The sequence below is a fragment of the Streptopelia decaocto genome (genome assembly GCF_964273445.1).
Source record: "Streptopelia decaocto genome assembly, chromosome: 15".
Lineage (NCBI taxonomy): Eukaryota > Metazoa > Chordata > Aves > Columbiformes > Columbidae > Streptopelia > Streptopelia decaocto.
In genome coordinates, this window is record NC_138670.1 from 5,971,548 (window position 1) to 6,249,486 (window position 277,939).

Below are 277,939 nucleotides of genomic sequence, written 5' to 3' on the forward strand. Positions count from 1 at the left end.
CGGAGGGGCAGCTCGCAGCATCGCTGCTCTGCCATGGGACACAGAAAGCACCGGGTTGGTTTTGTTTTGCAGAGTTGTTTTCTCTCACTGAAATAGAGAGCGATGCAGCCAAGTAGAAAAATTAACAGCATGATGGCTGACTGAGGCAGAACAGCATGATTTCCCTTCTGGATTCCTGAGCAGCCTCGCAGGGAGGACTTTTCCCACGTCAGTTTTAAACATGATGCCTGGGTAGGGGGAAAGGAGGGCTGGGACACAGGAGGTGAGGACCAGGACCCTGGGATGGCCTGACTGTCCCCCCTTTCTTGCTTCCTCCATCTGCAGCCGATGGAGATGAGCCTCCTTTCACATCGCTGTCAATGTGTGGGTGCGATGGCTGGTGCTGCAGGCAGACGGCATCGCTTCCCACCAGCCAGGAGCCTCTCGCCTCCAGCACGATGTCCATGGACGAGCAGCGAGGGCAGCAGCAGAGCGGCCAAGCCAGCAGCACCGGGGCTGAGTGTGCCGGGGGTGACTCGGCCATAGGGGACAGTGACTTCGGCTTCCACCACCGTGTACCTTCCAGCAGGCACTGCTGTCCTCTGCCGTGACATAGGGCACCTGGGGCCAGCTTGGAGACCAGACGTGTAATATGGGATTTGGGTGACCGATCAGCCAGGACAGCAAATGTCACTTGGTGTGCAAACAGACTTTGAGCACAAAAAAACAGGGAAGAGAAATAACTAGAAAGTGTTTCCCACACAACTAGAATTGTTTCCAAGGAGCATATCTTAAGGTTCTCTAGCAGGCTGGCTTGGCTGGCTCGTCGCAGCAGCCTTGCTGGCACTCCGGGCAGTTTGAGAGAAGCATCGCTGGAGCCCTGCACCCCCAGCTGCCAACCTGCTCCCACCACAAAGGGGGCATCACATCATCCCGGGGCTGGTGCCATCCAGAGCAATCCCTGCGCCCTCCCACCGCCTGCCAGACTCACCGTGTCCTTCTGACGCACCCCTGCGACCGGCAGCAAAGCCACTCTCGCGAGGAGGGCTTTAATTTTCAGTGCTGCATGATCTACCTTCTGTAAGATGCTGTGACATAATCTGAATTCACTTCTGCCATTTCAATATCTGCACAGTCGTCGTTTTTTCTCCTTCTGTCCCTCAAAATTCATAGCTAAATTAGTCAATTATTGATTTTGTTTTCTTCCTTTATCAAGTTACATTCAAGCCAGACCGTGGAACAGGGAATGCTCAATGGTTCCCTTTTGACAGCTGTTTGTCTAATCAGTCTGTATGGGGAGAACACTTCTTAAATGCCAGCTGATATTAGCTCTGCTGTATAGTGCTGAAGGGAGACTCCTTCCAGGGCTTTAAGACATATGCTGTTGCAGCCCTTATTGGGTTTGTTTGCTTTAAACTCTAACAGCGTACTGCAGTGCTTTTAAATCAGGGAGTTCCTGAAGACGGGTCAGTTCTGAGCTGGGCAAAGGATGGCACGAGTGGAGGAACCTAGGGGTCCCCTGCAAGCCCAGGCCGGGTCTGAGGGGTCACTGTCCCACCTCTCCTGCCTTTGGTCCGGTACCTCCAACCCCATGGACAGGGTGGAATGAGCCTCTCCAGAAAGGGCTGAGCGAGATGCTGTGTCCATAGTGTGACTGAGCTGTGAGGAGAATCAAGGGTAGAGATTTAGGTGTAAAAGCAGCTCAAACTTCTCCTTGGTGCCCTCCTGCCCCATGGCAATCCCTGCAGGGCAGCCCCCCTTGCAGAGGAACACGGGGCAGGTGTGAGTGGTACCAGGTGATGCTATTTAAGGAGCAGAACCAGGGCTGGGAAAGGTCCCTGGGTCAGCCTGTCTCCTGCAGCGGTAACAGGGGTATTGCTGTTCCTGTGCCCCAGATGGTCACCCCGAGCTGGTTTTGGCACGGTGGCGCTGGCTCTGCAGCCCCAGCTTGTTCAGCAGCAGCTCAGCACAGGGGATGGTGTTTCTGCGCTTCTTCTGCTCGCACAGGTCAGAGGTGAATGTTTGATGGTGAATAATATTTTTGATAATTTAATTACCATTTGTTTTCTAATTAAAACTTTGCCTCATCGTCAAATAAAGTGCCTTGAGTGTGTTACCTATCAGAAGCGATTGAAGCAGGTTCGTCAGGAGTATTCAGGAAAAAGCTGGAGGAATTTGTAGAGAAGCAGAAGAAACATCGTGCTTCTCCAAGAGCTGCAGTGCTTGTTCCCCTCCTGAGATTCCGGGTGCCTAGTGCAACGGCACTCTGAAGGCAGAGGCTGTTTTCTGTGAAATTGCTCCTTCTGGAATAGTCAGTGAATAAAGGCAGCAGCAGTAATGGCCATTAATTACTCTATTTGTTTTCCATATTGCCTCTCACTGCTTATTAGTGTAGCATTAAGGGGATGGGAAGCAACTTGGGTCTCAGTATGGATGCTGCAGAGGAATGTCCACGTGCTGGATGTGCTCTGTGCGGGGGGAGAGGGGCCAAAGCCACCACAGCCCCGTGGGCAAAGCGGACAGCGTGACCCTGTCACCTTGGGACACCGGGCTAAAAACGTCCCGCTGTGCTGTGTGCTGCACAACCAAGCCGGGAGCAGTGACTGCCTGCACCTTCGTGTCTCTGCTGCAGGGCAAGATTGGGAAAATGCAGCAGATTTGCCTAATTTTTACTAAGAATAGCTTGTATTTATTTATCTCTTACTGTCCTCTGAGTGCTTTACCGTTGCTTACTAATGAATCCTCACGCAACCTCATTAAGCAGGAGCTGCTGCTCCTGTGCTTTACCTCCAGGTAACCCCATCACTGGAAGCCGATTTAAAACCCTGGCAAGAAGAGGTTGGTGGTGGGGGGAATGGATTTCTGCCCTCTCCCCTTAGCCAAAGAAGCAGCAAAATGTAACATCCCTGCTTGGCTGTTAAACAAACAAGCCACAGAGAGTAGGATCCCATCAGGAACCATCACCAATAAATATATTATCCTTTCTCAGCGCTGCTGAGGAGCAAGGAACACAGTGGATTTCTAGCTGTTGGCTTGGCTCTCTGTAGACAGCAGCATCCCATGGAGGGAACCCAGTTAAACACTACTTAATGTTCTTAATCTCAAAACTACATGTATTCCTGGCAATATATTAGAAATATTTTTTAAAATAGCATTTAATAACCTTGCATGTGAACATTCCCCTCAAGAGGCACATTGTTAGTGTTAGCTGAGCATGGCAGCAGAGATCTGATTTGTTTTCAGATTTGCTGCGGGCTGGAGGGCAGTGGGACCAATGTGCCCCCACCATTATCTCAATGGGATGGTGTTATCATAGGTGCACTAATAAATATGCTCTAGACTCATGGCTCTGTAATATCATGTGTCATTCTGTGAAGCAGAGTAGTGCAAAATTAAACATTTAAATCTTATACAGATGGTAGGAGAAACTCCCTCCTTGGAGGGAAGGAGCCCGGGAGGAGGCAGGGATTCTTGTTTCTGCACTGGATGCACACAAACCCTGTGCTCAAGCCTAGACAGGCCTTGAGATACTTTTAAATTGATTGAGCAGTATCAGTCAGCATTCACAGAAATGTCAGGAGGTACTTAAATGCATTCAGAGTGTGTGTGAGTGTATCATATTCTGACCTCTGCTAACCCTGGCATTGATTAACTCAGGGTTTCCTCTACCCAGGGGAACACACACACAGAGCTCTGTTTATAAACACCCACAAACACTACACACAAACACCGAACCTGACACACAATGCATCAGACAACACACCCAAAAAAAGCAAACCTGGCATGCAATACACACAAACATTAACCCTGGGATACAGACAAATGCCAGGAAAAGCTGCAGACTCGCTCCTGGGGGACTGAACTGACAGTGCTATCTGAGCTGCTCTCTTCACTTCAGGAAAAAAATCAGGTTTGCTTCCATTCCACCATGAAAAATACCCATTCAAGTGACCTTCCAAACCTCTGAACATAAAACTGCAATATGTGTGAATTTTACATGCTGCCAGAGGTAACAATTAACAAACAGAGCTCCCCTGCCCGTGCTGGCACAGCTCCGGATGGAGGGAAGAAGGGATGTTTGATCAGGGCCAGTAGCACCGTGTCACTGGCGAGAGCACAGGGACGGCTCTGGGGCCACGTCACTGCCTCAGACCCCATTGTGAATGCACTTTGTGAAGAGCTGGTGGAGAGAACGTCTCTTCTTAGAACCCACCACTGGCCTGGTTCCAGCGGCTGCTGCCACGCCAGCTGGCACCGATGGAAACACAAAGGCAGAAAGAACAAGTTTCTTAACTGGGTGCCTGTATTAGCCACCTCTAAACGTGACTTCCTAGAAATTGTCACCAAGAACGCCTCTGAAAGCATACACTACAACACTATCCAGATAATAATGGCAAAAACGCGGCACAGGAATAAAAAGGAGAGAATTATGAATCCTAAACGGCATTTTTGTGGCCCTTATTGCTATCATCATCGCTGTAAAGTAATTTAAATATTTCAGAAAACAGGAGGGCCTCCTCGGCGAGGCAGCAGCGATGGCTTTCTGTTTGCTTTCTCCTCCCCTCCATGCAGCTGCATCATGCTGGGGGTGTTTAGCAACACTATCAGGTCAGCGCTCACAACCTTGCTGCTGCTCACCTGCTTCTTTTGCACGTTCACATTGCAGGAAATGAAAACCAGTTCTCTCTGTGGAAATATCTGTGAGCGGTGAGGGACAGAGGGAGCTCGGTTCAGTTAAAACTTTAGGTAGGGCTGGTGGGAAACATTACACTGAGCTTCCAAGAGGGACATGCCCTAGGTCCTCTGCTCCCTTCCACCACTCGCTCCAACACCCCAAGCCTCAGCACCGCTCTGCGGCCACCGGGAACGGCTGCTAGAGGAGAAACCTACCCCAACGGATCTGTTCTGGTGAAAAGTGTTGGTTTAAATTAACATTTTCAACAAAAAGCAGGTTCTCAGGTGGTTCATAATGAGCCACACGGTGAAATCCTCCCAGCTGTATACGCTACCAAGCTTTAATCAGATCATTAACTTTCACGAAGATGTAGGAAGGAGGAGTGGCGGCACTTGAAAAGAGCTCAAAACAAGCTGAGTTTCAAACTTCAGACTTGTCATTGACTTAGCCTTTCATTGAGCCAATTATTTATGACATATTTGACGAAATTCTGAAAAGAAAGAAGTCGAAATCTGCATATGTGCTTGGCTGCAGTAGAGCTACTACTACATTTCTAACCGGGAATGTGAGCGGGGAGCTCTGCTTGGTGCCCGAGTGCACCCAGGAGCACCCAGCCAGCCGACTGGCACAGCCAGCCTCGGGTTCCGCATGCAGCCGCGTTCGCACCATTATTTTCCAGCAAAAGAATTTCAGTGATGGGGGTTCATACAGGTGCATTTATTTGTGTCCATTTTTTCTTACGCACATCATGTTTCAATAAACTACGAGGAAGTGAATTTTGAAGATTTGTGTCCGACTCCGAGCCGCACGCCAGCACGGCGGTGCTGTGCCAGGCCGGCTTGGGCTTCTACATCCCGATGGCAGCGGGGCTGATGCGGGAGTGTCCCGGGGAGCACCCGCAGCCCCGAACCAGGTCTGGGATAAATAAACGAGGACCCCGCGCTTGCCTCCTTGGTGGCTGAAGCCATATGAAGTCCCAGTGTCAGGGGCTTCGCTCTCAAGCCCCGGGCAGCGGCAGGCGGCCCGGAGCCCCTCACCCGCGGCACGGGCGATGCGGGCACCGCGGGAGCCCGTCGGGACCGGGCAGACCCCGGCGGCTGCCCCTTCCCGGGAATGCCCGCGGGCGTCCCCGGCGACTCCCCCCGCCCCAGCCCCGCCGGAATCCAGGTCCGGATTTTTGCAGGCGCCGCCGCACCGCAGCCCCTCACGCCGCCGCCGCCGGGCAGCCCCTGCGGCCGCGCCGCCCGCCCATGGCCGCTGAGCCCCGCGGCCGCGCTGCGACCTGCCCGCCCGGCGCCGCGGGGGCCGCGTAGGCTGCGAGCCGCAGGGGCCGCACCGGGTGCCCGGCCGCCGCCATGGGCCCGGCGGGGGCGGGCGAGCGCTGAGGGGCGGTGCGGGCGGGGGGGCGCTGCGGCCCGGCCCGGCGGGGGCGGGCACGGCCGCGGGGGGGGGTTTCCCGCCCGCCCGCCGCGGCGGCCGCGGGCTGAGGGCGCGCAGGGCCGGCGGCGAGCCCCGGGCGTGCAGGGCGGGGAGGCGGCCGCTGCCCCCCCCGTGCACACACACGCGCACACGCGCAGCCGGGAGGCGCTCGGCGGCACCGGGCGCACGGGGAACCGCCGCCGCCCGCGTCGCCTGCCCGCCGCCAACCCCCCGCCTCGGGGGCGGCTGCCCCCGGCGGAGCCTCCATCTGCAGCCCGGCGGCGGGAGCGGGAACATGGCGGACCTGGAGGCGGTGCTGGCCGATGTCAGCTACCTGATGGCGATGGAGAAGAGCAAGAGCACCCCGGCGGCCAGGGCCAGCAAGAAGATCACCCTGCCCGAGCCCAGGTACCGTCCGCCCCGGCGCCGGGAGCCCCGGCCCGGCGGCCTCCCGCTCGCTGCCCCCCCCGCGCCGCACGGCGGTGCCGAACATAACGGTCTGGCGGTGGCGGGGCCTCCCGCCGTGCCCGGCACCCGCGGCCTCCGGCGGGGCGGCGAGCAGCGCCCGGAGCCCTTCATGGGGGTCGGGTCGGGTGCGTTTATTGCAAACAACTTCTGCAGGCGGGTCTCGGTAGGTAGCGGTGCGGAGAACCCTGCTTCTCCCGGGAGAAAAACCCAGACCCCACGGTTCGGGTGTTCGTTTGGTGCTGTACTCGGTGCTTCATTCAGCGGGTGAGAAATTCTTTAAGTGGTGAGCTAAACAAAATGGCAAAACCGAACTGAATCATTCTGTTTTATTCTGCGGAGCTATTTGGTTGGTGATGCTTCGTGAGGTTTGACAACAGAGCGGGGAGATGCGGGCAGGGAGGACAGACTCCCAGAGAGGGTTTTTGGCTCTTAGCAGGCAGCTCACGGAGCAGAGGTGGTGTAGAGCAAGGAACCCGTGTGGGTCTCGGTGGCCGTGGGCCCCCACGGGTGTCACCAGGTGAGCAGACAAGTGCCTTGACGTGGCTGAGGTCGTTTTCTTGCGGTTTGGTGGTAAAAGCAGATTTTCTCCTGAACGACAGTCCCTGCTTATGCATGTGTTATAAAATTACCTGAGCATCGCCTGCTTATTGCCGAAATTATGAGTAAGCTTTCCCTTTCGTTCGTGGCTCTGCAGATGTGTATTTAAAATGAAGGTTTAGCCACCAAACAAAATATTGCAACAGGAAAAATATAATCCAGAATTCGCTGCAAAATGTGTAGGCAGTTTGCAGGCGTACTGGTGGCCTAGCTGAGCTGTCTGCCGGGAACGAGACATCGCTGGAGCCTTCTTCGTACTTGTTCTCTCGTTTTTCTGCCTCTCTGCTTGAATTCTGGGTAGCGCAGTGAGGCTGTGGAGCAGGCCTGTGGGTGTCCAGTGCATGTTCATCCTCATTGCAGAGGTGGTGAAACCTCAGATGAAGTTTGACAGTTGGTTTTGATGTCCAGTTGAGGATGGCTGGCTGGACTGACGAAGGTGCCTGTTTTTCTCCTGGTATTGAGCCTATGCTGTTCACCTGGCCTGCAGCGTGCTTTGCTGGGACTGCTGGTGGCTTTGCATTTACCAGTGCTTTCATTCTGTTTGTTACTGTCCTTGTGCAGTTGTGCTCCTGGTTTGTGACAGCGACATCACCCCTCTGGGGATGCCCGGGGAGAGCTGCGTCCTTTCAGCGCCATGAGAAATACCGGCACGGTGGGTGCTGGTGGGGAGGCTGGAAAGCTGCCGCCTGGGCCGACATCCTCGGCACGAGGCCTGACGGGCCGGCCGTGTGCTGCTCTCCTCCAGCATTTGCGTTTTTGTCGACGTTTGGTAGTTTCCCTCAGCTGGGAGAGATGGTTCATCCGTGCTCAGCAGGGTGGGATACAGCAGCCAGGTGCAGGAGCAAGAAGAAAGGTGACGGATTAGGCTCGCTCCTAGACCTGCCCATGGAAGAACCTGTTTGCAGATACATGAAATACTAGAGGAGAAAGATTGTTTGCCATCCCCCCACTGGACTGTCTTGCTGTGAAGAAGGTGAGAAGCCTGAAGCGAGGCAGAGGTTTGCAGCTGTCAATGGGGGATGTGAGACAGCTCAGCAGATGAATGAGAGGAAGCGTGGACATAAGTGAGAACAGAGACTTACCTAAGGCCGGGACCACAAACGGCTCTAGGTTGCTTGAAATGACTGAACTTCTCAGCTTCTAACTGAAACCAGGGATTTCTTCATACAGTAGGAAATTGTGACCGTTATGCTGGTGTCAGATGTCTTCATTCTGGTTTCTGGTTGGGTTTTTTTGATCCCTCTCATTAAAACAGACATGGTGTGTTGGGTATGCTTAAATATTCTGTATCGCTGGCAAAGTGATTCATTTAAAATTATATAAATCAGCTGGTTAAATGCAGGTTGATATAGTAACAGTAAAAAATGCAACACACAAAGTCCTCTCTTAGAGGGATTTGAAATTTAAAAAAAAATCCTTTTTTTTTTGGTCTTAATTTCTGTGCGTGTGTGTGAGGGAGAGCAGCTCCTTGGAGAAGCATGAGCACAGCTCTAATGCTACGCTGGGCACTTGGCTGTCACTGGGACAGACAGCGGGAAGGTCACTGGAATATCACATCCACGCTGGAAAATAAGCGTCTCTGCCTTGTTGCAGCGTTCTCCTCCCAGGAATGCGTTCGGTGTCAGTTTATCTCCGCGGGCAACCACTGCCCAGGACAGCATCCTGCGCTGCTGACGTTATCTCCCCAAGAAATATTACCAAGATTTTACCCCCCCCCCCCGCTTTTTGCAATTTGTCATTTTGCTGGAGCCCGGTACACCTGTCGGCATCGTTTTATCTTTCTCAGATAAGACTTGACACTAAATAGAGTATAGGAGTTACTGTAATGCAAATTTGAGGGGGCTTCCTGTTTACAAGGAAATAGCTGTAGTGCAGGCAGAAGAAATTCCAAGGCTGCAGGCCAAGGCTTAGCAGCAAATAAACTACGAGGGTGAAGAGTTTATTGGCCATGGGGCTGATTGTTGCTGAGTTTACATGAAGCATCCTCAGACTGTTTTTGTACCAAACCCATTAAATATCGCAGCTTGGGAAGAAAGAGGATAGAAAACCCTAATGAGACAAGAGTGCCTAAGGAAGAGGCTGAGTGTGTTTTTGTTTTTTTTAAAAAACACCAAAACAAAACAACCCTTTTTCCATCCTCTGTCATCTGCTTTTCCTTCCCTTCTGCGTTTCCTCCTTTCGTTCCGAAGAGCCTTGCCAAGAGTGGGGAAAGCTGTGCTCTTTTCTAGTTTTACGCTGTTTCTTAAAAGCCTGTTTTGTGGGTAGATTCACTTTGGGGGACAGAATGCAGAATGACCTGCAGAAATAGGACCTAAAATGGAAAATAAGGCATACGTATTGAAATATGAGCAAATATGAAACCTTAAATCTTTTTCTGCAGAATCACTGTCAAATATTTTAAGTTTATGGGGAAAGGAAGAAATGAATTGCACTCTCAATTTTTTAGGCTGTTCAGCAGACTTCTGAAGTTTTTAACTTTTCCATGTAAGTTTTAGATTTCCCTTGTTTTGGTCAAAGGAAGTGGAAGAGCACTGTACAACAGCTCTTTTTATCTGCCAGCAGCTTCCTCTGGTTTGAATCAAGGATTTGCATAACGAGAAGTTGAGGAAATACTGTCCAGGCAGTGAGAGGAGTGGGGTGGCTGAGGGTGCAGGGACGTTAACGTTAAAGCTTCCTCACTGTAAACATCGCGTAAGCTCAGGGAGCTTTGGTGTACGGATACCAGGGGCATGGTAACAAAACACAGCGTGCCTCTGCCCAGGCTTCTCCTGCTTCTCTTGCCACACTTGCTGGTGTTTCTCATCTCATCTTTCCTTTTCTAACCTGCTTATTTCAGTAATTACCTCCCTTTTGAGTTAATTCTTATTTTTCTCGCAGCTTTTTTCTTTGGTCTTCTACCTTCCTCAGAATCCTAACCCTATGGGGAGAAAAAAGGTGTATTGCGGGCACTTTTATTGTTAAAATAACACTTTTAACATTTTTCCTCAGTTATTATCCCATCTTCACTTTACTTTCAGAGGTGGAGGCTTGCACTGGTACCCCAGCCACCACTCGCCAGGGCACTTTAGTCTGTGATGTGCTCTTTGCTTCCTTACCTACTATTCAAAATGTTAATAACTTGTGTAAAACCCTAACTGAGGTTCACTGAATGCACAGAGGTTACTTTTTCTTTTCCAGTTCCATCCTGAGCTGTTTGTGATTTGCTTTCTTTCTGTTGCAAGAATGAATATTGGCGAAAGCCAAGCGATGTCTCTGCTAGGAGTTCAGCATCATTACCCACTCCTCTTTGCTTTTTCAGTTTTGTTCTCTTGGCATTACTATTCTCTTTCTCTGAATTTCCGTTATTTCTTTGATGTGTCCTTCAGTGTGTTCTTGCAGCTCTTGAAGCTTCTGTAACATCTCTAAGTCACAGGCCACAGCTCCCCTGTGTCTCTGCTGTCAGCCTCGGTTACTTTGATGCTATTTTCTCTGGCTTTGTTTAACGCCTTCTTGTTGTGTTTATCCATTTAGAGTGCTGTCTCTTTAGAAATTCCTGACGATTGTTTGTGTAATTTTCGTATTTGTTGTTATTACGCTCACCTCATCCCTTTGCATCTTTCCAGGTGTTTCTTTGTCTCTGTTGCTTCAAGCATAACCTTCAGTTTTGGGTTTCTGCAGGTGGCACCTAACTCATGGAACGTCTCTTGCTCAGTGTTGCAGTCATCCCTCATTAAAACACGTTTTGTTGCGAAGCTGATGAAGTTTGGCTGAGATTGATCTGCCAGTGCTTGCTGTGTTGATGCAGCGTTTGTTGAGGTCCCTGATGGTGTTTCCTGCCTGGCTCCCTCCAGCCTTTTGCATTTGCTTGTCCCGAATGACAAACGCGGGACCTTGGAGGCCTTTTCATGGTGTTGGTCTGTGCCACAGCAGAGCAGGGTCTACCAAGGTCTTGTCAGTGATGGTAACACCAAAACACCAGGTTGTTCAGGAATGCAGTGGCTCCAGGAAGCCTCGTGCTGCATCACGCTTCTTCCTCCCTGAGTGCAAATGGGAGAAACCTTCCAAAGTACTCGTTTGTGTTTGGTTTTGTTTTTATTTTCCAGAAAAAAAAAAAAGATGTAGGCCCAGAATTTTCAAAGCCTTGTGCATTTACTGGGATTTGCACAGAAATGGTGCCAGTGAAGGCAGAATTAAATGGGAGATGACATGGAGGATTAAGGATCTACTGGTTAGTTCAGGTGAATTTGTGTCACAGTACTTTAGCTGTGTAAGGTGCTGGTACTTTATTGAAGCTTGTTCCATCTGCTTGTAGCAATAATGGCTGTAAATTATTTTGGGAGAAGTTCTTAAGCTTGGCTGTCTAAAATTGCAAAACGATTGAGGTTTTTGTTTGACATTTACAATTTTTTTTGTGTCAGGCAAGATTGTTTCGTGGTATTTTTATACCGTTTCCAGTGCTTACTAAAAATTGGATTGAAAAATTTGAAGTAAGAAATTCAAACCAGCATGCAGGACACTCAAGCTGTTTGAAATGGTTTCATTGACGTGTAATTTGTGAAATTACAGGAGGAAAAAGGGTTCTAGATGAAATGGTTTTATAACTGATTTATTATTTTGCAGCTATGCTGTATCCCACTGTTTGAGTTGAAGGTTTAAGCACAGAATCAAGGAAGCAGAGCTTGGTGAGAGCTGTGGAGGGCTGAATACATGGTGTACACCAGGCAGGTATTCTGAGGACTGGGATCGGTGCTGTAGGTGCACCCAAAGTGGTGATGGAGCAAACACCATGGATTTGCGCTTCCCAAGGTCAGCGTGTCCCCGTTAAATGGAGCATCTCATAGTTCACTGGGCGCTGTCTCCAGGCAGGTTGTAAACTGCTTGAACGGACACATTTCGTGTGACTGCGCTTCCTAAAGCATTGCCGCCCAGCCGGTGCAAACTCTTATTTCTGAGATGGTGAGTGTCTTCTCATTCCAGATAGTCCTGCTCAGGGTGAGCAGAGATGACAGAGTAGTTAAAAACTCGTTTTTGTTTAGAAATTCAACCCCCCCTTGCTCTGCGGTCAGTAGAAGTATTGGTTGAGAAGGTAGTAAAAAGGTGGCTTTCTCAAGATAGTTTAGTGTATGTACAGAAAGCTAGGGCTGCTGACAGCGCGTACCCGTCTCCAGTTAGCCGTGTGCTGCAGGACTTTGTTGGCAGGAAAATGGGTGCTCCAGGGGTGGAGATGGGCTGTCACAGGGCAGGAGGGCTCCTGCTTGCTGTGGGTGCTTCTCCCCACACCGGCTGGCTGTTCTCTCCCTTGAGAATTCAGGTTGTTATTTGTTGTAACTGTGGTGTCCAGTACCTTCAATTAAAGACAGGCTCATACAGAAGCGTGCGGGAAGATGAGAGTCCTGCTGCAAAGCTCTTGCAGCCTGAATAGACGAGAAATGAGGGTCTGGAAGAAGGGACTGGATCACAGGAGAAGCCGATGAGGAAATAAACGTTGTGTGTTTCTTCACATGTAGGATGTTTGGCAGCTGCAGGGGTTGAAGTCGGATTTTCTGAGGTTCAGGTGAGGTCCTGGACCGTCCCAGCCCCTGAGCACACAGCACCTGGAGCGTCTCTTGGCGCAGGAACAGGATCGGGCCTTAAGGGAGATGTTCCAATTAGCTCTCCCATGGGGATGCTATAAGGCTGAAGCTTACGTTTTGAAACATAGACCTTCCCTTGGGCGTCATTAGCTTAATTAAGAAAGAAGGTAAATGAGGATGATCTGGGAAGAGCTCAGTGTGCAGGCTTCTGTGACTGTGCTAACAACAGAGGGAGGTTTCTAGGGGTGTTTTTGGGGAAAGCGCCCATAATGTGATGCTGCGTTATAGGTGTAATGGATCCTGGTGCTGGGACCAGCCTGGGGCATCGGCACAGGGAGCTCCCCTGGCCTTTCTGCAGGCAGATTTCTCTTTCCAGTAAGGTTAATAAACCTCATAGCTATTACTCCTTCTATAGGTATGACAGCTTTTCAGTGCCTGGACCTTCCCATGTGAAGCTTTTTCAGTGAAATGCTGGAGCTATAAAATCGGGAAATGAACGTACGCAGCTCTCAGTTTGTGTTCTGGTGAAATCATGTGGAATGGCCTGATTTAATCTTCTTACCAATAATAGATTATTTTTTTTTGGTAATTAATAAAATTAGAAAAAAGCCTATCAGGAGCCGTCAGGTTCAGGTGCATAAACTGAATAGCATAATTTAATTGAACTAAATTGACATAAATCAGCAGTTTCTAGCTTTAGAAAATACAGCTGTTTTTCACAGAAATACCTTCAACCTGTGGTTACCAGTTTCCCTCAAAAAAATCATTCCAATACTGAACAAACACCTATATAAATATATGTTGCATAAATAAAAGTTCCTGAGAATGTTAGGAGAAACCTCTTCCACATAGAAACCCCCGTTCCCCTTCCAGTGTGCCAGGAATTTGTCCTGTCAGCATGTGCTGTGTCCCGTTGGGGAAGGAGCTGGGGAAGGGGCCGGATCCGGCAGGGCTGTGCGGATCAAAGCCGTCGTTCAACGCCGACAGCGATGCCGTCCGGGTGCTGCAGCGTGTTTGCGATCCCAGACAAGCACCAGCTGCGTTTCCACCCCCCGCACGTCACCGCAGCCCCGGGGACGCAGCCGGGACAGACGTCGCAGGGGCTCCATATGGAGCTGGGAACGGACGGATGCTCATCACCCGCAATAAATAACTACCTCTGCTTAAGGTGCAGAGGAGAGAAGAGCTCCCAGTAGCTTCTGCGTCCTGTCCAAAACTTCAAAAGCACTCAGCAACCCAGGAAAATATACGATGCTTCAAACCTTAGAGGACGACACCCCTGTTCAAGAGCTGGGCGCGGATCAGGGGCCCCACAGGACGGCTCTGCCAACGCTGCTATTCCCATTACTACATTTCCGTCTGAATTTCAGGAGGAAAGGCGAGCTCTGTGAAGTACAAATCTTTGTTAAGCTGAACTTTAAATGAAAAGAAGACAAAATGTGGGTAGGAGGTTCTTGAGACCGCGTCTGGTGAGACCAGCCTGGCTGTGCTGTGAGGTACCACTCGGAAAGAGGTTTTTTTTTTGGCAGCTGTGATTTGCTGGGGACATTCCAGCCCTTGGGGGTGCAAGGGAAGCCCGAGGGGGTGTCACCAAGGGGGTGTGACTGTCCTTTCCCAGCCTCCTCATCACTTGCTGTTTTTCTGAAGCGCCCAGCCTGGCTTCCCCGTGTCTTCCCCATCACATTCTGTTCATTGTCCCATTTAAACGGTTCTGTGTCTCTGTGCATCAGTCCTCTGATTTATTTGTTAATTATATTTTCTTACCCTGGATTTTTCCAGTCTTTTTTCCAAATTGTTCTAATGATTACGGTTACTTCGTTCGTACCTCCCTTACTTCTGGGACTTTAAAGGAACTGCCAGGTTAAAATGCACAATGAGAAGAGTTTGGAGAAGATGTTTGAAAGAGTTTGGAGAAGATGTGATTCTTCAGCCAAATATTTCTTATCAGTTTTCACTTTTGATCAGTCTTGCATTGCTAAACCTTTTAAATGCACTTTTATAAAGGGAAAAAAGTGTGGGCTGTGATGGCTGTGTGCCATTCTGTGATTGCTTTGAGCTGGACTTGTTGACCCTGTCATGCTTTCAGTTCAAAGGCCTTTGGGGCAGGAACTTTGGTCCAATTTTAGCAACTTTTTGATGGATTTGGATAGCGCAAATAAACATGGAAGTCTCTGTAAAATTGCATCCTGAGACTATAAATGAATAAATAAATCACAGTTGAATGTAGTGTGTTTCAGTCATTGTTGGCTGTTCTAATGTTTATACTCGCATGCTACTTTTAAAGAGGGTTCTATGCATTTTATAGATAAGGAAAGATTAAAATAAATGATTGGCACATCTTTAGTAATTTTGTATTTTTTTTAAGACAATCATATTGACAAATTACTTAATTGCAGCAGGAGGAAGGAGATGTGATTTTTGCTCCAGTTTCTCTTTCTTGTAATTTCTCAGTAGCCGCATTCTGGTGGAAGGGCAAGTCCTTGACATTACAGTTCAGTGTAATTATTCCTGAAAAATTCATGTACTTAGAAGCTTTTATATTAGTTTCAGATTTCCGCAATGATAATGCAAATGATCCTCAAGGACCGTGAGGATAGTGCGTATTTGAAACTGTAGCTACATGGCTCTTGCTTCTGACTCCCTGGTTGCGAACTTTGTCCATTAATATAATTTGTATAAGTGAAGCTGCTTCATCATCTGGATGAGATACTGGGGGGGGCTGGAAAGCGCTGCTGAGCTCTAATCCCTTCCATGGCAAACAGGGGGATTGGGCGGAACATGCCGTTAATCATCCTTGACAAATATAAGAGCATTATTTCGCTGCAGAGAAACAACTTGGCAGTGGGCTTAGCATAAACTTTGGAGTGCAGGGGCAGAAATTGGGGTAGGAACGGGTGAAGTTGGGGTAGAAAATGGCAGAGCCCAGTTGTTGTCCTATGGGATGGTGCTGCGAGGTGGGGCTGCAAACAAGGAGGTTTCCTCATTGCTGCTTCATTTGTCAGCTAGGACGACAATGAATGGAAAGAGCATGTGCACTAATTAATGTAGTACCAATGATCACTTCTATTTCCCTGTTAAATAATGAAGCCAGCTGGATACTGCTTTGCTGTCAGGGGTATTCTAGCGATATTGTAGGATGCTCAAAAGTAAAAGAGTAAAAGGAACATGGGGTTTTTTTCCCTGTTATTTCATTGTCCAAAAATGTGTTTTTCACTGTCTTCTAATTACTTGTTTCATCTTCAAATATGGAATTTTGCAAGTAATAGACAAATACATCAGATGAGATGGTCTAATGGTCTTTTCTGTCTTTATATGTTGGGAATTTACTGTGCCCCATTAATTGCTCAAACAAAAGCTGCAATGTCTAAAACAACCTTTTACAGCATCTGAGAACAAATTTGTTTGGAGAAGTGTTAACTTCTGCTGAACTTTGAACTGGGTACAAGCCTGAGAGGAAGCAAAACGAAATGGATTGAATGTTCTGTGGCATGTTCACTATTTTTTTACCTCTGTTCATATAGGAGGGAAGCAAATTATTTTGTATTGATGGCATCAAGTGTCTGCCCTGTGCTCTCACCCCAGAGAGGAGCATTCGGCTGACCCGGCGCTGGGATCCAGGGGCTCTCTGCAGTTTACGATCTGGTCCAAGGGGAGTTTTCTGTTGGTTGGAGAGGTGCTTCATGCCAGCGATGGGCATATTGCAAGGAAATAACAGCACCGTTAGTAATTGCTTGCACAGATTTACTCTTTGTGTTGAGATGTTTCATTCCTTCTCTCTGTCCTGTTATGCGACTTGTTTGCTTTCTTGCTCTGCAAAACCTCAGTAAAAATACTTTTAAGGAGAAACTGTATTATTAATGACACAGTGGTGGTGGCGTGCTTCAGACTTCGAGAAATTCTTCTTGTTTGAAATTGTCTCTAAGCAGGCTCAGTTCTGTTCTGGCTGCGGGAAGCTCAGATCTTTGGCTTTGCAAGAGTTCCCTGCCTGCGGCTGTGCAGAGCGAGAAGGCAAAGAGGAAAATAGAGATGAAAGCTGTTGGGGTGAGGGAACGTGATAAATATGGTGTGGAAAGCCAGGTGAGAACAGGAGAGATTTGAAAAAGGGAAATCAGAGTACTAGCACAAAGGAAGAGGAGAAAGCAGACAGAATAAATAGAAGGTGATTGTCCGGCCTGGAGATGGATGCTCCAAGCGTGGGAAGCGGGCACGTGGTGAGCACGGTCCAAAAGGGGCACAGTCGGGGCAGGGCGATTCTGTTACCCAATATCTAGCATTTTCTTGACATTATTGTTAGCATTGGAGTAGTTTTTGGAGGTGCCAGGAGCCATTGGGAGTTAGTGTGCTGGGCACGGGGCACACACATGGCAGAGGGATGGGACCTACCCTGATGGCAAAGGGGAGCAAATAAACACAGCTTTGTTTCACAGACAGAGGATCTGAGACTGGTCACGTTTATGACTTGTCCAGGATGACACAAGAAATGTTGGTGGAGTTAAATACTGAACTTGGCTCTCCTCAGGCCGGGCTCTGCAAAGCTGCCATTTCATTCTTGTTTTGTTTTTCTGTTGTCTTTCAGTTTCAGCTTATAGGTGAATATATTAGTGAGTGTAACTGTGTATTCTTAATGCAGATATGGTTCTTTAATGCTTGCAATAAGGCCAGTCAGTTTCTTTTTCAAGTTGTGGTGTGTGTACGTACAATAGATAATATCCCTTAAATCAGAACTCTGCTGGATTTATACAAAAAAATAATGTGCTTTTATGATAAATAATTAAATGCTCCTTTAAGATACAGTAGTAAGAAGGCCAGTAGTAAGTAGCGTCTTGATCTGGTTCCAACATTAAGAGTATGTGTATGTATACAAACCATCGCATCTCTCTTTACCCTTTCCATTTCCTAGGTGCAAGAGATGCTTTCGAAAGAACTCCTGCATAATGTAGTATTAATATAACAAACCTGCAGGGACAAAATCCATGCATCTTAGAAATTAATAGCCAAATTTTCAGGAAATGTCAAAATTAATGCTGTTTATTATCCTCTCTAACTTCTAGTTTCTGCCTCCTGCTTAAACCAACAAAGAGGTATCCAGAGTCCAAATTGCATTTATCACAAAATATTGAGCCTGACTTTTGATTTCCCCTAAACATACTTGTCCTGTTATTTCAGTTGACTTGTGTTAAGTGGACAGAAAACTGAGCATTTCTGAAATTTTTGTTGTTTGCTATATTCTTCCTCTCTGAAATAAAAAAAAAAAAAAATACATACAAAAGGTTTTTCTACAGTACAGTCGGATACGCTTTTGTTTCTGAAGTCTCCCTGGATTTAATTTTTAGCCAGCTTTTGTTTCTGCTGATTTTGAGTGTTGCTATTAAGGTAGATCATGCTGTGAACTGAGATGAACTTATGCAAAGAGTCCACTTCTCGCATTAGCGCGTTGTTTGCGCTGAAAGCATATTTGGATATGGAAAGCTTTTCAGAAATGGCTACTTTTCTGTGAAATGCAGTTTTTAATCCCAGATTGTTTACGTGTAGGGCAGCTAATGATTCAATATACAAAAGCAGAGGGGGAACCTTCCCGTTTGTGGAATGCACCAGGCTCCATTTTAAAGCTGCCCATCCTTCTGAAGGATATATGGACTCTGCTTCGCTTCTTTTGAACTCAGGAGAATTTCCACCTTTAAGTTCTGTGTGAGAATTAAAAGGTTGTTATTCTGGATAGTCATAATCCACTCCATGTAATTTATTCTTATTTATTCATATGGATAATGAGAAATGATTTGAAAGGAGTGAAAATCTTTGTTCAGAAGCTGGAATGCAGCGTGGACTCCGGTAGCCTGTGATCATCTTACAGATTTGTTCAGATCCTGTAGCTGCAAAAACGTTTTGTTCCTTTGACATGTTATCCATCAGACCAGAAGCACTAGATGTCAAGGGAGAGGAGGAGAAGCGCTGGAGAGATTTGTCTGTTACACAATCGGAGTGTTTTCCTGGACATTTCAGTCATACGTTAAATTTTTCATTGTCTTCTCCCATTGTCTAGACTCAGATCTGTTTATGTAATTTCTTGCAGTGCACTTGTTAGAGCAGAGGAAAGCTTTCTTGATGTCATTATTATTAAAAAGGCTTATGATGTTACTAATGGTCTAGCAGTCGGTGGGAACGAGACGTGGCTGTGAGTGCTCCAAGGGCTGATGGGCTTGGGTAGACCAGGTGGCCGAGGAGGGGAGAGTCCATGGTCTTGGTGCAGACCACGTCCATTTGTACATGGTCCTCCTGCAAGCCTGGAGAGACACAGGGGAGGTCTGGCTGGGGGAAGAGGAATGCGGAGGGAAGGAGCCCACAGGTGGGCAGAGCTGCAGGGATCTCCAAACCCTCCAGGGGTGATGGTCCCCCCGGTCCCGCCAGCCCGACCCTTAACCCCACACTGCCAGGGAACCTGCAGGTGTTTTGCCATCCACATGCTGACATTTTGTGGATTTAAGAGAAGAGTTAAGTTTTACCATCGCCATTTTTAAACATGTAAAGCTAGGATGTATATTTTTTTAAAGTCTACCCATAGAACAGGCAACCAAGTTTTGTAATTCTGTCAATGATATGATAAATTTTATTTTACTACCTTGCTTCTCCCAAGTACAGAACACGATCTGTATTTACTGCTTCCTCCTCATTTGACATTGGTATTTAATTTATGTTGTTAAAATACACAGAAAGTAGACCTAGTTTTTGACGCACAAATAAAAGACTAGCAAGTTCCTCACTGAATAATTCATAGTTTGAAACCTGATAAATGACATTTAGCCCTCCCAATTCTTGTTTAACTTGATGTGGTAATTAGCTTCCAGAGTTCTTGCTTTGGATCACAGTGTTCGTAGGTGTGTGTTCCATGTGGGACATTAAGATATTAAAAGCTATTAATAGAATAATTTCCTAGATGGGGGTTTGGGGCCGTTGAGTTAATTTCTTGGCTTTTATTATAGATGTTTTGTTATAGTCCCTCAGACTTTGTGCCTCAGGTTCTCGTTTGGGCGGGAGTGCAAATACTTTCCTCCGTCAAAGCTGGTGGAAGAGACGTTTGCTCATATTTGTGCGGTTTTTCGGCAGCTCTGGTGATGGGCACCTGGGGCGTTCTGCAGTTTTTGGGGTTCTGCTGAGAACAGGGGTGTGGGACTCAGAACTGCACAAGTATCTGTTCATGGAGAGGCTTTAGAAAAAAATAGATGAGAAATAACCACAGAAATCTATTTTTTTCTTCTCCAGAAAATGTTAAAACTTGTCCATGAGGACTGACCCGTTCAGTCTTTCCTGACATTAGGTAGTTCAGAGTCCACATGTTACAAGGATTAGGTGCTCGGTCTTCTGCAGAAACTTGAGTGATATTTAACAATCTTGTGTAGGTTTGAGTACTTTGTACAGGGTATTTGCGTTTATTTTTATTTAAAAAAAATAATACATATGTAAGTATCATTTTTAAAACTGGAAACATACGAAGTCTGGTGGAGCTTTGACTTAATACTATGACAATATAGTTTTACCAAAGCACAGTACTGCTGGGCTGCATTGATTTTAAAATTTATGTGCTTGTATTGTTGCCCATATGAAATTTTTATAGGCATTATATTAAAATGAATATTGAGGTTACTTGACAAATAAAGGAAATCTTTGTTAATGTGGTTTAAATGAGTGATTGTGACATTACAAATTAGGCAAAGTAGATGTTAAGTGCTCTGCAGCCAAGCCAGAGGCCTAATGGAGCTTCTGTTGGCTCATTGTTGGAATGATAGATGGCAATTGCGGTGTTAACGGCCTGATGTAGCTTTGATTGACTTGCACACTTATTTTCCATGGTGCAAGCTCAACCCTGGTGTGAGAACGCAGACGTGAAGGATGGCGAGGGTGTCCTTGGGAAGTGCGGTGACCCTGCGCCAGCCCAGGCCTCTGAGGGGCAGGGCCCCTGGGCCTCGGCCTGCAACCTCCTTGCTATATTTTTGAGGAAAAACACCCAGCGTTTGGTGTTCCAGCTCCCGGTGGCAGCCCTGTACCATTCCATTCAACCTGTAATATCTAACTGGGATCAAACCCCCTGGGAAAACCCAGGGAAAGGCTGGGAGCCTTTAAACGGTGCTGCTCTTGCTTCTCTAGTGGCATACTATGAAGGGAAATACGTGCAGTCACCAATGTATTTTATTTTTTTTCCCCCAATTTATGCTCCGTTGCATTATTTTCAAACCTTATTATAACAGATAAGTACATATTATTGAAGAGGAATTCTAGCAGCATCACGCTATGGTGCAGGCTATTGATATGTTAAACTTGAAGTATAAAAGTTACATCTCTCCTACACTGAGTGGGCACTAATATTACTAATACTCTATACCGGATAATGTTGATATTTACAGTGGGGAAAAGTGATAGTTATTGTATACCTCAAACTCAAAGAACCTTTAAAAAAACAACACCTTAAAAACCCCTACAATATTGAGACTGCAAGGCTAATTTCAGGCTATGTAAGGTGGTGTCTGGAAAGGTATTTGTAGGTGACAACTGAATTTTCATGAAAGAATTTGCAGTGTGAATTCTGTGAATTCAGCAGTCTCTGTGTGTCTGTGACGTGGCTCTGGGCCCGGTGGCCTTGGTGGCTGTGGTCTTCAGATATGGCAGCAGACTGCCCGTGGTGCTGGGTGGTGATGCAGTGGAATCTCATCTCACAGGAGTCTTTACATTAAAGTTTCACTTTAGTGACCCTTTCTCCAAAGTATGTTAAAGGTCTGGTTGAAAAGAAATAGTTTCAAGTAACTGTTGTTGTTCTTGTTGTGTTTTTTTCCCTCCAGTATCCGCAGTGTTATGCAGAAATACCTTGAGGAAAGGGGTGAATTAACCTTCGACAAGATCTTTCATCAGAAAATTGGTAAGTCATATTTCAATGTTACTTGTGTAAAGATTTTTAAGATTGTCTTGCCTGCCAGTTCTCTGTAACAACTGCTGAAAAAACAGTATTGTGGATGATCTGAAGAACGCTGGAATAAGGACAGGACTTGATAAAACAGGGGTCTTCAGTAAAATAAAATGCCGTGAAAGGGAAGATGACAAAGCAAGACAATCCATCAATTTCATGTTCTGGAAAACTACTGGAAAAATAATTAAATTATTTGGAAACATCGAGGAGAAAATTGTATTACTTGGTATGGCCTTGTCAACAATATGATGTGTCACATCAGTTAAAGTTTTTTTTTTTTCTCTGCAAGGGTAATAAGCCTTTTTGATAAAGGGAAGGAACAGTAGTAGAAAAGATGCTGTATGTGTTGTCTTGATGGTCTAACATCGTGTTCTTGTGGGCAGCACAGGGAGGTATGGCCGGGGTGAAACTGCTGTGTGCAGGGGGTGACTGGGAACACTGGCTTGCAGCACAGATATTGGAGCTTCTATGTGAGCGAGGGCAGGTGTGTGCAAAACAATGTCAGGGATCAGCCACTCTGCAGCGTTTTAGTTCCCAGTGGCAACGCTGGGATGAAGAACCTCTGTATTCTGCTTGTGAGCCAAGAGAGGCTGTGACCACCCCGGGGACAAGGACAGAATGACAAAAGATCTCCATAGACCAGAGGATGTGAAAAAAATGCAGTTAAAACAAGCAGCGTTCTCTGCACCTGTGCTGGAGTAATGGCACAAATGCAGGGTGGAGAACCACTCATCAGGTGGATGTTTAATTGCCTTGGCTGTCGGTGAGCCGTGGGCTGTCCTGTCTCAGCTGGATCACATGACGAAATATAAGAATCAGGATTGTAAGTAGTGAGGCATGTCAAGTAAACCTCTTTTGGCAGAATATTGTGTCCATCCTGGCACGGGATGACAACATGTACATGGATCTGCTGGAAAGGGTCCAGGAAAGAGCAGTGGGAAGGAGCAGAGCTCACTGAGCTGTCTGCTAAATGTGACCTGCGAGGAAGTATTGAAATAGGGGGTGATGTTGCTGAGAAAGAGAGAAGTGCGGTTGAACAGTGCTCAGAACCAGAAAAGTGGTTGCAGAAATGATGAGATTAGTTAATTTTCCAGGGGCTTAACATGTGAATTAAAAAAAAACCAACACCTTGATATGAATGAAACTGTTTTAGTAGTAGGATGGGTAGTAAAGCAGGGGAAAGGATTTCACCAGGGGCTTGTGAAATCTTTATCCAGTAGATTTGAGGAGTGGGTTGAGGTACGTGTGCTTCATGCACAGCTTTGTACAAAGAGGGTTGTGGAAATCCCAGTCCAAAGCGTCTGTTCATAGAAGTCTTGTGGTGCTTTCCCTTGTGTTAGCGAATTGTGGCCTGTATCTTTGTGCATAAAAACTGTGACTTTTCTGGCCAAAACCATCGTACTCTAAATGCATGTTTGCTCGTGCTGACATATTTAAGTATGTGCTTCAGTTTAGATCTCTGTGCTGAGTCATTAATATTGTGCTATAGCGTGGCAGTTGCAAAACAAGCGGAATTTTGAGCAACCAAACACAGAACACAGGCTGACCTTAACTGTTTGATTCTCTTTGAGAGCAAGGAAATGAAGAAGTTCTTGGGTTTTTTTCTTCTCCTTTTTTAAAAAAAAAAGAAGTCAAGCAGAACAGCTTATATGTAATGGATATTTCTATTTATGTAATTGAGTACTTTTCATTAATAATTGGTTCTGAAGAACTGTTGCAGTTATTTTCATAAGTTACAGCGACTACAGTGAAGTAACTGTAGCCTTGGAAGGATTTTATCTTTCTTTTTCCCCATGTTGGTAGCCATGGAACCTGGAATTTTAGAGCCCAGAGTTTGATGAGCAGATGAGTTTCTCCCCCAATCTTGAGACGCATCTCTCGAGATGTGTCGTTCACAGACGTGCAGAGTCTTTCTCTCCCCTGGGTACAGTCACAGGAACACTTGCCCTCCAGTACCTGGAAATGCAGAGCTCTGCTGTGACCCCTTTGCTGGAGTTTCATTTTCTTCTGAAGCTGCTTTCTTCTGAAAAAGGCTTTAGAATGGAAGAAAAAAAAAAAGGTTAGAGATAAACACGAGTGTTTTTAACAGAAGACTTTGCATTGCGTTGGAAGATATTAAATTTCCTTAGTGTGGTTGTTCATTTAAATTTTATTGAGTTTTCTAGCTTGTTCTTTGTCGTTAAATTAGTTCTGTTTCCAGACATTACCAGAATTGCTTGTGGTATAGTACCTTCAATTTTAGGCAAGTATTATGCAAAAAGCTATGAAAATGTGGTGAGATAATTAAAAGTCTAATCACCTTTTAACTCTTGTTATCTCTCTGTATGGCAGGGACATGGAGAGGCCGCAGCTGAGGCTGGACCTGCTCAGGGGAGTTTAGATCTGCCTGAGTCCAAAGAGTCTCTGATCAGGAGCTGCAATTCTCCTGGTTCATCTCCTTGCTGCTCCTCTTCTGTGCTGTTATTTTCAGTTAAAGCTATCCTGTATGCGGTCCTTTCTCCCTGTGTACTAATCATAAAACTCCTATCAAGCTACAGTTTTTCCTTTGGCGAGCAATTTAGATGAGGACTGAGGACTCATTTTTTTTCTTCCCAGACCATAATTCTTTCTTACAGCTCCAGGTCATTTTTTTTTTTTCAACATCCTTCTTTCAGATGTAAAAACCAGGGCTTTGCTCAATGGTGTGATATAAGGCTTTCTGATGTCCTACATGGAGTCATTCTCTTCGGATGTTTTCCTATAAGTCTGTCTAATTATGGTGCTGATCTTATCAGCTGCAAGTCTTTATCCTTAGTGAGCCCTTAAATCCTTCTAGGTTCTGTGCTTTCCAGGTCCCCCTGTAAAAGACTGGCCCAAATTCCCTGCCCCAGTTGTGCGGGGGATTGAACGGGCAACTTGGGCTTGGAAACCAAAACCTTTGCTGTGCCCTTTCGGATCAGAGTAAGAGCAGGAACCTCGAGCAGCGAGGCAGCAGCCCTCTGGGGATGGAGATGGCCAGGAGGCTTCGCAAGATTTGCACAAACAAATGTCCGTCCTCTATTTACATCTTTTTCTTTATGAAGGCTTCTTCCCCTGTTGAAGATGGCAGGACTGTTTGCAGGAGCGATGCTCCAGAATGATCTTAACTCTCTAAGAAATTGCTTAATGAGTCAGAGGACGTGAAGATAATCGAGCTGCCCAGAAAAACGCTCTGGCAGTGCTTTGGCAGCCGGCTGTTCCCGCAGAAGCTGCTTCCTCCACAGCAGAAGCTTCATGGGGAAGTACAGCCTGTCTCAGGGCCGAGTGCGTAACCACCTTTAGCTAGTTTTCTTTTTACCACATCCTGTTTGCTTCAACACCAGATTATGTGTTTGCTTTAGTAAAAAAAAAGACATTTTTCTGGTCTCAAATATGTATTATTTACATGTGGAATCCACTCGGGTTCCCGGCAGCGTTAGGATTGCTCACGGAGCTCCTGTCCCGCTCCCTCGCACTGGGATGGGCACGCTGGGGAAGACACTGATTTGTGAGCAGTTTTGGAAGGAGATGTAACGTGCTGAGCGGATCGGGGTCCGCTGCAGCGAGCGTCACTGCCGAGCGTTAAAGGGAGCAAATTAGGTCATAGTGTTACTTTAGAACAGGCTTATCGTGGGCATTAAAGTTAAATGCTTTGGAGCAAACTCGTTGCCAGTTATAGTTCAGTGACTTATGTCTGACACTGGACTTTCTGCCAAATTGCATCTACCTGGTAGACAGTGAATAAAGTTGGCTTGGAAGTTCTGGGATGTGGCTGTAAAGCGTCCCACAGCTTCAGTGCCTGGCTTAGGTCCAGCCTTGGGTTCTCTGGTGACTGCTTGGAAGCTGGTGGGACGTGGCAGTTTGTCTGCATCCTTCTCAGTTTCTTATCTGTTACACCGAGCCGTTGGGCTTGGGTCTTTGGGAAAGATGAGAACAAAACATATTTTAGCTGTTTCAGCAGCTGGTCATGCTGAAATACAAGCTTTTCACCTTGCCTGGTGAGTAACCTGCATTTTTTTCCCCTCTGAAGTTGGGTCTAATTTCTGTTTCATTTTCTTGAAAAATAACACTTGTAAGAAGAGCCAATTAAAAAACCTTGTAGTTGACGTAACAAGTTACAAACTTTATTTTTTTCCTATTTACCATCCACTTATGTATAGTGAGGAATGATCTTTCTGGGGTGATTCATTAACTGTCTTTTATATCCTCTTAAATCAGCAGGCTCCCAGTTGGAGGCCTTCCCAGCCGGGGTGAGCGTTTTGCCATCTGTATCAGTGCTTCTTCCTACACACGCATGTCTTGTCAGGGGCTCTCGCATCTTCTCTGCTCCTTCTTGCTGCTAAGTATAGCTGGCGTATATTCCGGTAGCTCTTGAGCTGAGTTTCCAGAGCAGATGAGCGTTTGGTCTGGTTTATAGTTCCTTCTGCACAGACAACCTGCGACCGTGGGGAGGGACGTTTCTGCCGCTCTTGACCGCCCTGGCTGCTGTTTCCTCCAGCTTCGTCAGTAACAACTTTCTGTTGAAAAAACAATTAAAAAAACAACTCCCAAACCCCTAACAAACTAGGGTGAGAACAGCTAAAGGGGTTGGTTTGGTTTGTTTTGTTTTAGGGCAATGAATCATGCTTTCTGTTGCTTGTTTCTCTAGTTACGGACACATCATACTTCATTATTTCAGAGTTTTGATGCTAATCATTAGATGGATCTTGACTTAAAGTCTGTTGAGAAAACATTCTTGCTCTTGCTCTTCCTCTTTCTGTTGCCGGTGTGGTAGCACAGCGCACTGCACTCCCCAAGATACCTAAAAATAACAGACTGGGAAAAGTACCTCCCTAGAGCATTATTTAAGCTATTGTTTAATTTAAGCATGAGATCTGTGTGCTGTTGGCATTCTGAACTAATTAAATAGTCTTCTGAGGAAATAACAATGAAAGCAATAAAACTTGGTTGGGAGTAAAGAAAAGCACTTGTGTTTTTGGCAAGTAAATGAGCAGGGGATGACAAAACGAGGCGCAGATCTTGCTTGCGATGGGTCGGGAGGGACAGGCGAGCGGGGGGAGTGGTGCCAGCAGCATGTCCCTGTCCCCGTGGGGGTGGATCGAGGTCCTCTGTCCTTTCAGAGGAGCAGGAAGGGCTGTGCAAAGACCTGCGCAAAAGCGTCTTTAAAAACTGAGAGTATTTTTAGAGGCCAAGCCAGCCAGGGGCATCCGTTAGCTATTGATCTAAGAGCTGAATGATTGAAAGCCTTGGACTTCTGCCTTGAGAGTGTTCATGAGACTTGTAGCACTGGGATAATTTTACTCTGTTCTGGTATATTGATGTGAAATAATGAGCAGCCATACGGTAGTTACTTGTTTGGTGGGTTTTCTATAAGAGCAAGAGGCAAGTTGGTTGTTCAAGTGGGTTGATTCTGAGGTTCCTTTTCTGACCTGGGGAAGAGAGTCACCAGGCAGAAGTAGTCACCATCAAAATTAGGAAGTAACTATATGAACAAAAAATTATATTTCAAATACTGTTCGAAGATTGATCATCTTTCTTGTGTTACTTGGTATTTTCAGTTAAGTTTAGCCTAAACCCTGGATTGTGGGTAGTGTGCAGGAGGCCTTCATGAGTCTGGTGAGGCCGCGCTCTCCTTGCACGGTTCGTCTGGTCGGTTAAAAACAGCACAAAACCCAAACCACAAGTAGGTGTCGGAAACTGTGTGATTGTAAACCGAAACAGAAAGGATTAATGTAAGACATTTCACAGCGGAGCTGTTCCTTTACAGCAATTCTCTGCTTGGGTCAGACTGGGGTGTGGACAGCGAGAGAAAATCTGCACTCTGAGCCTTCCTATAACACTCGTTCTGTTTTGCTGTATGCAGTTTTTTTCCACTGAATTAGTGTTAGGTTTAAGATCTAGGTTTTATGTCATAATTTAAATGTTACTGGAAGCTACATTTCTTTCAGCATAGTTTGTGGTAAAATAAAGGTGATACTTGCATGAATTACATTGAAGATCATTCAGAGGGATGTCGGTGAAGCTTCCTGCTGTGATTTTATGTACGTTTTACCTGCAAGCAATTTTAAGGTGTCCGTCTCGTATGTCGGGGACAAATAATGTTACTGTAAAAAATACATGTATTCTTTCTAGTTTTTCCTCTGATCATAAATAATTGAGCATTTCTTTGTTGGGATGCAGCCTGAAATGCTCCCAAGCCTTTCTTTGTGGAGGAGTTGAAGACACTCAGTTGTGTGATTTCCCAGTGGACTTGCACATTAAGTCTGAACTTTAAAATGGGAAATATATATATACCGTCATCTGGAACTTCACATAATGAATGATATATACATGCTGATACATATTAGCATTTATATACAGTATATTTTTAGAAGATTTAAGTCATGTGGAAAAATAGTCTTTATCCCATCAGAGCAGTGTAATTACACAGCTCTTAGGTCAGATTATCAGGAATTCCATGCAGACTGGAGATTTTGAACGCCAGAAGTAGTGCTGTAGGAGAGAAAATGAGCAAGATGGATAATGAGTATAATACATACAGAGAGATAACAAATGATAAATTATTTGAATGAAATTTCACTTGAGTGTTTCCATGGTTTAAGTTTTCAGCAAAAACCCATTCCAGGCAGTGAGTTGGAGCTGGCAGTACCCAGCCTGCAGTCACTTTGTGTCCATGCCGTCCGTTGGTTTGGTTGTGCGTAGGAAGCACCTACGCAAACTCATTCCTCTCGATCACACGGCCCCTCGGGGATCTGTTCAGCCGAGGTTTCGGCAGCAATCTCCTGCACTGGCGAGTCTCCAGCCTTTCCTTCCAGCTCCGTTTGCAGCAGCGTGGCTAAAGCATTATAAAACCATCCTTAATATGGTGCAAAGTGACTTCCATACCAAAGATAGTGTTTTCTATCTGCTTGTACACACTTGAGCTTTCTGAGCCCATTTCTGTCAGAATATCATACTTGTGTACAAGTAGTGATGGGCTATAACCTTGATTTCCCCCTTGTGCTCCCCCAGCAATTTCTCAGTCAGTCAGTCCAAAACAGTTGCACTCCCATGGAGTTTTTATCAACACATCTTGAAACAATTCACGGACCAATTAAGCCTCTGAACACCACTATGAAATGTAAATATTGGTTTTCCATGTCTGTAACGTGGCATAATAACAACTTTAATGAGATTTACTTGCATAGCTCTGTACTACTAATAAAGCAGATTCTCTGGTCCTGCCAGTGCTACTTATTCAGCTCAGTGGGATAACTCATTAGGAACAGGAGAAAAGCTCAGAAACCAGGAGATGAGTAAGTGGAATCTAAATTCCTGAAGCTTAAGTCTTCTAACTTTCAGCAAAGCTTTCAAGAGATAGAACAGTTAGAAAGTCGCAGAGAAGAAAAGCTGGAGAGCTCTTGCTATCAGTTATCTCAAGAATTCATTTGTAGAGCACAGAACAAACATGGATATTCAATATAAGCCTTTCAGATGCTTTTACTGTTCTCTACCGATATCTGTCCTGTGCACAATACAACTTGCAAGCCCCTTGGGAAACTGGTGCAGGTTTGCAGGGCTCATGCAGCAGGACGACCCTCAGTGCAGTGTCGGGAGGCAAGCGATGTCCCGTCCGAGCTTATGACCCTCAGACCCCGCGGGGACACGGTGGTTCCCGTGTAGGGCAGGGGTTTCACCCTTTCCTGAGTGATTTCCCCTGACAGCATCATGTCCAGCCAGCGCCTCCCTATTGTTGTGCTCTCAAACGCGCTGTGCGTGTCTGCACTGGTTGGGTGGGTGGCTTTGGAAAGATGCAAAACAGTTTCTTGATGTTTCTAGATACTTCTGTCAATAATTTATTCTTTTTTATTAGAGGGGGAAAGCCTGAAGAGAAGTAGAACCATCTGTTTCTGAAACCCTGGCTCTCTGCAGCTTTCTTGGAGCGAACCAGGGGAAGGCTTTAAAATTCATGCGCGAGAATCATCTGTGCACTGTCACTGTTCTTTCAGTGCTTTTGCTCCTCTTTACCTAAGTGCTGTGCTACTGGTTTTGTGTTTTGATTCTAACCACAGTACAATGTCTTCTGAGATGCTGTTGCAGAACAGTTTGATTCTTTACAGCAGCTGAGATCCTGAGCAGTAACTGCTGAGGTGAAGAGACTTGGCAACACCCTTCTGTGTGAAATCATTCCCTGTCTTCATCCAGTGATCCTGTCGCCCCGCTCTCCCCCAAGAGAAAACACACACCAATCTAGGCCCTTTCCAAGAAGCAGAAATACACGTCCCAGTATACCTTGTGTGTTAAATTATTTGTAACAGTGAACAGTTCATAGCTGAGAGCATGTCAAAAGAAATAGTGTGCTTTTCAATAATAAGGGGATATTGGCTTGCATTATGTAAGTAATTTTTAAAAGTTGTATAATGGAAAAACACTGACCGAGAAAATAACAGCTGCCACATCCGTCATAGAGGCTGAATATTCTTGTGACATGGGGAACGAACTGATACAATAAATAACGACCAACCTTCATGACATTTTTAAGCTGCTAACACTTGTTAGCTTGCTAATAGCCTGCTAGTAGCTACTAATACAACTTGCACAAGCAATGGGAGTTTCTTCTATTTACAAGTGAAAAAAAGAACAAAACCTCGTCCTGTGTATTTCTTGATGAGCTTTAGGAATTCAATTACGTTCTTTGCAACAACTGATTGAATTGAAATGCTTCAATTCTGTAGTTAGCTGTCCTTTTAGAAATTAGGATTTTTTTACGTATCTTTGGTAATATTAGTCCTCGGTCTTTCAGAGATTCTTATGTACAACCCTCTTTTCTTTGTCACCTTTGATATGTTGAATGCCTTTGATACTCCACTTTCAATGTGTGTATAGATCTCCTTCAGTCGACTGGAATTGAGCATGTTAAGGGAGAGTAGAGCATGAAAGAGATGTACTAAATGTGGTTCAGGTATAAGTTTTCCCCATCCTTTTCTTCAAAAATGATGTATTGCATGCTCAATATTCAGAGGTATATTTCATGAGACTCTTAGGCTGATACGTGGTGAAGGTTTTTTTGAGGCAAGGATCTGGTGGCAATTGCAGTGGGTGAAGCACAGACATCACTTTTCTTTTTTTTAATGATTTACATCTCAGCATTAAAAATAGAGCACGTTCTTCTTTTCCTTAGAAATCCTTTTATCATTTGAATTGTGCCTCCACTTGACAGCGTGACAGCCGCCGGTCCTGCCCTTTGAAGGCGCTGAGCTCCCAGCAGAGCTGGAAGGGGTTTGTCATGCGACCCTTCGCTTTTGGAAATGTAGCTTCTGTGACCCAAGCTGCTCTCCGGGCCTTGGAGCACAATAATAACTGAATGCTCTCCATGGGTCAGTCTGTGAGCCGCCTCAGATCCTTTATGCGTGATCCTAGATGGATGGCTGACACACAATCGAGGAATATTTCTCCGTCGGGTCTGTCCAGAGCTGCCGTTCCTCATGTGGCATCCAGGGCACGCACAGGTATTGGGGACCAAGTTTTAACAAGTGTTCTTGATTTCACTGGTGAAAAGCTAATGGAAAATACACCTGGGAATAAGGAGTTCATTTGAAGGCACTTTGAAACCTTTTAGCCAAAGTTTATGTTCATATAATGATTTACAGACGTCATTAAACAAGCTGCCTGGCAACTTGCAGGCTAATTTTGAGCTCAGTTTGATTCTGTTCTAGGGAAATTGTTCTGCGCTCCTCACCGTTGTATGCAAGTCCCGTCCTGTGAAATACGATTTGCACTTTTATGCTGCTTTTTATGCACAGGTATATGTTAATTTGTTATGATGTATTTATTTTTTTTTTTTTCTAGGAAAAACAGGCTAAGGACAAATAACTACTGATTGGAAAGAAAAGCAGTGAAATCTGTGGTGCCTTCTGGGCTGTGAGGAGTTTTGTGGCTTTGTACCTCGCCAGAGCTGTGGTTCCTACGCACATGGGTTTGCCCCAGTAGTAGCAAGTCTCTTTGTTCCTGAGCAAGGAAATCAGTGGTTCTCTCAATTCTGGAACTTTTAGATGCTCTTTATTATCCCGTGCTATGGCAACTGAGTGTGTGTGCCGTACGGAACACGAGTTTGAACTTGCCTGCGTATTCTGTAACACCTGCAGGCTGGTTTGAATGGCAGTTTTTATATGGTTTAATAACAAACCTCTATCCTGAACTTTCTGTGTCTAAGACCCAGCTCTGTTATTGGTACCGATGGTGGGTTTGTTATGTAACTTGAGACAAATAAAATAAAATGGGACAAAACATGAGATGGCATATTGGGAGGAATGGTCATTTTCTAGCAGAGAAGCCAAGAAGGAGCTGGTGCTGGTGCAGACATCGCTACTGATTTGTTCGTCATTATTCCATATTTATACACAGCACATTTAGTTAGGATTTGGAAACAGCTTGGTATTTTTGTTTTCTGATTTGGTATTTTGCCTACTAGAAAGAGTCTACATCAGCATTTTGGACCACATTCAGGGCTGCTGTAAATAAATGCAGCTTCCTTTCAGTCAGTGGCATTGTGAACACTGACATCAGTCCTAAATGTGTCTATTTTTAGCTCTGTTGTCCTACCTCGTCACTTCTGTTTGTTTTAATAAGATTTTTATTTACTCCTGTTGAAAGGATATTTGAATCAGATACTAATAAAATTCCAGTTAGATAAGTAGTTTTCTCCGAGGTTTGTTTTATTATGGAGTTCCTCTTTATTTTTTTAATTTATTATTCCTTGCTCTCAATTAATTGCCATCGTTGTGAGGATCGAGATTCGGCGTTAGGAATGCAGAGGTGACCTTTAGACGGCAAGAGGAGGCCGAGGGCTGGCTGGCGCATCCTGCTTTAATAACACTGATAGGGTTAGGGCAGGAAAATTACAAGTAACTGTCAAATGAGAAGTCAGCTTTAATCCCTGCAAGTGGAAAGGGCAGCATTTCTTTATTAAAACTGTAAGAGAAGGTTCTACTTTGCATCTCATCTCTGGTCTGTCCAACCCTCCAGGGATGGTGGCTCCAGCACTGCCCTGGGCAGCCTGTTCCAATGCCCCACAGCCCTTTGGGGAAGAAATTGTTCCCCAAATCCAACCTCAACCTCCCCTGGTGCGACTTGAGGCCGTTTCGTCTCGTCTTGGCGCTCGTCCCTTGGGAGCAGAGACCTGGGTTTGCATCAGACCAGGGCATCTGCAAAATTTCTGAAATCATGTTAGAAAACCAGAATTATTTGACATAAATATTGAAGGAAATATTATGTTGTTTTTTAAGGGATGGGTTACCTTAATCCCTCCTTGACCCCTCCAAGCTTGTGAAGGGGACCTGGTCTGGTTGGGGACAAGCCCTGGGAATGTTCCCATCACTTGTTCGGTGCTACCGCATCCCCCCGTCCTCACTTGGTGACAAGCGTCCCGTTCAGACCGAGCTGCAAACCTCAGGGATCGGCTTAATCCATTGCAAAAGACATTTTGTCTTGGTAGCTGGAGTTAGTGCAATTAATGGCATTTGGCAAACTTGGCTGTACAGGATTGATTGTTAAAAAGATAATGTGAAAAAAACTCTTGTCCATGACCTGGGCGAGCAGAGGTTTGGATCTGGGTGCTGTCTGGCGCTCACATGCATGTTCTGTTGAGATCATCTATTGCTTTGGTGTCACCAGAAAAAAGCTTTTTAGTTCCCCCCCGCCCTTATCAACTAGTGATCTGGTTGTTGCAGAAATTATATAGTCTGGAAGAAATCTTTAAAGCAAAAGCTGTCAGCATCTTTATTTCATAAATAATTGCTGGTTCCTTTTATCTGTTACTTAACGCTATCATTTTTTTAATTCCTGGTTTCTGTTCTTGGGTCTTATTTTTCTGTGTGTAGTTAACTGTGAGTATTGTGCTTTTTGTCAGCTCTCCTTGAACTTCTTACAACTCCCGTCACTTATTCAGTGCTGTGTCTGTCAATTAGTTTTGCTATTATCCGAGAGCTGCGGTTCCTGGCTAATAATTTTTCACTCAATCTAAGAACATCAGGAGGAGAAGAGGTTTCCTTTGTGCTGCAGTGGAAGTGCAGAATCCGGTGATATAACGGGGGGTTGAACCAGAAACACTTCCAGTATGGAGAACATGAAGCTGGAATTGGATTTGTTTGAATTCAGGACAAGATTTCAAGTGTCTCCTACCTGCATTTGCAGTTGTGCTGTAAAAGAGGTGATGGTTTAAGGCAAATCATTCAAAAAAAGGTGAAAATTGGAGAACAGGACTTCTCAAATGAAGAATTTACACACAAAATCTAAACCCTTGCTTGGAAAGCTTATGGTACAAAATCCTGCTTATGGTTTGGAGCATATCTTTAAAAAAATAATACCAGAAACTTTTCTGTTAAGGGAAGTTAGTCCGTGTGAAATCCTGGGTTTTGGCGGACTACACAAGCTGCGTGTGTGTATACAGTGTATTTTAATATACGCATGTAAATGCTGCCAGGCCATAGGTTCTTCAAAAGGAAACTAGAAATATCTACTTTTGTTTCAACTTCACTGGCATCAAACAGCGTTTATTAATGGGAAATGTATTTTTTCTGAAAAGACAATGATGAATAGTCGAGGAAAGCTGGTGCTTTAATTTATGTGCTAAACACTCCCCAAGTGCTGGAGTAATATAATTTTCTTCTGGGATGCTACTGACCTCTTCAAGTGTTTTTGGGGTTTTTTTCCCCTCTTGCAATGTATAACCTGACCAGTGGCATTTTCTTGGTATTAATTGATATGACTGTAACTTAATAAGACCATATTAATAATCTGTAGAAGTTTCTGACTTCTTGGTTTGGACATCTCTAGTTTTTTTCCCAGCAGTGCAGCTTATAGAAGAGCTGGGGTGCGACGTGGGCTGTGCTCTTGGGAACCTGTTCTTCCTCTGCCATCATTGCATTAAAAAGTTTGGAAAACATTAAACAGACCTAAAACGTTTGGCACGGCATCGTTGCAAATTAGCGTTGGTATATTTTTACGCTCCTCCCACAGTTGTCTTTGTGCGGTTGTGTTGTTGTTGTTTGTGGGTTTTGTTGGGAAGCCGCCAGTCGCTGGGACCATGCCAAGGATTTTTCTTTCAGTGCGTTCATCGCTGGTTGTGCCGCTCTTCAGTCTCTTAATTACACAGCTGTAATCTTCTTTGGTGCGTTGTGCAAATAGAAGTTCAGTCAATTCAGTGTTATTTTGCTTGGTGCTGCTGTTTTGTTCATGAGTTGGGTTCCGTTCCGTGAGCGATGGGTCTTGTTCCCAACCCCGGGTTTGTGCCGCATTTGGAGATGCTGCTTGTGGGGGTGTGGACATGAGCGACTTTTTTAGCTGGTTTTGGCACAAGCCCTTAACAAAAAGAAAAGGGGAGGGGAGAAGCGTTCTAATTGCAAATTGCTTTTAAGAAATAGAAAACTTGGGGTTGGTTTGTTTGTTTGTTTTCCAAAAAGCACACTTGTTTATAAAATATTTCAAGAATGATTCTCTTTGAGAATGATGAGGAGGTTTGGAGAATCTCATAAGAGAATCTCTTAATTAGATTTCTGTCCTTATTTAGAGAACAAAACCCAGTTTCAATAATTTTCTAAATATCATCCTATGTAGCTAAATGAGTCAAGTGAAGTATAGGAGTTGTCTGGTCATAATCTCTTTTCTCTATCTGATTGTGACCGAATAAATCCAGAGACCTCAGGAAAGCAAGCTCTTCCAATAGGAAATTTCGGTTGGGATCCAGATACAGCTAGAGGGGCTGCCAAGAAGCTGATATATGTTTTCATTATACAGAAATTAAAGCTTATATTTGCCTGATTAGTGTTGCTTTGTCTGCTGCAAGTGGCGGGTTTGCTCTGAGTAGTTGGTTGGGTTGTTTTGTTATTTAAGTCTTTGATAAAATTAGCTGACAGTGAGTTCAAAGGTCATGATGTTCATAGCTGACAGTTAAATGCTCTCCTGTACAACTACAATGAAATGATTATGTAGCACATGAAGTGAGTTTTGCATTTGTTTTAAAAATCATATGCTCTGGAAAGCATGGGGTGCTGTAGGCAGTTGTATTCTTTCTTAGTTGAGCCTTCTGTGATATGCAACTTTTGTCGGTGATATAATTTTGCTGTAAGTGCAAGTTACAGTGGCATCTTAATTAAAAAATAATGAAGTCTCTTGTGTATATATATGTATTTTAAGTTGAAAAGGGGCATTTTCTTGGCTGCGGTTGGGAGCGGGATGGAGCGGTTCCCAGCCGGCCGCTCCGCCTCCTCGCACTGCCTTTGGGATGTTCGTTTACATTTCTGCGGTCTCACCTCCAGAAGCTGGGTGAGATTTCAGCGCGCACGCAGTCATTCTAAATAAGGAAAGGTATTGCCTGCTGCAGCGGACTGAAAGCAGGTTCAGATAACTCAGACAATTATTAGCTGGGACAACAGATGCCCAGGTAAAGCGAACGGGCAGCAGGCACCAGCTGGGTGAACGCGGAGACGATGCTTCACGAGGTGAAGCATTAAAACAGTTATAATGGAAAATACTCATCAGCAGGCTGCGGAGGTCATGCTTTAAATTACTCGCAAAGAAACTATAAAGACCCTGATGTAATTTATTGTGCTATAAAAACTATTAGAGGTAACATTAACCAGTAATTCTAAAATCAGAATGCAGAAGAGGTTGCTTTTCATCAATAAAAAGTAGGTAAATCTGTTGCAGGAAACCAAAATGTGAATACTATCTGGGTTTTACTCTGGAAAAAAAAGAAACACAATCTGATCCGTGAAGAGGAATGGGATAGTTTGGTGCGTTATGTAAACATCTCATAAAATTCTCAGCAGGAGAAACTGAAATTTGTTTAATATAGCAATGGGAGGTGAGTGAGGTTTATGGTCCTTTTCTGTTCCCAACGCTGTGGAGATGCCTGACAGTCAGGGAGACTTAACCGGTGTATCCAATACCTGATAGTACCCGGGCGAGTTTGTATCCTTTTTTACTAGTTATCGCAGTAATGAGACTTTTTCTGATTGATTGATTGATTGATTTATTCTACTTTTCCCAGGATTTTTGCTTTTTAAAGACTATTGCATGAATGAGATTGATGAAGCCGTCCCTCAGCTGAAGTTTTACGAAGAGGTGAGTGGCCGTTGGTTGAGTTTTGGGTCTGTGCTGAGGAAGGCAGGCTGGGCTGACTGGGCTAACTGGGGTAACTGAGGTGACTGGGGTAGACGGTCCCTCCCTGGTCCTGGCACAGGCGCTGCTGCAGGGGCCAGAGGGATGCACAAGGGGGGGTGTTGTTCTCAGTCACTTCAGCTTCAGAGTGGAATGGTTGATTCAAAAGAGACATTATTTTATATAATAACAATTGCATGTCAAAGAGGCAAAACTATCATTTTAAAGTTCAAGAGACTTTAAAACCAGCAATGTAACTGTTGGTAATTTGGTACAGGACTCTGACTCTTACAGTGTATGCTGTGAGAGTAGCGTAGATGATTTTTTTTGCCCTCTTAGTCAAATGTTTAAAATTTAGAAAATAGAGTATTTGCAGGGAAAATCTACTTAGCTCAACTTCTAACAGTGCTTTTGTTTGCATATACTGAAACCTTGTCTTTTCATTAAATGTAAACGACAAAGCATTTTAAAGGCTACTATCATAGTTTTTGTCCTTCGGGAGTTAAGCATGTTTAGTTTTGAGGCATAATACATTGAAAACAAAACAATGGAAGAGAGTTACCTGAGCAGCCACTTAATCAAATCTTAATTCACTACATTAATGTGTCAAGAGATAACTTGGAAAATACTGAGAGAATGATGGAAAGGGGAAGAATACTAATAGAAGTGAAAGTATCTTTTGGTTTATGAATGCTTTCTGACATAAGGTACACTCTTTGACTATGGTTCGTTTGAAATATTTATAAGAAATGAGTTGAAATTAGGTCCACCTCAATCTCTGCTTGTTAAATATTTCTGATACCTTAAGTCCTTGAGAAATGGGATAAGCTTTTGCTCTTTACTTGTGAGAATGATGGTTAATCTTAGTGCTGCTACAAAATGGAGATGAAGTTAAGGTAAGGAACGTTTGCCAGCTCTCGATGGAATCACAACAGTGGATTCCTTCTTGCTGAAAGCCCTGCAAGGCACACCAGTGTTTTCATTATTGTAGCTGATGTGAGACATGGATTCAGATCTATTGCATATAGTGAAGATTTTCCTTGAAGGCAGAAAGCCTGAAATAAGCAATTTTCTGTTATGCTGTTGGGAAGAGCAGAAGTTGGAGTGTGATTCCAGGTGCAGGTTGTGTCTTTGTCCCTGTGGCTGGTGCTGTGGGGGTCACTGGTGACACCTGATATCACCCACTGGAGCGAGCCTGTGGGGCCTCTGTGTCCCTCCCTCACAGAAGGGAACAGAAATGCCCTCAAATGCTGCAGGAGAGCGATACCAGAGATGGCTCTAGATCAATAAGGTCAGTTGTGCTCCATTGTCATGAGATGATTAACGAAGAAGCTGATGGACGCGGTACCCGAGGCGGGCGTGCACCCAGGAGCAGCAATATTCCGGCAGCCAGCCCTCCCCTGCTCCAGTCTTATCGCTCCATTCATTCCTTGTCATGTTTGTGACTCTAAATATAAACCTGCAGTTAATCCTACCATAGGTGCTGGTTTCAGTTAAACACATGCACACGTCATTTTCAAAGGCAGCCTGCATTGCTCAGGATTAATTAGAAATGCAGCCTGAGATAACCTTTTGTCTGCATCACTCTGAAACTGATGGTTTAATTTTTTTCTTGCTAGTGGGCTAACAGCACAAAATAGGCCAAGCCCGTTATCAGTTTGGAGATAAATCCTTAGCAATATACAGTTCCCTCACTCAATTAGATACTATCTTTTTCTGTCGTTTGCATCTTTTTTATATACCGAAGATATCGCTGTCGTAAGTAATCAAAAAGGCATGTTGCAACAGATTGTTTAGCAAGATATTTTTAGGTGCCTCTCGATCTCTGAAACAATTCAAAATTGTATTTTTAGGTTATTAATGAAGTGTCGCTTAAAAAGAATTTAAATGCTTTGTCATGTACTTTTCAAAAAATCCGATTAAAGATGTTTAAAGAGAGGTTCATTGTGTTTTCTTCTGTGACATACCAGGTTCAGAAGCTTTTCTTTAAATATATATATATATATATATGTATTTGATTTACTTACTGCATTTATTAGATGTAGAAAATTTGAGTATATTGCTACATTAGAATTCGCTGGATATAGAAGGGCTCTGTACTCCAGGGGTTTCACATTGCTGCAGCTTAAGTCACGATCAAGCATTTAACTGGATGAGTGATTCATCCAGATTGGTTTGGGGGAAAAAAAAAAATCATAAAATCTTCTAGATGCTTGAAAACTAATGCGTTCTCATTTTAATTTCTGAACGGATACTTTGTCAGACAATTTTCTTGAGGTGAGCTGAGTTTGCCAGGGAAACACTGAAATTCACGCTGACTCAGTTTGTTATCCCGGGTCCGAGCAGCACTGCGGCCAGAGACGAGTCACGTTTGGGGATGGTGCCACTCCTGCCTCTGCCTGTCGCTGTGTTTTTTTGGCATGGTGCAGTGATGTTCTGTTTAACACACGTGTAAAATCAGGTTGTGAACACATCAGGTGCATGTGTGTCCCATTGTGTCACCAAGGGGGTGTTCTGCTGTGGGGGGACTTTGCTCCACTGTCCTTTGCTCCAAAGCTCCGCAAAAGAAAGGGGCTTAGGTTAAAAATCCCCCTGTAAGGGCAGGTGGGGGAGATGCTGAGCTGGGCTGTGGGGGCTGTTGCAGGAGCCCCCCAGATGGTTTAATAACATAAATATAGAATGGCAGGAGGTTGCATTCAAGTAAGACAGTGTGATGTACATTAGACTTTCTCTTGTACATCTAATTATTTTGCAGTATCACTAATTAAAAAAGGTTTCTTTGGCAAAGATGTTTTGAATCATTTTAATTATAAACTGGTACCAAGGGGGAAGTATTCACAGATGGCAAATAGTGACAGAACTGTTACCTTATCATAGTCAGCAAACAAGAGGACGACAGCTAGAAAAACACTGAGTTTAATTACGGTGTCCCACCTTCAAAGATAAATCGGTCTGGGTCACGAGGAGCCACGCTCAAGAGCTGTTGAGTACAGCTCATCCTGTCAAAGGAGCAACATCTGAATGAAGGCGGGGGAAATACATTGTGCCGTAGAGGCAAAACACATCTTTAGAAGTCTTTACTGTTCATGGTCCTCACAGCGTGCTGGCTGTTGGCCCGGGGACTGCTCTGTGAACGTGGCTGCAGGAGCGGCAGAGCCGTCCCTGTCACTGTCCCGTCCTGCCGGGGAGGGACGAGCCGGCTCATCCCTGGGCAGGGTTCGGTGTGGGCGCAGACAGCGCTGACCCGGCCTGCGGCTCCTCCAGCGGCGCGGAACGAGTCCCAGCTGCTGATGCTGCTCGGCTTGGCTGGAGCTGGCGCAGGGATGCAGAGCAAGTGATGCTGAAAAGGTCCAGCAGTGAGAGCTGAGACTTTTCCCTAGAGATCTTGTGTGGCTTTTACATTCTGTCAGTCCTGGAAGAACTCTTTCCCAAAATACACTCCAAAGGACACTTAGACTTGGTGAGGGTGGTTTTTTTTGATGGAACTGATTTTCTGTTTTATTCTGTAAATTACCCCTGTGGGATTGCTGTGTCTTCACCTGGACCTCCTATAGCATGCCTGAATAAACTTGATATATTCCATTAAACTGTCTTTTGAGCCACCTTTAGGATTCAAATTCAACATGTAGCTGAGCTGTGTGAACATTTTGAAATGTGCTTTTAATTTTTTCTTGGACATCTGTGCGTCCCTGCTGTAGTGGCCCTGGAGCAGGACGCTGAGGCCGTGGCTGTGCTGCCTGTCTAATGTTACAGCCCTTCTGCAGGCCCGGGAGCTTGGAAAGGGACACGTTTTGGTGTGCAGGGGATAGGCCAGAGCACGGAGGGAAATAACCTGGGAAAAGGGTCAATGCTCGTGATGGTCAGAGGAGCAAGGGCAGTGCAGAAGGGAAGGAAACCTGCAGAAACGCTGCCTTAGCTCAGTCCTTCCAAAATCTTAGAAAACAGTTTAAAGCAAACGGGTCTTCCTGCATAAAAGTTCTAAGATAGGAGGGAAATCTAAGGTCAGCTGTAACTATGGTATTGCAGATGTTTTTTCTTTAAGTCTTAAATAAGGAAAGAATAAAGTGAAATAAAACTTCAACCAAAGGCGCGTTTTTACCAAATGAGTAAGAAATCGTTAGAAATGCGCTCACCTGATGGATCCTTCTCTCTTGCATTGCAGATAAAAGAGTACGAGAAACTGGATTCTGAGGAGGAGCGTCTGAGCCGCAGTCGGCATATTTATGACACATACATAATGAAGGAGCTGCTGTCCTGTTCACACGTGTGTATCCTCTACATCCCACACCTTCAAAATAACTGCTGCTGCATTCAGAAAGTGCAGTTAAGATTACTGCTGAAGCAACTCTTGCTGCAAATACTTGTAGTGCTGTGGATTTCAGTTCTCAGTCCCCAGGACGGGGTTGGACTGAATTCAATGTGCTTCTTGCTTTTTTTTGCAGTGATGAGGTGTAAAGATTAACGTTGCCTGCCAATTTTTATTAAACATGGTACGCGAAGGAAATATTTGGAGGTTTATCTGGTTAATATTGCTTTAAACTAAATCTCTATTTTAAAAAGAAGAGAAAATGAGTGCAGTTTGTGTGTCTATATTCATGTACGTGTATACGTACATTAACCAACCCTCCCCACAACCCAGCAACAGCCTTGCCCTGCAAACTCACAGAATCGTGAGCTGTCAGTAGCTCTGTGGGACGCTCTGGGTGTTCTGCCCTGGTGGGATGGGGCTTTGGATGAAGGGTTTAAGGAGTATTTTGTTAAGTCAAGTCATGGTAAAAAGTCCTTGTCAACATCTGTCTCTGGAGCCATCCCTGTATATGGGATTTTTCATGAGGAGCATCATCTAGCCCTTTATCTTCACCTCTCTGCTCCTCATCTTCCCCTCTCCTGCCTTCCTGCTTTACAATAATTGTTTTACTGCATGTTTTGCAATAATATACTTAGGAGAAGCTCTATTCCATTTGTGCTGAAGTACGTGTATTTTCTGTATGGTTAAAAGAGCAACAGCACTGTAGAGTTTCAATGAACCCTCTGACATTTCCAGCTGTTTGAAATCTTTCTTTTTCTTCTTCAAAAGCCTTTCTCGAAACAAGCTGTAGATCACGTACAATCACATTTAGCCAAGAAACAAGTGCCAGCCAGCCTTTTTCAGGTGAGCTCAGACAGTCTGAATGTTCAACTTTCTTCACCTGATTGACAGTAAGTGACTTTGTGCATATTATTTAAGGAAACAGAATAAAAAGGTATTGGTAACATATCTTTGCTGTAATAGCGGCATTAGAATGCTTTTCTAAGTCAAATAAAAACGACAAATTGCTATTCTTATCTGAAGTATTTTAAAGCACATTTATGAAAGCTTTTTTAAACCTTCACAAATTCTATATTGGTAAAAGAAAGTGTGGGATTTGCATATCCTGCATTGGAATAGAAAAATAAATTATATCCTGGCTGATTTGTGAAATTATACATCTTTTGTGGTGTTATTTACTTGCGAAAATAAAGAAGTGAGAGGTGAAATATTTCTGTTGTTACAGCCCTAATACACATGGGCACAAGACAAGAAGTTCAGAAATACGCAGGGTGCGTTAGTCTGGTTTTGCAGATAATGAACCTCATCAGTAATGAGTGTGTTTATAAGCTTAAATGTCTTTGATGATAATCTTACCTATTTTTATATATCGCAAAAATGTGAAGATTGCCCCTGCTTGATTTTTCTTGCTGCTGAGTGAACTGTTTTTAACGCTGCAATTAGGCGAAGTGACAAATTGATAACGACGTTGCTCGAGTTATCTCTCGGCGTTAATTGGACTGGGGTTTGAGGTGGCTGCGTGCGTGCTGTATTTAAGTATATTCGAAAAACAAACTGTGCTGTGGCTGTTTTGTCAAATGTGTTGCCCACAGACGGGTCCTATACACAGATTTCATACAGTTCCTGCCCAGCAAACATTTAAGGTTTTCTAACTCATGAAAATATTTTGTGTTTGACTTCAGGGCACCTGCTCAGATTCCAAAAGCTCAGTGTAGCTTGAATGCTTCACTGAGCCTTCCACAAGGAAAGCACAGTTACATAGTGTGAGTTATATGTAATGGGCGGTATTGCATCATCAGTTTATTGTATGCCGAAATACTAACTGTGTTCCTTAACCCTTTTTAGCCATATATAGAAGAAATTTGTGATAGTCTTCGAGGAAAAATATTTCAAAAATTTATGGAAAGGTATGAACACGACATATTATCTGAACTTTCTACCTAAAGTAGCAGGAAGCCGAGTCCCTTGGTTGAGGTCTGGACACCTTGCAATTAGCAGAAAAGGTGTAATAAGGATGAGGGCACAGCCCTTGGTCTGTGCAGTGCGGCTCATCCAGCAACGGCCAGATATTCTGTATGCATATTATAATGTGCTGTATGCATATTATAATGTTCCATATGCATATTATAATATTCTGTAGGCTGGTGGGGGGATGCAGCCAGACTGAAGGAATAGTAAAAATGCCTCTGTAGAACTATTATTTCTTACTCTGAAAAGAAATACTTAATTATTTATGTAGAAACGAGAAAGGCTTTTTTTGGCGACAGCTTGCGGTATTATTGTTGTTTTTCCTATTTTAAGATAAAATGAGTTTCAAATGTTCCTTGGGGTATACAGAGGTTCATTAGCAGAAATCGAGCCACCTCTGTTTTCTTATAATTATCTTTCTGTAATTTAAATGTTTGTTAGTTCCAAACTTAGTTGTTTTTAAAAATTTAAAACTGTCTGCGAGAGTGATGTGAGGCCATACTGAGCACTTACAATTACAGGGTAAGGTTATCTGATATCCTTCTCTTAGAAGGATGTAAAATATTAAGTGTGCACTGGCTAGTAATTGTTTTACTCGGTGGGGGTGAGATTACAATTGTTTGAAAGGAAGACTGTCATTTACTAAATAGCACAACACGCCCTAGCGCAAACTTTATTTTAAATAATATTATCAGAATCTTGTCATTTCCTATAACACTTTGCACAATAGTCTCAGACGACTTTTAAACATTTTTTTCCCACAGTGACAAGTTTACTAGATTTTGTCAATGGAAAAACGTAGAACTAAATATTCATGTAAGTACTTACAAGTATATTTATCTTGTCAAAGGATGAAAATGTTCAATTTGAATACTGCCTCTGAAAAGGCGTATGGTGAATGTTACTGATCTGCTCCTCTAGTTAGATGTACAATCCTCATGATTCCTTTCTGGGTGTCCCTTCTGCCTCTCTTGATCATTGCTTTTTGGGTTTTATAATGGCTGAAGGGAACTGAGCCGGAATTGCCCCATCCCCATCTGTCCCCTTTGTCCCCCCTGGTTTTGGGGTTCCCCCCATGCCCCTTCCCTCTGTCCTGCTCCAGTATGAAGTTTTCTGTCAAACAGCCTCCTCCTCCTCCTGCCCGATCAATGAGCCCATCAGCCCTTGTCACCAACAGCCTCATGCATCTGGGTGGGCTGTCGTGCTACGAGTCCTCTGGAATATAAACAGTCCGGGGCTCCTTTTTCCAAAACAATAAATGCTGTATGAATTACAGTTCTTAAGTATCTTAACGCATTAATAGATTATTCAGATATTTTTACACTAAGATTTTTTAATACTGAAAAATGACGTCTGGTTTCGCTTTGTTTTTTTGCGTTTACAGCTGACCATGAATGATTTTAGTGTGCATAGAATAATAGGAAGAGGGGGATTTGGCGAAGTGTATGGTTGCAGAAAAGCAGACACTGGAAAAATGTGAGTATACACACACTTTATTTTAGAGGTAATAGTAAACTCTGAACGAGTAAGGAAATCCTTCCAATTGTTTCTTACAAAATCACTGGAAAGCAGCATCGCGTTACTGTGTAGTTCTTCGTAATTACATTTCATCCCCAGAGGTTCTGATTTCTGGATCATCTTTAAGCTCAGTGATATTTGATCCTGCCACGCAGCGGAGCTTCAGTCTGGCCGAGCTTTTAAGCACATCCTTCGTTTAAATGCTCTCGTCAGAATTAACAGAGACTGCACGTGTTTAAGATTAAGAGTGTGGTGAACGGGTGTCCCGGGTGCGAGCCGGGCGGCGCAGAGCGAAGCGGCAGCTGCGGGGCCGCCTGAGGTGGTTCCTCATCTGCCAAGGTTGCTCTTCCCGTGACAAAGCGCATCAGGCGCTGGTGCTGCCGTGGGGCCGGGACCTTGGCCTCCTCCCCCTGAGCGTGGCATTCCAGATTTCTGTCATTGCAGAAATTTCTGCCCCGACGAGCACGTTTCGCTGGCAAGAGCAGTGATCTTTGCTTACGTCTGGAAGGATATAGTTGCAGTGTTGAACTTGGGTGTGACGGAGCTCTTGGTGGGAATTCCGAGATCAACCCTCTGTGTTTGTTTTTTTTTTTTTTTCTTTTTCTGGTCTTACCATTCACACACTTCTGATCATCAGATTTCGATTTCTAGGCATAATTGTCCCATTATGTCCTGTTTTGAACATCTGGGCATCAATTTAACAAATTGTTCTCGATATCTATCCATTTATTTATTTATTTACACTCCACCAACCCGCTTCCATCTTGCTCTTTTCCTAACCATTTTAGTCCAGGGACTATCCTTAAACATGTACTTTTCTAAGTAAGCATGATGTGCGAAGTGCCGAGGCTCTGCGGTCACAGCTGGCTTCACAGGAATCGTGTGTGCTTGGCATACTTAATAATCATAAACTTTTGAGCTACTAACAAGTGGAAGATACCTTAGCGTTGCTATCGTGCTTAGTATTTTTTCAGTGAATGGGACTATTCATATTAATACTATTGCTAAGAATACTGTCTTTATTCTTGATTTGGTATTTTTTTGAACATGTGTAATTCGTTAATCTGTTCTTGTACAGAAATAAGCATTTTATTTAACTTGAGCCACACTAAGCAGGTTTCCACCCCGGAGAGGCAGTTCTCAGATTCCCAGTCATGGTCATGTCTGAGTTTTGCTCTGGCAGGAGGTGGATAAACCTTGGGACTAGCAAGGGACTCAAAGGACACCTTAATCAGTTATCAACAGAGTAAAGGAAAGTGCAGTGTGGTAAAGCCAACCTTTATCAAGTTGGAAGCAAAACCTTAGGTGAGGCTCAGTTTCTGGGTAGAGGTTTGGTTTAGTTCTTTCTTAATCCAGACCTGTTTACCCGTCCCTAATCCAGATCCCGTCCGCTCTAGATGGCTGCCTCTGCCGCACTTTGCCTGCCAGGAGCTTGGGAAGCCACCCGAAGGTAACGCCAGCGGTGTCTCACTAACCCTGCACCCGAGGCTCCTGTCACCTCCCCTCCCTCCAGGACACTGACGTAGGGGCCCAAATGCAGACAGCAGGCCAAAGCGGGAGGGGTAGCGGTGCTTTTGGAGCACCCAACTCGCTGTAAAAATGAGATACTTGATTTCCACCAGCCCTGAACGGCCCCAGTCACTCACTTTGCAAAGCAGAAATAAAGGGTAGCGTGTGAAACCTTATTTATAGTCATCGTTTACAAACTCCTCGGCGAGAGCACGTGCTGTGAATACATTCCGTGGTTTGGAACCTGAACATTCCGGCATGTTCACGCTCCCTGTCCCCCACTCCTGACACTGCATGGCGAGGGCGCAGGCGGCTGATGAGCCTCGGTGCGGTGCCGCAACGCGGCCCGAGTGGATTTTAAACCAAATGACCTAAAAATCCATGGCTGCCCATGCCTAGGAAGCGATGGAGGACCACAGGTGTCCTTCGCAGCTGGTCTCTCATGGTAGGCTCACCTCACGTCTTGGAAAAATACCCAGACTGTATTATATCCTGCTCTTGTTTGATGGTTGTTAGGGTAACATTCTTTTTGAACAAAATGTTATTGCTTTGTGTAATGCAGATGGTAGAAAATGGAAAAGCTTTCTTGTGCATATCTGACCTTTTTTTGAGTAGAAAGAAAACTTAAAAAAATATAAAACTCGGCATGTGTTCAAGATATGACTTTCCTGGTAGAACTGAAACTTGTTAGAATTAAATGGAACTGTAATAGGGTCTCTGTTATTTAACTCACACTGCAAATCCTTGCTTGTCGATATTGAAAAGTGGATGTATTATATGTAATTCCTATATCACTCTGGTTGTTCGGACGCAGAATTATTTGTTAAAGCACATTTTTCTATTAGGAGTCTTCCGTTGAAAATGTTTTCATTCTATGTGATTTTGGAGGTTTTCTTGTTTGGTGTGTAATGATGTTTTTAGTACCAGGTTTAAGTCTTCAAAGAGCTTCCTTACAGGATACTGTAAATGTGCATGGTATAACTGCTAGTGAATAATACTGAGTATAGGAGGAAATTTTTTCTGGTGCTTTTTCTGAACAGTTACTATTTTCAGGTATGCAATGAAATGTTTAGATAAGAAGAGAATCAAGATGAAGCAAGGAGAAACATTAGCCTTAAATGAAAGAATTATGCTGTCTCTTGTCAGTACAGGAGTAAGTATTATTGATTTGTTATTATTTTTTTTCTTTTTGAATACAATATAAAAGCTGTTACATATGATACATATTCCATCAGTTCAGTTCTATGACATGAAAAAGTTAAGCCTCCCTGGAGCTTTCCCCCTGATACCAGCAATGTGTCTGGAAAAGGAATGGAAAAGCAATTTTCAGTTTGAGTGCTTACAGAAATAAGCATTTCAGCTAAAGAGGCTTGAGGAGGTTTCCCTTTCTTAGGTAATTCATTCTCTCTCTTCCTGCCCCCACTTTGGATTTTTTAAATATTCCTTTTTCAAGTATTTCTATTTGAGTCTTTTTAAAAATCTCACTTGTCATGCATTCAGCATCGTTTTGTCTTTAGGTGCATGTGCAGTGTCCTCACCATTCTCTGGTGCGCATGGAGCCCAGGCTGATGGGCCTTCAAGATGGGCTTGTCTTAAACCCATAGATAGTCCGAGACTTGGCGCTGCGCTGCTTGTCGGCAGCTGCAGAGCTGCCTGTGCTGCGGTGGCCCTTGTCTTCTGCAAATTTGGCTTTAAAAGATGGAGATGTGGTTTTCAGGGCTTACCCAGAAATACAGAATTATAATTGCTAAATAGTGCCCTTTAATTGTCAAGTGAAAACAGTGAAAACATTGTGAATCAGACACTCCTTGGTGCTTTCCAGCCTTGCGATAGGCGTGTGGGGTGCTCCTTGTGCAGAAGGGAAAGCTGGTGGCAGTTTTGACCCTAGAAGATTTGGTTTTGTATTTTTCTTGCTACCCAGCAGCACATTTTCCTCTGCTGTTAGAAATATCCCTGTAAGGCAAATCCTAAACCAGAACCTAGGGAAGCTACACAGCAAGGTATAGGCATTTCCTTGAACACAGAGTCTCATTCACGTTTGGCTTGAACATAAGGATAGATAAAGGGATGGAAATTATTTCTTTGTTCTTTTATATGTGAAATTAAAAATTTAGATTCTCAGTTTGAAAGAGAGTTAGAAAAGAGAGATTTTGTACAAAATGCCACCCATCCACATTCGATACACCCGCTGTTGAAAGAGATGCTGGAGCATTTTGAATATGCAGAGTTAAATAGCTTTGAAAGCATAGAATAAGGCAATTGATTTCATTCCTGAAGATAAGCTGTGAGGTTTGAATGGCACGTGCCTTCCCCAGCGACAGGATTTATGTGCCGCCCGGAACAACGTGGAACTGGGAAGTTCATCATAGTACAATTAGTCATTTAAATGGGAATCCAGATGTCTCTGCAAAACACATCATAACAGCTGTGCAGATTACACATACGTTTGTGTAATCATTTTTGTTAATCCACCTCAAATCTTGGCATTCACAACTACTACTTTGAATAGGGAGCTCGGGGAACTGCTGGGGTTGGCCACTTCTGAATTAACCAGTTGATTCAGAAAATGAAGTAGTGTTTTGCTAATAAGATGGACTCTTTGCTCCTTTCCTTCTAGGACTGTCCTTTCATAGTGTGTATGACCTATGCCTTCCACACCCCCGACAAACTCTGCTTCATTCTGGACCTGATGAATGGTAAGTGAGGCTCATGCAGATGATGATGTTATAATATTACAGAAATATTGGCAGGAGGACTTGCTGAGATCATAAGGAGAATGAGGGGAAAATAATCTGAGGTGTGAAGCACCAGCCTGTGAGCAGGAGGGGTAAATTGATCTACAGCAGGGAATGGCTGGAACAGACTGGAAAATCTCTGATACCTCATAAGATTAACATATTTAAATAAATATATCAAAGGGCCGACGAGGCTGTAGGTGTAAGGAAATGATGGTCACGCAGAGAAATGTATGAGGAGATCAGGGACACAGTGTTCAGAATAAAAATAAAAGGGCTACTGTAAAGAGCTCTGCAAAGCAAATAGGTGGGGGAAGCGTTCCTCAAAGGGAAGAAATTGTATCTGGAAGCCTCAGTGCAACTCCGGTGAGAACACAGAGAGAACTTGGCAGAGGTAAGAGAGGGAAGATGCTGCAGAGCCCTGATGTGCTGACGGTGCTCAGCACGGGTGGGACTTAGACTTGAGCTCTGGCTGGTCCTGTGGGACATACCGAGAGGTGTTGGGCACATCTGTACCTACAGCTGGAAATGCAGCTGAGAAATAAAGCCCATATCCTCTAAGTCACAGACTGGTGTTTTGCAAGTGAGGATTCTCATTAAAATCTAAACTGTAGGTCAAATTCAAGTAACTGGCCGATTATTTTAAATCTGTAGCTTGATCAGAAACGATTTTCTAGGAGTATTCACGATTTGATGTGCTGATGGTGTGGATTAGCTCACAGAGTGACACTGTAATGTGCCTGTTCTTTGATTAAGTGTGAAAACATTCCCCAGCGTGAATATTTGAATATGTTGGCCCAGGTGACCTTTCAAGGTCCTTCCCAACTCAGGCGGTCCTATATGCAAATTTATTCAGTTATTCAGAAACCTGTGTATGTGGCCGCATTTTCTTTGCTGTGGAAATCCTCAGTTGCTGGGTTAGTCACTGAGTGCAAATGTATATGAAGTAAATGCATTTTTATCTTGGAGTTTGAGTGATCGAGTTTCTGTATTAACTTTCTCAGGTATATGATCACTGTGTGTACTTGCAGAGTGTGTGTCTGGGTTCCTGTGTGCTCCACAGGCTGGAATGTCTGCTGTCCGCCCATGAGGCAAGATTTTACTGTGCTTTTAATTGCATCTCTGCTCTTCTGATTTTAGGAGGCGATTTGCACTACCACCTCTCCCAGCACGGAGTGTTTTCTGAAAAAGAAATGAGGTTTTATGCTACTGAAATCATCCTGGGTTTAGAACACATGCACAATCGCTTTGTTGTATACAGAGACCTGAAGGTAATGGTTAACGCAGCGACTGTGTTCACACAGCTGGGCGTTTGAGAGCAGTGAACAACCCAGATACCGATGAGTTAAACAAAGTATCTGACCTGAAACCTTTTCTTGGGAAGAATACAGATTATTTGTTTATCTTTGGCTGGTTTTACTAATAATTTTTCGATACAGATCTAATCTGTGCTATTACCTAATTTAGCGGGCCTGGGAGATGCTTCCCTGGGGTCAGAATAAATCCTGTGGAGTGTCATTGATCTCACCATCTTAATGATGCTGTTAATTTAGAAAGTAGTGTATTTCTGAGAGCCCTGGGAGAGGGCTATGTGGGGGGAGACAGTTGCTCTGAAAGCAATGGGAACTCGAGGCCAAAACAGATTTAATCTTTCATGTGTTTTCTGGTTTTGCTCTTCTGTTATTTGTCAGTATTTCTTTATCTCCCCTGGAGTTGATACTACATTACAATGTAGATTTTATCTAGAAAGTGTCAGTTATATTGACATAAAAAACAAAACCAAACAAACCCCAGCCTCAACTACCTATTACCAGGGAGTACTGATATTTGAGAACGAGTTACTGTGTTCTGAGAATGTGTAGTTCTGTCAGCTGAAGAATATCAATCCGTAACCTTTCTGTGTTCGTGCATTTCTAGCCTGCAAATATCTTGTTGGATGAACATGGGCATGTGAGGATATCAGACCTCGGCCTGGCCTGTGATTTCTCCAAGAAGAAGCCACACGCTAGTGTGTAAGTGTTGTGTACGGGGCTTTGCTGCACATAGAGTTGTTGCTAAATAACACCTTTATGTGTCTTTATTATTTAACTTTTCCTAAAGGACAAAAATAGCACTTGCGTGGCACGAGCTGGCTTTGTAACACAGCCACGCTGGGTGCTCCAAGAAGACTTTTCAGTCTCCTCGTCCTGTTTTCCTGCACAGTTGCAGCAGCTGATGTGTAGGCATGGCTGGGAGATGACACATGATTTTGAGATGATTCACGGTTCAGAGAAGATAAGAACCTGAGTTAAAGTACCAGATTGTTTTAATTGTCCTCAATGGATAATTAAATGTTCTGAAACTGACTAAAAACCAGGATTTATTGTGTCTTTCTCTTTCTGGATCTCTGCAGAACTGGAGGCAGGTTTTGTTCCCTTTTGCCTCTTGGCATCAGGTCATAACTGGGATCTGAAGTTCTTTGGTTGTGTGTGAATTCCACACCTTATCTGGCGTGTTTTATTCTTGGGTCCTCATTTGCCCTGATTTGGTCTCAGAATTTATGCAAAAAGCAAAGCTTCATCCTGCCATATCTTAAAAGATGTGCAATTCGGTAGCTTCTTGAAGAAGTTCATGCTAAATCTCGCTGTAGCCATGTTTGCCTAATCATTTCTGTTGTTGTTTGTTTTAAGGTACCTGCTCAGTAGATAAACAAAATATGTATATGTATGTATGGTCAAAGCAAAAGCAAAATAAAATGTTTAAAATTGATTATTTTAATTATTTATTATCTTATTGAGAAAGCACCGATTTGATTTGGTTGTACTGAAGGTTTTGTCTCTTTGCGCTCTCCAGAGGCACCCACGGGTACATGGCCCCCGAGGTGCTCCAGAAGGGCACGGCGTACGACAGCAGCGCAGACTGGTTCTCCTTGGGCTGCATGCTCTTCAAACTGCTGCGGGGGTGAGTGGGGGCTCCTGGCCTCTCTGCGTGTGTTCTCAACCTGGGCCTCGTCATTCTTTGTCCCTTGAAATACTAATATGTAACCTATTACATATTACCTAAAATTATATCTTACTGCCATCTCTTCAACTGAGACCAAGTCTGCACGCGAGACTGAAACGGGCTTTTTTTTGCCTCCAAAATAAACAAAACACGAGTTCTGCTTCCTTTAGCAGCTGCAGGTATGGGGGCAGTGAGGAAGGTGGATGCTCTGTCCACTCTTTTGACTTCTACTGATAGGCGATTTACTCATCTCCTGGCAATTGCTAGTGTTTTAAATGATATGGTGTTATTCATTGCTTAAATACACTAGCAGCCCTGGTAAACGATGGGCTTCATTTTATGTCTGAGACCTGCTGTTGTTGTGAAACTCTGCTGCACTGTTCCCTTCTTACATGATACTTTGTCTTCTCTTTTGTAGTGTTTGGGTAAGTTAGAATGTGTGGAAGTTTCCATTTCCTGACTCTGGCCTGTTACTGTGTTGGAATACAAGAGTATTTGATAATTGCAGCTTTGTCAACTGGTACCTCATCTGTAAACTTACGTGGCTATGCAGAATTTATTAAGACTACAGGATTTATCTGAACAGTCAATAACACTGACAAGTGTTTGTTGAAAATAACATCCTTGGAGTAAATGGCAAAACAGAAAAAAAGTATTTTAAGCTTTTTAGAGTGCTTCTCTGTAAAATTGATCATTAGTTAAATCATCCTGTGTCCTTGCATGTAATTAATTATGAGCTCTTACCTCTATCCCAGACACTGTACAGAGGAAGGTAAGCAGGTGGCTCCTGAATTCAAGTATAAAGCTGTATCAATCTAACATAAATATTTATATATTTAAAATAGACTAAATGTAAGTGTGCAAATACAGTGTGGCATAAAATCTGCCCAGAAGTCCCCAGTGAATCCTTTTTTTTCCCTGATCTGCTCAGATCCCCATTGTCAGAGTACACGAGACCGGACGTTGGCCATTCACTCTTACCTGTTGGGCTTAAAAACAGAAAAATTGGAGTCCTGCTCTGTCATCAGATCCATTCAGCAGAAATGGTTTTGAGGGTAACAGGGACTGGAGCAGCAGGTCTCCGGTTGAAACAAGCTGGTACACGCTGCCACGTGGCAAGACAAAATGCTTTGTAATAGCTAATTAATATGTTGATAGGTAAATAACATGGTAGTTTTGAAAAGTATCATTCCCTTGAGGTTTTGAAGAAAACAGAGAAATGGGGAATATATCCTAAATCTAATTTTAAAAATCTCAAATGTTTCTGCTTTCTTTCATGCTGTTGTTTAAGTACCGCATGCTAAATCTGTAATATTCCGAGGTCTGCTGTAGCTAAAGGGAAAAACTCAAAACAGAATTACAAAGTGGGAAAGTGATAAAAATGATAATTTACCAGATACCATCAAATATCTTCCCAAGTAGTTGTGATATCTGTGATTATCTTCTATTTCATCTACTTACTTTAAGATCTTGCTTCATTCTGTGGGTCGTACTCAGTCTCCGTTATAGATCCATGTTTTTAAGTATCTGTGCTGTGATGCGATAGTTGTTCCAGGTTTTCCTATTAGATGAAGCTGTTCCAGTTTTTGGGAGACATAAGGCATTTGAAACACCTGATATTTTTGAGGTAGCTGGCAACCACAGTGTGCTAGTGTGTAGAGGCTCATTTTGCATTGTAAGTGCTAAATATTTTACTGCTTGTTTTATTGTTCTGCAGGGCAGGATTGATGAGGTGGAAGAATGGGACTAAAAGGATGCTACACCCTTTCCTGGGGTTGCCACAGCTGAAATAACCTGCTATGTTATGGCTTTACATTTATTAGTGCATTTTCTTATTTCTACAGTCACAGTCCTTTCAGACAGCACAAAACCAAAGATAAGCACGAGATCGACCGGATGACGCTCACCGTGGTAAGGATCCTGCTCGTAGCTGCACTCACATTCCTCTTGTTTAATAAACTCCCATTTCCTCTGAAAACTGGAACTATGTACACTTCTGTAATTAAATGTCTCTTATTGTATTTCTTTTTCTCACAGAATGTGGAGCTACCAGATTCGTTTTCTCCGGAACTGAAGTTGCTTTTGGAAGGGCTCCTGCAGCGGGATGTTAGCAAGAGGCTGGGATGCCAAGGAAGGAGGTAGGTGTTGCCTTCTCCTTGGACCGCTGCCTTTCAAAATTTGCACTTCTCTGTCATTGAAGGAATGAATTCCAAGTAAATATCTGCTTCCTGTTGGGGTGATTTTAGTTTTGGAAAGAGAACATGAAAAAATGCTGTTGCATGGAGTTGCATTTCATCTTCCTTTGGTTTGGGCAAATTTTTGCACAATTTCTGTCATTAAATATTTCCCTGAGTTCTCTGCAGTCACATTTACATTGGGTGCTGGTCATGTGTTTTATCCCTCTGTGTTTTTTGTGTCTTTGCCTGATCTGTTTTGGCATGAAGTCGTGTTACTTGACTCAGCCATACCGATAGCTAAAATTTATTGCTTTATATTGTATCTGTAATGGTATCAGCATATTACGCACAAAAACCCCAATCCCAAAACCACCAAGCATGGAAAGCTGTGAATACTTGCTTCATTTGGGGTTGTCTATTTGCAAATGTATCTGTTGCATTTAATGATTTTGAGGAAAAGGGCATTCTTTTGTTTATTGACTACAAAACACTACTTGCTCCTGCCAGCCCTACCTTGCTTGTAGCTGTTAACTGAAATTATTCTTATCACCTATTTATAAAACCAGCATGTGCATCGTGTGAGACTGAGAGGAGTAAATAAGTGTGGAGGAACCCTTGGCTGTGTGTGACAACGCTTAATTGATGGTCACACCTGGGGCTCAGAGGGGATTTCTTGTGGAGCCTTTGTCTGTGATAATGACGTGAGGTTGCTTTTCAGCCTCAGGCCTGTCTAGAGTAGTTGCTTATTTTGCCATAAAAGATGTATGATGTGAAGTGGTGTGGGGTACGTTTGTTGTTTAGGAGCAGTGTGTGGGATCTGACAACAGAGGAGTGATGTTTGTTGTTTGAAATGATGGAATATCACAGCACAGGAATGAGTGCTTGCCAGACCTGCAGCTCTATTTCCAGTGTTTCCACATGAAAGTCTTCTCTTCTGTTGTTTACTTAGGAAGAGGGATTGTTTTTTTTTCTTGAAGAAAACAGCTTTTTGCCAATGTTTTTGACTGGTACAGATGTGACATTTGAAGGCTTGATATTTCTCAAATACATTTGAGAAGCCCCTTCATTTTGTTGACTTCAGTTACTTTTATTTTGCAGTGCACAAGAAGTAAAAGAACATCCTTTCTTCAAAGGCATCGACTGGCAGCAAGTCTATTTACAAAAGGTAAAGGATTAAGATAGTAACCTTAGCTTACATGGTAAAGCAGTAAAAAGATAATAAGCCTAAAGAGCTAGTGGACAGAAAACTTCGGAGTTCCAGTCCCCAGCACACATACTCATTTGCAGCAAACGTGGAGGATTGTTGATGGAAACTGCTGGATATTCATTACTGCAGGTCTTTCTGATGGGTTGTACTGAATTATTGCTTTTTCAGGACCACATGACTGTGTGGTTCCTTCTACTTATCTGTCTATAAAGTGATAGGGGTTTTTCCCCAATTTTTTGGAGGACCGTTTCTAAAAGGAGCGGAGAACTTCTTTGCAATGAAGTTTATTTTCAAGGCACTTTTGCACAGTCCTGTGTAATTTGTGAAAAAAAAACAACCAAGAGGCTGTACAGATCTACAGAATGGATTTAAATAATGTCCATTAATTTGCCTTTAATTACGCTGCTTTTAATTTCTAGTATCCTCCACCATTGATTCCTCCCCGGGGAGAAGTAAATGCAGCAGATGCTTTTGATATTGGGTCATTTGATGAAGAGGACACTAAAGGCATTAAGGTACAGAGCTTCAAATGATCGTTGGAGAAAAGCTCGGTGATGCTGGGCTCAGCTTTCCCGGGGGGCCGTTCTGTGCTCAGGGGCTCCCGAGTTTGGAAACTTAATCCGTGCTGTTCTGAAGAAGCTGCTCGCGCTGGTCACTGGTTTGTGGTCACTTGCCAAGTCCTTACGTTTTATTTTTTAGATTGGCTGAAATCTACCTTCCTATCAAAAGCTTTATATGATAAAGCAAATATTTCGAAGGGTCAGACAACTTTTAAGAAATCTCCAGATTTTCAAGAATGCTTAATGGTTTGTAGTTTTAAAAATTGTAATTTGTTTCTGGTAGCTTGGATAAATGGAACTAAGCCTTATTTTAATAGTGTCACCTCATGGTCAGAGAGCGCAGTGGAAAACTCTTACAAACTGTATATTAATGGGAGCAACTTTCTGAGTTAGAAGAGTGATTTAAAAAACCTTAAAGGTTCTCATAGTATCCCAAATCTAATGAAAGGAAGAAATGAGAAGCGAAAGGTTTCTACCATGTCTGGAGGGGTGTGACATCCCCTCTCTGAAGCCTCCCCGGTACTGGAGACACCAGGTGAATCGGTGCTTGTCTTGGGTCGCTCCCCTTCATTATTTTTGTCATACGTTTCTTCAATAGATCAAATGTTATTCTTGTTATTACAGAAGTGAGTCATGGGGGAAACTAATTGCTTTAAACTTTATAAGCAAAAAAACATGTTGAGTGCTCACTGCGCCTAAAAAGGAGCTTGTCTGTCAGTGTCACCTGCTGTAATTACAGAAGTTGGCACAGAAAGTATTTTACATGTTTAAAGAGGAATGCAGAAAATCCTAGATGTTCTTTATCCCAATAAGCTCCACATCTTCAGCATCAGCTTTAGTCTAACAGGATTCCAGTTCCCTGCAGTTCTGGAATGCCATAATTCGAAGGGACACTTTGCAAGGAGAAACCAGGTGGTCTTTTTATTTATTGAGGGAATCAGATATTCTCAGCAAAGCCTATAAATGGTATAGCCAGATCACTTGCGTGTAATCTTTGTTCAGACTGCCTATAATGTAAATTTATTCTTAGTCATGAATCAGTGAGGGAGATCATGTACAGCGTCTTTGCGCTTTCGCGGGGATGTCATAGTCTGTTAGAAGGGACTGAATAATTCCTGCCTGCGAGTCAGCTGCAGTGGGAGCTTCCACGGAGGTGTCAGGAGCCGTCTGTGCCCGTGAGGACAGCAGGTTCGAGTGCCTTGCTCTCCTCCACTGCCCCTGCGGATTATATTTGTGCTGCAGAGCGTCTCGTGACACCGAGAAGAGCACGAGGTGACAAACGGGAGTGCGACTGGATGACTGTGGCTTTCCCCCGACTCGGGTGATGTGAGAAGTCCCTGTGAGCTGCTTGTGCAGAATTGCAGAGAAGTCTTCTGCCTTCAGAGCCGGTGTGTATTTTCCTGCTGTGGTACAGCTGTGGATCTCTGAAGAGCAGGAGAATATCAGTTCTGGAGTGTCTGGCCTGGCTGCAGGAGCAGCTTTGGCCAGAGCTTTCCTATCCTACAACTGCAGCTGCGGCTGGAACCACTGGGCTTGCTCTGAGCAGCGACGTGCGTGCCCATCGGTCCGTGTTGCGGAACAGAACAGGAATTTCTGGAATTGTGCCCGAGTCTCTGCTGCGGGAAGCCTGGGAAGAGAAATTTCCTGAACAGTTGGGGTCTGATTCCCCCGGCGCTGTTGCAGTGAGGGGCGAACCAGCCCTGCCCAAAGATGACTCTGGGCTGGCTCTCCGAAATAAAAGTCTCGTTTATCTACTGATGGACAGAAGTTGAAGCAACTGAGGAGTGGCTGTAGAGAGCTTTAACTCATCCTCAAATGAAAACCGTTAATAATTTTATAGGGAAAACATTGATCGCTTTTTGTGCCGCATCAAAATGCTAAAGCCAGGACAATGCTGTATCAAACAGCAGACAGTCCTTCCCCGGAGATCCAGGAATTTTACTTTCCTTCAGTGCAATTCAAGTGCTGTAGTTAAGGATTAGGGGAGAAGAGAGTCTGTACAACAGGAAAATGGAGGTTTGCAGCATGCACTGCTGAATATTGAAGGTTATTAAGAATGTAAAATCAAGCTGTGGAAGCATGGAAGGCATCATAGTGTAAAAGTATCTTTTCATTTATTCATGGAATTTTTGTGCTGAGGAAGTTTTAACATGCTTAGATGTTAACACTGATTAAGCAAAGTTAAGAATACCACTGCTTAGATTTAAATAGTTATTTAAATGTAAAGGTTAGAGAACATTATGGGACAATGCTGAGTAAGGCTTTTAGAGTTATCAAACCAAACACATTTTGAGCAGGTGGCTTGTTTTGTGTATATAAATGAATATTTTTGCTTAAATTAGTATCTCTTTTTTCTCTTGTTCGTACCTGTTTGTTCTGGTAAGGTTAGAGTTCAATATATCTTTTAAAATAATACTGTTACATGGATAACTATTACTTATTTGGGATAAGAATAGTAAAAGTTTTTAAAATGTTGGGGTTTTTGTGTTGTTTTTCTCTTCCAAGTTGCTTGATAGTGACCAGGAATTGTACAAGAACTTCCCTCTGGTAATATCGGAGCGTTGGCAGCAAGAAGTAGCAGAAACTGTTTATGATGCAGTAAATGCAGACACAGATAAAATTGAGGCCAGAAAAAGGGCTAAAAATAAGCAGCTTGGCCATGAGGAAGGTAATCTGTCAAATACGCTTCTCTCTGTCTTTTGCTGCTAGCTGGTAATTCATGTGTTTGATGTTCCACATAACAGGCTCTCATATTACTGTCATTCACCTGTAATTGTTAGAATTCATTTAGTCGCTATCGTTTTCTTAAGACATTTCTTAATGTTTTGTAATGCTGTATGGTGACATAATGTTTTGGAAAATCTTTTGTACTCTCTTTTAAAGATCGTGCTGTACAGCCTTTCATCGTTTTGTTTATGGTGCGTGCTCAGGAAAGAGTACGTGGGATTTGATTCGGTGACAAAGGAGCTGGGGGAGAAAACAGGAGGTGCTGCACAGCAACATCACTTGTCTGCGCAGGGATGTTGCAAATGCTGAACTTCATATAGCAATATACAGTTCTTTTTGTAGTTAATAAGATAACTTTTTCAAGAACCCAATTCTGTTCTTGGTTGCTGCATTGCAGCCGCACCAGCTCCTGTAGTTAAGGCAGGATTGGCTCTGTGTGCATAGCGCCTTTGCAGAAGGATGTTCGGCTGTCCCTTGTTTCGCACGCTGATGTTTCCTCTCGTTGCAGATTATGCGCTTGGGAAGGACTGTATCATGCACGGCTACATGCTGAAGTTGGGGAACCCCTTCTTGACTCAGTGGCAGCGTCGCTACTTTTACCTCTTCCCAAACCGACTGGAGTGGCGAGGAGAGGGAGAGTCACGGGTGAGTCCAGTTACCCCGGGGACCAGCAGCTCCCGAGGGCGCAAAAGGCCAATCTGGGAGCTCACACTCAGCCGTCCCTCCCTTGCCAGTGGTTTTGTCCAATAAATGACCAGTGGATTCAAGAAACTTGGGTATCGCCTTAATTGATGGGTAGCTCACTTGCACTGAGGAAACATAGAGTTGACTTGAGAAACCTGTTTACTTTGTTTTGTTACGTTTTTAAAAGGAATTTGGTAGTTCATGGTGTTGTTTTTCATTTAGGACTTCTGGACTATTTATACAAAAAAACATAAACTGGTAAGGTCATAAATGCTATAGCATTTTATTTCAAAGAAAATGCTATAGTAACTTTAGTTTAGTCCCACTGTGGTCATGTGCTAGGCAGATCATTTGTATATTAAGTTAAGTAAGATTTTGGAATTTCGAAACATTGTTCTCCTCTTACAATCTATAGGGAAAGCTTTTCTGCAAACTGTTTTGTATGGTTGTTTCTTTGTAAGTACATAGTACTTAAATATTCCCTTTGAGCTCTTTCAAATTGTAAGTGCCTTTTTTAATAACAGCAGTAATACTTGGAAAATACATAAAATTATGTGCAACTCTCTTGAGAGAAAATAGTGAATATTTTGTTTGTAGCCACACCTATTTGTAGATTCTTATTTCATGCTGTCATTATTGGCTTTCTTAGCTTTTATTTTGTTGTCTCTGTTGAAGCGACCAAGCCCCTTGCTAAATCTCTCTCTTACCTTATAATCTATCTTTAGTTCATGACCTGGTCTTCATAAATAAAGAAATGTTTGTGTAGTGACTGTTAATGTTCATAACTAGATTTATGTGGGTAGTCCAAAGAAATTAGATGTTGGCTTTATTTGATGGGCAGCTGTTTTTTTGAATCGTCTCTTTGCTTTATTTTTGCAAATGCTACAGCAAAACCTACTGACAATGGAACAAATAGTATCTGTTGAAGAAACACAAATTAAAGATAAGAAATGCATCTTACTGAGAATTAAAGGAGGAAAACAGTTTGTCCTACAGTGCGAGGTGAGCCGCTTGCTGTTCATTGACTGTTAATCAGATTGTTTTGCATATGAAAGAATGATTGAAAAGTTTTTCAAGCCCTCCCATTATGTATTAACTAAGTGCACTTTACAAAGCAAAGCTGAGCCTGAGCAAAACTAGTTTTTGTCACACTCGAATTTTGAAAGCAGGAAACCTGCAGCTCCACCAGTCTCTGTTGTGGATTTCTAATGGTATTTGGGCGAAAATGAACTCAATAAATAGCTAAAAACTTCAAAACTTCTCAACCTATGCGGGCTTTGAAGGCCTCGTTGGCTCGTGTCTCCCTGCAGGTAGGTGACGGTGGCTGCTGCGTTTGCAAGGGATGAACTACATGAGCCCTCAAACATCTCAACAGGCTGTGGTTGCTGCCGCCTTGCCTGGCTTTGGCGGGTGGTGGAGAAGCACAGGGCTCCACGTTTTGAGTATCCAAACTTGCTCATTCCTTCGGAAAATTAAAATAAGTTACTTAAAGTGGTGTCTTAAGAGAGAAGACACAACTGGCAGTTTACTATGAAGTGCCAAACTACTTCTGTATCTCTTTCAGAGCGACCCAGAGTTTGTTCAATGGAAAAAAGAGCTGACAGAAGCTTTTACCGAGGCACAGAGGTTGCTGCGCCGGGCTCCAAAGTTTCTCAATAAATCTCGCTCCACAGTTGTAGAGCTTTCAAAACCACCGCTCAGCCACAGGAACAGCAACGGGCTGTAGGAGAAACCGAGAACAAAGCTCGCTTGGGGAAAGCTCCTTTGTGAACACGTTGAGCTTCACAGAATCCTTATGAATTACTTTGTGCAATCCCAGACGCGGGATGTGCTTAGGAGAGGACGAATTAGATGTTTACAGCGTGGGGCGATGTCAGAACTCTGTGTCCGGAGGTTGTGAAGATGACGCGTGGCAAGTGAACCTGTGCTCCTGACAGCGACCAGGCGGAGAGGCCGGCTCTTGCTCCCCGGCGGTGTCGGAACCGCGGCCCATTCCTCTGGAACTCCTGACGGAAGGAAGATGCTGTTTTCTCTGCAATACCCGTGTTTGGTGCACACTGAGCCTGCTGGCTGGATTCACTGGCGTGTGCGATCCCGATGGTGCCTGTGGCTGTGGAAGGAGCTGCAGACTTGCCGCGTTTGATACTGGATAACCTCTGATCTGCCGTGTTGCCATGTTCTTTCCAACCGTCGCTGCTGACTCTCTAATGACCTTTCTCCATACTGCTGATGATCAACAGTGGGACTCTCATGCACTTCAAAGTACTGAATTCTAACTGTCCTGTGGTTTAAATGTTATTGCTACTTCGTGGAAACATTGAACTCGAATTATTCACTTGGTTTGTTGTACTCACTAATAGTAGCTACCACCGTTTTGCTTCTTCTACGTATATGCAGTACTATAACTGACACAATAGAGTAATAATTGGTGAAGAGGAATTTATGGTAGCTTCATCTAGTGCTCTGTTGTATAAATTGACTATTTTAGCACAGTTTTTAAAGAGCAGATTCCTTTTGACAAGTTTACAGTGAACATAAAGACAGTTCTTTTCCATTTCAGGTCAACTGGACTTTTTAAAAATTAAAAAGAAATTATTCAAATCCACTGCATTCTAGTGCATGTACTGGGTTAAAATGTCTGGGTACCTCGGTACGGATTCTGGATCACCCTTCAGTGATGGGACTTGCGGATCCTTCTCTGTTGTACATAAAAACATGAAGCAAGTGTGTTCTCATAGCGTAGATACCCCAGACTGTCACCGTAGCTCAGCTCAGGAGGTTCATGCACACATCCCATGGCTTGGCTTGCAAAAGGAGTTTTAATTTTCTTTTCTAGAGGGTTCAAGCTGTCCGCATTGAAAACAGTCTGAGGATGCTGAGGAAGGAACTGACAAAATGAGCTGATCAAATGCCAGATTTGTATTAATCCTACTTGAGACATCAGCTGAAGCAAAGATACAATCTCTTAACCGTTCGGCAGCTTTAGCCATGTGGAGTCAGCCTTTCCCTGGTTACCGGGATGTTTCGTAAGAGGGAGGTCAGGGCTGAATTTAAACTGTTTTCTGATTCAGTAAACACCTTGGAGAACATTTTCTGCTCAGTTACGGTGGTACAGCTCTCATGGTCTCTGAAGACGATGGGGGTTGCATCTGTGTGAATGGGAACAGAAGTTCCTCACGGCTGGTCTGGTTTGTGTTGCTGCCGGATCACCAGAGTCCTGGAGCTCTTTCCTCCTAGAAAAGTAAAAATTGGCAAAACCCAGGAGGATTATTCTAAAAGTATTTATCTTGAACACACTTGTAACAAAATGGGATATATTTGCTTCTAGAAGTGGGAGTGGTGTAGCATGTGCTTTCACATGTGTGTGAACTCTGCTGCAGCAGAAAAGGAAAATGCATTTTGGAAAGTGCCCTGTGTGAGTCAGGCCGTGTCTTTTAATGATTAGTTTTTCTCTAATATTTTATTTTGAGTTACTCTGTGATCAGAGGACCGACTTCCCTGTCGCTCTTCCTGGTGAGTGATGTTTGGCATCTCAGCATCCCGTGTGAGGAGCAGCGGTGTTCACCGCGCTTTGGAACACAAAGTGGCTCAATTTGCTGGTGCTGTGCCCCGGCTGATGTGAAGCTTTTCCTAGATTACCGCACAATTCTTCTTGATTTGGAAAAAAACTCGGCTTGTGATACAAAACACTCTTAGTCCTCCCGTGCTTTCTGGGTTCGTTATCGGTTCCATTCTCTCTCGGTTGTTTTCCACGGTTGCTTTTGATGGTAGATCCGTGTTCGCAGTTTTGCCGTTTCGGATGCAGCGAGACGTGGATTCCAGGCGCTGGTGTTTGTGAGGAGGGGAGGTACAGGTCTGCGGTTGGAAATTGTTCCTCAAAACCACAGGTTTTATATGAAAGGAAGGCTGTGTGTTGACTTAGGGAAATATGTGTATTTTGCCATGCGAGGAGCTGGGATGGCCCTAGAAGATGCTCGTTAGCGTGGTTATTAGCGCCTCGTCTGTACCAGACAGGGAGCAGAATAGTAAAAAGTAATATTTGTTTTTCTTTAGTACTATGGTTTATCGACAGTTACTGTTTGTGACACATTCGACTGTGTGTCTATTGTATGCAGGGAAGTTGGGGTCCCAGTAAGACACAGATTGGGTGTGGAAGGGACTGGAGCTTCTGGTGTGGAGGGGGAGCTGGAATTCTGCCCGTCAGAGCAAAATGCTGCTCCAGACCAATTGTTCCTGCTTTATATACCCCAGATTCTCTGATGTATTTTCTTTTTTCTTGGACAAAGATTCTCAATGATTTTATTTTACATGAGGGTCTTCAGCTGTATGTGTAGAACATCTTGTTGAATGCAGAGAACTTAAAGCTTGGTGGTGTCCTTTACACATTCTGACCACGTGTGTAGGACTGGTGTTTTGTTTTGTTTTGTTTTCATTTGTGTTTTTGTTTGTTTTTTGTTTGTGGGGTCTTTTTATGTTCAGGGAAGTAAAGATAAATCAGAGCTTTTGGGCATCGACAGAGCTGAGTGAATGACTAAACACAGATTTTTTTTAAAAACTAAGCATCTGAAAGGCCTTTAAAAACATCAGCTGTACTGATGACTTAAGCACGTACGGGAATTGTCTCTTGTGTTTCAAAATAGAGAATTACATGCCAGATAGAGCCGTGTGAAGCGCTCCCTGACGCAGCCACGTGCCTTCGGTGCCGCGGGGATTATTTGTGGTGATTCCATGTGTCTGGCAGCGCAGCGACCCGGTCCCGCAGAGCGGGTGTGCGACGGGCTGTGGGGAGCTGGGCTGGCACTTCAGGGAAGCTCCAGCCCTCTCCTGCGTATTTTCCCTTTTCCCTTGTTTCCCCTCTTCCTCCACCCCGAGGTAGGGCGGCATTTTCGATATGTGGAAGTCACTGTAAATTAACGTCTCGCTCAAGGCACGCAGCAAATTTCTAGCCAAATCCAGACCTCGATGAGTTGCAGTTTGAGTGCAGGAGAAGCAAAGCACCAGTTGTTCCTGCTGCGAGCAGAATGTGACCGAGGAACCGGAGCTGGGCAGGAGCTTGGCCGGTGCTGTCAGGCGTCCCCGTGTCAGCTGAGATGTCCCATGGTTGCAGGTATCAATTAGGCAATTTGTATTGCACAACTTATTTTGCAATTTCATGAAACTATTAAAAGAATATTTGCTATTTTTTTTTTAAATCCTTCACCTAAGCGTAGCCTGTCCAGTTTTCAAAGCATAAAAGCTTCTTCAGGTTAGTTGCATTTGAGTTTTTCTTCTCCCACTTTCAATCCGGCAGGGAAAAGAAAGGAAATAGCATAATCAGGTTGGTTTTGGTTTTAATATAAATGCGGGTGTTTTCAGTCCAGTGCACAGACAATAGGAAACGTTGTGTATTTGGTGCTAAAACGGTTGTCACCCCGGACCAGTGGATGGACGCTGTTGACGCCCAGAACTGCTGGGGTTTGGATTTGTGGTTCTTTTTGTACCACGAGTAGAATCCAGCCCCGTGCGTGTGATGGTTCGTGCACTGACGTTCTGTAGGTTTACAGCAAACCAGCTCACGGACCCTGAATCCCAGAGCTCTGTGTGTTGCTCTATTCCTGGCAGCTGATCAGCTTTAAATCCAGATTCTTCTCTAATATCGCGTACGGACCCACGTACCGCAGGCGTTCGCAGTCGCACACTGGTTTCGCTTTTCCCGACACAGCAGATGGCAACGATACAGTTACTTTGACTCTGAAATGCTCACACTCTAAATATATATGGGGGAAGGACTATTTTGATGTGTACAGTAGAAAGTAAATAATTCTGGTTGTGTTGATTAATATAAGGAATGAGTCAATTCTACAAATTATAGGAAAAAAAATGAAAAGTGTATTTTGAAAAAGCATAGTATTAATTTTAATATTGTAAAAAAACAAAAGAGGAAAATATCTAAAATATACAGAGGACATATGTATATCCAAATGTCTGAGGAGTTTCAAGATAATCTACTTTTGTTTTCTGTTGATTTCTATTCCATGGTGTACATATTGTGTGGATTGAACATTGGCTGTTTTAATACTATTGTTAAATTGTATTTTTATTTTGTGTTAAACTAATCATCACAGACTCAGCTTTATTTTGTTTATGTAAAGGTTGCTATGCTATGTAGGTATAAAACCAAGAATTCTATTTTAACAAAAAAAGCATTTTATATTATTTATTAAATACATGTTTCTCCAACTTCTGACATTCCACAGAGTTTCTGCTCCGTATATGTATAGAAATGACAGTTCCTTTCAAGCAGGATCAGTCAGCTTTATTCTGTTTTTCATAGTGAAGTCGAAACAGTTCCTGTCAGTCTGTTCCAGCACCGTCAGGACCGTCTCGAAGTGCAGTGGCTCGTGAATGTAGAAACATCTGAAAAACTCTTGCAAATAAACCTCTTGGTTCGATATTTCTGAATTTCCCCTTTATTCCTCAGCATTCCAGAGAGCGAGCTGTTATTCACCTGAGTCCAGACTGGGTTAGGGAGAATGAACCACCTTAAATTGTGGCAAGGTGTTAGCTTGGTGTTTGCAGAAGCTCAGAGAGCTGCTCCTGTGTTTGCAAAGCTCTTTAATTGCAGGTTAATGAGGGCAGGGCCGGAGGTGCCGCGGTCAGAGGGCAGAGACGGGCCAGCGGATATTGGGGATTGCAAAAGTGTCTGTCCTGGGAAAGAGTTTTGCTGTCTGGGGCTCCTTACGTGGTTGTTGAGAGCAGGCAGGAGGCCGTGAGGACCCTCGGGGCTGCGGACGCGTTCGGAGCGCGGCTGCCCACCCGCAGATAACCGACCCGGCACCTCCCTCCCCAGCAAGGCACAAAAATAGCACCAAATTCAGCAGATAACTCACTTGCTAAAAATAATTCCAGTTGCAGTCGTGGCTTCTGCAGTTTGAGGAATGCTCAAGGTATGAAAGCTCGTGCTTTTCATGGCCGCGGTGGTGGAGCCTGGAGTTCGTGCTCCTCAGGGTTTGACCAAGTGACATCTCAAGGGTGATATGTGGCTTCTGGCAGCTGGAGCTGCCTCCTCTCATGGGGTGGTGGTGGCAGCTTTTCCTCATAGCAGTTCTTGCCTTGTTTTCCATTTTCCCCTTCTCTTGTCAGCCTGACTGTTTTATTTCTGCAGCTGAGGAAGGAGCCGTAGGTTGTGCACCCAGAGCAAGAGGCCACAGCGGCTGTGACCCGGTGCCGGTGGGTCTGTGGTATCTCAGCATCACCCCCCAGAAACATGCTGCGATCGGGACAGCGCTGAGCCCAGTGCTGCAAACCTAATGCGCCCAAGCTGGGCTTCCACAGAAAACTGGTTCTTTGGTCCAGGGTCAGGGTTTGTCAGGCTTTGTGTAACTCTCTGTGCTGCCAGGCTGGAAAAGGAGCCAGAGCTCCTGCTGTGGACTGGCCTGGGGGTGCGGCTGGGAAGAGGCACCTTCTCATTAAGAGATTGCAATTAAAATGAGACTGAAAAACAGAATAAAGCGAGAGCATCCTAGGAGAAAGGCATTTTTACAAACACTGTTTCAGTGACTACATTTGGTCCTTAAAAAAAAAATAAGGAGCAGAATCACATGAATAGCTACTAGTGATTTAAAGAAATATATTGAAAGAGAACCTGTTTTCAATGTGTAATTTAATGGTAAGAAAAGCCAGTATCTGTAAATAACTTTAGATATTGTATCTATGAGAATTATTCTTTGGTTTTATGTACTTGGCTCTTTTCATATTTATTGTGCGGAGGAGGGTGTTCCCGGTGCCGGTGTCGCTGCTGCGCGTCCCGGGAGTTCTCACAGACTGTCCTCAGAGTTTACAGTCCTCGGCGATTCGTGACCGATGTGCCACACTTAGTTAATTCCGACTTTTTTTTTTGTTTGTTTGTTTTTGTTTTTTTTTGTTTTTATTTTAAAGGGTTATTTTGGCACAGCTAAGCTGCTTCTGTGTGTTGGTCAGTACATCTGCTCTCATATGACGAGAACCCCAATAAAATCCGTCCTTTGCGTGTGTGCTGCCGCCTGGTTTGTCTTGGTCTCGCCGGCCCCGTCCCGCGCGGTTCTGCGGGTGGAGCCCCCGTGCCCTGGTGCCCCCAGGTGAGTCCCTTTGCTCGCCGGAGAAGCGGCTGTTTGTGGTGTTGGTTGGTGCTTTCTCCACGGGGGGCTGCTGGGGCACGGTGGCCACTGTGGTGTGGGGGCTCCTGGGTGATCCTCACGAAAAATGTCCCCGGCAGGGACTACGAAGTGTGATTGATGGGTGACAAACGGTGGCTTTCCAAAAGCGCGGGAGGGACCCCGATGCCCGGAGCCGAGTGGGCCCCAGAGCGAGTCCTGCTCGCAGCCGTGCTCCCCGAGCTGTGGGTGCCATTGGGGACCAAGGGAAGGATCATCCGAAACCATGCGTCCTCATGCCGTTCCCGGCTGGAAGTGTAATTGTTTGGGAAAACTTTATATTTCAACAGTGTTAGCTTTATGGTTGGACTCAAAGGTCTTTTCCAACCTAAATGATTCTATGACTTCTATGGAAATGGGGTTTGGTGACACACCCCTTGGTCTCCTGCCAGACTAACAACCCTATTTCCTTTCTTATTAACATCTTTTCCCGGTACTGGTGCCCTGGGCACATCCCTGGAGCTCGCTGGGCGATGCAGAGCAGCGTAGGGTGGGTTTCACCTTTGCAGTGGCGCTCGGTGTGACCCTGTGCCCGCAGCCTGGCCGGGTGCTGGTGCTGCGGGTCCCCAGAGTGTCACTCTGCGCCTGGGGGTGTCACCTGATCGTCCCTCCGTGTGCTCTGTCCCCAGCAGAGCTCTGTGGGGAGGTGACGCTGGGGACAGCGGTGCCAGGACCCCCCAGGGCAGGCGTGGCCCCTGCCCACTCCCCAGCTGCCCCAGCTGGCTGCTGCCCACGCTGGCGTTAGCGCCGCCGTGACTTCGTCTTTCCACCAGGCACAGGCTATTTTGAGCTCTGCGCTCAGCGAGGGCTGGGGCTGGCGGGGGGTGCCGGGGCGCACCAGGAGCCCCGTGCTGGAGCTCTGACCCACAGCCCCAGGTGGCTGGGAACAGCCTGGGGTCCCCTCTTCCAACAGCCCTGGGCTGGTTTATGTCACCCCGCAGCGGTTCCCCCATTTCTGCAGGTGCAAATGTGTGCACCGAGGGCACAGACGTGCACGCCGGGGGGCGTGGGTGACACACGCATGTGCCGGGCGGTGCAGAGCAGACAAGGAGCAGGAGGGACCAGCAGTGCCACCACCTCTCCCAGCCAAGTCCCTGGTGTTACCGCCGCGGGTATTTTTAGCAGTGACATGTGTCACCTCAGCTGCCGTCGCGGCGGGGGGTGGCAGGGGGAGGCTCTCGCTGCTGCCACACGCCGCCTTCGCTCTCCAGCTTACGGGGTCCCGCACCGGCGGCAGAGCCCGGTGCCGCTCTGGGCCCGCAGCCCCCACCCAGGTACCGGTACTTGGGGTGTCTTGGAGTGGGGGGCTTGGGGTCCAGAGGGAGCTCTGTGGTTGTGCTGGCAGCCAGGCTGGGGCCCCTCGGCGGGGAGGGCTATTTTTAGGTGGGAATGGATGGCGGTAGCGGCAGCCCCGGCTCTGGGGGAGGCTTCCAGCCCCCAGCCTGTGGCAGGAGAGGCGCCTGGGAGAGTGGTGGTGGGGACAGGGACAGTGCGCCCTGCCGTGTGCTGGAGGGCGGCCAGGGACTTCTCAATGGCCTTGGCTCTTGCACCCACCGGGGTGGCAGTGGGTCCTGGGTGGCTCCTGTGTGGGCACCAGGGCCACAGCCCGCTCCCTGTCGGGGGGGCACAGTAGTGGTGGTGGTGGCCCCTGGCCCTTGTTCCTGCTACGCTGTCTGTTTGGTCGAGGTGCGTTCTTCTCCATGCCTCGGTTTCCCATGTGCAGAGCGGGAACTGAGGATCCAGCTCCGGCTGGCGGGTGCGGGGTCACCTGCTGCGGGCACCCCTGGGTTCGGGGCTGGCTCTGCCGGTGGCCACAGAGCCCTGGCTGGGGGGACAGCGTGGGGGCAGCGGGATGGAGGGCACGTGGCGCCCGGGGCTGCTGCCCCAGAAGGCAAGTGACATTCCTCAGCCGGCTCCTGGCCGCTCCTGCCCTTTACTGTACAAGGAGATGCGGCTGCCGGCTTGCGCGGCAGGGCCAGGCGAGCCCCGGCCCGCTCCGTGCGTGAATGATCTCGACAGGTGAAGCCGGGGTCAGCTCAAAATGGGGCATGAGCAGGCTCCCGCAGCCACCCTGTGCCACCCAGCCCGGGGCAGGTCCCAGTGCCACCGACACCCTGTGCCCCTCACTGTGCTGGGTGCTGGAAGTGGCTGCACGTGGCCATGCGCTCCCCAGTGCTGCCGAACACTGTGTCCACTCCGTGCCCGAGCTGCCATGCTCCAGCCAGTGCTGTGAGCTCAGCCCAGGGCAATGCCCGGCAAGGTGGTGGTGCTGCCAGCCCCAGCATAGCCCTGGTGCTGGCAGGAGCCCCTGGCTATAACTCTCTCTCTCTGTCTCATGTCCCTGGTGTGGCCCCGTGGCTCTCTGTACAGCATCGTCCCTCCTCACTGCCAGCATGGCCATCTCCTCACGCCTGGCGCTCTGGGAGCAGAAGGAAAGTCTCGGTTTGTGGTGGCACCAGCAGTGTTCTGGGGCTGGATGCTCGGTAGCTGCCCGGGGGCTCAGTGCCGGGTGGGGGGGCGCAATGCAGCCAGCCTGCCGCACGCCTCGGGGTGCCCTCCCCTCACCTCCCTGCGCACGTTGCTCTTGCTGTGTCCAACCTTACCAGCTCCGGGCACCTTTGTAGCCTGAGTGTTCTGGTTTGAGCAATTTTGCTGCTGTTCAGGGCACGCGGTTCCTTGCAGAGCTGAGACTCGTGGGTGTCTGCAGGGCTCGGTACTGGCACTGCTGCGCGATGGCACGGCTGGGACAGCCCTTTGCTGTGGGAGCTGCAGGACGTGGGGCTGCGTTTCGGCTTGGGGCCCGGCATGCAACGGGTCTGCATGTGGCTGCAGTGACACCAGGAACCCCTTGCTGCAGCCAGGATGGTTCCTCCCGTGGCCGCGCTGGAGCTGCCGGGCGCTGGGCAGAGCTGGCAGCACCTGTGGCTTCCCCGCAGTGCCTGGCCCTCGGTGGGGTGTGGAAACCTCAGCGCTTCTCTGCGGGGCTTTTCTTCTTGGTGCTTCTCCTCCTGCTCCTCATGGCTTTCCCGAGCCAGCCTGGTGCTCGCCAGCAGCCCAGAGCCTCACCGGCAGCCTGCACGGCGTGGCTGTGCCCGGCAGAGCAGAGCCCCGGTGCTCAGTTCCATGGTCCTGTGCACTTGTGCTGCTGCCATGCCCGTGGCACTGGCTTTACCAGGGCTCCTGTCCCCATGCCATGACCCGTAACCCAGCCTCTGCTCCCCCAAACAGATCCGGGACGAGGACCGGGGGCCGCCCCCGTCCGCACCCCCCCTGCTGCTGTCGGTCATACCGGGGGGGTTCATCAAACAGCTCGTGCGGGAGACTGAGAAGGAGGCGAAGGCGGCAAAACTGAAGAAGGAAACCAAGGCAAGTGCGAAAGAGGAGGTGAGTGGGGATGAACCCCATGCAGCGCAGGGTGTCCTGCCTGGCACTGTCTGGGTGTCCCTGTCTGTCCCCAGCCCAAAGCGTTTCCCAGCCAAGGCAGCAGCCGGGGTTGCTGCGGTGCTGCCAGCCCCCATCTCGGAGGCTGGGGCTGCAGGACCCCACAACATTGGCCCTGGGAGCCTGAGCTTTATTTTGCATGAGCTGGGCTGGACAGCAAGGCTCAGGCTCACAGCACACCCTGAGCTGCAGCAACCAGCCTCGAGCAATTAATACAGTAACCCTCAATAATGCACCTTGCCGTTCCTGAACTGCTTAAGTGGAAGGCGAGTAATTAGGCAGAGCAGCAGGCTCTGGGGTTCAGCTCCCTGAGTGCAGGAAGGGGAGCATGTGGGGCATCCCTGTGACCCAGCGCATGGGTGGAGGGGTGGGAGGTGGCTGAGCAGGAGGAAGAGGAGGAGCTGGAAGGTACCGGCACCCACCGCGACCATGCGGCTGGTTCCAGGCAGCCATGTGCAGCCATCACCACGCCTGGAGCGAGCGGGTCAGGGCTGGAGCTGCATGTCTGCCGGCTTGTGCTGAGCATGGGCATCCTGCACAGGCTGCGGCTCCTAGGGATGGGGTTAGGTCCTTGTCCCTGTCCCTGTCAGAGCCAGCTCCTCTCCTTTGTTGGCAGCCCGTGGGGCAGGACGGCGAGGGCCCCGCTGGGGACACCCCGGTCACTGGAGGAGAGGTGGCCAGCAAGGAACAGCTGCTGCAGAACGGGCTGCACGTGGAAGGGCAGGGGGCTGACAGGGGCTCGGCCCCCCCACGCAAGGAGCTGCCACCTGGGAGGGGGGCACCGGGGGCCACCCCCAGCAAAACCCTGTCCCCCTCACCTGGCCCAGCAGTGGCTGTCCCCAAACCAGCAGAGACCCCTCGCCCAGAGGCTCCCAAGGCAGCGAAGCCGTCGTGCCCAGAGAAGAGCCCTGGGGACCCCCGCCCTGGGGACAGCCCCCCAGCTCCAGCCCTTGTACCCAACAAGGGCCCCCAGCGCTGCAGCAAAGTCCCAGCGAAGGAGAGGGACACAACCAAGGGGACGGGCCCTGAGGGCACCAAGAAGGAGAAGGAGGCACCCCCCAGCCACGAGCAGCCCCCAGCCAAGGCAAGAACCAAGAGGGAGCCGGGGCCAGTTAGGAAAGAGACGGAGAAGATGAGGAAAGATGTCGGAGGTGGCAAGAAGGAGCCAAGTGAAATCAAAAAGCCTGGAAAAAATGTGAACAAGGCAGAGGGACCCAAGGAGGAGCCGGGAGGGATCCAAGAAAAGTCAGAAGATGTGGCAAAGGAGGTGGGGAAGGTGAAGAAAGAGCTGGGAGAGGGTAAAGAGGCACCGGGAGAGAGCAAAGAGACAGGCGAGAGCACGGATAAGGACCAGGTAAGGTGTGCGCAGACATGCCGGGCTGTTACCCCGTGTCTTGGGGCACCAGTGCCACTTTCTGGTTTCATGCAGCTCTTTTTGTTCGTGTGGGCACAGCTGGGGGCTGGGGAAGGTGCTGGGCGGGCAGAGGAAGGCAGGGTTCTGGCTGGAGGGGTTGCTGTCCGTGGGGCAGGTGCGGTTTGAGCAGCTCTGTTTTCTGCTGGTTCCTCACCGTTCCTCTCTCTCCCGTCCGCAGGCTCCAAGGGACGTTTGGTATGAAGCGGAGAAGGTCTGGCTCGTCCAGCAGGACGGATTCACGCTCGGTAACTTGCCTTCCTGTACTCTCACCTCCCAGCACTGAAGATACAAGCTGTCTGCAGCCTGGCTGGGGCTCAGGAGTGGGGTTCTGGGGGTCAGGAGTGGGGTTAGCATTGAGTGCTGCTCCGGCACCGTGCCGCGGCCACGCCGTGCAGCAGGGACTCATCGTCCTCTCCTTGCAGCCACGCAGCTGAAGCCAGATGTGGGGACACCTGAGCTGCCGGCGGGGAGGCTGCGGGTGCGCCGGGAGGACGGCAGTGTCACTGAGGTGGACGAGGACAGCGTGCAGCGGGTGAGCCCCCTCCGTGGTTTGGCTGGCGCGGGGATGGGAGCCCTGCCCGCCGTGCTGGGCATGATGGGACCTGGGCAGCCCATTGCTGGGTCCGGGATGCTGGTGGGGTCCAGCACAGTCTGTGCAGCGATGGTAGAGCCCGGGGGGGCTCTGGCTCTTTCCCTGCAGACCAACCCCCCCAGCCTGGATTACGCCGAGGATCTGGCCGCCCTCCTCAGCCTCAACGAGTGCAGCGCCATGCACACGCTGCAGCAGCGGTACCGCGCCCGCCTGCCCTGCACCCACGCCGGGCCCAGCCTGGTGGCCATCAGGCCCAGCTTTGCGGCCACCAGCAGCGCGGGGAAGGTGAGCGCGGGGGCTGTGGAGTGGCTGGGACCTCCCTTGGGAAGCGGCCACCAGCCCCCGCGGGGACAGCGGCGGAGGGCGCTGGGCGCTGTGGGGCCGGCAGGTGGCACCGTGCGACTGTCACAGCGTGGCCGATGTGCTGGGGACACTCCGGGCCAGGGATGCTCAGGGCTGGGGATGCTCTGGGGACACTTGGGACCAGGGATGCTCGGGGCCGGGGATGCTTTCAGGTGGGCACTGCTCCCAGCACTCAACTTTTCATGGTTTCAGGAGAAAATTGCTGTGTTGCTGTGGCTGCAATCCCTGAGTGGAGCAGGGTGCTGGGGCTGGGGAGGGAACGGGACTGGGCTGGTGCTTGGCAGAGCTCTTGCTCACGGCCAGGCCAAAGTGGGTCCTGCGGGGGGTTCCCTGGGTCGGTCCCCGACCCTCTCCCCAGTGCTGGGCTGGCCGTGCTGGGCAGCATTTCTCCTTCCCCTGGGAATCTCAGGGGGTTCTGCACCGTAGAGAGAAACCGTCACCCTGAGCATGATGTGTCTTCAGGATTCTCTCTACAAGGAGCCTGTTTTGGGGTGTGCTGTCCCACTCTCTCCCTGCCTGCAGGTGTTCAAGGGGAAGCGGGACAGCATGCCCCCGCACATCTGCTCGGTGGCGCAGAGAGCGTACAGGAACCTGCTGCTGCAGCGGCAGGACCAGGCCATCGTGCCCCTGGGACGCAGCGGGGCTGGGAAGACCACGTGCTGCCAGAGCGCCCTGGAGTACCTGGTGGGCACGGCAGGCAGCCTGGATGGCACTGTCTCAGGTATGGGGCTGGGTGGCCACCGCAAGCCGAGCCCAGGCAGGGGTGCAGTGAGCACTGGGGCTGCAGGGTGCTTGGCACTGGGCAGTCAGTGCACAGCGTCCGTGCAGGCTGGAGAGTGCACAAAAATGCAAAGGTGATGCAGTTTCCATCCAGTGTCTTCATTTGGCCCATTCCTGGGATGATTCATGCCCCATTGGGGTGGCTTGGTATGGCTGTGCAAGTGCAGCACGGGGCTGCAGCGGGGGAGGCGGGTGAGCTGCAGGGCTGCAAGTGCCACTGCCTCTCACCCGTCCCAGACCCAACAGCTTTGCTATTTTGATAAACACCCGAGTAAGCACCAGAAGGGAATTACTTGCATGCTTGGGGCAGCACTTTTCCCATGTGATCAAGTTACCAGTGACGTGAGAGGAAGCGCTGTGAAGCAATCGGTAGCTTTAGAGGGCAGGTTTGGATTTTGGAGGTCTGGGCGAGTCTGGGTACACCATGCACTTGGCAAAGGGCTGATGAATGGCCTGGAGCAGGGTGGCACATGTACCCTGGCCAGCACACACGTGCTCTTGCATTGCAGGGTGCTAAACTCATGCCCAGCCAGTGCTGTGAGTCCCTGTCCAGTGGGACAGATGCTGGGAGGAGCGGGTGAAGGTGCAGCTGGGAGGAGAAGCTCCTCCTGTGCCTGTTTGCAGCCCCGAGGTTGTGTGGGTGCAGCAGTGACGAGGTCTGGCTTGCTCCCGGTGACACTGGAGTGTTGCAGGGGGCCTCAGGGTGCTGCTGGTGCTGGTTTTGCAGTGGAGAAGATCCAGGCGATGTTCACAGTCCTGGGAGCCTTTGGGTCAGTGACCACCGGCCACAGCAGCAGCTCCACGCGCTTCTCCATGGTCCTGTCCCTGGATTTCAGTGCCACCGGCCGGATCACCGCTGCTCACCTTCAGGTACCTGGCAAGACGGGAGGGCTGTGGCTGAACCCGGGGGTCAGCAGCCCCTGTGCCACATTCCCAGCCAGGCTGGGCACGAGAGGAGCGATGCTCTGCTTCTGGACCAAAGGTGCCCCAAACCACAGCTGAGCGGGAGCTCTGTCAGCTGCGTGGCAGGGTCCCCATCACCTCCTCCCCTGGCAGGGACTGCAGAACAGCCCTGGAATGAAAAGTTCATGAGGAAATGTATAATTCAGCATTTCATTAGCAGCACCTCACACATCAGCTGTGAGCAGAGGCATCTGGGGACTTTTATCGCCATTAGGGCTGTTAGGCAAAGGCACGTTAATCAGAGCTGCCCATTCCCCTGAGCCTCGTCTGATGGAGAAGGGGGCTTGAGCCGTGTCCTGGGAGACACCAGAGCTCCCCATGGCTGCCCCATTGCTGTCCTCCCCACCCTGGGCATGGCGTGGCCATCCTTGTCCAGGAGTGGGAACGTGCCCCTGGGAGCATTCGCTCTCTGGACCACTGGTACCATCCTGGGATGCTTCTGGGAGGATGGGACAACTGGGAGGGTCCTGGCTCAGCAGGGTCTCGTTCCTGGTGTCACCGCTGGCACCAAACAACCTCAACAAGGCTGGAGGCTCAAAACCACGTATTGGCTTATATAGAGATGGTGGCACCTCTGTGAGGGCCATCACATTGCCCAGACCTGGACACCCTGCACACTGGCCACCTGCCCGCACATGGGGGCAGGGCGCTGCGCTCACACTGGCTCTGCTCCCCCCAGACCCTGCTCCTGGAGAGGTTCCGTGTCGCCCAGCAGCCCCCTGGAGAGAGCAACTTCAACATCTTCTCCCTCATGCTGGCGGGGCTGGATGCAGCACACAGGTGGGTGCACGGCTCCCGTGGCACCGGGCGGCTCAGCTGATGGGTACCCCCGTTGCCAAGAGGGTCCCCTGTGCTTTATACCCAAGCTTGCTCCAGCAGCTTGGTTTTTGAGACCTCTCTGACCACGGGAGCCATTCCCAATGAGGTCACTCAGATGTCACTGTAAAGGCAAAGGGGCTCCCTGGGTGTCAGAGATGCTGCCCAAAGGGAGGGCAGGGGAGGATGAGGAGTGTGGGATGGGGAGGGAGCTTGAGTCTCATTTTCTGTCACTGCTTGCAGAACGATGCTGCACTTGCATCAGGTGTCAGAGAGCAATTCCTTTGGGATCAAGCCATTTGCAAAGGTATGGAGAAATGCCAGAGTGAGAAGATATCAAGTGACAATCTTGAGCTGCTGCTTAATGTCACTGTAGGCACTCCCAAAGCGGGGATTATGGTTAGCTGCATGATGAGAAGATGTACCCAGCCTTGCTCCTAACCCCAGGCTCTTGAGGAACCTGCCAGGGGCTTCACCCCGTGCTATCCAACCTGTCCCTAAGGTCCCCTTATTGTCTTTTCCTTGCTGACATGCATCCTTTTCACATGCCTTTTGCACTCCCCACATGTGTACCCATCTGTCCCCCATCCCCAGCGCCTGTGATGCTCTGGCAGAGGTGGTGATGTTTCCCCTCTGGCTCTTTCCCCTGCAGCCCGAGGAGAAGCAGAAAGCCTCGGTGGCGTTTGCCCAGCTCCAGGCTGCCATGGGCACACTGGGCATCACAGCGGAGGAGCAGGCGGCGGTCTGGCGTGTCTTGGCCGGCATCTACCACCTGGGAGCCGCCGGTGCCTGCAAAGGTACAGGAGGTCCTGCCTCTCCTTGTAGCTTGTCTCAGTGCTGGGGTTAGGGGAGGGCAAGAGAGCTCGTCCCAGCGGTGACCGGTGCTGGGCTCACGTATGTGCTGCTCACGATGTGATGCTGGAGCCTGGGTGGCGCTGAGCACTTTGTTGCCCATGGAGGAGCTGGGTGATGCTCTGTGTTGGTGTCTCGTCCCCCAGGGGCTTCCGGGTCTGTCCCCTGGCCATGTGCAGACAGGACAGGGGCTGCACGGTGTCACCTTGTGCCAGCTCTTTGGGAAGGACCAGGGGAGGTAACTCGTGTTGGCACATTGTCCCTGATGACACTGCAAAGGGACAACTTCAGGTAGCAATAATTTTATCATCTCTTGAGTACCTAATACAGTAACTGAATTATAATAGGATGAGTCTGGATGAAGATTGTATTTATAAAGACTTTGTTAATACAAGCATATAGAAATTGCCTTATCCCTTATAAATTATTTTAAGATGTGCTCTAACCCATTTTAGAGACAGCCACATTGATTTACACACTTCAATTTATGAGAGCTGCATAAAGGCTGCTATAAACTAAGCCATAGACATTTATAAATGTCTCTGCAACATGTCATAACACATCTTATGGTAATTTATGCCATTAATCATTTATTAATTATTTTAAAAGGATGAATGCTGTCGGCACTTACAGTGAGTTCTCTTTCTCCTCCTGTCTCTTGTTCTCTTTCCCCACCTCCATTTCCCCTTATGCCCTTCCAACTTTAAAAAAAATGAACTTGCTGTCTCAGATTGAACTGTAGGATAAGGCTCTTGGCAAAGAAATGGAATTCCTTCTGCCTCAGAAGTTTTCAGGAGGGTGGATGCTGGAGGTGTTATCCCATTTTAAGAGTGACCAGCTCCCAGGCAGCTGGAGGGGCCGTTTCTGTGTTGGCCAGAGAGAGTTTGCTGGGTGGGCTGAGCTGCTTTGCTCAAACTTACTGAATATTCTGTCCCAAGCATCCTGCAAGTCCCTCTAGAAGTGAATCGAGTGCTATATTCAACAACCTTGTTGCAATTATTCAGTTTGAATAGGGATGTTAATGGGCCCAGGCAGGGTTGTGGCTTCGGAGCAGACTCAGGTGCAGGATTAACAACCAGAGCATGTCTCAGCATCACTCGCTGGTATTGATTCCCCCGTCAGGCTTCAACAAAAGGGGAGAAATGAAAGGAAATACGGATGAAAAATGGATCAAAGTGGGATGGAGCAAAAGTCTCAGTGGGGGCGATGACTCTTTTAATGTGGTTAAACCTGCCTCCTGATAGCCAGCTCTTCCCTGCCCCTTTCATGCACTTTGAAGTTGTATATTCAAACCGTCTCCTTGAAATCTCACCAAAGGGAGCCTCGGCGCTGCTTTCTCGCTGGCGTTCCGGAGCAGCCGCCGCCGTCCCCACCGCCGCGGCCCCAGCACGTGCCGTGCTCCGGCTGCCGTCCCTGCGCGGCTCACATGCGGCTTTTTCTCCTCCTGCCGGTGGCTGTCACCTTGTCACAAATTCAGTTTGCCCAGGAGGGAAACAGGAGGGAATAGCACCACCTCTCTCTGGCTGAGAGTTGAAAATACATGTGCGGCTAGAAAAACACTGAGAAGAAAAGGTTGAATTTCAAAAGCCTGCTCTGTCCTGGTGCCAGCATCTCCCATTGCCTTTAGAGCGTCTCTTTTTGTGAGAAAGGAGCCCAACAGCCAGAGGCCAGCGGGGCATCCAAGGTACCCATTCAGCTAAGTGCTTCCAGTTCCCTCTGTGGGCTGCAGAATATTACATATTTTCATTTATTCATTCCCTCTTTAACCGGGAAGGAGGTTTTGGGCACAGCTGGGGGTCGGCATTCAGCTCGCTCTCAAGCTGTCCATTTTGCTGACTGTGATAAAAATAAAGCCTCGCAGCTCCTTGCTTGCTGCGGGTGTCCCACCGCGCGCCTTTAATAGAGGCGACCGGGTTTCCAGCGGCTGTGAGTCGCTGAAAGCCCCATGGTGCTGCAGGGGGGTGTGTGCCATGGCCAGGAGCCCAGCGTGGGTCCCCCCAGACTGCAAATTCCCCCCTGGGCACTGGGCAGAGGCTGCAAAACCAGCAGCCTGAACCCCTTGGATGGAGAAAAACCGTAAGGGCAGAAGTGCAGGGGGCGCTGGAGCTGCTGCTCAGGCCAGGGAGGCTCTGAGCCCCCCCAAACCGAGGTTGCAGTACCAGGGCAGCATCCTGCATCCAGCTGCCCTCCCGCATCCCCTCGTGCATGGGGATCATCTCCCACAGCAGCATCCCTGATGGCAGAGGGATGGGGCACATTTTGGGGTCTGGTGTGGAAGAGCCCCAGCACATAGCAGGGAGTGAGTGCCCATGGTGCTCCAGCTGGGTCCCGCTCAGCCCCAGCGCTGCAGCATCGTGCCTGTGGGAGGCAGGAGGGTGAACAGCCCTGTTTGGGAAACTGAGGCACTGAGCGGTTTGTGAGCTGGGCTGGGGGAGCAGGAGAGAGCAGGGTTCCCCATGCAGGTGCACGGTGCCGTGGCTCTGCAGGGTCTGCAGGCAGGAGCAGCCGGATGAAACCTTCTCAAACACCCTTTTGACTCCATGGAACAGAAAGTTTCCCGAAGGGCTGGAGCCATTTAACCAAGGACAGCAGTGGGGCCGTCCATCAAACCGTCAGAGGGAGAGCACCTGGCAGGATCCAGTGGGCATTAATTATGCAGCTTCCTGAGCGTGGATGTCAATCAGGAGCAGACTTGGGTGACTTATTACTTTTCCACCAGAGCTGAGAAAAAAGCCTTAAACCCGCATTATTGCTACTGTTCTACAGCCTCGGAGATGTATTGACCTTTTCTCAAGTGATGTGGACACTTCCACACTTCCTTTGTAGTTCTTTGATGATGACACTTCCTTTGTAGTTCTACCCAGCCTCGGTGCCCAGATTTACCCTATTTTTTTTTTATTGCTGCCTGTTGCTAAAAGGAGCAGGGAACAGTGTATCTGTAATTAGCGCTGCGCCAGAGTTTCCCTTCTGTGACATACACACCTGTCCAGGGGGTGGTCCCTATTGCACAGGACAAATTGCCGGGGCGGCTGCAGCGCAGTGGGCAGTGGGGCTGCAGTACCATGTGGGCTGCGAGTGGGACAGGAGCATGGGGTGGTGGGGGCTGAGCAGTAAATTGCATAAAGCAAATCCATGTGCTGATCGTTCCTCTCCTGGCAGCTCGCTCTTGAAAAGCTTTTGGGTACCGCAGTGCAACCCTTTGCAGTTTGCTCGCTGCAGCCGCTCCTTTCCCCGGGATTCCTGGAAGCACAGAGGACGTGGGTTTGCAAGGAAAGCTCTGGCATTGCTGCTCGTGTTCGTGGTGCCGTGTTCCCTGGCACTGGCTGTGATGTCTGTGCTGGCGCCAAAGGTGAAGAGGAGGGAGCAGGACCAGTGCAGGAGCGTCTGCCCTGGTTTTAGCTTTGCTTTCCCTTTGCAGAGCATGTCCCGGGGCTGTGCCCAGCGATGTCCTCGGGTGCGCTTAAATCACCAGCTTTGCTGTCGCTCTGTGCTGCGGGTGAGCAAAAGCATGTCGCTCCTGCCGGGAAGTGCTCCTCTGCTTTCCTGCATCCTTCATCTAAACGATTCTTGGAAAGGATCGCATTAGGGCTGGCCTCTCAGTCTTGCCAATTTTTCTCTCTCTCTGTTAAAGCCTTCTGCTCTTCAGCACCAGGTTTTCTTGCTGTAGAGGGAAGCACGGCTGATTTTGCCAGGTTCATTTTCTGTAGGATGGTGGCTTTCTGTGCTCCTTGAGTTGCAGCCTTCAGGAGCAATAGTTCTGCCCTAGTGAAGCCTGATGGCTTCATGGAAAAGAACCTAAACCAAGGTGGCACGGGCTCCAGGGGCTGGGTTTTGGTTCAGCAGGAGCAGAAAACACTGGGAACAGCTGGAGTCCAGGCTGGAGCGCGGCTGCTGCTGCTGGGGGCCGGGGGGCTGGCTTGGGGGTTCCTGCTGATGTTGATGTTTTTATGACCCCCCATAGCCCCCCAGGCTGTCTCCCCGCATGCCAAGTTACGGCACTATCTGTTCAGCGCTCTGACATCTTTATTACAAACAGTTGGGAAAATGCAGCCAGAATGGCAGATTTCTTTAATCATGCTATTACACAGCTCTTCCCATTGTTATATATAGACTTTAATATGTCATACATCAGGCAATGGGTCAACAGAGAATAGACTGGAGAATTTAGTGCAGGACAAATAAATTACCCATTCAAGGCAGAAGGAGCCTCCTCTCTCTCCCTGTTCCCTCCCAGGGTAATAAAGACGAACAAATGTGGATTTTTAATTTGGTCCATTAGCAGTGCAAGTGTTTTAATGACAAACTAAGTGGAAGAAAGAGGGCAGGCTGGCAAGGTGTGCCCTGCACAGCCGGGGAACTCGAGAAGGCAGGTGAATGGGGCTGCAGCTTGCATGGGGAGGGGGCTCGTGGCGATGCTGAGTGCCCCGTCCCGGCAGCTCGCAGGTACCAGCACAGGCTGGGCAGGGGCTGGGATGGGAATGGGGTCGGGGTCCAGTTCCCCCAGTCATCCCTACTGCTCCCCACACTTCCCAAATTGAAATAAAAGATAGAAACTCAGCCGCTGCCTGGGCAGCACATGTGGGCGCTCGAGCGAGATGAAGCTGCTGCTGACCCTGTATTTTCCTATCACTTCTCTTAAATATTAAATGGGCCAAAATAATTATCTTTTATGAGTTAAAGCTAGTGCGTTTTACAGCGGTCACATTGCACTCAGGAGGCTGCACGCCGCTGCCACAGTTTATATTTTATGAAGTGTGAAATGGTGCCCGGGCGCTCCCGGGGTGCTGCGGGGAGGGCAGATCGCAGCTGGGCAAAGCCGCGGGCGCAGCAGCGTTTGCAGGAGCAGCCATGCCCCCAGACTTGCTGACTCAGCACACAGCAGCTGCTCACTGTGAGGGTGCAATCTGGGGAGCACTGATGGGATAAGGAGTGTGTTGGGGCACCAGCACGTTGGGCAGTGTCACACCAGCCTCCCACACCCCGTGCCGGTCAGACAGTGGTGGTTTGGTTTTGTGAAGGTGTGAAATGTGGACCTGTAACCCTCTGCTTGGAGCAGTGGGATGTCTACTACACCGGAGCAGCCCGGGGGCTTGGATGGTTTCCCCACTTGCAATTGTTCTGTTGGGGAGAGTTTGTGCTGGGGCAGGTTGCTGGGGCTGGAGCCCTTGCTTGTCCTGGGGATGCTGGAGTGGTTGGTGAAGGATGCTGGAGTGGTCGGCATGGAATGCTGGAACGGTCAGTGTGGGATGCCGGAGCGTCTGATTTGGGATGCTGGCTGTGGGAGCCCAACCTGGGGGGAAGGTCTGTACAGCCCTGGCTCTGCAAACCCCCCTCTCCCCAGTGTGCCACAGCATGCAGAGATCTTCTGTCTGATGGGGATCAGCCTCTGTCCAGCCAGATCAGACAAGAACAAGTGAAAACAAAAATAAATCAAAGCAGGATTTTTGAGGCAATTCCTCTGTTTGCTCCACCACAGCCCTTGATGTTGGACTCCTTCAGTCAGAATAAAAAATAATGGGAGAAGATCAAAGGGGAGGGGAAAGGGGGCATGGCTCTCATAGGTGTTCTGTGAAGCTCCCCCTCCGGCTTTTGCCTCCACAGCACCTTCCCTTCCCGGATCTGTAAAAGGATTTATTCTGCAGATTGCTTCCCTATTGATTTTAAGCTAGAATTGCTATTTCTGGACGTAAGTAACACGTGCCAGCCCTGTTTGCTGACAGCGCTGGGAGGAACGTGGCTCTTGAGCTGACCGGACAGCAAACGCTGCTGGAACTGGGAATGATGAGCTGGGATTTGGAGGGGTTGGTTCATAATCCCATCAGTTTCCATAAACTTATCTGCTGGTTTGCTCCACTGGAGCTGTTGGGATGCACAATATTACTGATGCTGCACTGGGAGCAGCAGCCTGAGTGGGTGGCGTGGTCCTTGTTCCTGAGATGCTCTGAATTGCCTCAATACAACTCCTTGGAGCATCTCTGCCCGTCTCACTGGGCAGGTGGGATGCTCTGAGCACCTGTGGAGCACTAAAGCAGGGAAAATAGGTTCAAAAGCATTGGTTTGAGATCCTTAAAGTTTTGAACTATCTTCTAACTAAATAAGAAAATAAGGTCCTCTTATGTTAAATGATTGCCCAAGGGACAAATCTGTCGACTTCTCTCAAGCCAGACAGCCTTTAATATGATAAGCATTATGCAAAGCTGAGAAAATCCTGGCAGCTGCCGTTAACAGGAGTGTGTGCAGGGTGGGCAGCCCCATGTCCCGCACACCGCAGGAGCCAGGTGGCCACCAAGAGCGGGGCTGGTGTGAGAGGGAGGCCCAGGAGATGTCCCCGAGGAGCAGGGATGGCAGGTGCAGGTGGAGGGACTTGGAGGAGAAGAAAGCTTTTCCGTTCGGTTGGTGATGCTGCGCAGATGGTCAGTGAGGTGATGCTCAGACTCTCCTTGTGGGTTGGTTTAGAGTTGGTTTGCATCCTCTCAGCCAAGTACCCCAGTGCTGCTGGGGACCAGTGGTCCCCTCCCTGCCCCCCGCACGGCTCCTGCCTTCTTTGCCAGACTGGCTCTTTGCCCAAAGGGCATTTCCCAGCCCTGAGCCGCAGGGTTGTTGCTCAGAGTGGGTCTGCGAGGGCAGAGCCTGGTCTGAATGTGCCCGTAGGGATGTGAGGGAAGGGCTGGTCCAGCAGTCCTGGGGGGATGGAGAGAAACTGGGGTGCACTGGTGCAGTGTCCCCCCCCCCGCCTCTCCACCACACCCCACAAGTAGCAGACCGATTTGATTTGATTCCGTTTTATTCTGTTTTATTTTAGTTTTGGGGGTTGCACGTGGGAGTGGGCAGGGCAGTTTGCCTGCAGGGCTGAGCCTGCCCCCGGCTCTGCTCGGGCTGGCTCCTCCTGAGCCCTTTGTCCCCGTGTCCCCCTCTCCAGTTGGCAGGAAGCAGTTCATGAAGTTCGAGTGTGCCAGCACGGCGGCCGAGGTGCTGGGCTGTGACCTGGAGGAGCTCAGCACCGCTGTCTTCAAGCACCACCTGAAGCAGATCCTGGCGCAGGTCACGGTGCGGGGCCGGGGGCTGCCCCCCCCGGAGGAGAGCCCGGCAGGTACCAGGGGCTGCGTCTGCTTTTATTATGGATTATGGGGAAGTGTCGAGCTCTGTGCTGTTCTGGAGGGCCTGCTGCCAGGAGAGGCAGTGAGCCTTTGGCTCTTCAAGCAGTGGGGTCCCTTTAAGTATGTTCATATTAATTAATTATCAACTGCTTTGTCACTACGGCTGGCCCTGCCTGTCACTCCTTGTCACACATGAAGGTCAGGTGAATTCAGAATATGACCTGGGCAGATAAGTGATGTGAGAGCTCTCGGTAGAAAAGGGTGGAAAACCCCCAGACCAGGAGGGCAGCAGTGTGGGCATCCTTCCCCCATGCCTGCGAGTGGAACTGTGCCAGCATTGTCCTGCAGAGACCCAGGCTATAAACCATAATGTATGGATCTAATTAATGGAAGCAGATCCAGCATGCGTGCGGTGGGGGGGTGTGAGATGTCACCCGACTTTAAGGACAGCATTTCTACACCCAGCCCGTCCTTGGTGGCAGAATTACAGCCCTGCAAGTTATTCTGATAAAAGCAAGAACTTGTAGAACTGGCCTTTGACATGGCAATAGCGTTATTTCTTAGATACGCGGTAGGGAAGAGGCTCTAGAGGAGCGGAAGGCAGCAGGTGGCTCTGCGCTGCCTGTTCACCAGGAGTAATACCGTGAGCCGTGCGGGTTCTCCTGCTCACAAGTGAGGGAACCCCCTGCTCCCAGCTCAGCTCATCTGGGCTGAGCCAGGCTGGAAATAAATCCCACGGCTCTGTTTGCTCTTCTCTGCTGTGCCAGGGCCAAAGCTGACAGGCGTGGAGTGCGTGGAGGGGATGGCTGCAGGTCTCTATGAAGAGCTGTTTGCTGCTGTTGTCTCACTGATCAACAGGTATGGAGCTGCTGGGGTGTCTGGGGTGATGGCTCCTTCCTGGGGGGCTGCTGGAGAGGAGCCTCTGCCGGGCTCTCTGTGGAGAGGCACAGAGCAGGCAGCTGCTGCTGCTGCACAAAGGATGATACAAAAATCTCCGTCTGGGAGAGCACGCTGGCACTTGGGACCTTCTATGGGGTGTTGGCCTGGGCACAAAGGAGGGGATTGAGGTGCCATGAGTGAGAGGGTTTGGCACAAGAGCAGCTGCCGAGGAGCCCTGGGAGGCTGCGGGTGCGTCCTGGTGCTGGTACAGCCAAGCAGGCGGCGCCTTCCCCTGCCCCACGGCTTGTCCTCCCTCTGCTTATTCCATCTGGACAGCCAGGATGGGAGGGATGTGAGGGACATCCCCTGTGGCCTGGTGTACCTCTGTCTTCAGGTGGTGTAAATCTGAAATTACCTACTCTAATAAATGGAGTAATTTAACACAGGGTAAGGATCAGGTCCCCAAACCGTTCCATTTTCTCCGTTCTGATGTGCAATTCAGTTTCTTGGAGTCAGCATCCACATAAAAGCTGGTGTCCAAAAATACTCTGTGTTGTTGCTGCAGGTTTATTTTAACCTGCAGTTATTTAACCTGCAGAATATTCTTATTGTAATTCCTCGCAACCACGCTCCAAAGGGAAATTGCTGATGGTACTCGGAGGGCTGACAGAAGAATAAAATGTTGTTGATTCTCTTGAATAACAGCATTAACTTGGGATGTGTCCTGACTCTCCTCTTCCCTTTATGGGCAACTTCATTTTGCCTGGCTTTATTTTCCACACCAGCCCACCAAAGCAAATAAGCAAATGAAACAATGATCCAGATGAAGAGTCATGTTTCAGTGCAGCCATGAAAATGCCATTTTCCTCAGTGAGCTGAAGGTGAATGTGAATCTTTTCAAATCTGGCTGCAGGAGGGTGCTGCTATGAAAATCTGCCAGCAGTTCATAAATATACTTTTGTTTCTTTAATCAACCCTGTGCTTTCATGGAAGTGCCACATCCTTGGTGCCCTGTGCGACAAAGGAGAAATGCATCTCCTTTCATCCCTACGAAGCAAGGGGATGCTGGGGAAGGGTCAGCACCACAGCCGGTAAAGCAGCACAACGCGATGGCTGTTTCTGAAATACACGTTAAAAACAATCCCAGAGGCTTCTCAGGGTGAGACTCCCCTGCTGTCCTTATCTGAAATACTGGAAATGGCTGCGAGCAACATTTTAGGAAGTAAACAACGTCTCTGCTTCTCCCAATAAGCCCCTTGATGTCTGCTCCTCAGATCACAGGTGTTCGGGGCTATGGTTCCCATTAGAGGTTTCCACAGAAGCTGAACAGCAGCAGCTTCTCCTGCAGAAATGCAGCAGACGGCACAGCACAGCCCGCCAGCTGCAGCTTTGGAGACTCACCTTGTCATTTGTGTTGGCATCACATGCCAATTTAACCAATTTTCAAATCAACTGGTCCATCAAACTTAACACTTTTGGGTGAAGATGTAGTACTGGAGATAACTAGCATGCCAGGATGAGGCCAAGCACAGGATGGGTGGCATTTCATCCCACCCCACCGTGATATGTTTCTTAGGCCAGGCCAGGAGCAGCTTGGCTGGGATGAGATGCTCAGCTTGAGTAGAGCAAAGCAGAGGTGGGTGAAGCAAAAGGGACAAGCAGAGGGATGTGCCAGGGTGGGTGGGTGCTCCCTGACTGCAGACACTGGGATGGGGGGGACGGGCAACGCTGGGCTGGTCCCTGCTGCGGGGACAGTGCCCAGCGGGGGACATGCATGTTGCAGGGGAGAGGCAGTGTCACCTCTGAGGGCAGAGCTGAGGCACATCACGGGTACAACCCTGCGATGCGTGGGACTCTTTCCCCAGGTCTTTCTCCTCCCAGCACCTCTCCATGGCCTCCATCGCCGTGGTGGACACTCCGGGCTTCCACAACCCACGGCACCACCGGGCCGAGCGAGCGGCCACCTTTGAAGAGCTCTGCCACAACTACGTGCACGAGCGGCTGCAGGCTCTCTTCTACGAGAAGACCTTCATTTTGGAAATGGAGAGGTACCGAGAGGTGAGGAGCTTCCCAGAACCCAGCTATGGGGTTGCCTGTGACCCAGCAGGTCCTGTGCTCTGCCCGTGGTGTGACCGAGCACACTCAGTAGCTTGGACTGAGAGGGTGTTGCAGAAATGAGCGGTCTGTATGGAGCAATAGCCTTGAGCCGGGACTCTTGTCCCCCCACTGCCCCAGTCGTGGATCCTCTTGGGTATTTCGGATGTCCTGGAGATGCCAGAATGTCTGGGCACCTCTTTGGACTTGCTTGTTCAGCTCAGGAGGCTTCATGCTCAGGATGCTTCATGCTGCAGCTGAATTTTTCCTCAAGTGATGAATAATAGAGAATGGAAAGGAAAATGATAAATTATTGCAGAAATAAGCTGCTGAAAAAATCTACAAGCAGAGATGAACTTATTAGGCCTGCAGAAGTTACTTTAATACCTCTAGCCCTGGGAAAACCATCGAATTTCCATGGCTTAATATTCACACATCACTTGCGCCAAGTAAGTACATATGTGCTCTTCACTAGAGATGAAAATGCAGTTACTAGCCGAGCTTGAAACGGCAGCAGGCTTGGCAGACTGTCCGTGCTTTGGCTTAGTCCTGGCTAAGGACAGCTGCCCTGGGGCACTGAATTTATCTGTGAGCCTGAGCCCCTGTGACCTGTTTCCTCCCAGAGCTGGGTCACACGTGGGGGTGACAATGACACGTGTCCTGGGTAGGAAGAAACTCAGGCTCCACTGCTGCTTTCTGCTCCACGTGCATGCTCGGGATGCAAACCTGCATCCCTGTTAACGTGGACAGACATCACAGCTCTGGCTCTTGCTGAGCATCCCTGATTCACACGTAAGCAGGAGCCGTGCTGGGAAACAATGCCTGCAAGGTGCAAATTTAATAATTCATTGTTTTCTTGGTGCTTTCTTGATAAGTCTTCGGTTATTATCATATCTGTGATTTATGCAGCTTGTCTGACATCCCCAAAGCACTGCAGGAGCTGTTGGGCACAGCGGTCCCCACAGATGTGGCCCTGACTCCACGACGCGACAGAGGCGTCTCTGGTTGCTGCTCTACCAGCACTGGATCTTTGCACCATCCTCCTCCCCATGATGCAAACAGATTTCCTCCTGGCTTTCAGATGCCAGACCATGACTGAAGTGAGCTTTTAAATAATGTTTTCCAGGAAAATGTTGAGGTGTCTTTTGATCTTCCAGAGCGCTCACCATTGGCCACGCTGTCCATCATCGACCTGAGCTGCTCCCAGGTAACCTGTCCCCATGGCAGCTCCTTGCTCTGGCCGTGCTTGGAGCATTCTTGTGCTCAGACGGCTGAGGATTTCAGGGCAGAGTGGGACCTCGCCCTGTGTTTTGCACAGAGCAGCCCAAGGCGTTGCAGGGGAGGGCACAGTGTCAACCAGGACCTTTTTAGGGTTTTTAAAATACAAGCACCCTTCCCAGTCAAACCCTGTGTCCTGAGAACTTCTCCCAGCCTGGCTGCAGAGCTGGGGTGACCGGTCCCCAGGGCACACCGTGTGACTGCGGCGGTGCCACGGGTGATGTCCAGAGCTGGCTCAGGCCAGGAGGGATTCCTGACGCCACTCTAGGCAGGGGACATGGTTGAGCAGAGGTGGTGATGTCCATGACCAAAGCCCATCTTCCCCCACAGCTGCCGGTGCTCCCCGGCAGCCCAGGTGCCGATCGCAAGGGGCTGCTCTGGATCCTGGACGAGGAGGTGCTGGTCCCAGGCTCTGGGGACAGCACTGCCTTCGACCGCCTCTGCTCCTACTTCGCCACGAAGGGACCTGATCAGGAGGGTAAGTCCGGCTCAGCTCAGCTGCCCACCCTTTGGCAGCACCATTCAGCTTTGGAACTTTCGGAAATTATGCAGCAAATTAAATCTCTCCCTGGGCTTTGCTTCTGGGGTACTGTCACAGGGGACAGCTACATGCGGAGGTGTGAGCAGGCGCTGCACTTTGAGATCTGCCACCAGCTGGGCACGGACCCTGTGCGCTACGACCTCACGGGCTGGCTCAGCAAAGCCAAGCTCAACCTCTCAGCAGAAAACGCCATCCAGGTGCTGCAGCAGTCCAAGGTGTAAGTACAAGGGGCGTGTGCTATGGACTTGGTGCTCCCTGTGCCCCTGAGAGTGGTTTGGGATCCCACCGTGAGCCGTGTTGCTCCAGCTGGAGATCGCAAACCTGCCGCAGCTCCCAGAGGTGGTTGGTGGTGGGGAAGGGACAGGGTTGTAAGGCATCCCAATGGGGAGGAGAGGACCCACAGCCTGGCCGAGGCCAGCCAGGGTAGGCAGTGGCCTTGTCACTGGCTGCTAGGGGACTCTGCTTGTCCCTCTACCCAGTGCACAGCCCAGGGAATGGGGCTGATCCGGCCTTGGGTGGGCAAGGAGGGGATGGGATCTGGAGCAGATCCTGTCTGCAGGGCAGCTCGAGACCAACCAGCCGACACCAGCATTGCATTGGCAAAGTCCAGCTCTGCCTGGGGAAAAAAAACTGTAAGAAAGTTGGAAAAACCCCCAGGTTTCAGCCCAGCTTTGTGGGAATCCGGAGAGTTTAGTGAAGTGGGGGGAGTGGATGTCAAGTGATTTGACTTCCAGCCATGGAGCCCCCGGGCTGACTGACAACCAGATGTACACGTTGTGATCGCAGCAGCTCTGGAGCGAACGGGTGGTCGGTGCTGCTGTGAGCAGTGTTCTGTCAGAGCTGGTGGGTTCTGCTGTCAGCAGGTCCCAGCCATGGACATCTGAGGGAGTCCCTTCCTGCAGCTGTGGGCAATGGGGGACACAGAGAGGGCCCTGATACGTCCTCAGCTCCACTGGGCTGTGGGTCGGGCACCCGATGTGTGTCAGGGCTGTGACACATCACTGGCTGAGGACATCTCCCAGTGCAGCGACCGCTTGGGTTTTCCCCACCTCATTGAGGAACCTTGTAAACTAAATTGGAATTGAAATGTAATCAAGCTGCTGCAGATGTCTCAGCACACAGGATGATTTTAACCTCAGCTTAAACACTCCCAGCTCGTTTTGTGTCGGGCTTCAGTTTCCATAGTGGTGACCAGTTCGGTGCTCGAATCAGGGATGGAAGGGTAGGGGGTGTCCTGGCACCCTGCTCTGCTCCATGGCTGGGTGCCCTGCGGCAGCACTGACGCCAAATTCAGGTGCTGGGCTGCAGAGGTTCCTCGCCGCAGCCCCGTCCCATTGCTGTCCCCACAGAACCGCCTTGCAGGAGCTGGTGCGGCCACGGGTGCCGCTGGGCTGCCGCGCCGTGGGGGGGCTGGAGGGACGCTCCCAGGCCGCCTTGCACCGCAACGCCTGTCTCAGGAAAACCTTCGCCAGCAGCTTTGCCGCCGTGAGGAAGAGGTCGGTGTGTGCACAGCTCAAGCTGCAGGCGGTGAGTGTGGGCGCCGGGGCATCAGGACCCTCTTGGGTGCAGGTCAGGGTGTTTGCAGCACTGCGTATCCTGACCCCGCACTCAGACCCTGCCTTAGACACACTGCCCCTTAGCAAGGGGACCCGCATTCCCCACGGGCACCTTGGCCTGGGATGCTGCTCTGGCCATGGGTGACCACAAGCCTCCCCAGCACTGCTGTCACTTGGGGAAAGCATCCCAGGCAAACAAACCGTAAAGCAGATTACACACACACCTTGCTCAGCTGCCCTTAATCCTCTTAAGCACTGGGACGAGCGGACCAGCCCTCCGTGCTGGGAGTGTGCCAAACTCCTGCAGAGCTTAGCCATAATTAGGTGCTGAATCTCTCCCGAGGAGACGAGGCTCGGTCTCCATAGACTCCCAGTCAGCCCGTGCTGTGGTCCCGGCTGTCCCCAGCAAACTTCTACCCAGCAGCCCTCCGCCTTGGTAACATTTTGTAGCCCATCAACCAAAAACATGGGGCATCAGGAAGAAGGGTACTGCTGAGAATCTGTGACTGGGCCCTCAGGCTCGTCTCTGACGAAAGCTGTTCCTAACACACATTTGAGCTCTGAGGGCTCTGGGGGTGACTGCTGTACCTGCTCAGACACCCTGCAGCAGGGACATGGGGAGCGTTTCCCACCACCACTGTGTGCTGCCCCTTTGTCCCCTCAGTCCCCGCTGACCTCTGCTTGCCTGGCAGGATGCGCTCACCAACCTGCTTCGACGGTCCCGGTTGCACTTTGTCCACTGCCTTGTCCCAGGACCAGGGACAGAGGGGCCGGTGTCCCCCCCACCGCCTGATGCAGCCCCATGGCTGGACGTGCCGACGCTGCGAGCCCAGCTGGAGGGGACACAGCTCCTGGATGCCCTGCGCCTGCACCGCATCGGTACGCCCGACCTCCGCTGCTACCGTGTGCTGTGCTGGCGCTGCCCGCTGCTGGCTTGGCCCTTCCACGCTTTCCTCATCATCTCCCTCTTGCCAGCCCCACTTCAGAAAGCTCCTGGGTGTTTATTGCTGGTTTTGCAGGGGCTCCTGGCCTCGCTCCTGCCCACAGCAGGCAGTGCTGCTGGGCACACAGCTCTGGTGAGGTTCCCCCATGCTTCCCTCGGAGCACTGTGCATCAGGCTGGACCTGCACTGTCACGGTCTATGGCAGGGGAGAGGGACCTGTGTGGGAGAACCAGAGGAATCTCCTGCATGACATGAACTGTGGGGCAACTTCCCTGATCCCCACTGCCGGTTCCCTCCCTGATATTTTGGTACAAGCCATGTGCCCCTGGGCTGGCGCAGCCCCAGCTATGTCTGTCTGTCCCCAGGGTATGCAGATCGCCTACTCCTCACTCAGTTCCGACGGCGCTTCCAGGTCCTTGCTCCAGACGTCATGAAGAAGCACACATCTGCCTACGAGGTGCCGGACGAGAGCAAGGTGCGTCCGCGTTCAGCAAGGCTCAGGGCAGCACAGCAGCGTTTGCAGCGCTGCTGAGAAGCAGTGATGGGGTTTGGGGTCTGTGAGATCAGCCTGTACGTTGGGCTCTGGGCACTGGGAGCTCCCTGGATCAGGAGGGATCTGGCAGCGGGTGCAGCCCTGGGTTGCAGGGCCGGCTTTTCATCCTGCTCCTCTTCACCTGTCCCCCACACACCCGAGCGCGGAGGGACGCGGGTCCCCAGCAGCCTGCACGGCAGCTCCTGGCACACAGCTGTGCACAGTTCATCCTGGAGCTCCTCTCCCTGAGGACAGTTTTTGCAAAGGCAGTAAACGTGCCTGGTGTGGGCTGCATTTGCCAGCCTTATTGCACCGTGGAGAGAGCTTGGAGAAATCAGCCTGGAAATTAAGTCTGTTATTGCTTCTTTTTAATACTCAAGAGGAAAAGGCATGGAAAGTCCTGCTTGCTGAGGGCTCTGCCTCAGTCCTTGGTGCTCTGACTGCATGCCTGGAAGGTCTTGTTTTGCTGGACAGGGCACAAACTGTGGGACTGGAGGCTTGTGCGCAGGGTGGGATCCATGCATTGCCCTGGCCTGCTCTGGCAGCACCCCTTTTCTTGCCCTGGGTCCCCCAAAAAGCAGCTGGCTGAGGACAAGCCAGGCAGCATTCCCAGGGACCCAGTGGAGCATCACCATAAAGCATCACTTCAGGCACCTGTCAGGCACCACCCAGAGTGGCTCCTTGCATTGTCTCACAAAGCCTGAAAGTCAAAGTAGCTCAGGAATAAAGGCAGAGATTTGCCGGTTTTATTTGTTTCATAATAAATTTGTAGCAAAAACTGGGGAGAAGTGCCCCTGCCTCTGGAACAGGCTGTTAGGGAGCCGAGGAACACCGAGAGCCGGGAAGAGCCGAGAGGAGATGAATTAAACATGGGCACGTGTTCTGTTGTGCAAACTGCCAGGCAGCGTCTGCAAATTCAGTTAAGACCTTGGGATTTAATAAGACAAGTTTGACAGTCGGCAAAGGTCAATATTGTTATTAAATGTGGTGAGGAGGCAGAGGGTCTCTCGTCAGCCGCGTGTAAGCAGGGGATTTGTAAAATCCCATCCTCCCCGGAGCTTGTTGCCATGTGGGTTTGCTGGCTGGAGTCTGATTCCCGCTCAGCGGCATTGCCTCAGCCGCTGGGGATACATGTCTGCAGTGCGGGCAATTGTCGCGGTTGAGACGGACAAACGACATGGACCATATTCTTTCAAGATGAAAGTAATAGGTGTAATTTATTGCTACAAGTGCATTTTTATACAATTCTACCAGTTCCTGTGTCCCTCCACCATTGGCCACAAATTACAGCACTAATATCTCATTGGTTAATTTTGCTATCATCCATGTTATTCTTCTATCCCCTTCTCTCTCACGGGTATATCTCTCCTTTCTCACGGGTACAAGTCCATACCTCCGGATACTCCTTTACTCCCATCTTTCTCAAGGGTAAATCTTAATATCTTCAAGGCTGATCTCTACTCCCATATTTTCTGTCAAGGACTCCACAGACCCACTGCAGTTTCCCACAGGCAATGGGGCAGCAAGGACAGACCCTGTGGCCGCACCATTGTGCATGGGGTGGGATTGTCCCTCGTGCGGATCCGTGTCCCCATGTACTCCCCTGCTCCATCCTCCTTGCCCCGCTGTGTGCCCGGCTGCTGGTGAGGGCCAGGGCTGCATTTCTGGTGCAATGAGGTGCTCCTGGTGCCTGCCGAAATATTTCTCACCTGGGTTTTGTCCTTTGTGGAGGAAACATGTGAGATGGCTGGAGGCTGTTGTATGGAGTGAAGTATTAGCGAAGGATTTTTGTCATGATTTCTGTAGCTCTGGGGTTTCCAAACCATCCATTTGTCCAGATAGTGTTTGCTGCCCTGGGGAAGTGTGCGGGATATCTGGCTGTTATGTTTGTGTGTTGGTCCAAAGCTCAGAGTAATTGAGTTCAGACTTCCTGTACAGCTCAGGACTAATCTGCTTGGCTCCCTGTGGGGGCTCAGCCCTGTGCTGGCAGGCTCAGAGGGGGAATCAGCACTTTTCCCTCTTCCTTTGCCTGCGTGGGCTGAGCTGTTGGCAAGCCAGGCAGGAGGGCAGTGCCGAGAGCTTGCGGTGCAGCTGGACCCTGGCTGGACAGTGCTGGGATGGGCTCTTGCCTTCCCGTAAGGCCTGGGGGTCTCTGTGCCCCATTTCAGTAGCCTCGTGCCGGGGTGTAATGTTCTCGGAGTGACATGCTCCTTCTCCGCAGGCGATCGAGGAGCTCTTCCAGGCACTGGATCTGGAGAAGAAGAGCATTGCCATCGGACGCAGCCAGGTACGGCGGCTCTGGTCTCTGCTCCCTGGTGCTCCCGGTGCACACGGCACAGCCAGCCCTGCACCAGGCACTGCCCGAAACTTCCCAAACCACAGGGAAAACCGCTGCTCCCCACAGCACCCAGCAGGCTGCGAAAATGGATCTCCCCAAAAATCAAAGCAAAAGGCTCCTAATTCGCACCTAAAAATGTTACCCTATGTAAACTGTGTACCTGGTTATAAAAATCTGTCCCCTCCTGGCTTTTAAGTTCCTAATGACCTTTGATGTCTGATGAGAGTAAAAGGAGTTTGGGCAGCGTGTGGTTTTGGTGGGCTGGGGTTAATGCTCTGCTGAACTGGGCAGCTGCAGGAGTTCTTGCAGCAACAACATTTGAACTTAAATGCAATAATCTCAAAGAAAAATTAATTTTGCATGCGCGCTTTCCTTCAGCTCTTGGAGTCTATAAAGAAAGAATTCATGAAATGGTTCTGTGGAGCAAAATAACTTTCTTTTATCCTGCACAGTGCAGTTTGCAATTATCTCTTCTATGAAACCCTTGTACTTAATCAATAGCGCGATAGCAGCTCCAGTCACATCTTGTTATAGAGTTAGTTTTGCCATCGCTTTGAGCATTGATTTTGTACTAGCTTCTAAAACTCGCTGGCTTGTGAAGTTAATACAGACATTAATGAGACAATCAAATAGGTGGTGGAGCAATCATAGCATTATCTCAAGAAAGTGAGTTCCTTGGAATTGTTCTTTGATTCAATTTGGCATCTTTAAAATGCAGCTCTTTAAGTACGCCACCGGCTTCCCAAGTGTAATTCAGTTTTTATTAAAGCTGTATTATGCAAATGGTGCACAATATTTGGGAGTGGTTGGTCCCATATCCTGAGAGGTTCGCCAGATGATGACTGAGAGGTGTCTTACACTCTGAGATATCGATACTGGGCTAAATTCGATGGCATCAGCAAATCTTTATCATTTATGTCAGTGTTCCTGACAAGTTTAGTTAAAGAAAAAGATGTGGTAAATTTTATTTTTCCTACTGTAAATTGACACTGTTGCTGTTACTTGTGCGTGTGTGTGTGTACAGTTAGAAATGCTGTAGGGCTCTTGGTGCCAGACCGTGTCTGGGGGGGTGTAACCTCTGTTCCTTGCTGTCAGGTTTTCTTGAAGCCGGGGGTCATCTCCAGGCTGGAGAAGCAGCGCGACAAGCTGATAGCCCAGAAGATGATCCTGCTCCAGGCTGCTTGCAGGGGCTTCCTCAGCCGCCAGAAGTTCAAGAGGTTGAAGGTATTGACCCTGTGGGTCATGGGTACCCTTTACCCACCAAAGCGTCAGCTCGGTGCTGCTGTGATACGGCCCAGAGCATCCAAATCACAGCTCTGTGAGCAGAGCAGGCCACTCCATGGCCACCATGTCTCCCCACAGATCCAGCGCCTCGCCGTCCGCTGCATCCAGAAGAACCTGGTGGTGTTCCAGGCCATCAGAAACTGGCCATGGTGGCAGCTGCTGAGCCGTGTGCGGCCCCTGCTCAGCGTCAGCCTTGCGGAGGAGCAGCTCCGTGCAAAAGAAGTATATGGGATGGGATGGGATGGGATGGGATGGGATGAATGGGATGAGTTGGGATGGGGTGGGGTGGGGTGGGATGGGACAGGACAGAACGCTTGAGGGACTCTTCCTGGTGGGTTGGCCAGATTAGCAGTCACTTCTGCCAGGGCAGAGATATTCTTCTGACCATTCAGAATTAATCATCTTTTCTTAGCACTGCATTTTTTTTGCTCCAAGTAATGTATTTTGTAGAGCTGTGGAGGGAGAAATAACTCTCCTTCTTCCTTAGAGGGACAGTAGCAAATGCAGTGTGTCCCCATAGCCGTAGCCCTGTCCCAGGGCTGCAGCTGTCCCCGTGTGTCCCCCGCTCCCCTTGTGAGCTCTGGGGCTGGGTCCACTGAGCCGAGCCCCTTGGGGACAGGTTCCCCACATCAGTCTGTGGGATGGCAAGATGGTGGGCAGCCAGATGCATCCTTGATACAGGGGATTCTGTGCTGTCACCATACCTGTCCTGGCTTCCATCGGAGCCGCTGCTGGTGATGGGAAACATTAATGGGCTGTTGCTGACCCAGGAAAGGCACCTTTCAGCCCTCCACATCTCTGAGACCTGCACTAAATTCTTAGTCTGTCTTCTTTGGTGTCCTGCCCCTCCTCTTGCCTTAGTGAGGGTTTAACAAGATGCTTTCAGGCTGGTTCAGGTGAAATAAAAGCTGCCCAAGCCTCTGTTTCTCTCTCCAAACCCGCCTGGGATCCATCAGGCCCCATCACCCGTTAACCTCTGTTTTTATCACAACTCTGCACATACTGTTTCTGCTCCGATTGGACATCAAAGCAGGACACGGCGGCGCCGAGCAGCTCTGTCTGCCCCTGCAGTCATGCTGCCTGAAAAAGAATCACAGAAAACAAGGTGCCTTTGCACCGCTCTGTGATAGCCTGCCAGGGCCCCAGCAACGCTCCCCGAACAAATGCAGATGCTGGGCTGTTCATCCCGGGCTTTTGAGGTTTGCATCTTTCTCTTAAAATGTGCTCTGTGTGCACACCAAAGCTGACAGCCCCTCTGACGGAATTCATGTCAGGAGATGTAGTCCCAGCAATTTGCAGCGAGCAGCCTTCAGAGTTGCCTGGTAAATTTTATTAATAAGGCAGTTATGTCTCTCCCATTTATTTTTAACAGAAAACAAGATTTTCATAAATAAATTGAGCGTGCTGGAGCTCTGCATGTGCTTTTTTTTTTTTTCAATCTTCCCTAGGAGGAGCTGGCGGCATTGAGAAGGAAGCTGGAAAAATCTGAGCAGGCATGCAGCGAGCTCAGGCAGACGGCAGAGAAGCTGGAAAGCAAGGTAGAGCCCAGAAAAAGCCTCTGCCACAGCCCTGCTTGGTTGAGTTGGAAATTAAGCCATATTGGGATAAATATGAGCACCAATTGCGTTGTGGCAGGAGGAGCTGTGACCAGCAAAGGGTTGGGCTGGAGGCAGCTGCTGAACTGCTGGCAGAGTCACCACAGCCAGGGGTCTCTGAACAGGACCCATAGGGGCTGCAGTTCCGATGGCGGCACCCAGAGAGCAGCCCAGACACCGTGGGGATGGGCCGTACCCAGGGTGTCCCCGGGAAAGCCTCAGGTCCCCTCCAGCAAGGACAGATGTCACCTTGTGCTGCCACCAGCACAGCACAGCGTAAGGGGCTGAGAAGTGGCAGTGTGAATGTCTTCCCTTTTGCTGACGAAAGGGTGTAATTAGAACAGGAAATCACGCACAGACATATTGTGTTCTCATCACGCTCTCAAGGCTGCAGGCTCACTGACCTCTGTGGGCACCAGAAATGACTCAGTTTAATGGGACGAATGCTAACGCCGTGGGGACTGCACACAAGTGTCCTGCTATCTTTGTTGTATTTCCAAGTATTTTCTCCTGACTGCTGTGCTTCAAACGTGGGGTTAACAGATTAAATGTTTCATGGAGACGAGGCTCTTAAGGACATGGCTTAGGGGTGGACTTGGCAGTGTTGGGTTGATGGTTGGACTCTGTGATCTTAAAGGTCTTTTCCAACCAAAATGACTCTATGATTCTAAATGAAACTTAATGCTAATCAGCTAGAATGATGCAGAAATCTGATGAGCACTGCAAGCAGCGCAGTGCAGGCAACAGGTTGCTGGTGTTTGCACAGGCAGCCACATGAGGGTTCAGCCACGGGCTCCAGCAGCAGCTACTTTTTGCCTGGGCTCCCAATGGTGACACTTGTTGGTGATGATGTGCACTTACCACATCCCCTAAGCACAGGCAGCTGCCAAATGAGAGCAGTCAGGATGCTGGAGTCGATGGGGCTGGTGTGCAGGGTGATGTCTAGCCTGTCTCCATGTCCCCCCCAGATCATCGACCTGACGACGGAGCTGTCAGACGAGCGGTACAAGGGTGACGTCGCCTGCCAGGTGCTGGATGGGGAGCGGGCAGAGAGGCTGCGGGGTGCCCGCGAGCTGCAGGAGCTGCAGGTAGGAGGGTCCTGAGCTGTCGGGCTGTGCTGGTGGCGATGCCACACTCTCGGCACAACCTGGCTGGACTCTAGTGCCCTGGAGCCAGGTAGATCCGCTCCCTTCCTTCCCCGGCTTTCCTCAGAGCAAACACGACCAAGTGCAGAAGAAACTGGAGTTGGTGGAAAAGCAGCTGGAAGAGGCCCAGCAGCTAGTTCAGCTGCGTGAGATGAAGATCAGTGGCTCTGGAGGAGGTAGGGGGGTCTGTTTGGTGATAGCGCTTGCTCTGGGCATCCAACCTGACCTGCGGGGCCAGCACGGCTGCCCCAGCACAGCAGCAAAGCCTCTTGCAATGGGCAGAGGTTTGCCCCCCGCCAAGGCAGTGCTGCTCCCCTAGCTTCTGGCCACCCTAGCACGTTTTTGCCACCCTGTCATTCTGCATTGCTTGTCTGTCCAGAGCTGGCAGTCATAGCCCAGTGGCATACGGCTCTTGCACAGGGCTGGGGATGCAACAGGGATGCTGCCTAAGGGTGCTGCTGGTACCACCTGGCACTCTTACAGCTCAAAGAGCGTTTGAAGCATGTTTTGGAGTGACGGGGAGGCTGATAAAACAAAAATGGGATGGGATGGGATGGGATGGGATGGGCATGCTTGCTGTGCTCAGGGTGGTGCATGTGCTATGTGAGCTGGGGCAGCCCTGGGTACCGGAGCCGCAGTTCTGCATTCGCCCATCTGACCCTGGCACAGCTGCTCAGACTGGCCAGGCTGAGCACCCCCTCCGGGTCTCTCCATGGCAGAGGACGAGTGGCAAGTGCGGTTTGACTGCGCGCAGACCGAGATCTCATTCCTGCGGAAGCGGCTGGCGCAGCTGGAGCAGCGGCTGGAGGCCGAGCTGGGCGCCAGGACCGGGCTTGAGCAAAAGGCAAGTGCTGCCAGCCCTGGGCGCTGGAGGGGACAGAGGCTCCCCAGGGCAACACCAAGGAGCAGGGCTGAAGCCACATGTCCTCTCCTTGCTTCTGGGCAGGCGAAGCTTTGCAGGGCTGAGCTGTGGAAATGTGGCTGCTTACTGGTGATGCTCTCAAAATCAGCTGTTTTCTGCTGGTATGAGAATAAATACCCCAAAGCTTCCTTCCAGCTTAAAAAGTTACTTTTGCACCAGGACGTGGCAAAATTCAGCCTTGGTCAAGCACAAGCATGAGCACAGGGTGAGAAGCTGTGGGTGGAGAGCGGCTCAGTGGTGGGTCTTGGTGTCAGTCTGGCTTTTGGATGCTGGACTGGGTTGTGCTCATACCATCTGCCATGCAAAGAGCTGCTAAAGTAAAGAGCTGCCAGTGCCTGAGCTTTGCCACAAGGAGAGAAAAAGCCAGCGTGCTTCCCTGAGCAGTCTCTGGGAGTCCGGTCACTTCTCATAAACATAAAACAAGAACATGAATATTATTCATGGTACATTAAAAAGTAATAAGAAAAGCAGCCCAGTCTCAGGAGCTTGGGTAAAGCAAAACAGCCCATTTGCTATCAGATAGTTAGTCTGGAATTACAGGCTTCATTAATGCAAGATTTTGCTTATTTAAAGGCATTGCTTAACAACTCTGTTCTCTGGCTGGTGAGAACTCTGGTGTCTCTCTGCCCCAAACACGATGCAAATCCTTGCGGGATCCAGCTCGCTCGGTCCAGGCACTGCTTTTGGCACAGAAACAGGATCAAATGTCTGCCCCTGGGGCAGCTTTGCTGACTCAGCAAGAGGACTGGGATGCTGCAGGGGCACAGGAGAGTGCCTGGGGCCTGAGGGGTCAGAGGACATACATTTGTCCTTGTTTGGTGGAAGATCTCTGAGTAACCTATCTCTGGGTGTCAGAGTGAGGCTGAGCCCTGGGTGGGAGCAGCTACAGGGTCCCTGTGCCCAGGGGGTCCCTGTGCTGTGGGAGTCCTTGTGGCATGGGATGGGGTGCCTATGCCGAGGGGTCTCACCACCATCCCTGCCTGCAGCTCAGCGAGGCACAGGCAGCCTGCGAGGCGGCCAGGAAGGCGTCCCAGCAGCTGCGGCGGCGGTGCCGGCGGCTGGTCTGCGAGCTGGAGGACGCGCGGGTGCTCGCCGAGAGCCAGCAGAGCCGCAGCCACGAGCTGGAGAAGAGGCAGAAGAAGTAAGGCTGGTGGAAGCAAGCGGGAGGGCTGGGGCTGCCAGAGTGGGAGGGCAGGGGACGGGGATGCTCAGGATGGCCTGGGGTGAGGAGTTCCTGGATGGGCTGCTCTGTTCATCTGCTGGAGGTTGCACTAAGCCAGGAGGTTATTTTTACATCCCGTTGCTGTGTGACTGGAACATGCTTCCATAAATGAAATCACTCCCAATGCAATTATAGAATCACAGAATAGTTTGGCTTGAAGGGTCCTTCAAAGCTCATGTAGTCGAACCCCTGCCATGAGCAGGGGCATCTTCACCCAGATCAGGTTGCTCAGAGCCCCATCCAGCCTGGCCTGGGATGTCTCCAGGGATGGGGCATCCACCACCTTTCTGGGCATCAGTGGCATAGCAGAGTCCCGGTGGCCCTGGATCGGGAGCTGCCCATGTTGTGGGGGTGGCAGAGGGCTGTTGCCTGCACACAGGCACCGTTTGGGGTATTTGGGGTCTGTAGCAGGTGACTGCAGCAGTTTTTTGCACCCTGCTCTTGGCAACCACCTGTGTGCACATGGCTGCTGCTCCACACTGCCCACGGCTGGCACTTGTGTGGAGTAATTAGGGATTCAGAAAACGACGGCAGCACTTTGTGGGGAATAGGCTTCTTGCCCTCTCAAAAGCACTTGGAAAGTCTAGTGCTGGGAGAAGCTGCTCGCCTGTCTCCCTGTCTCAGCACAGCCTCCCCGGCTAGAGGCAGCCAAGCTGCCAACACAGACCCACATGGGAGAGGGAAATGTGTGCTTTTGTCCCAGGTTTGACCTGCAGTTAGCCCAGGCCCTCGGGGAGTCTGCCTTTGAGAAGAGGCTCCGTGAAAAAGTGGCACAGGAGAACACCAGCATCCGATGGGAGATGGGCAAACTCCAGCAGAGCTTAGAGGTAAGAGGAAAATACCCCACTTTGCTGCATTATATCCAGTTTTTGGGAGCAGGTCTCAGAGCAAAGCCATTATATTTGCAATTATAGAAGAGGCAGTCAGGCACAAACCCGGCAGCTTGATTCCAATTTCTTTCAGCGCATTCCTAGGCTGTGCATGATGTATTTAAAAAACATTATCCTCTGCCAGAAGAAAGGCTTATCACTTGTAAAAAGTGATGGCCATCCCTCAGTTTAGCTAATCAGACCCACCGTCATTATCGCTGAAGTAATTCGTGCTTCCCTTTGCGCCTCTACCCACAATCTCATCTGCAAGAAGCTGCAGGTCTGTGTCTCTATGGGGTGATGCTGCACCAGTGCCCACCGAGCCCTGCGCGAGGTGCATCAGCCTCCAGGGTGTTTCTGATGGTGCTGTTGGAAACAGTTTGGGTTTGAAGAGCGAGGGGTGGGTGTGCAAAGCCCTTTTCCCATGTCTGGGACTGGCTGCTGACCCCCTCTCTGCCCCGCGAGCAGCAGAAGGAGGCGGAGGCGGCCAGCCTGGCGCAGCGGGTGACGGTGCTGGCCGGCCGGGTGCAGGAGCTTAGCACCCCCGGCGCCCTGGACGCCCGCGCCGTGCCCACGCTCAGGACGCAGCTCTGGGACCTGGAGGCCAGCGCTGCCGAGCAGAGGAAGGAGCTGGAGCGGCAGACAGCTGCTGTGGATCACCTGGAGCAGGTAGCGCAGCCACCCCCGGGGATGTCCCTCCCTGCTCCTTCCCTGTCCCACTGGGGCTGTGAGCAGCTGCTGTGTGTTCATCTTGCAGCTGCATCAGAGGCTGGAGCTGGAGATAGAGCGGATGAAGCAGATGCACCAGAAGGAGCTGGAGGACAAGGACGAGGAGCTGGAGGATGTGCGGCAGTCCTGCCAGAAGAGGGTAGGTCAGCACTGGGGGGGGACAGTGCTTCCTAGGGCTCCCCTTGTCCATGGTCCATTCCTGGGGTCCCTCCTCCCTGGGGAGCGGTATGGGGGTCAGAGCTGCTTTCCCACCAGACTGGCATGAGCCCCGTCACAGCCCTGGGTGCAAAACTAGGCTGTGGGTCAGGGGCGAGTCCCTGCCACACTGGAGGGGCTGTTGTGGACAGTGTGTGACAGCCACGTGTGATGCAGCACGTGGGCACGGTGCTCTCGGTGACACCAGCGTCACACCAAGGGCACTAGTGCCAGCCAGGGCTTTGAGTTTGGTGATAATGAACAGAAAACCCCCTTTCAGCAGGGCTGCAAAGTCAGTGGCGTGCAAACATGGATGAGATACCCAGGCTGTTTGATCTGGGGCTGCGGGACTGTGTGGTAGCAGCCAGTTCCTGTCAGGCCTGGGGCACACCTGGCTGTCAATAGTGAATTAACATTGCTGAGGCTTAATGAAGCGGTCGGTGGGGCTTTGCATGTGCTATTTTTGGAAGGCAGAACAAATGGGGAGGCAAACGAGGCAATGTATGCTCCTCTTGCTCCTGTCAGCACATAGCTGTGCCCCGAGTCATAAGGCTGTGTGCCCAGGGGTGCTGCTCTGGGGTGCAAACGCTGCCGGTAGGTGCAACCACCGCTGTCCCCCTGCATTCTGTTCCTGCCATGCTGCCCTGCTGCTGGATGGGGCAGCAGCAGCTCTGTGCTCCTCTCCCTGCTCTCCACTGGTCCATTTTTGCTGCAGCTCTGGGCTGGTTATGGGGACACATTGTTCATGGCTCCTCCCAGGGTCCTGCCTTCCCTTCTGCACCTCCCTGCCTGTTTAACTGCCCTGCACAGGGAGTGATGCTGTGCCTTGCGGCTGCTCTCAGCTGGCAGTGTGTCGTTCATCCCCTCCCTCACCCTGCGCGGCCTGAGTATCATTTTCCAAATGAGTAAATGGCAGAGACGCTCCAGAGAGCAATTGATATTTAGCAGCCTGCTCCCATTCCCTTTTTAACCCGTTTCTGGGCAGCAGCTGGGTGCAGGAGGCGGCTGGGGCAAGGAGGGCACCGGGAGCCGTGCCAGGGGTGCAGCTGGCACGGCCGCTCCTGCAGGCACAGCCGCAGCTGCTTGCAGGGGAGGAGCAGGCGATGGGCTGGGCTGGCTCGCTTTGGTCACACATTTCTACCACCCTCACCCCCTGTCTGGACCCTCTCACAGCTGCACACACAGCTCTGCGGTGCCGTGCCAGGTCTGGTTCCCTCCTGCAAAGCACTTGCCGCGGGCGCAGTGCTGTGGGACAGTAATGCTTGAATGGAGGCACAGGGATGGTGGCTCCTGTGCTCAGCGCTGGCCCTTGGGCTCCGTTTGCTCCTGGGAGCAGCACAAATCCTGCCTTTATGGCACGTCTGCTCCACGAGGCCACTGTCACCTCTACACTGGTGCAGAGCTGGAGCAAGAAGCGTGCTGCTTGGTTCATGGTCATTGGATATCTTGAGGAAACTTGCAGGGATCAGAGCCGACCCCTCTTCTAGCTCAGCTGGAGGGCCTGTGTTACTGCTCCAGAGCTGCAGGGACAGCCCTTGGGGACCTCTGACCATGGCTCAAATAGCCCATTGTGTCCCAAAAGTGCTGCTGGCTCCTGGACTGCTTCCCCTTGCTCCTCTTGGCCAGGAGCAGTTGCCCTCCCTTGGGGACAGCAGGGACTCTGGGGGACATGGCCCATCCCTGGTCGGCAGTGCAGGCTGCAGTGATGGCAGCTTTGCTGTGCTCCCTCTCTCGGGGGTGGCCGGGTCCCCACCACGGTGGTGGCTGTCCCCTGCCGGAGAGTGGGGCTTTGGCTGGGCTCTGAGTGTGACTGGGGTTGTCTCCTGCATGCAGCTCCGGCAGCTGGAGATGCAGCTGGAACAGGAGTACGAGGAGAAGCAGATGGTGCTGCACGAGAAGCAGGACCTAGAGGGGCTCATCGCCACCCTGTGCGAGCAGGTAAGGGGACAAGGCCCGCCCTGGGGACAGCACAGCAGGGACAAGCATGCTCTGCTGTCTTGCTGCTGCCTCCCAGACAGCTGAGCCGCTTCACTGGCCATGCCCTGGCTCAAAACACTGCCTGTAAAGAAAGGAGCATGAATGCGGACGGGGTGACAGCTTGGCTGTTCACGCACGTGCAGGCGACTGCAATTCCCCCGTCTCTCACCTCTTCCCAACCCACCAGAACAGCAGCGTGTGCTGCAGTGGCCACCCGCTGCCAGGGGGGGTTTGGGACTGTGGGCATCAAATAGGAGACAGTCAGTCCCACCAAGGACCCCGGGAGGGGAACTGTTCGCTTTTCTACAGAATTATCTAAACAGGGGGAGGCATCTGGTTTTTGCTGGATTTTTCATGAGAGTCGGACTAGCCAGGACTAAAGCTGCTCCATCTGCCCAGAAAAGCAGTTTATCAGATTCTGCTCTTTGCAGAGGAATTCTGTCCCAGACACATTTGTTGAACAAATCCTTTTTCACTCTCTAATGTGTCTGTGGCAGTGATTGAAGTGCACAGAATGGGAAAAGCACAGACAGCTGCTCCCTGTTCAATGGGAAGGTTCAGGGCTGAACGCAGCCTCATTGAACAGCATGTATTGGCTTGGGCATCGCTCAGCATCACTGCACAGCTGGGCCTGGGGCTGTGTCACGCACCAGCTCCTGCTGAAGGAGCCCAGGTGACCAAGTGATGTCCTGCCTGGCCCTTCCCTGGGGACATGGTGCTGCCAGGGCTGAGGACGGTACCAGCTCAGTGCCTCCACCTGCCCATGCACAGCCCCATCCCATTGCAACTGATCCTGCACGTGCAGGAAAGGGGGAGCTGATTTGATTAGCTGTAGTTGTGCTAATTAAGCAGCGCATCCTCTGGCCATTAGCACCAGCCAGCTTGATCTCAGCATTTCAGCAGGCTTGGTGATTGTGTGTGTTCATCAAACAGGATGAACCCGGGAGCTGTGCAGCTTTGCAGTGCTGGGCATATTTCAGGGAGACACAAAATGTTCTGACGAGGCTTATCCATAATGTTCTCCCGACTTAGAAAATGTTTGGAGAACTGTCAGAATAAATCTTGCTGTAAGAAAGCGAGGTATTATTATAACTACCTCTCGGTCCAGCGCGTCCCGCTTGCTCAGCAGAGGAGAACTTGGATAGATGAGGAGGCGGCAGGAGCTCAGGGCTCTCGGGGAATGGCACCTTCTCCTCCCTGCGACTGTCCCCAGGCACTGCCCTGCAGCCCCCAACCCCATCGCAGGGACAGCAGGTGGCACAGTGTGGGTATCGCTGTAATGAGTGTGAAATAAAGCCAGAGCCTCGAAAGCAGCTATTAAATGAAATTCCAGCTTTGTGACTTAAAAAGCACTGGGCTGCAGTGGTGGGAGGTGGCGGCTGCTTCCAGTTCCGATACAAAATCCATCATCTGCGGCGGCAGACCCTGAGCTACGGGAAAGCGATGCTGAGCAGCGTCCAAGCCGCGGTCTGCGGGGATGGCAGGGATAACGGCGGATCTGCCGCGCTGCAGCGTGGTCGTAAATGCTGCCTGATTTACAGTGGACAGGGTGCTTCAGAGCAGTTTATTAAAAAGGGAAAAAAAAAAAAAGCCAAGCCAGAAAACTAATTAAGGAAATGGAGATGCCAACGATTTCTGGTTCCAACAGATGCCAGCCAGCTCTAAACCAGGTTACAAGGTCAAATCCGCACAATTAATTTTAGCCAGTGAGCAGAAAATAAGAGAACGGGTTTGAGATGAGAAGAGCCACGGAAAACAGACTAAATGGAAAATGCTGTAAAACTTCAATTACTCTGAAATCAAGCACTGAAACCATGTCCCTGTTTATTTGGTGTTTTTCTAATTCTTTTATCCTCGTAACCATGGTTGCTCTCAGCTTCAAGAGGGGGAGTAGAGGGTGTTGTTTTTTAAGGTGCTTCCTACTTCCCTTCTTTGAAAGGCTTCAGGGCACCGTGCTGACACCCGCTGCCCAGGGCCGAGCTCCAGAACCTCCCAGTGTTATTTTCCGAGAGGTTCCTGCCTCCCCAGTGACCGCGGCAGCATCGGGTTTGTCCCTCCGCAGCTGGCGGAACTCCAGATGCTTTGCATTAGAGATGTGTAAATAACTCCTAGCGAAGCTTTCCTCATCAGTGTTTTCCTTTTTTTTCCTCTTTCCCCTTTGGGCTGACTCTCTCCTGCCTTCATCACTCTTTTCCCCAAAGGGGCAGAGGGTTTTTTCTGGCTTTTTTTTCTTTCATGCAATGACTTTTGTATTTTCTGTGCCGGTTCTCAACACAGATGCTGGACCCATGTCTTCTGGGTCTGCTCCTCCCCCTCGGCCAAGGGGCTTTCCAGGGGGTGACAGTCCCTGGTGACTGGGAGGACAGGGTGCTGTGGCTCTGGGGACCTTCAGTGTCTGCGGGTGTCCCCTGTCTTATGGCCAGGCTGTCCCTTTGGCCCCAGGTGTTGTTGCTGGGCAAGCATTTGGCTGATGAAGAGTAAGGGTGGGCTGATGTTTTCAGAGGAACAGCTTTCTGGTGAGGAAAAAATGCAGTGTTTTGGTGGAATCTTCTAGTTTTGATGCTTATGTAATTTATTTTTTTCCTTTTCTTTAACTATTAAATTATTTGTTAAAGAGGGAAAATTGCAATATCTACACAGATATTTAATATCTGCTTGCATCATGACTTCAGCATAACCAAAATATTTCTCTGTTCCCACGTTGTGTGGGGAACAAATGCCTCAGGGCGGGAGGGAAATGTCCGACGGGGGTTTTGCAGCATGGCAGGGCTCAGCACACCCCTGTCCCCACTCTAGATTGGCCACCGTGACTTCGATGTGGAGAAGCGGCTGCGGCGGGACCTGCGCCGGACCCGAGCCCTGCTCGCCGACCTGCAGCTGCTGCTGGCAGCCCCTGCGGACCCTGCGGCCAGCGCCGCGGAGCTGGAGCGGCTGCGCAGGCAGGTGGGTGACTGCGGGGGTGTGGGTGTCCCCTGCCCCTCCCAGCATCGTCACCCTTCATCCTGGCCAAAGGGGGAGTATGGATCTCCTGGTTTGAATGGTGGGCTGGGCAAGCAGTGACCTCGTGTTCTGCGAGCATTGTGGCGACCCCAGACTGTGTGAGCATCGCGGTGACTCTACGCTGTGTTAGCATCACAGTGACCCTGCGCTGTGTGAGTGTTACGGTGACCCCATGCTGTGTGAGCATTGCGGTGACCCAGTGCTGTGTGAGCGTCACGGTGAGCCGGTGCTGTGCAAACATCATGCTGCCCCAGCCAGGGTGAGAAGTGCCTCTTGCACTGCCGAGGATCTCCTTGTGAGGAGCACGTCTCTGTAATTAAGCCAACAGTGCTTAAGCATTTTTTTCCTTTCCCCGCAGCCCTGTTAATTACTTTCTGTTGGGTGCGTTCTCTGTCTGTCTGTGAGGTGCTCCAGCAGCACCAGGTGCGGAGGCGTTGCCATAGGGATGCTGTGAGGCAGGAGCGGGATCACGGCATGTGTCTGTGGTTTAGGTGCAGTTCACAGCCAGCACTGAGCGACCGGTGAGCGACTGTAGGCGGGTGCTGCACTGGTGCCCCCCAGGACAGGGACATCCCCAGCCTGGGCAAGCTGGGGTCCCATGGGGTGCCCTGCCATGTGGTGACATGGGGGTGTCCATCCCCAGGCTGGCTGTGCATGTGCATTGCACGATGCTGGGCACCCGGGCTGAGCTAACGATGCCAGTCCTCCAAAACTGCTCCCTAATTAATCTGTACTCTACATCTCCCCTGGTAACAAACTAATCGGGAGGCATGAACAAATCCAACAACATACGTGTATAATTATGATAATAGTTCTGCATAAATAACATCTGTGAGCAGCAGCTGTTCCCACCTGTGCTGGGGCAGAAGGGGAAGGTGAGCTCGGCCCGACATGGTCAATGGTGTGTCCATGTCTGTATCTGTGCCTGTGTCTGTGTCTGTGCCACCACCTGGTCAGCCAGGACAGGGAATGGCCAGGGCAGGCAGTGGGAATGGCCATTTTCAGCACTCATGAGTTCTTTCTTAACCATTATAGAGCTCATGCTGTAATGCTGCACTTAATTAATCTCTCAGTGTTCCCTGAAAATCCCGCGTTGGGGGCTGATGATGCACAGTCCTTGCCTGGCTCTTTCCCAGCCCTGGTGCCCTTAGCTGGGTGATTTGGGGCTGTTTGGCAGGTCCCTGCACTCCACACCCAAGCTCACTGTGGTGGGCAATGCTGAGGGACTCCTTCCATAATTGCATGCATTAAAAATGCCTCACAATTATGCCGTCCTTTAAATTTAAACAATTTCTAATGGCATTCATGATGACTTTCTCAAAAGCCAATACATCCTACCACCAGCCCACAAACCTCCTCTAGAATAAAAACTAAAAGCTAAAATGCTACATTTCCATTAATCAAAATCCATATGGCTAGAAATATAGCATTGTTTCTTAATAAGGCTGAAGCATTCCATTTTATGCAGGTATTTAACAGATGGTGTGGCACAGCAAACTAACGTTGTTTAGAAGTTCATGCATTATGCATTTTTGGGGGGATTTCAATTTATTCTTCCCAAGTGGGAAAATTCCATTACACAAAGTGAAATGGAAGCTGGTATTTAATGAAAGGTCCTGGAGATGCTTTTCCCTCTGATTAAACTGCCTGGAGTTTTAATGTGATCATGGCAGGGGCAAGGCCAGTCCCAAGGACTGGTTTTGGAAGGGGTTGCTGTGGAGGAGCCCAGAGCTGGGCAGGTAGAAGAGCCCTTGGCCATAAACCCAGCAGCGAATCCAATCAGCATGTCTAATATCATTTCATTAACGGCTGCCCAAGCTTTATGCAAACACAAAGGTTATTTCTCAGCTGGTGGAAGGGGAACAGGGCGTGTGTCGCTGTGAGAGCGGCTCTCCAGATGTGTGAATAGACCAACCAGACAATCCGTCGACACGGGCTGAGGTTGGGCACAGAAACAGCATTTTGAATAACAGCTTTGCAGGATGCAAACTGCTGAATGTCTCCATGGCAGAGCTTTGTGTTCCCATGGGGAGCAGCCGCTGGCTGTCCCTGAAGCTGGAGACAACGGTGTTCGGGAATATTTCTGCCCATTCATTCCTTGGTTGGCGCAGGGGTGGCAGAAGGGCTCCGAGAGGGAAACGATGGTCCCAGGAGGAGGAGATTTTCTCAGCAAAGGAGTTAAAAAAATAGCAGGAAGGGGGTGCAATTTAGGAAGGAAAGTGAAGGCTGATGATCACAACCCTCTGACATTTCCATGTGTACCAGAAAGCTCCTGGCTCTGGCCATGGGATGGAGGGGAAGAGGTTTCATCACTGGAGGGGCAGCGTCTGGTCCCCTCCATGCCTGGCCAGTCCCTGGGACACAGGGACCTGTGTCTGCCGGGCGAGGAGGGCAATGGGTGGGCTGGGCAGCAGCTGTTTGGAGATCACACCGAACCAGGTGTATAAAAAGAATCATTGTCTTTAAGAGAAAAACACCTTCCATTCCTCTGCAGCTGAGGCGCTGAGGAAACAAATTAGCTGCTCGGCTTCTCCAAGTAGGTCTCCATCACCCCAAATAGTTGAGGGCAATGAGCCGAGGATTATTCCGGTTACAGTACTTTGTAACCACCCCTTTTCTTTTAAGGGAGAGAGTAAAAAAAAGAGATATATATGTTAGCAAACCCTGAGAAAATAGCCTAAAATGCTCAAACTGTGGCCATGGTGTGCAGTGGCTCCTGTTGTCCCTGGGAGCTCTGCATCCTCTGCAAGGGGACAGGGATGGGAAATGAGCAGCATGCAGAGGGGGTTAGTATTCTTTTTCTTAAGGAAAATAAGGAAGCCCAAGTGAGAAAAGAAGGAGCTGGTTGTTCAAATACAGCCTACGTAAACTCTGTCCTGGCAGTGTGAGGTTTTTGGGACTATGCTGCATCTTCCAGATGTTTGCAGCCCATTGAAGATCATTGTAGTCTTAATGGCTGAGCTCTAAAAACCGAGAGCAAATTAGAAGTCATAAATGTGATATTGCATGTGTATTTGCAAATGCAATTTATGCCACATGAAAAGCCCATTTGCAAACTCAGAATTGTGAATTGCTCTAATCAGGAATTACATGTAATTCACATAATTTTGCAAATTAATGATCCCAGCTCTGCCTCACCACGGCAGTGCCAAGACAGAGGGTGGATCGAGGCACTCGCCTCAGTGCTCAGCAGGCCGGTCAGTGGTGCTGGGATCTGCACTGAGGTGTGCCAGGCACTGCCAAGGAAGCCTTTTTCACTGTAAACCAGCAGCAGGCAGGCTGAAAAGCAGCACAGATTTTAAAAGCTCGAGTTTCTGTATGTGTTCGCAGAGGAAAATGCTCTGGGACCGAAGAGTAAATAGATGTGGCTGTGCAGCAAGGTGAATGGCATGGGCTGCGTGTAGGTTCTGCAGACTCTGAGTGCTCCTTTAATTAAGATCTCCCTCAATTTTTCCCAGCTGGAAGAGAGCAAAGCGAAGTGTGCAGAGGCCCAGAGGTCCCAGCAGACGGCGGCCCTGGAGCTGGAGAACGTGCAGACGGAGCTGGAGACCCTCAGCAGAAACAAGACCCTGGTGTGGGGACAGACCTGGGCTGGGGAGGTGGGAGGGTGGCACCGCGGTCCTGCCTCCTTGTGTCTGATAGCAGTAACCAGCGTAGTTACCAAATCAGCAATAATCAGCTTATTTACTAAATCACCCATCACTCTTACTAAATCACCCAGGTTCTTGGGGAACAATGGGTTGTTTAATGGATGGGTAAGGGTGCAGCAATGGATAGTAAAAGGGCCCAGCATCCCGCAGTCCCCCTCTGCTGGGACTCCCTTTGCCTCTCCCACTGTGAGCATGGGGCTGGAGGCAACGTGTCCCCAAGGATGCCGTGTGTCCCCAAGGGATGCTGCTTGTCCCCATGGGATGTGTGAGCCAGCAGCCCCGTGGGTCCTTTGCAGGTGGACGAGCAGCTGTACCAGCTGCAGCACGAGCGAGCAGACCTCCTGAAACGCATTGACGAGGACCAGGAAGACCTGAATGAGCTGATGGCAAAGCACAAGGCTCTGATCGCCCAGGTAGGAGCCAGGGCAGTGGCAGTTTGGTGGCATGTCCCTCCCTGGGAGGGCACACGGCTATCCCTGTGGGTGCATAGTGGCTCGGGGACCCTGGGAGGCAGATGTGGCGACGACAGGAAGGAATGGCTCACAGCTCCAGCTCCTCTCACCCACAGTTTGGAGTCTTCTTTCAAGAGGTGTCTTGGCTTTAGCTTCAATAGTTGGAAAATTCTGTAGCATCTCTGTCTGGATCCCTTTGTATTCTTTCTTCCACTGTTTTCTCATGCAGAAGTCAAAAAGCACTGACAGACAGCCCTGGGGCTTTCTGTGCAATACCCAGCCTGAGTCAGGCTCTCCCAAAGGATCATACCTGGAGCTGAGGGACCCCGAGGCTCCTGGGGGAGCAGGGGTGGGCTGGTGGGACTGACGATTCCCAGCCTGCTGCTCCTTGCCATGGTGTGATGGAGCTGGGAGTCTGTATCTGAAAGGACCCTGGGGACAGAAATGACCTTGACAACATGGTTTCTGTCCTGATCTACAACCACTTGTTTCAAAAATTAGGAAAGTTGCATTGAGTTGGGAAAATTAAGCGCCTTCAGTCCTGGCTGTTTCAGTGGTGGGAGGTGCAGGCACCAGCCAACGCTCGGCCTGGCGCTCCTCACGGCGCGCTCCCTCTGCTCCAAGCCCTCAGCTCTGTGCCACCCTGGGATTTCTCTCTCTGCAGTCGGCAACAGATATCACCCAGATCCGGGACCTGCAGATGCAGCTGGAGGATGTGAAGAAAGAAAAGCAGAGCCTTCAGGAGAAGGTAATTCCTGCCCAGCTCATTGCACCCAGAGTGAGGAGCAAGAGCCATCGCCCTCCTCTGACATCCCAGTGCCAGTCGTTCTTGGCTGAAATCACACCAAGTCTCCATTCCGGGAGTGCAAAACCTTTATGAAACACTCAGGTTCCTCTCCTTTTCCTGACATTTGTGTTCCCAAGAGCAGCGTGGTGCCAAAGCCTCTGGCTGCATCCCCGCGGGCAGGATGGGGCCAGGGTGGTCTGGGAACTCTGTGGCAATGGCCTTGGGCTGGAGAAAGCTGTCCCTGGCCAGGCTTTGGGGTGGGGACCCCTCTTCTCCCACCTCCCTGCCCAAGCTGCTGGTGCTGGGATGGGGCTGACCTGGGGCAGGGGCTGCACATCCTCTCCTCTGCGGCTGCACCCCACTCCGAGTAACACATGAGTAATCTCATTAGCTGAAGTGCTTTATTGGAGCGTAGCTAAGCTGCCCAGGAATCAGAAGCAGGAGTTGGTCTCGCCCAGGTGGAGCGGGTGGTGCTTTAGAGATAGGCCAGATAAAAGAAGGCAAATTTCCGCACTTCTAGGACAAACACAAAATCTGAACCAAACTTGTACCGGGATTGCTAAAAGGGCATTTGCTCTGGAGATTTTGGTGTAACAGCTGAAGAAACAACTTGGTGCAAACAGCTTTCAACATGGGTAAACTGGATTTTTATGCCTGCTGTCCTCAAAGAGTTTTCTGAGAAGAGAAAAGCAAAAGAGACCCAGGCATGTGTCATCTTGCTGGCACGTTATTCATTCAAAAATACATGTTAGCGTCATGCATTTATTATGTTGAAGTCCTTCAGGAACCCAAAGGTGATGCTTTTCCATAGTGCCTGGCAGCTCCCGCCAGGTCCTGCTGTGAGAGGTCCTTGGTGCGCATCCCACCAAGGAGAGGAATGGGTGGGGGACCTGGGGCCAGGACCAGGAGGTGCTTGCATGGTCAGGTGCTAACGCAACCCGTCCTCCCCAGCTGCAGGCAGCGCAGACAAAGGCAGCGCAGCTGGAGCAGAGCCCGGCCGAGCGCTCCATCGTCAGCCGGCAGGAAGCCCGCATCCGCGACCTGGAGAGCCAGCTGGACTTCCAGGCTGTGCAGATGAGGCGCTTTGAGGTACCAGGTTGCCACCGCTCGCGGAGGGGACGTGGGATCTGGGGAGGTGCAGTTTGCTTGCAAAAGGCAGATGCAGTGATGGCACCGCCTTGGCTTTGTGGGGAGGAAGCACCTGGGAAGGGGTGGGGGGGACAGATGGGGTCTTCAGGCAGCTTTCCTGTGCTTGTGCGCAGCCTGTATAGGTCATGCCACTACCATTATGTAAACATGCTTTAGTGTGGTGTTTATTGCAAGCCAACACTGGGTCCAGGAATATACATTCTCTTCCTCTGGACAGAGTGTGGTGTGTGCTGACATCCATCACAGCACCTCTCTCATGAGCATCCCTCTGCTCTGGCATCGCCAGGATATTGGGCTCAACCACAGTATTGCACTGTCCTCGTTAATCAGCATGTCTGCTGGTGCCCTAGGATATATTTTTGCTGTCATTTCTTCCCCAAGTCGTGCCACCCAAATATGTCCACCCCAGGGGCAAAGGAAAATGCTCTTGTGCCCCCAAAGTAGCAGCTGGCTGCGTGGGAGCCCTGGGGGACCCAGTGTGGTCCTGGGGGGTGACAGTGCCTGTCGTAGTGGCTGCAGAGCTGGGCACTGGGATCCTCACCTGCTGCAGGCAACTGCTGCCTCTCACAAGTTTTCAGGGCAATGCTTGATAATAGTGACCGGCTCTGCGGCATGGGTCAGGGAGGGAGAGCTCTCCACATAGCTGATACTCATGGAGAGCTTTGGAATTCCTCACCTCCATCTCCCTCTCTTCACCTTGTGTCCTCCTCACCTCTTCCCCAGGTGCTGGTGCTGCGCTTGCGGGACAGCATCATAAAGATGGGTGAGGAGCTGGAGAAGGCAGCTGAGTCGGAGGCACGGGAGAAGGAGAGCAGCCGGTACTACCAGAGGAGGATGGAGGACATGAAGGCTGAGATGGACGAGCTGGTGCAGAGGGAGCTGGAGTCCAGCCGCCGGCGCGTGGAGCTGGTAAGGGGGTGCTGCCCCCCAGGCTTGCCCAGCCCCAGGGCCTTGGGGGGGTTTGCTGCAGCAGGTCACCTCCCCGTAACCTGCCGATTGGTTTGAAAGTCCCAGAAAAGTGGTGTTCTGCATTGTCCTTTGTGTGCGCTGTGTTTGGACATGGAGCTGGCTGGTTTGCAGTTCACTGTCAGCTCTGCAAAATGCTGCGCAGTTGCACGGGTCATTCCTGCAGCTCCTGGTTTTACTGCAGAACCGCAGCGGTGCCGTGTGCTCCTCTGGCACCAGGGATATGCCCCGTCCTCCTGCCAGCCCCCCCCTGCCCAAACCCAGCTCGTGGTGCCAGGGCTCAGCTCAAGCACCAGCTCCTCATTACAGTCATGACCAAACAACCCCCCTGTGGCATGGCCGCGTGTCCGATGGTGCCGACAAGCAGCAAACCTGCTCGGAGTGCACAAAGCCCCAACCACATTAGGAGTATGGCAAAAATAGATTTACTTCATTTTAAAATCCTCTATGAGCATCTCTTTTCATGTTGTGGGTTTTTTTTCCAGTAAACAAAAGGAAAGCCTTGCTCCCAAGCAGTAATTGAAAGATATTGCATTTCTGCTGGCAGCAGAGCCACATTAGAAGCAGTTATTTTATCAATAATCTTTTATTTAACAATCAAGGAGATTTCAGTATTTATTTTGCCCCGAGTTTGCCAGCCTGCCTGAAGGGAATGGGGCTTTAGTGTGAATTATTCCGAATCCCCTGCCTGTGCTGTGAACAGGCTTTGTCTTCGCTCTGCCAGCCTGGATCTCTGTGCTTGGGCGCAGCTCAGACTGCCGGGTCACCCTCCCTGGGCACAAAATGGGTCTCCTGGCTGGGTCAGAGTTGTGCAGCCATCAGTGCTCTCCAGAGTCCTGAGATTTTAAAAGCAGAGGCTTTGCTGGGTGCAGCCGGGGGGCCCCGGGGCCGGCTGCTGCTGCCCCCCGTGGTGCCGAGCGAGACGGGGCTTCAGCTGCTGTGATAACTGTGTGTTTATTGCAGCTTTGTTAGAAATGTGGTGTTTTGGAACACAGTTGCGCTGTTAGGATACGGGTGGGTTCTTTTAACTGTATTTTTGTATTTGTGCATGTATTTTTAGAAGCTTTTTGAATGTTTCATATGGGGATGTGGATGATGGGTGTAGCAAGAGACTCAGTCTCCTTAGCATGCCTCTGTTCTCACAAATGAAGTTTGTGAAGAAGTCTGAAAGGGATTTTAGAGGCATCTCCCTGGAATAAGACACAAAACCCCATAAACACACAAACTCGCAAGCCAATACTGAGGAGCACCCAGACATTTGGGGTTCTCTGACACCTGTTGCAGGGGTCAGGGTGACTCCCTCAAGGAATGTCACAGAACCCCCGGGCTGGTCTGAGCTGGTCAGGCAATTGATCTGTGGGAACCGGGGCTCTCCAAGCCTCTGGGAGCTGCTGTGGTGTTCCCAGGAGCAGGGACATTCCCCCGGCCCGTGTGCTCTTAACAGCACTTAAATAAAACATCACGGGAGAGCTGTGATCACAGAGCCCAGCCCTGCTGTCGAGCCGCTGGTGGAGAGCATCAATAGTTAATAGAAAGCCACTTACGGCTCTGCTCCTGTTAAATCCCCCATCAATTATAAATACTGCATGAATTATTCACTTTACTTAAGTCATGGTCTGCACCTAACAATATTTTTTTAAATGTATTTAATAAACAGTTGCAAGGTTGTGGACTTGCCACACACTGTCAGGGTGTAAACAATGCATCAAAGGGATGAATTCATTGTACATGTTGGGTTAGAAATCCTCTCTTGTTTCCTGAACTCCTAAGAGCTGGTGCCTATGTACAAGGTATTTTATTCTCACAGCTCATGTTTATCAGTGGTGGAGGCTCTTGAAGATCCTGTCCCACCATCCCCACACCTTCAGCCAGGCTGAGCACAGGTATTTTCACCCCTCCCTTGTTTCGGCTGCAGCTTTGGGCAGTTGGGAGGAGGCAGGTTCCTGCCGTTCACCCGCAGCAGGGAAAACCCAGCGAGAGGCAGGGCTGGGAGCTGGGGAGCTGGCTGCCAGGCAGATGGCTCTGCCTGATGAATTTTGTAAGAAGAATGGGTTTTGAACACCCTCCAAGCCCCGTGTCATCGCAGCGAGGGAGGCATGTTTTCTATCGGCGAGGGAGGCATGTTTTCTATCGGCGGGGGCAGCACTTGGCCCTGGTTGCATCTCTCTTTGCTCCTGTTGCATGTACTGAATTTTCTCCATGGAGCTGTACCTCCTCTTCTGATACAATCTGGATCCCAGCCCGCAGCAGCATCTCGTTCTTCACCCAGAGCTTGACAGGCGAGACCCTGGGGCCACGGCAGAAACTGAGTCCTAGTGAGAAGCGAGAGGTGGATTTATAGCTTAGAGTCAGTCCTGGGGAGCTTAGAAACAATCCCGGTCCCTTCGCTCATCGTGTACGCACACGCGTGAGTGCTTGTCCTGACACGAGCATCCCTGTGTGCCACTGCAGGGAGGATGGAGCTGGGGCTGGGACCAGACAGGGGCTGGGGGGTGGGTGACAAGCTGCTGTCACTGCGGCTGGGACTTCCCTCCTGATGCTGTTGTTAGGGCAGGATGGGGCTGGGTGCTGGGCACAGCTCCTGGCTGGGGTGCTCTGGAGATGATTGTCCATCACGAGCATGGGGGGGAGGTTTCCTTTCAGGTGCTCTCTTAAAATCAGGTCTATTTAATGAAGCTGTGAAAACCATCAGCATAATAATTAACTATTTTTACTGAAAATGGAAGTACAGGTGTGAAGACAGCCTTCACAGCTTTGGTTGTTGGTTTTTAAAGGTGAGAGTCACAGTGTAAAGAACCTTTCTTTCTGGTTGTCACGGTGGCAGATCTCCTTTGGAACGCAGCCCTGTGATTGCCCCGCGATCCAGCATGCTGTACCACATTACAGCCTGAGCTCTAGGATTTTCTTTTCATTTGCAAGCTTTAAAGATTTTTTGGTGTTTTCAGTGAACTCGAGAAGCGAAGTGGGAGCTGTTTGTGCCCCCAGTGTGATCGCCACACTCCCACCCCAGCAAAGCCGCAGGTCCCAGCAGGGTCCCAGCCAAACCCTCTGCTGTCCCCACTGGCTCTTTGCTTTAAAAACTAATGACTCTAACTAAGTGTAAGGACAACTATCATCAAAAGGAGCCAGTCCTTAGAGGTGAGGTTGGGTGATGGAGGAGCTATGAGTGAAAACTCGACTGTGTACACACCAGTTAGGCCTGTTGTACTGCAGGAGTGGGATTTCTGCCATTAAAGAAGTAAATTCTTCAGGAAATCAGCAGCACTTGTGGCTGCTCACACCAATTACCAGTAACACCAGTGTCTGTGAGCACAGAAAGAGCCTCTTACCCATCTCACTTTAGACTTAACTGTAGAAAATTTGTCACTTTAAACTTTCTGAAAACCTGCGAGTTAATTGCTTAATTAAAAATAATAATGATTGATGAATACTGCAGGTGTACACGAAATTATTCAACTAGAAGCCATCCAAATTAGACTAATTAGATTACACTTCACTTCAGGCGGATGGGAGCGTGCAAAGGCTATGTTTTGACAGCAGAACCACAAACAAAAATAAAAGCTGGTGCTGAGGACGCGGCGGTGGATGCTCTGTGGCGCCTGCCTCGGCATCCTTTATAGTCACATAAATTATTTCACTACTGTTGTTGCTTAGCTCTTTTTAACTTATCTTCAAATGCTTCCGAGACAAAATTAGATGAAAAAGAAACTCTTAAGAAAAAGAGGTTTCAGAAATCCTTTTCCAGAGAGCAATGAAAGCAAAGGCGGGATGTGGAGAGCTGGGGAGATGAGGGGTGGGAGCTGCCCAGGCAGCTTCAGCAGAGCCACATGAACAGGCGGGTTATGAGTGTTATCAATAAATGTATTTTCCCCTTTATTTCCTCCCTCTCTTTCCTGCTCAGAGGAAACAAAATGCCAGCAACACTCGGCAGTTCATCCCGGGCGAGGATGTAAATGCTCAGACCAGTTACTGTATTATTATAAAAGGAAAATGTTTCTTGCATTTACATTTAGATTGAAACAACATGTGTCAAGGGTGCCTAGTGGCTCCCTGGGATAACAGTGGCCTGACGTGAGGACCATTCTTGCCAGTTCATATGATAAAACCAGCTTTTTTTGCATTTGAAATTTAATTATATTGGCGTAAGTATTCCCTTAATTAAGACAGTTGTATGGTACAGAGTAAAACAAAGTTCCTCTGTGCATGAGCCCCAGGCTGGAGCACTGGGATGAGGGGTCTCTGGGGTTCGCAGCCCCCTCCCCGCTGCAGTGCTGTCGTTAGGAGCAGAGGGCTGATCAAGGCAGCTGTCTGTGATTTTGCACTGATTTGAGCCCGAAATCCTGAGCAGCACGTTTACTTGCGGCATTTTCCCTTGCTCTGCCCCTGGCCCGGCTGTAGCTGTTCCCTCTCCTGGCTGCAGCATCCCCAGAGCTGTGGATCAGCTGAACCCCAGCTGGGAGGCAGGAACAGCAACTAAGTGGGACCATTTCTTTTCCCCACATCTTGCTGCAGATTCATATCACCAGATTTCTCTTTACAGTAGCAGCTGAACCCCGAGAGCTGACATTCCCTTTCCGCAGAGGCTGGTGCGAGTCGTGGAGCAGGTTATTCGCTGGACGTAGCCAGCGCTTTCCTCTGCGTTCAACCTGCCCACATCCCTGGGGTGATGCTGATGACAGTCCCTTCGCTGGAAGGAGTCTCTTTTAGCAGCATCACTGTGCTTGAGCAATGTCAGCTCTCATTAAGAAAGAGGGATTTTCAGGCTTACATTCAAGGTTACCTACAGTGTGTAGAGCCCACGGCTGTGTGGTCCCCGAAGTTTGTTCAGGGCCAGGGTGCTGAGGGGTGTGCGCCGCTGTGTGCCCAGCTGCCTCCCTGCCAGTCACTGTCAGGTTAATAACAGCAGAACGGAAAAAAGGAATTAAATGCAGCCAGTGAACTATATTCAATTTGCACCATATCCTGGAGCCGAGGAACTAGTTCAATAGAGACTCTTATCAGCCGGTTTGAAGGGCTGAGCTTTTTATCTAGTGGTTGTTTCACTGCCTGGTCTTGGAGTCACAAAGAGCTGAATACAGGCACGTAGCCAGGCGAGGCTTGGGCATTTCTGCCCTTGGGTTTTTCTCCTCTCTGGGGTGAGCGTTTCCCTGTGTGCCCCTTCCCAAGCCCCTGGCGTGGGAGCATCTCTGCTGCTGGGCAATGGGCCGTCCCCATGCGACTCAGAGCAGGTTCTGCAACAAGACGGGTCCTTTCCACCCTCTGCATCTGCCCCAGCCAGGAGGACAGCAAAGGGCTTGGCAGTGCTGAGTTTCAGAAAGCTACTTGGCAGTGTTCAGGTTTTTACCAATAGCAGCCTGTTTCCAGAAGCCACTGTGATGCGGTGCAACCCAAACTGGGGTATTTCTTTGCATGTTTTGATAAACTGAAATGCTCTTCCCCCCGGGCCCGTGTGCCTGGTGATCCCAGGGCTTCCATTATTTACTGTGACAGTCTGCCGGCTCCTGCGCCCCGGCCTGTCGCAGCCCGCGCTGCAAATCATCTCTCACCTTGTCACCACCGAGATGGCAATTTTACAGCTGGCAGCTTCAATCACGTTGAATTTGCAGCTCGTGCTCTGTCTCCTTCTCTGTTGTGTGACGGTTTAGAAAACAGCACAAAGATTTCCTTCCTGGCTGAAAGGACTCAGGATCCGATGGGGACGGTGGCGGCGCTGGGTCGGCATCCTCGGTGTGCCGTGAGGCTGGCTGACTGCAGGCTGTGCCGCATCCGTGGAGGCATCTGGGTTGTGCTGCTCATCTAACTTTTCCTCCCTGTGGTTTAAATTATGAACTGAGTTTCTGTGTTTTCTAGGGCATCCCTCACTCCCAGGAAGGAATGTGGGGGGTTGGAGCCAGATCGAACACATTTCTCTCTACAAAGTTTGTTTTATTACTTGTCCAGGTTTTATACTCTATGTTGGGCTGAGCCACATCTGTGCTTCCCCCACACTGGTCTGGCTGGATCAAGAGAGCATTACTCTCTACTAATTATCACCGGGAAGGCTGTTTGATCCTAGGCCTGATGATCCTAGTGTGGCCGCGTCCCTAAAACCAGGGTCACCCTCCCCTCCCCAGAGTTCAGCTCAGTTTCCATGCAATAATTGCTGGTGGATTCTTATGTTCTGCACTGTGCGTGGGATTTTTGTTTCACGTCTGAGCCTTCTTCCATTGTGGGGGATGTTGTCTGGTCACAAAGGGGTTCAGATTCTTTTTCTCCTTGTGTGGGATGCAGTTTACATCTTACAAGCCATCACACGTGCAGCGGGGTGCAGCAGCCCCGGCCGGGCACTGGGCGGGGGGTGCTTCAGCAGACCCCATGTTTTGAGGTGCCCCGGGGGGACGCAGGGCTGACTCGGTGCCATCCCCGCAGGAGCAGCAGCTGGCGGAGCTGGCCGCTGTGCGGCAGGGGCTGCAGACTGACCTGGGCACCTCCATCCGCCGCATCGCCCATCTGCAGCTGGCCCTGGAGGAGCTGCGTCCCGGGGAAGAGAGCGATGCCGAGAGGTGAGGCGAGGGCTGCGGGGGCCTTGGGGGTCTGTGGGGCTGCGGCGGGGCAGGCTCATTGTGTTGCGGGCTTGGAGGATGCTGCACCAACGATGGTGATGCCAGGGTTGTTGAGGCTGCACATCTGTGCATCCTCACGTGTTTTTGTGGCAGCAACACATGTTTATGAACACAGAACTTGATGTTAATGAAAGAATTCATGAAAAAGTGTCACTCTTAAAATCACACCAAACAAAAAAGGGTGGAAATAGTCCTCTGTGCAGAGCAGCCTCCTGTCCCTAGCAGTGTGATGTGCACCAGTCCTGGATTTATATATTGAAATTCCTGCCCTTTGCTCAGCCCCAGGAGCTGGGGGAGTGGAGGAACCAGTGAAGCTACATAGTTTGGGTAGAGGGTTTTACTAGGTAAAAAAGGGAAAAGAATTCCATTGACTTTTTCAGGTCTTTTTCTACAGTCCCCCAACTTTCCCCTCTGCTACACCACTAAAGTGGCATAATGACAAATTAACATAAAATAGATAAATGCATTTAAAAAAGAAAAGCAGAGATGTCCTTGTCACCATGCCATGAGAAGAGTTTTTCTATATATAGTGATTAAACCAGGAAAGGGTGAAGTAGAAACTATGAGCTCAGAAATTCGCTACTTCATAAACCAGAAGCGATTTTCAATACAATTGACACATCAGCAGGAGGTGAGAAGCGCTTCCTGGCAGGAATGGCCACAGCTGTATGTGCAGGAAAAATGGTGCTTCTGCTCCCTGCCCTGGGCTGGTGTGGTGTGCTGCCAGTGCAAATGCAACACCCGCTGCAGCAACACCTGTCGCTGTGATGGGGTGCAGGCAGCTCCGCTCCCAGGGCAGCACAGCCAGCAGTGGGGTTTTCCTGCCCATGTCCACAGGGCAACGATAAAGCATGAGGGAAATAGTGGATGGCAGCGGCAATGGCACAAGGAGTGCGTTGCTTGGGAAGGTTTGTTTTATGTGACCTGTGGCAGTGTCACAGAGCAGCCAGAGCAGAGCCCCCCGTTCACCCCCACACCTGCTCCAGGACTGTGCCTGGTGCTGCCAGCTCTCCTGCCCACACAACCTAATGGGGTCTCTCCTCTTTCCACAGGGACACTCGCTCCAGTGTCGGCTCTACACTCAGTCTGGAGCCCGCAGAGAGCATCATGTCCTGGCCGGGGTCATCTGCGGGCTGGTCATCCCCGACGGGTACCAGCGTGGCCGGGAGCATCTCGGCACAGTCTGTCGGCAGCCGCAGCACCCAAGGACCGAGGTAAGGGACCCCTGCCCATCCTGGGCACGGCCGCCTCCGCGGTAGCACCTGCACGGGGTACGGCTGGAGGTTTCCTCTGGGGAAACCACAGGTGCTTGGTGCCAGCTCCAGCATCTTGCAGATGCATGGAGGATAGAAAAATATCTTGCAGCAGCAGCAAGCCACCACAAAGGTGTTCTAAACCCTCCTGTGTTTTTGTTGTTTTTTAAAAGCACGAGAGGCAGGAGCAGGCAGCACCAGTTTCCCAGCATTTGGGTGCCGAAAAGTAGCCATGGGCACCCTGCCCTGTCGGGTGACAAAGACAGCAGGCAGAGCTGCCAGCCCCAGCAGCTGCCATCCTGTCAACAGCTTCTGCATGGCTGCATCCCTGCCTGCATCCCTGCCTGCATCCCTGCCTGCATCCCTGCCCACAGCCCCTTGAATGGGGAGACACACATGGCAGGTGAATCCCGTAACTCCCTTCGCAGAGCTGAGCAACCCAAACCACTGTGCATCCCTGGGGGGTCCCACATGCTCTCTGGTGTTTGTTCTGTGGGTGCTGCAGACACAGGGATGGTGGCGCCTGGGCTGTGCTCCTTTTGGGACGTGCAGAACGGAGCTCGGGGGGACCCGTGGTATTTAAGGTCAAAATATCAAATCAAGGAAGGCAGTCACTGCCACACCAGGATCAGTGAAATGCTAGATGAAAGTTGCTACATCAAAAACATGCTTCAAGCGGTATAATATCCCTTGATGTATTCTCTAGAGATAATTTAAAGAGGCGATGCAGCCTATTTGAGGATTTGTATGCCATATGCTCGCCTTTCGCTGCTGAGGAAACAGTATGCATTTATACAGTTCTAATATAAAATATGTTAATTTTTGACGGTAATGCTAATGGGCTGTGAGGGAGAGAGCGGCTGGCCCAGCTCGCTCAGACCCTGCACCCCAGCACCCATCAGAAAAGTAATTCCTTAGTGGTCTTTGGGCCAAATAATCCAGCTCTGATCATCAATGAATGGTAGCAAATCAGAAGTTATGGCTAATATCATGTTTCTGAGCTGAAATATACTGGGTTTTTAATAAAAGGGCAGGTATGTAGGCTTGGGGATTAAAAAAAATAGTTTAGTGGACTGACTGTGACCATTGTGAGAGGCAGTTTGTACCTAGACCTGGAGACAGTGTGACAATCTGCCTCCGTCCTGGGGGTCATGAAAAAGCAAATTGCAAATCCTGGTGTTGTAGCCGTGTTTGGCTTCAGCTGATCAAAGATGGAAATAGTGGAGAGGAGGCTATGTGAAGTGCAAACAAACAGACGATGAGACTGGTAAGGTAATAAAAATGAGATCAGCGAAACGAGCTCTTCCTCATTAAGATTCCTTTGTCTTACATAAGCACCCGGTAATGAAAAATGAATCTTCCTTGCATTCGCTTCTCAGCACTACATATGGGATATTTCCTGAACAAACAGCTGCCAAAAGCCAGAGGAAAGCATAGAAGGCTGTTATCGTCAGTGTAGTGTACAGGAATGAGAGATTTGATTAACATTTTCTTTAATTCTCTGCTATTTAAATGCTTGTACAAAATGTTGGCCAGCACGGCTAAGCCTCAATAAATACAGCACATTGCAGAGTTGGAATAAACTCTCAGTTTTTTTCTTACGAAGCCAATTCAGAACTTTATGCACTTTATTCTGCCCCTTGCCAGGCACATCAGGGTTATATTGCAATGGGCTGGTCCTGGGTGCAAGAGGGGATGGACCTGCAGCCACTGTGTCCTGCATCCCATGGCACGGCAGCATCCCCAGCCCCGACATTGCCCCGGCTTCTCCCTGGCACCCTGTCCCCTTCCGCTTTGGTTCACAAAATTAGGAGCCCAGGTCCCAAGGCTGGTGGGGAATCCAACATGTTTCTTTTTAAACATTATTGTGTCAAAAGCAAATCATTATATGGGAAACTGGGAGCTCTTCTGTAGAGGATGATGTGACAAGAAAATCCTCTCCTGACAGAAATTAGGCCAGTCTCTTTTCTGTCCCCGAAATGGAGTTTTCTTGGCTTTATTTATGCGCTACCAGGAAAAGCATCTGAGCCACGCTTTCATCCCTGGTCATGTGTTGCAAAGCATGTGTGGATTTTATTGTATAAATTATTTCAACTAGCATAATTGTAATCATGTTAATTGCTATGTAATCTTCACTAATTATTGTTGTGTGTCATTTGCTTTGGTGTAAATGGCATATTGCAGAACTCCAGTTGGCTTACTGATGCCTTCTGAGTTCTACATCGGGCCCCGCGTTGCCTTTGGCTGGGGAAGCCCTGGCTATGGCTATGGCAAGGAGCGGCACCGTGCTCAGCCAAGCGTGCCCGGGGTCCTGTCCCACAGCATCGCCCTCCTCTGGCGCTCCCAGAGGTTATTCCAAGCCATGGGAGTTACCGCCGGCACCGCAGCCTTTAGCCTGCGATGTGTGGGGGAGCAGAAGATGCTGCAGGATGGGATGGGACCATCCCGCACGTGTGCTGGCTTGAGTATGGCCAAGAGGATGATAGCCCTGATTTTGGTGTTTTTTTTTTGTAGCCATCAGGGTACAGTTAAAAGAACAAATGATCAGGATGCTGGTACAGCGGTGTGGGGTGCAGCTCAGTGGCACAGTGTGACCGGTGGCGGGGGACAGCAGCCTGGCTTCCCCAGCCATGGCAGCACCAGCCTCTGGGCTTGTTCTATCAGAAACGTGTTGCATGGGAGAAATTACCTTGTGGTGCTCAAGCTTCTTTTGCAGAAATTAATTAGTTGGCACAGAGGGGTGATTTCAGTGCACCTGTGATGCTACCACCCTCACATGTGCTGGGATGTGCTGTGGTGGTTGTGGCTGGTGCCGGGGTAGGTGGCAGCTTGAAGCCACTGCAGGGAGGGTCTCTGGAAGTGGGTGAAGCAGGTTTGGGCTTCCTAGGATGGGAAGCAATGGTGGATTTTACTGGTAGGACCCAGGCATTTTAGCTGCTGGAGAGCAAGAGCAGAAGCATCAAAAGCGGAGAAATCCCTGCAGCGTTTCCCCACCGCACAGTGCCTTTTTGCTGCTAACGTAAACCCTGAGGAGTATTTGCATTTTCATTTAAAATCCAATCAGGCCCCACGTGCACTCACCAGGCAGCTGCTGTTTCTCAGAGTTAACATGCCATGACCTTGGCACCAATCTGCCGCACGGGCACCGCACACACCAACCATGGCCTGGAGAGATTTCTGGTTGGAAGGGACCTTCAAAGATGTGGCTTCCTTGGGGAAATCAGCCCCCTTTCCATGTGTGCAGTTGGGTTTTGCTTAATGAATGCAGTTCACAGGGATTGTTGAGTGAGACAAGGATGGATGGGGCGGCCTTGGGCTTTAGCTGACAGCCAGGGCACGGCGAGCGTGGGCAGGAGATGCTCCATGTCACAGAGGTCCCTGCTGGGAGCCCGGGGGCTGTGGGGACTTGTGCTGGCCACGAGAGCTGGAGAACAATCCCATATTTGCAGCTTTCACTCCATTTCAGGCTCTAAATATTTTCATAAAAATAGTAACTGTGCATCACGCTGAACAGCACGATAAATAGCAGAGTGTAAACTGTCCGTGTTCACAGGCCATTAGTGTTTCTTACCTCTCATGCTCACTTTTATCTCAGTCTTAAAACCCAAAGAAAAATATCAAAGCTGGCTGTTTAATTTATGAAACCAGTCGTGCAGCAGTCAGTTTACAATGTTATTTGGAAATGTAGAGAGCGATTGGAGCAATTTTCTTACAAATTCTCATGGAAGGATTACACCGGTTATTTAAGTAAGACACAACTTAGGCTCCTAAAAACCATCATTATTGAAATGTCTCCAAGTATTAATCAGCTGTGAGGCTTCAGCAATGAGGGTGCAGCGGCATGGGGTAGCCCTGGAGGTTGCTGCATTCCAGGGAGATTAAATCTCTGGTTAATTCATTTTGCATTGAATGACCAAACGGTCTGGGTTTGTTTAATGAGCTGCGGGCTCAGGACACGGTGCCAAGCGCTGAGGCCAGGTGGGCACCTGCTCCATTACCCCATCGCTGCTGCAATTGCTCATGTTTCCCAGCCCTAGAATTTATCTCCCACCCACCTCGGCATGTAAATTATTTCACGGGTCAGTGGAGCCTGGTCCGAATGGGTCCTGGGCCATGGCTGGATTATCCATGCTCCTCCGTTGCCATGGCAACCCTGGCATTCCCAGGGCAGGATGCTGCGTTACTGATGTCAAACATGACCACTGCTCCCATGCCTCGAAGCCTGCTGGCCTCCCAGAGATGTATTTATATTTATATTCTTCTGCTTTTTGTTCTCTTTTTCCCTTCTCCTTTCTTTCTCAGACAAATTTGCATCCCGGCAGCCTGTTCATTAAGGCTGATTCCTGGCTGAGTGATGCCGGGAAATATGCAGGTGGGGACAAGTCGGTGGTGCCAGTGCTGGGTGCAGCCATTGCCAAAACCCGTTGCTGGCAGGTGCCCGTGCTCCCCCCGCACTGGCCACGGCTGCGCAGCAGCTATAGATAGTAACCACTGTCATTGATGTGCAGCGATGTCCCAAGGAGTGACACGGCGCAGCGTGGCAGAGCGCCTGCTTTGTTCCAGCCGTGTCCTGGCAAAGGCTCCCTTTGCCTTTCCTTTCAGTGGGACAGGTGGAAAATGCAGTTTTTTGGCCCTTCAAGCCAATGTAGGTGCTTGGGGGGGGATATAAAGCGTCACATCAGGAGCTTGGTGTAATTTTTCCCTCCCCAGCAGGACTCTGGGTGAAACGTGCCCTGCAATTACATTAAGATGCATTCAGGTGCTCTGTGAGCTGGTTTAATAAAATTTTAGAGGATAATCTTTTGCTTTGACAGAAATAAAATAAATCCTACAAATTGCTATGATCTGTCAAGGAAAAAGGACGTTGGGAGGTATGTGTTGGTTTGGATTTACTATGGATTTAGCCAAGTTGGCTGACTTGGAGTTATTTGAGATAAAAATCTTTGGGCATTGTCCAATTGCCTGATGCAGCAGCAGGAGATTACTCTGATAGAACCATGCCAATACTGGCTTCTTGCTGTTCAGTCTTGTCCTTGCTGAACAACATTACGGTCACTGGAAATCGTGCAGCTTAAACTAACGCCACTATCTCTTGTTTAGGGTGAACAGGGACACCAAGGAGCCCACACCAAGCAGGCCAGCTTCTTCCCTGAGTGCTGCCAGGTCTGTCGATGCTGCGGATCTGGAGAGGACGAGTCCCTTGCTCGGTGCCAGACGACGGGAATACGGCAAACCTCCGGCAGATGAAGAGGAGCTGGAGAGACTGAAAAAGCCCGTGGATGGGATTGGAGAGACGTCCCCATCGGTGCTGCGGCGAGGGGGCTCCCCTGCCCCGGCTGGGGGGTTCACCAGCCCGCGGTCCCCATCGGTGCCAAGGCGGAGGGGACTGTCCCCAGTGCCCAGCGCCTCGGCCGCCCTCTCCGAGTACGTGGAGGAGCTGCGGCGACAGCAGGGAGCGGAGCGGGAGCCGGGGCTGCCGGCACTGGGCGATGCCTCCCTCCTCCCCATTTACCGCACCACGGGTGCCGCAGCCCTGCGCCGCTGCCGGGCTCTCCCCGCAGCTGAGGATCCCCTGGGGAAGCTGGAGGGGACTCGGCCAGGGGAAGGTGAAGGAACCGGCGCCAGCCTCGTGCGCTCCTCCAGCCTGCGCAGCATGGCCTCGGAGCCAGCCGAGCCACCACGCTCGCCGGTGCTGAAAAGAGTGTCAAAATTTGGCTCCTACGACTCCCTCCTGCAAACCCTCGATGGCTCTGGCTGCCGTCCACGCTCCCTGGCCACGGGAATGGAGGCGGTGGGCACGCTGCGGCTGAGCTCCTGGAGAAGCTGCTTGGAGCCATCGGTGGAAGATGTGGAGGTGGGAAGGGGCTCCACGGGGCTCCTGAGCTACCCATCCAGCCCTGGGCTGGGCGAGGGGAGGGGGAGCGACCCCTTCACATGGCGAATCCCCACCCTAAACTACGAGAGGAGAACCAACGTTGACTTCAATGACTTCCTCCCGGCCATCCGCAAATCCCGCTCCACCAGCAGCCTGGCCAAGCCTGGCAGGGACAGGAGGGATGGCCACCGGCCCCTCACCGTCCGCTTCCAGGATGAGGCCATGGCGGGCAGTTTGGCGTCCTCTGAGACAAAGGTCATGGCCAAGCGCAGCCCAGCCCCCCAGGAGGACCCCGGGAACATCTCTGACTCCTCCTCATCCTCCGGCTCCGTCCGCTCCTCCCGCAGCACTGACAGCATCAAGCGCCGACCCGCGAGAGGGGACAGGGAGGGGAGCAGCACCCAGGGCAGCGGGACAAGCCACCGGGAGGAAGCTGAGGGGAAGGAAGACGATGTCAACAGCATCATGAGGAAGTACCTGGGAAAAGACTAAGGTAACGGTGCCGAGCCGCTGGCCCGCGCTAGCTCAGAGCTGCAGGGCTGCAGTGCTGGCCCCGAGCCACTGCCCATGCGATGCCTGCACCGATGCCGGGGGGTGTGTGGGGACAGGGTGCCCCAAGCCAGTGGCTGTCCCCAGGCTCACCCTGGCACCCTAGAGCAGCCCAGGGCAGGCACCGGTCCAGCATGAGCTGCTGGGGTCCCTCGGCCTCCTGGTTTCCCAAAAATAGCATCCCCCAGCTCCTGCACCCCACCTGGCAGATATGTTCTGCTGAGCCCCTGAGCATCCGTCCCAGTGCTGGTTTGGTTATTTGGCAATTTGCTTTGGCTGGACACTGGAGGTCACCCCCTGCTCTGTAGGGGATTCCTGCCTGATTCCCTGGTTTGCAACTGCCTCTGACAGTCACTTGGCACCAATTTCTCTATTGCAACTGACACTTCCAGAATTAGGATTTATTACTGCAATCCAGGTTTGAAAGCAAAGTCCCTAATGAATGCACCACAACTGTAATTAAGTGTTTAAAATAGATTAGAAAAACATTTTGTAAAACCACTGCCTTTAGAGTAACTTATTGGATGTCAAGCTGTGACCAAATTGACTAAGCCAACACAAGAAGGGAACGCGTGTTAATAAAACATTTCTTTCCAGGAAGCACAATTTGCATAATGAAACATCCCACTTTTCTCCAGACTTTGTGTCAATAAACTGCAGCAACTGGCCTTGGCATCGCACCGAGTGAGGAGCCGCGGCGGGCAAACCACTTCCCTCTCCTTTGGGAAAGCATCTGATGGAAACACATCTGTAACCTAAACAGAGATCGACGGTGGCTCCCCGAATTCACGGTGTGCTTTTACAGATGATGAGACTCTTTTTGTTTTTAAACACGTCGCAGTGTCTTCATGCTCCTGCCCTGTTTCCGTCGCCGCAGCTTTGCTCAGGACCAGCCGCGGGGACAAGGGACTTTCTTGTTCTCCTGCAGTCATTTGACTCAGGAGTTGGTGCTGTAATTAAAACCCAGTGGCTGTTGTAGATGTCCGATAACGTGCCATGCTGGCCAGGGAAAGTCCATGCTGGAGGAACACCAAAACCCCTCCCTTTTAACTCAAAAGGTGCAGCCCAGATATCTCATCCCACGTAGCACTGCTCACAAATCAGCCAAATGTCCAAAGGTTGCGTTTGGATCTTGGTTTTCAAATGGAGCTGCACATTGCAGACCAGCTCTCTTCATATGCTTTTATTTTCTTAGTTTCCAGAGGCTGAGACTTTCTCTGAAGCTTTTATAAATCTGTAGATATTTACAGATCCGTACATGCTTTCAGGGCTCCCACCTGTTGGGGACATCTGGGCACGTTCCTGTGACATGCAAGGCAGCGCTGCGGTCGTGTGGCAATGGGATGTCTGCTTGATTTTTACACAATAAAATAGTTGTTTCTTTGACACGAGTCTCTTCTTGTCTTTCCTTTCCTGCAGTGAGAGCAGGTCCGTGTAGCAGAGCCGGGCACCCCCCACAGCCTGGGGCTTCTCCCCGGAGACCCTCTGGCCTCCCCATCTCTCTGCACTCACAAAAAGCTCATTTTTTCAGCCTCAACCTTCTTTCCTAGAAGACATCCAAACTTACTCATATATCAGAGGTTTGTGGCAAAATTATATCGGTACATGGAAACTAGTTTACAAAAGTCCCATACTCCCTTCTGTGCTGAGCAGCCATGGCCTTCACTGCGTGGGATTCCTGTATGTGCCGTTGATGGGACTCATTGAGTTAATTGTCCAAACGATCTGGGCAAGCCAATCTAATCTGATTAAAGTTCAGCACTGGTGGGGTGGGAACACCAGGATGCCTTGGGCAGGCAGATGGGTCCTGCCAGGGGAGGGATGGGAATGGGGTTCTGGAGCTGTCAGACACGGCTCAGGGCCGAAGGCAGATGGACGCACAGGAGGAGCATTATGGCATCACAGCTCGGTCCCCTCTGCTCCATCCCGGCAGCACCCAGCACTGAGGGGACGTGCCAGCACCCGCAGCGTGTGGAGGCTGCAGGGAAGGGGACCTCTGGTCACCCCGCTGTCCTGGTTTTGTTAAAAACAAGTTTCTCTTTTAGTCAATTTGCCTGTCAGCTAAATCCTTCATATTAACTGCATTTTCCTGGAGAACCAGACACATGTTTTGGTAAACCTAGCAATGGAATGCAAACTTATTGATAAGCATGGATGGACATCTCGCGAGAGGGGCAACGAGAAACAAGTGACCAAGAAAATGACCAACTGTGTATAACATTCCATTCACGTGAATACTTCATATAAAAGTGGGAGATCATGAGGATCTCGTCCCTTTTGCCTTTTGCCTTTGTTTTTTCCCTTCTGCTTATGGCCGACATTAGGAGAGGACCTTGCTAATCGTCCCTGTGAACTGAGGCCTGGTGAGAGACTGAATCCAGCTCCAGTTGGCTGCAGAGTCTAATCCAGGACTTCGGGTGCCGGCTCTGCAGTTGCTGAGACTTTCAAGATTGGTTTCGTATATTTTGTATTATTTTCTCTATTCTTATTAGTAGCATTAGTAAAACATCTTTAATTTTTTCCAACTCTCTTCTCTCTGTTCTTCTTTTCCTCCCGATCGCCTGTCCTTAGTGGGAAGGGGGGAGAGGGAGGGGCAAAAAAGGGGAAGTGGGGGGGGGGGAGAGGGGGTTAACAATACATCTGCCAGGGTTTTATTGTCACCCCGCAATCTTAACCCTCGACACCGGCACGGAGCTGGCCGATGGCACCGGTGGGAGGGACACCCTGAAGGCCACTCAGAACCCATGCAAGGGGTCCAGCGCTGCTCAGCATCGTCACCACCTTTGGCCCCTGGAGTCTGACCTACAAACGCTGGCTGGGTGAGGTCTCACTTTGCAGTTCGCTGTTAATCTAATCTTGAAACGCTACATAAATTGCTCATTATTTGGTGGCTGTAGCAAAATGATTCCTTTGACACTGAGCCTTTGATTTGGAATTACTACAGCGGTCGGTTTGCTGAACATTAAGCTGTTACTATTTAAACCTGGAAAAGAAAAGCAGATTTGTGTATAGTACATTGACTTTTTTTTTTTCCTTTTGGTTTGCAGGACACAAAGGAAATTGCTCTGTCACTTGAAATGGCTTTGCACATCCTTTAACAACAAACCAGGGAAAAATGACGCTCGGACTGGAGCTTTTCAGGCTGAGTCCAGAGAATTGTTTGTCCTTGAAGCAGCCGGAGCAGGAGAAGAGCAATGCTCATGGGCAGCGAGAAGGAGCCATCCATCAGTGCTGGCTGGCGATAAATCCTGCGTGTCTGTGAAAACGCCTGTTCCCTGCCTGCTCCCGACGGCACGGGGGACCAGTGACCGATGGCCAGGTCAGTCTAGTTTGGGATTGTGGCAGTTTATAGCCTGGAGTAGGAGGACAAGAAGAGTTATTCTCTTTGCCCCTGTGTTTTAGCCACATTTACCCCCTTCCAGCACAAGAGCTGTGCTGTTTGCTGCTGTGAAGGATGGTGCTGTGCCTGGGGGGCCGTTTGCTGCCCAGATGTCAAGGTTGCCAGACCAGTGCGGGGCTGCCTCACAGGGTACATCCCCATGGGATGGCCATGTCACCCTTGCAGATGGACGGTGCTGCCAGCCCAGAGCCTTGCGGATGGTGGGTGTCCCTCACCCGAGGGTGTCTTGGAGCCTGGATCAGACCAGTGCTGTTGGGTGGCCCCCCCCAGCACCACAGTAGCTGCTGTCCCTTGCCGAGTACAGCAGACACAGGGAAGGGGAAGCACCTCTACATCAGACAGAGAAGCACCAAGGGCGGCCAAGTTCCTAATTAGCATAATTAAAGCATGCTCTTTTCTTCCAGTGGATGTGCCTTCCAAGAGCCTTCATCAGAGAAGCCATCCCTGTGAAGAGCTCCATCGTTTGCAAGAAGCGCATGTTTCAGGATTGATTGTCCAAAGCCATCTTGCCACTGCTGACACATGGACCCAGCTGGCCCCTGACAGGTCACATTGTCATCGATGGAGTATCCAATGCTGGAGAGGGTGAGCCAGGTGGGCTTGTGTGCTGTCCCGTGCCTGTCACCAGGCCAGGTAATGCAGGGTCCCTACAGCGTTGGGTACTGGGGCTGGTGACCCCCTCATCACCCCCTGAACTGCAATGCCTTTGCAGGAGTTGGGTGGTGGGGAGATGCTCTCAGGGAAGTCAGGGCTCCCTTGTTACACTTCGAAGTTCATCAGCTGTGTCTGTAAGCCTCTTTTCAAACAAATAAGCTGTTTTTCCTGGTGCCTACATCTGGAACCCCTCTGCTTTGATTCATAACTCTGCTCAGTGGGGTGGCACGTCCTCCCCATGTCCTCTGGTGACAGGACATGGCAGAGCTTCTACTGTGGGTCGGTGGGGAGGGGGCTATGACTGCCCCCACTGCCTGTGCAGGCAGGGCCGGGCAGCGTTGGACTCCTGTCTGCATGTGACAGGATTCAATTTCACGCCTGTTGGATGTGGGAGTTAATAACCGATTGCTGCTATGCACAGAGCCACTCTGCCACTTCAACACGTCCCTTCCAAAAGGGAGAGATAATTGAAATTATTCTTCCTGTGGGCGGTTCAGCAGGCATGGGAGCCTCCTTGTGTTCTGCTTAGTGTTTGCTGTTGTGGCTGTTCTCACATGCAGGGTCTGGCGCCCCGACAGCAGCCAGAGCCCACCTCCGTCACAGAGACTTGGTGGTGACCTTCAAATGGGCTTGGGCTGGGGACTTGGCTCTGCGGTGAGCCAGGCTGTCAGCACGGCAGAGCTGGGAACAGAAAATAGCCCAGACCTGCCAGAGCACCACAGCCTTGGCCAACCTCCCTGCAGGGATGGGGAGCAGGGATGGTGCCCCTGTGCTGTGCAGGACCCTGAGGGTGACCCCAGCCCAGGTCCCTGCTATGATGGGGACAGACGGACAGCTGCCCCGTGCTCCTTGACCCTGGTCCCTGCTGGGATGGCAGGGTTTGTGCTCCCTGCCCGGCTCCTGCAGCCGCCTCTGTCCCCAGCTCAGGGCTGAGTGAGTGCGGATACAAGGCCATCTGTCAGACATGGGGTTTGTTTCACAGGCTGAATTTTATCCCTGTTGTCCCGCCAGGTTTCCTACACCAGCACAAGCCAGCCCGCAGCCTCCTGCCGTGCCGGTGACAGTTGTGTGCCGCGCTCCGGCGAGGCTCCGGCAATCCTGGCAGAGCCCAGAACATCCGTGAAGCTCTGAATATTTAACTGCACTGAGCGTGCATGCGCCATCACCTCATGCTCATCGAGTGGGCAGAAATCCTGGGGGATAATTTCCTAAAGCCTGGACGAGGACCTGGAGAAAGAGCCAGTGTCTCTAGGCTGAGGCTTTGCTGGACTCAGCTTAGTCCGGCACTTCTCCCTGCAGTCTGTCCATCTGCTGTGCAGCCTCCGCGGGAGCTCCTGGGTTTAGAGCTGAGATCTGAATAGCAAATGAGCAGAGGATGTGCCAGGACTGCAGAGCACCTGCTAAGAGCCAAAGGTACGTTTCTGTGACCCCCCGGGAGGCTCTAGTGGGTGATGGGCAGGGACAGGACTGTCCCTGCTCCCCACACTCATGTGTCTCCATGTGGCTCCTGGACTCCCTCTCAAGTCAGAAGTTCCAAAATACATATTATATGCATTATATATATAAAATACATATTATGTATTATCTGTGTCTGTATTATAGAGGAGCTTGATATGTCATCAAATGAATGGTGCATTAGGGAAATAATAGTATAATTATCCTCATTCTATTTTTCAGTTCTCTCTAAAGAGACTTTTGCTTGCACGATTGCAATTGTTAAAATGATTTTGTTTTCTTTTTTTTCTTTAGCGTAGTCCCATGCAGCAGTTTCTTGTGTGTGTATAAGGGAGAGAATTTTTCCCATACACTCACTGATGTCCAGCCTTGCTTGTTAAGCAAAACTGCTGCAAAATGAACCCGATTCAATGATGTTCTGCTGGACAGCCAGTGATCATTTGTAATAATTTCTATTGTGCTAAATAATTTATAGCGTCTGAGCACTGACAGCAGTGCATTAGGGCACTCTGGGATAGAGGGAGGTTTTTAAAGGGAAAAAAAAACCACAATAACAAAAGAAAATCACTAGTCCGAGGTTCATTTGCATTTGTGTTGTAGAGCCGCAGCATTGCAATACAAATTCAACCCACCCAGGTATCACTTACAGGAACAACTGCAAAATCCCAAACTGTTGATGCTGAAAATGCTTTTCAAAATGAATATTAATAGTCTCATCTGCTGGTCAGAGGGGCCAAGACACAATGACTGTGCCTTGGGAAAGGGGCCCCTCGGAGACGGCTGTAATCCTGGGGCTGACAGGGGAGGCAATCACACTTCTGCCATCTTTTGTGGATGTTAAAAAAAGCTTGAGGTCTTATTATTTTTTTAAGACAAAGGTCACGGAGTCTGGTATCTGTCTATTTCAATTACTTTCCAACAGCGTAGCCTTTGTCAGCTACAGGATGAAACCATTCTGCTTTGCCAAAGTTTCCCAGCAAAGGTGGGATTTCACTGGGAACTTGCACGCACAGCGCTGTACTAAAATCAGGGTGCAGGACAGACCAACAGCCACTCTGCTGACCTGGTGTGCTCTTGCGACTGGGGGTTCGGGGTGCCCTGGCCTGGGGCTCGCAGCCCCCACCAGCATTGGGAACATGGGGGGCTCATCCGAGCAGGGGGCCCTGGGGAGTGCAGGCTGGGGTTCAGGGAAATGGGGCTCCGTGCAGAAAACACAAACGTGCTTTATGGAAAGTGACAAGAAAGCAACATTTGGGGGTTAAGAAATGGCAGAAACCAGATTTTTTTTCATGTGAAATTCAGTGAAATGATGTCTGTGAATTTCACCAAGCACAAGCTGTGCTGCTTTGATAATTAATTAATATTTGCAGAGGGCTTTGGGATCCTCAGATGAAAGGTGTCAAGGATTATCACCGTGGTAGGTGGCCGATGACAGAGCCGGGGATGCAGACGAGCTGCAGGCTGTGCCCCCGCCCTGGGACTCTCCGCTTTGCAGAGCAGAGCTGTAACAGGAGCGTCCCGTAGAGACCTCGAGGGCTTTGCATTGGTGTTCCTGTCAGAGCCAGGTGACAAGATGGTGGCCACCTTCCCCTGGCACAGTGAGCCAGTGGCCAGCAGCAATGCCAGGCTCCCCCCACTGCAAGGGACACCCAGGGAGCTGCCAGGTCTGTGCCCTTCGAGCATCTTTGCATTGATGGCACCAGTTGCGGTTTTTGAGCCCAAAGCACCCCGCAAATTAAATTATTTATTCATATGATATGTGCTTACAATTGCAAAAGGGATTCACTTAATTGAAAGCGCAGTCAGCATTTTAATAAAACTATAAAAGGGCGAAACATGCATAAATGGAAGAAAAGTGTTTAATCTCAGAGCAATTGCTTGATGTTAGTGAGCACATTTAGCTTCCAATATAGCTAAGCAAATAATACTGCGATCCCATGAGCAAAGAGATATTTTTATCTTTTTGCACAAGCCCTTAGTTTAAATTTGACATTATAATTGTGAGTTATGTTAGTTCATTACCATAGCTACAGAAGGCTTTGACCAGCTAGGGGATAGCGTTGCTAAGGGCAGTGACAGTCCGGCCATGCGTGTGTCGGTGTGACAGTGATCCTGGCACATTCAGGGGCTGCCGTGCCCTGCGCGACATGGCTCTGCCAGCACCCGCTGCACCAGACACTGTGGGCACGCTATAGAAAATAATCAGAAGATAATCAGAAAATAATCCCTGCTTGTATTTAAGCCACTCAGGTAATGGAGATGGCAGCGATGTGATGAACCTGGCTAATGAAGGGGGCCAATGATCACCTGCCACTGTCCCCCAGCAGCTCCCAGGACAGACCCTGCACCAGTGCTGGCTTGGAGGGTGAGAGAGGCTTCTGAGCACCTTTTATTTTACATTTTGCACCAGCCCAGGGTTCTCCCCTCTCACAGAGGCTGTTTGTTTTTAAGACCTGAACTTGTTTCCCAGCTGGAAGGTGCTGCTGTAACTGCACCAAGGAAACGTGGAAAGGGGTGAGGAGCTGCAGGTTTGGGCACCAAGGATGCTGCAGTGCAGTCATGCCCAGCCCTGCACAGCCTCGGGGGATGCAGGACCCCAGAAAACATTTGCTCACAGAGCATCAGCAGAACATGGTCCTGGAGCTGCGTCTCCCCGATAGCAGCGTTACACCCACACCTCCCCATGCTCCGGAGCAGCACCCTCCTGCACATCACAGGGGTGCTGGATGAGGGCTGGGGCAAATCAAGGGTCCCCACAGTCCCCCACCAGGTACAACAGGCAGCGCATCCTCTGTTCGGCAACTCCCAGCAACCAATTGGTCCTTTGTTTTGTGAATACCCCAGAGCAGCGTGTCTGGGCTGCGCGAGCCTGTCTGCTTCCCGATGAATAATACAGCACAGCAGGGAGCTTGCTCAGGAGTTATGCTGTGATTATAATTAGTGTGGCAAGAGAAGCAAGGAAAACATGGGGTGCCGGGGAGGTGTTCTCCAGGAGTGTGGCAGGAGGGTGGTACATGCACTCTCGGTGCACGCTGCTGTCTATTCATAGCTTCCAGCTCCACATCAAGGACGAGACCATTGATGCTGGAGGAACCGCTTCTGCCTGGCCCTGCAGTGATGCTACCAGGGGGTTTCCTGCCAGAGACCTTCTCAGTGTCCTTCAGCCATCTGAGAAGCCCTGGACACCCCATACAGGACTTTGCTGCCTCCTCTAATGCTCCTACCTGGAAAATGCCCTGTCCTACTCCTCAGGCTGTGCAGAGCCTTCAGGAGAGGGGTTTGTGGGACAGGCATGGTCACAGGGATGGTCCCAGGGGACACAGCTGAGGGATCCAGGTTGCTGCAGGAGCCGCTCAGGCTGCATTTCTGCATCCCAGAGCCAATTTCATAACCAGTGCTAATGCTGCTAAATGACCGTAGCAAGACAGCACACAGGAGGGAGGACAGAAGTTCTGGCTTTTATAGAGGCTGCAGCTCCTCTCCCTCTCCCAGCCCCAGGATAAGGGGTCTGTGTGTGGTTTCTGGAAATAAGAGCAAATTTTTCTGGGGGAAAAATGGAAAACTCTCCTCCTCGCTGGGGAAGCAGCTGAGACATACTACACCAGTCACTGCCCTTCCCAGCATCTGCAGCTTCGAACACTGCTCAGATCCCTCTCCCACACCATCTCCTGGCCTTGGCTTTAGGCTGGGGTTTGCTCTTGGTAACTCCAATGGTAAAAATAAACCAAACCACTTTTAAGAGACATTAAACACACAGATTCTGTGAAATCTTAACAGACTCCTAAACCTCACCTTGCTGTGGGTGCTGCCTCCAGCTGTGCATGGCACAAGGGTGCAGATAAAGAGGCAACTGTGCAAAACAAGTGTGAGCCCCTGCACAACACCCAATTCTACTGAGCACCCTCCCAGCACCGACACCAACCCCTGGGTCCCTGTTGGGCAGCACGAGGCAGCGAGATGGGGAATCTCTCAAAGCCGGGATTTAAACTCTCCAACTGAGGAGCTGCGAACAGTCTGGTCTCCAAAACTACATTTATATTGCGTCTTGTGGGGAGTTATTGTAACCAAGGAGATTGGGAACTCGGGGAAAGGGCTAGTCCCACACATTGGGCTTTTTCTTCCTCTCTGCTATTGCACAGAATTGTGTTCGTTTTAATAAAGAGGTTGAAAACAGCGCAGCCCTTTGCAGGGAGAGACTATTCTTCACAAGGTACACTCAGCTGGCATCTGCTGATATAAAAAGATGGACAACTTTAAAAATCGGCACAGCTAGCGGCTGAAACTCCTCCAGTCATCAAACTTACATCTGAATTGCAGAAATTACCAGGCGGTTTCCAAGCTGGTGAGCACTGCACTGCAGCCCCCGTGTCCCAGCCCAGCCCCACAGCCAGGACCTGCTCCTTCCCATACACAGGACACAGCATCGAAATATTCCTGCCTATGTCAGAGTCTATTCCTGCAGAGGAAAACCATTATTTAAACATTAATTCCTTGTGTGGGCTCTCCTGCAATAAAGCAGGAGTGCGGAGGTGTTGAAGGAATTATGTTTTTATTTAATCACAGACTAATTATAGGACCACAGCTCTACGGAGCAGCTCTGATTGACTTCCCTGCCCTGACCAGCCCCAGCTCATGGGAACAGCGACGCTGTTTGACACCGAACACCCGCAGGGATGACTCCGCATCCCACACAGCCTCTGCGACTGCGCTGCAGCAGCCCCAGGAGAGCAGCTGCTCATCAGGTTACATATATATATATATATATGTACATACATGTATATCCTGTCAGAAGAGCCCCAGCTTGGACGGGGCTCCACTTCCAGAGTAGTTTTGCACCAGGGACTTCAACCTTGTTTTGCTTTAAAGCTTCCACCACTCTCACCAAAGTATGGTTATGCTGATTTTAAGGCTGGAGGGATTCTGCACCGGCAATTAAAGTCCCCCAGTTGCTGCTGGATGCAGCCCAGTCATTTGTGTTTGAGTAAAGATTCTTCTCAGAAAAAACATCCCGTCTTAATTTGAAAACTTCAAGAGATGGAGAAAGCACCACTTCCCCTTGATAATTTGTTCCAGTGGTTAATTACCCTCACTATTAGAAATGTGTTCTTTGTTCTAATTTAAATGTGTCTGGCTCCAGCTTCCAGTCATTAGTTCTTGTTATGCCTTCCCTGTTGCATTAAAGGGCCCTTTCAGAGCCCACTTTATCCCCAAAATGTTTTTGCACAGAGGATTCAAGGCACCTTTGGATCCTTTTTTTTTTTTTTTTTTTGCAAAACCACAAAGCTCATGCTCCTCTCTCACCTCTCAAAGGCATTTTTCCAGATCTCAAAGATTTTTCCTACCTCTTATTTACCCTGCCCTGTTTGCCCAGACCCCTCTTTAAGGAACCACAGCTCCCAGCCCTGCCTGGGATGTTCCCCCGGCTCCCACAAGTGCAGCAGGACGGTGACAAAATGCCCTTATGGCACGCCAGGGCTGTGCCGGGGTGTTTGCTCCACCACAACGCGAGCACCAGAAGCGCATCACAAAGTGCAGCCCTAGGAATGCCTGGTGAGTTACGTTTTTTCCTACAGCCTCTACATTATTTTCACATGTGATGTTTTCTGGGACGCAGCCTCCCAGTTTGTGAGCACAGCCCATATTTTCTGCCTCTACACTGCAACATCACCTGGAATTGTATTAAAATGTATTTTTTCTTGGATGGCAGTTGAATTACCAAGTAACCCAGATCCCCCTGTTCTTGAGGGACACCACTGGTCCCAGCAAGCGTGGCTGTTGAGCTGCTTTCCAGTGTCCTCCAAGCCCTGCAGGACGCAGCCATGTCCTGGAGCTCAAGCCATTTCTAAACCCCGCAGAAGTGCCCTCGGCACCTTCGCCATTGAGCCGCTCGGCTCCAGGCACCACTGTCAGTGCTAATAGGTTTAGCATCAGGCCACAGAGCTTAATCTCCTCAGTGGGAGTGATGCTGCATTTGCAGGGAGATCGGGGCAGCCTTGCTGCTTGGGGATCCACAGTCCCAGCCTGGGAAGCATCAGGGGAATGCTCTGCTCTGCTTAATCCTTGTGGCTCTGCCCATGGCTGCACTGCTGTCATGCAAGGGGTGGCTTGGACACCCTCTGAGGGCAGGCAGGGGTGCCTGGGGGTAACAGTGCATCCCCAAGGGCTCCAGCTTGGCAATGAGCACAGACCGGTGAGGAGCATCCCCATCCCAGTCTGAGCACGACCAGCTGCCACTGCAGTGCCCAGCGCTGGCACTACTCCAGCCTTGCTTGCGATCATGGCATTGCAAGGCGGAGGTGTTGTCAGCAATTCTGTGTCACCCCTAACGATGTCCCCAGTGGGCTGCAGTGTCCTTGCCAGCTCAGCGCGGCGTGCAAGCAGGACAGCTCTGCTCTCGCCTGCTGACACCAGCAGCGACCAGCCCCCAGGGACACCGTCAGCAAAGCACAGGCTAATTAACAGAGACTGCATCACTCAGCTAGTGCCGGCCTTAACCAGGGCCAGCACAGCCCTGAGGTCCTGCTCTCCATTCCCATATCGTGCAGGATTTTGTGTCACCACCCGGTGACCCACGCAACATCGGGCTGCCCGTCGGGCTGGGTTTGACATTTGTGGGTGTTCACAAGGCGGCAGCCACAGATGATTTCCAGGTCGGGGGATGCCCACAGAGAGCGCAGCTGGGATTACTCATGCTGTGTACAGACACAGCATTGCTCCTGCTTCCCAGCTGGTGACAAACAAACAAGATGAGAGCACATGACACCTACCACAACACAGGAGGATGCATGGGGGGGGTGTTCCTTCAGCAATATGGAAGTTTCTGGCAGTGTCTTTGGGCAAGACAGAGGCCAGTTTCTTCCTTGGACACGGCTGGTGCCTCTGCACAAGGTGGGCTAGAGAGCTCTGCCCTGCACGGGGGTGGTTCATAACTCATTGATTTATGACTTGTTCAGCCCTCCTCTCAGCAGAGCCAGGTCCTTGTGGAAGTGCTCCAGGAGGGTCTTTGCAGACCTGCTCCTTCCCAGAGCTGTTCCACACCAGCTCCAAGAAGTCAACAGGTAAAAAAAAAATATAAGACTCCTACTCACTGCTGCTCATGTGAATCACCATTGGGTCCCACAAGGGCATCAAAGGAAAACACTCCATTTCCCCAGCCCTTTGTATCCTCACTAAAAAAAGAAACCCTGGCTGTCTGCTCGCCTTTGCTCTCGGCTTTGCCAGCGGTGCTGAGCTGCCAAAGCCCCAGCACAAAGAACCTTTGCCAAGCATCTGCAGCCAGAGCAGAAACACAGAATTAACTGTGCTTTCAGCAGCCTTTGCTGCTTTATTCTGCATGTCTTTTATTCTGCAAAGGCACATGCACATGGGGGAGACGCACTAGTGGGAAAAGCACCCTGAGCTGAGAAAACAGCGTTTGCAGCAGGGAAGTGACCTGAACACCATCATCCTGGGGACCTGTCGCTCTCTGGCACTGCCCACGCAGCCGAGCCACTCTCTGGGGACTCAGGTGGCTTCAAACCCCAGCAAAAGCCCTTGTTCCCTGTGTCCTCCACCGCTCCTGAGCCCAACAAACAGCCACCGCTTGCTCCTGGCACAGGGCACACGTGTTGCAGCATGACTGATGTTTGTTCTGTACCAACCCAGGAGCTGAAATAAATTGCAGCTATACAATGAAGAGGCACTTTATTGCTAAGGCATTAGGCAAAGCTAATGTAATCTGAACTGATATTGAATACAAATCCTTGACTGTGAGTCACCCTGCTTTTACATTGTGTTCTGCGGTGGAGGAGCAGCATGCCATCAGAAAGCCAGGCATTAGAAAAAATAAGAAAGGAACATGCTTTTCTTTCTCCCTATGAAAGACAGCTGCAATGACGACCAAGTCACCCAATCATTGCATTAATTAATAAGTATTTGGAGCCTCCCAAGATTGATTGAATCATTATAACACCAAGTGAAGCCTAAAGAGGACAAACTCCTGGGTGAAGATGGTGCTGATTTCATGTTTGCTTTGTCTCTGCGCACTTGCAGAAGAAGCATATCAAAGCCAAAGGAGTTTGGGAGTCCACGGGGAAGAGCCCGCATTATGCCTGGATAATTCATTCTTGCAAGTGGCACAAGACTTTACAACTGGCTCCTGTTCTTTCTGGCTGAAGCCCAGCATGGAGCTGAGCCACTGCACCAGGGCTGAGCTGCAGTGCAAGGACCTCGTGGCTGCAGAGACCCAGAAGACACAGCAATGAGCCGGTCAGGGATGCTCTAACCTGCAACAACCCCTGCCCAGGGCACCCCCAGTGCTCCCTCGCTGCTGCTTTCCCCCTGCTCAAAGCCTCCTGCCCAGGCTGGGGGAGTGGGGAAGCTTTATTTTCTCAGCCCAGTGCAGCAGCAGGTCCCTTTGATCCCCTCCTGAGACCAGCACTGGGATCCTGCTCAGCACAACATTTGTTTTGCACGAGATGATTACAGATGCCACGTTTGTGCATGATGCACAATTAACAACCATAATAGCACTTTGTACTGATGGAGCATCGTTCATCTCTGGGTACAAATGCATTTTTGCAGACGTTGATTAATCAAGCCCCTAAACACTCCCGCAAGGCAGGTGCTATCAATGCACACAGCGTTAGGTGAGATTTAGAGTCCAGCATGGCCTTGTGCTGAGTTAGGAAATTGCTGCTGCTCGCCATACCTGAGGTCAATACTAATGCAGTCCTCAATCCCACAGCCAGCTGGAGGCTGAAAATCTTCCTTCTAACATAGCCAAGAATCCTCCCCTGCTCAAGCACTTGCTTTCCCTTTAACTTTTTATTTCAAGACAAAGCAAACTTGAATAAATCAAAATAGTGTCTCGGCTCCACCAAAGCCAAGAGCCCCAGAGCATCCCAGACGGGCAGGCAAAAGCCCAGCAGTGACAAAGGGCAGACTCTGTAGCCCAAATCCTCTGCCAAAACCTGCATCCACCCTCCTGGGGACAGCGTGCTCATCCTCTATACCCCATAACAGAAATTGTTGAAGTGTGCCAAGAAAATAAACATGATCCCAGAAAGAAAAATGAAAATACCTCCCACTCATGTATTGGATCATCACCTTGTCAGATATCCACTCTGAGAGCACATGGGTATGAAATAACCATGAGTGTTCGAGCACTGAGGTGGCTCTGCACCACAATGAGGTGTCATCCCTGGCCGCAGTCACACTTCCAGCCCCGTGACATCTCCTGTGCAGCCCAGCTGCTGCAGTGGCAGCCGTGGCCAGCACACATTGCGCATGCGGCTGGCGAGTGGATATACAGCAACCGAGCCCTGTACCGGTGCCACCTACATGCACTGAACCTGTTTTGCCCTGTGGGGGTGCTGGGAGGACAGCACTTGCTTGTATTTCAAACTTGCCACTGCCCTAGTCAAGTCCTTTCACTTGCCTTGTGAGCACAGTCACGGATCAGCTGCCACCATCCCACTGGGCCTCATCTCACCAGCTCCTGCTGGACAACAGTGTGGGAGGTGAAGATCTGCCGTCAGCTGCAGCAAGGCAGCGACCTGCCTGCAACAGGGACCCCCAAGCCCTGTGCTGCACCCCAGGCCGGCCAGGCAACTCCTCCTGGTGCCCCAGGGACCTCCCGTGCACCAAGGCCAGCAGTGCCTGCAAGCTGTGTTGCAGGTGTCATACGATCTTGCCGTTTCCCCAGCTTTGGGGAAGGAGGAATGAACCGTGCTGGTGCTCCCAGCAAAGCCCATAGCCAAGGCAAGAAATAATTTGCTCCTCTCCCTCAGATTGCACCCCTCATTAATGAGACCATCCATCACCAGGATTTTTTTAAGCCATCAGCATGGTTCAGGTTAAAAGACTCAGCCATCACTCACAGGGACCTGTCAGCATCTGAACACAAAGGCAGTGGCACTGGCTGCTTCCCAGGACTCAGAGCAGTGTCACACTGAGTCCCCACTTCCGCCATTTGGGCTGCAGCACCGTGACTCATCCCACCAACGGCATGGCTGGTCCCAGAGCAGCGTCTGCTGCTGTGCCACATTGCGTGAGGCTTGCTGACCCTTCATCCAGACCCCGGCATGGGCCACCTTTGTGGCTGTGTCCCCTCTCTGGCCATGCCAGCACTGCAGGGAAGGCTGCGTGCAGTGGGGAACAGCCTCTGCCAGGGCTGTTTCGGGCTGCATACTGAAAAGGTCAGGCTGACACAGTGCAGTCTCTCCATAAACGATCCCCCAGCCCTGTGCCATCCTGTGGCTTGTCTCTTGAAAAACACTGGGGGAAGGAAAGCTGAGCAGCTCAGAAATGAGAACGCACAAGGGCAGAGGGATGAAAGGGGATGAAAGCAGATGGTGAGGTGGGGAGGGCCCAGATATACCTGGGAGGCTTGAACTGCAGAGAATCGGTCTAATATGCGAATAAATGCATTTTCCACAGTGCTGCACGCTGCAGGAGGACAGGCAGGGGCTGCCTGGCGGGTGGCTTCTGCACGGTGAAATCAGTCCCACCCAGCACACAGGGGCATTTCTGCTGGAAACCACCACTCGTTCCGCCGGGAACCCTTCCTGGATCTGGCTAACCCATCACTGATCAACACCCACAGCTTGCAAATGGAATTAAAGCCATGATGAGTAAATTGAGACCTTTTTCTCAGAGTGGAAAAGAGCTTATGAAAGTGAGAGAATGCCAGGAATGACTGGTTTGTAAGGAGGTGTGGGACACAGCTGGGAGCCAAGAGGAAGCTTACACAGAGCAGTATCGGTAGCAACACGGTTCTGTGGTGTGGATCCTGGCACTGCACCCTGGAGAAAACAGCCACAGGGACCACACACCATTGCAAGTTCATCCGTAAACAGCAATTAGTGACAGCACACAAGCATCGCTCTCTAACACCCTTGAAGCGCAGACTCAGCAATCCCTGCCTTTGGCAGAAAGGCTGTTTGAGGCTGTTTGAGAGCATCGTCCATGGGCTCCTAGGCACAGGGAGCTGTGGATGATCACAGAGGGCTTTGCAGGCCCAGAACAGAGGTGTCACAAAGCAGGGGCACGTACACTGCACAAATCTGCCACCACATGTACAAAAAAGGAAGCAAATGCAAAGGCTTTACAAAAAGTCTTAATTTTTGGAGACCCATGAAAGAAAAATTACTGTCCATGGTTACAGATGTTATATTATTGGTGTTACATGCTCAAACCCTTGGTTCCAGGCACAAGGGCTTGTACAGCTCATCGTCTCATCACCCCCAGAACCACACACGCAGCTGGGGAAGGTCTCTGTGACTTGGGGCTGCATCATTGTGTCCAGAGATCGCCCCATCACCCCTTCACGTGCACCCAGCCCAGACACGCGACCTGCCAGGGCCAGGCTCTGTGAGCCATCAGGACACATCGCAGGGGTTCGCACACGATGGGGACGCTGGCAGGCGTCTCTGTGCATACACACACAGAGTATATGTACATCCATCCATACATGTACACATGCAAGCTCAGCTCTTCTACATTGACATGCATCCGACCTGCACCTCTCTGCAGAGCTTTACATCACAGACTTAACGCTTCCCCCTCCCCAGGTAATTATGGAAATGGTGATTACATCTAACTCTTGCAGAATTAGCACTTTTCTTGGAACAGCAATGACTTCAGCCCCAGACCCACAGTTTTCCTGGCAGATGTCAGCAGAAGCCGGATCAGTTTGTGACTGTCCATGGCTATGTGCCATAGCCAGAGGAGAAGTCCCAATACCATGGGGCTGGAAGGGGCTTCTCTGACCCTGCCCCTCACAGCCCCTGCAAAGCCCCTAGCAGCTATACTACTCATCTGAGGACCTGAGCTGCTGAGCAGTAATGCATTTCTTGCTCAAAATAAGAGCTCAAGAGCCTGCAAGGAGCTCACATGGAGTCAACTTCCAGCCTGGGACAAGGACACTCACCAGAGCTGCTGAGGGGACAACGGTAATTAACACAAAATCATTACAACCAGAGCAAGCAGAGCTGGAGTCTTCCAAATAAGAGACTGAGTATACTTTGGACTGGAAAGCCCACATGTTTATTCCAAATTTGAGCCTGAGTGCACATCTTGCCTAGCCCTCTCCAGTCTCCCCACCTCCCTCCCGGCCAGGTCCAACCCTGCAGCAGTGAGCAGAGCTCCCCCATCCCAATTCCTTAGGCTTCTGCTGAGACAGCACCCACACCAGGGCACACAGGGACAAGCTAGGTATGATCCTGGTATGCAAGCAGAAAGACAAACGACTCCAGGCAGCATCGGAGCCGCACACTTGCTTTGCATTCACCCCCAACATCACACAATCATTACTCTGCTCTAAACAAGCCCAGGGTAGCACGTGGGCTCTGGCACAGCAAGAAGAACAAATACATTGAAGTTGTCTGTGCAAAACTTTGCTTTCATGATAATGGACCTTAAACAGCACAGTGCTACTTTTGTCCTGAGCCTTCACTAGCCTTTTACTGAGTCATAGATCAGTCCTTTTGCACAGGGATGCAACAGGCACCCTCCCTTCAAAAACAAGCACTTCTCCCGAGGGATGAATCTGACCTTGGAAAGGTGCTGCCTCGTCTTCCCCAGGCTGGTGAGAGCAACAGGGACCAACTGGGACTGGGAGCAAGTGATCTTCCAGCTCCTGCTGCAACCACCACAGGGAGAATAGGGGATCTGTAAGAGCTGAACATCCCCAGGGCTGTGAGCAGGGTTCTGAGCAGCTGTGTTTTATAACAAACCATTTGCAGATATGCCTAAGGGGGGGGATCACCCTTTTTAATGGCTCCCAGCAACAAGCCCCAGGTGGGAGTGAGTATCTCCAGCTGGGCTGTGTCCAGACCTGCCCCTCAGCTCCAAAACCTCCTCTGTGCTGCACTGGTGCCAAGGTGGGGTGATCAGGTGGTGGCCCCCCAACAGGGCTGCCACCACCTGGACCTGCTGTTGTATCCCCACAGCCCCTCGCTGTGTCCCTCTGCTCCAGCCCTGGGTGAGGCTGGTCCAGCCAAGCTCTGGGCAGCGTGGCACCGTGTCTGTGGTGGGCAGGTGCATGGTCCCTGCTGGGCACAGCATGTTTCACGTCCACAAAGTGTCCCTGAGCAGCAGACACAGCATGTGGCTCTGCTCCAGCTGGACACAGGGTGTGCAGGGGCAGAGCTCCCCATCGCTCCCTGCTGCAGGTTTGCAGGGCAGGAGCGTGACTGACTCCTGCAGAGCCAACTGCGCCGTGCACTGCCTAGCGCAGACACCTTGTTAGACAGGCAGAGAACGTGTCGTGTGTTTGGGGAAGGAAACAAAACTCCTTATGGCGTCTCCATCTGGGCTGAAAGGTTGCCTGGAAGGAAGGACAGCCAAGTACGCAGGGCACTGGACCAGGGTGAGCGAAACCTGTCCTGCTTCCAGCCCAGCCCCCGGCACAGCTCAGCTCCCCATCCCTCCACACCGGCTGCCACTGTCCCTGCCAGTGTCGGGAAGAGGGGCTGGGAGCCAGGGGCTTGGTGGGCAGGCACCACACCACAGATCTGCTCTCCAGGCATCGCAGGGAGCCAGGAGAAGGATCAGGCTGAGAAGTGATTCATCTCCTCTGTCGAGAGCAGGAGAGAATGAGAGTATCTTGGCTCAGGTGTGGGGACTCCTGAGGGGTGGGACACGTTTCTTCAACTGCAACTGTCAGCGTTCAGCTATGAGTTGGGGTAGGAATGGTCTAACTTGCAGCTGTTCTAGCAGGGACAGGCTGCAAACACTTGAATTTAGATCCAAGTTGCCAAATAGCTTTGACACCCCAACGGAGGACAGCCCCTGCACCCATTTCACCTTGTGTTGTACTCTTGCATTTCTGAAGAGCTGACATTGCAGGAATGCAATGCAAAATCGTTTTAAAGAGAGGTATCTCCCTTGTCATGTCATTTAGCTTAATTTAGGGAGTTTCCACCTCCTGGCAGTAATTGATGCAAAGGTGCGTTTTTGGCCATTCCTGCCTGCCCTAAGGGGAGTTGCTGCAAGTGAACAAAAGAACTGACAAACTTCCCAACTTTTTCCTCCCTTCCTGGGAAACAAGTCAGGGATCGGAACTGCTCTCTCTGGTACCCATGAGCTTTTCATGACCTCATCCCCTGCCCTCCCTGGGGATCCTGAGCACCCCAGTCCCCCTGTCCCCCCATCCCTCTCCTGCCCTCTGGCTCTGGAGTCAAGTCCCACCCTGGCACAGGCGCACTGTTCAGAGACAGCTGCGTCTCAGGAGAGGTATTATTGATCTGGTGGCATCCTGAGCTGTGGCAAAAGCCTGCTGCAAAGTTTAATTAATTGATCAGTAAGTGCTCAGAGATCCCCATATGAAAGAGCCACGTAATTACCGAGTATTATCCAATGGCACTCAGAGTAATTGCAGTAACTACTGCTGGGGGTTAGCTCTCAGAGGTAAAATTACCTCTACGCTTAAGGTCACCCTCCAGGGACAGATGATATTCTGCTTGTGCCGTGGAGCATGGTCTGACCTGGGCCTGGGAAACAAAATTTCTCTCTGCATCCCCTGCGATGCTGGTCCTCGGGTAGAGGCTGGGAACAGGGGGAGGACAGTCCAGAGGGTGCGAGGTGAGGAGCTGCTTCTCAGCAGATCACAGCATCATTCAGGTGGCACAGGACCACCTGAGATCCCCTGATCCAGCCCCACCAGTGATCCCATCAATCAACCAGCACCAGCACCAAGGAAGCCTGTTTCACACCTCGGGGGCTGGGCAGCAGTGCTAATGTCAAACTGCACTCGCACAAGTGAAGGACTTTCCCTTGGGGAAGCCCTCGGTAGGGCTGGTCCCCAGCTTGCCCAGGGACCAAGGCTTTCCAGAGGAAGGCACTGGAGCCTAAAAACTGGTGGTTATGCAGAAATTCATCTCCATGTGGGTTTCCCCAACAATTCCCGGCTTTATTTTAGATTTTTATGGTCTGCTATAAAAGCAGTTACAGTGAATTATTAGACCTACATGTGGGCTGTCAAGAGGCTTCTTCCATTTTAAATCCCCCACTCGTTGCACTTAGCTGAGCCATGTGGACACATCCCTCCAGCCTCTGTGCTCTGCCTCCTATGACATGTGTGGGGCTGGACCCTCATCCCCCTGTGACCACGCTGGGCTTAGGGGTGGATAAACACACCTGCACAGAGAGGGAACGCTCGAGGGGTGTCTTTGAAAATGAGGGCTGTGCATGGGAGAGGTGATGGTGCCATGTAGGGGACAGTTATTCCTGGAGGTATCCGAGAGACACATCCACAGCCCCAGAGCAGAGCTGATTCTGTTCCCCAACAACAAAGCTCTACAAAGAGCTATGTCGCGGTTGAGACGGACAAACGACATGGACCAAGTTCTTCCAGGATGAAAGTAGTAGATGCCATTTATTGCCACAGGTGCATTTTTATACAGTTTTACCAATTCATGTGTCTCTTCACTATTGGTTACAAGTTACAGCAGTAACATGTCATTGGCTATTTTTGCTATCATCAATGTTACTCTTCTACTCCCTTCTCTCTCACGGGTACATCCTTAACATCTCCGGATACTCCTTTACTCCCATCTTTCTCACGGGTAGGCCTTCATATCTTCAAGGCTAATTTCTGTTCCCATGCCCTCCGTCAGGGAATCCACGGACCCACCGTAGTCCCCCACAGAGCTTGTCCTCTTGTGGGACACGCACACGTAAGGGAGAGAAGGAAAAGTAGCCTCTGCTCTTGCAGTTGTCACCATCATCATTACAAGTGCAGCAACGTGTTTGAAGAGACCTTTTTGCTCGGGGGCTTGTACGTACTGAGGGTTAAAGCAAGGCTGCAGCCCACAGAACCCCTTCCACGACAACTGCTGCTCTCTGCCAAGCAGCTCAGTGCCTGGCCAAGAGCGTCATCTGAAAACCCGTGGCTTCGTGCTAATTTTAACGGAGGCACCGGGGGGTGTAACTGGTTATCGCAGCTGCACACCAGCCCCATGGCCCTTCGGGTCTGCCTCCCGCCTTGCAGAATCGTGTGTGCTCCTGTGCACAGGTGCAGGCTGTGCACGGGCAGGGCTGCAGCTCCTGGAGCCTGTGCAGTGTGTGCCGTGCAGAGGCAGTGACAGGCAGGGCCTTTTGGATGGGCACAGCCTCTGCTTGTGTGTCGCAGAGCTGCAGGAAAATGCCGGGTGTTTCAGCCGAGGGAGCCTTCCCCACACAAACAGTTACCAAAAGCCCCCTGCCTCCACCCCAGCAGGCAGGTGCAGGGGTTAACGGGCAACTTTACACAGCAAACTAGGCAGAGATACTTGCAGTTTTTGGAGAGCAAGATTCCCTTCCTGGCTGGTTGGTGTTTGCAGTACGTTAGCTAATCTCATGTCAGCTTGTGCTACATCTCCTGCCGTGCGAATGCACACGCACACGCGCTGCTGAAGCCCTGCCAGGGCCCCACACATGTCGCTCCTGGGCTGCCTGCTCCTGCTTTTCCCCATCCTGCCTGCATCCCCATGGAGCCCCCAGGTGCCGAAGTCGCAAACAGGGAAGGACCGCGGGGCCCTGGTGCCTTGGCACACACCGCCTGCCACGGCACAGTGCCAGAGTCGCTGCAGAGCCAGGCTCACCGCCCACCTTTCCAAATTGCTCAGAGCAAACCCCTGCATGGAGCCGTAGCTGGATCCTGCTGGGAGCACAGAACCGTGGGACTGGCATGGAGGGACAAGCTGCCCTGGGAAGAGCTGTTGGATCCCATAGCCAGCTGTATGAAGTACTAGGAATCAACAGTGGACCTTGCAGCGCAAACAAATCCTTGTTGTCAGGACCCTGAGCAGACCCTGGCAGCCAAAGTATTGTTATTTCAGAGAAAGCATTTATATTGCAGCACTTAGAGACTGCTGGTGGGTTTATTACCAGCCCCTCATCATCCTGACACACTCAGCAGCATGAAGTTAGAGCAAGCCTTGATAACAGCCCTGCACAAGTGAAATGTTATTATTTTGCTAAGATCTCTGGGAATAAACAGGGCAGTTTCAGTGTAGGCTCACAGTGCTGCAGGACCGCAGCATGTCCGTGCTGTTGCTGGGGATGGCGACGTGCTTGAGATGCACCCAGACTCCCCAGCTCAAGGCAGAGAGCTGACCCAGCCAGAGTTGTGAGGACTGTGTGTTTTAGGGGCTTTTTTCTTAAAACAGCTGAAAAGCATCGCCCAAAGGCACTGCAGGCAGAGGGCCAGGTCTGGAGGCAGTTAATGGTTTTTCACCTACAGGAGCTGCGGAAATGCTCCCAACAAAGCCCGGGCTCTGCTGCCAAGCTCTTACAAGCTAATCAATTAAAGCATCACAGCTTGGGAGACAGGTCAGAGCAAAGCAACACAGTATGGATTTTTTTTTTTCTTTCACAAGAAGAGCTTTAGAGCAAATCCCCTTTTCCCCCACAAAGAGAGCAGCCAGCCCCTGCAGAGGAAACCAGCCCCAGGGCACCGGGGAGCACCTGCTGCTGCCCATACACAGCTCTCCCCCCACAAACCCTCTGTTTCATGGCACAGAAATCAGCATTTGACTGGCCAGCCTGCATCAGCTTTAATAATTCATCCTGTGCTGTGATGGGGGCTGCGCTGTGTAACCGCACATCTCTGCACGAGTTAACCAGCCTGCTAATCTCCTGCTTGTAAATCTAATCACTACTGGTTTTATATTTACCTGCAGGATCACAAGTGAGAATGTGAAGCAGAGACACAGCTAAGCATCAGTTCTTAACTAACTCATTAATAATTCTTCCATTTGAAGATAATTCCTTGTTGCTATTCTCTGAAATCTGTCAATGAACCAGTTCTTAACCACTTAAGATGCACTGCACTGATACTGCATCATGCTGCTTTTCACAAGAATACTGCCTGATACCACATAAAATCCATTACAATGATCTATAACACCGATTCAGATACCTTCCTCCATCAAATGTATAATCTCTTCAAAGATTACAATCAGCTGTTTGACAAAACCTGGTTTTCATAATGCCATGGTTACTGCTGCCAGTTATAATATGTTCTTTCCATCTTTTCCCTCTTTCCCTTCTTTTGCCATTCCTTTTACTTCATCCATCACCGGCAGCTGAGCTCACCTGCCTTGATGAGCATCTCCGGCATCTCAGACATTCTTCACAATCAGTCTCACTAAGAGATGCCAAATTCACCAGCTCCTCAGAGAGTGCTTTTAAAGATTCCTGTGGGGAATTCATAGGGGCCAGCTGGATGAAAAATATTTGCCTCTGGACTCAGGCACGGAGTTCAGATGCCGACTGCTCCTGCTTTACCTGGTGTAAATCCTGCCAGAACAAAAAAAAACTGAAAATCACAAGTAAAAAGTCTTTAAAAACTTTTGGACAGCACAATGCAGCAGTAAGTTATGTATCCAACAACCAGAGCAGCATTATTGCCTTGGTAAAGAGCCTGTGAAGAGCTTGGTAAAGAGCAGAGTGGGCTGGAAGAGCTGCAGTGCCAGGAGGTGGTGGGAGCCTCTCTAGGTGCTGCCATGAGGGGCTTTAGTTAATTAAGCTGTGAATTATGCATTATTTTATGGCTGAGGAATGACTGTGTCACAGGGTCAGTTAGGCGCTCCCAGGCTTCATCCCTTGGCTCCAACAACAGGACGGCTACCTGGGATGTGTCATGGGGATCCATCTATGCAAAGCTGTGCTGTCACTGGTGCCCCACACAGTGACACTGCATCGCTGAGGGGTGCTGAGGGGGGTGCAGAGATGATACTGTGGGTCACAGCCCCCTGGCCAGGTGCTCAGCCCCAAAGCCAGGGCACCCTGCACCCCAGGCTGCCTGTGGGGTCCCTTCCCCCTGCAGCGGGTTTGTTTCCCTCAGCCCCCTCCAAACCCCAATGGGCAATAGAGAGCCTGTTTTTGAGCCATGCAAAGTCGTCTTCTGTGGACAAGGAACAAGGACTTCCCTCCTGAAAGGGCCCCCAGCTGTGCCCACAGGCACTCACTCAAAGGGGCTGGAACCCAGCCTGGCCTCAGGCTCAAACCCCCCATTCAGCGCCGGCCTTTGTAAGGCAGAGCAGCAGGCAGCCTGCTCCGACAGCCAAGGGCGACAGTGGCTCTGCCATCTCGGAAGGACAAAGCTCTTTTCTGCCCTGGGACAATATTGCCACTCACCAGCAGTGCCCCCCAGCTAGCAGAGTGTGGACACGGCTCCTCAGAGCCACCATTCAGCTTCGCTACAGGAGACCTCAGCTTTCCACTCTAAAGCCAAGGTTATTTTTCCACTTCCTCTTGCCATTTAAGCCCCTCAAGGCACCATGGATGGGGGGCTGGAAGCTTCCCAAGGAGGCTGCGGGGAGGACATGCCCCATATGTGAACTGAGAGGCCTGGGGGGACCTGGCACCCCACACCTGCCCTGTGCCCCATCGCAGGAACCCCTTCACTCCATATAGCAGCTGTGGCAACCTGGGGTCCTGGACAGGAGACCCAGAGCACTTAGGGGGAGCTCAGCATATAGCCAGGAGCCCCAGGTGTTCCCTGCTTGGGGTCTGTCCTCCCAACACCTTCATCCCCTCTGCCACCCAGGGCTGCCCTGTACCCTCCAGCACCAGGGAAAACCCACCTTGCTGCTGACTGACAGCATGCCTGCTCTGAGCCCTCACCCTCTGTGCGCTGGCCCTGGGGAGAGGCACCTGCACCCAACTCACATTGAAGCCATGAGATGCTCTTCAGGGAGGTTCCTGGTATCTGAGGGTGGAGGTCTGAGCTCATCAAGAGAAACTGCTGTGCCCAGCCTGGGAAAGCCCCTTCCTGGAGCACCAGATGTGCCACCATGGCTGTTGGCTCCTGGCAGGTGCTGCTGGAGCGCAGTTGCTGCGCGTTTGCTCTCTGCATCCCTGCTCGGCTGCAGCTGCTGCATCTCTGCCTGCCCAGCACTGCTGCCTGACAGCTGGCAACAGGCTCTGGCCTGGGCTGTCCTTGCAGGGGGCACCCTCAGGGCTGGGAACGAGGGCCCAGAGAGGTGTCACTGTCCATATAATCACCTGAGACAGCCAAGGGTTCCTGGATTTAGCTGAGCTGGCTTCAGCCCCAGGAGACGGATGGATTAGTGCTGCTGCAGGCTGGGCCCTCAGTGTGGTTCAGTGTGTCTGAGGGAGAGGAAAACCTGCCACCACCACAGGAAAAACCCCTATAAGACCCCTGCCCGGACAGGGACAGCCATCCCTGGGTCGTGCAGACACACGGACCATGTCTCTTCACCATCCCCACTCCTGCACATGCAGGTTCCAGCTCAGCAAACAGCTTGACATGGCAGCAGCCCCTGGGAGGTGATGGGGTCCCATGGCCGCAGGGTCTGTCCGAGCCTGCTGCAGGGTGCTTCCCGCAGGGCAGATGTGTCCAAGGGCTCCTTGAGCTATGCACAACCTGGAGCACTGCTCCTGCCCCACAAGGTGCTGGGAGCCAAGAGTGGCCAAGGATCGATAGATGTAACTGCAGAGTAAATGCAGCAGCACTGGGCTGCTGCATCACCAGCAGGAAAATAAATGAGAAATTGATTTTCCAGGCAGTTTGGTTCTCATGAATGTCACCAGCTGTGACAAGGAGAGCACGGGCATGGTCAGTATGGCAGGGCTGACACCCCACTGTGCTCCTGGGTGCCAGGGAGAGGAAGACAGCTGTGAGGTGGCTGGAAACTCGGGCACCCTGAAATAGGGACAAAGCAGGTCTGAGAGGCTTCAGATTCTCGCTGGCATTGTGGAGACACAGCTCAGGCAGGGAGCCAGGCAAGGTGAGGGGAGGGATGGGGAAGCACAGCACCCCCAGGTTTCCAGCATCAGCCACGTTCCAGACCATGGTGAGCAGCACTTGTCTACTCACCAGAAAGGCACCATCTTTCTTGTAACGTCTTATCTTCAAGCTCCTCTTGCTAAGTCACATCTGACTTAATTATGGTAATTAAGATTGACATTAATACAAGATTAAAATGTGAAATTAAAATTAGCTGTGAAACTTATCTGAATTTTTACTGTGCTTATTGATTTTCTTCACTGTTAATCAAAGGTAACTGCCGATGAACATGGTGCTAATTAGAGCAATGCCCACTAAAGTGGCCTCAGGAGATGCTTCTCTTTATTTCCTTTCCAATAGCCCAGCTTTCTGACCACGCAAACCTCTCCAGCCCTGAGCGCTGCTGAAGGAGCAATAACAATTCCTCCTTTTCTTACGTGCACCCCCGTGGCTGCCTTGGTCTGCCTGCTCGCGGGGCTGCTGTCTCACCCACTCCGGTCGACAGCCCTCGCTGTACGCAGCCGGGCTGCCTGCATGGTGACGCATGGCCATGCACAGTGATGTGCAGCAATGCACGGTGATGCACGGTACTGAGGAGCTGTTCCAGCTGGAGGGGGCTTGGGGTGGTGGGCCCCAGACACAGGTAGGAGTGTCCCGCTGTTTTGACAGGGGCAGCAGGCGTGTGTTGACCAGGGCAGCGCCGCAGCTGCCGGCTCCCCCGCCGCACGCATCGCTGTTGTTTCTCAGACTGAAATTTCACAGGCCATTAGGCCTCAGCACTGGCTGCGCAGGGAGGCTGTGGGAGGAAAATTATTCAAATCACCCTGTTACACACCAGCTATGGGGAGTGCATCCTGCGGTGCATCCTGCCTGTCCCCTGCACTCCCTTCCTCCTACCCAAAGCCTTCCAGCTCATCCAAGACCCCAGAAAAGCCACTGGAGGGGCAGGGTGGACCCAGCACCACTCTGAGACCCCCCCCAACTCACTGAGCAGTGCCATCCCCAGCAGCCCTGCCCCCCGTCTCTGGTGCAGGGGCTATGGGGAGTCCAGAAATGCACCCCAAGAGCTGCACTGGTTCTTGGAGGACGAACAGCAAACCCCAGCTGGTGCCAGGTACAATGTCCCGGACCCATGGGGGGCTGCACTGGTGGGGAGGGGGCCCCACTGCACTCCCTTGTCCCAGCTGATGAGCTGAGGCTTGAGCTTAACTGTTCCCTCTCCATCACTAACAGTTTTTGCCACTTAGTGGGCATTTCTGCATTGCAAATACAGCATTTGTTCTTTTTTCCTGCCTGTTACCATGGCGCTGGTGTTATTATCTGGCTATCTTAGGAGTTTACTACAATGCAGATGAACACAATAAAAATCACTCAAGGAAAACTGCTAAATGAGAAACAACTTTTATCTTTAATAACGGCAGGTCGGGAGGGAAGCCGGGGATGGAGCAGAGGGGGGACCAGAGCAGGCTGCGCTCACTCTGCTGCAGATAGCTTTGTTAGACCAAATTAAACCTCTGAGCGAGCGAATCCCACTCTGTATATGAAAATGACAGTGTTAAATAATACACTGAACCTCTCAGTGATTTCTCTCCCTTTCTTATTTTGTCCTTCTCTCGCCTGCTGCCCAACTGCTCCCAGCTGGCAGCAGCGAGGAGTGACACAGGGAATGCAAATCGCCCTGCTACCCGCACAGCCTGCTGCACGCTCCTCGCAGTCCCGGGCTGCTGCTTCTCCTGCTTGCACTCTGCACAGCCCAGCAGCGAAAAAGGCAGCAGGATCAGTCCCCGTGTTTGGACGGTTTCTTGACTTGATGTGTTCTGCGTGGTGGAATTTGTAGTGATACCAGTATGTGATTATTGTTGCTGAGGTAACCAAATCAGTGTAATTGCTCTCTCAAAGGTAGCAGGGGCTTCTCAGATGGCAGCATCAACAAACTGGCTATCTGGGGGAAAGGCTGGCCCTGAGCTTGTGCTGTTTGACACTCATGCCATGCTTCATGACATTGTTCTGGCAGTTCGACTTGACAGGCAGAATGGCCAGGAGGACCAGGCAGCTTTCACCATGAGGTGGTTTACACTAAATATTTCAGGGGAGGACTCAGGATTTCAAGACAATGAAGCCTCCATTTCTGTTCTTATCAAAGCCATTGTAATTACAGAGTGTGCTCTGATGGTCTCAGGAGGGGTTTGCTGGAAGCTCTCAGCTAACTGTAGCTGCTGGCGGCCCGGACACGAGGAACAAGCAGGACCAAACTGGGCAGGGAGTTCTGGGGGCTGTCAGGCCCGTGGTGCTACCTGTAGGCAAGAAGGTTGAGGATCTCCAGGGCTGAGGCTGGGGTGCTGAGTGGGGACTGTCTGTGCCTTGCTTCTTCTGCTGTAGGGCTGAGGACACTCCAGGGCTCCCACGTGGCCACAGCGCCAGCCCCAAATTGCAGAGGGGGCCCTGCACAGCTTCCACAAACTGTGAATTCTCACATGCCCAGAGCCCATCACCCCAGTGCACAGCTCCCTCCCAGCCTGGCTTTGCTGGCACCGGCAGCAGGACCAGACCCTGCTGCACCCATCATGCCAAGGGGGACATGGGGCCTGTATCAGCACCCCCGTAACAACACTGCCCTATTCACAGCCTGCATTTGGGGACCCTGAGGGGAGGGATGGGGGGAAAGGCTGGGCTTGAGTAGGGAGGCAAAAAGGCTTGGGGTGCTAAGAGTGGCTTCTGGTGCTGAGGGAGTCTGGGATGCTGAGAGGGACTTGGGGTGCTATGGGTGACTTGGGGACAAGGAGCAGAGAGACGATACAAGAGACTGGGCACAAGCAGAGATGGTGGCCCACAGCGTAGAGCGCTACCCATGCTGGGGGGCACTGGGGCTCCGGGAGCCGGGGGAAACCATTTGAAACCGTGGGAGCAGCGAGGCTGCAGGGAGTCTTGGGGGGCTGCGGGGAGCCCCGGGAAGCCCCGGGCCGGGGAAAAGCAGCGGATCCGTGAGGCTGGGCCGAGCCGGGGGGGCCGGGGGAGCCGCGGGCGGGGCCGGGGCGGCCGCCGGCGCCCTCCCCCGCCGATCGTTCCGCTCCTCTCCGCGCCGCTCCGCTCCTCTCCGCCCTCCGCCGCGCCGGCTCCTGCTCCGGCGGCAGCCCCAGCCCCCGCCCCCGGCCCGGCCCCGCTCCGCTCGGCTCGGCTCGGCTGGCAGCAGCGCGGAGGCTCCGCCGCGCCCGCCGCCGCCTCACCATGCCGGGGCCCCGTGGGCTCTGCCTGCTCGCCCTGCTGCTGGGCAGCCCCGCGGCCCCGCGGCCAGGTAAGCGGGGCGGAGCGGGGCGGAGCGGGCCGGGGCTGCGGCGCGGCGCGGAGCGGGGCTCCCCGGGCACGGCCGCCGCCACCGCCGGGGCCCTGCGGATCTCCGCCGGGGGGTGCGAGCGCTGCCGAGGAGGGGGCACTGGCCGGGACCGGGCGGGGGGAATGCTGCCGTGAGCGCGGAGGGGTGAGTCGGAGCGGGGAGGGGGCAACCGGCACGGAAGGGGCTACTGGAACCGGCCGTGACACCCTCGATCGGGAACCTCCCGCTTCTGCGGCTCGTCGGGCCGGGCTGAAACTTCGGGCGTTGCTGGGAGCGCGTAGCGCCGGCACTGGCAGCGGCACCGGGAGGCACCGGGAGCGGCACCGCCAGCGGGAGCGACACGGGCATCGGGAGCTGCAGCGGCACCGGGAGCGGCAGCGGCATCAGGAGCGGCAGCGGGGCCGGCGGCCGCTCAGCACCGCGGAGCGGGGACAGCTCCCGCCGCCGGGGCCGGCTCTGCCGGAGTCGCTCCGGGCAGCCGCGTCCCGACGGGGACCCGTGTGCTAACGGGGGCCGTGCCACACCCTCCGCCGCCCTCCCGCGGGGAGAGCAGCCCAGCCTCCCCAGCCCCTGCTGTCCCCAGCCTCCGGTGCCTCCAGCCTCCGGTGCCAGGTTCCTGCCCGTCTTCCCGTCCCACCGGCTCTGGCATGCAGGGGATGGCCGTGAGTGTTTTCCCAGGGGCTGCATGTTCACTCCACGTGTTTCACGTTTCCAACCAAACCCACTCCCTCTCCCTTTCCTGCTGCCGCGATGACAGACCTAAGAATAGGCTTTGGGACCCATTTGTGGGTGACTTGACAAAGTCATTGCAAACTAGCTCGGTGCTTAAGGATTGCTAAACCGGTGCCTGTCCCTGGTGTCTTGTAACTGGCAGGCTGTGGGGACGGGGCACATGGGTTTTGCTGTGGTTACCGCTGCAGACTGGTCAGAGGGAGAACGGGAGACGCCAGTGTCTGCCTGTGCTGCAGTGGCTGTGCAGGGCCTGGCAGGCTGACCTCTGGGGCCAATTGTGTGTTTTTAGCAAAGAGTAACAGCTCCCTGTGTCAGGAGTGCTGTGCAATGCTGCCTGACCAGCTTCAGTTTCTGTTCGTGTGTCCAGATTGCATTAAAAGACTTGGACTTTTTGGTCTTAAACCTGGCTCTCCATGGAGAGTTTATATGACAGAATCCATCCTTCTGTCAGGGTAACAAAACAGAAATGGGTGTAGAATATGGCACTTTCTCTCTCACTTGCATGTGTTGGTTTTAGTGTATAGACATGCATGTACATACAGAGGAATCAGATCTGAAGTCTCTGTCCACTATCACATCCTGTTTCAGCATTGGAACAAACAGAATGATCCTTCTCTCTGTCGTGTTACCCAAACGCTCTTGTCCAAGCCATGGGTGAGCTGCTGCAGGAGATGTCTGTGTACAGCGATAGTCCCCGTGCCACCGTGGGGGGTCTGGGGGAGCTGGGCAAACAAACCGAGTGAGTGCAGGGCCCCGTACGGGGCTCACAGCTCTGCTGCTGTTGGGAGCACCTGCTGAGAGCACAGCTCCTCAGAACAGGACTGGCCCTTATGGCAAGTGCGATCTGTCATAAATCTCAGGGTAGGAGAACACAGCGTACCGAACTCCTCTTTCCTTGGCAGCGAGGGAGCTGATAAATAGTTGGCCCTGTACGAGGTTCGGTGAGTTATTGCTGTAAAATCCCCAACTCCCGCACACACAGCCCAGGAGCTGGTAGCAACGTGGCAGCTCTACCCCTGCCCGGGGGGAGGCTTGTGGTTCTGTTTGCAGGAGGTCACAGCTGCGGCCCCAATCTGTAAACCCTGCTGTTCCCAAACTGCGAGGGGGAGCAGGATCAGACCCTGCAGAGAGATCGTTTGCTGTGCTCCATCTGCCTGCTCTTTTGGTTCATTCTTTCAGGAAACAACCAATTTCACATGACTTGCACCGATCAGTTGCTCGGCTGGTGGCTCTTCGGTGTTTTGCACTTGTGGAGCCATTTAGATCAACAGGGAGGAGGTGTGAAAGCCTCTCCTCTCGGCATCTGCGTGCACCCACCCACCAGCACAGTGCGCGGCAGCAGAGGCACGTCCCTCCGCCAGGACTGGTGCCAGGAGGCTCCGGGCAGCTGCCTGCAAGGAGCATGGCCATGGGCAGAGATTAATTTAGCGGTGTGTGAATGCAGCATGTGAACAAGGGGGGTGCAGGCAGGCTGGGTCCAGTCTGGCAGCTGCAGGCGGAAAAGGGCAGCGGCGCTGCCTGCGCTGACTAGAGGTGGTGATGGGACCAGCAAATCCTTCCTGAGGCTGCGGTGTGGGAGCAGAAATGGGGTGCTGAGCATCAGGCTCCACCAGAGCCCCATCGTCTGTGCTCCCCCTTCTTTTCTTCAAGGCCTTTGGACACCGCCAGACTAGTTGTCACCGCGGAATGACAAGCCGCACAGGTTCACCTGGCTTTGTGGTGAGTGCAGCACCACAGGAGAATTGTTCCAGAACATTAGGTGTGTCCAACAGGAAGGAGAACTCGGCCAGGGCTGCAACAAGTGAGCAGGGCTGTGCCGCTGTGATGGCAGTGCCCAAGCGGTGTCACCCCCAGGGTTGAAGTGACAGCAGCCAGGCTGCTGCGGGCTGCACGTCCAGAGATAACGGGGAGTGGAACTTGTCTGATGGGGAGCTGTCAGAGGCCACAAGAAATGTCTCCTCTTCTCTCCTTCTTGGCAGAAAGAATGAGGAAAGTCTGGATCAGTAGCAATAAAATGAAATCAATATCTCTTAGCCCTCTACTTCTCCTGCAGTATTGCCATTATGAATATATAAAGATGCTATTTAAAGCACACATTTTGTGGATATTACAGTGTCACAAATGTTTCCTTCTACACATTTTTAACCTCTTTTTCAGTGAGGAATTTGATACAAGTATTTGGGGCTGAAGAGGCAGCTGTAGACCAATGAACCTGAACATGCTCATTTGGCATACAGAATGCTGCCCAGAGGTCATACAAAAGCAAACCATGTAAAAAGCGCAGAACATACTGGTGAATAATCCATCCCTTGTAGCTGTACATCAGCTTCTGCCCGGTTCAGAAATTGATCGTTAATAAGTCATGGATGAGGCAGCACGCAGAGGTTCGGTGGGCACTGCTGGTGGGTCATGCAGGGGTTAAGAACACCCAGTGGTGAATGGTCCATCCTGCCAGAGTGCAGGTGGTTTCACGGGTATTCCGGGTCATGATGCTTCATTATCCCATTTTGTCCAAACAGATTCTTTTTAAAATGAAATGGGCTCTGTGTGATTAAATAACATGCAGCTTTTGATCTTGACTACAAGCAGCCTCAGAAATGTGTATTTTACATCCTCTGTCATTGCAATGAGTACAGCCAGTTCCAGTGGGCTTTGAGGGAAAAAAAAGAATAACCTTCCGCGAGCAATCCAAAAGTTATTTACTTGATGCGATTTTATTTTTCAAATATTTGAAAGCGGTTACTGAACAGTAAAATACGCTCCAAGGAAATCCTGTTACAAAACACAGGCTATATTTTAATTAGCATAACATGCAGTTACATGGCTGGAACTGGAGCCTGCCAATAAACGTATCTTTCGGGAGTTCAGATAGATGTCTATAGAAAATACAGTGTGAGCACTGGCTTTCCAATTTTCCAGTCCATCAGGATGGATTTACACTCCTGTCAGGGCTATGAAATTGCTGAACACAGGGCTGAGGGAGCTCTGTGTATTTAACCGCTTGACTTGCCAGGCACAGGGTGCTGGGTGAGGCACAAATGTGTCCCTGCTTCGGCCCAAGGGTCCCAGCAGCTCTGGGGGGGGTCACCTGCCAGATGGGCAGGGTGGCAACAAGCACATGGCCCCCACCCCTTAAAGCTCAGCAGAGCCAGCACCAGGATGGACAATGCTGGTATGGAACACAGCACACAGGGCAATACCCAGCCATTCCCCTTCCTCAGCAGAGCCACATGTGGGGACAAAGGCATGTTTCCAGCAGAGCATGACTTGGGAGCAGAAACCCTGGCATGCAACCAGTGCCAGCACCCATGGCAGTGGGGACAGGGACCTGCCACCCCTTCAGCCACAGCCTCGGGGCATGTGTGTGTCCCTGGATGGGGTAGTTAGGTCTGCCAAGGGTGGCAGAGCTGCAAAGAAAAAAATATCTTCAAACTCCTTATGTTGGCTGTGCTGGCACAGGACCAATGTCCCTGGACACACGTCTGTGCCACATGCTACTGCCTTGGAGACAGAGAGCCAAGCCCAGAGACAGGAGGGCTCTGGGGGGCTGCAGTGGCACGAGGAGGGGCTGGCATCACTCTGATACTCATTAACTGTCTTCCATAAGATTCCTGGGACCCTCCCAAAAGGACCTGCTTCACAAGATCATTTTTCATGCTGACCTGCACGTGAGAGATGCTAGATGGGATACATGAAGGGGACCTGCGTGATCTGAGTGCCCCAGCTGCTCCGCAGTCCTGAGTCCAACTCAGCACCTGGGTAACTCTATCTGCATGAGCCTGGATGAAATAAGGAGAAATGCTTTGCAGAAGGCAGCACTTTTCTGCTGAGGAAAGGTGTCCTTCCTTTCAGAGGACAGGCTGCCAGCTGCCTGTCTGTCTGTCTTGTTTCACAGCTTGTTAACAGATCAGTTTTTACAGATGTTCTTGCACAGACCAGTGGGGCTGGTCTGCTCTGATCTGCATCCTCTGGTGAAGACCCACTCGCTGCAGCCCTGCCCCAGCGGGAGAGGAAATCCCCGGACAGAAGGATGCTTGCCCTGCACCCGAGCCTGAGCCCAGGCTTTCAGCTTCTGCCCCAGAAAAAGCTGAGCTGCTCAGGCAGGACAGGCTGGTCACCCACTGCCATCCCCACAGCGATTGCTGCAGCAACTGTACCCCAGGAAGATGAAAAAAGTGGAATATATTAACTTCTGATACTTGCAGCAACCCCCTTGTCCCTCAGCTCTATCTCTCAGGCTTCATCTGTAAGGATTTCAGAAATCAGAGGAGGTCCACGGAGCTGGGCAGCTGCAGGAGCCGACTGGAGCCTGGAGAGGAGGAGGGAACACTGGGAAACTCCTGGAGAATGGCTCATTTTTCAACACAGAGTCCCCGCTGTGATCAGGTGGGCCTGTGTTCCCAGGGTACTGAGAAGCTGCTTCCCCTCTGTTCCTTGTTTCACTTGCTGAAATCCATGGCCATAGTGCAGCTGAGGCTGAAGTACACCCGATGCAGGCAGAGAGCATAGTCCCAACTTAGCCAGCTTTTTTATTTTCTTTTCCTTCTTTTTCTTTCCCCTGGGGAGAAGCCATAAAAACAACTGACCAAGAGGGACCTGTGTGCTGGCTGAACCCAGAGCTTTCCAGATGCGAAGCAAGGAAGTGCTGCCTGGATTCCCCAGGTCTGCATTGTGCAGGGACAAGCAGAGATTTATCCAGATCCTTCTCCCTTTCCTGTCCCCAGGATCCCATCACCTGCAGCAGAAGGTGTTCAGCCCTGGAGAGCTGAGGGGCTTCACTTCAAATCCCCTCAGAGAGTGCCAAGGGGCACAGAAAGGAAACGGTATTAGCACCCCCAGGACAGATGGCTGCAGTGGGAAGATACAAGGAAACCTCATGCAACTGAAAGCCAAGCTCCCAGGAACAGCAGGGAGGGAATGTGGGAGCAGCCTGGCCACTAAACCCAGCTCTGGAGGTGCGATTCCAAATGCAAAGTGTTAGTCTGGAGAGGAAATCTGGTGCCAAATGCAAATGCATCCAAAAATTCAAGTGCAACAGAAGGAATATCTGTGGGATTGATCCCAGAGCAGTGTGATCTGCTTGGCAAAAAGGATTTTCATGTCTGTGTCCATCTCACCGTCTCGCACACTTGTGCATGATGTGCTGAAGCAAGGACCTGTGGGAGCTGTGCTGGGAGAGGCAGCTCAGCAGGGATCACCCCAGAGAAGGGACAGCAAATGTGCTCCCCAGGGCTGCCAGGGGACTTTGGGTGATGTGCTGCAGCCCATCAAAGAGGGAATTGCTGTGGGGAGCTGCACAGAACGGGCAGGAGTGAGGGAATCTTCTAGAAACTGGTCAATTTGGGGTGCTTTCAGAGCTAGTCAGAAGGGCTGAAAATATTTAAAATTCAAGAGAGAATCTCCATCTGACATTTTAGGGTGGATTAATGGAGCATGTCAACATTTAGTGGATGAGAGCCTTTCATCTCAGGTAGATGGGTGGCTGGGGGACAATACCAGAGGAATCACTCCTGATGTCCCCTTTGCTGCCCTCCTGCAGCCCAGCAGCTCTTCCCCAAACCATGGGGCTGCAGGACAACCTGCAGGAACTGGGCTTGCATTTTCTCATAAGGATTTAAATGCTATTTCAGATGTTTAAAAAAAAAAAGCAGTCCCCAAATTCAGCACCCTGAGATGTGGAAAACTTGCTTCCTAGAACACATACAGCACACAGCCACCGTCAGACAACAGTTCTCCTTGCCCCTTACCATCCATCCAGATTATTCATGCAGCAGTTTTTAAATTGCTGTTGGACACTATATTTACATAAATATGTGAGCCAATGAGGTCTAAAACCTTGGTGAGCTCTAAATGGTGCATTAGGTTTTGGAAAGAGGATTTTATCAATTTACTGAGAGTACAAATCAACAGAGCAGAATTTACAAACCCATCAAAAAGCGAGGTGACAGTTTGGAATTAATCCTCTGCCCGAGGCACACAATGTACCTCCACAAATATATCCCAATATAAATATATTTGAGAAATAGTGAAGGAAAATCTAACTTCTAACGCCTTTGTACGCTGCCAGCAAAACGACTGCAGCGTCATCAGGGAGATGAATGGAGCTAATGTCATCGGGAAGGTGCAGCCGCCTCCCGCTTTATTTTTATCCAAGGCTCCATCCCCAGCCTGAATTGAAATACTTCAATTTGTCTTTGTGCCAGAATTTCCCCCCCAAAATCTTTTTTAAAGCATAAATGAAGAAAAAAGCACAATTAAGTGTGGTTTCTTTGCACACCCCCACCACTCAGAGCAGAACCAGTGTGTGATGGGGGACATGAGGCATCTGCCAGTGCCCCAGGGCTGGATGGTGCTGGGGGGTGACTGTGGCGTTGGGATAGTAACTGGCACTGTATGGGGACATTTCTACATTGATAGGGATGGGGTCAGGGCTTTCCCAGGGCTCAAGGGATGCTCCATGGGCTACAGTACCCAGACCAGTAGCAGCAGCTGCCTTGAGGAAGCTGATCTTCCCAGTGTTTGCTGGACAATGGCACCACTGCTTGCACAAGGAGAGAAAATGGGTTTTGGTCTCCCAGCCAGTGCAGCATCCTCAAGGCACCAATTCCTGCTGCTCCTGGGCCTGTGATCTGCATCTACCAGGAGAAGATACACAGGATCCAGGCAGCCCTGGCCTCAGAGGAGCTGGACTTGCTCTGTCAGGGCTTCAGCACTGACACAGAGATGAAATCAGTGAGGCAATTTCAATTAGGAGCAAACTTTTCAAGCCATCTAATCATAATAATAATAAAAAAAGGCTTCTCTTCAGCTTTTGGTACACAGAGGAGCCCGTGCCTGGCAGCGGTGAAGTGGCTCTTTATTGTGTAGATGAGTGTGAAGGACACGGCTGCATTCCCACCCAGGAATGCATTGAGCCTTTCTTGGAACTGGTGAGGAAAGGTGGGAGGGAAGGGTGCAGCAAAACTGCAGCTGCAGCCTAATGCTCTCCTGAGAGTGACACAGGGGAGGATCAGCCTGCTCCCCCAGAGGCAAATCTTTAGTTTTTCCACTACAAAACATCCTTTACAGCATCTAAATTCAAAACCATTTTCCATTCCTCTAGCTGGGGTTTATCTAGAGTCTCTGCAGCGAAAGACAACTGCACTGCAGTCACCCAGCACTCTGCTCCCCAGCCCTGGGCATAAGCCACCATAGGTCCTGGCTGGGACCCGTCTGGCAGAGCCCCAAGGGCTCTGCTGGGTGGCACCACCTGCACCCACCTTCCCCAGCCTCCCGCTGCCCTGGCATGTGCCCAGACCTTGCGCAAGAGTTCTGAGGCTCCACATGCCCACCATCCTGCACCGCTGGCAGAGCGAGGGCAGAGACATTCCAGGGTGTTGCAGCATGGCGAGGGGCTGAGGACACCAGCTCAACACCATGGCAGAGCTGGGAGCTGGTGGGATGGCTGCACTGGCAGCATTGCAGCTGCACCGATGGCCTCAGCAGCAGTGAGCTTCTGGGAGCCAAGCTACAGCACAACCAACAGCTCACTCTGCTCACCAGTAGCCCAGCAGTTTCCTGCAGGCTCAAGCGTTACACCTGGATCTGAAAAACAAAAAAAAAAACCCTCGAGCCTCAGGAATCAGCAAAATCACCTGTTTGCAGCCCCAGCATCGCCATGTTAGCCATCCATGCTGTGAGGAGCCAGCTCTTGCAAACTAAAGAGATAAAACCAAGACAGCAGAACCACAGGCACACGGATAAGAAGAGGCAATGCTGGGGTGCAGCAGCCCTGGTCAGCCAGGCACTGCTGGGGGGGGCAGCTCATGCTGAAACACACTGGGAGATGCTCCGCAGTGCCAACCACCCAGCTCTGCTGGCGGATGCAGCACAGGGCGATTGCGACTCATTATTGCTCGTTGGTACATTGTCACCCAACCGCACAAATTGAATTGAGTCACGGCAAATAACATCTCCTCCAGTGACTCAGATTATCTGCACTGGCTTCCATGGGCAAGGGCTGTATTTTTCCACATTTCTGCTCCACATGCATCAAAGTGGCCTCACAAGCAAAGTCTTTCTTAAATTACAGAGCACTACGTCTTTGATCAAAACAAGCAGCCTGAACAAATAGCAAAGGCAACAGCCTGCTTAGATCCAGGACTATGAGCCCAGAGTCAAAGTCAGTTCTGGAAAAGGCATTCAGCTCTGAAAAATTCCTTTGCAATACCCCCAGCACCATTCTTGCCTACAGTCTGGAACATTCACTGATGGAAAATTCACGTTACAAGTTTATGTTGAACCTGCTGCTGCTCTTCCCACTCCCATGAACTTGGCTGTTGAGTTTCTCACAACCCACAGGCTCCTGCCTCCAGCTACTGCTCCAGAAACGCTGCTCCGGGCTACGCTGCACCAGGCAGAGCCCTTCTCTGAGTGTTTAATATTGCGTGTCAGAAAGGCAATCCTTAAAAACGGATTTATTTCTCAGATGTGCCTATTTTAATCATACTACACTGCTATCAAAAGTACATTAAGAATTATGATTACCCTGTAGGAACATAAACAATAGCAGCCGTAGAAAAAAAACTTATCCAAGCTGGACAACACACTGTTTTTTATAATTTGCCGATTCGTTACCTGCTGGGAAGAACAGAGTCGGGCACTTTCTCACCACATTTCACAGTCAGCAGGGTGTGTCAAAAATAATAATATCTCTAGGAAATAAGCCCAGGCCCCAGCAATATGACATGCATGTTTTACAAGAAAATATGAGGAACATCTGACAGAGCCCCCTCTACTCACACTGATTCAAATATCAAAGCTCGTCAAGTGCCACTGATCCCGGAGCCATCCAGCCGCTGTGATGTCGCACGCTGCCAGAGCTGCTCTGATGGGAGCAGAAAAGCTGTAAACTGAAGAGCTTTCCCCAGGAGAACCTGATGGTCTGGCACAGCCAGATCCAGTCCTACTCCCCAAAACAGCCAGGTAGGGCTTGTTTGGGGAAATGAGCCTCAGCACTGGCATTTGAGGGCTTTCTCATTTAACTCAATCCACCTGTGCTTAATGAGCACAACAGGCAAGCTTTCACATATCTGTGCTTTCTGATTTTTTTTTATTTAAGGAATTCTTGGGGGAGCAGGATGGAGATATTGCCAAGTCCCTAACAGGGAGATGTTTATCCATTCCCCTCATCAACATCCCTGTCCCTGCGCCCATGGCCGAGGGGCAGCAAAGCTCCCAGAGGGACACAGCACATCTCACCTGGGATGGGGGGGAAGGTGGGGGCAGTGGGGGCATCTCCAGGCAGTGCAGGGTGCCCTGAGGTGGGTAGGCACAGGGGAGCAGCTGCCAGTGAGCATCTGCTGCGAGGCACAGCGGGACAGCGACATGGTCCAGCCAGGGGACCAAGTCCTCTTTGCTTGGTTACGATGTGCTTTTATGTGTGTTTTGGGGGAGCATGAGCGTTTCCTGGGCATTGGTGGTGGCTGGGCAGTGGCGCTGGGAGCAGAGAACCCAGCACCTCGTCAGGCTCGTTAGCTGGGCGCAGCGGCCGCGCAGTCCTCGTGTGCGCTCAACAAAGAGCCTGTCATCTTTGTTCCCAATGTACTTGCGCCCCCACAAAGACTATCATTATCCTTTCTGATATAATTAAGATCAATCAAATGGAATAATAGAGCAGAGGTCAGGGCAGGCTGTTACTTCCTTGGGGAACAAGGGGCTGCTTTCATCAGAAATACCAGTAAGCCAGCTTAATTGTTCTGAATTTCAGAAATTACAAACGTGCCTTCTAATTGCACGTCCTCCCGTGCTGGGGGGAGGAGGGACCCCGAGAGAGGCTTTGTCTGGAGCCCACACGTTGCCAGGCCCCGCAGCGAGCTCTGGCCCCACAGCCTCTGGGGCTGCTGCCACTGAGCAGCGTGGCTAAATTACCTTTTTCCAGGGTCTGATGGGTCACGCCACCAATCCTGGGCTAGTAGGAAACTCTCTGCCCCCTGCCTGCCCAGCTGGTGCGGTGTGGGTGAACACGTGTGTGGAGGAATTCAGAGGGATGCAGAATGATGTGGAGGTGTCTGGGTCCTGGCAGGGGACCGGGCAGGGCTCGGGGTTGCACCGGGAGCAAGGGTCCTGCTGCCGCTCACCATGCAGGACTGTGCTTCTCTCCTGCCATCCTGATGGCTAATGAAAATATATTTGCTATCTGTATTAATTAAAATAAAGTGCAGCGGCTCATCATTAGGCTCTGTGGGAGAAGCCATACGTAGGTTATCATCATCCAGCACGACATAGTGCAGAAATGGAATTAGTTCTGCCAGGCCATCTTTAAAACACAAATCACTGATGACTGATAGAGCTGACAATTAATTATACAAAAAACAGTGTCACTGAAAAATGAAAGGGAGGACTGAGAGGAGTAGCAGCAGCAGCCTGGCTGCCCTGCAGTGGTGGAACTGGGGAGGGTTGGGACAGGGCAAGGCGGTGAAGGTTGTGCCAGCCCCGAGCTGCTGCTCTGCCCCCAGCAGAACGACTCTGGCTTTACTGAGAAAAAAATAAATAATAATAAAAAAATAATTGCATTTCGTATTTCTTCAGCCAAATCTTATCTAAAAAGAGGCTCATTTCTAGAAAAACAGGCCAGCATGGTGTGCCGGCGCATCCTGCGGCATGGCAAGGCTGGGTGCGCAGGACGTGCCGGGTGCTGCGGCTGCTGCACAGAGCTGAGCGGCGGCTGTGCTGGCTGCCACGGGGAGCTGCCGTGCTGCCAAACCCAAAATTGTTTTGACATAATGAGGATCTGGCAGCTGAAGTGCAGTTTATTACTTTCTTTGGAGGGAAAATACTAAGTGAGGGAGGAGGTGACTGGCTGACAACCTGCATCACGTCTGCCTGGTGGTGTTCAGGGCTGCTACACAGCGTTTGGGAGCAGAGCATATCCTGTCCCTCGGCCACGTGCGGTTTAGAGCCGCAATCGCACTGCTTCGCCGGGGTGTGCCGGGCGCGAGGATGGGCAGCGCCGGGCTTTGCCCTAGTTACCGACAACCTCCGCGGCACAGACCGGCCCCGCAATCGATGGAGCCCAATAACTGTAATAACCACAAACATCAGCAGCCCAACACTTCTCCTGCCTTCCTGATTGCTAGCAGCAGGACTGTTCACAATCTGTCAGAAATCATTAGATGCCAGAGCTACATCATTTCAGAGCAGTGCAACAGGGGTCTTTTCAAGGGCACGATGCAGTTGCAGGCAGCGGGCAGACACGTTTCTGCACAGCCTGCGTGAGGGGAGAAAATGCTAAGAAAAGTGTTGCCTGGAAAAACATTTCTCCCCTTCAGGGAGATGCGGGCTGTGACCATCCGTGGGACACACAGACCCTCATGACTGGCCAGACAAACCGACCAAACAGGCAGAGCTGAAACCCTGCTGTGTCCCTGGGGATGGAGAAACGGGCCATGCAGGGGATGCAGGGGATGAAGGCAGAGCCTGGGGTACAAGGCGACTCCAGCCTGGTCCCACTTCTCTCGCCCTGAGCATCTCCAGCTCTGCCAGCTCTGCCTGCCTCTCCCCAGCGCACCATGCAATTGCCAGGTGCGGAATCCCTGTGGTGGGAAAAGCCCGGCTCATTCAGCAGGGAGAGCAGAAAATGCTGTGTACTGCCACGCCAGGCTTCTCCTGTGCCACCCTCACTGTCCCGAGACACCTGTGCAGCTGGGAAGATGACCAGAACCTGGTGGGCTTCACATTCCACCCTGAGATGCCCCAGGGCATCTTTTGCGGTACTCCAAAAGAAGAAAAGGACATGCTTTTGGGGTACCCTGGCAGAACCCAGGGGAGGGCAGCAGCCACAGGCAGCAGCAGAACGTGCTGCGTCCTCTGTGCTGCTATGGGGAGGCAGTGACCTGACCCTGAGGAGCTGCTGTGTCTGCTCTGCTCTGGGGATTCTGGACTAGAGCCACACTGGGATTCCTGCTACACCTTGTGAAAGAAAAATAAAGCGTTGGCAAACAGATCTGGCAAAAGGCAGCTCAGCTCTGCCCTGTGGCTCACAGTCAATGTAGAGGCTGTGCTTGGGCTCTGGCAGAAGCCAAATGCTCTGGCTGCCCCAGCCCAGGAGCGCAGGGCAGTGATGCTGCAGCATGAGCATGGGGCTGGGCTGCTCACCTGGACCTCGACCATGATATTGTCATGTCATGTTTCCCATTCTGGAGTGGAAATCAAACCAAACAAAGCTGTGAACACACTCCAGACAGGTAGAAAAATGTCAAGGAGGTGCTGAATATTCAGATAATCCATGGATGTGACTGCCTGAAAGTGAGAGCATGAATGATTTATAGCCAGGCAGAGAAACAGTCATCTATTATAATTAGACTAAACTTTGTCTCGCCAGATGTTTTATAGCTGTATATCTTGTAATTGTTTCCCAACCATCCCAGACACTGGGAGTTTTAACTAAACCCAGTGGATGATGGCTTGTGCAGTTCTGGTGTGGCTGGTGAGAAACCCAGGCTGGCCCCCCATTTGCACCTGATCTGGGTGAATATGTCCCTGTTCATGGCAGGGGGTTGGACTGGATGAGCTTTGAAAGTCCCTCCCAACCCAAACCGTTCTATGATTCCATGATCACGGCAGAGAGCGAGGTACGAACTGTGTTTCAGAGGGCTGACCTGCTCCCAAAGAGTTAATCGCAGCACTCGCTTCTCAAGATCTGCTCCGCTGCATCTTAACAGTGATGGGAGATTAATTATTTTAGTCTCAGATAGCTGACTAGAATGGGCTTTTTGTGTCTAAATATACTCTCTCTTTAGGAATCCATTTAATTTTATACCCTGATATAGACGACTAGGCTGGATGATTGGTTGAGATAGAAGGAGCTTCTCTTCGCCCATTAAAATTTGTACCCTGAAAAGCCGCCAAAATACTCCATTTCCTCTCTCCGGGCAGACCCAAGGAATGAACACCCCATCTGCGGATCCCAGGAGAGCCACAGGTTGGGTTTGCCTTTGCTCCTTCGTTCTCATGATGAACCCCCTCCAGAGCAGGGACACCTGGGGGACATGGCAGCAAGGACAGGAGGTAGCAGGTCCATGGCAGGTCCCCCGGGGGTGTCTGTGTTTGGTGGTAGATGGGGTGCACCTGTCCTGGGGTGCATCTGGCTGAGATCAGAGGTTTGGCACCGTGGGTTTACCAGGAAGACTAGAAAACTCCATAGGAAACTTTCTATTTGCACCTAGTGAGGCTCAGCTTTCAAAAAAAAGGAATTACTGCTTGAAACCACCCCGCTAGTTAATTTCAGACAGGCCTGTCTGCCTGTAACAAGGCAGAGACCGTTTTTTCTTACATTGGAAACGATAAAAAAACTGCAGTGAACTCAAATTAACATCTGCATGAAAGTGCTGCTATGTCTAATGGCTTTTGTCCCCTGCTCTGTGGTCCTCACCAGCTTGTCTATCTCTGCAGAGATACCGGGATAATTAATCACACCCATCAGCTGGGGAGGCTGTGACAGCAGAACCCAGCCAGGACAAGTCAGCAGGCAACAGGTTGTATCACTTCCACGCTGCAAATCTCTTGATTCCTCCATAATTAGATGAGCCTCTTTAATTCCTCTTCCTCTTTAGCTGCTGCAGCCAAGCAGCAACCAGGCTGGGGGTGTCACATCCCTTTTGGGTGCATCCCTGGGGATGGGGGCCTCTGCCAGGGCTGCTCCTTGCCTGGGATGCTGGTGCTGTGGGCACAGCAGGGCTGGGGCATCATGGGGACATGGGGACCCACAGGCAGTGGCACCTGGAGTGAGGGGGAGCATCTATCGGCAGGTGCCCTGCAGCCACAGCAGCTGCAGGTGCTCAGGCAGAGCCAGCATGGACAGAACAAATGCCTGAGAGTCAAAGTCGCATTGATTCCAGCTCTGCGAAGCAGCACTGGGGAGGAAAATCCATTTTCCTCATAGCTAGGAGAAGTGTGTAATTTCCAGGCATCTGTCAGGCTGCTGTGGATCGTTAAAGCAGTTACGAGCTTCTCCAGAGCACGGCGGGGAGAGGTTTGCGAGTTTAGCTCCGTACTCCTGGTGTGTCCTTGCTCCCGAGCGAAGTGCGTCAGGCACAGGCAGTGTGGATTTGCCAAAAAAGTGGGGTTTTGAAAGAGCGTTTCTTTGTCAGAATACCAGCCCTGCCTGCAAGTAGCCCCTGCCACAGAGCTGGATCCACTGCTCCCATCTGTGACCAGAAACCCCCTTGCCCACGACCAGTCCATGGGACCTTTCCAGCTGTCCAAGCCCAGAGCTGGCACCAAGCATGGGCACAAGCGGCTGCACTGTGTCCCAGCCCAGTGTCCCCTGCCAACACAACAGGTCCCTGAGCATCGCACCGAGCCCCGCTCTGACCACAGGCAGCAGGTGCTGGTGAAACGCTTCTCCTCTTGTTTGTCAACAAAGGCGGGTTTGCTACTGGGCACAGGAGCCATGGGCAGTGGGGAAGGGAGCCTGGTCCTTCGGCCACGGCTCCTTGGGCTGGGCACCACTGCCAGCATCCTCACCCGTAATGAGGGGTTTCCATGGCAACCTTATCTGAGCGTTGCTAGTGACACAGATGTAAATTTTAAAAATGAAATATTCAGACCACAGTCCTATGAGCATAAATAAACCCCTGCACATGGCCAATTTAACAGCATTTTAAAGCAGTTTGGAAATTCCCCAGGGCCCCGGGAATCTCTGTAGAATTAGGAAATTCATAAAAACAGAGGGACATCAGGAACGGGAGGCAGAGAGGTCCCGAAGCTCCTTGACCTCTGCTGCCGTCTCCTCCAGAGCAGAGCCTTGGCATCTCCCTGCTTCTGAATTATCTGCCTGTTAATTGCTCTTTGGGACGGCCGTGGTGAAGACAGGCTGGTGGCTCTGTCTGCTGCAGGCAACTATGGAGCCCCATACACCCCCCTGCACCCCAGTGCTTATTGCCAAGAGCTCCCCGATTTGCACAAGCCATGGGATCGCTGCAGGGTGCTCTCGCTGCCCTTGAAGGCACCATGTCCACATCTTGCTGGCAAGTGGGATCAAGCACCGGAGTCCTGGGGCTCCCTGCACCCCATGGAGCAGAAGGACCTGGGGACAAGCACCGCTCCTGCATCCTTGCTGGGCACCAAACCACAGGAAAAATATTCTCTATTTTCTCCAACTGCAACACGAACATTTGGATGAAAGCCATCCCCAAGCCTTCCCGCTCCTGCCTCACCAGGTGGCACAAAATAGCCTTTACGCAGGAGAACGGCTCAGAAACGCCCGAAAGTGCTCTGGCTGTGTTTATCTGTGCTCCCACGTGGATGACTCACCGATGATCAGATTGCTACTATTTTATTTGCTTATAGGTTGAACTGTCAGGATGCTCTTGAGGGAAACTTTTTTTTTTCTTTTCCATCGGAAAAAAACTTAATTTGCTGAAATTGTAACCGCAGGAAAGAGCAGGTTTCAAATCTGTTTGGAGACGTGGCTATCTGGGCTCTATTGGTCTGTTTTGACATTTTTAAAGTGAAAGACTGTTTTGATTCAGGTTTTTCTGCTCTTCAGGATTCAAGGCAAAAATCTTTTAAAATCTGAAATGAAACCAAAGCATTTCCAATCCGTCACACCGGAGTATTTTGACGGATGCAACCTGCTTTTTTTCAGATCCTTGGTTCACAGTCAAACCCTCTATGTTTTTCTCCCTGACGGTGAAATCCATACGGCACATGCTGGAGAGCGACGTGGGACGGAGGTCCCGGGAGAGCATCCAGCTTCTTCTGTTGCAGTGAGTGGCAGCACCTGCGGGTTCTCCTTCATCCTCCTGGCAGTAATTGGCAATTCTGTGGTTTCAGCCTGTTCCTTCATCTGCTCCATCACGTCTCTGCCTGCACGCACTGCAGGCTGCCGGCAGATAAGGGAAGGAGCCTCTGTCTTTGGGAAGGCAGATTTGGTCTGATCAAAGTGGCTGCAGCAGAGGCTGCCAGGCTCCTTCGTCAACAGGAGCGACTTCGGTAGGCGGCTGCAACGTGGGAGCCCTGGGACAGGGGGGAGGTGAGCCCAGCCCTGGCTCAGCCAGTGCGATGCCGACAGAGGACACAGCTCCGGAGACCTGCCCGAGCCACCCATCTCAGCATCCTGCTCACCCAAGCCCAGGAGCTGAGGCAGCGTCTGCTCCCGGCACATCTGTCACACCGTGCAAGTGGTGCCGGCGGTTCTGCTCATTACAGCCATCGATTGCCCCGTTTCACCTGCCGATGGAGCCTGCGACAAGGCTGAGATGAACCATCTGCTGGGGTTCATTGCTCTGCGCAGTCCCCTCTCCTCGCTGCCGCGGTCCCTGCCGCTCCATCCATCTCACCCTTCAGAGGAGCTCATTCAAGGCAGGGAACACAATAAAAAATTGAACTATACTCTGCAAATAAATCAAGGCAACATCTTTTTGAAGGAAAGCTTATTGCATGGTCCCAGCTGGTTTGGAGGAGTAGTTCTACCGGCACTAAGCATCCCTGAGCGCAGGTTCTCTGTACCTGGGCAGTGCCATGGGCCCCACGTATCTCAGCAGCATCTCCTGACTCAGAGAAATATCCACAGCTCCCTGCAGAGCAGGCTGAGCCTGCAGTCCTGCCCCAAGGAAGCCCTACACTTAAGCCAAGCCTATTCACCTGGGCCTGGCTTTATTGCAGAGCAGGGCCAGCTGCTGCCATGGACCCTTAAAGGGGGGGCTTGTTCCCCAGAACAGGGCACCCCCAGAGCTGGTGCAAGGCCAGTGGCATGCAGAGGCTCTGGGGGGTGCAGGATCAGACCCAGCTCTCAGTGGGCTCAGGTGAGATGCCTACAGCAAGAGCAGCTCTGTGCAGGATCAGCCAGTCCCAGCACGCTGACAATCTGCCTAAGCCTGTCACACAGCAGAGCACGGGGGCTGAACGCCACCATTAATAGCATCCGCATAAGCTTCTCAGGGTTTTGGGGATAATCAGATCACCCAAACCTCCAGGATGGTAACTACTGAACTCCAGCAATCAAGCCACTGTTCTGCAGCAGCCCAAGAATGCGCTGGCAGCCAGGCAGCGATAGCATCGGCATTAGTAATGGGAACCCGGCGATACAGCTACTCACACTTTCACTCTTTCAGGAGCACAGCAGCAAAATGAGTGCTTTATGATTATTTCAGCATCCTTTTATCAAGCACTTGCAGTTCCCTAATTCCCGTAAGGCCCTCTGGCTGAGATATGGGCAGCAATCAGATTTGCCCAGCTCTCTCCAGCCACAGCACCTCTGGAGCAGCACACACACATTTGCCATCACCGGCCACAGGACACGGTCCTGTCCCCCTGCTTGGGGTGGGGAGGTGGCCTGGGGACCTACTCTTATGAGGGTGAAACTTTGGGACTGTGGCCACCAGGCAGCAGAAAACTGCCAGAACACACTGTGTCCCTGCCCTGTGCAAAACACGGGCAGCTGCTTTTTGCAAAGGAGCTGTGAAAAGCCTGTTTTGCTATTATGGAGAACAAGAGCTTATAGTGTATGAAATTGTGGCAAAGGGGAGAGCTTGAGCTCACGTTTAATTAGTATTCTTGCTTTCGCCTGGCCTTGCAATCTCATTCACTCTTTTGCTTAATCCATTACAGTTTGCTCAGTTAATGCGCCTGGGCTCTCACGGCAAATTCCAGGCCACAACCCCAAATCTGTCGCTGTATCCTCACAAATCCGGGGCAATAAGCAGATTTATTTCTGAGTACCAGGAAAACAAAATTCTTCAAAAGAGCAAGAGAAAATTATCCTAAATGGTGAAAAAAAAAGAAAAAAGGCTGATGTACCTGAAAAAATATTGTCAAGAACAAATTAGTTGTTCTTTGGGCAGGATTGTGTGAGTGACGGAGCACAGACCACAGGTATGAGGCACTTGTGCTCATTTATGTGTATTTAAGGACGTTTTTGGTGCTTGGGGGTCTCTGTGAGCAGGTGTCAGTGCTGCCCAGGCGGGCAGGTGGCTGGTGCTTTGCAAGCACCTGGCTCGGCGCTGGCTCAGAGTGAGGGGAGATGCCTTGGCAGCCCGTGCCCCATCCCCTGCCCTGCCTGTCCCGCTGCCTCTCTAGCCCCCAACGCTGTCACCCCCATTCCTGGCAGCCACACAGCACAGTGCTGGGCACCCGTGCCCTGCCGAGGAGTGAATGCTTCCGACAGCGCCTAAGTATAAACCGCGGGGGAGTGCAAGCTGGTTGGAGACGTCCTCCCTGGAGCTCAGCTTCCTTCCGTGGTGTTTACATGCTGGTATCTAGGCAGAGCCCAGAATAGACCTGAAGACGAGTTGTCGTTTTGCATTAAGGTCACTTGTGCTCCAAACTGTCCCGGACTTTTCTGTCCCATCTTTCAGGAGCAGTCGCCCGTGCCGACACCGCTGTGCAGAGCGTGGTGCTGTGGGTGCAAGGGCTGCGGGGGGCTCTTGCAGAGGCTTTTGTGGATTTAGAGAAACCCTTCCAGCCCTGAACCGCCTGCAGAGTGCTCCTGATCAAGACAGCAGATAAACCCCTTGTACCTCTTGATAGCATTTACCTCCTCTGGAGATGGTTTAGCAGATTAGATCAAGGTCAAACGTGATCATTTCTCTTTCACTAGCTCAGTGTCTCTGGATTGATTGCTTGTGCAGAGCAAGATGGATTTTGGCAACTGGGGAGGGTCCTGCTCTGCCTGTCCCCACCCCAGCTGAGCATCCCTTGGGGTGGGGGCGGTGGCGGGGACATGGGCATCCCGCAACGCTGGGTGACATTAAACAGCCTTGTCCCATGCTGGGAGTGGGCAGCAGAGTGAGAGCCTGGCTATGAGAGCACTGCAAGCAACCCTTCTGTGCTCACAACATTTCCTGCCATTACCAGAATATTTTTGCTACTGCAACTCAGAGTAAATCCTCAGTATTGATTATAACTCTCTGGTGGTTTATTTAGCACTCTAGTGGCATTAGGTGGTATCACTGTGCTCCTAGGAGGGGACAGGGGCTGCAGAGCTGCCAGCTGCCACCCCCACCGTGGTCCCACGCTGGCTCCTGGGCAGCAATGCTCCAGAGATGCTTGGGCAATTGCAAAGCTCATCTCTCACCGTGATTATCCTTGGAGGTGAGAGAATGACTGTTTGCATTCAGATCATATGGAAAGTATCTTACCAAAGATATGGCGGGTCTGGCAGCACCAGGCAGGCAGGGCTGGCAGCCATGGCTTGGGAACATGCTGGAGCACAGCTCCGGTTTGGGGGTGGCGATGCAATCTGGAGTTAAGATCATTAATCACTTCTCTCGCTGGTAACGTGGAATATGCCCTTATTAATCACGGCTGCCAGTGCCCCCATGTGCCTCCATCTCCCCACTCCAACCCGGTTGCGTATGCTTCCCTGAAATACACATTTGCCCTTTACAAACTAAAGCATGTTAAGTATCTCATTATGGAGCCGCCATACCAAGTGTTTTATTTCATGCTTTGTTAAGGACAGAATCATTTAAATGCATCCTGGCAAAGGATCTAATAAGAAATTAGTCAGCTTTCTGAAAGCATAAAATATGGTTTAATGACAACATCCGTTAAGAATTAAAGTTCACATGACAAATAACCCAAGGACGCTGTTTAGCTGTTTTGGGTAACACACCAGCTTTAAGGACTCAGGTTCCTGTGGGAACACTCTGACTGTCTCACTGTAAGCCACCGTCCCACCATGTCCCACCAGCCAGCGAGCCCCCTCCCCTCGTCTTCTGGGCCCATGAAACCTCCTCCTTGTCTGACAGCCCCATCCTCTCCTGTAATGGAGGAGCTGTTTTGCACTAAAATCGATGACCAGCAGCAGTAGGAGAGCAGCCATCAGCTGCCTGTCCTGGGCTTGGCCTGGGAGAGGAAGCCTAAAGCATGTGAAAGCCCCACACAGCTTGTCAGGGGCGAGAGCTGGTGCTGCCACTGCCCTGGGGACTGATTTCCCCCCATCACACTATGGCAGGATGCCCATGGCCCCACGGTGTGATTCCTGTGGAGGCCAGGCTCAGCCCGGGCCAGGATGCAGAGGGAGGCAGAGACGCTCAGCAATGAGCAGAGGTTGTGGGGGCTCCTGGGCTGCCCCACCTGTAGCAGACATGGGGACACCAAGGCACCCACCCTTCCCGGGGAGATTATTCAGAGCTGACACAAGTCGGTGTTTGCAGATAACGTGTGTGAAATGTCTCCTAATGTGCTAAGGGAATCGGCTAATGAATTTGCTGAACCACTGCTAATTAAGGAATTAATTTTTTAAGTTGTGGGAGACACAACAGGAGAGGCCAGGGAGCCCAGGACTGGTTTTCCTGCGCTGGGTCTGCAGCTCGGCAGCTGAGAGCAGCAGCAGCGACGGGGCAGGCAGGGGCACGGCCCCGGCTGTCCCGGGGAGCTGGGGCTGGGGACCCGCGCAGTACCACCACCCCGTGCCAGGGCTGGGGACCAGCCTGGTGCCACCAGCCCGTGCCAGGGCTGTCCGGGAGCAGCTTGGGGATGGGTCTGGCACAGCTCAGCAAGAGGTGAGGGGAGCCGGCCAGCAGCGAGGGAAGGCTCCCTTGCTCCTGCACTGCACCGACTGCACAGACCTGGGCAAAAATATATTATCTCAAGCCTCAGGCATGCAGATTTTGAGAACTCCGTCCTTCAGGCTAATTCTCCCAGCCTTTTCCTTTCCCTGTTGTGTTCCCTTCAGTTCTTGTCAGAAACTGCTTTGATTTCCCAGATGGAGGAAAGTCAACTTTCAGCAGGCTGTTTGCTTCCCTCTGTGCCCGTCCCTTCTGCCCTGCTGTTGCCAGATGGGAGTGTCCCCTTCCCCGAGGGTGCCCGTGGGCTGCTTTTGCTGCAGACCATACAGAGCGGTGGCCATTGCTTATCTCTGCATGAGCTGCAGCAAGAAACACTGCTTGGTTTCAACAGGAGCCGGCAGGGACCGCTGCGGCATTCAGGGCTGGACCCTGACACCCCATTGCCACTGTGAGTCCCTTTTCTCCCCAACATATGTAGAGGTGACCCAGTGGTGCTGGCGTAAACCCACGGAACTGTCCCACTGCTGTGCTGGGCTGTACCACAGTGTGCCCAGCTCCGTGCTGGCTGTGCAAAACTAATGGTAAGGCATCAGCAGCAGAAGTTGAAAGGCTCTAAAATCACAGGGTGGTGTAAAGGGTGGTTGGATGCCGGAGAAATGGTACTCCCCCGCAACAACTACCCTGCAGAGTCCCTGTGTTTCAGGTTTCACATCCAAAAGCTCCTTTTCTTCCTTTTTGTTCTGGTCCTACCCTAATTAGTAGAATTTGAAACACACAAAAAAACCCAAGTTAAATTTAATGCAAGCGTTGTACTTTTGTTTAAACCATCTGTAACACTAACTGTAATGACGTGCCCAAGGTGAACCAGAGGTTTATTGTGCTTTGCTGGAGTATGTGTGGGAAGGAAAAGCCCCCAGCTGCCACTCTGATCCCCCAGCGACCCAACGCTATGGTGGACATGTCCCCACTCCCCACAGGGATGTCACAGCAGCTCAAACCACTTTTCGGAGCAGGTTGGTACCTCGGTTTGCAGTGCTGGAGGACAACATGTGCCTGGGCCAGCAGCAGGGCTGGGGGCTCACAGACCCACCATGCCCAGCCAGGTGCCACGTTTTGGGGACCTGGGCTCTAAACCCCCACAGGGGAGCAGAGGGGGCTGGAATCAGTGTCTTTAAGCACCGCACACTAAATGCCTTCCCTGGCAACTGCTGTTTCCATGGAAAATGTTGACTCTTTGCCTCTCAGAGCTTTCTGCAGCATTTCTCAGAGCTGTGGTGCTGCTTACAGCTTATTTCACACCGTGGACCGCAGCCCCATCAGATGGTGACTAAATCTGTATTTCATGCAATTAAACTCCCCGGCCGAAGCGGTGGTGGTGCAGCTTTGATTACTCTTCCTTTCCCGCGCATTGCTTCACCCAACACAAAAGGTTGTGGCTGCCCAAGGAGAGGCTTTGAGCGGGTGGTGTTCTGCTGCGGGAGGCTGAGGAGGCCGCTGAATCGGTGTCTGTTCCCTGCTGGGCAGCAGCATGGGGAAGACAATGGGAAAGAGCCACGGCCTAATCAGACGCTTTGAAATAGCCACATTCACTGATGACAATTGCAAAAATAAAGGCTTTTCACAGAGACCGAGCCAGAGCAACAAACTCAGCAGGAGCGAGTGAACCTCCCTGAACAAGTAACCTCTAGATAAAGAGACCAAATAGCAGCTCTGAAACTGTGAGATAAGGCCACCAACTTTCAGCAAAAAACCAACTTTCAGGGAATCTGTGCAGGCTCATTATCGCTTTCCCATAATGAGCCCGTTTGGGAGAGCGGCAGGCATTCAATCAGCCACAGCTCCCCAGGGGGCTGATTTCGTGCCGCTGGCACAGCTACAATTTCATGCCCAGAATTGTCCCAAGTCCCACTTTTCTCCATTTTTTTGCAGAGAGCGGATCAGGGGCAGCACTGGTTCCCGCCAGCCCGGACCCTCTTGCTGCAGAAGAGCTGGTGGACAACACAAACAGTGGAGCCAGGGAGCTTGGGCACACCGCAGGTTTGACTGGTGGACCTGGGGAGCTCAGGCACATCACAGGTTTGGCTGGTGGAACCAGGGAGCTTGGTCATGCCACTGCCCTCAACCTCCTGCCGGTGGCAGAGGGTGGCACTGGGCTGGTGGCGGAGGAGACAACGCTGCTGGTGCAGACCCGTGTCTTGCCAACACCCACCACCACCCCCAACGCTGATGCAAAACAAACTTTCCCTGTTAAGAAAAAGCCACCTGCTCCAAAGCAAGTAAATACGGCAAGGAAGCACCCGAGGCCCAAGCCCACCCTGCCACGGCCCCCCCAGGCTCCCTCCCTGGCCACCCCGCTGGGTTCTGGGCTCCTCAGTGCCTCCCAAGCGCCGCATGTGCCGGCAGAGGCAGCAGCCAGAGCGGAGCAGAGCACCCCCCAGCTGCCCTGGGGGGGACAGGCCACCACCAGCCGCCCCGCGCTGCAGATCTCCCCGTCCACATTGCCGCCGGGGGTCCCTGGGACCTTCCCCACCGGCGCAGGCGATGCCGGTGAGGCTCCCACCACGGCTCCTGCCAGCACTGCCATTGACCGGACAAACAGCACAGAGAGTGAGGTGCACGGCTCTGTGTCAGAAGAGAGCCAAGAAACCACCACGTCCACCATCATCACCACCACCGTCACCACCACCGAGCCCAGCCCGGGTAAGCTGCACTGCCTGCACAGGGTGGGGGGCACGGGAGGAGGGTACAGCGGGTGACAGGGACCAGCTCTGTGCACTGGGTTTGGGAGGCTGCCCAAAACCTTCTGCACGTTGGCGGGGTTGGCTGCTGGAGCAGGGACTGGGGTGCTGGGATTTAGGGCTGCGGGAGGGAGCTGCTGGGTGAGCCGGTTCCTCAGGGCAGTCGCTGACACGAGTTCCTCCAGTCCTCTGCAGTGTGAGCTTCCACGACCCCGAGGGCTATATCGACTCCACGGACTATCCCCCGCTGCCCCTGCACAGCTACCTGGAGTGCACCTACAACGTCACTGTCTACACCGGCTACGGCGTCGAGCTCCAGGTGAGAAGCGCGTCAGTAGAGGGATCACCATGGTCCACCCCCCCATACTGTGGCAACAAAGGATGCAAAGCACCTGCATCTTGGCCATGGCTGCCTTGGGTACCAGTGCTTGCTAAAAATGCCCCTTCCTAGGGAAAAACAAACAAACAAACAAACAAACCAAAAAACCTCCCACCAAAAACAACAACAACAAAACAACCAAACAAAAACAAAACACAAAACCCAGATTTTTCTTAAGGTATGTAATAAATAAACTATACGAGGGAACTGGTACATCCTGAATGTCAGCGATGATCAAAGCATTAAAATGCCATGCAATTAATTTAACGATGAGACGCTGGCAGGCAATTTGCAAAATAGGCGCTCAGCCTTTGTGGGAAGGGGCGAAGCAGCAGCAGTGTCTGCAGCAGGGCCAAGCGCAGCCCTCTGCCCGCTGCCTGCCGGGGGGTGGGCAGCCTCGAGGGGTTTGGGTAGGCAGCCCAAGTCACCTCTCCAACCAGCACTTGCTTTGGATGGGATTTGACAGACAGCTCCAACACCGAAGCAGGGCCACATCCCTGAGAATGGAAGGGTTAAAACCCCAGGGGCAAGCAGGTATTTGACAGCAAAGCCCAGCTGTGCAGAGAGCAGGGCTGCTCTGCGTGCAGGTCTCTGCGAACGCTGTGAGCTGGCACACACGGGAGCGCGGAGCTGCGAGTACAGCCGCTGCGGGTACCACTGCCCTGTGTGCCGTCACCTTCCCACTGCTCCCCATCTTGTGCTTCATGCTGACGGACTCCCTTCCATTGCTTTTTAATTGTTTCACGCATACAAGCTCTGCAAGCTTTGGTGGCTGCAAGGCTAATGACATGGGGTAGGTGCTGGAGTAATGCAGTGCAACCTCTTCAGCTGCCTCACCTTCCTGTGGATAATTGGTGAATATTTAAGTGTTTTGGAGTTAATTCACAGCTCCTATAATGGAGGTGGACAGGGGGAACCTTGCTGGGGGAGGAGGAATAGGGCTGAGCTCACCTGTCAGGATGGCGTGATGCAGTGGCAACCCACGGGGGTTCCCTTTTTCTGTGTGGGTTTGCTGGGGCTGAGCGAGGAGCTCTGTGGGCCAGACCTGCTGGAGATGCTGGTTTGGGGGATGCTGGTTTGGGGGATGCTGGTTTGGGGGGAGCCAGGCTGAGCAGCAGAGCTGTGTGTGTGCTGTGCTGCTCTGTGACATGGGGAGCCGGGGTGACCGAGCTCTATGAGGAGCCTGGACGGTGCCCTCCCCTGTCACGAGTGGTGTATGGTCTCAGCAGGTCCCACTGGAGCCTGAACATGAGGAAAGATGTGCTGGAGAGCATGGGGAAGGTCTTGGGCACAAAGCCTGGCTGACAGGCACCATCTCAGGGAGGGCTGCCAGCAAACCTGCCTGTGGCTGGGGTCTGCCCCCTACATCCCCACAGCATCCTGGGGGGAGCTGTGCCACAGCCTGCCTGCCCCCACACCAGCCGGGTCGCACTATCGCAGCCCTGGGAGCCATGGAGCAGCCAGCTCTCCAAATGTTTAGTTAAATTATATTTATTTTTAAAATTCTTGAATCTTCTTGGCAGGAAATAGAATTTCCCTAAAGAGATTTTCTAGTGGGTGAGCGGGGCTGGCAGCTTGAATGAAGGATCCCTCCTGGCTTCCCAACCCTTTTGGAGCTGACATTGGTGCAGTCTGATTAAAGTAAGAACTTGTCCTCCCCAGCCTCAGCAGGAACTCGCACATATGGTCCCTCTCACAGTGACTGATGGTTCCTGGCACCAGGTCACTGCATCTGTACCCGCCAATGCCACCTCAGTGGATGGAGTCCCCTGAGGATGCCACTGCCATGAGGTCCTTGGTGGTGACATTCTTGCTTCAGGCTCCTCTGGGCTGGGTTTGAAGGAGGGGAAGGCTGAGTGGTGCCCCCACTCTGCGAGGGGCCGGGGGCTGCAGCATCCATCAGCTCCTCTGCAGAGCTCTGCCCGCTCCAGCTGCTCCTCCAAATCCCTGCCCAGTGGAAGAGCTTTGGGGAGCGGGGCCGCTCAACTACTCGGACAGCACCCCTGGATGTTCCTCTTGCCAGAGCGACACAGTGCTAGATAGTGTGCTTGGTGCTGGTCATCACCAGAGGAAGCTAGCTGTGGAGAAGGTTTATCTTTGAGTGACTTCAGAACAAAATGTGTTAGAAACACCCTGGAAACATCTTTGCAGTGATTCAGACCTGGCTCAGGAATAAAAACTCCTCTCCAGTGGGAGCTGGAGTTGTTAACATTGTACATAGCCTGTTTAGCTTTCCTGGATCCCGCACTCCAGATAATTCATCCCAAATAACATTTAACTCATTCTGTTTATTAATAATTAGATCTGAGCTGGCCCACCAGCTGCAATGGGTGTGTACGCTGTGTCGGGGTGGCACATTTTCAGGACAAAACCTGGAGAAGAAATGACCCAGGGCAGGTTGGGGTCCAGGGCACACACTTGTCCTATGTTTCCAAGATGCTGTGTGACACCCATGAGGACCGAGGACTGCTGTTCCCTCCGGTGCAGACCAGGACTCTGCAGGGACCCAGCACACTGCTGCAAAATAAGGCAAAATCAGCTCCTCCTGAGTTCAAAGTGACGACCAGGCTTTGCCAGGCACTGTTCAGGGCTGATGGACCTTCAGGACAGGCAGGATGGGGTTGTTTATCCAGATGAAATCTCACCTTTTCCAGCAGAAGGTGAGAGGATGCCAGGCACTGCGGGTGGCTCTGTGTGCGGTACCAGCAGCCCCCGGGACAGGCACAGTTGGGACAACACCAACAAATCCTTCTAGTCACAACGTCATCGGGAGCGCTCACAATTACGGACTGAGGCTGTGGTGTGTGCTAAATATAGAGCCCTGGTCCTCACCCACTTAAGGAAACAAATGATGTGATGAGCATCTTTCTGCTGAAATATGAGCCCATTTATTAAGCTGAAATGCAAATGTGGGGTTACTTTTCAGCTATTTCCAAATAGTAATTAAAGGCTTTTGGGACTACTCATTTGCAGTGACTCCCCATCACTCCCTGGTGTGGATGAGGGATTCTGGGAAGGATCCCTGGTGCACGGGGTGGATGGTGAGCAAAAATGCCCTGTTTTGGTGGCAGATCTGTGCTGAACAACCCAGCCGCAGCTCAGGCCGGTGAGCCTTGGCCATGACCATACTCAGTGCCGTGGTGCCCTGAGATGCAGCTCTGCTCCCAGGGCTGATGAGAGTGGAACTGGGGACCCACCAGTATCCTGACCAGTGACTCGTGGGACCACTCCATCTCCCTTCTGTCTCACTATCACTGGGACCCCCACCTTCACTCCGCAGCTCACAGGTCTGTGCTCCCCCCAGGTGAAGAGCGTGAACCTGTCCGACGGGGAGGTGCTCTCCATCCGTGGGGTGGATGGCGACGCGCTGGTGGTCCTGGCTAACCAGAGCCTGCTGGTGGAGGGCCAGGTGATCCGCAGCCCCACCAACACCATCTCCGTCTACTTCCGCACCTTCCAGGACGAGGTGGTGGGGACCTTCCAACTCCACTACCAGGGTGGGTGCCTCTCCGCTGCGGGCACACGAGGACGGGTGGGATGAGTGTCAGTCTCACCAGGCTGCAGGGTGTAAGGGTGCTAGGCTCTTGTTTCGCTGGATGTCCATGCTCAAGGCATCAGCTCTTGTCATGCCCTGGAAAGAGGGTTCAAGATGCACTGATATCCCAGACCCCAGTGTTTGCTGTGCTCCTCACACCCACCTTGCCCCATTTCTGTCCCCATGCAGCAGCTCTTCCTGCACAGACCCAGCCTGCAAGTCTATTTTTTCCCTTGCAGAGCTATAAAAAATAGATGAGTTCAAGCAAATTATTTTTTAAAATAGAAACTGGGTCTGGGCAAAAGCAGTAACAGTTAGAAAAGCAGAGACTTGCTGGTTCATCAGTGCTCTGATGCTGGCCCTTAGCCACAGGGTCCGTCTGTGGCAGCATGAGCACATCCAGCACCCTTGTGTCCCCCCCTCGGCTGCGGGGTGGCTGGGAGAAGACAAGCCCTATGCTCTAAAATGAGTGTGTTTGTTCCAGTGTTTATGCTGAGCTGCAACTTTCCACGGAGACCTGACTTCGGAGACGTCACCGTGATGGATTTGCACTCGGGTGGAATTGCTCATTTTCACTGTCACCTGGGCTACGAGCTGCAAGGGCCCCGGGTGCTCACGTGCATCAATGCCTCCAGGCCACACTGGAGCAGCCCAGAGCCCATCTGCTCAGGTAGGCGCCTCGGTGTTCAGCCTCAGGGCTAAGAAAGATTGGGATCCCCAAAGAAAAAAAGAATTAGAGTTGCTTTCTTTGCGCTGTGAGTTGAACACGGTCCTGGGAGTGAGCGAGAGCAATTCCAGCCAGAGGTACTTTGGGTTTTCACACCAGTGGCAGCAGAATCTGCCTAATTAGGCAGGTAAGGGAAAGGAAATTGCAGATTTTATGGAGTGTGTGAGTATATATCTGTATACGTAAAACAAAGCAAAGCCAAGCCGGGCAAGAGGTTTATGAACTAAAGACTGGTGAAGAAAGATGGGTGGGCATGAGCTCTCCATCTAGTGGAGCAGAGTGCTTCAAGCCCTTTGCTGTGTAGAAGCTCCAGGTGCAAATGCCTCCCCATGCTCTTTGTCCTGTCCTGTGTCTCAGTGGCTGTGCTCTGTGTCTCAGCTCCCTGCGGCGGGACAATCCACAATGCCACCATCGGCCGTGTCCTCTCGCCCAGCTATGCGGGCAACCAGTCGAGCAGCATGTACTGTGTGTGGGCAATCGGGGCTCCCCCAGGCCAGAAGCTGCACCTGCACTTTGAGAAGCTGCTGCTGACCGAGAAGGACAGGTGAGGTCTGCGCTGAGCCCCCTCCCTACAGCCCAGGACTGCAGAGAGCTTTGCTCTGCCTGAAGTGCAGAGCTAGGAGCTTTGCTGGGTGATACATAGACCAAAGCTTGGGAGCTTCCACCTGGTCTCAGCTCCTCCACTCACCTCTCCTGGTGCCCAGGCTGCGGGTGTCCCAGGGGACAGCACCGACCCAAGCTTGGGGTGCAGCATGGAGGAGGCTGTCAGCCAAAGGATGGTGGGGATGAGGGCAGAGAAGGGTCCTGGCACAAGGAGAAGGATCCTGATTTAGGTGTCCAAGCACTCAGGAGGCACGACGGGTCTTTGAGCAAAAAGATCTACGAGCCCCTGCTGTCCCGAGGCCCTGCGCTTCGTGCCAGGGTTCCTGCAGGTCTCCAGATCCCACCAGCTGTGGGGCAATGCATGGGCTGTGTCACACATGTCCCTCCCTCCCCCAAATACCCAGTGCCCAGCACCACGCACCACTGTGGTGCAGGGAGCTGCGAGTCGCCCATGATCAGCACCCGTAACACAAAGCACACACTGGTGGTGCTGACGCTTGTGTTTAAACAGCATTAACATTCAGGCTGGTAACAGGCAGTAAAGCAGCTTTATGACCTGTAGTAAAATCGAAGAATAAAGCCCCTGTTTATGACACCGTAAAAGAGACTTATCTGGTTGGTGAATTTTTGTTTGCACAATTTCTTTAAAATGCCGTGAGCATGAGCACCAGGGAGGGGGGGCTAGGCAATGCTCTGGGGGGACACATGAATGCTTCTCCCATGTAATGTGCCGTGTCCTCCCTTGCAGGATGGTGGTGTACAGCGGGGACACAAACCAGTCTGCCGTCCTCTATGACTCGCTGCGTGCCGACAGCGTCCCCTTCGAGGGGGTGATCAGCGACGGCTCCTCCATCAGGATTGACTTCCTAGCAGAGGAGCCAGCGTCCGCCACGGCTTTCAACATACGCTTTGAAGGTGATGTGCTCTCATTTTGGTGCCCCTGAGAACCCCAGGCCAGCCTCAGGAAGCATCCCCAGGCCTCGGGACATTTGGGCAATTTACAGAGAAATCTGTCAGAAGGGTCTTGGCTGCCTTGGCACCAGCAGAGCTCGTGCTCCGCTGTGCCGCAGTCCTCATGTCACTGCAGCCACACAGGGCAACCCAAACCTCATCTGGGGCTCGTGTAGCTTTGAGGAATGCATTTGCCTGGCAATAAGTGGGAAAAGAAATAGCAAAATGCTGTTGATGAGCTGAATGTCCACAGGATGTGTCTCCTGTGCCTGCCGTGGGGCAGCCCTGGGGCAGCAGGTGCCGTGTCCAGGATGGGGCTCCTCTGAACACAGGCTGAAAAGCCCATTCGTGCCATTGGAATTACACAGTCTGTGGTGACCGCCAACACCCAGTCTGTCCCCTCAGTCCCCATAGCATAGCACTGCTGGGCACCGAGCCCACATCAGCCATGCAGATAGGGCTGTCCTGGCTTCTGCCTTCCCAGCCCCAACAGTGGCTCCTTTGGGGATGGGGCACTGGGCAAGCCCCGGGCAGCTCACACAGGTTTGCTCCTCTTGTCATTCAAGTGCATCCTGCTGGTGGGATCAGTCCTGTGGGAGCCTCCTGCCTTTGAGCAAGCTCAGTAAGGTGCAGTAATCCCAGGGGAGATTGCTCAGCAAATACAGCAACTGGAAACACAGCAAGTGTGTGACTGATGCTGAGACACAATGGAAATAAAGTTTGGTTAAGCCTGTGTGGCTCAGGACAGATAATCTGTTGTTAATCCAAATTGCCTGTAAAATATGCCATGGAAGAGGACACCCATGCAGGGCAGGAATGGAGGAATGTGTTTCCAGCTGGGCATTGCATCAAAGCCCCAGAGCTGAGGTGTGAGGAGCAGGGGGTGGGCAGTGCGTCCCCCACCAGTGCTGTGTCTCTGTGGCTAAAGGGAGGTTTGTCTTCCAGCCTTCGAGCGGGGCCACTGCTACGAGCCCTACATCCAGAATGGGAACTTCACCACCTCCGACCCCACCTACAACCTAGGCACCACCGTGGAGTTCACGTGCGACCCTGGGCACTCCCTGGAGCAGGGCCCTGCTGTCATCGAGTGCGTCAACATGCGGGACCCATACTGGAACGACACGGAGCCGCTGTGCCGAGGTCGGTCCTCACGCACGAGGCGATGCTGGGGGGCTGTGAGCACCCCCAGAGCCCTGTCTGAGCCCCGCCTGCCTCTCGCTCCCACAGCAATGTGCGGGGGGGAGCTGACTGCCGTGGCTGGGGTGATCCTGTCCCCCAACTGGCCGGAGCCTTACGCGGAGGGGGAGGATTGCATCTGGCGGGTCCACGTTGGCGAGGAGAAGCGGCTCTTCCTGGACATCCAGCTGTAAGTAATCCAGACCTTGGCACGTGTCTCTGCCCTGCCAGTGCTCAGCCCACTTGGCTGCATTGTCGCTGCTCCCCCCAGCCACAGACCCATGTCTTTTCCCTGTTCTCCCCGTTGGAGCTTTCCTAATCCCCTATGATGCCCTCAGCACCCAGGTGGAGGTCCAGGGCAGTACCACTGCTGGTCCCCAAGCTCAAAGCACTGTTAAACCATCCATTGCAGTAGGTAATTTCTTCTGAGACAGCTGCTGGACTCCTCTGGAGCAAAGCCACAGGGAGTGGTGCCATAGCAGCACGTGGCCATGTGCGTCCCAGGGTGACAGCAGCACTGTCACAAGCTGGTTCATTCAGGGCCAGGAATGCCTGGGGACATCCCTGAGCTGGAAACCTCAGCTTAGTCTTTGGGCTGAGTGTGATAGAGGGAGAACAAGGGGCTGTGGGAGGCTGTGCCCAGCCCTGCATCCTGTGCCCTGCCTTCTGCCTCTTCTGGGACCATAAAATGTGCCAGTTCCCCTCCCGCCCGCCAGCCCACTGCTGTGCCATTCAGTGACACAGCTCAGAAAGCTGTGGGGCTGTGGAGCAGAGAGGTCCAGCAAGGCCCCATCTGCCCTGTCCGGGCACAGGCAGACATGGCAGCACTTGCTGCCAGGGGGTCAGAAGGGTGGGGGATCCAATGCCAGGCTGGGAGCCCGTGGCATGATAATGCTGCCAGTGCAAAGGGAATCTTCAATGCTATTTTGGGTTTTCAAGTGGAGAGTGTGTTTCAAGTAGGGGCTTAGAGTCATAAAGATTTTAAAGCTTTCTGTAAAACTCACAAGTTGGAGCTCCCAGTGCACCTCTCTCAGCTTTGTGGGTGCTTGGGCTGAGCAGAGCTGGAGGCCAAGTGATTCGAAGTCATCAAACATAAATGTCACTGAGAAAATCATGTTTGACAGAAAGCAGAGATTTACTACAAATGTCAGCTTGCCGTGGGGATTAGCTGGGCGTCTTCCAAGAACATTCTTAATAAAATGTTTGGGGATCGGCTCAGGCATCTCCAAACAAGGCTGAATTAGATGGGCCAGTGTGCAGGGCAGGGGTCCCGCCATGAGCAATCATGTCCTGGGCTCACGGGTGTTTGCACGCACAGACAGACGGATCCTGCCCGGGTGCAGGAGTCCAGGCCTGGCTGGGGAAGTTACTTCAGCCTCAGACCTGATGAAGACTCCTCCTGCAGGTCCAGGAGCATCCTGTTTCTCTCCCCGACGGGAAAGGGGTAGACATGGTGTCCCTGTCCCAGACCCTCCTGCACTGTCCCGTAGCGGAATGCTGGGTGCTGGCCGTGCCCCGGCATGCAGGACCGTCTGTGCGGTCCTTGGGGTTGATCTGATCGGTTCGCCCATACTACTGCTAAGAGCACTGAGCAGGGAGCCAGCGGTGGGGCTGCAGGGGCAGGAGGAAGCCTGGCACCTCCCCTGCAGGAATGGAAGGTGATGGAGCCACGTTTCCACGGGGATGAGCATCCATCGTCTGCTCTTTGCTTGGAAGCCCTTTGCTTGCGCCCAAGGCACAGCCCCATCCCTGCAGCAAACGGAGGGAATGGGGCTGCTGCCCGGGCTGGCCCTGGCCCTGCAGCAGCGTTTGCTGCCTGCCCGCCTGGATCCCAGTCGTTCCCGGCTGCATCCCGGCCGAGCCGCCCATCCGCGGGCCGCCACTGCTCTCTGCTGGCCGCGGGGACAGGCGGGGACAGCGCGGACGGGAGGATGACGCCGAGGAAGCTACAGGTTCGCCGTTTGAAAACCCGCTCTGCGACCCCAGCGGGGGCAGGCCGATCCCACAGCGCTTGCCCAGTCTGCCTGGGGATGGCACAGGTCTGGGGACAGGTCACAAGGCAGGTTGGCTGCACCGCAGTGCTGGGCAGGCGGTCTCCTCGCTGCCACTTGAGCCCGACACCATCACGTTACTCCCCGCCCAAGCTGCTCGCTAGCCGAGCTCTCCTTCGCAGCCGCTAACCGAGCTCTTCTTTCCAGCCTGAACCTCAGCAACAGCGACATTCTTACCATTTACGATGGGGATGAGCTCACCGCCCGCATCCTGGGGCAGTACATCGGCAGCAGCGGGCCCCAGAAGCTCTACTCCTCCAGTCCCGACCTCACCATCCAGTTCCACTCGGACCCTGCCGGGCTCATCTTCGGGAAGGGGCAAGGATTCATCATGAACTACATAGGTAGGGAGAGCAGGGTGCTGGGCGCGTCCCTGGCGCTGTCACTGCAGTGCAGGTGGGGACTGTGACACACAGCCAGACCAGGTTGTCCAGGTACTGGGTGTGGAAGCAGGGAGAGTTGCTGTGACACCAGCACTTTTCTGCACAACCCACTTTCTACAGAAACCCCTAGCCCCACTGCAGGTCTCTGGGTCAGTCAGTTCTGGGGTTGTTCTGCAGGAGGACAGCTGCATTTTTGGTCCCTGTTAGCCCTAATCTAGCCCAGTGCAACTGTGGAGCAAAACAGGGAAGGAAATGGCTGGAAACGGGGGGAAATCCCCCCAACACACACACTCAGGCACGGGGTTGATGGCACCGAGGTGCTGCAGTGACATGTCCTCCCAGGAGAGGTCACTAAACCCCATCCCTGGGCTGGCTCCGGAGATGGGCATCCCCAGCTCACAACTCCTTGCTCTGGAGGGGCTGAGACTACACCTGGAGACGGCTGTTCACATGTCCTTTGGTGCAGCCGTGTCCGCCAGAGCAGAGTGGCTGGTGCCCAAGGAAGGGACAAGGACTAGAAAGGACACTCCTTCCCCACGGCTGCCTGCAGTCTCGCTGCCTGCCTCTCCCCCTGCCTGTCTTCCCTTGGCAGACTTCTTCCAAGCATGCTTGCTTTCCACTGCTGACAGCCCTGGTTATGACAAACAGAGAACAAGCTGCAATGCAGATCACCTGGTCCCCTCCTCAGTGCACTGCAGCACACAGGGTCGGAGACAGCAGGGCACAAACCCCTCACCAGAGCAAACCTGCTGTGCCGTGACCACAGCATCTGCGCTGCTCCTTGTCTGCAGTCAGCACTGAGCCTTGTGTTCCCAGGCTGCTCTTTTTGTCCTGAGCCCAGCACAGACACTGCCCTGATCAGTACAGCACTATGCCTGCTTTTATTGTCAGGGCTGGGGAGGCTTCAAAGAGCCCCCATTACCTGCTGCTGCCCCTTCCCTCTGCCCAGGTGATGCCACTCGGAGACCAGGCCCCACTGTCTGTGGTGCCTGGGATCAGAGAGCTGTTGGGGAGGGACAGAAGCATGGCAAAGAGCCACGTGTCCCCATGCAGTGGCTCCGAGGAGGGCTGTGTTGCGGGGTCCCGCTCAGCAGGTGACAGCCAGCGTCTCTCCTGGCTGCAGAGGTGTCCCGCAATGACTCCTGCTCTGACCTGCCTGAGATCCAGAACGGCTGGAAGACCACGTCGCACACGGAGCTGGTGAGAGGGGCCAAGATCACCTACCAGTGCGACCCGGGCTATGACATTGTGGGGAGCGACACCCTCACCTGCCAGTGGGACCTCAGCTGGAGCAGCGACCCCCCCTTCTGCGAAAAGAGTAAGTGCAGAAGCAGCATCTGTGCCCTGAGCAACGTGCTGCTGTCCCCCTGGCATCCCTGTGACCACGCAGCTTCGTGACCACTGCCAGTCCCTGGCCACCGTGTCAGGGGTCCCCACTCACGCGGCCTCTTCTCCCCAGTTATGTACTGCACAGACCCGGGGGAGGTGGAGCACTCGACCCGCCTCATCTCCGACCCGGTGCTGCTGGTGGGGACCACCATCCAGTACACGTGCAACCCCGGCTTTGTGCTGGAGGGCAGCTCGCTGCTGACCTGCTACAGCCGTGAGACGGGGACACCCATCTGGACCTCACGGCTCCCACACTGCGTCTGTAAGTTCGGGGGGTTTCTCTTGCTCTCCTGCAGCTCAGCTGCTCTTCTCGGGGGTTCTGGGAAGCTCTGCCCTGCAGCTGAGACCTTCCCCAGCCATGCAGGGTGGTGCAGAGCTTTGAGCTACTTGAAAGCGGGATGGGGTGAGATCTCGGGTGCTTCCTCAGCTCCTTCTCTCCCTTGGCAGCCCAAGCCCTGGGGCTCACGCCAGGATGTGTTCCCTTTCAGCCGAGGAGTCGCTGGCCTGCGATAACCCAGGACTGCCAGAAAATGGCTACCAAATACTTTATAAGCGCCTCTACTTGCCAGGAGAGTCCCTGACCTTCATGTGCTATGAAGGCTTTGAGCTCATGGGGGAGGTCACCATCAAATGCATCCTGGGCCAGCCATCCCACTGGAGTGGACCCCTGCCCATCTGCAAAGGTAACGGGGGACCTGGGGTACACAGGGACAGCCACAGTCCCTGACCTGGGGCAGCCTGGGGACCTTCATCTGGCTGCAAACCCCCAGTGATTTTCTAGTCAGGAGTTAAACTCACCTGAGACCTGGGTGTTTTTCTGGGTTTATTGTGCTTTTTGGACACAGGAGGACCTTCCTGTTGCCACTAAGCTGCAAGAATGGATTGTCCTTAATTATTGCTTAGTGGGAATCCATGGAGACCTTGTCTCTGGGGCAGCGAGGCTCTCTGGAGGGTACCACGGCTCCAGGCAGAGCCGTCCTGATGGTGTCTCACTTGCCCAGTCCTGAGCGTGAGCTTACAGAGAGCTTATTAAAATCTGAAAGTCTGCAGCGTGGCTGGGACCAGATGGGGCAGGGAGACCCTGAGCCCAGGCTCCCTGTGTAGCCAACAGCTGCCAACACCCAGTCAAACCCAGTTACATACCAGTAACTCTCCGTTTCTCTTCCAGTGAACCAAGACAGCTTTGAACATGCTCTGGAAGGTGAGTGGGATGATCTGCTGGGTGAGGCCCACGCGGGGCCCTCAGCCAGAGCCCGTGAGGAGCTGGGCAGGAGGGAGGGCAGAGGCAGAGGGGGGATCGCAAGGTTCTTGAAAATGCCAACATAATGGATCCTGTCCTTTCAGTAGCAGAAGCCGCTGCAGAGACGTCTCTCGAGGGGGGCAATATGGCCTTGGCCATATTCATCCCAGTGCTGATCATCTCCCTGCTGCTGGGAGGAGCGTACGTCTATCTCACAAGGTGGGACATTCAGCCGGACTGGAGAGCCCCATAGGGACATGGCCAGGGCTGGCTCAGCATCGCTGTGCTCTCGCTGGCCGCATACCCCAGGAATGGGTCTGGGGACCCAGCACCAAGGTCTGCTCCAGGGTCCCTGGGGGGCAGGGGGAGCCAGGATGTGGGGACATGGGAGGACAGGGCTGGCTGTGCTTTGCTCTGGGGTCCTGCTATGCAGCCCAGTGACTCCCATGTCCCCCCCCACAGGTGTCGGTACTACTCCAGCCTCCGCCTGCCCCTCATGTACTCCCACCCCTACAGCCAGATCACGGTAGAAACGGAGTTTGACAACCCGATCTATGAGACAGGGGTGAGTCTTGCTGCACCCATCCCTCCCTGGGGACTGTCCCCATGGGGAAGTGGCGGGGGGATGGCTCCATCCCTGTCGGGGGCTCTGTCCTCCTCTGGCAGGCAGGAGGGGACAGAGGGGGTTGCAGGGTCTGGGCAGGGTCAGCACCATTTCCCTGGGAGCAAAACAACTCCTGGGGCTTCTCTTACCACCTGGGAATGGGGAGATTATCCTGAAATGCAGCTGCTGCCCTCAACTGTTTTTTTTCTTGCTCTCAGGAAACAAGAGAATATGAAGTTTCGATATAAGGACATTGGTAAGAGAGTCTCCGGCTGTGACCTTAATGTGCTCTCATAGAACTTCCTCAGTAACTAATCCAGAGACCACGTGGAGTTTGGTTGGACCCCTGGACCTGCTGTTGTCTTTCCTTTTGCCTCTTTATTGAAGATTTTACTGTTTTCTTCACTGTATTTATTCTATTTAAACTGCGATAGGTGTGCTGCAGAGCCCCAGGCGCAGGCAGCAGCGGGAGCCGGGGCAAAGCCCGGGGGTTCCTGGGGAGGTGTGGGGGCGCCCGTTGTCCCCCACAGTGTGGCAGCGCATTCCCTGGCACTGCCCACAGACATGCAGGTGGATTTCTGCGGTTCTGCTGTTGTTAAAAATTAAAAACGTCTCCATTGCAAGAGCCTGCAGTTGATTGCTGGGAGCTGAGGTAGGCGCAGAGTTTGCTGCAGGGGCTGTGACCCCCTATCTGTCCTTGCCCCCCTCGTCCCCAGCAGGACCTGCAGCTGGGGGCTCAGGGGCCACCAGGACTTGTGTGCCACCGGTGCAGGGACTGTCCCCTCTGTGGCTCAAGAAAGCTGCCGGCCAGTGCAGAGCCCTGCTTGCCATGCGGGGAGCAGGGGACGGCCTGGCACACACGAGGTACATGCCACTTTTCTTTTCCCGCTTTGCTTTGGATGCCGAGAGACAATGAGCCAGGACTCCCAGCTCCACGGAGAAGCATTAACCAGCCACCCCCAGCAGCCCCCAGGACACCACCCTGGGCACCAGTGGAGCAGCCAGTGCCTCTGCTCGCCCTGGTTGTTCCTCATCAGTGACACCATCACCCTTACCAGGAAGAGCTCAATCCCACTAACGGGACCCTTGACCCCCGGTAGCATCTCAGGATAAGCAGGAGGGAGCAAAATGGGCAGAAATCAGCCCAGCAAAGCTGGTCCCACCACAGTGGGACCCCAGTTTGAGCCTCAGCATCACCCACCCCACTTCACTGCCTTCACCCCTGTCAGAGCTGGCCACAGGCTGCTCCCCAGCTGTGGGAACGCAGACCCCCAAAGGGCCAGCTCCTCCCTGGGCCCCCCCACTGCCAGGCCCTGGGGAGGGCAGTGAAGCCACCAAGGTGTCCTTGGCTACCGGTGTCTTTCTTTTGTCCTTGTAGAACAGCAATTGTAGAGACTGCTTTAGGTTTGGGGTGGTTAGTGCATCTCTGCAGTGTACAGCTGAGACTTAGTTTTTTTTCCTTTAAAAACAATGAATGTGTGTTTGTAATTTGTAAAGGTTAAGAAAAAAAAAAAAAGAAAAAAAAAAGAAAAAAGTGCCAAAAATGTACTAAGCATTTCATTTCCCTTCATACATGTCTGTTTTTATAAGAACAATGTGAAAATTGCTGGGATTAAATATTTTTGAACATGATAAAGTACTTCCATGGGAAACTCTAGCATTCAATATAACCTCAATACAATTTGTTCTGTACTTTTAAATGTCTGAAATCGGTTTGCAGAGACTTGGACTGCAGGGCTGGTGCAAGCGAGGGTCAGCACTGAGCACGTCACACACCTCACCAGGCCACGGGGCGAGCTGACACAACCCTGGGGACATCTCTCCTCCTACGGGAGTCAGCGCTGGGTCCACCTGGATCCAACACCACCCGTGCCAGCCCAGCCGCAGAGATGCCTCATGGGGTGGGTGGGGGTCTGGGTCCTGCCCGAGGCACTGGGACCCCTCTGCAGACCCACAGCCATGTCACAGAGGATGTGCAGAAGGTTTTCAGAAGCCCTGCTAGCACAGCCCTGTGGGTAGGAGGCCTTTGGGGACCTAGCCTTTCCATGCCCTGAAGACTCATGGCCATCACCTGGCAGCTCCCATGGGACATGTGCCTGCTGGGGACAGCATCTCCCCAAAACCACAGGGAGAATATGGGGGGGCTGCCTCACCTGCCCCCTGTATGTCTCCACACTGGCCTCATCCTGCAATGCGCAGCAGAGTGGCACGGTTCAGAGCATTTCCCAACACCTGCAGAGCCCCAGGTTTCCCTGGCAGTGGCCAATGGGGAGGGACAGGGACATGCAGCCCCCCCCCAGCACCGTGGGAAATGCCCCCAGCTGGGGCATCTGCCACCCTGCCAGGAAACCCAGGGCCTCCTGTGTATCCCTGCACTGCCCCACATGAAACAGGAGAATAATCCTGCACTCTGAAAATCTGCTTTTTAAAAAGGTTACAATGTGACATAAGATAATAGCTTCGTTTAGCAGCTGTCAGGCTAATGCACAGGGGGCGAAGGAGCCAAGGCTCTGATACAGAGCATTCCCGGGGGAGGAAGCTTGGGTTATTTTTGGACAGAGATTGCAACAGAATTAAAATGAAGGGGAGAAAAAAAAACTTGATGCTGCTGTTCTTCCTCGGTGACGTAAAGCAGGAGCCAATCTCTGGCCTTGCGCTTTGTGCCGCGGATGAAGCTTTGTCTGAGCGCAGCAGCCACAGCCATTACCCGCCTGTCCCCCACGGAGGGGGGACACAGCGTGCTCGTCCCCTGGCAATCACATAGCCAAGGGATCCCCGTGCCCACCCACCCGCCTGAGCTGGGGGTGGAGCAGCAGGGACCCCTCACCTCCCTTACAGCTGCGTCGCAGGGTGGTGAGGCAGAGCATCCCTCCCCAGTGGGTTTTCATACAGCCATTCGCTGGCCACATCCCTGCACCTTCCCCCATTGTCGGGTTATTTCTCAGCAGGAGTCAACAGCGGCTTGGTGGGAACCGTGCGGAGGTGGAATGTGATTAAAGAGCAAAGAGCGTGGTGGGGCTCAGGCTGGGCCAGCAGCAGAGCAGTGCCCAGCGGCAGAAATGCTATGGGAGGGATGCAGAGCTGAGGGATAAAGCCAGGCTCAGAGAGTCCTGCACGCTGCCTGGGCACCAGCTGCTCTGGCAGGGACTCAGGGAGCAGGAGCTGGCAGGGTGGAGGTCTCCTCGGCTCAGGGGCACAGGGAGGACCCCTCTGGGAGCACCATCCCAGCTCCAGCCTGAATGCCCTCGGAAATCCTGGTCCTGGCAGAACACAAGCCAGTTTTGGCTCCAGCCGCATCCTGGCAGCGGCTCGAGGGGACACCAGGCACTGTCTGCCCTGGGAGCACATCTCGGGAAGAGGGAGAAGGAAGGGCTGGAGCCAGGAGGCTGCCATGAAGATGGGGCTCCTGCCAGGGTGTCGCTGGCAGAGCCGTGCCAAGCACATCCTGGGGCTGCTCCCGGTCCTTGTGCTGTGTAATGGTCTAATGCCTGCTCTCGTTGCCTGTTTGTCCCCTGCCAGACCCTTGCTGTCCCTGCCTGGGGCCCAGTGACCCCTCCTGGTGCCAGGGGATCCCAGCTGGGCCATGACGGGAATGACGTCTCCTCCAGGTCCCCAAGCTGGGGGAGTCACCCATGCCAAAGGAGAGGAGCAGGGATCTGCAGAGCACAAGCCTGAGAGGAGTCTGGCAGCAGGGTTAACCCTCCTGGCATCCCTGCCAGCGCCTCTGAAGAACACAGGGCAGGGGCATCGGGTCCCTGCATGCCCAACATGGGGCAGGGATGGGTGGTGCAGGACGTGTTGTGAGAAACCTGTGTGCTGCATGTTATGGGCTCAGCATTATTGGGGGAAGTGCACAGCAGGGAGTCAGGATAAGAGCCCAGACCTTCAGATCTCAATTCCACCCCCTCACCCCAGCGCTGTGGGAAAGCTGCACAGCAGAGAGGTTGCTGGAGAGGGTGCAGCATTGAGAAAGGGGTTGGTGCACTGGAGGGTGAAGAGCCCCAGGTGACATCCTAAAGGCAGAGGAAAGAGGGAAGAGATGAGCGGCAGAGCAGGGAGCAGAGAGCAGAAGGCAGATGGAGGGGAGAAAGGATGAGAGAGCCCAAGAGCCAGCAGACGCTGTGGCTGCCAGCAGAAGGGTGCACTGCCTGCCAACAGCAGGCGGGACATGCAGGCTGAGCCTGAGTGGGGTCTGGGAAAGAGCAGGAAGGAATAAACCCACCCTCCTTTCACCCTGCAATATGCAACACTGCCAGGGTGAGGTGGGAGCAAACAGGGGGAGCCAGGAGGGCTGGGGTGGGGAATGTGCTGGTGGGAGCACAGGGGAACAGCAGGAGCAGAAAGGAGGCAAAAATGTGCTGGGACAGAAAACAAGGTGCAGCTTAGGTGTGCAGAATCTGGGGCTGAGATTGCTCCAGAGCAAGCACACACAGCTCAGGGGCTGGGCAGAGCAGCCCTTAGGTCACTGCTAAAACCCAGCTCAAGCTGTGACAGCGGATGGATGTGCAGGCACCGGATGGCAAAACCTGCGAAACAAAGCAGGGCTTCCCCCACACTGGGAGTGGTGACACGTGTCCCACGCAGCTCCACGTGGCACTGTGCCACAGAGCAGGGCAGCGCTGCCAGGGCTCTGCCTGTGCCGGCTCTGCCTGCAGTCAGCTTGGCCCAGCAGCTTCTCTGGCACCAGAGGGCATGGTGGAGGGAGGGCTGGACCTTTGGGGCTCCTGGAACCGCTGGATTTGACAGTATGTGCCTAGGTGAATGGGAAATGGGAAGGAAAAAAGCAAGAAGCAGGAAGCAGAAAGGCTCAAGACAAACTGTTTCTTCACCAGTACTGAAGGGTTGTTAAAGGACACCCCAAATTGAAAAAAAAATTTGCTTCCTCTACTGCCAGCCTGCAAAACTGGTCTCTTCCATAGGGCCAAAGTCTGAACAAATGCAAGGTCGGCTTAGAAAGAGAACATTTTGTCAAGCCCCATGGGCTGGCTGAAGTAGCTGGAGCCAAGCGTGTGTGAGGCAGCTGCACTAAGTCTGTTTGCACCAAGTGCTGAGCGGCTGCTGTTAGACATGGCCGGGTTCTTCTGGAACCCTGCAGCTGCTGCTCTCGCTGCCTATGGGCTCTCCAAGGGAACTCCCAGGAGCTGAAGCTGCCACAGCCCAGGAACCTCAGCTCCAACACTGCCCTCACTCCAGGTGCTGCAGCACACCTGCACATCCTTGCTTAGGCATCTCCTGGCTGTTTGCACCTAGCATATTGCCTCCCCGGATGCTCCTGTCCCCTACATCCCAAACACATGGATCCTCAGGGAGCAGCAGCCCCTGTATCTGGGGTGCTGTGTCCCCAGGTGCCTGTATCCCTGCAGCCAGTACTCCCTGCATCCCTGGAGCCAGCATCCCATACATCCCAACTGCTGCATCCCTGATAGTCGGTGTCCCTGGAGCCAGCATCCTGTCTCTTGGGTGCCTGCATTCCTGGGTGCTCCCATTCCTAGGGCCAGAAACCCTCTAGGGCTAGCATCCCCTGCATCTCAACTGCTGCAGTCTGCAGCGCCTGCATCCTTGGAGCCATTGTCCCCTGCACGTCCTCTTGCATACCGCGGTGCCTCTGCACCTCCTGCATCCAGCTTCTGCAGCCCCACACACGTGTCCCGGGGCCCGTGTGCCCCCAACCCGGGGTGCCCGCGGCGGGACGGATGCTCCCTCGGGAACCAGCACCCCCGCCTCCCGGCCGCTCCGTCCCCAGCCCGCCACCCGGGTGCCGCAGCCCCGCCGCTCCCGCCCGGCTGCCGGCTGCGGGGTGCGGGGGCGCGGGGCGGGGCGGGCGCGGGGCGGGCGCGGGGGCGGGGGCCGGCCCGCTGCGCAGGGCGGGCGGTGCCTCGCCCGGGGCCCGCAGGCTGCGGCCCCGGCGCGGTCCCGGCGGGGGCGGTGCGGCCCCTCCTGCCCGGGCTGCTGGGAGTTGTGGTCCGCGAAGGCAGCGGCGAACGGAGCGGAGCGGAGCGGCGGCCCCGGGTGGCCCCGCACGGCCCGGCGCGGGCAGCAGGTCGGTACCGGCGCGTCGCAGCGCATCGCGGGGGGGCGGGAGCGGTGGCCTCGGCGGGGAGCGCAACGCGGCCCCGCCCGGCCGGGCAGCGGGGCTCGGCGACACGACCGCGCCGGTGACAGCACGGCGGCAAGTGCCACTGCCACGCTGGGTGATGTGACAGCAGCACGGCGGAGAGCGCTGCCACAGCGGGTGTTGCAGCCACAGCGGGTGATGTAGCCACACCGGTGACACCAGCTGATGCCGCCACGCGGGGTGACACTGTCACACTGGGTGAGACCAGCACGATGGGTGACACCACCAGGGTGGCACGCCAATGGCATGGGTGAAGTAGTGCCCGCGGGTGCCTGGCCACGCTCCAGCTCTGTAGTAGCAGCCAGTGCCCTGCCTCACCCCGACACTCCTCCATTCAAAGGAGGCTCCTCACGATGGTCCCAAAGGTGCCGCCACCGGCGCTGAGCCGAGGACAGCACCACCACATGTCCTCGCCGCCACGGGGCCCACGGCCTGGGCACCTCAGCTGGGCTCCAGGAGATGCTGGGGCTCCCACGGAGCCACCAACATGCAACTTTCTGCTGCATCGAAGCCTCTCTGCCTTCATTATGTAACGCCGCTGCTGCCTGGCACGGTGCTCGCCTCCACGTCCTGCACAACTTCAGTGTGTTGTGGAATTGATTTCCACTCTTCTGGACTGGCTCTGACACTCATTATTAACTGAGGAACCTTTTATTGGATCTCGGGCCGGGGGTGCTTTATGCAGCTACGCGTCTCATGCAGGGCTGTGGTGCTGCGTGCAGCCAGGGAAGGGTGACAGCACCCACCGGCCTGGCAGTGGGTCCCGACCATGCATCATCTGCCAAGAGCAGTGCTGGCATTTAGGCCCTGCTCCGCCACCACCCGCACAGCCCCTACAGAAGGTGGTTTTGGGCAGGTTTGCAGTGGCTCTGCTTGTGCCAGCGCAGGTGGCAGCTCCGGGCTGGATCTCTGGGGACACTCTGCCCGGTGTCCCGGTGCAGCCCAGGGCTCGCAGCCCGAAGGCTCTCTGGCTGCAGGCTGCACATGGGCTTTGATCTCTTACTGCTCTGATGGTTTCCCCCTGATTTTCCCCGCTTTGAGGTGCTGGCACCAGCCACAGGGCAGCAGCGGGGCCATGTTTGTGCTGTGCCACACTTGCACGGGTGTGAGTGACTCTGGCTCTGGGACCCCGAGTCTGTTGCACCCCCAACTCTGCCCCTCCCGTGCACTCGCTTTGTCCGTCGGCTCCCGGATGCGCCTGGCTGCTGTGCTGAGCAGCTCCCGGCTCGCCTGTCAGGGCAAGAGCCACCCTGAATACAGATCATGCCGGGGCTGTGCCTGCCTTCCCAGCCACACTCCAGCACCACAGAGGAGTGCGGGGGATTGTGCCGGCTGTGGGGAATAACCCTGGGACCGGCTCCATGGCTGCGCTCCGGGCACCAAGGCCTGGGCTGGAGAAGTTGGCGTGTCTGGAGGGATGCCAGCCGGCAGGCAAGGTGGAAAGTTATCTTAAAATTCCCAGGAGGCTGTGACATGCCACGTGGATTGCAGATCCTGGAACGGGACATGCAGGCAATGTGCTACAAGGAAGTAGGATGGAGAGAGGCTGTCTGTATGGATGTCCCTCCCTCGGGTGTAAAACTGCCCAAACCTTGTGTCCCCAGCCCTGCACAAGGGCCACAGCTGCAGGGTCAGGTTCCAGACAAAGCTCCACAGCTGAAGCTCATTCCTATTGCAATCAATAGGGAAATCACCTTCATTACCAGGCTGTAGGAAGGACTGGGAAGGGTTTAGATGGCTTCCCTGCTTAGTAAACTCATCCTACTCCTTACAATGCTCTTACAGGTGAGCTCCCATAGCATCTCTCTCCCTCTTACCTGTATCATCCTTGTTTCACGTCTCCCAGATGGTGACCTCTTGGTGCAGGCCAGGGCAGCCCTCAGGATGCTTCCCAACCTGGTTTGGGTTTCCCCTCCATTTCTGACCTGTTGCCTAGTCTGCTTCACTGCCCCTGCTGCTCAAGGTGCCCAGGGATGGAGTTTGGGGTGAGCAAACATCACTCATGGTTATGAGGGGTTGGAGCATCTTCTCTTTTCACCAGGAGCTGTGATGATGGGGCAGGACAGAGCTGCCGAGGGTCATTGAAGAAGGGACAGGCAGCAGCTGCTGGTTGTGTAGCAGGATCACCCCCTGCCCAGGGAGGGGGACAGGCTCTGCTTTTTGGGCCAGGTGTGTGGAGTGTTGCAGTGATGCTGGGAGCCGTTCGCCTCTTGTGACGTGTGAGCTGGTAACCTCTGGTCAGCACGATCAAACAAGCCAACCGCAACCTGCCACCATCACTGCTGTGCCCTTGCCTGGCTGGCCAAGCTCCAGTGTCCCCGAGGGCAAAGACACAGGCTCAGGGCTGTCAGTTCAGTCTCTGGAGGGAGAGTCATTTCAGAGCATGTAGATCGAGGGGATAAACTGATGTGCTGCGAGATAGGGCTGTTAAGTGTCTATTCCCAGCTTTGCCCTGCTACCTTATCAGTCAGATTTCAGATGTGATAAGGCAGCGGTGGTGGAGGAGAGAAATGGGAGGAGCAGGAGGGGAGACAGTTTCCTTAGGCAGTGAGAGCTGAGGTGCTGGGCTCTCCCTCCTCACCTTCCATTTGGATAGTTGTGGAAGATGCTGTTGGGAGGGGTGGGTTTTTTCTCAGCATGAGAGGGTGTTTGGTTTCTGGACAGGGAGGACTCCTCATCCATCATCCCTCCACGAGGAGCCGAGAAGCTGGTGCTCCAGCACATGATCCCAGCAGGGAAACCACCTCCCTAATGTCTCTGTGTTTCTTTCCCCAGAGCCTCCCTCCAGCGCTGCCTTTTGGGATGATCGGCCCAGGAGCACGGGCAGCGACTCCCCGGGCACATCACCGCTGACCCGCAGCACTGGCACCCCCAGGCAGCCTGGCTGCCGATGCAGAGCTCCTGGGCGCGCAGGGGAGAGCCGCAGCTCCGCGTCCCCATGGCAGCCCCTTCGCCCCACGCCCCGGCCCAGCTGCATGGTGTGGGTGCCCCTGAGGAGCACCAGGACTGACCGCCGGGCCCCCCTGCGCGCAGCCCCCGCCCGCTGCACCACCATGTCTCTGGAGTGGCTGCTGGACTGGAGCTGGTCCCTGGACGGGCTGCGGGATTTCATCGCCACTGGCATTCAGTCGTTCCGGGACTGCGACACCAGCGCCCTGGCCGCTGTCGCCTGCCTCCTGCTGCTCTTCGTCTGGTACTGCTACCACGTGGGGCGGGAGCAGCCTCGCGCCTACCCCACCGTCAACGCCCTCATGCAGAGCGCCGAGGCCAACGGTGTGCAGAACGGCTTCGTCTACTGCCACTCGCCCGAGTGCGTGCGCTGCGCTCACCACGACGGGCTCAACCAGAAACTCTACCACAACCTGCAGGAGTACGCCAAGCGCTACTCCTGGTCTGGCATGGGCAGGATCCACAAGGGCATCCGCGAGCAGGGCCGTTACCTCAACAGCCGGCCCTCCATCCAGAAACCAGAAGTCTTCTTCTTGCCAGACTTGCCAACCATGCCCTACTTCTCCCGGGACGCTCAAAAGCATGATGTGGAGTTGCTGGAGCGTAACTTCCAGACCATCCTGTGCGAGTTTGAGACCCTCTACAAAGCTTTCTCAAACTGCAGCCTCCCGCAAGGATGGAAAATGAACAGCACACCCAGCGGGGAGTGGTTCACCTTCTACCTGGTGAACCAGGGCATGTGCGTGCCCAGGAACTGCCGGAGATGCCCACGGACGTACCGCTTGCTCGGGAGCCTCCGCACCTGCATTGGCAACAATGTGTTTGGGAATGCGTGCATCTCTGTGCTGAGCCCGGGCACCATCATCGCTGAGCACTACGGACCCACCAACATCCGCATCCGCTGCCACCTGGGTAAGTGCCTGGCGGGGGGTTTCGTCCTGGCTGGGTGTCCCCACCACGGGCAGTGCTGGGGGGCTGCAGCCACACCTGGGTGCAGGAGCCCACAAAAGGCCTCTTGCACCCTGTACTCGCCCAATTCAGCAACTAATTGCAACCCCAGGGCTGGCTTAGGTGGCTGCTCCGCTTCGGCATGAGGAAATTTTGGGGCTTTGGCAGCAGCAGCCTCCCCAGGAGAGGCCAGTGCTCAGTCCCCGCTGGGTGCCCAACCTGCCCGGGGTCCCCAGCACAGCAGCAGGAGTGTTTTGCCTCCTCCTCGAGCAAACCTGGAGGTGTGGGCTCCTGCTGGTGCATGGTATGGGGCTGGTTTTGTACAGAGGTCTCCAAACACCCCTGTCTCTGCAGCACCCCTACTTCCCATCGCGGGATGCGGGGTAACCGGTGGGTGCTGCTCCAGTGCGAAACTCTTTCCCAGTGCCACCCCCTCGGCAGCTCCCCCTCTCTCGGGGTTTCAAGTGCTCTGTGCTGACACAGGCAGATGTGAACAAAGCTGCTGCTTCGGTGCGAATCAGGGGTCCCAGGGTGTCTCCTCTGGCGGGTGAGCGCGGGGCTGGCGTGGTGCTCCCTGCGCTGTGGGTGCCGTGATGGGGAGAGCCCCCGCGGCACAGATGGTCGGGGCTCTGCCGCGCTGGAAGCGGCACAGATCGTGCCGGGGGAGGCACTGCACGGGCCATGCTGGCAAACACCGAATGCGCTTGTTCAGCCAACTTCTCTTGGGTAAACACACTCAGGCAGTGACTGGCCATTTATTTAGAATTGGATTCAGTTCTCAGGGCTGATCCCAGGAGCTCTCCATGCCCAGGTCTGGGGGGCTGGGATCTGCCCTCGCTGGTGCCCAAGGCAGCCCAGCACCCGGCTGCCAGATTTCCTCCCTCTCCAGGGAGATGTGCTCCCCTTGCAAGGGCTGAGAAGAGAGGGGGCTGGTGAGGTCCAGGTGAGATGAGCCATGCAGGTCATTCCCTTGTCCTTCCATGTTTCCCAGCTCCATCTGCCCCACAGCTGCTGACCCCCCAGCCGGGACACAGCACTGCACTGGGGACATGCTGACAAGCTGCTCAGGCACTTGCTGATGTCCCCACCATGGTGCTGGGCGCTCAGCCCTCGCTGTGCCGAAGGCAGAGGCGTGGTTAAGAGACAACCTGCCCTCCCAGGCCAGCTTGGTCTGCAAAGCCAGAGCAGCCGGCAGCACAGCAGCCAAGTCGCTCTCTAGGTTTTACCCTAATGCTGCTGCTGCTCTGCTGAACACACCGGGCTGAGCACAGCCACCGGCTCTGCCCTCCAAGGGGAGGGAATGACCCTGGGGTGCAGGTGCGATGAAAAGGCTGCACATTGCTGGCCACCTCCTCCCTACCTCCCCTGGCTGCTCTGCTCCCCCTTTCCAGCTGAAGCATCTTCAGTTGAGGCTGTGCTGCAGCGAAATGGCTTTGGGGTTTGTAGGCTTTGAACCACCCGTTAGAAAAGCAGAGCAGCTTTTTGTGCTCCTGGCTGTCCTGGGCAGCTGGGAGTCCCTGCTGCGCTTGCTTGGTTTTGGCATCACTGTGAGATCTGCTCCTGCTCGTTTGCTGCATCGTTACCGTTTGCAAACCACGTGAGCCCTGACCCCTTTCTCCGCTATGGCCGCATCCTCGGGGCAGGTTGACTCTGCACCAGCTGCAACCGTCCCCAGCGTTGCAGGGGGTGACATTCCTGATGCAGGGGTGTTGGGATCGACCCTTGTCAAACTGGCCTGACTTGCCTTAGTGTTTCAGGAAAAGACCCGTTTTATCTCTAGGATTGTCCTTCTGCTTGTGGCCTGCACAGTCTCTTCCTTTATGAAGGTTTTGTGACCCTCCCCTGACTTTCTGTCCTTGCAGCTGCCTCGTGGGGAGAATTGGCAGCATCTCAAGTGGGGGACCAAGTGACAAGGAAGATGCTGAGTGACACGAGGTCACAGGGGAGCTTGTGGCAGAGCTGGGAATTGAGCCCATTGCTCGAGTTCCAGTGCAGCATCTCCTCCTACCCAGCCTTGCCCAGGCAGGGGGATTGCAGCAGAGCTGGAGGAAGCAGAAGGCAGGCTCTGCCTTCGATCTGTGCTTGTGGGCTCTGGGGACCCGGTGGCTGTTCCAGGTACAAAAGAGGGTGCCCACAATGCTGAGCTGTTTGGGGTACAGCCATGCAGCAGCTGGAGCCAAGAGGGGCAAGAGGGAGCAGGCAGGGGCTGAGATGCACAAGGCTCTGAATTCTGCTTGCAAACGCAGTGCCAGCTCTGTGCATGTTCTGAACCTGCGCTCTGCCGTGCGCCGGTTCAGCACAGCCTCTGCTGCTGCTCTCTGCAGGGAAGCAGCCCCTCGGCAGCAGCGTGCAGCCCGGGTGGAGCTCACCATATGCATTTCAGGGCTGCTCCCTTCTCCCAGGGAGTGCAGCACTGCCTGACCCTCCCTGTGCTCCTCTCTGTGCCTGCAGGTCTGAAGACGCCCAGCAACTGTGAGCTGGTGGTGGGGGGCGAGCCGCAGTGCTGGGCTGAGGGCCGCTGCCTGCTCTTCGACGACTCCTTCCTGCACACGGCGTTCCACGAAGGTCAGTGCAGTGCGGGGCCTCGTCTCACACCAACAACAGCACCGGCGAGCGGGGGGAACAGCGTGACCTGCGCCCAGCCCTTCTTCTGCCAAGGCACCTGCAGGGCTGGTGGCAGCTGCATCCCAGGGGTGACACCGCTGCTGCCCTCAGCTGGCACCGGGGCTGGTGTGGTGGGGCTCACCCCCCATGAATGTTCCTGGCTGCTCCAGGGTGGTGGAGGATCCCCATGCTCCTTGCCCCGGGGAGCCCCAGGACTTGTTCCTGCTGCCAGGGCAGCACAGGGCCCCCAATCCTCTCCCTGCCACAGCAGCCAGCACAGAAACACTTCCCTGGTCCCCCAGAGCTCCGTGGGCTCCAATGCTGACAGCCTCGGCCTCCTCTGGCCCTTGCTGGCGGCAGCACAGTGGCTGCAGTGGTCCCGGTACGAGGCAGCTGCTCAGTGCTGATGTGCCAGAGGCACCTTTGTCTCTGGTGCAGGGAGAAAAGCCTCACGCTGGCCTGTTTTGCTGCCTGTCTCCATCACTGATGGAGGCCGTTCAGCTTCAGCTCTCCCAGCTTAACCGTCATCATTTGTTGATGGCATAAAAGCATCAAGCAGAGCGGTGAAGAGTGGGAGAACAAAAGCTGTTGCTCCCACATCCACCCTGCTGTGGGGTTGGGAAGGCATTGCAGTGCGAGGTCGCGGGGCTGGGATGGCACAGCAGCAGCTCCCTGCACAGTTGAGATGCAGCTGCACAAGGGGCAGGCTCAGCATCACGCTGCTGCCTGCACCGGGAAACCGCCGGCTCCGAGCACCCACACCAGCCCTGGAGCCCTGGCAGGGAGGATGGTGCCCTTGCCAGCTGCTGGAGGTGCTGGGCTCCCAGGGAGCAGATGTTGTTTACTGGGGTTGTACCGAGCAGATGCCTCACTGTTGCAGGTGCAGGCGCTGCCTGGGGTGCAGGCAATAGCTTCCCAGTGCGGAGCCCATCACCATCACGTCGGGGCGAGCACCAGCCTCTGCCCCGGGAGCGCAGCCTCAGCCCCTGCTTATTTCCCCACCAGGTCCCCCAGAGGAGGGTCCCCGCGTGGTGTTCATGGTGGACCTGTGGCACCCCAACGTTGCTGCTGCGGAGCGTCAAGCCCTTGACTTCATCTTCGCCCCGGGACGGTGACGGTGCTGCCGGTGTCATGGGTTCCAGGGCGGCCGTGCCGGCTCGGCTCCGCCATGCATGGACGCCCGCCGCGATGGCACGCGGCCTCGGGGTCCTCCCTCTTGGGGCTCCTGTAAATGGAAACTGTCACCTGTATCAACGCCCATCTCTTTATTCCCATCGTTGGCTTCAGGGATTATTTTCCAACGCGCCAGCGCATCGCCTGCTCCCCATGGTTCGCTGTAGCACCACGCCCATCCGTGTTATGTTGCTACTGTGTTTTGCGGTGTTCAGAAGTAGAGTAACTAAACCAAGGGTGTTTGTCTGAATGTAATAATGTAAAACTTCTTGTGGTTGTCAAAAGAACAGCACACACACATCAAACCAGCCAACCGGCCCAGCGCTGAGCTCAGCCTACCTCTACCCCTGTTGCTGTCCCCAGATAGATGGACAGATGGACACCAGAGGCTGCAGCGGGCACGATGCACCACAGGGCAGGTGAGGCAGCAAAGGCAGCGCTCAGCCTGCGGAGAGCTCCTGCACCACCAGCCCAGGGGCTCCTGTCCCCCTCGCAGCAGGGCCCCAGCCCACAGTTCCCATCCCTCCTGCCTCAGCAACCCAATGTCCACCCTGGCGAGGGGACAGTGCACATCAGGCCCCACTCTTTAATCTGACCAAGGGAGTTATCAATTGCCTAAATCCCCTCCTGGCTTTGTCTGCAAGCTTCAGTTTTCACCGCTCAAGCTGGGAAGCCCCTGCCGGGCAGGGACACGTTGGGAGTGCAGAACAGGGCTTTTGTTTGTCCATAGCAAAGGGACGAGGTGATGCTTCCTTCTGCTGCTCCAGCGTCTCCTCTCCTGAAGCCAGAGCGAGCATACAGAGCAGCAGCTCACACGTACCTGACAGCACAGGAAAGGTTTCCCAAGGCAGCAGGTGTTTCGTTCTGCAGCCCAAGGGATGAGCCCTCCACCCTGGGACTCCTGCCCACCCAGCAACCAATGCAGTTTTCCTGATGTCGCCAAGGATCCAGGGTTTGTTTGGGGGTTTTGGGGTGCAGGTGTACCGTAGGGTTTACAACATGCCACAGGTGAAGCACAGCATGTCATGGGTGCTCACTGCCGTCCTTGCACCTCTGGGTGGGACACGGCTGTGCCGGGGTTGGTGGCCTCAGCGTGGCTCTGGGGACTGCTCGCCCCGCACCCGGGAGGGAACACAGCCCACCTGCCCTATGATTTCTTTACCAATTTTTCAGTGATTAGATTGCAAGATAAGGCAGAGATTTCAAATACATCCAAGAGATTTTTTACACCTGTCTTGTTACAGAAAATCTGAAGTGCATGATTTCTACACGCATTGACTGCCTGGAACCAGAGCCCAAGGAAGCAGGCTGGCTCGGCAACTGTCTTACGGTTTGGTGACATTCATACAGTGGATAAGCAAAGATTATCAATAAACTGTTGTGCTGAAAACAGAATGGGCTCTGCCTGCTGGTGTAACTGCTCCGGGGTCAAGCACAACACAGAGGGGTTGGGTTCTGCTGAGGCAGCTGCTGGCAGGGAGGGAGGAGGGAACAGGCCTGAGCTGAGTTTACACCTGATGCTTTAAAACACCCGGCCCTGTGACACTTCTGTCCTGCCCAACTGCCCCAAATCCAGCACCTGACATTCCCCAAGCACAGAGCCAGCCTGGCAACACCAGAAATGGCTCAGCACGAGGCCCCGGCCCTCATTCCCAGCACTCACATGCTCAGATCAGACCCAGCCAGCACACTAGCTGCTCCTCGTCATGTTCTGCTTGAAATGACTGATTTTTAAACATCCTGTCTCCAACACAACCATTAACTCAAGGGCATGGAGATCTTCACTGTACTACCACAAGACAACTTTCCTCTAACAGTCAAAGGACAGAAATAGGTCTAAGTGGCCAGATGTAGCTCAAGAAGCACAAGGGAATGAAGCCACCCCAGCTGTTCGCTGCCGACAGATGGCACAGCAGATTGCAGAGGAAGATTCCTCACGACAGCAGGCAAAAGCATCTATTTTGTGCTTTGCTGCTGTGCCAAAACTCCCTCCTGTCCCTCTCAGGCTTTTCCTTCAACTTGTTCGTGTTTCCTGATGGAGCATGCCACCACCTTCCAAAACACCCAGCCAGGAGACAGCAGCATCTCCCTCGGAGCAGCAGTGTGGTCTGGAGCTGCCTTGCAGCTCTGTTGCTGTCACCATGTCACAGTAAAGCCACCAACACTTCCACCTTCAGTGATCTGCTCAGACCCTGACAAGTGGCTGCTCTGCAGGGGCGGTGGAAACAACAGGTACTGCCTGTCCAACCCCACCTGCACCAACCCCATCCCCAAACCCTCGCGCCAGGAATCACAAACACAACAATCAGGCAGTAAGGGGACTCTGGCTGCTGACACATTGCACTTGGATGAGTCTTGGAGACTCGTTTATTGTCATCGTCATGGTGATGTGTGTGTCTGTAACAGCAACAGGCCTTGAAAGCCCCAGCACAGAGAGTAGCTGTCGAGGGGCTGCAAACCCACTTTGGTCCTGGTAGCTCAAGGGGCTCCCACTTGCCTTTTGTCAACAGAACAGACAGTAGCAAGAGTTAGGAGGTGAAACAAGGTCCTTGTGCAAGAGGGAGCAGGAGGCTGAGGCACAGGCAGGGGGTGTAGAGCCTTCATCACCGTCACCATCACCACGGCCCCAGTGAGAGGCCATCAGGAAGGCAGCTGTGGGGGAACAAGGACCTCCCTGATGCAGCGATAGTATCAGACCCCCTGACAGCTCCTGTAGGAGGATTATGAGTTTTGCAGCACTTATTCTATTCCAGTTAGGCTGAGAACAAGCTGTTAATCAAGGTAAGGCATTACATCATGGCAGGGGATCATTTCTATAGATTAAGAGATATAAATAAAGCCCAAGTCTGACCAGGGCAAGTGAAGGCACAGGACTCCCGGCAGATGCAGCGTCTGACATCTCAAAGTCAGCACTGCTCAGCAGCCCGCTGTCTGTGTAGCTTAGGGCAAGAAGAGGTTTGACTTCAGGTCAAGGCACCCCAGGAGCCTCTGCCTGCAGCAGAGAACCACAAATAGTCCCAGAGTCAATGTAAACCAAGCAGCCCACCAGCAATTTTCTATCTGCAGCCTTTGGTAAGAGCCAACACCAACACCAACCTGCACTGGCAGAGCACGAGCTGCAGGAACAGAGCCTGTTCCCCAGGCCAAGGGAGGCTGAGAACCCGCAGACGTAGCACAGAACCTCCTGCCTCCCACCGAGTAAACACCTTTGAGATTTTACGTATTGGAGATGAACGCTCAGCACAGGCTCAGACGCATGGGTTCAAAGCAGGTTCACTCCGTGCTTCAGCAGCTTTTGCTTGGCCTTGCTGGGCAGGCTGAAGGCACTGTCATGGGGGTTGGGGACGCCCGAGTTGCGGAGCGGAGTGCCCAGCTGCTGGAAGTAGGTTTCCTGGACTGGGTTCCGGCAGGCGTACACGGCCGTGGAGGCGTTCCTGGCAGGGCAGGAGAGAAGGCAGCGGTCAGGATTCACAGCTTTGGGCAGGATCCCCTTCAGCTCACCAAGCTGGGCACTGGGATACTGGTGGCACTAGACTCTCAGCTATTGAGAGGGAATTTTAGGTCTCTCTCAGCAGAGCAAGGGAACCCAGAGCTAAAATAGGCACCGAAACCCCGCAGTGTGTTGCCAGAGGCCACAAGGAAACAGACCCCCCCTTCTCAAGGATCTGGGCATCCTAAAAGAGAAAGCATCATATGCCTCATCCCCTAGGACACATGTGATGAACAGTCAGATAGTGTAACCACAGAAGCTCAAGTTGCTGATGAGAAGCCACCACTCAGGGTTTACCTGGGAGAAGGCTGGTAGGGAGCAAAGCAAAGGACTCCGCGCTCCTCCTCGACAGAGTAAAGCAGCGACTGACATGTTTGCTGACACCCTTCTGTGACAACTCGCCATAAAAGAAAGCAGTTTTAGTCATCTTGCTACTCAGTCTGATTCACACGTGGAGTTGCTTTTTTGGGGGCAACACAAAATCCGCCAGCTTGGCCGGTAGAGAATTTAAGGAGCCAGTCAAACTAACGCTAAACAAGGAGTTCTCCAGCACTGGAGCGTGTGATTCACATTACCTTGGCAAGCTGCGTCAGGGAAGTGAAACACTGTAATTCCCAGAAGCATCTTTATTTCATCATGTTTTGGACAAACACGCAGGGCCAGGCGAGCAGAATCTCTGCAAACTCACATGAGCAGCTCAGGAGCGGCGCTGCAGCTCCGGGCCAGCGTCACCGTGGCTGCGATAAGACCATCTCGCCTGGCGCATTACAATGGAGTTTGCCATGCACATCACAGTGTGTTCCCAACCCAACACGCCGTGCAAGAAAACAAAATCTAGGTTGCCAATTCTGGGTGCCTTTGGCTCCCAGCCGAGACACAAATTTATTAGGAACAGCTATATTTAAAACTGTGTCTTAGAACCTTATGGCGCCAAGAACTGGCAATATTCTAGCGTTATATCTTAATCCAAAGCTGTGGCCCAACTTGGTTGTGCCTTCAGTTCACTCACCCTGGTGCCATTCTGGCCTCTCACCACCCAGACCACACTGCAGGCACAAGATTAAGTAGCCCACAACTAAACTTTAGGGAATAAGGTGACACAACTGACCCTTGGCAAGAGACAGCAGTGTGATTCCCCCACGTGCCAAACCTCAGTCAGCCCTAGGAAAGAGGTTCTGCCTCTCCCATGTGCTCCAGAGAGCGGTTCCGAGCACCCCGTACCTGACAATGACCTCGGAGGCGGTGGGGAGTTGCCCGAAGTCGCTGTGGATCAGCGCGGCCGCTCTCAGGAAGTGCCGGTCCAGGGGCCCCGGTGTGCGGGGCAGGTTGGCTGCGGGACAGGAGCAGGGGGTGGGTTACAAGCCCAGGCTGCAGAGGAGCATGTCCCTGTGTGCTGAGCAGGAGCAGGCTGCAGACACTCCCACAGACCCTGGTACCCACAGAACAGAGACTGGGTGACACCTCAAACCCCAGTGACACTAGTTAGTGGGGGGACAAGAGGGCCTAAGACCTGGGTTACCCAGAATCACGGGGGTTTCTCTCTTCCCCTAAAGCACTTCTAAGCTGGAGAGAGACAGGATGCTGCCGGTGAGGCTGCCAGAAAAATATTAGAGTGAACGGGATCAATACATGCACGGGGGTCTCTGTGTGGCGATGGTCCACCCACCAATCCAGGGCAGCACTCACTGAGCTGCTGGCTACGACCTGCTCCCAGATCCTACTTCTTGTAGGCAGAAACAACTGACAAACACTTTGTCGTACAGTGAGACAAAAGGCATTGCACCAGGAACTAAGGAAGTTGGGGAGGGAGGAGGGCAGGTTTGAAGATGGTGTTGAGTCCTGTCCTCAGGATTAGCCCTCAGCAGAACCCCAAGCAACACCAGCAAAGTGCCAGTGGCAGCTGCTCCATCTCCCAGCGGCCTCTGGCTCCCATCCAAACAAAGCTATCACTAAGCCTCAGCAGATTATAAACTCACAAAAGACAAAGCTTCCCCAATAGGGCCTTATAACCAGGTTATCTGCTAAGAGTTACAGCAAGCAACATTTCTGAGAAGTTGTCTGAAGCATGATAAAAGGTTACTATAAACCTCCACTCCTCCATATTCCCTCCTGCAAAGCGGCTGCTGTTCTGGAAGACGAAGACTTACCCGTGAGCACGTTCTGAACACAGTCGTAGTGAGTGAAGCTGTAGGTTGTCTTGGCTGAAGATGAGGAGTCCTTGGGCAGAGTCTCCCTCAGATGAACCTCGAGGCCGTTCAGAGAAGCCAGACTGCTGTGGTACTGCAGACAGGGCAAAAAAAGGCACCTGTTAGATTCAAGCCCTGCTGGGCCTGACTCCCAGGGAGGTACTGCAGGGAGCTGGGGTGACCAATGTCGATGACAAGGGGACCAGACCCCTCCGTGATGTGCTGCCCAGGCTACCACCCAGGAATGGCTGGGAACATTGGGGATGGAGGAAAGGTCACAAGTCAGTGAGACTGGCACTCAGGGAAGAGCACTCCAACCTGAAAATAAGCCATTAAACCCCCTGATACTATTAATTCTGGGAAAATGCAAGAGACTAATTGATTTGCCATCACACATTACTCTCCAGGGCTCATTTCCACATCCTGGCCATGACTTTAGCAGCAGCAAGGAACATTCCTTTGCTTACCAGCCCTTATTACACCAGGCAGGCAGTACAGCACAGGATGCAGCTTTACACACCAGCGCTGGGTCTAACCCCTGGTAGCATTTCCCACAGAAGCCTCCACAGGAGTGAATCTTCTAACGGGCACCCTGCTCTGCTTCGAGCCCCTGGGCCACCGCAGCGCTGGGCCAGCACCGGAGAGAAAAAAGAAAAGCCAAGGGAACAGCCTCACCTGTGGGGTAACACCAGCCCCACATGGAGCAAGTGATTTGCACAACAATGCACTAATGTGAAAGCCAAGCTGCTTGCCCAGCTGGACTTTCAGTAGCCCTGGCCATGCTGAGGGTCCATGCAGCAGGCAGGGCACGGGCAGGACCGAGGGACCCACCGGCAGTGCTGGGATTATCTCCATAATCCTCCAGCCTGTCTGCTCCCCTCACCGTGGAGCGGATCAAACCTCAGTTCAGCAGGACGGCAGCGCCCAGCCTGCCCTTGCACCCGCTGGGCATGGAATGGATTTTCTTTTCTATGCAGTGAAATGAAGGGATAAGACCTAAACCGCGGTGGAAAGTGAGCCTGAAAGCCGCCAAATCCTCCTGCTCTGTCTGTGTTGGAAACCGTCCTCCCAGAGGGATGATCGGTGCTGCCGGCTCCTCTCAGATGCACAAGGAGCATATTTTACCCTTCTTTGGTGTCATTCAGGGGCCTCAAAGCACTTGACAAACATTAATTCTAACTAAGCTTTGACATCCCTGAGAGCTGAGGGTGATTTTTAATCTACAGATAAACAAAGGAACAGATGAGCTGAGGTTCCGCCTCAAATCCAGCATGGTGCCAGCAGCAGAGCCTGGCTCTGCTTTCTCCAAAAACGCGCTTCCTCCTGGGGTGTCCCCGCGGGAGGGTCTTCTACAAGATAACAAACACCTGCACCTGGAGGAAGGGTGTGGTCAGAAAAACCCAATCCCAGTCACAACCCACGCTAGGTGACAGTGGGTGACAGTGCAGCTTTGCTGAGATCCAAAGCAAGAGCATGTGAGAGGGAAGCAGCGTATTTGGGAAAAGAGGAACTGGAATGGAACAGGCTCAGTCAGCCCGGGGGCAACGCACAAAGGAAAACCAACCGAGATGCCAAGCAGCACTGATGGGCACCTGATCTGGAGACTTAATGAGCTGAATGACAAATTGCACCAGGCCAGGCACGCTGCTGGTGCTACCCAGGTGTGTGACAGAAGAGGACACGCAGGGTATCACCAGCAGAGCTGTCCCACACCAGACATTTCATACACCACCTATGTCCCCCAGATGCTCCTGCAAGTCAGAGACGAAGCAAAGGAGAGGTTGGTTTCCAGCTGCAGCTGTTGGGAACCACACCAGCTCCCAGCACAGCAGAGCCACGACCAGAGGAAACCTTGAGCAGCTGCAGGTACCAGTGCAACATGGCTGACCTGCAGCTCCAGAGCATCCGTTCCCACCTGCCTCCTCTCTCCTCATAGAAGAAGACATGGCAGAGCAGGAGCTTTTGAGCAGCTGCCTGTTCGAAACAAGCAGGAAAGGGACAGAGTGATTTGCTGTGTCTGGTGCAAACTGCCACGGCTGCACCTCATGGCCTCATCCGATTTTGCAGTAACCCTTTCCTGGGCACGCCAACCCTCCTGTGCTGTGCGGAGCTGCCATCCCCTCGCTTATGGGGGGATCACAGCCACATCCTCCGAGTCCCAGAGCTTGGAAGGAAAAGGAGTAACCTGGAGCTCTGCTAATGCTGGGAGCAGGCTTAGTCTGAGCTTTCCTCCACCTTCCAGTCTGATGGTTAAAGAAATTAGGTTGTTCCCATGGCAACTGGCACATCGAACAGGGCTCTGCAGCTTTGACTCAGCTCCCTGGGCGGCGGCAGCGGCCGGCAGCAGCTCTGCAGCCTGATGCTTCGCTGGGAAGCGCCGGGGCCGCCACGTCCTTCCCCACAGCCCTGCGAGCGGCACCACCTGCCACGGAAACCTCTGCACAAAGCAGATCCCAGCAGGGTAACTTGGGATCGTTCTGGTGCAACACCTACCGAGAGCACCCAAGTGACCCGCTTCACTCAGGTGCCAAGAGCAGCGTCAGTGAGAAGGCTGGGGATGCAGACAGACAGACTTTCACGGAGAAAGGAATCACTTCAGGGACTTGCTGCCAGACACATCTCTCTGGTGCTTTCTGAGTGAGAAGCTGTGACATGCGAAGTGGAAGTTAAACAGAACAAACCTGGCTTTCCAAAAAGCACTACAGAACTGACGGGGTTTCCCAACAAATCCCAAAGCCAGCAGAAACCCTTGGCAGCCCATGGGGCTGTCTGACGGTCACACCTACACGTTCTGCTCCGGCGCTGGCACCGACAGACAACAACAGGCAACAGGAGCTGCCTCTGAGACGATGCTCTCACCTCTTGGGCTCACTGCGATGTTCGTGAACAACCACCCACGAAGCTTTGGTTGTGGTGACGAACCCTGAGCCAAACGGCTTTGCCTTGCACAACACAGAGCAGGTGAGCAGAGATGGGAACAGCGGTGCAATGCTTGCTCTTCAGTGTAACCCCTGTCATCCCCCCCACAGACACACAGCACTGAGGGGATCTGCGGGTGTGCAGAAGCTTTGCCACTCACCACATCCTCCACGGAGCGCTGGTCCTCTCGGAGGGGATCTTCAGCCAGCAGGGAGAGCACAAGCCCCTTGATGCAATGAACGTACAAGCTCATTTTAACTGGTTTGCAGTGTTTGCCTGACTCCACACCACCCTGGGCCCCCAGAGCATCCACCCGAGGCAGCTGGACACTGTCCCCGCTCTGGGGACAGCACGTGTTCTCTGACTGCACTGCAGTGCCCGTGCAATCCAAACCCTGCATGTCGCCACCAGCTGCACCGCTGCTTTCTGCAGAGATGCTGCTTTGACTTACAGTCCTTTGCTCGGCTTGTTTGCTGGTTGCAGAGTAACTTGGGGAACTGTGTTGCTCAGCATCAATGTCCACAAGAGATTTCCCCACATTCTGACTCTTCTGCTCCTGGGCATATGGGTTTGGAAAGAAGAAGCCTTTCAGATACAGACCTGCTGCTTGAGCTTGTTCAGCAGCATGGAGTGAGGAAGGGCTCGGCAGCTGCTTCGTGTCTCTCTCTGCTGGGAATGACGCTTTGCTACTGAGCTCTGAGCTTTTGCTGTCTGGGCTGCTCGGTATTGCAGCTGGAGAATTCTTTGCACTGGGTTCCATCTCGGTGAAGCCCTTTGGAGGACCCGTGTTTGCGAGGCTGCCTGACTGCGCAGCACCTTCTGCTGCAGCTGTGCCTGAAGCTGGCCAAGGGCACTCCTGCACAGAGATGGTATTCAGGGCTTGGTTTTCATGAACGCCTGTTGATTCTGGCACTGTCTGGGAGCAGAGAGCACTCCCCTCTCCACTGGGGCTTGTGTGGGACACAGGTGACCTAATGAGAGATGATGAGTTGGTTAAACTACTGAATAGGATCTGTTATTAGACACCTAATGACACTACTAGTGTTCAACAGCTAATCTATTGCCTGCTACAAAGAGCATCTGCCTCAGAAAAGGATGGGCTGAGGTCTAGCACAGGTGAAACACATGGGCCACTGGCACTGTGGACACCTGAGAACATCACAAAGTGCAGAGCAGCACAGTGAGCTGAGGAACAACAGAACATCGCAGCAGCTCTTGGGAAACGGTTCTATTTCAGGCTGCTTCATGGCAGAGAGATGGACACCACAAATTCTGTCCAGCCTGAAAGATCTCAGGCAGCTCTAATAGCTAAATGACAGTCTATCGGCAAAAACAGTTATGACAGCCAGTGAGAACACAGTGCCCTGCGTTAGCTCCCTTGCTGAAAAAGCCCCTCAATGTGTCAGATTGATTTCCTACCTAGACATCCACTCCACTGGAAAGTCTCGGAGCACTGAGACTTCATCTTCTGTTAGGAATACGGGGATGATACGAACACCCTGCGGCAACGGAGAATCTGCAAGAGCAATGGGGGTTTGAGGATTAAATTAACATGCGTCAGCATAAGGAACAGAAGCCAGATCCATCAGCACCCAGGCTTCCGCGGGAGAAATGATGCCACCATCCTGGGTCACCACAGCTACCCACAGCTCACTAGGCAGCACCTTCCCAGCTTCCTCATACACTTAATGACTCACACAGTTTTATTTTCCCTTAGGTTTTGTTTGTTTTTTTCCTAACCATCCTGGCAGAATATCTATAAACTGATGCTTAAAAACGATGACTGAAGGTTTGGACAGAAAGCATTGGCCATCTGTTTTCAGGGCTCCGTCAGTGGCCAAGTAGGCACATGGGTAACTGGAATTAAAGCAGGCACGTTGGGAATCTGCAGAACTGACAATTAAACCCAAAAGAGCAAACTTCTTTGTTTAGCTGAAGGAAGGAACTGGTTCTGACTACACAACACCCACTGGCACGTGCTGCCTAGTGGCAGCAGCACCCTCAGGGATGCACTCCTGCATCCAGCAAGTGCTTTGCCATGGATCCCCGAGAACCAGCTCATGCTCTCGCTGCACAGAACATGACCCAGCGTGTTGCCCGTATCCTGTGCACTTGGCAACCAGTTCTCTGCAGCTGGATGCTCACCAGGCTCATGCTGCTCCTCACCTCCAGGCTCGCTCTGAAAGAAAAGCCAAGAATCAGCTCCGTGCCGTGACTCAACCCCTGCCAGCCCCCGCAGCTTCCTGGGGCTGCAGCAGAGCCCAGCCCAGCCACTTTGGCAAATGCTGTGACTGGTTTACCATGCTGGGCAATGATTTGGTTTCTTAGGCAGCCCTCACAACCAAGGGGACTTTGCAAGAACCAAAATACACCCAAAAGCAAGGACAAATGCCACCATCTGCCATTACTGCCTGCTCAGGGCACAAACCCTGGGTTCACTCAACCAGAGAAAAGCAGAGGCCTGATCTGTATCTGGAGCTTGATGGCTTGTTCACAGATCTTGAGCCACGTAAATAAATACTTTTGACAAGCTTTAATGCAAACAAAAATTGACCTATTTGTCACTTTCAGACATTTATTTTACATATTTAGCACTAACTACCTAAACTTGGGTAAAAAGCTAATCAAAACATCACATAGGTGAGAACTCATGAATTCAGTAATTTAAAGACCAAAAAAAAAAAAGGTAAATTTCTAGTGCAGAAGTCTTGAAACCTTACTTGATCTACTTCAAATATTTGTACTTGGCAGCAAGGGTGTGTGTAAGATTGGTGTGAGCAGAGCTCCCAGGCTGCATCTGTACCGCTGGGTACCTGCACTCAGGAACGTGTTGAGCAACATACCTGGTGTGGAGACTCATCACCTTGCAGGAGAACTTTGGCAGTGAGAGGTGGCGGCAGCTGGGTGCTCACAATCCTGAAAGGACACAACAAAGTCACCTGTGAGCAGTGTTGTTTCCTGAGGCTCAGCCACAGAGCCCAGCACTCTGACCCAAAAAGGGTCAAATCCACTCCAAACTCAGGAAAACCACCTGTGGGCATTTCTTTTGGGCCAACAAATCTGGTTTTGCCAAGTCAAGAGCTAAGACAGGCCAATCCATACAGGCTTCCTGCTGCCCCATGAAGAGCTGTGGGCACTGGGGAAGATTTGGAAAAACTGGGCTCCCAAAAGTGCTCTCAGTCTTTCCGTTTATGTCTTGTTGAGATCCACATTCTGGAGATTCTCCAAAAGACTCTAAAGTAGAAGATTAACTCAAGTACAAAACCCTTTGTAGTGCTGTAGTAAGACTTGGAATTCAGAGAACTTGGATGACATTTGGAGTAAAAAAAAAAACCATCTCTACGAGACAGAGCAGCGAGACACACGTGTGGGCGATGGGCAGAGACAGGACGAGACTTGAGTCAGCATCCACTCTGCTGCAACACACTGCCGGCGCCCCAGTGCTGCAGTGACTCGCACTCAGCCTTCTGAGCTCGTTCCCTTGAAAACGCCTGGCCTGCCTCTGCCAGACCTGGAAAGATGCGCATGTTGTGGCACATTTCCAATGTTCCTAAATGGTGTTACAGGAACACTTTATGCCAAAGAAAAATGGTGCTTGAACGCTACTGCCAAGAAATTCTCAGATTCCCCCACCTCCTTTCAAGGCTGCCTTTGAGGCTTTCCTTGATGCTGCTCAGTGCCACATCTGTAGCATCTCCAGCTAAGATTAATCTCTGGTTGAAAGAAGCCAACATTTTTCATGGGAAATTCTGGCTCATTTGTATGCACACTTCCTATCGGTATAGAGAATGGTCCTGGCCAACCAGCCAGTCAAAAAAAAAATACATAGAGACACATACATGCACTGTTTTTGCAAGAGGGAATGGGGGAAAGAATAACATTCACACGACTTTCTTTTTCTTACTGACTTGCACCTAAAATGCCTAAGAGAAGTTCAGTCTTCACATCCTGCTGAATATCAAAGACAGTAGATTACTATTAAAACCCAAACCTTGAATCTTTTTCATGCTTCCGTTTCTCCCACTGATAAACACAAATAACTGTTCACCCTCTGTGCAATACAGCAGCAGACAGGGGTCACCTTGCCTGGAGCATTAATGTTCCTGCCAATAACAGCAGCCCTGTGTGCACAGCCAGTGACCCTGCTCCGAGATCACAGCCCTGCAAGGGGCAGATTTAATGTGCACATTAACCCTTTCATTACTTACAAGCCCTTGTAGAGAATGCAGCCTGCCAAGACGTGGGGGGACCGCTGGCAAGTCTGCAAGATGAGAGCTGCTTTCAGCAGAAGCAGGGGGTCCACCTGGAGCAGGAGAACCACAGGAAGTTAAGCCAGAAAGTCCTGGGAAACCCTCAAAGCAGCAAATCAAACACAAAAGCACTGACACTAAGGCAGCGCTAGAGCCAGACACTGCAGAGGACGGACTTTTACCTTGGTTTTGTCCAGGTTCCAGAGAGAATTGAAAATCTTGTGGAGGTCACTGGTGTTGTTTTGGATATGTTCGATGTACCTGTCCCACTGCTTGCTCAGCTCCTCCTGAGAAAATGCCTGCGGACAATAAAAACCCACACAGCCATCACAGCACAGAGGTGTCAGAGGCAATCCAGCTGGGGCAGCAGCTACACGTGACAAATCTCGTGAGGATGAGGAGGAAGATGATACCGAGAGGAAGCTGCTTTAGACCAAACATCTAGGAAACCACTAGCAGACACCCACCCCTAATTACCATGTACGCAGGTCGCACGGGTCCATTGTAGAAGACGAAGAGGCTGATCAGCTGCTCCAGAAAGCGCCTGCAGCTGATGTCAGGGAGCTCCACAGCACAGCCCAGAGCCTGCGATACAGAAAGCCATGAATGAAGAACATTTCCTGACAAAACCAGCCACAGCAAGTGAGAACAACTCTTATTGTGTTCAGATGAGTATCGAGGGCATACAAGGAGCTCTGTGGCAGGCAAACATCCCCCGGATTCACAAGTCAGATGAAAAGGAAAAGCAAAAATACTCACAGAACAGCCCTGGCACAGACAGGATAAATAAATATCACAAATCCAGCATTTTAGACACACTCCCTTCCCACATTAGATGACCTAGGTCAGTGCTCTAATAGCTGAGAACATTTTCCTGAAACTAAGTACATAAAAATATTCAGATTAACTTGTTATTTACAGCAATGAAGATGCTTCATTTAGTGTTTGAGTTGTCGAGAGAAACAGAAGTACCAGAGCCCAGCGAGCCTGAACAGCAAAACCAATTAAACAGGTCTGACCAGTCTTGGTCCAGTTTCTAGGGGATGGTTTGGGGCATTTCTGTCACAACTCTGTCCCACACTGCTCTTTACACACTAAATGTCTGTTGACACTGACAAAGCTCTGCAGTGGGGAATACTGACAGTTAGAAGAATGGTCAGGCTGCCAAATAGGGAGACCAAGTCCTTGGTATAAACTGCAGCACACAGGATCCTGTTTCCAGTCATCACTAGTCACCCACAGATACACATAATGATGCAGAACTCAACGCTTTGCAGCCACTGCCAAGCACATCTTAAGACAACACACTGGGTCTGGACACATAAACGAGGTACACAAAGCTTTTCAGCGAACAGCTGAAGCGCTGGCCGCAGCACACGCCTGCAGGCTGCAGTGAACGAAACTGATGCGCCCTTGCAACGGCAAGTTGTGCATCGCAAGTTCCCACCCCAGCTTGCCCCAGGTCTCGCTGTGTGCAGCCCAGGGCTGGGAAAAACACAACCCTCTTTGTTTGATACAGTAGCTCAGACCCTCCCTGCCCTCACTCCATGACTTTCCCCAGACCTCCCAAACTCACCCAAAGGTAGTCACCGTCCACCAGAACCGCAAACTTGAGCTTCCTCAGGCGAATGAGGCTCGGGGGAGCTCCGGAGATCTCGGCCATGCAGCGCACCACGCCGGCAAGCTGCCCGCACAGCAGCTCCTGCTGCTCCGTGAGCGTCTGGCGGGGATGGCAGGGAACAGAGAGGTTGGTTTGTTTTACTTTTAAAAGGACACGGAAAAAAAAATCACGACTGTATTCAAGTATAAATAAAAATGAATTATAAATCCAATTCAATTGTAAACCAATGCAGTAGCACAAGTAAATTTCTGGGGAAATAAACAACTGGATGGCATTCTTTCACGCAGCACAAGGGCCCAGAGTTTATTTAGGGGCAGTTTCATCCCTTGTGTGTATTTAGACACCACCAGAACAGACCTGGACTCTGCTGGACGACCCTGCTGACCAGGACCAGCAGTGAGGGTGCAGAGTCCCCCCCGCGTGCCCAGCGAGGTGAGGGCTGGTGAGGGCCCTCCCCAGCTGCCTCCAGGCACACAAGTTTTCCTAAAACATCTATGAATACTACATAAGAATTAATCCAAAGCTCCACCTGAAAACCCAACCATTCCTGAATTGGAATTATCAGCACAACGTGAATATTCCTTTACAGGCACCGAAACTAAAGCAGACGTTACCTGAGAAGGATAAAAATAACAAATCCCGGCACTCGTAGGATCTCCTTCTTCCTTAACCTTCGAACCATCGTAAAGGAAAAAGTAATTCCACCTAAAAGAAAAAATCAAAGCATTGGCAGAAATAACGTTTGAGAACTGTTCTGCTTCTCCTTCTCTTTTCTGTTATTTCAGGTAGAGCAATAAACCAGTTATCACAATGAGGACAGATGTGGTTCCCACACAATCACACCAAGTTTAAACCTGAAAGCAGCACTAACACAGTCCCACACTATTACCCTCGGCCGCTTTTGTGGGTTTAAGATAAATCTTGTAACTGCGGCTAAGACACGAGGAGGGAGGTACGGACCTGTGAGAAATTCTCTGATCACAAGCGCGCGGAATAATTATCATTAAGCATTAACCACGCGTAGACCGAACAGGTCCCACAACCTGCTGCTGTTCGTTCAGCTGCTGCTCGTTGCGCTGCCGCCCGTGCCGGGGCTCCAGAGCACGGGTGGGGGTTCCACTCAGAAATCGCCCACTCGGGCATTTATTCGGTTCACAACCGCCAGGATTTAGGAGCTTTTTTCCACTCCCGCTCTCCGGCCGGATCCCCCTGGGACCGGCCCCGCTCCCGGAGCGACCGCCGGGACTGACAGAGCCCGGCGCTGCCCCCCCGGGGGACAAACCTCCCCCACCACCAAAAGGACGAACGCGCCTTGACGGGGCAGCAGCGCGGCCGCGACCCCGGCCACGCGTGACCCCCGCAGCCCCGAGGAGCCGGTGACACCGCCCGGAGGGCCTGGGGTAAGGGGCTCACCAGGGCTCCGGCGCGGCGGGACGGGCCATGAGTGCGGGGAGCGGGACCGGCCCTGCGGAACGGCCGCACCGGGACCGCCCGGCCCGGGCTCCTGCCGCCGCTTCCGGGAAGCGGCCCGCGGGTCCCGTGACCGCGGCACGTGACCGCCCGCGCTACGGCGGCCGGGAGGGAGGGCGGCGCATGGCGGCGGCGGGCGGGTGGAACCTGGCGGGCGGGCAGCGGCGGCGGCGCCGGCGGAGCAGGGCGGCCGAGGAGGCGGCGGAGGGCGGCGCGGTGCTGCGACGGCTGCAGGAGGCGCGGTGAGTGTCCGGGCCCGGCTCGTGCGTTCCCCCTTTCCCCGGGGCTGCCGGTCCTGCTGACGCTGCGCTCCCCCCACAGGGACGACCTGCTGAGCTCCGGCTTCTGGGCGGCGAGCGCCGGTGCGTGTCGGGGGGATGCCGGGGGGGGATGCCGGGGGGGATCCCGGGCCGCCCCCCGGCCTGACGCGTCTGTCCGTGCCCGCAGGAGCCGTGCGGGCCCCGCTGGCCGGTTGCGCGGAACCGCCCGCCCACTGCGTGTGCTACGGGCTGGGCCGGTTCAGCGGCTGCCCCGCCGCCCGGCACCAGCTGGCGTTCCTGCTGCTGCTGCTGGAGGAGCTGCGGGTGAGCACGGGGGAACGGGGCCGGAACCGGGGGGTCCCGCCGCCTCGCTCCCCGCCCACGGCCGCCCGTGTATCCCCGCAGGTGCCCCCCGAGCGCTGCGCCCTGTTCGACCCCGCGTTCACCGCCCAGGAGGCGGCTGCACTGGAGCACCTGGGGCTGCAGCTTCTCCCGGAGAATGAGGTGAGGGACCGCGGGGACCAGAGTCCCCGGATCCGGGGTGGCGGGCACCGTCGTGCCGCTGCCAGGGGGCTCGGATGGGACAGGCAGCACCGGTGTCCGCACAGGAGGGGAAACACGGCGTTGAGGGGTCGGCCACGCTTTTCTACATGGTGCACTGTGGGAAAGCACTGTACAACAACCTGCTGTGGAGGAACTGGTCTGCGGGGGCCCTGTCCAAAATGGTCATCATCGGGAACAGCTTCCGAGGCATCGAGGAGCGGTGCGTGCAGCCCTTGGGTGCTCTGCTCCAGCAGTGAGCTCCCCTCCTTGCTTCCCTTGCTCCTGCACTGCTTGAGACAACCCTTCCCCTGTTTTGCTCACTTTCAACTTGCTGTCCCCTTTGCAGTCATCAACCATCTCTTTCCTATCCCACCTACCTGGTGAGAAAAGTTGTCTAAAATTCACAGGAATGTGGTGTCTAACACTGGTTACCTTGTGTTATTCTAGATTGTTGTCAAGAGTATTGGAGAGAGATTATTCTTACATAGCAAAGGTATGAGCCACTAGTTTTTTAACCTTATTGTTTTTACAAAGCACCTCTTAATGATAAATTAATTGCAGCTGGAAAGAAAAGGGGGGGTTATTTTAAAAATCTTTTATTTCTGGCCACTATACTATAAAAATGAATTGCTTTAGGATCATTCTACGTTCTTTGCAGAACACACAGCGGCTGAGGTTAACATCACACCATCTTCACCAACTCTTAACTGAAATTTGCAGAAAAGTTCTTCTGCATAATACATAACTTTTTCCTCAAATGCTCTTTAGGTGTTGAAAGGGACAGAGGAAGTGGCGCTTCCCGCACACCCTCGGTACCTAGACACCTTTAACGACACCTCCGTCCACTGGTTTCCCTTGCAAAAGCTGAAGGGACTGTCTCCTGAGGTCTGGAACTTTGTGGAGGAGCCAATGTACCAGGACTGCGAGGACCTGGAGATCATCAGGAAGGAGGACAGAGCTGAGCAGCACAGCCTGGCTGCCACGGCATCCTGACCGTGCTCTGCCACGGGGCCACGGCTCTGCCCACAGCAGCTTCTGTGCAGCCAAAGTGAAGCTCAGGAACCAACAGCATCATCGTGCTCTGCCAAAAGCAGCATCACCCAAACACTGAGTGTGATGGGACATTTTTATATCTTAATTATTTAATAAACAGTAAAGCTGTGCTTTGACTTCCACTCACTTAACTACAGCAAACAAGTTTAAACTAAAATCTGCCTTTTAAACCATCCATACCACACAATTGCTTGTTTGATCCCCTCCCTTTGCATATGCTACACACATTTAGAAGCATCAGGATGGGGAAATTATTTGAGGGGGTTGTAGTTGAGGGTGTTGTCTAGTTCCAAATGCAGGCTTAGGAAATATTTCTCATGGGCAGGTGCCTTCAGCTGCTCAGTGTTACTGAAATCAGCATTTAATCTGTTCTTCTGTGAAGAACCATCTCACTCTAGGGAAAAAAAAATTTAAAAAAAAAATATATGTATATATATATATAAAAAAATCTGTTTCCCGCCCTCTAGGGAAAAAAACCCTCTATGTCCCTCCTTCACTGCTGAGCCCCAAACTGCTGCAGTCGCTGTGACAGCTGTCAATGAAGACCTTCTGTTCATCTGCTGCTGGAGCAGAACCACCTCCCATCATGGTGGCAATTACACAAGCATCAGAACTGCTTTCTCCTCCCTTAGCACTGACTTCTCTTGACACTGCCTGAACAGTTCCAAGAAAAAAATCCTGGTGTATAGCTACAGTTTCATTCTATTTACAAATCTGTAACTTCTTTATTCTAAGAGTTACAGTAAAAGTGTTTGCAAGATCATCTTCCCAGTTCACTGCAGGGCCTCACTTGGCCATGTCAATGAGGCTCTGCAGGGAGGTTGGCACCCAAGTCTTTTCTCCTTGTACAAACACGACGCCTCGGTCAATGTAAATGACAATCCGTCCAAATGTGTACAACTGCTTCCCTTCGTGCCGCTTCCCAATCACAGGCATGAAAACAATGTTGTGCTCTTCTGCTTTTGTCTGAATTAAGTCCTTGAAGTTCATGGGCACAGAGCTGGCAGCCACGCCGATGCCGCGCTGGGCCATGTTCTCGGCCTCCCGCCGCTCCTGCATGGCTTCGTACTGGAAGTCCTTCCTCCGCTCGGTGTGGGTGAGGTAGGCGATGTTCTCCCGAGCGCCCGGCTGCATGTACCCACCTGTTCGGAGAAAAACATGTAAAAACAAGGTCCCAGTCTGTTCCCAGTGCAAGGTTGAGCAGAGCTGTCACCAAAAGCCACCTACCAACACTGGAAGACACTGCCCGGTTCATGATATCAAGAGCTTCGTTAAACTTGTCTTTGATTGATGGATGTGCTAACACTTGGTCCGAGAACATGGACTTCCAACCCAAGTACCACTTTGTAATCTCTTCATAATTGGGACTGTTACTGAGCCAAGAACACAGCACCTGCAAAACACAACAGATCAGATGCAGCAGGACAGGCGCATTTATGGAGGAGAGTCATTATCACTTGTTTATTACTGAACTTACAGTAAAAGAGTGAGACAGTCTAAGGAAATAGTCTGAGTGGAAATCACACCATTTGGTAGTTAAACCATTTCAGTGCTGGGGCAGCAGTTTCTAGGCAGGAGACACTGTAACACTTCACAGTCAAACCTGCCTGTTTGCTCAGCCTGGGTAGATTCTCACCTGCAGCCACTTTGGGAAGAAGTGTTTCTCCAGCAGCCCAACCAGACTGGAGACAGAAATCATCCCCTCCCAGTCAATCACCCAGTAGAAGGCATCCATGTGCTGCTGGTGAGGGTTTATGATGAGTTCATTCAGACACATCCCTGGGAAAATGAGGAGAAGAGTCAGGAGAGCCCAATGCACAGGTTTATCAGTGCCCTGACCTGTTTCACTACCAACACACAGGATCTGAGGAGCACCTGTGTTGCTTATTGCCCTAAGGGACATTTGGGATCTTTAAACTCATTGATCCCTGCCACCAAAACAGTACGCTTCCATTTCTGGTGATTACAATTTGCTGCCAGAACTGAAACTTAAAACATTTGACTGTTCTGTAGACTACAGAACCTTTTAGACACTTTGCATGGCTGAATGGTGAATTACAAAATCTCATGGCAAAAGCATAAGCGTAGGCTAAAGAATACAGGAATAACAGAGAGATGTTATAGCCTGGTACTATCTGACAGCTACCAGATGATCCTGCCAGCTGAAGAACAGAGGAATCAGATGATTTAGAAAAATAAGAGAATAGAGCACTTCCCCATATTTTCTAAAATATCTGCCTCTGAAAAAAATGCGTGGTGCTAGTAGCAGTAGACACAAGCTCTAAACTTCCCAATAACATTCTCTGAAGTGACACTGGCAACCATGTCAATGTGACCTGTTGCCTCTAAGGGAGAATGTGGCAACCGGCAGATTCCAGAAATCCAGCACTGTTTGGCCTGTCTCACCCAGTTTAGGCACGATGTTTTTGACCATGAAAGCCTCCCACGAGCCAGGTGTGAACACATCTTTCCAGGGCTGCAGGATGAGCTTGGCGGAGGAGTCACTGGGGTGCCACTTCTGCAGCGCGTTGGCCAGCTTGTTCCGGATGGGGGAATACAGCGGCTCCAGGCGCGCCTGCATCAGGGGCAGCCAGGGGTGGATCCATGAGTGGATCGGGACTGTGTCTGTCAAAGGATTCCAGCTTTCGACCTCGGGGTAAAATAGAGAAAACATTTAAATAAGTCTGTCCATTAGTGTGAAGTCTTGCCAGGTGCAAAAAGAGCTGCAACACAACCTCCTAAGTGCACAGGTAGACACAGCAAACTGGTATTTTGGAAGTTCTCACTGTCTGAAATTCAAATAGTGGTTGAGAACATGGCTTCGCTCTAACAAAGCCCTCTCATCTCACCTCTTTCTGTAACTTGGGGAAGATGAGCTGATCCAGAATGTTCTCCAGAATCCAGACAGGAACGACGTTTACCCAGCTGTCCAAGAAATCCACCATGGACCCGCAGTTCCTTGGTTGCCACTGCGCCACTATGTTTCTGACATACGGCATCCAGATTTCCCACATCAGTCTGGAGAAGAGAAAAAAAAAAAAACAAAAAACAAGCTTAAATCTATAGCCCCAGGCCTAACTAAACTACACGATAACTGTCAAACTCTACTTCTTTTTATATAGCTGACAGCTGGATTTTAACAGACCACACTCGTATCCATTCTTTTCTACCCCTGAGGAAGCAGGACTTGACGATGCTGCACAAAGTACAACTCGTTTGCTCTTTACCTGTGAAAAGCATCTGTCGACAGGTCCTGCCCACCATGTGACAACAGCTGATCGTTTTCCAAAAGGCTCTTCCACTTGGCTATGATCTCTGTGCCATACGTACAGTCCTGAAAATGACAAGGCATGAGTGGCCTTGATCTGTTTTCATTCATGTTGGCTGTATCCCCAAAGTGCAGGCTTGTGGCATGCTCACTACAGACAGTTGTCTCACCACTCATAAGGCAAGCCAGGAGCTCACAGCTGTGATTAGTAAAGCCCCATAAGAGGAAAATCCCACTTTAGGGGATTTAGGGATTTAACACACCCCTGGGGGAAAAAAAAAAGAGGATAACCTGGACTTTTTCAGGTATACAGAAAGAATTCAGACTTACCCATCACAGCCAAAAAGGCATTAAGAACAGCCAGCACATCTCTGACTGCCTGAACGACAGAGCTCTCCTGCTTTTGCTAAAAAGCAAAGACTAGAGACTGAGCTTTCATCTACTATTTCTTCCCAACACCCATGAAAGCGACTGATTTAAACCTTCAGGCTCCTGAATTGTTAGCCAACTCACAGAACAGTGGCCTTCAGTCATAGCAAATCTCTGAGAGTGGATGCAGAGTGGGTCTATCTTTTCACACACATTTATTTTGCTCTGCCATGAACACAGGGAAGTTTATCTGGAACCTTCCTCTCCCCTGCCAGGCAAGAGGAAGGCACTTTTTCCTCCTCTTTCTCTCCAGACTGATCAGAATTTGGGACAGGGAGTGGGGGGGGGGGGGGGTGTCAAGATAATCAAGACTACTTAAGGCATAATGAACTGCAGATAAATCAAATGTGCACCTTGAGGGGATCCCAGTTCTTGAAGTAATCTTTCATGAGCGGATAGACTATTGCTACTGCCAGGTCCACCCGATCAGACATCCTGTACTCCTCGTAGTACTTGTCTTGAAGTGTCTCAAAAATCTTTGCACACTCATCCAAGGTTAAGGGATTTTCACAGCTGGGCTGCATCCGTCTCTCGCACTCCTCCACCATCTCCAGCACCTTGCTGAGGTTGCTAATCGCCGTCTCCTCGTGCGAGAGGACTTCGGACATCTTCTGTATCTCGTGGGTCAGGTTGACAACCATGTCCCTCTCGTACTGCAGTTGCCGGTCATTCTGGATGATCTCCTGCTCCGTGATGTCAATGAGAAGCTGCAGGTTGTGCTCCAGCTCGGGCAAGGCGAAGCCCTGGGGCTTGGCATCCTTGCCCAGCGGCTGCTGCGGGCTGTCATCTGGGATGTTGTGCTTGTGGCTGATCTGACTGTAGCTGTAATAAACCTTCTGTTCCCGGCCCGTCATATCTATAACCTTCCAACAGACAAGAACAAAGGTGTCTTAAAAAAAATAAATTGTATCTCGTGTTTAAAAAAGGAAGAAATCCCTGACTCCAAACTGAAAACCAAAGATTTCCAAGTACCTTTATTACTGCAGGAGGCTACTATTAATAATTCTGGTGTTCTGAAGGAGGCCACTGGGGTTGCCTCTAGAAAGCCCGACTCCAGACACTGAGAGTTCAGATGGATAAGAAAGAGTCTGGAATTGGAGCTGGAGGAGTCTCCTCTGCTCACCTCAGTTTTACCATTTCACCCAGTAATTCTACAAGTGGTTACGATGCAAATACTGCACTATTCATTAGCACACAGAAGCCTTAAATCCCTTTATACCTTTTCAAAGACATGTTAGCTTTAAATGAATAATGTTATTAAGCGCATAAAGGACAAATCCCTTACTGTCCCTTTTATGCAGAAGATGGTTCAAACTACATGTTTAAGTTGCACAATAGCAATAAGGACAACTGTGCTTTCAGAGGTACATTAGCATTTTATTTATGACAAATGTGAAACAATTAAACTTTATTTGCAATTAGAAAAAAAAACACATTTGAGCTAATTTGCATTTTCCTGAGGCCAAAATTGTTGCTTAAAAACAAACGCAGTGTTCCAGGTGACACAATGGTCTATGACATGATTCAGGCATGAGTCCAAGGCCTCAATTTTCATGAGGCTGTGGGTGGGCAGTTCTTAGAAGTGGTTTGTACTACACCAACTGATGGTTAAAAAGCACTCGTGGTGCTAAAGAGGACAAACAGCTTTCCCAGAGACATCACCTCCTGGGCTACCAACCTTACCTTGACCTGCGACAGCTCCTTCTGCGGGGCTGAGAGCTTCTTGTTGATCCTGCCCTTGGCTTTCAGTTCTTCCACTGTCTTATAACTGTACTTGGGCTTTTTCTTGCCTCCGTTCGGATCCTTCCGCCACTGGCTCAGCTCTTTTTGAAATTCCTAAACAAAACCAAAGAGGAGTTGTGGGTGCTGCTCTTTGTCACACCCCAAATTCGCCTCTATTTTCTGCAGGAAAATAACCCCCAGGTCAATGAAAAATGCTGCACAGCAAAATAACTGGGAAAGCCAGAAAGCTCAGTGACAAACTGGCTCAGGTACTGTAGTCCAGTCACACCCCTATTCATACTGCTGGCAATATATTTTTGATCTTTTTTTCTTTAGACAAAAAGGACTATTTACCTGGGGGGACTGTTAGAAGGTAGGGTTTTAGCACAACTACTGGAATAAACTGAGTCACAAACCACCACAAGAACATCACAGTGATGAGAAAAATATATCTAAATGCAAAAAATATGTTGAAATGCAATTCAAGTGCTATATCTTCAGCTTATTTAAAATAAGCCCAAACAGTTTTCTGTGACACAGCAGGTGATCCCAGAACAGTATTTTGTACACACAACACAAAAGGGACACAGATAGCCCATGAATCACAAAAATACCTCCTCAGCTTCTTCCTCCGAGTCCACCACCGGGAAGTCTTGCAAAGACTGGCTGGTTCTTTCGGAGCCATAAGCCCCCACAGCTCCTTTACCTTTTCTTTGTTTGGCCTCAATTGGATTGATAATTCCTAAAAGGACAGAAGTTAAAGCAGAGGAACAGTTTGTTTAGTGAGAGAGAACAGCGACTGTGTTTCTTACAGTACCCCAAGTTATCAAATCAACACAAACATCCAGGCCGGTGCTCTGCCTTCAGCAGTCTGGCACCTTCTACCACTTTACTCATTTCTTAGTCGCTATAAAATCACTTAATTCCAGTACACACCAAAACCCAGAACAAAGCAGAGTATTATTCACATCTGCATTTCACTGTTTTTCTATTCTTTCACATAAAACAAGATTTCCTTTTCTCTGAGCTGACTAGCTCTGGAATTTATCTCCCTTTTTTCTTTCTTTTTCTTGAAAAATAAAAAGGGCATAAAACTGGCCTATTTTAAGTTAAATATAATTGAATGTTATCAAGAGGACCCAGGTCACTTGCAAGAGATGCAAGAACACAAGAATGATGTTGTGAGCCACCTGGAGATGGCGGTTCTTTAGAGAATCCAATCTCTTCTCTAAATTACCAGTTGACAATAAACAACCAGACACACAATCACAGTACCTTGCGCATTCTTCCCGAGACCTCTTCCAGGGACGTAACCCATCTTCTGGAGAAGCTTCTGCCCAATTCCCTTCGTGTGTCTCTCCCAGCTGCCAAAATCCATGAAAGATTTTGTCCCCCCTACAAAGCCTTTCTGACTAGGCTTGAAATTACCACCCTGTGAAAACAAACAAACAAGTAAATCCCACATTACCTTAGAGCATCATAATAACCATGCTTGGGATAACTTCACTCAAAAGGAAGGTTCTTCCCAGAATCAGTTCAGCTGTCACTGCACTACACAGCTCACTGGGGCACGACTTGTGCCTCCACCTGAGCCGCCGGACATCTAAGGAGTTTCCCAAAATTCCTTGGATGGAAAAGGAAAGTCCTGAGAAGCTGCTGGTTATTAGGCTCTACCACCAGACTTTAGCTGAGCCCGATTCCTGATTCTTTCTGGGTATGGTAATTGAATATAAGAGTTTGATTTTTAGTCTATAACATGCCTGGATTTGTCATACTGTTATGCGAGATTAAAAAAAAAGTCTTTCAAAGGCAGGAAGCCATTCTTTTATTTCAACCTCAGCTGACCAAAGGGAATATTAAGGAAGAGAAAATAGCCTCAAAGGGCTGATGTTGCCAAAGACACAAAACTATACATCAGAATAGCAACAAAACACAGAGAAAACACCTGCTTGGTTTGGTTCTCTGGTTTTAATTATTTGTCCCTTTCTTGAGTGCTCTATTAATGTTTTGGCACCTTTGACTACAGCCTGAGTTTCATAAATGCATTACACAGAACTGAAAACTTCCTGGAAAACTCACTGTTTTTAGCTTCTTTGGCACAAACTCTTTAGGGATTTCTTCCTGCTTAATGGGCTTTTCGTCTTCATCGGAGTCTTCCTCTGACATATCCTCAGCTGCTGACTTTTTCAGCCCGGCGCTGATGAAGTTCACAGGGGCCGAGTAATCCCTGGACCTACGTCAAAATGAAACCTGAGCGTAAATTCTGCTCCAGTGGACCTGTGCACATTCCTACACAAGCCCAGGGTCTACTATCGTAGAATCACAAAATCACTTTGGTTGGAAAAGCCCCTCAAGATCATCAAGTTCAACTGTTACCCCAATCCTGGCACTAACCCACATCCCTGAGAACTTCATCTGTTCAACCCCTCCCAGGATGGTGACTCCAGCACTGCCCTGGGCAGCCTGTTCCAATGCCCGACAGCCCTTTGGGGAAGAAATTGTTCCCAAGATCCAACCTCAGCCTCCCCTGGTGCAACTTGAGGCTGTTTCCTCTCACCCTGTCGCTTGTTCCTGGGGAGCAGAGCCCGACCCCCCCTGGCTCCAAGCTCCTTTCAGGCAGTTCAGAGCTCAGAAGGTCTCCCCTCAGCTCCTGTTCTCCAGGCTGAACCCCCCAGGTCCCTCAGCTGCTGCCATCACAGTTGTGCTACAGCTGCTTCGCGAGCTGCATTCCCTTATCTGAACTCACTCCAGCAGCTCAAGGGCTTTTTTTGGCGTGAGGGCTCCAAAACTGACCCCAGGATTCGAGGTTTGGCCTCCCCAGTGCCCAGTCCAGGGGATGGTCACTGCCCTGGGTCTGCTGGCCACACTATTCTAATTACTGTGCCTTGGATCCCACGGCCGCCCCTGTCCCGGGCTGGGCTGTTCGGTTTGGCGGTTACAGCCCGGAACCCCCCCGCAGAAAGGGGCCGCCACCCGGGCCCTGCCGGCCCCCCGAGCCGGGCACAACCGGGACCGCCTGGGCCCCCTTCCCCTGCCCGTACCGCTTGCCGCCGAAGCTGGGCCGCTCCTCGTCCGAGTCGCGCTCGGCCCACACGCCGTAGGTCGCCTCCTCCTTGTTCTGCCGGTGCCGCTGCCGGTGGGGGTTGAACTCGTTCTGCAGGTCCCAGTCCGACACCTCGAAGTTCTCCATCTCCACGCCATCCTCTCCGTCCGTGCCGTACAGGTGCGACATCGACATGGCGCCCGCGGGAACCCGGCGCGGCCCACACACGGACACCCGGTGAACCAGCCCCGCTCCTCCCGCCGCTCCCAACTGCGCCGCTTCCGCCCGGAAATGAACCCTCTCCTTCCTAAGCCACGCCCCCAACCATAGAGCTGGGGCCGCTCTGGCCGCTGCGCCTCTATGGTTGGGCGGCCTGCACCGAGGGTGGAGAACCAGAGAGGGAGCGCTGAGCCCGGCTATTAAAACACCATTTTAATCATGTGCAGGAGAGGAGGGGGCGGGCTCATATATTAACTCTGCAATAGCCTCTGTAAGTCACGGTGAAGGAAGGGGGGAGGCCACTGGCACGACAAAGGCTCCACAGGGGCAGGACACCCGCTAATTAGACACCGAAACGCAATTAACGAGTCCGGCGGTGGCACAAAACCCCTTCCCCGCACACGGGAGCGGGTTCCCAGAGCCGGCTCCACCCGGCGCGGGACATGCTCAGCCTTTGCAAATAAATGCAAATACATTCCGTGCGGCGGGCGTTTTGGCAATACAGGAGCAAGCAATATGCTTGGAGAACCGATTTCCACTGGTGCCCTTGCAAACTCTTCTTTGTCGGGCAACAAAAGGCCATTTGCAGCATTCTGGAAGAAAAAAACAACACACAGGTGAGGAGCGGGACCGGCTGCAGGTGCCCCATCCAGGGCTGTAAAGCACCAAAACAGTGCAAAAAATAGAGACAAAAAACAGAACTGGGCACACAACTTCCATTCTCGCTCAATGCTTCCCATATTTTTTTTAGTGCAATATACTGCTTTTAAGTAAAAAGTAGTTTTTAAGGAGTAATTTTTAGTAGAGAAAAATGTTACTGTATGCTTTAGTATAGAGGATAACTGAGAAGAGAGAGAGAAAAACATCTGATACATGAACAGCAGCTTTGTTTTCCCAAACTGGCAGCAGATGCAGCTGCTTTATCCTCCCGTCCCAGGCAGGGAGCGGCTCCATCAGCTCCACGTCCCCTTCGGAGCTCCCGTGGGGACAGGCGGTAACGACCCCCCCAAGCGGCCGATTCCGATTTTGCTGAAATAAGCGCATTTCCAGAGCTCAGAAGAAGCTTTTCTGAGAAATCATCTCACATAACAGGTTAATCCACAGGCACAAGAAGTTACACAAGCAAAATGCTGCCCTGGAGCAATGCGGGTGGATTTGCCTGAGTCCCAAAACAAAGCACAAGGTCTTACCTGGAAATCATTAATTTTCTTAGTGAGAAGACGATGTGTTCTGAGTCACCTAGAATAACCCAGAGACAGGAGGCTCAGCTCTAAGCTGCCATTTGCAACTCAAAGCACTCGCGCTGCGTTCCCCAAAGTGAGAAAAGGGAACGTTTGGGACACAGAGAGCAGCACGAGCTGCCCAGCCCAAAAACGCCCGTATGGGGGAGGAAGGGACCAGACACCGAACAGGGCAGAGCCCTCAAGGGACATCGGACTCTTACCTGCGGGTGACCTTTCAAAGTGGCTGGCGTTTTGTAATCCCCCTTTAAAACCTGTGGAAAAGAGAAGATTGGAGTGACCCTTCAGGGATGCTGGCTCTGTGAACATCAGCAAATCCATCTCATTAACTGTGTCCTATGTCCCAGTGTACCTGAGCCAGCCAGAACGCCCTGACAGGTGTTTATTCTACATCCTGGTGCTATATTGGGGCAAAAGCAGGAGGTTTCCTCCTTCCTGACTGTAGGCAAAGACAGGGAGCCGCTTCCTGCTGGGGTGGGGAACCGACACAGCGATTCTCCCCCTCGGCCTGGGAGGGGAGAGTATTTTTGTCTTTACCATCACGCCAGTTCTCCAAATTCACCCCGAAATAGTACTGAAAGGTCCACATCAGAGACCTAAACTGTCCTTAACCCTGTCTAGGGCACATGTCCACCCAAATCACCTGGAACAGGTCCCAGGAAGCAGGGAGAGCAAGGAGAAGCCATAAGAGCAGAACCCTCAGAGCATGGACCAGCCCCAGAGAAGCTCTTTGACCTTCCAGATCGGTGCTGATACCCGCCTGCCTACCCTGCACACAGTGCCATAGGGACTGGTCCCACAACGATCCCCCACCAGCGTGACAAAGGACACCACGTCCAAGGGCAGCGTCACTGGGAGCACAGCAAAGCTCAGGGAGCCTCAGGCCCGGGAGGAACCATTTCCTCCCCAAAGCACGAGGAACTCCCTCTAGTAAGCGCTGTCTGTGGCTTTGCAGCTGCTTCCAGCTCTGCTCCATGGGCATGAGTCAATATTCCAAAAAAAAAAAAGTCTTCTGTTTTTGCGCAAATGCATTACGAGTTCTGCACTCCCCTGTGACCGTGGGAGCAACACAGGGACACGGCACCGCCTGAGCGTCCTCCGGGGCCAGACTGACGTGCCTGGTGTTGCAGCTGCGCTCCCAGATAACACCAGCACACACCAGTAACTTCCACAGCCCGTTGCGAGAGCTGGGCTGGGTCAGGGAGGGACAGGGCAGCGTCTGCCACAGCAGAAGAAATGACACCACCCCAAAATCATCACCAGCTTGGGCCATGCCAGGCTCAACCTCCTGCACACATCTGTTTTGACATCATCCCTGTGTAACCATGTGTCTGTTGCTCCCAGGCTCCCAAAGGAACGTTTGTTCCTCTCCGGCTCTTTTCTGATCTGGTTCAGTGCTTCTGCTCCAGGGGGCTCTGGGGGTTCAGGACCCCATCTCCAGGTCACCGCCTGTCCCCGCACTCACCCTGTGCGTGTTGTTGACCACCAAGGGGTCAGGGTGGCCGTAGTTGGGGGGGTTGGCATAGGGGTCGTAGCCAAGCCGGGCCAGCATTGGTGCAATATGGGCCATGTCCTGGAGCACGTCTCCCGGGATGTGCCCAATCCACTTCGACAGTGCCTCCATGTTCACCGGCTTGATAACCTGGTCTGTCGATCTTTCTATCCTGGGGAAGAATAATAAAGAAAAACAAAACAAAACAAGACACTAAGGTTGGATTTCACAGGTGTTCTGAGCTCAGACAGAAGAGCCACCTCAACATGTCACTTCCAATGCCCAAGACACGGGTGCACCACAAACGCCCATCGCCCTTCTCATTGCCCTCACCACTTGGGCATGACCAATTTACACAAAGACCGTTTGTACAGTTTCCTTACACAACTGATTAAATTTGGCTAAGTTAGACTTAAGCCTCCATTTAGGAAGTAAGAGGAAGGTGGGGGAAGGCAGCAGGCTGGCACACAGCGGGAGTGCTGGGGTGTGTCTGCACCAAGCCGGTGTTTCCCTTACTCTGCAATACCAGCACCAAACCCGGCAAGAATTGCTGTTCACTGCTAAAAGCTGCTCATTAGCAGCAAAACTAATCACAGTAAGGAGGTATTTGAAGATGGGCGGAGAGAAGAGTCATTAAAGAGCTCACATTTCAGAGTAAGCAGTTCTTTTCAAATTAGGGACCAAAATCACTTCTGTACTGTCAAGAGATGAATAAAACTTGCTCCCAAAATCCTCGCCTGAGGAGCTGCTCTGTTGGGTACAATGGATCACTGGTATTCAAACTGTCTTCTACTCAGATACACAAAACTAATCACAGCAAAACTGTACATGCTGTGACTTCTGCCCCTGAAAGGCACGCGCAAACACCGCTGACGTGCCCCTGCCCCTGGTTTGAGCCTGGACCTGCTCTAGTGACACTAAACGGCTCCTCGGAAAGCTGAGGGCAGGAGCCAAGACACTCACTTGGAGAGCGACACCCCGCCGGGCTTGCCGATGAGCTCCTCATGGTGCAGCAGCGCGTCGCTCCAGGTGATGCCCAGGAAGGTGGTGACGGCGCGCAGGGAGCGCTCGGGGTGCAGCACCAGCTGCTCGTAGTAGACGGGCAGGCAGCGCGCCCGGCCCAGCTCCAGGCACTGCGCGTACATCACCTCGATCGCCTTGTTCCACTTGCTCAGGCAGTCCCGGTAGCTGTTGAGGTCGAAGCCGGCGATCGTCACCTTCCGCGTGATCATAGAGTGGACGGACGCCCGGCCGTCCCGAACCATCAGGAGGAATTTGGCATTGGGGAACAGCCTGGACAAGTAGACAGAGGACTTCAGTGTGAAGGGGTCCTTGTTGCACAGGTAGCGGGCCGGCTCGCCGTGCTTGGCGATCACCTCCAAGATAAAGGCCTGCATGGCGGAGTCCAGAACCTGGTCCGTCACCCCTGCCTCGTCCAGACGCATCTTCTCCCGCCCTGACTTGGACCAGGCCTGCCGCATGGCCAGCACGCGGGGGATGATGCGGGTCTCCTCCCCGCAGCGCACCTCGGGGTGCGCATCCAGCATGGCCCGCATCAGCGTCGTGCCACTGCGCGGGACCCCGCCGATGAAGATCAGGGGCATCTCCTTGCTGTAGCGGTACTCGACGTGGTTGGAGTCCATCACGACTAGCTCCTCGCTCTCGGGTCGCATCAGCCTGTGTCTCCTCTCGCTCAGGACCTGCTGGCACTCCAGGACCTGCTGGCCCAAGTGCAGGGTCACCATCACGGCCACCACCGAGCCCACTACCAGCAGCACCCTCCTCGTGGTGACCCGCATCCTGCTGTCCCCTGCACAGCCTGCTGGCCGCTTCAGCGTCCAGCTACCGAGCATTCAGCCCCACAGGCATCTGTAAGAGAAGCAGAGCACAGTCAGGGCTGCCGAAGCCGCGACCCAGCCCAGCCCTGCGTCCAGCCCGGCTCCCCAGGGATGCTGACACCATCCAAGCCTTTCATCACCTTTTGCACTTATCAGCAGTTTCCAGGCCAGGTGCTTTCTACATAGAACGTGACTAAAGTCTGCCTCAGTACACACCCAAAGAGATTGCTTCTGGGCTGTTTGCACACCCAGAATCACAGGTTTACAGCTGGAGCAACGCTTTACAGTTTACAGCTGGAGCAAAACTCCAGGAACACCTCAGAGAGGAGGAGCCATGCATACCCAGTCAGTCCTTAAAAAAAGAAATCTTTGGAGAGAGCTTCTTCCATCCCAGGTGAAGCCCAAACCCTCCCTGTAGTTCTCCTTCCTCCTAAAGCTGAGCTTAGGTCTGGTTCCTCACTTCTCTCAGCTACCTGCCTCCTTCCTGCATTCTCCTTAGTTTCCATGTGCTGTCACAGGGGAGGGGGGAAAGGCGAAATCCAAGAAAAACAAAATCATCGCATGCAAATTTTAAGGGTCTGAGTCAGGAGAAGCAGTTACCCATTAGAACAAAACTCTGAGAAATTAAACCATCTGCAGGCCTACAGCAACACACAGAGTCAGCATTAAACGCCCTCTCTCCAGAGACTGACCTTACAGAAAAATCCTTGAAGGCTTCATCTGGCATTAAGATGTTTGGGGTTTTCTGTGTCTCGCCAGGATCTCAAGCAGGAAGGCGGCAGTTTCTGCAAGTCCCCTGCTCTGTGCCCAGCCGGGAGGGACTCCTGCACTCCCTGGCACTGTGTCCTCCCCCCGGCTCCGTTTGCAAGCCCAGGTTTTGCAATCCTCCTCTGGGCTTCCACGGTCTTTTTGATTATGTGGCCGGGGCGGGAGCTGAATGGAGTGGAAGGAACGGGACGTCCGTGTGTTTTGTTTTGCTGACAGGCCAGAGAACTGCTCCAGAAAAACAGTTTCTCCTCTCGACTCTCTCCATGAAAGAGCACATTGAGTGGCAGCCGGTGCAAAGCTCTTTAGCTCAAAATTATTTTCGTAGCTCTTTAGAACCGTGGTTAACATCCTGGCCAACCTGGTTAACATACCACAGTTCAACGGTTCCAAATGCGTGCCCACATACTAGTATAACAGTCAAAAAGTCAAATGCCGGGCCATTTGTTTAGATGTAAATCAGAAGGAACAACAAACTGCTCTTGCATTTTTGCAGCACTAAGCACTAAGACTCATTAAAAAGACAAGTGCTCATCTGCTCCTTCCTGCTATCTTGATCTGTTTCAATCATGTAAATATATTCAAATTTTCACCCTAAAAATAATTGCAAATGCCACAAGACCCATTTCAATGCAGTCAGGATTTAAGGCCAACTGGAATAATTACAGCTCTGCAGACCAAGACGGGCTAATTAGCGGGAAAGCTCTGCAGTTTAAAAGGAGGCTGATAGAGCATAGAAGTGCTCTGTTCTTTGCAAAAAAAAAAAAAAACGCTTTACAGTGAGTACTTCTCACCAAGATGCTCCCAGCAGCTCCAGCCCCAGTGCCACCAAAGGGGAACAAAGGAACTCACTCATGTTGCTGGCTGGGAGCCGGTGGTGTCGGCAGCACCTGCGGGACAAAGTACCGTGTCCCCGGGATCGCCCTGCTGCCCCGGCAGGGCAGACAGCCTGGCTCCAAGAGCTTTCCGCTCCAGCACGACACAGGGAGCTCTTGGGGGCTTCTACGGCACATCAGAGTGGGACTGAGACCCACTGCAGCTGGTGACAGGAAGCAGAAATCAAAGTTCCAGCAGCTGACCCTGGGCACCTCTCGGGAACTGCAGGACAGGGACAGGCTGTGACCCGCAGCCAGGGGCTCCGTCCCCCACCACCATCAGGGCAAGAGAGCAGAGAGCGTGGAGGACGGGTGCTGGTGACAGTGACAGCAGAGCAGTGACAAACAAGGACACAGGAGGTGCTACAGGCAGAAAGTTTTCCTTATTTTGCATGCTGATCAGGCATTCATATAAACAAGGCTTAGGCCGTTTCTTGTCAGCTTGTGAAGGCAATACAATATTAACATGGTGTGCACAGACACATGAAATATTCACCAGCCCCTGGCCAGTGTCACCAGGGAACCCATCCTTGGGCACTGCCATCCGCTGTGCTTACCTTCCCCCAGTACGGACATGCTGCCGCTAGCCCAGCACCATGCTGGAACACAGGTGGCCGCAAAAATACCTGATGGGAAAGCAAAGCCACAATATCAATTTGTGTATTTTTTCACAGGCATCTGTGTGTGCGGTGACAAGCGGTGCTCTCCCCCTTGGCACATTCCCCTGTTGCAGTCGCCCTCCCAGCCTGGGGATGGTGGTCCCGTTGAAGCGGGTGGTGCTGGGCAGTGCTGGCAGCCAGACGCGGCACAGCCACGACTCGTTGTTGGCAGTGCTGAGACAGAAGGAGAAACCGAGGGAAGCGGGAAGGCGGCTGCTCTTTTAGGAAATGAAGTCTCCTGGAAGGGAGAAGCCTCAGGGGACAGGAGCAGCTGGGATGTGGACAAGCCAGGAGACGACAGCCGATCGTGGCACGGTTCCATCGCACGCAAGTGACCTGCACAACAGCACATCCCAGAGGCAGCAGCTCCAGAGTCGCCCACCGCAGGCGTTGGGACAAAGGCTGACATGGGGCACAAGTCAGACTGTGGTCAAGAGTCCCCAGAGCAGTCACAGCAAAGGGAGCTGGGGCCAGAGGACTGCCCGGGTCTGGCACGGTGACAGGAACACCAGCCTCAGTGCCGGGAGCTGCCCACACTGCCCCTTCGTGCACGATGGTGTCCCGGCCTCGGAGGATGTTTTTGAGAACATTTCAAGGACAGACACTAATTGTTATTCCAGCCACCCAGGAGTCTCCTCCCCTCCTGCCCAGCTGCCGTAAAACGTCATGCAGCCCCTCCACTTTAGCACTAATTAAAAAACAGAGGGAAACTCCACCCAGCAGGAACTTTGCAAGAGCTTATCCATAGCGTATGCATCGCCCTCCTTCCCCTCAAGGCTTTCTGCTCGATCCTGCCCTGGCCGCCAGCCACCATGGGGTTTTGGGTCCGGATAAGGCTGCAGGTTGGTGGAGCAGCAGCTGCATCCCCAGATGCGCTTCTGCAGGGCCACGAACAATCTGGTGCACAGAGCGGCGGTGGTTTAACAGCCCGGCCCCAAGACACCCCGCTCCGGAAACAACTCCAGCTCCTGCGTGTGCACAGACAGACACACATGCGCTTGCAAACTTCCTTCCTGGTGCCTCCCAGCACCACGCAGGGCCATGCGGCCACCGTGGCCGAGCGAGCACCCGCTGCAGCCTCCACATCCTCCACCTGCTGCTGTGCAATGAGCAAACCAGCCCCACCACCCAGAGCAGTCCCACGCTGGCACAGCCCTGTGCCGGTGCAGCCAGAGCTGTGCACCATCCCTAGTGATGAAGCAATAACTCAAATCCATTTTTTAAACCAGCAAAGTGTTGCAAACAAACAACAAAATCAGTTTCTATGAGAAGCTTAATATTATCATTGAATTCCATTCCCAGAAATTACTGCGATTAACTGAAACTTGCCCAAAAGACATAGGTGTGGCCTGGAAAACTTTAGCTCAAATCATTGGTGCTTAATAAAAGGATGAGGAACTACAAATGTCTTTGGGGCAGAACAGCAGCAGAAGCTGTGGTCAGCAAGAAATACCCTAATGCATCTAGTTCACATCTTTACAAATCAGCAAAATTTAACCACTTAAATGATAGTCTCCAGTTAACTCACACGCAGCATACAACACAAAAAGAAACATAGCTTGGCTGAGGGCGATCGCTCCTGTCCCAACCTGAGCTCAGACAAACACTGTCACCTCCAAAGGCACGTGTCCTTCTTCTGGTCTCTCCTGGTAGCAACTCGTAACGTGCATTCAAAGCACCCCATGGCTCCATGGCATGTCCCTGCGCAGGACAGGGATGCTCATGTCCCAGCAGCAAACAGGAGAGGGAAAAATGAGCCCCGGGAAAGCTGGAAGAGCAGGCAGAGGCTGCGAGCGAGGAGCAGGGAGGGATGGGCTGCTGGCACGCAACACACAGGGTGTTGCTCCATCTCAATTTCAAAGTAGCTTGAGCGAAAGCTGAACAAGATTTTAGGACGTTTGGCAAGAGGTGGCAGCCACGGTGACAGCCGAGGTTCACCCAGTGCAGCACCAGCCCTGTTGCTCCTGCTCATCCATCCCAGCCAGGATCGATGCCGCGGGCATGGCCAGGCGGTGGGTGCAGGGTCCAGCCAGGATCGATGCCGCGGGCATGGCCAGGCGGTGGGTGCAGGGTCCAGCCAGGATCGATGCTGCGGGCATGGCCAGGCGGTGGGTGCAGGGTCCAGCCAGGATCGATGCCGCGGGCATGGCCAGGCGGTGGGTGCAGGGTCCAGCCAGGATCGATGCCGCGGGCATGGCCAGGCGGTAGGTGCAGGGTCCAGCCCGCGCTGCGGGTTGCTGCCCACCCCACTCGATAGTGCGGCTGCTCACAGTGGAACAAGAGCTTTGTACAAACCTTTGCTGCAGGTGAGCAATGGCCCGAGGCTCCGGACAGTAAGAAGAGAGCCCGCTTTTATGTGCATGAAATCAAACTGTTGAACGGCATCTACGGCATGCGAAACGAGAGAAAAAGAAAACCACAAAACCAAACAGAAGTGGTTTTCAGGCCACCAAGTGGCGAGAACAGCAACATCGACAGTTTTTGCTTATTAAAGCTAAAGACACACTACAGGCCACAACCCCAGTTGCATTTACAGCAGTCAGAAGCTGATCCCAGTAAAAATACCTGGATTTTAAAGCACTTCAGGGCTATGTGTCCCTTTGAAAATCCCCAAGTAGAACAAACAGCACCGCGGTTTCCATTTCCTCTGCCAACATCATCTCAAGTGACATTGGAAGAAATAGTCAAATGACTGCATGAGGGAGTGTTTAAGCAAGTGTCTGAGCACCCAAACCACAGCGGGACTGTTTCAGCTTGCACCCAGCGCTCCGCTCCCCTGCAGCAGCTGCCGGGGCTGCAAACAGCGGCTGCAAACTGCGGCTTCCCCGCTCAGCAAACCCGTGAGGTGGCACCCCCAGCCCCACGCCTGGCGCACTGGCCCCGGAGGTGCCCGCACAGCACACCAGCCTGCTGGAACAGGCTCTAAATCACACCACAAAGGACAGACAGACATTTCACAGCACAAATGCACTGCTTGTTTATTGCTTCAAGGCTGCTGTGATTAGAAAAACATTTTATTATCCTGCTCAATGCCACCGTGTTCCTGAAAGAAGAAAAATCCCACCGACTTACAGCAGCTTTGCTCCGCCCGCCTCTCTTTCCAAGCACAGCGATGGCATTTTATCGTCCGGCAATGGAAACCACAGCTCCCACTTCTGCCAACCTCTCCATGAGGCAACAGCCTGTCTCTCAAACTGGCTTATTAATTATGAAACTCCCAAAGTGAAAGATGCTGGCAGAGAGTGGTTGAGGGAGGCACAAGCCACCACACCCTCACAGCCCAGCCATGGCCCGACAGAGCTGGGGAAGGGGCTCGGGGGGCACTGGTGACACCGAGGGACCTAGCTGAGGGATGGGGCACGGGTGGGGGAGGGAGACCCCCCCCCAAGCTCCCCGGTACAAGCTGCAAGGGACAGGTGCAGGGCAGAAGGGGTCTCTGTGACCCCCAGATCCACTTGGTCTTTGCTTCAAAATGTCTTGTGCTGAAACAGGACAGGAGCTCCGCACTTCCCAAGGATGCTTCTGACTTTTAATCAACCCACAGAGCTTTACCTTTGCTTAATTAGTCTGCAGACACTACCTCAAGGGACAAAGGCGAAGCCACCGCGGGTGCCACTGCAGGAACGGTGACAGACAGACAGACAAGGGGCGCAGGCAGTGCTGTGGGACCAGGGAGCCACAGTTTGTAGCCTCTGTGTTAAGTCATGGTGCTCGGTGCAAACTTGACTCTTCCCTCCCAAAACTGAACAAAGATCCCCCAGGTGAATGTGGGCGGTCAGGGCGCACCGTACATCAAGGACAAAAAGAAGTCTGAGGAACCACTAGGAAAAATACGAAGTATCTTCAAAAAAATATTTTCCAAATCCACACACGAAACCGTAAGTCACAACAAACAAATTCTTGCACACACAAAGATCAGGATTTGCAAATAAAAGGTTGCTTCTGCAAAAGAAAACCTCAAAACCTCAAATTTGCTTAGAAAACAAAATCAAAATATTTTATTTCCCCTCGCAGCAACACCAGGAGTCCCCGGAGCTGAAGGCACTGAATGAACAGAGGGCAATGTGGGCAGAGGAACAGGCTGCACAGCCCCAGGCAGTGCGGTGGGGAGGAATGCTGCTGTACCCATCGCCCTGTCCCTTTGCACCCTGCGGGTACACAGTCCTGAGCACCGACTGCCCCAGGTTCCGCATAGCAGCTGCCACAAGGGTGAGCGTTTGGCATCCTCACAAAGCCAGTAATTCTGGGAAGGGCACAGAGCGCTGCCAGCACCAACTTCAGCAATGTGAGAATACGTGGCCTCCCACGCGATACAGCGTAAAGCCCGTGTGCGGGCACAGCCCCAGCCAGGATGTGCAACAACCTCCCACCAAGCCCCTGCATGGGAGAAGCTCCTCCCATGAAACCATGGATGGAAGAAAAGGAATTGGGTCCTTCCCAGATGTAAGCACTCTGCGCAAATTACCCCGAACAGCACATCCGAGTGCGTCACGGCTCAGTTCCTGTCTGCAGAAGCCCAGCTGTAAGCCTTGGCTCCTCTGCTGCCATGGACATGTGCAAATGCTGGGCCACTGAGGGCTGCAGCTGCACGCTGCCCTTCTTCTGCATGCTGCTCTTCTTCCCCAACATGCTGTCCTTCCCCTGCACGCTGTCCTTCCTCTACATGCCATCCAGCAGTGCTGGCCTGCAGCCAGCTGTGCGCACAGCTGCTTGGGGGTGCCGGGGGACCGGATGCTCTCCCACCCCCTTGCAGCATGTCCAGGCACAGCCAGTGCCAGACACAGTCGCTCATGCTGCAGGATCCACCCCCAGCACCAAGCAGGAACAGGAGTACTGCAAAAACCCCGGCTGCCCCCCCTGCCCCAGCACAGCAGCCTGCGGCGTGCAGCGGCCCCAGAGCTGACCGTCATTTCTCCACGGAGAAGCACCCCAACACCGCAGCCACACGCAGATTCCCCAGTCGGGGTTTGGGCTCACTCACCGGGGAACATGCGATGGGAACCAGCCACTTGCTTAACTTCCGAGTGCTGCGGATTGAGCAACCTCTGCCGCTGCCAGCAGTTCTGGTTTGCAGACCCTGTGAGGGGCTAGGGGAGCTCCTCAGGGGACCTGCCACATGCCACACAGCTCCTACGGGCAGGGCCAGCCCCTGGCCCAGGCACCTGCACTGTGATCCTGCCTGCACCCACACCACCAGGAAAGTACAAAAGGATGGACCAGGCACAAAAAGTGGGGAAAAACGCACCATTCACCTTCAGATGGGTTTTTTTTGAGGAGAATCCCTGCAATACTGGAGTTTAGGAGAACTGCACGAACTCAAGGCTTGCAAAATGATATGCAGCACAGCAGGCAGAGGACAACGTGGCAAGCTTCTCCTGCTGACCCACACACTCACTGCCCACGCTCAGAGGGCTGCGAAATCCAAAGCGAAGCACACTTTGAGGAATGCGACTGAGGCTTCCTAAACGCATCACAATTCGTCAGAAGACACATCTGTATGGTGCCAAATAAAACCACCTGCTGGGTGTTTGTTTTCTCTCTCCAAAAATGTTTTTGACAGCCACTGCATTTTATAGCGCTCCTGCCATCCCGCACACCCCCTGAAGGCTCAGCGTATCTGTAATGCACACTGCCTTTGGAAGGAGCTTCCTAAAATAGCAACAGAAGTTATTAATACAGTTTTTAAAACCTACAGGCAGAGAATGGCAGCAGCACGAGCCTGCCCATCCTGCTGGTGAGACCACCAGCAACCTGTGCCCTGGAGAGACCCGCAGCAGCTCCTGCCTCCATGTCCCCAGCCTGGGACATCGCCGTCCCCTGAGCATACATGGGCATGGCAGTGACTCGCAGGAACGGAGGAAGCTCAGAAAGCACCAGGCTGCTTGGAGGGTGTTCATCAGTGCGCCAGCAAGATCCACCAGCCCCTTCCTCCGACTCCAGCGCCTGGGGTGATTATGAATATTGGAGCTGCAAATCACACCCCAATTTTAGGGGCTGCCACCCCTCTCTGCAGGCAGTACAGCACGGCTGGTCCTGCCCAGTGCCACAGGCAGGCACACTGCTGCAAAACCCTGCTTGGAGGAAACACTTGAACCTGCGTTGGCACTTGACAAGCCCCCCACAAGCATGCTGCAGCATTCCCAGAAAAGCAACGACAAATTTGGAAACCTGTTAGCACAAATCATTTTAATCTCTCCACTCACCCTTGCTCGGTACTGGAGCATGAAAGAAGAGCACAGCTGTGCAAAGGGGAGACTCACCGCCCATACATTAAGTACAAGCAGCTGGCGGGGCCGGGCTCTGACTCGCAGAGGAAGATGTGTGAAGGGCTTTCAAGCTGTGAGACGTTTTTTGGACGGAGCCCGAGCATGCAAACAAACACAGCGAGGAACAGAACAAAGGCCTGTGCAATGCAAAACATACCCTTCCCATGGAAGATCGTGGGCCAGCTCACGCTGCCGGCAGCGGGAACGTGCTGCCAGCAGCACCACGGACTGTGACTCCAGCCACCAGTCCCAAGGAACTCGATCTTGCTACAGAAATAGTGTGGCACTCACATCCCTAGCATGCACCACTGCAGGGCAGTGGCTCAGTGACAGATGGACAGAGCAGGGAGAGCATTGATGTTTTGGGTGGGCAGCCATGCAGGAGCCCGTCTGCAAGCCCCATGCCAGGGACCTGCACCCTGAGGCCACCAGCAGAACCTGCAGCTGCCCAGATCTCAGCTGCTGCCAAAACCTTTCATCCCAAGAGCTGAAGCTGATGCCAAGCAAAATCCACGGGTGCAGCCTCCCACCAAGCACTTGCCCAGGCCACCACGCTTGCCCCAGCAAAGGCGGGCAGCCTCGGGTGCCTGGACAGATGGACAGACAGCCCCAGCTGTCTGGTGCCTACTGATGGGCAGTGTGCCCCAGCCTGCTCTCCACACTATTGTGCTGCACGGCGAGGCACGGGTGGTGGACGGCACAGCCTGGTGCTGGCTCCCAGACAGCTGCCAGGTAGCCCGGAGGTGAGGAGAGCATGTGGTAAGGCAGGAAAAAAGGAACCTGGAGCAGCGCACACTGCACCCTGCGCTGAGCACCCTGAACTGTGCACTGCCTGCTGTGCACCAAGCACCCTGCGCTACCGTCCGCACAGCCCGCACTGCACAGCACGGCCCCTGCGTGGCTCTGTGCACCGAGCACCCTGCATCCCCCACGCACCAAGCACCCCACGCCGCTCCGTGCACCGTCCGCTCTGCACCGTACACCTTGCACCGAGCACCTTGCACGCCACCCACCTTGCACCGAGCGCTGCCCGCGGTGCTCCCAACGCCCGCTGCCACCGAGCACCGTCCGCCGCACAGCCCGGTGCCGCGGCGGGGGGACACGGTGCCGGTGCCGGGGCACTCTCAGCCCCCGCCGTGCCGATCCCCCCCGCTCACCGCGGCCACCGCCGCCGCCGGCCCGGAGCGGCGCGAGACGCGGCGACGTCACGCGCACGCGGGGCCGGGATCCCCGCCCCACTGCGCATGCGCCCCGCGGGCGGCAGCGGGGGCCCGCGCGGCTGTGTGGCGGTGTCACGCGACACGCGTGTGCCCGCAGCGGGGGTGCGTGTGCCCGGGACACGCGTGTGCCCCACGGGCAGCCCCTGCCGGGACGCGGCCCCCAGCGAGCGCCGAGGCTGCCCGCACCGTGCCCGCGGCGCTGCGATCGCTAATTAGCGAAGTGGCAGCGCAGGAAAATGAGCCCGAAGGTGCTTCAGCAGGAGGGAAAGAGGGGGATGAGGCCCGAGGAAAGACGGGCAGCGCCCGAGGGGAAGAGTACTCCATGAAAGGGAATTGCTCTTTGACTGGCTGCAGTTACCGCTGTTAATTATTAACCGCTCGGGTGAACCCCGCTGCACGCCGCTCACACACCTGCCTCTTGGCACGTACCCCCGGGAGCGCCCGGGAGCCCCCGCTGACCCCTTGCCCCGCAGGCACGGAGGAGACAGGACCCCCACATGGTCCAGGCGCTCCCGGGGTGTCCCGAGCCTCCCCAGAAGCGAGTGGCCCCGAGGGCTGGAGCAGCCTCTTGCCACCCCCTTTCCCGTGCTGTCACCGGGGTGTCCCTTGTCCCCACCGCAGCCACAGCGTGGGGGGGGGGTCCTGCCTGAGCGCAGTTCCCCTGGAAAACCACCCTCCCGCATGTCCCACCGACTCCCAGCCCCAGGCTGGAGCACAGCGGAACAGCAGAGTCACCGCAGAGCATCCCACGGTTGTGCTTCTGCACCATGGACTCCCCAGCAGCTCTAGCCTTCTGATTTCTTTTTAATTTGCCTCACAAGGTAGAGTACATCCAGGGAATGTGCAATGTACAAGGAAAGTGCTGAGCAGGGGAGGCGGGGGTGCCCCACGGGGCCGGGACTCGGCGCTAGCAGGTGGCACGCTCAGTCGGAGGGCGCGTCGGGGGTGACAAAGGTGCCCTTCTGGTCCCACTGCATGTCCCGGATGCGGCGGATGGACTGGATCTGGGGCTGGAAGGCAGACCACTCGTTCCAGTGTCGGAAGTCTCCAGTCTCAAAGAGGTACTGGTAGCCTCTGTAGCCAGGGTACTGATACCCAACCCAGCTGCGGGAAAGCAAACAGAGGACACCTGAGCGGGGTCGGTAGTGACAGGCAGCAGTGACATGGCTGTCACACTCTTGGGAAGCTGGCAGTGCCTGCCTGCCTCCCATGCACTGGGTGCGACCCCCCAGGTGATGGGCTACATCCCCAAAACCAGCCATGTGGCACTTTCTGGCTGCTCAAGAGCCCCGAGCAGTGAGCCAGGGTGCAGGGGGGGATGGGAAGCCTGGCAGGAGGCAGCTGCCGCTGTGACCTGGCTTACGTTCCACTGGGCACCTGCACGCTGCCCACACGGTCGCAGAAGCCATAAGCCCAGAGGCTGGGCACGTCATCCTCCTGGATTTCCATCTTGTTGCCCTTGAAGTCAGCAGACTCATACAGGGAGATCTTGTGGTCCTCAGCCTCCTGGGGATGACAGGGGGAAGGTGCTGGGTCGTGTGGCCAAAGCCCTGGAGCTTGCTGCAGTGAGGCACTGAGCAGCAGGATCTGGCCTTGGCCAGACCCCGCTGGGGGCTTTCTGCTGCTAGACCACTCACCATTTTGATGGGACGCATGGACATGAAGCAGTCGCTCCGGTAGCTGCTGGACCAGGTGTCCCAGCGAGGGTACTCGCCTTTGTCCAGGATGAACATCTCCCCACGCATGTTAGCCTGCTCATAGGCCACCCAGCTGAGGAGAGGGACAGGACAATGGGTCAGATGCCACCCAGCTCCTCTCCTGCTCAGCCAGCCTGCAGGGTGCCAGAGCTGGCCTCCCAGCACCCAGAAAATCTGTGGGTGTCAGAACTGGCCCCACCACCCCACTCCCACCTTTTCCCCAGGCCGGGCAAAGTGGCATGTGCAGAGCCAGCCGTTGTGGTGGAGCACGGAGCCATCAGGCTCTAAGCTCAGTGCTTGCTGGTGCGTGTGTCCAAGGCTGGCAGCACACACCAGTGTGTTCCCAGTGCTCCCTTTCCTTGTCCCGAGGAGCAGGGGACCCCCAGACAGCTGGTGAGCCCCCCACGCTGCATGCTGGAGCCTCGTCCTTGCATTATCTCAGGACTTTGCCTGTTGTCCCTCTTGCACCACCAAGCCTGGGCCAGGGCTCGCTGATGCTGGCACGCTTGCACGCTTCACTGCGCCAGCTGCAGCCAGCTCTGGCATTCAGCCCGTTCCCAGGGTGCGGGTGCTCAGGGCTTGTTCAGCCGCAATGTCACCTCTTTAGCAATGCCACGAGGTGCTGCTGTGCTGTGAATGTCACGGGCTCGGGGCTCCAAAAGCCCTGGGCACTGGAACAGCCCTGCGTTTGCTGCTTCGCATTTCCCTGCAAAACTACTTCTGCAGATGCCAACAGATATTTTCCTAACAGCAGGAGAAGTGTTTTAGCACCACAGGCAGTACAACCTTACACTGACTTCTAAGGCTCAGATTGGTTGATTTTGCTGTTGTCTTTCCCTAAGTAAATTTTAGGGCTCAGAGTCTCACCACTGACTCTCAAGAAGACTCTGAGGACACCGGTGACAGGAAAGGACTCTGTTCTCCAAGTTTCACCCTTTCTGTATCTAGTGTAGCTTGCAGGTGTCACGCCTGATCTCCCTGAGAGCTGTTCCATCCCTCTTTCATTTCAATAAAAGTTGGATACTGTGGTTTCCTAATAAAAACATTGTCATCAGTGCTACATGGTGTCATTCAAGGTGACCACAGGTGACCTTGCTCAGTCCCTCAGGGCTGCTGTCACGGCAAGCCGTGTCCCGTGTATCCTCCCTGCAGCACTGCCAGCCCCCTGGCTGTCTCATCCTGAGCACGGTGTGTCCAGCTGGGCACGACTGCAGTGAGATGCTCTTTCAACACAAACATCATCTGCCTGTTCGTTATCTGGTTTGGCAATCAGTTTTGTCCCTGCCTGTGTCAACTGTTCCCATGGCTTTTGGACGTTTGCAGCCCCTTTATGGCTGCTCAGCTGCCCGGTGCAGGCACGCGTGCGGGGCTGCCTGCCCTCTACTGCCCACTCCAGGCTTGTCCCACTGTGTCCCTGGCCACCAGCCTGGTCCAAGGCACCCACCTCCTTTCACCCTGGTGTCTCTAAAATCTGCAGATCTCTTGCATGTCACAGGCAGGTCCAGGTGGCAGATCTGATGGTCACCTTCCCTCTGTGTTTGACTCTGCCCCCAGTGCCCTTTGCTGTACAAGTGGCCCCAGCAGCCTCCCTGCTACCCAGGGTCACCCTGCCCTCCTCGAAGGGGACCTGGGGTCCCAAGCTCTGGTCCTGCACTGGCCGTGCTCTGCTCTCTGCCCAGGCTGCAGGGAAATGTCCCTGCACGTCACAGTGTGCCCAGGGCTGCTCCTCAGGACTACCTCCCCACCTCCCCGGGGCACTGTCCCTGCTGTCACTGGGGTCACTTACGGTCCAGAGGTGACAATGACACTGCGCACCCGGTCGAAGCCGCGGTCTGCCAGGTTCGGGCACTCGGTGGTGAACTCCATCTGCCTGCCCTGGAAGTTCTCCTGCTCGAAGACAATGATCTGGGGGCAGAGAGAAAGGTGGGATGGGGACGGGCACGCTCTGTAAGGGCACAGTAGTGCTGCATGTACCTGCATGGGCCCTGCACACATGAACCCACTGCCCCACATGTCCCCCTTGGCTCTCCAAGGCTTCCTGCAGCTTTTCAGGTCTAGTGTCCAGGCAAACAGAGCTGGGCTCTGTGCAGGAGCAGCCCCATCCTGACACAGACGAGCACAGGAAGGTTCCCCCAACAGCCATCCATGCTCTCCAGTGGCCTCATCCTGCCCCCAGTTCTGCTGCTGCAAAGCCACATCTCCCTGTGCCAGTTCCCACATGGGGACCCAGCTGGGCTGGGAAGGGGCTGCTGTTCCAGGAGCTGCATCCACACCATGGCCTTGGGTGCCTGGCACATGCAGAAATGTCTCTGGATCCCTCACATCACTCACCCCTTGTCCCCAGCCCTGTTGCAGCACCTTGGTGGCATGCTGCCTTGGGTGGCCCTGTCACCCACACACTCTTCCTCCACCCCAGCACTGCAGGGTCCTCACCCGTGGAGGGTGACTGGAAGAAGAGGGTGGCAGCACCCAACACCATGACCCAGGAGAGAGCATTGCAGAGCCTGCAGTTCCCAACGAGCCGACCTGGCCAAGGGGCACCAGAGCATTCTTCTCTCCTGCAGCAGCCCCGCAGGGGCCCCTCCAAATCCTGCACCTGCAGAGCTGCTGCCCAGCAGGGACACAGCAGGGAGGAACAGCATCATCTGCACTCCCCTCTGGCTCTCAGAGGGTCCTTCCCCCTGGGACACCTGCAAACGCCTCCTGCCAACTGCCCCAGAGATGCTGCTGCCATCCCTCACCCCCCAACCATGTCTCTGCCCGTGGGGAGCAGCAGCGCTTACCCTGAAGGCTTCTGCATAGGGTTCCTCGCCCTTGCTGTTTGCGATGGGAGCAGGGTCGAGGGATGGGGCTGCCGCTGGGGCCGCCTTCTCCTTCTCCTCCGCAGCCTGGCCGGGAGCAGCGGGTTTTGTGGTCTCAGACATCGCGGTGTTGGGCTCAAGTCTAGGACAGGGCACCAGACAGAGATGGCAGCAGCAGGTCAGAGGGGAAGCACAGACATGGGCACCCACCACCTGCCCCAGCCGTCACCCTGCACTGGAGATGGTTGCACTGGGATAGGGGGCTCAGCAATGGGGTGGGCAGTTGGGGCCAGGAGAGAAGCTGTGGAAAGGTTCTCCCGGAAGGTACAGGCAGGGCTCCTGCCTTCCCCAGGAGGATGCAAGAGCTCCCAGGTCTCCACACACTCCTTCTGTGGGCAGGAGAGCCCCGAGCATGGTCCCACCACTGCTGGGGTGCCCAGGACAGCCCCGTGCCCCAGTGCCCAGCCGGGCTGGGGTCTGATGCTGCACCAGGTGCTGGGGCTGTTCCTGCAAGGGATGTGCCCGGGAACCTGGCTGGGGACCGGGACAGCCCTGTTTTGCATGTGCCCTCCAGCAGGCACCTTGCTGGTGGCCCCGCAGGCAGGTGTCACCAGTGGCTGCTGGGGGAGCAGAGGGCTGTGGGATGCTGAGCACCGGGGTGCCCCCAGACACAGTGACCACAGCAGTGGCCATGGCTGAGACCCTGCATTCCCTCTCCCCGCCTCAGGTCCGGCTGCAGCCCGGTGGCCGGAGACTTTGTCCTCTTACCTGGGCAGCTGCTGCTTCTTGTTGGAGTGAGCGGGCTTGTGTTTCGGGGTGCAGTGAGGCCCCCACTTTATAGCCTGGCAAGGGCAGACCCCCAGGCCGGCGCACAAAGGAACTGCCAGCTCATCAGTGTCTGCGTGGCCGCCCAGTCATCACATCCTGCAAAGCGCTGGGCGAGCTGGAAGCCTCTCCCCGGCCCCATGCCCAGCCGCTGAACCCAGCACTTTCCTTTGTGCCCGCGGCACAACAGAAGACCTGACCGTGCCACTTTGCAGCGTGCGGCGGCACCCGCGGCCCCACGTGCGGCCATCCCGACAGGGCATATATAGCCCTTGCACGACTGGTGCCGACACGCTGCCCTGCCCTGCCCACCCCCCGGCACCCGCACCAGCAGCAGCGCCAGCCCCACTGCAACGCTGAGGCTGCACCAGCCCCATGGCTGCATCCTGCCTGGCCCCAGTGCTGCCCTGTGCTCATTTCTCCCATCTAAACACTAAATCTCTTACTTTAAACATTGCTCCATACCTGCAAACACCTGAGCACGCTGCCCTGAAGATGCCAGGGTGCAAGTCTTAAGTGTTTTGAAATGCTTCGAGAGTTGGGGTTTTGTTTCCAAATGATGTGTCATCAAAGCTGACACTTTCCAAAATATCTCAGTTCCTGAAAATGCTGTTCTCTGTGGATGTCCCTGCTCACTGCATGCACTGTTATGGCCATTAGCTTAGTTTTAGCCTTTTTAACCTGTGCTATGCTCATTCTACACCATCCCTACCTTCTCCATCACTAAATCCCACATGAGGTTTCAGTCCACCAGTGCTGTCCCTCGCTGACAGCAGGCAGGGGGGGCACGGGGTTGCTGGTGGGGACACACTGGGTACCGGCCCCCACAATGGCTCAGCTGGGGGTGCCGCATCTCCTGCACCCCACGGCCACTCTGCGCACTGGGAGGCACTGGGGGACATTCCCCTGACTCCCTCCAAGCCTCTGATCAGCTGCTTTCCCTATGTGCCTTCTGTGATCCTGCCCATCGTGTAAATACCCACACACTTGTTTCCTTCCAGCCCTTTCCAGTCCCCCCAGCCTCCTGCAGCATCCAGCACCAGCACTCCTGGGCTGGCTCCTCGTCACTGGCAGCAGCAAATCACCCGAGGCTGTGCGCTCAGAAAACTCATTTTTGCCATCATCTTCCATTCCCCTCGGGTGTGAAGTGTTAACCAGCAGCAGTGGGATCCAGCTGCACCCTCTGGGCTGTTGGCTGAAAGCCTGAACAAAAAGCACTTATTGATCCCTCCTCCTTTTCCTGCAGTTTTACAGTGGCAGTACTGTGCCTGTGGGCTTGGCCAGTTGTGTGGGCTGCTGCCCGTTCCCTGGGCACTCTGGTCTCCCACCTTGGTACTGGGCAGCTTTTTGTGGTTCTTGGCTTTCAGTTTGCACTCATTTTCAAGTTTGTTAGACAGATTTCTATTTTAAGCTGCATTCTCTTCCTCTTGGAGGCAGGGTGGGTTTTTGACCGCTCTGCCTTGCCCATGGCATTGATCAGCGGGTCTCGCCCACCCCCAGCTCCTGCCACCCTGCTCCTGTCTCTGCTTTCCCTCACAGCTCCTTTGGACTTGGGCATTGGAAAACTGTGCTTGGATGGACTCTGCTCCTGACAGCTGCTCTGCTTTGGCCATTACTCTGAGCAGTTACCCGCCAGCCCAGGGATTTTCCCTGTGCTGCAGAGAGGCTGACAGCAGGGATCTGTCCTCAGCAGCTCCTGTGCCCCGGGACACAAAATGTCTGTCCTCCCCATTGAGCAGCCCTGCCACTGGTTGCACCATCCCACTCCAGCATGGAGGGACACGTGGGGTGCACAGCTGAAACACAGCAAAGAGGTGCCAACCTGCCCCCAGTGCAGACGGACGGAGTTGACCCAGCTCAGCCCTGGTGGTGCCCACTGCTGCTGGGGCTGTGGCTGCAGGGAGGAGGATGCTCCAGCTCAGCAACCAGTGGTTTCCCAGCAAATGCTGTGCCAAAACACAGCACTACCTGGGAACACAGTTGTTCCCCCAGCTCAACAGCCTCCTTTGGCTGCTGCTCCACTGCTCCCCGCTCCAAGGGGCAGGTTGTGCAGGTGTCTCTGCCACGTGCTTGGCACTCTGTGCCCTCTGTGCTCCCAGCACAACCCCAGGACAATTTGTAGAGGGGTCTTCGTAAGCAGAGCTTGAAGGTATTAGGTAGCCAAAATGTGGATGCAGAAGGCTCTTTCCAGGTCCCTGTACACAGGGTCAGGAGACTGCTGCCGCACTCCCAAAGTCTTGATCTGCATCTTCAGTCCCTTTAATGCCTTTGCAGACCCCTTGCTTTCCTGTGCCTCTGGTCCCTGCTTGTTCTCATGCTCCATGGTTGTGTGCTCAACCTGCAGAAGAGCTGCCCTGGCTTTCAGAGAGAGCTCCTCTGCCCTAGCAGGGAGAGCCAGCACTGCCACAAGCAGTGATGCATCTTTCCTCCTACTTCCTAGAAAAGCAGGTGAGAAAACCTCCTTGTGGCCCCATGCGAGGCGCAGGGCAGGCAGTGCTGCCTGCAGGCAGGAGGAGCTGCAGGCGCTGGGGACACAGTGCCAGGCCAGCTGCACGTGGGGGCTGGATGGGTGGCAGGAGCACTGGTCGGACCCTGGGGGCGATACCCCAGCTGTGGGGCCGGGGGTCAGAGCCCGTGCTCGGTGGGCTGGGGGAGCGGGAGCGGCATCCCAGCTCATCAGCTTCTCTGCAGTGTCGCCTTTGTTCTGCCCGGTCCCTCCTCCCTGCCATGTGCTGAGTTAGGGGTTTCAGTAATGCTCTCCTGGGCTCTGTCTCTATCTGGAGGCTATAAAAACCCAGCTGGAGGGCTGCCGGACATGTCACCTCCGCGGGCACACAGCGCCTCACCCCAGGTAAGCACAGGATCCTCATGGCAGCTGCCCCTGCCACGCACGGCTGGATCCTAGGGGCAGAGCTGCCACGGGGACGTGTGGAGGATGATCTGAGGCTGCTGGCATAGCATGGCCGGGGGCTGCAGGGCAGGGTGCTGCTGCTCAGCATGGGCATGTGGCCACCTCTGCAGCACTCCTGGCTCAGCGCTGGCCCTGCTCGCATGCAGTGAGTGTGCCTGGGGACCAGCACGGGACTGCCTGCAGGAGGAGGAGTGTCCCTGGGCACAGGCAGCCCCGTGCATGGGCAGGCAGCGTGCTCACCCTGCTGCTGGACTGGGCTGTGCTGCCAGGACGGCTGCCAGGTCCGTGGCTGCCCTGCCAGACACCTGCCCATACAGCAGCTCCGGCTGGGCTGGCAGAGCCCCGGCCCACGCTCTGCACCTGCTCTGGCTGCCCCATCACTGCCCCCCACGCTGCCAGCCAAGGAACGTGCACAGGCTCCAGAGGGCGGTTTTGTCCAGACAGAGGCTGGAGCAAGTGCCACAGAGCACAGCAGGCGGCTGCGGGCTCCTGCCTCCACCTGCCTGCACTGCCCACACAACACGTGGCCTGAAGCCCCATCCCAGGACGTGGGGGTCCCAGGGAAGGGCCAAGCCCCCAGCACAGGGCCCATGGGTCGGGCCAGGCTCATGAAGGCCAGCAATGCACCAGCCCTGGGGCAGTCTTTAACCGTCCCATGTGCCCTGGCAGAGCTACCATGACCCACCGCTGCAGGAGGTCTTCTGGTCTCTGGAAGGTACGGGAGCCAAGGGAGGACCGGTGACACAGCCTGAGCCCTGTGAACATCTGCTCGGGGCCTCTGCACCCACAGAACCCCCTGACTCCCTCCATCCTCCCCAGATCATGGTGTGGGATGAGCCTTTCTTCCAGGGCAAGAAGCACGAGTTCACCACCGACTGCTACAGCACCGCGGAGCACGGCTTCAGCACTGTCCGCTCCTGCAAGATCGAGAGTGGGGCGTGAGTGGGGGTCACGGGGCACTGACACACCGCCGTGCTTCGGCACCCCACAGATGGAGGGGGGTTGGAGGATGGTGCTCTCCAGTGGCTTTTGCCACCTGAATCACAGGGCTGTTTCCTCTGGAGAATGGCCCCATGCTTGCATGGTGCAGAGGGTACAGCCTGGGGTTTAAGCGGGGTGGTGGGTGCTGCGGGGGTCTTACCCCCTCGCCCCTGGCAGGTGGGCAGGCTTCGAGCACTGTGGCTTCCAGGGGCAGCAGTTTGTGCTGGAGCGTGGTGAGTACCCATGCTGGGAAGCATGGAGCGGCAGCAACGCCTACCACGTAGAGAGAATGTGCTCCTTCCGCCCCATCACCTGTGCCGTGAGTGACCCCCTGGCTCCCTGCTGGGGGGCTGGCCCCCAGAACCCACCGCTGGGCTGGTGGACCAGGCAGGACAGCCATGCTGACACCATGCCCGTCTTGGTGGCAGGACCATGGGCGCAGCAGGCTGATGCTCTTTGAGCAGGAGAACTTCCAGGGCAGGCGGGGGGAGCTGACTGATGACTGCCCCTCACTGCCAGCCCTGGGCTGGGGCAGCAGCGCCGTGGGCTCCTTCCTCATCCTCTCTGGCGCGTGAGTACTCCAAGGCCTTGCACCCTGCTGGTATCCAGCACCGGGGGCATGCACCACTGCTGAGGATGCTCTGGCAGCTGCCAGCACCCTGCCCACTGCCAGGGTGCTTCATGGTGCTGCCAGCCCTGAGCCACCACTGCTGCTTTCTGCTCTGTCGCAGGTGGGTCTGCTCACAGTACCCAGGGTACCGGGGCTTCCAGTACCTCCTGGAGAGCGACAGCCATGCGGGAGAGTACAAGCACGTGCGGGAGTGGGGCTCTCACGCGCAGACTGGGCAGGTCCAGTCCATCCGCAGGGTCCAGCAGTGACCACCGGTGCTGGAGCCGCGGTGCCACCAGAGCCACCGTGCTGCTGGTCATGCACCCTGGACACCATCTCTCCTGCACAGCGGTGGGGGCAAAGCTCAATAAAGGCTCAGTTGTCCAAGGCTGCATGTTGGCAGTTGAGAGGGTGCCGTGGGGGCGCAGGGCTGGGAGCGATGCCATGCTCAAGGGCAGAGTGGGGACGCTGCAGGGGAAGGATGGGCAGAGCGGGCAGCCCTCTGTCCTCAGCAGAGCAGAGCGCCAGGATAACCCTGTGCTGGCCCTGGAGCAGTGAAGTGACACCAAGGTGGCACCATGGGCTTGTGGCTCTGCATTGGTCCCGGCAGTGCAGTGGCCACACGCCAGGGATGTTCATTCCTGCCTGGCCCTGTGCTGTTGCTGCAGGAAACGTGGGACAGCTAAAAGCTGTCAGGGGCTGCTGAAAAACCACCTTCTCCAGCTCACGAGAAAGCGGCAGTTAACTGAAGCTGACAGGGAAAGGCTGGTTTGGAAAAATTTCTCATTTCAGAAGAGCTCTGGAGAAAAGGTCTGATGTGATGAAAATGTCCCATTCCTGACATTTGCAGGAGAAGGACCACCATGGGAGACAGTGCTGCCCAGGAAGGGCTTCTGTCCCCAGGAAATTGTAATTAAAAATGTAGAATAGAAGAAGAAACAACAAATTTTGGGATGGGCTGAGTAAAACCGTCCTGCCACCCCAGGACAAACACAGCTGGGGCCACCAGTCAGCAAGACCTGGAGGAGGGACCACAGTTTGGCGGGGGCCAGCACAGAGCCAGCATGGTGGGCAGCTGGCGGTGGGGCTGGTGAGTCCCTGTGGACGCGGCAGGGACATGGACAACAATGCCAGAGCCTAGCAGCTGCCAAGCGCTGCAGAGGGGCTGCCTGAGCCCTCTGGCCCCCAGGGTGAGGGTTTGTCCCCAGTCCCCCCGTGTGCTGGTACCCCCAACACCAACATGTCCCCAGGCTGGGCTGGTCTCTCTGCTGTCCCTTCTTTGCCATCTAGCATGGCACCATGACCCCAAGCGTTTTTGCCCAGCCTCCCCTGCCCGGTGTCCCCTACTCCACATCCCATGTGCCACCCCCATGTGTATGGGGTGGCCACGCCACCCCAAATGGTTGTGGGGAGCCCTTGCCACCGTGGCAGGCCAGTGGCCCGGGGCAGGGGACACGCTGGCCTTTGCAGCGGGGCCGTGGCCGGTGGATGCTCCAGGGTCTGTCGCAGCAGAGAGCGGTGCGGGGCAGGGAGGGGGGAAGGCTGCTCGTCCGCATTTTCTGTATTAAAATTTAATGGGGGTTGCAGCATCCTCCTGCGCCGAAGGTAGGGCCGGGCGGGCCCGGGGGGGCTGCGGGAGGAGGAGTTTGCACGGCGAGCCCTTCCTTAGGGATGCGCTCTGGAAAGCTCCAGCACAAAGGAGCTGCACGGCGGGCAGGAGCCAGCGGAGCCGGCTGTCCCGGCCATCCCCGGCGGTCCCCAGCTCGGCCCTCCCCCGGACAGCAGGTAAACCCGCGCTTACCTTCTCTGCATGTGGCTCCTCTCCAGGCGCTGGGGTGGTCTAGGGCAGCAGGGGCGTCAGGCGGAGCCCCGGGGGCCGCCCCGTGCCCGGCCGGGACCAGGGAGAGCTGCGCCCCCCCCGGGACACGGCTGCACCCCGGGACACGACTGCTGCCCCCCCGGAACACGGCTGCACTCGGGGAACCTCTCCCCAGGGGCTGCGGGGCCGGCAGGGTTGCGACTCCAGCCGCTCGGTATCCCCAAAAAAATGCCCCCCAGGAATATATCCGTATTCCCTGGTTATATATAACTCCCCTGCGAATCCACGCGCAATGCAGGAGCCACCAACGTCCCCCAAGGGGTGCCAGGCTGGGGACAGCCTGAGTCCCCTCCGTTGGTCAGAGGCAGGAGCAGCAGTGTGTTCCCGGCCTGGCGGGGCGATACCCCGTCCAGACAGCAGCACCAAGGCAGCCAAGCTCCTGCCGGCACCATCTGCAGCCGCCGTACCAAATTAATATTAATTGATGCATCACTTGTTTATTTTTATTTTTATTTATTTTTTTCAGAAACCCCATCAAGAATAGGGCTCGAGACAGGTAAATGGATTCTTTCCTGATTTTCAGTGGTCCTGGGAGGAAATGTAGCCAAAACACTGGTTTATTTCTTTGTCTTGAAACCACCATTTGCTCCTAAACCTGGTGATCTCAGGTAGGGGTTTAGTGGAGAGGCTGGGGCCAGCACAACCCAAGGCATGGCAGCACAGCCCTTCCCCTGCAAAGGGTTAATCTGACAGATGCATTTTCTCTCCCTCATTGTCTCACTGCCTTTTGTGTGTGCAACTGCATCCTGCCCTGGGGAGCCAGGAGGAGCCCAGAAATAATCAGATTTTCAGCTTCTTCAGAGCTTGCAGGGAGCTTTTCTCCACCACCACCCCCCCCAACCCTGAGCTGCAGACAAAGGCAGCGCTGGCACGGCTGCGGCAGCGCAAGCACTCAGGCTGTGCCGGTGGTGGGCAGCACTGGCAGGGCTTGTGCTCCCCTCCAGCCTCCTCTTTGTTTGAGGGGGTTTTTAGACTCCGTTTAACCCAAATGCTGCACTTAGGTGCTCAGCCCTGGGGCACCATACGTGCCACCAACGCTATGTGGCAAGAGGCAGCTCGAGCTCCCAGCAGACAATCACCGCTCGCCATACACAAGGTGAGCGTTTCTTCCTTAAGTGCTGCCCACACAGAATTGGTTTTCTCCCTGCCATCTCCTGGGATGTGCTTCACTGCTGCGCGAGAGAGGCCATCCTGCGGTGCCCACCCCATGCAGACACGTCCTGCCCGCCCCTCAACAGGCACCTCCTGCTCGGATCCAGGCAGGGAATCCATTTGCCAGATGCTCAATGGCATCTCGGGTGCCTGCCGCTGCTCCCTGCCGAGCCTGAGCACGGCTCCCACTGCTCGGCCCCGTGGCAGCTGGTTTGCAAATGCTGCCCGGCCGTGCTGTCCCAGCGAGAGGGACTGTGGTGCAGGCAGCGCCTGCAGCGTGCAGTGACATTGAACCGCAGGAAGCAGTGGCGGCTCCGCAGCTGAACTGCAGAGCCATCACAGCCCAGCTACCCGTGACCTGCTACTGCTGCGGCTCCTCCATGCGGGCAGGGCGGGAGGAGGGCAGAGCAGGAGGGATGCAGGGCAGGAGGGATGCAGGGCAGGAGGGACGCAGGGAAAGAGGGATACAGGGCAGGAGGGATGCAGGGCAAGAGGGATACAGGGCAAGAGGGATGCAGGCACTGTGGGCTGCACTCCTGCCTGCCCTGCCCAGCCCTCCTGCCAGGTTCCCAGTGGCACGGTGCGTCCCCGTCAGCTAGGCTCTGCCCAGGGCCAGCGGCACGGTGTTGCTCTCCCTTGCTGCGTTGGTTGCTTTCTTTTGCAGCTGCTAATGACTGACCTGAGGTCTGTTCACACACAGTCCCCTGCACGGCCTCCACGGCAGAGCAGCCACACAGGACGGGGGGACGTTGCATGGCATTTGCATAGCCGGTGACCACAGGTAGGACCCCCAGGGAGGGAGGTGCAGACGGTGCCAACCCCATGCTCTCCCAATCCCTCACAAACTGGGAGGGCTCTGGGCAGACAGGAGCCAGCCTTAGTCCCCAGAGTCCTATCCCCTTTGGGCTCTTCCCAGGCTCTGGCTGGGTCCATGGGGTCACATCATCCCCAGGGCTACCTGCACAAGGGGGTGTGTCCCCCACACATGCCCAGTGGTGGGGAGGGGGCAGCTGCCACCCTGCCCAGGGTCTCACAGCATCTCTGCTCCCCAGTGCCACCAGCCCCAGCTCCTGCCCAGCCTGACCGGCTGTGCCTGGAGAGAAGCCAGGGCTCGGGGACCCACCATCACTGCCCGCACACGGATGCCAGAGCCAGGCCGGCTGAGCAACAGCCAGCAGAGCAACGCGCTGCCGCCTGCCATGGGACAGAGCCACAAGTCCGGCTGCTGTAGGGGACACAGCCGAAGAGACAGCGGTGGTGACACCTGAGGACAGGGGTCTGCGCGTGTGCAGGGTTTTCCTGCAAGGTGCTGGAGTTCCCTTCCCTCCTGCTGCTCCATCCCAGCCAGACCCAGTGCATGGGTCTCCCCAGGCACAATGGGCAGGATGAGACCCATCCCTCTTGAATGCCATGTGGGAGAAGGGGAAGGGGACAGGAGCAGAGCTGTGCCAGCTCCTCAAGGAGGCATAACAGCGAGAGACCAAAGGGACTCTGTTTGACCCCACTGATCCTGCTGGTCCCTCTGTCTGTCAGGAAAGTCCCAGTGCTTTCTGCTCTGCTTTGAGAGATCACCTGGTTTGTGGAGCAGCCTGGGGCACAGGGAGCAACAGGGGCAGCATATCCTCCTCTTGAGGTGCCTGTGCCATGGCTTCTGCGGGGCCATGCAGGGCTGACAGTGGCAGCTCTCACCACTGTCCCACCGAGCAGCCTACTCCTGTGTCCCCTGAGCAGGCGGGAGGGAGGGCTGGTTGTGCAGCGGGTTGGGGGCTGAGGGCAGACACAGCTCATGGCAAGCTTGTGGTGGGTGTTAAAGCTCCTGGAAGTCTAAAATGGAGAAGCATCCCCATGGGGACCAGGGGGACCTAGTGCTGCAGGAGGAGGTGACCCAGGAAACATGGGGCAGTGGGTGCCCTGGGTGCCTCTTCCCAGCCCCATTTCTCAGGGCACAGTGCGGAGCTGCTGCTCCTGCCGCCCCTCGGCAAACAGCCCTGCTGGCCTGCCTGCTCCTGCAAGAGCTTCTGCTGGGGAGGGCTAAGCCATTGGACATTTAATTCAGAAAGCAGGTTACATTACACAGGCTAAATCATCCACTAACATCTTCCCAAACCTCAATCTAGTGGCAAAGCCCAAAAACGATCCTGCTCTTGTGAGCTGCTGCTCCACCGGCGGGGGGGGGTGACCAGGACGGGCTCTGCATGCTGCTGCTGTGCTCCCACATTAACCCACTAACCTGCCAGGACCCCAAGGGCTGCTGAAGCCTCTGGCAAGCGGACTAACCCACTAACCGACCCAGCGCATGCCCTACTAACCGGCCATGCCTCGCCTGCACTAACCGTGGCAGCCAGCGCTGGCCTTAAAAGGGAACGGAAAAGCTGGTAAGTACGTTGGTAATGCTGGGGGTTGCTGTGTTGGTGACAGGCAGCACAGGCAGGGCTGGGCAGCACCAGCCCCTGCCCACGCAGGCAGCCCCCGCTGGCACGGGAGGGGGATTCTCCCTGCACGCCGTGCCCAGGTCTGCCTGTGAAGTCTGCTGCTGACTGGGAGCCTAAAATGGTTTTATCAGCAGAAGCTTTTCAGTTCCTTTTAAGCCAGTAGATCTCTGTTACTAACACATTCCTGAACTGAATTAAACAAACTAACCGTCGCTGCTTTTCTCTTCATTTCTCTTCCAGTATGTATGTCCTCTAAGTCAGACTGATTGTGCCACGCTTCTGTTACTAACTGCCTGTACTAATCATTTCTGACTTGTTTCTCTATTGCTACTAACAAATACTCTTGCACTTTAGCTCTCAGGTACTATTCACCATGACAAATGAACAGTGGCCTCCTCTTGGACTCTTGGTTGTTAACTTGCAGCAGCCCCATTTTCAGTGCTGCTGAGCATCTCTACCTCACATTCAGTGCGATGGAAAGGAAGATGATCAGGCTGCTTTGAAAATTTCTCTATTGGCCTTCTCTTTTCCAAGAAATTTCATGTGGTTAAACGAGGAAAAGAGGCTAAGTGGAAATAAGACAATGCGGAAATTGTTAATAACAACTGGTGTTTGCCAAACAGGTCCAGCAAACCCAGTTTGCAGAGAGATTCAGCCAAAGAGCGATGCTGTTGCCGTGAGCCTCAGCAGAGCCTGAGTTTGGGGCTGTCCTGGGGCCCCAGTTCACCCGTCATGGGGAATGGCCTCGTGCTGCTCCCGCACTGGCACGCGGGTGCTCCCGCGCTCTCTTTACTCCCTTTGTCTCTCCACAGTTTCTCTTATGACCCTGATGCATGTGGAAGGCGCTACCGGCAGCGTGGTCCTGACTAACCGCACGGTGCCGAGGGCTGTGTCTAACCGTGGGGCTGGTACTTGCAGGGTCCCCCCCGCCATGAGCTGGGGCACTGTCAGGCTGGGATAGGGACACAGCCTGTGCTTTGCTTTCTGTCTGTCTGTCAGTCAGATAAACGTCCCCTGCCTCTACAGAGACTCTGCTGGAGTTAAGGCTCCAGGATGGGGCCCATCTGTGTGGGTCTGTCATGCAGGGTAGTGATCTGTGGTGGACACTGTCAATCCATGGTGGACAATGTCAGCAGTAAGTGCCGGCTGTGGCAGCAGCAGTGCTGCGTGAGCAGCGGCACAGAACCAAGTCCTGCACACCATAAGGGGACGGTGGCCCCGTGCTGCTGGCTGGGATAGGGGCTGGTTCACAAGGACACCCCAGACCATGGCTGCTGGGGGGACACAGCTGTGGGGTGGCGTGGGGGGCCTGCTCAACCAAGGGTCAGGGCAGCTCTGTCCAGGGGTTGTACAGATCTGGGCAGAATCCAGCTACGACTGGTCTCTCTTGGTTTTGGCTTGTGCTCACTAACTCTGTGCCAGGATCACCCCCAGGTAACCCAGTGTCACTAGTGACTTCAGTCTCACCCACCAGCAGCTCTGCTGCCTACATCTTCCCCTGGGTGTCCGGGTTCATCCTGTGATGCTGCCTTCCTCCCCTTGGCATCCCTGCTCTGCACTGACCACATCCTGGTCCTTCAGCTGGGGGGGTCTCACGAGGATCCCCTCCCCACCCAGTACTACTGTTGTCCAACCTCCACCTTAACCCACTGACCACGCGCCTCCCTTTCTTCTGCAGGGCTGGGACCAGCTCAGGTTTTGGGCTGTTGCTCCTGTGTTTGACTGAGGGGCTAGGACCCACTGGGGGCAGAGTGTTGAGCAGAGGCGAGGGGAGCGGGACGGGCGCAGGAGGACAAACTGACATGGGCATGGCTTGGGCAGGTTCAGAGCTCTTGCACTGGTCAGGAGCACCATGAGCACTGGGCTGGAGTTGTCAGAGCCCACTCATTTCAGCTCCAGAGCAGCCTTTCAGCCAGCCCTGCTTCCAGGGGTCACTTCCCCAGGCTGGTCACCAAGGACAGTGATGGGACCACTAGTCACCCAGATGGCCCAGAGGAAACATTTGGGCATGTGTGACCCTGCACAGGCAGTGAGGGCTGCCCACAGACCCCTGGGTTGGGACAGACCACCAGTGCCTGCCAGATGGCTGTTTCCCCATGCAGAGAGGGGCTGGGGGGGTGAGAGAGGCTTCAAGAAACAGACAGGTTGCTCCTTTGCTCTGCCCCAGCACCTCAGGGCTCTGCCCCTGCTCCTCACTTTTCTCAGCTGGGAGAGGAGTCTGTCTGTCTGTCCCACTTTGCTGGTGCCCCCAGAGCTATCTGAAGAGAGGAGGCAGCAGCGCGGGCGGGATGTTATGGGCAGGTCGCCCTTCACCAGCTGCAGCAACAGTGGGCGGGGGGTCAGGAGACACCAGCAGCGATGTGGGCAGAGGTCTGGGGATGGCAACCAGCCCTGGGAGGCACTGTCCTGCCCAGGACATGCCAGCCCGAGCTGGCTGGGGTTGCCTCTGCTCTGCTGGGACCCCCTGCCATCCCCTGCTCAGCACGGTGGGAGCAGGCACTGGTGTGGGCAAAGGATGCTCTGGGGAAAGGGGTCCTTGGGCTGCCTCAGTTGGTGACAGTGGGAGTCCCACGGATCCCCATGGCCCCAAGGATGTCACCATCTGTAATATCTGCTGTCAACATGGCAAGTGTGCAACCACACTGCAGTCTGGTGTCTTTGTGGGGGCTGGGAGAGCCGGGTGAGGATGGTCTGGGGGAGCTGGGTGAGGATGGTCTCGGGGAGTCCCAGCTTCCACACGCACCATGGGGCATTTAGTGGGGACCAGGACAGGCGGTTGTCACCGTGGCCATCTCATCAGTCCACTGAGCAACCAGGGCGACCCGACGGGGTGTCGGGATGGGAGGGAACAGAAACTCTGAGTCTCTGGGTGCCCAGCGGGGGGAAAGGACTTCGTCCGGGGCAGGAAGGGGGCAGAGGGGTGTCACCTCCCCGCGCGCTGCCGGGGGATGGCACAGGGGCGGGGAAGTGACATCGTGCAGAGGAGGCAGCACGGCCGGGCAGTGCGGAGTGCGGGGCCGGAGCCGCCGGCGGGGACAGCCTCCAAAGTGACACCCGGGACCCTCGCGGCGGGGACGGGCTCCGGGGTTCCGCAGGGCGGCAGCGGCGGGGGCACCCCCTCTGTGCGGGGCCATGTCTACGAGCTGGGGGGGGGGCGGTGTGGGGTACTGCCGGCTCTGCCCATGGGGCGCTGGGCACCCGCCGGGACCCGGGAGGGCGGCAGCAGGTGGAGCTCGCGTTCCAGGAAAGTCCTGCCTGCATCCCTGCCTGCGGTTCTGCCCGCAACTCGGCGCTGCCCTGCCCGCAACCCTACCCGGAGACCTGCGCCGGGAACTGGCGGCAGGAGCGAGGGCAGAGGGACCGGTCCAGCCCCCCTGCGCTGGGCAGCCCCATCCGAGATCTGTCACCGCTGCCTGGGTACCTCAGAGCACTCAAACCCCAGGGACGCACCCCGGCTGCCCCACAGCTCCTGCCCAGCGCGGGCAGGTGAGGGTGCGGGAGAGGAGACACCCCAAACCCCTGTCTGCAGCAAGGGCTGCGTGAGTGGCAGCACTGGGGCCTGGCGTGTCCCTGCCCTGTGCCCGGTGGGGTCTGGCTCATCCCAAACCCTCCCCAGAGCGGCGGGGGGGCACCGGAGGGACCTGCTGGAGCAGACAGAGTGGCAGAATGTTCTGCCCTGCCCAGGGCAGTGCCCAGAGACACTGTAGCTGCGGAGGAGATGTTTTGGGCAGGGTGGTCTCTCCATCCCGGGGCACGATGGTCACACAGAGCAGGGACACAGGGGGCTGGCGAGACATCACGTCTGTGGGGAGGGAGCCCCAGCTCCGGCCCCTGCCCCGCCATTCCCAGCGGTGCGGGAAGGCAGCAGCCAAACCACGGTGTTTATTTTCCCCCAAGTAAGCAGCATTTTGACGTGTCACAGCAAGTCTCTCAAACACATGTTGACAGAAAATGTGTACAAGCAAGAGAAATGTTGTTCATTTGCATCAAATTGCCAAGCGATGCTGGGAAATGGAGACGTGGCAGTTCTGTGAGGGGCGCGGGTGCCTCTGCCATTGCAGCAGGGAGCCAAGGAGGAACCCCACGGGAAGGGCTTTGCCAGTGGGATTGTGAAGGCCCTGAGCACCCTGGCTTTCCCAGCTGCTGAGGGACCCCGGAGGGGTGGGCAGGGTACTGGGTCATGGAGTGCTTGCTGGGGGTGGATGTAGCTCAGGAGCTGTGAAACATCCTGGTACTCGAAGCTCTGCCCAAGCCCCAGCTGTGCAGCGCTGCAGGTTTGATGCGTCTTCTCCCAGATCTGCAAAAATGTGGGGTTTTTTAAAAAAAAAATCAATTTTCCATTTTCCCCTCCCTCCCTTCACTCTGAGAGGCAAACAGAGCTGTGCTCACCCCATGGGTGCTGGAGGGAGCTGGCTACAGTGGAGCTGGAACTGTGCAACATACGCATCACATGGACCCTCGGCAAGGCTTTTCCTCAAGTCCTGGAGCTTGATCCCAGGCAGCACCATGTCCCCAGTGCCTCACAGGGACACCCTGGGGGGACCGTGTTGGGCATGAGTGCTGCGGCATGGATTAAAATGCGGTTGCACAGGCGGCCTCTTGACCTAACCTCATTAGGAAGGTGGAAGTAATACTAATTAAAATCATGAAGTCCCAAACTGCTCTTCTCTCTTGGTTTAATTTATTTCTGGCCACTTCTCATTTCCACAACTAATGCTCCACCAAGTTAATTTTCTGAAAATGATACAAAAATGGGCAGTGCAAACTGAAACTTTATGAAAGCCTTTTAACAGCATTTACACCCAGGGCTGTGGCCGTGCCAGCAGGGAAAACACATCTGCAGCAGCTAGTGCTCTGTCTCCTGCGTCACCAAGCCCTGTTTGTGAATGAACCCTGCAGAGGCCCACCCACCACCGGTGCAGTGTGTGGGACTGCTGTGCGGGGGGGCGTCTGCGCCGAAACACCCCTGGAAACCAGAGAGAAGCAAGGAAGGGCTAATGCACCTTAAATGTTGAAACTGTTGTTAGCTGCAGGCAGCAGGGTGCAGGCAGCAGGCAGCAGGGTGCAGGCGGCACGGTGCAGGCAGCAGGGTGCAGGCAGCAGGGTGCAGGCGGCATGGTGCAGGCGGCACGGTGCAGGCAGCAGGGTGCAGGCGGCACGGTGCAGGCGGCAGGGTGCAGGCGGCACGGTGCAGGCGGCACGGTGCAGGGTGCAGGCAGCAGGGTGCAGGCAGCAGGGTGCAGGCGGCACGGTGCAGGCGGCACGGTGCAGGCAGCACTGGTGTCTGGGCAGGTGCTTGCTGTCCTGATCGCTCGACGTGGCTGCTCACCTCCAGGCGAGGAGGAGCCTCCTTCTCCAAGAGCTGTACTGACCGGCTGGAACCTGCTTGTTTCCCAGATGGTGGTGACTATTCCATATCCTGTAGCAAACAGAGCTGAAAGCCACGTGTGGAATAATGAATAAGGCCGAAGCTTAAGGCAGGAGATCCTAGCACATCTTGAAACAATTAAAATATCAGTTACAAACTTCTGCGTGTGCAAAGCCACCATCCTTTCCTCTTCCAGCTTTGCAGAACAGGGCAGTGGCTGCACCTTGGGCACCAGGATAAATATTTAAGTCTCACCTGGAGCAAAGTGCAGGGTGGCCCCAGCTGGGCGAGCATTGCGGGGACTTGCCTTCCCATGGCTGGAGATGCTTTGGGAAGGACAAGGCTCCTGCTTCCCAGCTTGGATGCTCCGTGCTGGTGACAGGTCAGCCCAGCTGCTCCTGGGTGAGAATCCCACTGGAGAAGAGCCCAGTTCGCTCCAGCCCAGTAGGTGCTGGTGGCCCCGCAGGACAGGGGAAGGGATCAGGGTGATTTCTGGTGAAGAAGTTTGGTCTGCCACCCTATGGGGTGCCCTGCACCATCCCATGGGACACGGTGCCATCAGAAGCGGCTGCGACTCTACCTTCTGCTACGCGCTCTCATTAATACATGTGATTGTAAGACAATCCATAATTAGATGCTAACTGAGTTTTCTCTAAGTTGGGTGAGGGTAGGTCACCCAGGTAGGACTGGAGTCAGCTTATTGTTATTATCAATCAATAACCTATTTATTTTCCAACATTCCTATTAACCTCTGCAAGCTGCTCGCCGTTTCCATTTCAAAGGGCTGTGCAGCCGCTTTGCTGACTGGACAACTCTGATTGAAAATGTAACAGTGACCCGACCCCAAAGGCAGAATCCAATTAAAATCATTTTCATTTGTAGATTAATATTTTTTAACATGTTCTACATTCCTTACTTCAGCATTTCACACAGAAGCTGCTGCCTCATTACATGAGCAGCCTGTATCGGTAGTGCCATAAGAAAATAATTATAATTAGTTAGACACAAAGACAATATGACCATCCTTTAGTGTTTGGTTGTGATGGGTCACCCCCGTGGCAGCAGTACTGACCAGGATGCTCGTGGCTGCCGTGCTGCCGGGGAGGAGAGCGACATGGGGGGATCTCAGCCTGTGGCTCCTTGTACCACTCTACACACATCAGCCCCAGGCAGGGGGTGGGTGGGGGTCACCGATGCTCCATCCTGCGCTGATGGATGAGAACAGGTGACCTGGTGATAGGCACATCACCTCAGCCCCAACAGAGCTGGGGGCTGAGTGATGCTGGGGGTGGGTGGGGCAGTGCAGTAATTGGCTGATGAAGCTTGGTCTTAATGTAAAGTCTCTTATTAATAACATGACTTTGATAATAAAAAGATTGAAATTAAGTTTATGGTTTGCTGACTGCCCTTTCCACACTGTAATCATCTCTCATTCATATTCATGAGCCACTCATTAGTAACCACTGCTTACAAGCAGGCTAAACAGCCAAAGCCTTCAGCAACCACCAGCTCCTTAACTGCTTAACTTGCTCACTGATTACCAACATCAAATTAACTCTGCAGAACAGATCTAATAAGCTTCCCAGTGGCTTCAAACCTCCTTGAAAATTGCTCTGATGTCTCCATGGGGCCCTATTAAAAAAAATTCTTCCCCTGCGAATATTGCACTCTTGTGCGGGTGATGCACAGGCTGCAGATGCTGCTGCTGCCCCCCCCAAGGCAGTGCCAGCGGCGGGGCAGCCATGTCCTATGTGGAAATGGCTGTTTGCACTCATGTGATACTTTCCTGGAAGCCCACCTGCTGCCTCTGCTTTGCTTTTCCCAAATCTGCCTCGTGGTAAAACATGAGTTTCCTTCTGAGCAACAGCAACCACTAAACTCTGGCCAGGGAGAGCTATGGGGCTCCATCTTCCACCCTCAAACCCTGCCCCGGGATCTGCTCTGCATCCTCCATGCCGCTCCCCGTGCAGCCCCTGCTTTCACCCCCATCCTTCATTAAACGCTTCTGAGACTTAATTTGACTATTTGATAGCTCTGGGCTTGCGCAACTAAGGAATAAATAAGAACGACCTTTCCATTTAATTACTTTTTTTAGATGTGGGGGATATATTGGATTTGGCAGTGTGGTGGGAGGAGGTTTGCTGGCATTTAGGAGGAGCAGGGGACCAGCCCGATGATGCTCTGCTGCTGCAGGGACAGCAGGTTGGGGGCACCAGGACTCGCCACACCGCTGGGGACAGCACGGTGCCGCACGGGGCGAGCCGCGGGCTGGGGACGATGCTGGGCCGGCAGCTGCCGTGCTCGGCATGAAGGGTGGGGGTGGCTTCCTGGCAATTAGCTCTGATTAATATTTCAGCAGCGGCCTGTGCACATGCGGAGGAACGCTGGCACCGAGCATCACGGGAGCGAAGGGGAACCTTCCCCTCCTGTTGCCATGGCAATGTGGCGGAGCGGCTGCAAGGCTGCGAGGGGCACGGGGGGGATGCAGCCTCCCTGTAAATCCACCCCCCGGCTGGGGCGGCCGTGAAGCCTCCCCCAAAATCCCAAATCTCCCTCTGGGGGAGGGATGGATGGGCTGCTCCCAGGGGGATGCCATGAGCTCCCCATCACCTAGAGCCCCCAGCTCTCCCATGCACAAAAACAGACCCACTGCAGCTGGGTGGGAGGCAAGAGCTGCCCCCAGCTCTCCCCATGCAGTGGGGCTCAGCCCTCTGGGACAGCAGGAGAGGCCCCAGGTGTGCAAGGTGCCCACATGGGGGGCTGAACCCACACAGGGGCTCCCACCCTGCACCCTCATCCCCTGGTGTAGGAGCTTCCACTGCTGCCCAGCACTGATGGAGCGAGCGAGGCGGCTGCAAATTTCTGCACCCAGCCCATATTTTCTGCATGCTGGTGAGTGCATCGCGCAGCAAGTCCGAGATAGGCGAGATTTAGCAGGCAGGAGGCGGAGAATTTGTGTATCGCTCCTGCTTTATGGCACTGAGATCTGGGAGGGGATGCGGGCAGAGGGGTCATGGACCAGGCTGCATCCCCATCTCCTGCCCCAGGGAGGGCAGAGGATGCTGCAGCCCAGCCCCACGCCACCCCTGTCACACGCCACCTCAGCCCCAGGAGCTCACGGCAGCCCCACTTCCCACAGAGGAGCCCCGCAGCAGCATCACTTCAGTGCAGGCAGGAGGGCAGGGGCTGGGGCAGGGGGGTCATTGCCACAGTTTTTTGTGCAGGCGAGGAAGGGGGGTCCCCAGGCTCTGCCCAGCCAGAGGAGCCTCTCCTCACCTTCCCCCGCTGGGTCACCTCGGGCAGCTAGAAGCCATTCTGCACCAGAAACACTTTGACTCCCCAACCTTTGCCCACACGTCCACTCCCTCACACCTCCCTGCATGATCTTCCTAGATTCAGACTGGAACTGATATTAATAATGGCTTATTTCAAATTTTCAGCCCACTTTCTCCCAAGAAAATATTTATACTGAGCTCCATTTTCCATTTCTTTTCAATTACTGCAGTGTCTGATCACCTCCCCACAACTCTCCTCTTTAGCCATAAACACAAATCCTATTACCTTTTCTCTTTCTGTGTATTTGCCCTTTGATTTAAGCTGCATTTTCTCCTGTTTTCATCAGTTCTGGACCTCTCCCGCTGTATATCTCCCTGTTTATCTACTTTCCAAAGGCCCCCTCTTATTTCTCTGGCCCTGATCAATACAGCTGCAGAGCTGGCTGGCAGCTCCTCTCCACCGCTGCCTGCAGTTTTTCTTGGGGGACTTGTCCAGTATTTCTTGTTAAGCTTCTGTCTCAGCTTGTTCCATTTCTCATTAGGTTTTAGCACTGGCATTGTAGTATTTCTTGTATTTCCACTCTGCCCAGCGGATCTCTTGTAATTCTTAACGGCGAGGCTTAAAGTCTCACTCTTTAGTGGACTCCCGAGTCCTTTCTGGCAGGGTTTGAAGTGGCAAGCAGTGTGACACTTTTATTTTCAGGTGGAGAAAAGAATGTCTCTGGTTCCAAGCTAGGCCATGATTTCTTCTAACAAAAGGGGCAGTTGGGATTATTTGTGTTTTATGGTTGTTATTCCGGGGGATGTATTTCCCGGGGCTGATGCTGGTTGGCAGCTGCTGGCCCTGCAGTGCCGGGCAGGTGACAGTGCCCAGGGCTGGGGCACCTCAGTCCTGAGCCGAGGTGTGGGGGGATGCGCTGGGGACAGGTATTTTTTTTCATCTTCATCCCTCTCAAAATTTTCCTTCTGAGAGAGAAGCTGCTTTTAAAATACAGCCCAGCTTTCCAGCTGTCAGGAGCCAGCAAATGTATTGCTCTCCATGGCTGCATTTCTGAGTATTAAACATGACGCGCAGTCGCCGCTACACAATATTTCCTCAGATGCCACTGCACCGGGGGAGCCAAACAGTGTCCTTTAAAATAAAACCAATTTTTCCTGTCTCCTCCACAGAATAGTCTTATTTATACACACTCAAGCAGCTGTTACTGCAGGTTAACCAAAGGTTGTAAAAACATTTTTCAAATGCCCTTAACTTCGCTTGGTTTGTTATTGAAATTGTTAATCTTGGGTTTAGATTTTTTCCTTATCATGAGGGTATAAAATAGGTAGAACCAGCTCTTCTCCAGCTCTGCAGAGCACTCAGCCCCCCAATAGCGGCTCCCGCATCATCCTGGTGCCTTCCTGGGCAGTGCCGGGGACACGCAGCCGCTCAGCACCGCAGATGAGCAATCGTCATCCTCCCCTCTGCCCGAGAACACCATTTCTATGCAGATGATTCTCCCATCTAGGAGTGGGAAACCAAGGCTGATGAAATCCAATCTCATCTTCAGTCTGATTGTGATAATTTGCAACGAGCTAAGGAAAAGTGAATTATTGTTAAATGCAAATAGAAGTTAAATAACGTTGTTTGGGAGCTGCTCTGTGTCACACCATCCACATAAATCAGGGGGAAGTTTAGCCCGGGGTAATAGATCACCACAGTTAGTTACTACCTTTAAATACCTGTGTGTCCAGAGCTGCCCAGACCCTCAATTACCTTCCCGTTAATTTGGGATGGTTATTACATGGTGGGGACCTGCAGCTCTGCTGCATCCCTGGCACAGCAGCTCCCGCAGCCGGGCAGAGGGACAGCGGACGGCAGCCAGGGATGAGGGGTGGCCAGGGACCAGAGCACCCCAATGGTTTTATGTCTCTGCAAATCGTCTGCCAACCCAAAGAATGACAGAGACTTATTTTTAGCCACTGCAGCACAATTAAGTCTTCTTGTTAGTCTCAGGAGGAGAAGGAGGTTGTTGGTTTACTTGCAAATGCTCGAGGTAATTCTCTAATGGCTCCTCCACCATTACACAGACACTGTTTTCAATCTCTTATCATATGTAATCCCTAATGATTTCTCTGTTATGTCCTGTTTTATTAAAGTGCCATTGAACTATAGCCTATTGATTTAGATTTCACAGACAATTGAAATTTAAATTGACTCCAAATTGAATGTCTCCGTGCAATCTGTGTTCTGTACTAAAGATAGATAAAATGCTTCTATTTTTGATAACAACTTACAGCGGAGGCATATTTTCATTTTGGAAAGTGCGGAAGGGCGTCAGGATTTCCATGACAATGTCAGGTGGATAGTATGGCAGTGGTTTTCCCACCTGCATGGGCATTTACCACCGCCCTGGGGCTCGGTGGGAGCTGCCAGAGCCTGGGCAGCATGCTGCAGGTCAGCGTGCATGTGTTCCTTGGAGTTTTATTCAGAGAAAAATTAATCTTAATGCTATGAAGCATGCAGCTAGTGAATTCTTGAAGGGCTCTTGGCTCGCTGAGCATGAGGCGAGCTGCCAGCAGGGTGCTTGGCCACCGGGATGCTCCTCACGGTGTGGCGGCACCGGCAGCACTGTGAGCAGCCGGCCGTGGCGAGCAGAACCACACGTGGCCGGTGCAGCCGAGCGTGCAGCCAAAACCCCACCGGGTCCCTGAATATCTTCCAGGTTTCATTCTCGCCCGCATCGCTGGTGGCTGCAGCAGGGCTCTGGTGTGCACAGACCTGGCTGGACCCATTGCCAGAGCTGGTCCCAGCCCTACAGCTCTCTGCTCCCTGTGCCCCATCCTGGGTGTCCCCATGAGCACAGGGTGAACGCAGCTGTCCCTGCGGCCCTGGGGACCCTCGCCTCCACCTCCCAGGAGCTTCGGTATAAATAATAAGGAGTTACAGGCTGCTATATGCCACAGGCTCTACTTATATGCCTCCCGCTAGTAATAATGTCTGTATTACAGCCGACCTTAATGCCAGCAATGATAATTCTTTCAGTGCAATGAACTGTTTATTGGCTGATGGATACAGCCCTGTCACACAGGGTGGTCCCCGCAGGGTCCCTGCATGGGGATGAGAGCACAGGGTCCCCCAGGGTCCCCCACCATGGTGGGAGCATCCCCCTGACACCCCGTGGCAGCAACAGCATCCTGGCCCCTCTCCATGCCGTGGGGTGTGCGGGGGCTGGGGAAACCCTCTGTAGCAGCCAAAGGGCAGCTGGCCACAGGGTGGGGATCATCTCCATCCTGCCCCAAACCTTCCCCTACCCTGTGTGCAGAGGCAGATGCTGCATCCCCATGGCCATGTGTGTGCTGGTGAAGTGTGCTGTTACGTCCCCGGCGTTTAGAGACATTTACGTTTAATCTACGGTTTAACATTACTAGAGGGAATACTTCCCAGCTGAAGGATGTTTTCCCCAAGCCTTTAGTCTCATTTCTGACATTTCACCTGTCATATTATGTGCTTTTCTGGGGAGCAAAATGGCAGCTTGTCTCCTTAAAAGCGATGGACACACTGTTTGTCAACCAGATGAGCACTGGGGGCTGTCCCCTGCTCCTTTAGAAACAAAACTCACCTCAAATGGTGCTTTGAAGAAATAAGCTGCCTTGCCAGCATCTTGCCAGCGAAAGACATGGGGGGTTTCGCAGCATCAGGGCTGGGTGCTGAAGCAGGATGAGTGCTGTGGGAGGATGGGTGCCCACTCCAGGGATGGAGAGGCAGCAGGAGCCATGGCAAAATCTGCTCCCGTTACCACCACCCACCTGGAAGGACATCCCACCCCCAGCTACCTCTGGTTAAAAAAACATCTGCCTTTGAAGCCCACCTAAACTCCTCCAGCCAGAGCTGTCACCTAATTTATCAGGTTACTGCAGTTTTCTAAGAATGATAGACAGTAATTAAAACTAAGCTAATAACCTCCTCACTCTTGACATTTCTACAGGGGTTTTGTTCACCATTATCTACATATAGATTAAAAATTGTAATTGGACCAGAGATAGGGTTAGAAAAATCAACCGCCTTCCCACTGATAGTTTGCTAGTGAGTGACACTTGGAAATTTTATTTAATCGGAGAAAATTGAGTTGAACTCCAGTAAAGTTGAGTTAGCATGAAGTACCTGCGTTGGGTAGAAAATGCACTTGACAAAGGTGAGGGACCCCCATCCAGCACAGAACGGGGGGAGTTAGCAAGGGTTGGTGTTAATTTTGGATGACTAAAGCAAAGATACTGTTCACCTTGTCCTCTGGTGGCTATTTCTCCTGCATTATTTATGGTGATTTTTATTCCGATCTATGGCAATATGTGATCACTATAGACACTTAATTATTACTGCAATAATTATTATAACATAGTATTAGTAATGGAGTAATGACAGCATTTATTTTAAACCGTGACATATTAACTAAGCAGGGCAGTATTAATTGCAATGGTGAATTATCCTCATAGACACTATTTCAATTATTGTTTTGTCACTATTACGTTTATGACAGTAATAATTACATATCTAATACACTCATTATTGTTAGATATACAGAATAAGTCTGAATAAATGCAGCAATTAAGGGATAATGTTCCTGGTGGGGAGTTGAGGAGCAAGAAATTACTTTGGTGGCTGGTTTTAAGGCTGGAGGAAGGTGAGGACCGTCCTGACACGCAGCAGTGCAGCAATGCAGTGTGTTGCATGTAGCAAACAGTGGTGCAGCCACGCAGCGATGCAGCATGCAGCCATGCATTGGGGCAGCGGTGCAGTATGCAACCACGCATCGGGCAGTGCTG

General features: G+C 52.4%; 10 protein-coding genes across 23 annotated transcripts; 6 read left to right on the forward strand and 4 right to left on the reverse strand.

Annotated features, from left to right (window-relative positions):
- Nucleotides 1-6,133: 6,133 nt before the first annotated feature.
- On the forward strand, nt 6,134-67,167 carry GRK3 (G protein-coupled receptor kinase 3). Of its 2 annotated transcripts, XM_082066314.1 has the most exons (21): nt 6,134-6,481; nt 21,519-21,595; nt 36,669-36,742; nt 40,941-41,042; nt 41,856-41,930; nt 42,933-42,994; nt 43,820-43,871; nt 44,440-44,531; nt 47,136-47,235; nt 48,700-48,778; nt 49,958-50,088; nt 50,735-50,829; nt 51,650-51,757; nt 53,644-53,710; nt 53,837-53,937; nt 55,075-55,141; nt 55,603-55,698; nt 58,249-58,411; nt 58,979-59,115; nt 60,043-60,156; nt 60,719-67,167. In XM_082066314.1, the coding sequence occupies exons 1-21, from the start codon at nt 6,369-6,371 to the stop codon at nt 60,878-60,880; spliced, it is 2,067 nt and encodes a 688-aa protein (XP_081922440.1). In that variant the 5' UTR covers nt 6,134-6,368; the 3' UTR covers nt 60,881-67,167. The 2 variants fall into 2 exon arrangements, with proteins under 2 accessions (XP_081922440.1, XP_081922441.1); XM_082066315.1 differs by lacking the exon at nt 21,519-21,595 and having other exon boundaries at nt 6,425-6,481.
- A 1,300-nt stretch (nt 67,168-68,467) lies between these two features.
- Nucleotides 68,468-129,411, forward strand: MYO18B (myosin XVIIIB). Of its 4 annotated transcripts, none has more exons than XM_082066567.1 (43): nt 68,468-68,599; nt 69,696-69,755; nt 70,552-70,709; nt 71,383-72,120; nt 72,359-72,425; nt 72,603-72,712; nt 72,881-73,057; nt 73,658-73,856; nt 74,643-74,785; nt 75,558-75,658; nt 75,938-76,001; nt 76,347-76,491; nt 83,466-83,636; nt 84,411-84,501; nt 86,388-86,580; nt 87,743-87,823; nt 88,225-88,372; nt 88,493-88,652; nt 89,785-89,962; nt 90,684-90,870; nt 91,300-91,409; nt 93,688-93,753; nt 94,900-95,028; nt 95,167-95,310; nt 96,537-96,626; nt 97,652-97,771; nt 97,896-98,004; nt 98,548-98,672; nt 99,737-99,891; nt 100,676-100,799; nt 101,310-101,510; nt 101,599-101,709; nt 103,599-103,703; nt 106,539-106,685; nt 110,201-110,314; nt 110,689-110,805; nt 111,509-111,592; nt 112,583-112,720; nt 113,504-113,689; nt 120,155-120,288; nt 121,401-121,562; nt 126,702-127,969; nt 128,664-129,411. In XM_082066567.1, exons 2-42 carry the CDS (start codon nt 69,719-69,721, stop codon nt 127,966-127,968), a joined length of 7,086 nt encoding a protein of 2,361 aa, XP_081922693.1. In that variant the 5' UTR covers nt 68,468-68,599; nt 69,696-69,718; the 3' UTR covers nt 127,969; nt 128,664-129,411. The 4 variants fall into 4 exon arrangements, with proteins under 4 accessions (XP_081922693.1, XP_081922695.1, XP_081922694.1 ...); XM_082066569.1 differs by having other exon boundaries at nt 71,383-71,850; nt 128,623-129,411; XM_082066568.1 differs by having other exon boundaries at nt 70,552-70,691; nt 128,623-129,411.
- Nucleotides 129,412-157,478: 28,067 nt separating this feature from the next.
- Nucleotides 157,479-194,835, forward strand: SEZ6L (seizure related 6 homolog like; the record flags this gene model as incomplete). The annotated part of the gene is made up of 17 exons (XM_082066467.1): nt 157,479-157,545; nt 180,741-181,511; nt 181,735-181,868; nt 185,233-185,425; nt 185,948-186,133; nt 186,569-186,734; nt 187,542-187,708; nt 188,690-188,884; nt 188,972-189,110; nt 191,119-191,315; nt 192,478-192,672; nt 192,814-193,005; nt 193,232-193,426; nt 193,912-193,944; nt 194,088-194,202; nt 194,446-194,548; nt 194,806-194,835. The coding sequence occupies 17 exons, from the start codon at nt 157,479-157,481 to the stop codon at nt 194,833-194,835; spliced, it is 3,078 nt and encodes a 1,025-aa protein (XP_081922593.1).
- A 5,772-nt stretch (nt 194,836-200,607) lies between these two features.
- On the forward strand, nt 200,608-210,591 carry ASPHD2 (aspartate beta-hydroxylase domain containing 2). The gene is made up of 4 exons (XM_082066374.1): nt 200,608-200,627; nt 203,478-204,563; nt 207,051-207,164; nt 208,209-210,591. The coding sequence occupies exons 2-4, from the start codon at nt 203,678-203,680 to the stop codon at nt 208,316-208,318; spliced, it is 1,110 nt and encodes a 369-aa protein (XP_081922500.1). The 5' UTR covers nt 200,608-200,627; nt 203,478-203,677; the 3' UTR covers nt 208,319-210,591.
- A 123-nt stretch (nt 210,592-210,714) lies between these two features.
- On the reverse strand, nt 210,715-224,366 carry HPS4 (HPS4 biogenesis of lysosomal organelles complex 3 subunit 2). 4 transcript variants are annotated; one of them, XM_082066365.1, is made up of 14 exons: nt 224,256-224,366; nt 223,457-223,547; nt 222,798-222,941; nt 221,699-221,806; nt 221,404-221,520; nt 221,180-221,274; nt 219,815-219,887; nt 219,117-219,150; nt 218,391-218,487; nt 217,132-217,942; nt 214,014-214,146; nt 213,088-213,196; nt 212,164-212,254; nt 210,715-211,810 (listed from the first exon to the last, which is right to left on the reverse strand). In XM_082066365.1, exons 1-14 carry the CDS (start codon nt 224,282-224,284, stop codon nt 211,706-211,708), a joined length of 2,037 nt encoding a protein of 678 aa, XP_081922491.1. In that variant the 5' UTR covers nt 224,285-224,366; the 3' UTR covers nt 210,715-211,705. The 4 variants fall into 4 exon arrangements, with proteins under 4 accessions (XP_081922491.1, XP_081922494.1, XP_081922492.1 ...); XM_082066368.1 differs by lacking the exon at nt 212,164-212,254; XM_082066366.1 differs by lacking the exons at nt 212,164-212,254; nt 224,256-224,366 and adding an exon at nt 223,803-223,873.
- Nucleotides 224,367-224,405: 39 nt separating this feature from the next.
- On the forward strand, nt 224,406-226,277 carry SRRD (SRR1 domain containing). Of its 3 annotated transcripts, none has more exons than XM_082066376.1 (7): nt 224,412-224,554; nt 224,634-224,674; nt 224,760-224,896; nt 224,978-225,076; nt 225,181-225,335; nt 225,563-225,608; nt 225,980-226,277. In XM_082066376.1, the coding sequence occupies exons 1-7, from the start codon at nt 224,436-224,438 to the stop codon at nt 226,106-226,108; spliced, it is 726 nt and encodes a 241-aa protein (XP_081922502.1). In that variant the 5' UTR covers nt 224,412-224,435; the 3' UTR covers nt 226,109-226,277. The 3 variants fall into 3 exon arrangements, with proteins under 3 accessions (XP_081922503.1, XP_081922502.1, XP_081922501.1); XM_082066375.1 differs by having other exon boundaries at nt 224,420-224,554; nt 225,884-226,277; XM_082066377.1 differs by having other exon boundaries at nt 224,406-224,554; nt 224,978-225,335; nt 225,980-226,116.
- A 586-nt stretch (nt 226,278-226,863) lies between these two features.
- TFIP11 (tuftelin interacting protein 11) lies at nt 226,864-234,902 on the reverse strand. Its single transcript, XM_082066364.1, has 12 exons — nt 234,629-234,902; nt 233,667-233,820; nt 232,863-233,019; nt 232,202-232,329; nt 231,549-231,701; nt 230,219-230,728; nt 229,396-229,502; nt 229,018-229,186; nt 228,575-228,818; nt 227,805-227,947; nt 227,396-227,561; nt 226,864-227,310 (listed from the first exon to the last, which is right to left on the reverse strand). The coding sequence occupies exons 1-12, from the start codon at nt 234,823-234,825 to the stop codon at nt 226,955-226,957; spliced, it is 2,484 nt and encodes an 827-aa protein (XP_081922490.1). The 5' UTR covers nt 234,826-234,902; the 3' UTR covers nt 226,864-226,954.
- An 84-nt stretch (nt 234,903-234,986) lies between these two features.
- Nucleotides 234,987-249,209, reverse strand: TPST2 (tyrosylprotein sulfotransferase 2). 5 transcript variants are annotated; one of them, XM_082066370.1, is made up of 8 exons: nt 248,999-249,209; nt 241,618-241,686; nt 240,113-240,546; nt 238,546-239,451; nt 237,556-237,754; nt 236,294-236,344; nt 236,040-236,088; nt 234,987-235,442 (listed from the first exon to the last, which is right to left on the reverse strand). In XM_082066370.1, the coding sequence occupies exons 4-7, from the start codon at nt 239,433-239,435 to the stop codon at nt 236,059-236,061; spliced, it is 1,170 nt and encodes a 389-aa protein (XP_081922496.1). In that variant the 5' UTR covers nt 239,436-239,451; nt 240,113-240,546; nt 241,618-241,686; nt 248,999-249,209; the 3' UTR covers nt 234,987-235,442; nt 236,040-236,058. The 5 variants fall into 5 exon arrangements, with proteins under 5 accessions (XP_081922496.1, XP_081922495.1, XP_081922497.1 ...); XM_082066369.1 differs by lacking the exon at nt 240,113-240,546; XM_082066371.1 differs by lacking the exon at nt 240,113-240,546 and having other exon boundaries at nt 249,143-249,204.
- Nucleotides 249,210-250,052: 843 nt separating this feature from the next.
- CRYBB1 (crystallin beta B1) lies at nt 250,053-254,588 on the reverse strand. The gene is made up of 6 exons (XM_082066164.1): nt 254,472-254,588; nt 253,686-253,845; nt 252,689-252,807; nt 250,843-250,975; nt 250,569-250,711; nt 250,053-250,309 (listed from the first exon to the last, which is right to left on the reverse strand). The coding sequence occupies exons 2-6, from the start codon at nt 253,824-253,826 to the stop codon at nt 250,129-250,131; spliced, it is 717 nt and encodes a 238-aa protein (XP_081922290.1). The 5' UTR covers nt 253,827-253,845; nt 254,472-254,588; the 3' UTR covers nt 250,053-250,128.
- Nucleotides 254,589-258,115: 3,527 nt separating this feature from the next.
- Nucleotides 258,116-259,299, forward strand: CRYBA4 (crystallin beta A4; the record flags this gene model as incomplete). The annotated part of the gene is made up of 5 exons (XM_082066231.1): nt 258,116-258,154; nt 258,259-258,377; nt 258,598-258,739; nt 258,849-258,991; nt 259,152-259,299. The coding sequence occupies 5 exons, from the start codon at nt 258,116-258,118 to the stop codon at nt 259,297-259,299; spliced, it is 591 nt and encodes a 196-aa protein (XP_081922357.1).
- Between the last annotated feature and the right edge of the window lie 18,640 nt (nt 259,300-277,939).

What these genes read in the sequence shown, in the direction of transcription:
- SRRD (XM_082066375.1), top strand. Translation starts at nt 224,436, where the DNA reads ATGGCGGCGGCGGGCGGGTGGAACCTGGCGGGCGGGCAGCGGCGGCGG. An exon ending in TTCCGAGGCATCGAGGAGCG is followed by an intron (nt 225,336 to 225,562) that starts GTGCGTGCAGCC and finishes GTGTTATTCTAG; the next exon opens with ATTGTTGTCAAGAGTATTGG. An exon ending in ATTATTCTTACATAGCAAAG is followed by an intron (nt 225,609 to 225,883) that starts GTATGAGCCACT and finishes AATGCTCTTTAG; the next exon opens with GTGTTGAAAGGGACAGAGGA.
- GRK3 (XM_082066314.1), top strand. Translation starts at nt 6,369, where the DNA reads ATGGCGGACCTGGAGGCGGTGCTGGCCGATGTCAGCTACCTGATGGCG. An exon ending in ATCACCCTGCCCGAGCCCAG is followed by an intron (nt 6,482 to 21,518) that starts GTACCGTCCGCC and finishes TTTTCCCTCCAG; the next exon opens with TATCCGCAGTGTTATGCAGA. An exon ending in AGTTTGTCCTACAGTGCGAG is followed by an intron (nt 60,157 to 60,718) that starts GTGAGCCGCTTG and finishes TATCTCTTTCAG; the next exon opens with AGCGACCCAGAGTTTGTTCA.
- CRYBB1 (XM_082066164.1), bottom strand. Translation starts at nt 253,826, where the DNA reads ATGTCTGAGACCACAAAACCCGCTGCTCCCGGCCAGGCTGCGGAGGAG. An exon ending in CCATGCGTCCCATCAAAATG is followed by an intron (nt 250,712 to 250,842) that starts GTGAGTGGTCTA and finishes TGTCATCCCCAG; the next exon opens with GAGGCTGAGGACCACAAGAT. An exon ending in GTGCAGGTGCCCAGTGGAAC is followed by an intron (nt 250,310 to 250,568) that starts GTAAGCCAGGTC and finishes GCTTTCCCGCAG; the next exon opens with CTGGGTTGGGTATCAGTACC.
- TPST2 (XM_082066372.1), bottom strand. Translation starts at nt 239,435, where the DNA reads ATGCTCGGTAGCTGGACGCTGAAGCGGCCAGCAGGCTGTGCAGGGGAC. An exon ending in GGCGGGGTGTCGCTCTCCAA is followed by an intron (nt 237,755 to 238,545) that starts GTGAGTGTCTTG and finishes ATTCTTCCCCAG; the next exon opens with GATAGAAAGATCGACAGACC. An exon ending in CTTTGAAAGGTCACCCGCAG is followed by an intron (nt 236,089 to 236,293) that starts GTAAGAGTCCGA and finishes GGGTTATTCTAG; the next exon opens with GTGACTCAGAACACATCGTC.
- HPS4 (XM_082066365.1), bottom strand. Translation starts at nt 224,284, where the DNA reads ATGGCCCGTCCCGCCGCGCCGGAGCCCTG. An exon ending in CCCGCCGCGCCGGAGCCCTG is followed by an intron (nt 223,548 to 224,255) that starts GTGAGCCCCTTA and finishes TTTTTCTTTTAG; the next exon opens with GTGGAATTACTTTTTCCTTT. An exon ending in TGGACGGTGACTACCTTTGG is followed by an intron (nt 221,807 to 222,797) that starts GTGAGTTTGGGA and finishes TCTGTATCGCAG; the next exon opens with GCTCTGGGCTGTGCTGTGGA.
- TFIP11 (XM_082066364.1), bottom strand. Translation starts at nt 234,825, where the DNA reads ATGTCGATGTCGCACCTGTACGGCACGGACGGAGAGGATGGCGTGGAG. An exon ending in AGGAGCTGTCGCAGGTCAAG is followed by an intron (nt 230,729 to 231,548) that starts GTAAGGTTGGTA and finishes GTCTGTTGGAAG; the next exon opens with GTTATAGATATGACGGGCCG. An exon ending in TCTTCCCAAAGTGGCTGCAG is followed by an intron (nt 227,562 to 227,804) that starts GTGAGAATCTAC and finishes TGTGTTTTGCAG; the next exon opens with GTGCTGTGTTCTTGGCTCAG.
- MYO18B (XM_082066567.1), top strand. Translation starts at nt 69,719, where the DNA reads ATGGCCATCTCCTCACGCCTGGCGCTCTGGGAGCAGA. An exon ending in TCAGCAGAAACAAGACCCTG is followed by an intron (nt 110,315 to 110,688) that starts GTGTGGGGACAG and finishes GGTCCTTTGCAG; the next exon opens with GTGGACGAGCAGCTGTACCA. An exon ending in CGCAGCACCCAAGGACCGAG is followed by an intron (nt 121,563 to 126,701) that starts GTAAGGGACCCC and finishes TCTCTTGTTTAG; the next exon opens with GGTGAACAGGGACACCAAGG.
- ASPHD2 (XM_082066374.1), top strand. Translation starts at nt 203,678, where the DNA reads ATGGTGTGGGTGCCCCTGAGGAGCACCAGGACTGACCGCCGGGCCCCC. An exon ending in CCGCATCCGCTGCCACCTGG is followed by an intron (nt 204,564 to 207,050) that starts GTAAGTGCCTGG and finishes CTGTGCCTGCAG; the next exon opens with GTCTGAAGACGCCCAGCAAC. An exon ending in GCACACGGCGTTCCACGAAG is followed by an intron (nt 207,165 to 208,208) that starts GTCAGTGCAGTG and finishes TTTCCCCACCAG; the next exon opens with GTCCCCCAGAGGAGGGTCCC.